Source organism: Callospermophilus lateralis, chromosome 19 (assembly GCF_048772815.1).
Source record: "Callospermophilus lateralis isolate mCalLat2 chromosome 19, mCalLat2.hap1, whole genome shotgun sequence".
NCBI classification, from domain to species: Eukaryota; Metazoa; Chordata; class Mammalia; order Rodentia; family Sciuridae; genus Callospermophilus; species Callospermophilus lateralis.
Genome location: NC_135323.1, coordinates 28,010,838 through 28,276,080, shown reverse-complemented (window position 1 = coordinate 28,276,080; position 265,243 = coordinate 28,010,838). Strand labels below are relative to the sequence as shown.

Below are 265,243 nucleotides of genomic sequence, written 5' to 3'. Positions count from 1 at the left end.
TGTTTCACAATTTTATAGGTCAACTGGACTCTTGATATCTGCTGCTATGTGCAGTGTGTTGTGATACGTTGAAGTATTGGGGGGGGGGTAGTTGGAAAGGATGGCCCTGAAGACCTGGGTTGAATGGTGGTGTAGAAGAAGGCTAGAAGCTTTTCATGGTTCAGGTGGCTCTCATCTGTAATCCAAGCTGCTTAGGAGGCTAAGGCAGGAGGATCGGAGGTTCAAGACCAGTGTGGGCAACTTAGTGAAATCTGTCTCAAAATTCACTAAGGGCAGGGGATATAGCACAGTGGTAACAGTGCCCCTGGGTTCAGTCCCCAGAACTGCAGAACAACAAACTCATTCTTCAGGCTCTGTGTCCTCGTGCTGAGTGTATTATAGAATTTTGAAAATAGCCAGTAGGGTAAAGCAGTGAAGTAAGGTGACAAGGGACAGGAGTGGGTATTAGGGAGTCCCTCAGTCCCCTTGCTTGGGGCATCCGTAAAGCAGAGTTCATCCTGACAACTTTGGGGGTGGAGTAGAGGTCATAAATAAGGAGGTTCAGTGGCAGGAACCTTCCAGCACAGCAGGCATGCTGCAGAGGGCGGGTGCAGTTTCTCTCCAGTCTATTTATGAGCGATGACCACACACACTGGCCTCTGCACGGGTCAACTGAGACTGCACATTGACTCATTCTGGATGATCCGAGTGGCTAAGAATGGCAACTTGGTTTTCAGAGCAAGTTTGGAGAAATAGCTTCTGAAAACTAGCTGTTCTCTATTTCTGGGAGTTGACATTAAGTGGTCACCAACCTGATCAGAGCATTAAAATGTGATATACCTGGCGCTGGAGTTATAGCTCAGTGGTAGAGAGCTCGCCTCGCATGTTCGAGGCTCTGGGTTTGATCCTCAATACCACATAAAAATAAATAAAATAAAGGTATTGTGTCAAAGTACAACTAAAAAATAAATACTTAAGAAAAATGTGATATACCAGCCTTGTCCAATGAGCTTGCTGGTTTGAATTCACCAAGTCTGGAGTGACGAGACAGGATGGATTAGATGCAAACCACACCAGCCCTACCTCTAAGGAACTGTGAGTACCTGTGGTCCGGGAGGAGTCTGCAGGAGGGGCAGGCTCTCACAGGCCTCACAAGTGAACAGATTGCCCAGGTTAAGTAAGGTACTGGTTAGGCACTCTTGCCCTACTCCAAGAGAGGAAAGCCAATAGGAATTACTTTGAGGAACAAGATTTGGGGTTAGGAATGTTTTTTGATTAGCGGTGTATGCACCTAACAATATAAAAGGATGCGATGTTGGGGCTGGGGATGTGGCTCAAGCGGTAACACGCTCACAGAGTGCTGGGTTCTATCCTCAGCACCACATAAAAATAAAAGATGTTGTGTCCACCAAAAACTGAAAAATAAATAAATAAAGGGTGCAATGTAAAACAGTTTTTTGTATTCTTGCTAAGAATGTAGTTTTAATTTTTTAATATTTGAGACAGGGTCTTGCTAAGTGGCTGTGACTGATTTCAATTTTTAAAAATTTTCTTATTTACTATATATATTTTTGTTTATTTATTTTTTTACCTTGAACTTTGGATCTTCCTACAAGAAACACAAGTGGTTCACAAACCTTAAAATATTTACTACCTGGCTAATCCTGTGCTGACCCCTGGTTTCCCATTAACTGTCCCACCATGCCTGTACACATGCCACCCATTCATTGCCCCTTTGTAGTATAACCACTGCTGTCCCCCTCCTGATCTGGCTCAGCCTGAGATAGGATTTTTGCTTCTTTTGAGCACTACTATGGACCAGAAATGTTTGCACAGTGATTTTTAAATAAGGATAAATGGGATTTGATGGCCTCTTGAATTAGAAGATTTAGCCCCATTGGAAGGGGGCAGACTTCTCTTTGTGTTGTGGAACTTGGAAGTTGCCACATGCCATTTACTCCGTTCACATTTCTCCTAAAAATAAGGATGGTTTTCTTACGTAACCACCATTACACCAAACAGCAATTCCCTAGTGTATCAGCCCATGTTCGGATTTCCCCACATTGTCCTCAGGGTGCATTTGGTGGCTCATTCTTTTTTTAAATTTTTTAATTTTTAACATTTATTTAGTTGTCAGTGGACCTTTATTTACACGAATGCACTGTTGAGAATCGAACCCAGGGCCTCACACATGCTAGGCGAGCACTCTACCACTAAGCCACAACCCCAGCCCTTGATGACTCATTCTAACACCCCTCCCAGGGAGGATCAATTCAAAATTCATTCGACCTCTTTTATGACATTGACTCTGGGTTGCAAGAGAATAGGCTACTTGATAGTCTCATAGAATGTCCCACTCTCTGGGCTTGTCTGTAAGTTTCCTCCTGCCATTCAGTTTGTTTCCTACCCAGTTGGGACACTTGTCTTGCCAAAGGATTTTTGTTTCTTTTTTTTTTTTTTTTCTTTCTTGTGGCACTAGGAGGGCTCTGCCACTGAGCTGCCCGCAGCCCCTTCCCTTGCCGGAGGATGTGGCTCTGTCTTCCAGCCTTCTCCCTGGTTCCTTTGCTGGTCAGCAGCAACCAACACCAAGGCCAACCTAAGCCACAGGGTGAAAGCAGCTCTGAATCATGGGCCAGGAGGACTGAGCCACCCTTGAGAACCATCATGTTTCCTGACTGGTCTGCTAGGCTGGGGGCTTTGCTTCCTCCCAGTACCTTCCCCCAACCCCCATGGGAAAAGGGAGGTGCTCAATGAGCACTTACTTTGACTCAGCAAACTGTCCCACATGCTTGGCCTGGTGAGGCCTGGCAATCTACAGCTGTTGTGTCCTGAACAGGGTGTCGAGGTGGGGTGGAGAAACGGTGCCACTCACCATATGTGCCATAGTTACATCAGCAACAGGTTGAGTGGATGCTGGCCACCTCCATTCTGGGTCTGGTTAGGGAAGCCTCAGCCATTGTGCTAAACTGGTTCTCCCAGGTGGGCACAATGGTGCATGCCTGTAATCTGGAGGCTGAGGCAGGAGGATCGAAATTTGAAAGCCACCCTCAACAACTTAGTAAGACCCTAAACAATTCAGCAAGACAGTCTTAAATTTAAAAAAAGAATGAAAGAAAAAAAGGCTGGGGATGTGTGGCTCAGTGCCCCAGGTTTAGTCATCCCCCTGTACAAAACAGTAACCACTACCCAAAAACCCTGGTTCTTCCAATGATGGACAAATTATCTTACCTACTATTTTGGCTCTTAGACATCAAAATGCCACTTTTTATTCTAATCTGAAGCAGTATTTTAGGGCTGGGATCTTAGTGGTTATTTTTGTTTAGTGACACGGGTTGGAACCACAAATGTAGTCAAACACTATACCACTGAGCTACAATTGCAGCCTCTCTTGTCATTTATGTAGTACTGGGGACTGAATTTGGCATTGCACATGGTAGGCAACCCCTTATCACTGAGCTACATTCCCGCCTTTTGTTTATTTATTTATTTATTTATTTTTGGTACCAGGGATTGAACCCACGGGCACTTAAACAACTGGAGCCACATCCCTAGCCCCCCCCCCCTTTTTTTTGAGACAGGGTCTCAGTTGCTGAGGCTGGCTTTGTAATCCTCCTGCCTCAGTTTCCCAAGGTGCTGGGATTACAGGTGAGCGCCACTGCGCTGACCAGCCCGTTTTTTCAGACAGGGTCTCAGCAAGTTGATCAGGCTGGCCACTCCTGCCTCAGCCTCCTGAGGCGCTGGGATCCTGTGGCCCACTACATCTGGGTGGTTGTCAGTCTAAAGCCAGATGGGAAAGGTCATATTGGATTGTTAGGGAGCCAAAAGTGACTTCCAAAAAACTGGTGGTGGGTTTTTTGTTTTTGTTTTTTTATATTATCGTTTGCAATGTTTTTGCCTCCTGACTTTGAGAACTGCTGTCTCTGGAACATTACTTATTGGTGTATTGTGGTCCTTCAGTGATGAGTTCTAGACTGGAGTGGGTAAGGGAGGGGGCAAAGTGGGAAAAAAAAAATATCCTCCGGTGTTAAATCAGATTACATTAGGAACACAGACGAGATTTTGCAAATAAAGGCTGGGGAAATGGTATGAATTTTCCGTATAATCTCCCTAAATACTGCCCACATCCCCAAGACCAATCAGTATGCTACGTCCCACTGGGGCTGAAGCAAAGAGAATGATGGCTGACCCCCCCCTTACGTAAGTGGTGGGAGGGACAAAATGAAGCTCTTGAGCAAACACAAGAGCCCTGGTTCCCCCTAGCACCCCCAAAATGCACGAAAGATGACTGGTCTGACCGCCTGGTCAACTGCAAATATGCTGGTTCACCGAGCCTGGAGTTGGGAGGGAGGCTTCTGCATCTCTCCAGGTCGAGGTCCCACCCATCCAGGGGCTCCGGCACTACTGCCCTCCACTGCCCCACGCTGGACACCGCTGGTCACAGCACTGTTCAAGCCTTCACTACTAGGCTGCGCCCTCCAGCCCAGTCCAGCCCAGCTGGGAGCTCCAACCCCGGGCTTCTCTCTGGGCCCTTCCCCGCCACAGACGCCCGTACCCACGGGCTTCACTGCCTGCGTCTCCCGCGGGCTCGTTTTGCACGGGCAAACCGAGAATTCCCTCCGCTTCCCCGGCTCCCCAGTAGCTCCAACCCCGCGGGCGGCGCAGGTTCCCGGATGTGAGGCGGGCGGGGCCCGGACCCGTCCGTGGCCCCGCCCCTTGAGGCGGGCCCTTCCCTCGCGGGCGTGGCAGGAGCCAATCACAGGTTAGGCTCTTCCCTCACCGCCAATGGCGGGTCTGTTGCTAGGGCTCTGGTTCCTGCTCCACGATCGGCCTGCTCAGCTGCCCGGGAGCTCGATTTGTGCTCGACCTGGCTCTCCCGCCACCGCGGAGCTTTATTCACCCCGCCTTCGCCACCCTCCTTCATTGCCGGAGGAACCGGGTCTGCGGTATGGAGGGCAACATAACTCCTTAGAGGGCGGTAGTGACCTCCGTGGGCGTTGTCCCTGGAAGGAACCGGTTTGGAAGCGCGGAGCCTGAGGTTCCTGGTGGGGCACCCAGCGTTTTCATCGGACCAGTGGCCCTGTCTCCCGTGCTCCACCCCAGCCCTTTTTATTTATTTATTTTCGATACAGGGCCTCGCTGAGTTGCTGTTTTTCTTCTTACAGATCTCATTCTGAAACAGTCCTAGGACGTCTGCATTATTCCCATCTCGCAGAGGGGGAACCAGGGCTCTGAACACCTTTGATCCCCACCATACACTGTTGGGAGGTATCAGAGGGGCACAGAGACTCGGATCTGACAGTTCCCATCACCTTACACGTTGCCCCCCTCGTGGCGCAGTGAGGTGGGCATATGGGGCACACCTGGTGTCCTGAGGACACTGAGGCCAGCACCCATCTCTCGCCTGCCTGGCCTGCCTGTCCAGCCTCAGATTGCACACTGTCCTACTAAGTGTTACAGGCCAGTCATCCTCAAGCATAGTATGCAGGGTCCTCTGCCCAGGTGTACTGGCCAGCCCCATGCTCATGCCTCTAATTGAATGGTGGCCAACCAGGGCCAGGGCTCACCCGCAGAAATGACCTGGAAAGATGTTAGAAATAGAAGGGAGTGCAGACACCCCAGTCTCTCCCCTCCCCATCTTCCAACATAGAGTTGTATAATTTCATCCCAGAAGGAGGAACAAGTTTCCCACGTCACCATCTTACCTGGATGTAAGAATCAGCTTCAGTGTGGCTTCTGTCACTCAATAATGTTCCATTTTGTGTTGGGGAAGAAAAGCTTAAGAACTCAGGATTTAGATTCCCATCCTACTGTGTTTTGGATCTGTAGCATAACTTCTCAAGTTCCTTAGCCTATCAGTTTCCATATCTGTAAAGTGGGAATAATGTGGTCTACATTATAGAAATTCCTAGGATCGACTGGGTACTATTTCCAGGCCCTGTTCTAAAAATATCACCTATTTATTCCTATACAGCTTCATTTTGCAGAAGAAGAAACGGAGGCTTATTAACTAGACCAAAATCCAATAGCTAGAAAGTGGCTGAGTGGAAATTTGAACTCAGGCAGGCTGTTATTGCTGTCCACAGCGTATCCATGATACTCTGCTGCCTCTTAGCGGCCTAGGTTTGCTATGAGGAGTCAGTCAGCTAAGGAGTGATGGGCAGCTAGCAGGTGTCCAGTACATGGCAGTTGTGAATAGTAGCAGACAAAGTGATTCACACGCCCTGCAGCAAAGATGTGCTGGGGCAAGGCAGGGACCCAGGATCTCAGCCTTGGCTTCCAGGCCCTGCAAAAGCTGAATCAGACTGGCACCCAAGACAGTGAGCAGGGGACATGCTGTCAGGCTTGAAGGCACCTAAGGAAGAATGGGACCAAAGATATGGCAAGGTGGGACGGGGGTGGCGTCAGTATTTTCCAAGACTGGGCCTCCTGCTCCCATTTCTGCTGACCCTGCCAAGCCCAGAAGCTGGGCAGAGATTCTGAAAGGTTCTGGAGTGAGCACTCTGGGATGTCTGGGGTCTTTCTCTGAAGGAGCACCAGGGGGCAGTCACTTACTGTATCTGGCCATGGGGGCAGGGTGATTAGAATGTCTAGCCCTAGGGCATTCTGCAGGGGCCAGTCTCAGGACCTGCTTTGGCACCGCTCCAGCCTGGTACACATGGGCCGTGATCCAAAACTTCCTGCTTGAAGGGAGCCAGGACAGTCCAAGAGGTCTGAGTACCCAGGCCTGTGGCTTTCCTGCTGGGGATCACTTACTCTTCCTCCAGAACCACTCATTCAACCCAGAGGTACCGGACCTGGGGCTCCAGGACCCCTGTTGAAGGATCAATCCTGCAGACACTCCTAGGGTTCAAGGCTGTCAGGCTGGACAGGCCTTGAGCAGAGGCTCTCCAAGGGTTTCAAAGACAAAGTTGGGGGAGGGAGGCAGAGAGGGGGAGGGCCTCAGAAAGGGAGGGGTCTTGGTGAAGTGAAGAAGGTGGGGGTTCAGAGATGGGAGAACTCCAAGAAAGGGGGTTCAGTGTGCTAGAGGGGGCTTGATGTAGGGAGGGAGTGGGGATGGGGTTAAGTAAGGGTGATGGGAATCAGAGAGGTCAGGAGTGGAGGATGGCCCTTTGAAGGGGCCCAGTGAGGGTAGGAGGGTAGGGGGGCTGAGAGGGTAGAGAACCCAGGGAGGAAGGGGGCTCCTGGGGGAGAGGACTCAGGGGCCTCTTTGTCATCCATCCACCTGATTAAGTGATCAGCCTCCTGTCCCTGGTTCCCCCAGCCTAAACACAGGGGTCCTCCTACCATCCCTGAGAGGAGTTGCAGAGACCCATCTTGTGCAGGTGGGCGGATGTGTTGAGACAGGGGTCCCAGGCCCTTGTGGTCCTCCATGGCACTGTCTCATTTCCTTGGCCGCCCCTGGGACCTTGGCTTTCCTACCATTGTTAGGGGACAATCCAACCTTTGTGATTGCTGCTTCCCACCCTGCCGGGACTGACAACCCCAACAGACAGGAGGCGGGAGGCCGAGCCCAGGGCAAGACTGGCCCAAGCCCAGGTGCGGCCCTGCCTGGTGCTTATCCCTGAACCTCTCAATTTACTCCTCATCCCAGACCTTGGCAGGTTCTATCCTGTTCAGCCCCAGGGACAGGGTGGGGCAGACTTCCTGGCACAGAGGCAAGGCTTCCTGTGCTCTCTGGTAGACGGGGCAGCCTGACCTGCTGGGCTGGACAGAAGGGTGTGAGGGGCCATCATGCTGTGGGGACACCCCAGGGCTGCTCCCCAGATGTGATCTTCCTCTCTGGGCTGAGGGTGGGAGCCCTGGCTGGGCATGGACCTCCCCTGCTGGCTGGTTAGTGAGGCTCTCCCACCTGCTCAAGGTCACCCAGCCAGTTTTCATTCCAGAGCTGACCCTTCTTGGTGAGCCCGGGATTCCTGGCATTTTGATGTTGCCAACTCTTCCAGCACCAATGGGAAGTGGACAGAGCTGTCTCTTCTCAGAAGCCCGTGAGGACACAGTGCATCCTTGGGAGGCACAGTGATGCACACAGTGAGGTCACCTGGCGGCGTGGAAGTGGAGAGGAGAGTCCCACCCCTAGCTCAGAGGCTCCTGCAGGTGTGGAGTGATTTCTGCTCACATGTGGGTTTTCCCCTTGGAAGCCTGTGCCCCTCAGGGCTGGCACTTGGGGCATCCGCCAATAGAACACACACAGGGCACAAGTGGCTGGGTAGAACAGTGGGTGGGGACACTACACTGGGCATTCCACACCCCAAAGAGGCTTCGGGACCACGTGGCCTGCTCTGCCCTGATCTGCTGGACAATCCTGGGCAAGTACAGCCCCTGCTGTGCCTCACATTCTCCTCTGTGTGCTGAGGGGTGAGGCCAGGTGTCTTCTGGGAAAGGTACTCACCCAAAGGGGTGGGTTGGGGCTCACCATGCCCTGGGCCCTTGAAGGGAGCGGGTATCTTTTTCTGATTTGCACTGGACATTTACAGATTAGGGGCTCTCGTGGCTATTGGGTAATGCTGTCCCCCACCCCTGTGCCTTGACATGCACTGTCAAGGGAATTCCCTGGAAAGACCCCCCCACATTCCTGGGGTCTCTTTCTTGGGTGAGCAGGATGAAGGTGGAGGTCAGCCCCATTTCATGGCTCTGAGCTTGGATCCAGCACCACGCTGGCTCAGACCCTCCTGCCTCCCCTGCCCTCCCCCAGACAGCTGCCTCCTGCTGCCCCGCGGTGGTCCTCAGCTGGCCGCTGGCTGCCTGACCTCGGGGATTGTCCCAGATCCCCAGGTCCCAGTGTGTGTACGTGAGGATAGGGTGAGGAGATTCTGGGGTCCCAAAGTGAGGCCAGCAGATGCCCCTGACCAGCTGGACCCATGCCTGGCCCTGCCCTGGGCTTTGCTAGGATGGGGTAGGTTTTAGGTGGCTGACGCCAGGCGAGTGAGACTGGGACTCTGTCAACCCATGGCCAGTCCCTGGCAGGAGCTCCTCTTATGCCTGACCCTCCTCCCCTCTCCCCAACACCAAGGTGCTCTGGTCCTGCCTGAGACCCAGTTCTGTGCCCTCTCTTAGCGAAGCTTTTGCTCCCTCCCTTCTTCCCCACCAGGGGAGCTGGGGAAAGCTGCCTGCCAATTCCTGGGACAGTTCTGCAGCAGGGGAGGTGGTGGAATCTGCAAAGGATTCACTGTCCCAGCAGCCAAGGCCAGGGCCTGCTGAACCCCATCAATGGCAAGATCAGCAAGCCCCTCTCCCCAGCCCACGGGCCCACCTCTCAGCTGGACGTTCCCAGTCACCCCCTTTTGAGAATCAGAGCCCTATTTTAAAGCAGGCATTTTAAACCCTGTTTAAAATGGCCCATGGTGGCACACACCTGTAACTCCAGCTGCTCTGGAGGCTGAGGCAGGAGGATTGTGAGTTCAAAGGCAGCCTCAACAACTTAGCAACTTAGCAAGACCTGGTCTTAAAATAAAAAATATAGGGGCTGGGGTTGTGACTCAAAGGAAGGGGCACTTGGTTTGATCCTCGGCACCACATAAAAACAAAAGAAAGGTATTGTGTTCACATACAACTAAAAAATGTTTTTAAAGAAATGCAAAGAGTTGGGATGTGGCTCAGTGGTCAAGCACCCCTGGGTTCAATCCCCAGTACCAATAAATGAATGAATGAATGAATGATGAATGAATGAATGAATGAATAAAGCAGGGATCTGCTTTGATCTCCGTCCTGTTTTTTTATGACTTCAGTAGTCTACACTTAGCTTGGCCTTCAGTGTCAAGGTCAGCAGGATGGGGCAGGGTACAGGGCATGTGGCACACATTTTTCTCAAGTCCCCTCTTGTTTTCCCTCACTCCAGCCCTGGCCCAAGGCTGTGACTGTCCCTCCTTGCCTATCCCACAAGTCTCATTTCGAAAAATCCCTCCTGCCCGCCTCCACTAAACCCAGCTTGGCCCTTCTCTAAGGGAATCATGCTGTTTCCTCCAGTTGTCCCCTTGAGAGCAGGGACTTGGACCAACAGCTGGGTGCTGGGCCCAGAGGAGATGCCCACTGGAACGGACAGAAAAAGAGAGGCCCAGGAATCACTCTGGAGCAGAAGGTGGCCCAGGAATCCCTGGGTAAACCTGAGCCTGTGAGGGATGAGCAGCAGCCACAGGAACTGTGGGCCTCCAGGGAGCTGGGCCTGCCAGCCTCCACCATGGCCAGATCATAGAGCACTGCCCTCGGATGGCCTTAGGCTGACCAGAGCCGCCCGGGTGTGCCCTATGCATTGACCCAAGGCCAATGTCTGAGCCCACAGACCTGAAGGACATTTGGAGTCCTTTAGAGATGGACACATTGAAACACTGGGGACAGGCCTGGGAAGGGCTGCCCCTCTACCACATCAAGTCTCCCAGTAGCCAGTGCCAGACGCCCTCAGCAGAGACTGTCACGAATTGCCAGCCAGAGCCCACTCCACCTGGAGATGCTACCCAGCATCCCTGAGCCGAGGGTGTAGGGCAGCCCACCCGCACTTCCTCTTAACTTTCTGCCCCAGCTGGGTGGCTGGGCGGCTCCACCACCAGCCAGCTACCTCAATTATCCCATTTCTGTTTCAGTTTCCCAGGAAAATAAGAATTCAGTTCCTGGTTTCCTTTGCAGGGACTGAATTCTTATTTTTACCTTCCCATCAGTGCCCCAGCCATGTCTCAGATGAGGCCCCTAGTGCCCAGAGCCTCAAAGATACTGCCCTGGGACTTTACCCCAGGGGCACCCCCAACACCCCAGAGGTTGACCCCTGCCTGCCGCTGACTGTGATCTTGACACTGGGCCTGAGATTCTTGGCAGCTCTTTCCAGGTCTGTTTGGCTTCCTGGTCCTCAGCCTCCTCCTCCCAAAGCCTCATCAAGCCTTATTTGGTAGCACTTGAAACTGTGGAGACCCTCTCCCTGTCCCTGAGCAGGGTCTGGGCTAATCTGACCACACACACGTCACCCACCTCCTCCCTTCCAAGTCTAGTCACTTCTTTTGAGACATGCTGTTCCCAGGACTTAAGCAGGAGTAATTGTACCTCTTTTCAGGGTTGATGTGAGGATGACACTCCAAGGGCACCTCAGGGCAGCCTCACTGTCACTATGTCTGACATAGCCATGCCTCAGCACGCCAGGGCATCCCTGGTGTCTGTCACAGGGGAACTGCAGACGGCTTAAACCTTGGCTGGCATCTCGGGCCACAGGAACCTGGAGGCATCCAGAGGCTCCTGGCGGGGGTGGGGGACAGTGTTAGGGATGATGGGTGGCAGGCTCAGGGTCTGGAGCTCAGAAATGAGCCTAAGCAGTCTTGGCCTGATGGTAGAAGGGTGGAGAGGCGGGGCAGCATCCTGGCAGACGAGCTCAGACCTGTGCTGCCAGCTGCACCAACACAGTTCCTGCTGCATGTTTTTTCCCCGTTGGCCTTGGTCCAGGTCCAGCCAGGCCTCTCGGGCCCAACCTGCCCTGGCTTCATGCCTGCTCCAGATGTGGATGTCACAACAGGGGCTGCACCAGGGAGTGGACACCAAGAGGCTGGGAGCATAGAGGGCAGCATGGCGGGTATGTGCACCTCTCTTCCCTGTGGAAGCTGCTCCTCCCAGGGCGTTGGGCTCAGGAATGAGTGTGGGTGTGTCTTGTCACAGCCTCAGGTTCTAAGACCTTGTTCCTGGAATTTGGGGGGGAATTTGGAATAGGGTTGGAGACAGGGCTCCAAAGCCCCCTCAGCAGGCTCCTTAGATCCTTCCCTGGGCCTGCTGGAGGGTGGGGGCTGGAGAAGGGCAGACTAGGGAGGGCTAATGAGGTGTGATGGTTCCTACCTGGACCAGTCAAGGCAAGCCCTCCCTCCCCAGGAACCAACAACTAGAACACACTCCTCTGCTAGGCACCCGCCCCTCCTGAGAGAACGTGCCTGTCCTGCATTCAGGGTGGGTCCTCTGAGGACCAAACCCTCTTTGTAGTCAGCTGGAGTTGCCACACCTCCTATTCCTTCTCCATGGTCCTAGAAAGTCCCCTCCTCTGCCCCTACTGCACCTTCCCCTTACCCCAGCTGGGTCCCTGAATACCGACTGGGGGGAGAGGTGCTCTTCCTGGGTTCTTCCCCACACCTGACCCTGGACAGGGCTGGGTCCCCAAAGTCCAGCAGAGAGCTGAGCCCAGCAGGTCCTCAGCTTAGGTAAGAACACAGGAGGCTTTTGCTCAGGGCGCTCACCCCCAGGCCTCCACAAACACCAGGAGGGTCTGAGGCAGTGTCCAGCAGTTACTTCGAATTTTATTTGAGAAAAAGAGAAGGTACATGTATCAAAAGAGCACAGGGGTGGGTGAAGAGGGACGGCCAGTCGTTACTCCGGGTGGACAGCAGGGTAATGGGTTCTACTTGGCTTCAGTCTGCTCAGACTTCCCAGCTTCTGAACTCCCCAGCTGGGCACGCGACTCGAAGGTGACAGGGATGGTGATCTCCGCTGACTGTGTGGCTGGCTTGGGCATGGGGGCCTCCACAGTGAGTGTGCCCTCAGGGGACAGGGAGGAGGAGACCAGAGTGGGGTCCACACCGGGTGGCAGCCTGGACAGGCAGAGAAGGAGAGCAGTTGTTACACACAGCCCCTGTCCCCTTCCCTGCGTCCACTCCGCTGGACCCCCTCCCAACACCCCCCCAAGTTGGGCCAAGACTCACGTGTATTTCCGAGTGAAGCAGCGGGAGATGTAGCCGTGCTCGTCCTGCCTCTCTTCGTGCTTACCTGGGGTGGGGTAGAAGGAGGTCAGAGGCTGTGTGGACCGGCCCACGCCCGTCCCATCAGGCCCCGCTGGCCAGAGGCCCCCCCACCTGCTCCCAGGTAGCTGGGTCTCAGGAGGACACAGATCGAGTTGTCTGGGGGTTTCTGGGGGGGGGCGCTTGACTGTCCGCTCCCGGCGTCATAAGCTTTCGAAAAGTTCCACCCAGAACTTTTCCCACCGGTGGGGGCGCGGCGCTGGGCTCTTGGCCCGGACTGGGCGCGCGCAGGCGCACAAAGCATCGTACACGCCCCCTCCGCTGCCCGGGCCAGGGCCGGGGCACCTGCTCTTAGGGGTCGGAGATGGGGTTCTCCAAGGGAAGGGGCGTTGTTCCTTCTCTTAACGTCTTTCGCGCCCCGGGTCCTTCAGAGCGACCCGCAGCGCGCATTCCGAGCCAAGGGAAGCGGGTCGAGGAACAGGCCTCGGATCTCCCCTGGGCCAGACCCTCGGCCCAGCCCATCCCGCCCTGGGAGGCTCCCGCGGGCTCTCCCCGCAGCTTCGTCCTCCGCAGGGGACCACCAGGGGCTCACCAGTGATCTCCACCACGCCGTCCTTGGTCTTGACCGTCAGCTCCTCCGGGGCGAAGTGGTTGACGTCCAGGGACACGCGCCAGCGGTCGGCCGTGTGCCGGATCTCCGAGACGCCCCTGCTGAGCTGCCGGCTGAGCGCGCGGCTGTAGGCGGGCGCGGCCGCGGCCACGGCCCCGGGGCCCTCGGCGGCGGGCAGCGGGCGCACGTAGCCCGGCCAGGCGCTGGAGCTGAACCACTGCGTCCACTCCTCGGGCAGCCGGGGCAGCCCGAAGGCCTGGTCGAAGAGGCGGCTGTGGTTCGGGTACCAGTCGTGGAAAGGGTCCCAGCTGGGGGTCCGCAGGAGCGTGAAGGGCACGCGGCGCTCGGTCATGCTGGCTGCCGGCTGCTGGCTGCTGGCTGCGCTGGGCGGTTCAATGCGCGTCGGGCTGAAGTCCGAGAAGTGCCGGGCTAGGGCCCCGGCTGCGCTTTTATGGGTCTCCAGCCGGGTATTTTTAGCAGGCGGTGCTTCAGGTCTCTATTAATGGCAATGACCAGTTGGGGGCCGTCCCTCCCCCTGCATTCCTCCCACGGCTTATGAGGGGCAGCGGGCGGGGCGAGGAAGGTTCTGCCCACATCTGGAAACTTCTCTTGTTTAGGAAAACAAATGACAGGAGAGCACGGGAGCTGGAATTGTGCCCATCGCAGGGCGCACTCAGCCTGGGCGTTAAAGCGCTGCGGGAGGTGGCCCGTGGCCCGTCCCATCCTTTTGTTAAGGAGATCAAAGCCCAGAGTGGTTGGATTACTTGTCCAGGGTGGGGCCCCACGACTAGGAAGTGCTAGAGGTAGGTTTGGACCAGAGGGGCCCCATGATGAGTTGTGTCCTAGAACCGAGTGGGGTGGTACTTGAGAGGGTGGACTTCAAGACCGGACTGCCTGAGGCCACTGGATCTGCCACCAAGAGGGTGAACGTGTATAAGTTAAGCTCTGTGCCTTACTTTCCCACGGTGGGACACCAAGATGTTGCTGGTGTTGTTGGAAAGGGCCAGGGATTCAATGACTTCATGCAAGTGAAGACTTTAGCCCTGAGCCTTAGTGCCTCATAGTTGGTAGTAAACTGTTCCCTGCCTGGAATTGGAGATGGCCGAGTTAGCCTTTCCCCTCCCTTCTCCTGAGCAGTGGGGCTGGCCCACCTGGCTGAGACTCGGGTCAGTAGGGAGGTTATTGTCAAGTTTCCCCATATCTATTTTTCCTTTAGAAGCCCTGGCCAGGGAACCTCAGTACAACGAATTTGAATCCAGTCTGGCCTCTACAATTGGCTTCCTGTCTGATTTTGGTCAAGGTCTCAGTTTCGTTCTCTGCAGATTATGGACTCAAAACCTGCACCCCCCCCAACACTTTTTTGTTGTTATTGTTGTTACTGTTGTTGTTACCAGAGATTGAACCCAGGGATGCTTAGCCACCCAGCCCTTTTTAAAATATTTTAGTTAGAGACAGGGTCTTGCTGGGTTGCTTAGGGTCTGGCTAAATTGCTGAGGCTGGCTTTATACTTGAGATCTTCCTGCCTCAGCCTCCAGAGCTGCTGGGATTACAGGCGTGCGCCACCCAAATCCCCTTTGGCTTGTTTTTTTAAAAATAAGCCACTTGAGCCACATCCCAAGCCCCCCCACCTTTGGCTTATGACTCCTACCACACAGCGGGCGGAGTGTGGGTCCAAGAGATGGAGTTCACACAAATTTGCCTGGAGCCTAAGGCTCACCCCTTGATCCTCTTCCCCCACCTGACCACCTCTGGGGTCCAGGGCCAGATCTCCCAGCTCTGAAGGAGGTGCTCAGCCTGAGGGTGCTGCTCCTCTCCCTGCACAGGTGTGGCCTGTTCAGCTTTCCTTCTTCCTGACTTAGGTTCTGTGTTCCCTCCTCTTTAGCTGAGGCTCCAGAGGTTGACTGGCCACTGTCTCTGTAAAGCACCAACATGTCAGCCTCTTCACACTTGGGTCCCCTGGGCTCCCTACTTCCTCTTTCCCACCCCATCCTTCTGGCTGCATGTCCCAGGGTGCAGTCTCCACTCCTGCCAATTATTTTTTTTATTTTTTTAGTTGTCAGTGAAACTTTATTTAACTTGTTTATTTATATGCAGTGCTAAGAATCGAACCCAGAGCCTCACACATGCCAGGCAACTGCTTTACCCCTGAGCCACATCCCCAGCCCTCACTCCTGCCAATTCTATAGGAGCCTGAGGCCTTGTCCTACCCAGACCCAGACTCCAGGGACACTGAAGGGATTGGCAGGTGGACTCTAGGCCACTCACCTTGATGAGCCTCAGTTTCCTTATTATTATTATTATCAGTTGTAGGTGGACACAATACCTTTATTTTATTTTATTTCTTTATTTATCTTTATGTGGTGCTGAGGATGAATTCAGGGCCTCACACGTGCCAGGCAAGCGCTCCACCACTGAGCCACACCCCCAGCCCCTCAGTTTCCTTTCAGAGAGAGAGCTCATGGGTGCCTCTCTTTCCTGCCCACCCGTTCTGCATCAGGGTAGAGTCGGGCTGGGTCATGAGTCCCAGGTCAGCCCAGGAGAGAACCCTGAGATCCTGGAACGCTCAGGGGCCAAGTGTAGGGCACACAGGATGCCTGCCCTCACCCTCTGCCCCTTCCCTTGCTAGGTCACGCTGGGAGCTGGGAAGGTCTCAGCTGGGAGCTCCTGGCTGTCCTCCTAAGCGTCTTAGGAAGCTGCAGGCCTTGGATCCCAGCACTCCCAGCCCCGCCCACCTCCAGCTCCTCTATAAATTCAGGTGAGATCAGAAGATAGAGACCTGCCCGTCTCTGCCCAGGCTGGAGCCCAGGGCTCCCCACCCAAGAGGGAGCTGTCAGGTGTGGTCATGGGAGCTTTCAGGTGGGGCCCTGCCAGGCCCACCCACGCTGCTGGTGGCTGCCAGCACTTTGTAGACACAAGCTTCCTTCATCTTGCCTGAAACCAGGGCGAGGAGAGTCCACCCCGCTGCCCAGGCCGGGGAAGGTGGTGCAACCCAGGTCACACTGACCCGCCTCGCCTGTCACTCACAGTCAGTGATGTCCCCTTCTGTGGGCCGTTCTTGAGGGATGACTCTGAGATCAGAGGGGACACCGAGGCTGCACGGGGAGCAGGGAGGACGGGGGTGAGAAGCTGGGTTTTGGGGTCAGACAGGGCTGGGCTGTTCACGAATCTGGTGACCTCTTGAGCGCACATGTCCCCATCTGCAAAATGGGGCTAATGATGCCCCTCCCGTTTGACAGCAATGCCGCAAGTCCCTAATGTGATAAGGTGCGTTGAGTGCCTGGTGCTCAAACTCCCTCAGTGTTCTCTTGAGGGTCTTTTGCTTTGTATATTGTGACTTCAAACAGTGACAATTACCCAGTTGTATGTGCTTTATGGCGTATACATACGAAGCTCATCTGAGACCCCCTTTTCAGATGAGAAAACTGAGGGCCAGAATTGCCACAGGGTCTCACTGGGTGCCATGGCGCCTGCCAGTAATTCCTGTGACTTGGGAGGCTGAGGCAGGAGGACCCCACATTCCAGGCCAGCCTCAGCAACTTAGCAAGGCCCTAAGCAACTCAGTGAGACCCTGTCCCTAAATAAAATACAAACAGGGCTGGGGGTGTGGCTCGGGGTTAAGCACCCCTGGGTTCAAGCTGGTCAGGGATGGGAAGGGTTAGAGTCCAGGACTCCCACTTCCTCAGGGAGAGACTTCCCAGGCAGGGGGCTTCTGGGACACAGGGGCAGGGGGCAGGACAGGGAGGGCTGGACCAGGCCCTCTGGGGTCCTTGGCATTCCTAACCAAGTGCCTTTGCCCCAGGAGGCTGGACTCTCCACCTGGCAGCTGGGCTTGGCAAGCAGAGCCAGGGTTGAGTGGCAGTGCCCACTGTTGGTGGTCTGTGACCCGCTGCAGCAACAAGACCCTGACTTTCCAGGGGTGGTTTTTCTGAGATAAAGAGAACCCTTTGGGCTGGGGGTATAGCTAAGTGGTACAGCATCTGCCTGGCACACCCGGCCCTGGGCTCCATCCCCAGCACCGCAGAGAGAGAGAATGAGAGAAAGAGTGAGAGAGAGAAGTGGGGGGGAGGAGAACTTTACCCCCATAGGGATTTCCGAGAAGCCATAGTGATGGATCACAGTCCCATCTCCTTCAGTGCCCTCTGTAGGGTCTGGAGATTCCTTCATGGGAGGACCCCTCCTTGTGCCCTTAACCCCTAACTCTGGGGCACTCTGCAGAAGCTGCAAGACCAACCTCCACCCCTTGCACTGTGCCCGAGGTTTTGGCCACACGGGCCTCGCCCTTGACAGGTCTCTGCCAACTGCAGCTCAACCAGCCCCTCCCTTGCTGGCCCAGCCTCAGAGAAAGCACTGGAGTGTTCCGGCAGCTGCTCCAACTCCCTCCGGAGCTGCTGAGAGAGCTGATGACTGATGGTGGCACCAGCCACTGGGTCTGCTGGGACTAAAAATGAGGGCAGCTGTCATTAAAGCAAACGGGGGCAGGGGGCACTAGATCTTTCTGGAAGCATCTAGACACTCCCTCTCTAGGAGTATGTTGCCTCAAACCCAGGTCCAGCCTGCCTCCCCTGCTAGGCCTCTGGTTTCTGGCTGGCCTGGGGGTCACCGCCCACCCCCACAACACTGGGGAAGGCAGCAGGGCTGGGGATCCATCCTCTGGACCCTCTTGCCCTTGGCTGTCTAGCAGAAAGAAGCTGTCTGGCTTGGGAGTCCGCGGACCTGGATGTTTTTGGCTTTGGTTGGCCGGAGGCCAGCACCGTGACTCATTCTCTTCATCTGCACAATGAGACCATTGGACTGCATGTTCTGGAAGGCTCCTTCCAGGGCCATGAGTCAAGTTTCTCCTCCACTCAGCCCCCCTCCGGCCTGCTCCTTCGCAGTCAAAATGCTGCAGGATGGGGGTATTTGGGCAGTGGTGACTGAGATTCTCTGCTTGACCAAACTTAGGTGCCTGAGCGATCTCCTAGGTCATCTGTGCACTTCCTTGTAAAATCCAGTTTTGGCAAGAGCCCAGATCAGTCAGTTAATCCGCAGCCTTCCATGTCTGGTCAGGTTCCTGGTCCTCCTCCACCCCTAATCCCCACAGCTGAAGCCCCACACCCCTTGGCCTGCCTTCAGCTGGAACCCTGCCAGATTGGACTAGCCTGAAGCCCCCTCACCCCCCCCACAAGGCTCCTCTTAGTCATTTCCCATCCGCTGGCCCCACCCTGTGCCTAGGCTGACACTTCCTCTTGCCCCCTGAAAGTGGCACTCAGCTCCACAGCAGTGTCCTGAGCCCGTCTCAAGGTCCTGGATAAAATCTTCCTCACCAGGTTCTGGCAAATGTCACTGACTACTTTCTCTTTTTAACAGTGGAGGCAGGAGAGGGGAGGCTAGGGAGATATTTATGGGGCCCAAGAAATGGACCTTCCTTCCCTGTTGGTCTGCTGGGCCTGGGCCTGCCTGGGGTCTGCTTCAAATCAGGGTAAGGTGATAAGAGGGGATGGGTGTGAGGCCCGAAGAAATAACAAATAGGTAGAAAGGAGAAAGGAAAATAAGACAGGGTTAAATTAAATAAATTAATTAATTAATTCTTGGGACCAGGGATTGAACCCAGGGCGCTTAACCACTGAGCCACATCACTAGCTGGTTCTTATATTTTATTTTGAGACAGGGTCTGGCTCTGTTGCTTAAGGCCTTGCTAAGTTGCTGAGGCTGGCTTTGAACTTGGGATCCTCCTGTCTTAGCCTCCCGAGTCACTGGGATTACAGGCCTGTGCCACCGTGTCCAGCACCAAGTATCCTTTAAAAGAACAGCTGGGAACCCCAAAGTTTACCTCTCGCTTGAGATGATCCACATTCTCCCTCAAATATGCCTCTACTTTCCTAATAAACCTCTCTGACTGGCGTGTGCTGAAATTCTTTTTTATCATATAAGCCAAGAACCCTGCTGGTCCCAAGTTGCATTCCCTCTCTGGTTTAGGAACTCCTTGGACACTTCTTTGAAGACACCTCTTCTCCCATGACCTCTCAGGCAGGAATCCCCCAGACCTATAGGAAATAATGGTTCCTGTGCTGAGGTGGATTTGCATTTCCACTCCAAGGGAGTCCTAGACAGTAGGCAGGTGGAGCTGGGTGTAGTGGCTGGAGGCTGAGGAAGGAGGATCGCAAGCCTTGGCAACCTAGTGAGGCTCTAAGTAACTTAGGAAGACCCTGTATCAAAATAAAAAATAAAGAGCTGGGGATGTGGCTCAATGGTAAAGCCACTGGGTTCAATCCCTGGTACCAAAAAAAAAAAAAAAAAAAAGTGGGCTGGTGGAGGTGGGGCCCCAGAGGCTGAGGCACCCCATGTCTTGGGCCTCCTAGGTGGAGAGCAGCTTGGAGAAGGGGCTGCTGTGGGACCCGCTGCACCCCCAAACCAGGAGAGCACGTGCCAGGCTCAGGAACCTCTGGTGCAAAATGCACACATCCTGGGGAGGCCCCTCCACCCTCTCCTCCAGTCACCGGGCCGCCTGGGAGTTTCCTGTTTCCTTGCCTGCTGCCGGTGGTGGTGGTGGTGGTGGTGGTGGTGATTTTCCCTTTCCCAAGGTACAAAGCTGAGTGCAGGCTGAGCTTCGGGTATTGGGAGGGGCAGTGGCCAAGTGGCCTCTTCCCCAGGGAGCCAGAGAGACTCCCTGGGCTGGCCGCCTCCAGCCTGGGATGGACCCTCTCAACAGGGGAGCTATCTATCTACTCAGCCCAGGCCTGTCTCCGCAACTGGCATTCATTTCTCACTCTCTGTCGCCCTCTGGTGTCTTCTTGCTGCCATCACGCCTCACCTTTGGTCCCTGGCCTCCCCAAGGCTTAGGAACTGTTGGTCCTTTGATTCCCTCATTGACTCATTGGCTCATTCAAGAAGCACTTCAAAAGTGCCTGTGTGGGGGACACAGAGTCCAAGAAGACATGGCCTGGTCTCCAGAAGCTCAGAGAGTTGGGAAGAGAGACATGTCCACGAATAACTGGGATAAGAGTCTGGGACCCTAAGAAGAGGTTCCTAGAAGAATCTGGGGCCACTACAGCTGGGGATCAAAATGGCTCCATGGGGTAGGAGGCTGCTAGGAGGGGCCTCACATCCTGAGTCCACCTGTCTGTGGAGATGGAGAGGGCATGACTGGGGGTCACTGGACTGAGGTGTACTGGAGCCCAGGGCAATGAGGGGACGCAAGGTGGGGGACAGCAAAGTCCAGGTGGAGTCATTTGGAAGGCCTTCCAAGGCCTGCAAGCTGGTGGATGTGATCACAGCATGCAGGGTCCTCAAGGCAGGGAGTTCTGTTTGATTCATTCAGTACTGTGTCCTCAGCACCAGGAATTGTGTTCAGCACATGAATGGCCAGTGATGCATTTTAGAAATAGTGGGAAGGCCAAATCATTTATAATCCAAGTGATTTGGGAGGCTGAGGCAGGAGGATTGAATGTTTGAGGCCAACCTCAGCAACTTAGACCTGGGGTTGTAGCTCAGTGGTAGAGTTCTTGCCTTGCATGAGTGAGGCACTGGGTTCAATTCTCAGCACTGCATATAAAAAATAAATAAATAAATAAATAAATAAATAAATAAATAAATAAATAAAAGGTCCATTAATAAATAATAAAATATTTTTTTAAAAAAGAGTAAAAAGAGGCCAGGGATGTAGCTTGAGGCTGGAATACTGGAACACCCCTGGGTTCAATTCCCAGTATGGGAAAAAATATGTGTGTGTGTGTGTGTGTGTGTGTATATATATATATATATATATATATATATATATATATATATATATATATTTATATATGAATGATTGGAGTGGGCCAGAAAGAGATAGAGGATGGCTGGCCAATAAAGGGGCAAGTGGTACAGAAAGGTAGCAGTCGTATCATTTGGGGCTGCCTGGCTGTGGATATGGAATACCAGAGACTGGGATGGGTATTGGGAATAGGAGCAGCAGAGCCCCAGGCCCCACACCAGGCTCAACAAGTTGAATTTTATGCCCTTCTTTGGGTGTACTTCCTGCCCTCGCCACCAGGAGGCGGGATCTGCAGAGCACAGCCATGTGCAGCTCCCACCCTTTATTCAAGGCCATCTTGCTGAACTTGTATAGAGGGTTAAAGAGATCACCAGGGCTTCTCTGAACATCTTTCTGGTATGAAACAGCTGCTTGTCACTGGCTGTGTCAGGTGCCCCTTCCAATTTGGGGGAAGAGAAACTGGAAAAGGGTGGGGTCATGCAGTGTCCTAGCTGTGGCCACATCAGCGGAGGAGGACCAGGGTTCTTAACCTGGGGCACCTGTAGGGCTTCAGAGTGTCTGAGAGATTGATGTAAGGTGCCAAAGTGGCCATGCACACTTCCTTCTGGGGGATGGGCTCTCAGCCTCCAACAGAGTCTCAGAGGATACTTGGTTCAAAAAATAAATAAATAAAATAAAATTACCACTCAGAGAGAGAAAAGAGGAAGGAGAAGGAGAAAATGAAAAATGAGGTAAGAGGAGGAGCAGGACAGGAGAAGGGCAGGGGAAGGAGAATCTGTATGGATCTATATAAAAGAAATACAATGGGATTAGTTATTTTAAAAAATTAAAACGGGCTTGGGGGTGCACCCCTGCAATCCCAGCAATTCGGGAGGCTGAGGCAGGAGGATCACAAGCTCAAGGCCAACCTCAGCAAATTAGTGAGAACTTGTCTTAAAATAAATAAAAAGGGCTGGGGATGTAGTTCAGAGGTAGAGTGCCCCTGGGTTCAAAAAAGGAAATCTATCACATTGAACCCCTCTTCCAGGCCCTCCTCTGATGCTAGGCCAGGCCAGTGTTGCCCGGAAGTGGCCATCTTTTGAACTCTCTGCCTGCCACTATGCTGAGGACTGCCAATGTAATATTGCATTTTGGCTTCATCTTAGGCCTGTGTGTCACTTAGCAGGAAGTGCAGGGGGCAGGCTTCACACCCTAGTGCTGCTCTGCCATGCGATGAGGGTCCTCCAAGCCTCTTCCGGAATGCTCTGCCATGCGATGAGGGTCCTCCAAGCCTCTTCCCTCTGCTCTGTGCCCATGCACTTGTTCTCCTTGTGTCCAATTTCATTCTTTTTTGGCACTGGGGCGCTTAACCACTGAGCAACATCCCCAGCCAGTTTTTATATTTTATTTTAAGATAGGATCTTGCTGAGTTGCTTAGGGCCTCGTTAAGTGGCTAAGGCTGGTCTTGAGCTCAAGATCCTCCTGACTCAGCCTCCTGAGCCACTGGGATTATAGGTGTCCACCACCGCATCTGGCTCCTTATGTCCAATTTCCTCCCGCTTGAGCCTCAGGAGGGCTCCGTGGACTTGCTCAGAGGCAGTGGATACATATGCTGGTCCCTGCATCTTGGGTGTCACTTCTTCTCTCTGGGGGTACTGAGGAGTCTGATTCCCTCTCAGTCCACATGGCAGGGAATGACCCCAGGCCTCCCTGCCCTCCCCAGTCTGCCCAGATGCCCACACTCACAGAGGCCTGCTCTCACCATGTGCCATCCGGGCACTGAGTGTTTATTATTAGAGTCCAATTTTTATCCGCACCGCGGAGTAAGAGGGAGGGGGAATAGAGAGGGGGGAACCCGGACCAGACCCCAGACCCCTCCCCCCATCAGCGCCCAGGGCATCTGCCCTCTTGGGCCAAGGAAGACTTTGTGAGATCCCTGAGGGCCCCAGGAGGAGGGGACTGGGAGCTGCAGAAGAGGACTGGGGGCCTGCGTCCCCGTCGGTGCCAGGGCAAGGCCCTGGGCCTAGTTCCTGGCCTCCCTTCCAAGGGCTGCACTACCCCTCCCTGGGGAGCCTTGGCTGGCCTGTCCCAACAAAGCCTGGGAGGAGGCGATTCCCTGGGCAGGCCCTGAGGGCACAGGCCCTGAGGGCACCGCACACATTTCCCTATGCCTGTAACCCTGGGCTGTCATCTAGTCGTGTCCCAGACTGGCACACGCTGCCCTTCTCTTGGTGGGGCCCTATGCCGTTGACCCATCTCTAATCCTTCCCAGCTCCCTGTAGCCAGCTCTGTCACCCGACTGCGCTGTTTTGCCCATGGTCACAAGTCCCTGTGCCATCTTCAGCCTTTGTCGTCTTCCACCCCCTGACGTGACCCTCTCTGACCTCAGGGTCAGATGAAGATGTGGTCTTCCACCCCCACCTCCTGTCACATGGAAGGCCTGGCTGGTATGACCTTGGCCCAGGGCTGGGATGGGGATGGAGGGAAGAGCCTGGCCTGGAGACATGGGACCTGAGGCTGGGGCTTTGCGGGCTGCCCAGTCTGGGCCCTCCTGGGCCAGGGGAGAGGTTGGGGGAGTCTGTGGGACCAGCCACCAGCCCTCAGCCAGGGTCCTCCTCCCCAGCCTGGATGGTGGCGCACCAAGAGTTAGGCCATGCTTCCTTCTGTCTAGCTTAGACCCAGCTTGCTGGATACCTCCTCATCTGCCCAGTGAGAGAGAGAGAGGAGAGGAGGGCCCTGGGGGTAGGGAGAGGAGGTCTGGCCCTCTCCAAGGTGTGCCTGGGCCTGCGAACGGAGGTGAGGTGACACAGCAGACTGTGGACTCATGCCATTCTCTGGCAGTAGTCCCCAGCCTGGTGAGCTAGCATCAAGCAGGAAGGGGACAGGGTGATCCCTGTGTTCGAAACGGCTCTTTGTTCCCTGGACATGAAGGTGGGCAGGAGGCGGGCTGGGCACCCTTTTTGAGCAGCACAATCTGGCTCCTCCTACGGGCAGGGCACCGGCCCTCACGGTCTTCCCTGGTCCCATCTGCCCACGTGCTGGCCCCGGGACTTCTTTGTTGCAGTGGGGGGTGCATCCCCCTCCAGATCCTGGGGCCTGGCCTCTCCCTGTGCCAGGGGACCCCAAGCTGGGTCTCTCTGGGCTCAGAAACCCCCACTCTCAGAGCTGCTCCGGCTTTGGTAGCTGGGACTGGGGGTCCGGGAGGGGCTGCGTGTGCGGCTGCGGGTCCCTCGACTGCGACTGCTGTAGCTTCCGTGGCTGTGGCCTGGGCTGGGGCTGCGGCTGGGACTCCTGCTTGAGTAGTCACTGCTCAGGCAGCTGGAGGAGGAGGAGGGGCTGGGCCGGTAGTAGGGGATAGGACGCTTCCGGGCACTGCCAGGGGGAAAAGAGCATTACAGGTCAGCCAGGGCCTAGCTCTCTGCCCTCTGGACTCTCACTCAGGTCCTGAGCCCCATCTAGCAGTGACCAGGGCTTCCTGCCTCAGTGTCCCCTGAGCCCTGGCCTCAGAGATGTCCACCCCCTCCAAATAGAATTTGAATCACTTGCCCTGTCGATCATTTTGGTCTTTCTCACCTGTCCACCAGGAAAGGAGCCAGGTTTCTGCATGATCTGAGATGTGCTAATAAATGTTTGTGGAATGAATGAAACATTTTTTGAGGGGTACTGGGGATGGAGCCCAGCAGTGCTACGAGCCACATCCCCAGCCCTTTTAAAAATTTGTATTTTGAGACAGGGTCTCACTAATTTGCTGAGGCTGGCTTTGAACTTGGGATCCTCCTGCCTTAGCTTCCCAAATCCTGGGATTATAGGCGTGCACCACCACGTCTGGCCTGCACCCAGCTTTGAATGAAACTTTGAACAGCGCTAAGTAGTGTCGTGTGTGTGTGTGTGTGTGTGTGTGTGAGAGAGAGAGAGAGAGAGAGAGAGACATGTGTATGATATGTGTGCAGCTGTGCACATGCGTGGTGCTGGGGATGGAACTTTCACATGCTAGGCAAGCACTGTGCTGCCGAGCCCCGCCCAGCATGGCTTCTTGTGAATATGACCAACCCTGCTTCTCTATACCCCAAGGAAACAAGAATTTGGGCTGTTCAGGTAACTCAAAGGGAACAAGGACACCCTGGCCGCTGCTGCCGTGCTCAAGGCCTGGCCCAGTCCTACTGGCGCCCACTCTTCACTCAGCTACCTCCCGCTGGCCCGGAGTTAGTTTGAAGGCACGAGAGGCTGTGACCCAGAGGAAAGAAGAGAGAGGGTTAAGAGGGCTAGTGTCCCATCGCAGGGTTAATTCTGAGGAAGAAAACAGGTGTCAGTGGGGAGGAGGAGGCAGCCTGGAGAGGGCTGAAGTGGGTGCCAGGTGGCAGGGGTGGAGGCTTTCAGGTGTCTCAGGACCTCCAGCTGTGGGTGGTGTGTGTGAGCCGTCTGGGTGTCCCAAGCTTAGCAGTCTGGCCTCTAGCTATGGGTAGGGAAGGAGGCAATGCCTTCTCCTCCCTCAGGACTAGGAAGAATAAGTGGAAGAATCTGACCCTGTTGGAGTTGAAATGATGCTCAAGGAGCCCTGCTTACTGTACACACATGACAGTGGAGACCCAGAGAGGCACACCAATCTCCCAAGGTTGCCCAGCAAGACAGTGACAGAACTGGGTTCAGAACTTCTTCAGTAATTCTCCACTCGTGCCAGGCCAATCCAAGGCTTAAAGGTGACTTTAACAAAGACAAGCCATAATGTCACCTGGAAACCCAGGCCCAGACCCTTCCGGTCCTAGCAGAGGAGCGCTGACTTTGGCTTTGGCTTAACCAGCCACACCCTGGGCACAGCCTTCCTGACTGCACCTGGTTCCTCCACAGCTGCCCCAGAGACCACACTGCTGTGCCTCCTCCTCCAGTTCCCCAGGGCTTGGGATGTTAGTGAGAAAAGGAGAGGCAGACAGACAGACAGCTGACCGGAGCAGACCAGCTCACATGACATCTCCCCGGCAGCCTGTGGAGAGGGGTCCACCGGGCCCCCAGGCTGGCCACAGGCCACTCAGCACACTGGACCTTGAGATGAAGGAGAAAAGGAGACATTATTGCGCGGAGGTGGGTGTGGGGAGGGAAGAACGGGCTCCAGAGAGATGGCTGGACCGTCCAGAGCAGAGATTCATGCCTGCTGAGGTGCCCACTCAGACCCAAGTACAGAGCTCTCTCCCCTCCGTGGGCCTTCAGGCCCCGGCTGGGACCTTTCCTTCTAAGGAGGCTCCTCCACCTGTCTGATCCCCAGCACCCCAGCCCCTCCAGCCCACCTTTCCCTTCTCTCCTGGGTGAGCCCATTCCCTTCACTGAGTCCTCTTCCGCTCCTGCCACTGTGGCCCCTTCCCCGCCCCGCGCCAGGCTCCAGTTGGCCATTGGAGAAGGTCCCCAGGCTGGGCTGATGAAACCTCACTTCCAAGGTCACCGGTCACTGACTCGGGTGGCCCTAGCCCTGCGCCCACGCCCCCCAGCCCCTCCGTACCTGGTGATGCGCCGTGGCTCCATGAAGCTGGGCGAGTCGCGGCGCCGCTTGCGGATGGGCGAGTAGCTGCGCGAGCGGCGCCGGGCGCGGGCGGCCTCGGCTTCTGCATGCCTCGTGCGGCCCTCTCCGTCTTTGTCCCTGTGGGGCCGGCCCGAGGTGAGCGACGGGACCCGACGGCCCGGCTCCTCAGGCTGGGCCCCCTGCAGCCACGACCTCTGCGGGGCGGGCGGGCACTCACCGGCCGACGGCTTTCTTGGGCGACAGCGAGCGACTGGGGCTGCGGGCCCTCTTCTCCGCGGATCGCGAGCGGGACTTAGAGGGCGAGCGGCTGGAGCTCCAGGACCGGGGGTGGGCACCCGGGCTGCGCGACGAGCTCTTCCCCTCCGGGCCGCCGCGCCTGCCGTGCGGGTCAGGGGACGGCGAGGTGCTGGCTGGCCGCGCGCGCGCGGGCCGCTCCTTCACCCTGGAGGCAGCACAGAGAGGGGGTTCAGCGGCGGCGGGGGTGGGGTGTCCTAAGTAATGAGGGGAGGACTCAGTGCGGGGCAGAGGTAGCGTAAGTTTGGGGAGAGTGATGAGTGAGTCCAGGGGACAGCAGGGTGTTCCTTGGGCTGGGGCGGGGGATGATCAGGTGGTCCGTGGGGGGAGTTCAGCAGGCGGACAGTGTTCCCTGGGGTTTTGGACCAGTGGGGGGACAGGGAGCTCCGTGGAGCGGGGCCATCCGTGAAGGGAGAGCTCCCTGGGGAGGGTCGTCCATCAGAGGGCAGCTCTGTGGGCGGGGGCTGCTCAGTGAGGGGGCGATTGCTGGACGCGGAGCCTTGGTTGGGGAGCTGGGGGACCGCTGGCCATCGAGGAAGGGGCTCTGTGTGGGGTGGGGCCAAGGCTCACCGTTTCCCGTGTCCGCCGTGGCCTCGCTCGGAGCCCGGCTCGGGCCCGGGGCCCGGGGCGCCGCCACCGCCCGAGTCGCTGCTGGAGTGGGCCTGGCTGACCGAGCGCGACGAGCCCCGGGGCGGCGCGGGCCGGGCTCGCCGGCGGCCCCTGCGGCGGGGTGCGGACGCCGAGGACCGCGAGCGCCGCCGCCGCCGCCTCCGCCGCCGCCTCGCCCCGCCCGCCGCGCGGCCTCCGCGGCCCTGCGACGACGGCGCGGATCGCGGGCTCGGGCTGTCCTTCCCCCGCGCGGGCGGCGTGGGTGCCGCGGCCGCTGCCTTGTCGCGGGCCCTGGGCGAGGGCGAACTGGGCTTCTGAGGGGAGAGAGGCAGAGAGGGCACGGAGGGGCGGAGAGGGCGACGGACAGAGCCAGACGGAAGGGACGGGCCGGGGAGACAGAGCGGAGCGAGGTGGAGAATGGAGAGGAGAGGAAGAGACAGAGACAGAGAGACAGAGAGAGACAGAAAGAGAGAGAGGTAGGTGAGAGACAGGGACAGTGCCAGGGGGAAGTTAGAGAAGCAGAGAGGAAGAATGAGAGACAGGCGAAGAGGACAGAGCCAGCGAGAGAGCGGGAGGTCGAGGGTGAGAGAGCGGGCGGGTGGGGTGGGGGGAGAAAAGGAGAGAGGGCTGTCACCGGGCCCGGGCGAGGGCTGCCAGTCCCGGAGCATCGCACACACGGTTCCCCGCGCCTGCCCTGCCTCTGCCTCTCTGAGTGTCCACCTTCTGGCCTTAACAGTGCAGCTCATGCAGGATTCTCGGCATGCAAAACACAAGAGGGACGGAGCGGTGGGGGTGGGGCTGCAGGGGAGGGGGCTCTAGGACGGGCACCGGGGCTGGCATTGACCCCGCATGGGACGGACGATTCCCGGCAGAGAGAAGAGAGAGGGCGGCACCGGGAGGCCGGGCCAGGGCCAGCCCACCAGGCCAGGCCCCCCAGCGCAAGGGGGTGGGCTAGGAGATGGAGGGGGTCACACGGCACACAGATGGGGGAGGGGCGGGGAGGGACAACTGAACTCAAAACTGAACCGAAGAAAGGGAGGAAAACAGAAAGAAAAAAAAAAAAAAACCAAAAAACCAAAAATCCACAAATGTCATTAGATACCAAACTCAAAACCAATGATCTCCTGGGGAACCTGACAGTTTTCTGTTAATATTTTTCTTTCTTTGTTTTCCGGCCCTGCAGAGAGCTCTGGAGCTGTCAGTAGCACCCGACTGTCTTTCTGTTTCTCTCTTTTCTTTTTCTTTTTTTTTCTTTTCTTTTTTTTTTTTTTTTTTAAAGTTCTGATTTTTAAGTCCCTCTTGGTTAACGTCCACTTACCAATAAAGTGGCACTTCCTCCTTTAGTAGGTAAGGTGTGTAAGAGAAGGGAAAAGTGTGGTAGCATAAGTTCATCATTAGATTCACAAAAATGCAAGAGAGATAGAGAGAGAGAGAGAAAAACGCAACCACCCCACACTAGGCCTGAGAAGAGGCCATGCTGCCTCTGGAGGGAGGACTAGTAGCGTCCGGCTCCCCAGGCCACTGGGCACCTCTTGGCTGACTGCCAGGTACAGATGCCAAAGGTTTTAAATTTTTAATATATTTTTTTTTTTCCAAAAGCAGATTTAGGACACGAGGATCAGGATACAGAAAACCAGAAAGGGCACCTGGTACCATCAAAAGGGTCCTGGTTGAGGACCAGGGGTTTGAGAGCCTGCCACTACCTCACCAAGGGACCCTGGCCAAGTCCACTGTCATAGTCTGGGCCTCCATTTCCCCATCCACAAAATCAGGAGGTTGGCTTTTGCTTCCTATGTCTCTTCAAGGGCAAGTATTCCCGGATTCTCTGTGTGACCTGGATTCCCCTCCCCATCCCTCTCCCTGAGCTGAACTCACTGGAAACTGACCCCTCCTCCTGTCCTTGGGCTCTCAAGTTGTAAGAGTTGACAATACCTGTTTGTTTATAGGCCTGTCCCCAACATCTCCCCAGGCATCATTAACAAACTGACTTCAAGCACCTCCAGGGCAACCTGGTGTCTGGCTCAATACCTGAACCCCAGTTGTTATCAGCTAGTAAGGCCTCAATACCACTTACTGAGGAAGAATTGCCCTCAGAGGCAGGTAGAGCCAGGGTGTGAGCCCCACGGGTTAACAGGCACAGCCAGCTAGTGATTGGTGCTTGAAGCAGCCAAAGAACACCAGCCACGGCTGGTGGGAGCAACAGCCCAAAGTCAATGGGGCCATGAAGACCTGTCTGGGAGAGCCTGGTGTCCCCATAGGTGGGCAGAGTGAACAGGACCTGCTGTCGAGGTACTTCTCTGGCAACCCTGGCCCTCCTGATCCCCGGCTCAGGCCTCACCGAAGGCTGGCAGAGCTGAGGTGGGTTGTTCAGCCTTGGCCCCCATCCTCCCTCCACCGGGCCTCACCACTCCACGCCCCAGCCCTAGGTTCTCTCCTTCAGCATTCTTCTCCCTTGAGAAGAGGCAAATGAGAAAGACGACTCCAGGATCTTTAAATTTGCAGTTTCTGTCCTTTGCCCTGGAGGGTCAAAGAGCATCAAATGAATGGGTACCATTCAATTCAAGGTACCCACTGCCCAGGTGGATGCTGGAGCCCTCCTTCAACAGCTCTGCTTGCTACTCTGGTCAGAGAAGCATTGAGGTGAGGGGGCAGAGAACTCAGGAGTCAGGACCCAGATGTGAACCATGGCTCCAAGGGAGAGGAAGCTCAAGGTCATTAAGTTCCTTCCCACAGACATGCAGGACCTTCTTCCCACTGTCTTGGGCTGGAAGTGAGGGGCAGTGTGAGGAGCATGTAGGGTCTGGGCTGGAGGCACCCACCCAACCATGGTGCTGTCCAGCCACTGGGGTCCCAGCCTCTGAGCCAGGCCCCTGGACTGAGCTGGATGCTTCCTGCCTAGTAAGTCTTGCAGCCTGGGCTCCCCCCACATCCCTCTCCTCTGCTCCAAATCAACTGTCCTGCCCCAGCCCAAGGTGACAATAATTGGCAAACTGAGACATCTTAGGTTCAAAGTGATTCAAGTTTGCTATGAGACTTTTTGTAAGTGACCTAATTGTCGGGGGAGGGTCTCAGTTTCCCCATTGGTAAAAAGCGGGTAACTGGAGTCTTTTTCTGTCCTTACAGGGTTGGCCTGTAAAGGGACTGGGAGACACGGTACCCTTCCAGATTAACAGGCTCGGAGCAGTGCATGAAGGCCTGGGGCCTCTTGGTGGTGTCCCTAGAGGCCCAGTAGGCAGAGGATGGGAAGGTGCTACTGGGTATGGGACACATAGAGCTTTCCCTGGGGGAAGACTCTTAGGCCACCCTCAGGTCCTTCTCCACCATTCCTCAGAAGCCCCTCCACCCCCCAATACCAGGCATGGAGCCTAGGGATGAACCTAGGGGCACTTTATCGTTGAGCTACATCCCCAGCCCTTTTTATCTTGAGACAGGGTCCTTGCTAAGTTGCTCAGGCTGGCCTCCTGCCTCAGCCTCCCATGTGGCTGGGATTCCAGGGGTGTGCCCCACACCCAGTTCCTCTAGAAGTCCTCAAAAAAGGATCACCATGATCCTGCCAGAGGCTGAGCAGTGTCCTCAGCATCTAGGTCTCATTCTTCCCTCAAAGGAAGATCAGAGGCCAGACACCACGGGATTCCATACTCCACAGCTGGACAGGACTGTGGGGGCCAGAGACCTCCCAATGACTTCTAGTAAGCCTGCTCTGTTTTCTTTTTCCTCCTTCTTAATGTTTTCTTTCTCCCTCCCTTTCCTTCCCTTTCTTTCCGTCCTTCTTTTGCAGCCTGGCTGGTGCTCTTGCCCCCTCCCCAGCCTCTCCTGGCCTCCAGGTCGAGTCAGGGTCACTCCTCTGTGACCCCACAGCAGCTCATCAGTTCCTTCTGTGCCAGGGCTGGGACCACTGTGATGAGCAGGTGCTGCCCACCTGACTTCCAGCTTCTGCTCAACAGGCAGAGATCTCTGCCAGGCTTCCAGCCTGAGGTTGGGAGGGACCACAGACCCAGGTCTGCCTGCTCACCTCCTGGCAAAGACACCCTGCAGGGCCTCGCCTGTTTGCTCAGCGTGTGCATAAGCAACTGAGCCTGAGCGACTGAGCGAGTGAGTGGCAGCCAAGGGGCCTTGCCTGCCTCAGAGGCCCTGCTCCCTGCTGCCACTTGCTAGCTGACATTTTTGCTTTGGCTCCTGTAAGAAAAGCTTGAGGGGAAGAGACCATGGGAGGATGTAGAAAGGGACAGTATGCTCCCCTGATCCCGGGACTCTGAGGGCCAATGACAGGATGGGAAGCTCTAGGCCTGTTCCCTACTGCCTCTCGCAGTGGTCACATCTCTCTTGTGGGATCCTGGGCACATCAGACCATCCGCAGGACGAAGCCTCCGGGCCCCCAACAGGTTGGGAGGCTGCCTCTGTTCCCCCTCTGGGAAGAACAATCATTTTGTCCCCCTCCCAGCACCACCCCTGGCCTGCAAGAATGTTCTGAGTGGGTGAGTGCCCAGCACCTGCCCTAGGGTAAGCGTGGGGTGGGGAGTAACAGCCAGGCCTTCTCTTTTCAAAGTTGAAGCTGGAGGCCCCCTGAGGCTCAGCATGGTTGGGACACCACATTTCTATAGACACTCCCTGGTGGGAAGGAACCCATTAAATGTGGGTCCCTGAATGCCTGCCTCTAACTCTGGTACCCTCAGTGTGGCTGGATGAGCACTGGGTAGAGAGTCACAAGTCTCAGGACCTAAGCCTGGTTTTGCCTCAACCCCTGGGGGAATCCTGGCCCCCTAGTGACTGTCCCTTTTGGATCATTCTGCACCAATGGCACCATTAAGCTGCTTGAGTGCAGAGGTTGAAAGGAGGCTGGGAGTCGGGGGAGGGCTGTCCAAGTTGGTTAGTGGGTAGGGGAAAGGAAGGGAAGAGTCCACTTCATCCCCCAAACACCCCACGGAGACTTTGTCAAATTGGTCTTCAAAGTCCTGCACCTGCTCCTGGCCGGCTCAACCCCTGCAGTTATTAGACCATCACACCTAAGAGATGGAGCTTTGAGGCTCAATTTTAGTGCCTGTGGGTGCCCCAGAGCCCTGTGTCTCTTACCCCCAAGTTCCATCCTGCTGCCAGAAAACGACCTGTACCCAGCCAGGGGTCAGCCTGGTACAGTTGGCCCAGACCAGGGCGGGGAGCAGGGAAAACAGGCTCTTTCCTTGTGCCTGATCTCAATAAAAAACTCCTCCAGGATCTGGAGGTCAAGAGGCCCAGCATATCCACTCCACCATTGCCTATTGCCCAGGTGGACCCTGAGGGCCAGGGGCTGACCAAACACCCAGGGGCTGGCAAGGATGAAGGCAAGGGGTTTAGAAGCTCTCCAGACAACAGAATTCAAATTGGCTCCACCGCAGTGCGCAGTCCAGGGACACACGGTTGGATGCTACACCACACAGAAATGCATTCGGACAACAAAATGAGAAAGAGGGAGATGGAGGAGGGCCTGGGGCGGGCAGAGGGGTTGTATAGGAAGAAGGAGGAGATGAACTAGAAAAGTCATCAGGGGAAGTGAAGAAAACCAAATGACAAACCAGGGAACACAGATTTGCAGCTCATTTGGAGAAAGTGCAAGTTACAAATGAGTAGTCACTCAAATAAAGAAAAGGGAGGAAGAGAAAACCAACCAGAGCCAGGTTGAGAGAAAGAGAGAGAAAGAAAACCACATTCAAACCAAGCAGAGTGGCGGGGCTTATCTGAGATGGAGCAGGGGCAGCGCACAGCGGAGCCGGGATACCTACCTTCTCAGTGGTCAGGGACAGGAATGCAATAATAAAAAAGAAAAGAAGGTCTCCGCATTGGGAATGCAGACGGGGCAAAGACAGTGACGCTCCTGCACTCCCCCTCTGAGCCAGCAGATGGGCAGCCAGTGTGTGGTGGTGGGTGTGGGGTCTGGTCCCAGGGATGGGAAGGGGCTTTTGCCCAGCCATTTCTGTTTGCTTTTTTTTTTTTTTTTTTTTTGAACCACAGGCTTTGACAGCCAAGCTTTCCTCAATTCTTTACACAACAGGAACCTTCCAGAGAGCATGCAGGAAGCGGCTGATGGCAGCAGAACCACAGCGGGGTAAAGAGGTGGTGGCAGCATGGGAGAGAGGCCCATGTCCAGGGAGAGGGGAGGAGAGGAAGAGGGATGGACAGACACAGAGAGGCAGAGACAGAAACAGAGAGAGGAGAAGAAATGAGAGGACAGATACAATGACAGAAGGAAACAGACACAAGGAGGCAGAAAGACAGACAGGTGGACGCAGACAGAAAGAAGAGAGAAAAGTTAAAGCTGTTTAAACAAGGCCGGAGTGGACAGATGCGGTGGAGGAGGCGGGTGCATTTAAAAGGGAAGACAACCACAATTTCAATCGGGAGGACCGGTCCTGCGTCAGATCAACCCCTGTCCCTGGCCCTCGGGCATTGGCATCGTTTTAGCAAAATTCATCCTTCCTGCCTTCTGGCTCTGTCCTAGGAAATGAGGGGAACGACCTGGGAGAACTGCAGAGCCTCCTTCTCCTATCCTGGCCGCCCTGCTACAGCTGTGGCCGCTGCTCCTCCTGAGGGAGGCAGGTCAGGGAGGGCCAAGGCACCTCTTCTTGAGGTCACTGGAGGCTGCCCACTGTGTGATGAAATGTTGGCCAGAGAGAGCACGGAAGGTTTGCCCTGAGACTTCTCTGTCGCTATCACCAAATGGTGCCCCCTCCGAATCTCCCTGACACATACATATATACATATATTTATTTATTTATTTTTCAGTGCTGAGGTCCAAACTCAGGACTTGGGCAGAGCGCCTGCTCTACCACTGAGACACACCCCTAGCCCTTCCTTGACCTTTCTAATGCTAGAGACAGGTGGAGCCAAGGCCAAAGCCAAAGTGGCCACGCTTCTAAGAGGGCAAACTCTGAACACCCTTTATGGCCAGGGTGTTGGAGCCTTGAGTGGGGAAGCTAGTACCCGCCTGGCTCATGGAGCTGAAGGGAGCCTGGCAAAGGCTCCAGGTGACACCGACAGAAGGACTTCTCCCATGAGGTCCCCTGCTCAGCATTTTACTCTTCTATCCCATGCTGTGTATCCTTGAGTGGCTCCCTTCCCTCTCTGTGCCTAATTATCTGTTTCCCTATCTGTACATGAACTGGACAGCAATAATAGAGTGTGCTTCTGGAACATGGGGTCACTTGTGCCCTAGTTCTTTAATGTGGGCAGGCCCCAGTTCTAGGGAGTTGAGAGGACTTAAAGCATGCCATAGACCTCTGGAGGGTTCTGTGGGGGAAGGCTGGAGCCCAGGCAGCCAGAATCCTTCTCCCAAATCCTTGTCCTCTGTCTCAGGGCTCCCGTCATATTCTTTCCATTTACTACCTCTCTACAGAGGGTCTTGAGGTCAGAGGCCTTGGGTCTACTTTTTTTTTTTTTGGTACTAGAGACTGAATCCAGGGTGCTTAACCACTGAGCCATGTCCCAGCCCTTTTTATTTTTATTTTTTTATTTCACAGACTCAGAAGCACTGATTTTGTTCATTTAAAAGTGGCAACAGTTCCAGTGCTTGCCCTGGGGTGCCCTGGGTGGAGGGGGATCTGCCAATGATTTGGCAGAATTGGTGTGGATGTCATTTCAGTTTAGCATTTATCTTCCCTTTTAAATTCTGATAATGAGGGGGAAATAAGCATAGAGAGATATGTCTATGATTAATGTTCACTTAAAATTCAAAACCATCTCTGCGTTAGGAAGAAAGGTTCCCACAGTGACACACACAAAAGCAAAATTCTAGAACAACACAGAAGAGAGGGGAAAAAAACAGCCCAGAGAGATAGTTTGCATTTCTGTACACTACACAGGAAAAATGAAATAAGGAAGGAAAAAGAAATACGAACAAAAACCAAAATAACAGGAAAAATGACATAACCTTCCCCACCCTCTTCCCTTGCCGGCTAAACAAGAAATGGAATCACAATATTACCACGTTTCAAATGGGAGAGGCTAAAAAACAAACAAAAACATAGACGGGGTTAAAAATGTTGAGCTTTTTCTTTTTCTTTCTTTCTTTCTTTTTTTTTTTCCATTTCTCTCTCTCTCTCTCTTTTTAAAGGTAGGTCCAAGAATACCACCCCCAGTACTTTTGTCCAAAGCCCTTTTTTTTGTAGTTGTCGTTAATGGTCAAGTCCGTGACACCCCAGCCCCCCATCTCACCTCTCTGGATGGGAAAGAAACGGGCCTCATTTAGCTCCCCCCAAAGCATTTTCAGGCAAGAGGGGATGCCAGGGCATGTTAGAGACCCGGGTGTTCAAGGCCCCAGATCTCCCAAGTCCTTGGACAGGAACAGGATTTGGGGCCAATGCTCTGAGCAGTGTGAAAGCACCGGCACCTGGAACACTCCTGGGGCCACATCCTCATGGAGCACCACTTGGGAGGGAAAAGAGATTTGGGTGCTGCGGAGTCTCCCTCCTCAAGGCTAGGTCCTCTTCCTCATCGGCTTGCTCAAGTCAGTGGGGGTATTTTGTATGCAGGAGCCCAGGACTCTTGCAGGGGTGGGGTAGTTGCTCAAAACTCCAGAGCCAGGAAGGGACCAGAAGGGGGAAGGGGCTCTCAACCCTGGTTTGAGACAATCTGTGATTGTGTCTCTCAGGAGGCCCCAGGAGGAGGCGATGCTGAAGAAAAGGGGTTTGGGGCTAAGCAGGTTGCAGGGTCCCAGTGGGCATCTTGTCTAGCCCCGCCCTACGACCCTGCCCTGGGGAATGACTCTGTGCTCAGGCAGGTGAGGGTGGCCACGCCCACTTCTGGCTCCCCCCATCAGCTCCAGGGCCTGTGTAGCTGTCCCTGCCAGGACTACCCTCAGCTACCCTTGCATGCCCTCTCCCAAGACAGACGGGGCCTTCAGTTAGACCTTTCCCATGTGGCCCAACCACAGTCTCGGAAGCCAGCCCCAAACCTGGATCTTTTTAAGGTGGGACAGTCTAGAGACAGGTAATGTCCTTCAGTAAAAAATCAACACTGAGATCAAGAGACATTTATCAGCTGCCCTTGCCTTTCCTCTGAGCCCCCCAGGGGAAGGGTGTTTGAGAAAAGAAAGGGAGTGGAGGGAATTAGCCAAAAATCAAAATGAAACTGACCGACATGGACACATTCGCTGCTGAGACCTGAGGTCTGCGGAGGGCAGCTCTCCCCGTCTGGCCGCGGCTTCCAGGGCAGTCTGTGGGTCTGGGGAGGAGCCTGCAGGCCTCCCTACCCCAGGTCCCAGAGTTCACGGGTGCCCCTGCCAGCACTGCCACCCCCTCTTTCTGAGGGGTGTCAACCTGTACCCTATAACCCACAGACACCAGGGTCTGGAGAACCTCTGCCCAGCCAGCCCATCCGCCATCTCGTGCCTGCACCATGCCTGTCTGTGGGGTAGAGGTGACTGTGTATCTCCTGGAGGTTAGGTGGGGACAGTTTTGTGGATGGTGTTGGTGTGGAGCCCCTGAGGGCGGCTCCCTGGGAGGTATCTTAGGAGGGTAGGTTGTGGGAAGTGGAATAGTAGGTTTGAGACACCTGTCCAAGTGTGGGCAGTGCCCGAAGAGGCAGATTCTCCAAGGCACAGGGATTTTAGAAATGCAGCTTTGTTGCAGCACAGGGACTGAGATGGGCAAGGGACCTGAGAGAGGTAGAGGAGCTGGCAGAAGCAGTGGGTCAGGGGAGGGACTCTGAGAGGGGGCAGTGTGCTCCTGTTTCTTGACTCCAGTATCTGACTGTGACTCCTACCAATGTCCTTGCCTGCTCCCCGCTGGGCCTGGGGGAGGGAGAGACCTTTGTTCCTCCCTAGTTCTGTACCAACGGAGTGCCTGGATGGTCAGCCCCTGCCTGGCCTTCAGTTCACCAAGCTCAAGGGTGGTCCAAGCTTACAGGCCCCTTTCACCCTTCCATTAGGGCCGGGTGGGCCCAACAACCAGAGCACTCCTGGAAATTCCAGTGCTACGACGCCCTCGATGGGGGTACGGCCGGTGGGCGCAGGGGTAGGGAGGAAGCAGCCCCGCCCCTTTGACACACTCGTGTCCGCCCCTCTGGTGACCACATCACCCCTCCACCCAAAACGGCGCATCCCGCGCGGCGCGGGAACCCTCCACAAAACAGAGCATACGTACATCGGGCGGGCTGTGCGCTGAGCCAGGGCGGCCACGGTGCGCTCCGCTCCGCTGCCTGCTGCCGCCGTTCTGCTGGGGTGATCCCCATCCGCTGCAGCCTGACGGGGAAGGCGACCGGCTCCCGCTGGACCGCTGGCTGCCCGTCTTTCGCCCGTCGTCTCGGTGCTTGGGGCTCAGCCTGGGGGCGGGGGAATGGGGGAGCCCGCGTGGGACGCCCCCTCTGCTGGAGGCCGCTCCCTCGAATGCAGCAGGGTCACTCCCACCCTCCCTTTGGACCTGAACGTAGCCGCACTGTCATGATTGCCATCCGCCTCAGGGTATGCGGCACCTCAGCTCTTTCTGCAGGTGGCCACCTGCAGGACCCCGGCCAACGACTACCTACTGATCATTTGACATCTGTCCACCAGCCCTGCCAACCAGCCCTGCGTTGCTCAATCTGATACCCCCACCCTGCACCCCCAAAAGGAAAAAAAGCCCACATTGAGCCCTCCCAGGGCCAAGCCTACCTGCTAGGTGATCCGGAGTCACTGAAGTGCGAGGACAGCGAGGGGCTGGGGGAACTGCCGCTGCTATGGCGGTGGGACCTCCGGCTTGGGGACTCTGCATGAGGCCTGGCGTGGGGGAGGGGACCAGCTAGTGCCTAAGCTCTGCCCACTTTAGCCCTGGGGTTGCCTGACCTGCCTGCAGGGACCCCGTGAAATCTGATGGAGGTCACTGCAGATCCCCATGGTCTCATCTATAAAACTACCCAAAGGCGGCTAGTGCTGGTTGCAGAGAACAGCGGCCCCTACAGGTCAAGTGTCTCAGTTAGGAAAAGGCGTCTTTTTTCCTAGGCAGTCCCAGCCTCTAAAGACCTGGCTGGCTATCCCTCACCTACTCCTCTTGTGACTTGAGATTGGGGAGGGCAGGGGGGTCAGAAAGATTGGGATGGAAAAGACCTTGGACTGGGAGACAGACAATGGCCTGCATTCCATCAGTGCCACTGGCTCACCTAGGGCTTCCTCTCTGGGGGTGGGATCAATTCCCCCTGGGCAAGGTGGGCACCGGGAGCCAGATCCCTTTGAGGCCTCATTCTGTGATGCTAAAAGGCCAGGGGAAAGATGGAAGGGAGGGGGAGGGGCTTACCTCTTCCTCTCTTTGTTCTTTTCTTTTCTTTTGCTCTTGGGGCTCCGAGATCTGTAGGAAGCAGAGACCAAGCCTGAGCAGAACAGGAGGTGTGTGGGGCCTTGGAGCTCTGGATCAGAACTGTGCCTGGCTACGGCCTGAAATGTGTTCCTCCCTGGCTGACAGGGACCTGCCGTCTCATCTGCTAGGGTGCTTCCAGGCCCCAAGAGGAAAGGGGGATTTTTTTTTTTTTGCGGATCTGGCAGCATGAGGGTGCAATTCTGGTGGGTTGAAAAGGTGACTTGCATGGCCTATGACATATCTTGGGACAGGCCCCCCAATGAGCTACTGTGGTAAGTGGCCCCTTCATACCTCTTTTGTGCCCCCTCCTCTCAGACTATGACCCAGCCATGGGCAGCTCACCTGGGCTTTGGGATAGAGATGCTTCTCTTGGGCACGATCTCCTTGCTTTTCAATGACTTCTGGATCCATATCCAGGGCTTCCCCAAAGCTGCCCACCCCCATCCCCATACAGCTCTCTGGGGCAGGTCCCCCAACTCCAGTACCTTCTGCCTTTGATGGAAAGTTTGAGAAACTTCCAATTAGGTCTCAAAGACTCAAGCTGCCCCAAGTCCCTGTAGATGCCACCCTTCTTGATGCCACCTCTCACTGGTGACATTAGATTCCTTTAGTTCTTCTGATCCCAGAATGAAGCAATGTGATGATACATGACATGCCCTTCCCCCAGGAGCAGACTGAGTGAGGACAGGCCCAGGAGGCCAAGGGTTTGGGCTCCAGAAGCTGCACATCTCTGCTAGGCCCTAGTCTCCTCAGGAAGCTGGTCTAGCCCTGCTCGCTTCCAGGTCCTCTCCAGGACCCATGCTGATGGTGACCATGCTGGGATAGCAGGGGCCCATAATGACCCATAGGCTTGGGTGGTGTGTGGGTGGGTGGAGGGAGGATGGGAAATTGAGGAAACTGCAGGGGCAGGATTAGGTGTTGCCCAGTTGTCTCAGGCACTGAGGTCCCATCGCAGGGAAGGGACTGGGGACTTTGTCCCTCCTCAGGGCTGCTGGAAGGAGGTCTGGCTCTGACGTCAACTACAGGAATGTAACTGCCCCACAGCTTTGGTCCCAGGCACCCGGGCTGTGCTGAGTCTCCTAATTTCTTGGCCTCACCTCTCTGCTGCCCCTTGGCCAACCCCCCTCCCTGCCTGGGCCTCTCTTATCCTCTCCTCTCCTCCTTTCCCCTCCCCAAGCATGTCCTGGATAAGTCACTATCCTGCTTAGAGTCCCGGTGAGGGCTCCCAGCCCCACCAGTCAGGCCTGTAGGGGACTGGTACCTGCCCCTTGGAAGCTCCAGCTCTAGCCCCAGCCTGCCCACTGTCTGCTGCAGCACTGAGCCCTCCATGCATGGAGGTCCTTCTGCCTGCCATCTGCTTTCCCTGCACATTTGGGGTCCTGATGCTGCTGCTTTCTCAGACACACCCCTTGGGTAGTGGAAATTCTTGAGCTACCTATGTCAAGGTTGACTCCTGGGCAGACAAAAGTTGCGAAGAATTGGTCTGTATGCTTCCCCCAACCCCTCCGAACCTGGCTCTGAGAAGCAGTTCCCAGAGTCGGAGGATGGAGCTGGGCCAGACTCATGACCCATCTCCTGTCATTGTCATTGCTTCTGGTGGGCCTCAGGGACCCAAGCCCCTAACCCATACTCCGCACAGCACTGCTCACCTGTGCCGTCTCTTCCTCCGGGACCCAGAATCAGACCTGTGTGGTGATAAAGGAGCTCTCCTGAGCTGGCTGGGTTTGGCCTGGGGATCCCAAAGGGCCCATGGAAGCGAGAGGAGGCTGGGCGGAGGGTGGGGCGGTAAGGTACCTGTCTCTGCGGTGCTTCTTTACACTTTTCTTCTTCTTGCGCAGGGGTGAGGCGCTCCCACAGCTGTGGACACAGGAGTGAGCTGGGAGGGGAGCTGGAAATGACTGGAAAAGGCTTGGGGGCTGGGGTATGGAAGCTGGGAAGGGGATTCCAGGCCATGAAGCCCAGTTGCCCATTGTACAGTGTGACCCGAGGCCCAAAGATTGGATTGGCGAGGTCCCTAAAGATGGTTGTCTGTGTTATGTCCCTGTTTCCCTTCCAGGCCCCTTGGTAAGGTGGTTGGAATCCCAAAGGTTACAGCTTCCAGTGGTGGGATTACTGGCCTCTGTGGGGAAAAGCTGGCCCTGTGGCAGTGTCCAGAGTCCAAGCCCTAAGGTAAGAGGCCTTCTGCCAGCAGGATGACCTTGGGGTCTGTCCCACCCACAGACATGTCCCATCCTGAGTCCCAGCCTGCCCACCACCCCCATTACTGACCTGCAGTCTGACTCTAGTCTCCTCTTTTTGCTGAGGGTAGAAGCCAGGAGAAAGGACAGACAGATGGATATGTTAGTTGGGGCCCTAGGGTGTCACTCAGGGCAGGGAAGGGGGGCCAAGGACGGAGGAATGACAGATGAGGCACCACACATTTGGGGTGGTGGGTGCGGAAACCTTGGGGGAGGGCCGGGTTGTTGGTATCCCAGGCGGGTTGCCGTGTCCAGTTCTGGGGGTGGGGTCTTGGTGAAGGGGAGGGGCTCAACGAGGGGGCGGGGCCTAGAGAAGGGGAGGAGTTGAGTGAGGGAAGGTGTTTAGCAGTAGAAGGAGCTGAGACAGGTGAAGGGCTCACAGATACGGTTGGACAAGGACAGGCACCTGGGGGTCCCTCCGCCCTCCCCGCGCCTGTCCCGGGGCCCTGGGCCTCTCACCGGCTTCTTCTGTGGCCGCCTTTCTTTTTCTTCTTTTTCTTGGGAGGGGGCGACGCCGAGCTACTGGACCAGTGCTTGGTTCTGGGCGAGAAGGGGCGAAGGGGCGGTGAGTGGGGCGGCCCCGCGCTGCCCTCCCCTCCGTCCTGGCGACCGCTCACCTGTACCCGCGGTGCCCGCGGTAGCAGGCTGCTGGGCAGTCGCAGTCCACTGGGCCGTCATCCTCCTCGAAAGGCGCGTACTCCAGGCCCGGCTCTGCACCCTCTGCTGGCCGTGGGGTCTCCGCCACGCTGCCGGCGACAAGGACTTTGACTACCTGTCTCTGCGGACCTCCTTCCCGCTGCCCGTTCCTGGACCCCACGCGCTGACCTGGCCCCAAGGTCCGCGGGGTGCGGCGGTGGCTCCAGGAAGGGACCTGGGGGTCATCAGCTCGGGGCGGCAGCATCTGCGGCCCCCACCCTTAAAGATCAGGCGGAGATTTGGGTAACCAAACCCGGCTCTGCCCTTCCAGGTCCTCAGTCTTCAGTGACAATGTTTGCAAAGAGAAAAAGGAGCATCCAGGTGCCCACTTAGCCCTCTAAGTTCTAAGTTCCACCCTTTTCAGTCTGCCCTCCTTCCTGAGCCTCTTCCTCACCGTGTCCCCTCCTCTGTCTGGGTCCCACTCACTGAACTCCGCCCACTCACTGAGCCCCCTGTTGACCCCTGTGTCCTTGAACCCCTCCGCTCTATTCAGGAGTCCCTCCCCGCCCTCCTTCCCTCCCTGAGGCCCATTCTCTTGCTCCCTCCTGACCTCCCCCTGGCTGACGTCTGTCTTTCTGAGTCCCTGAGCCCCCTGCCTATGGCTCCCGCCTCTTTCCCTCCTTTCCTCCCGCCCTGGCCTCAGCCTCTGAAATATTCATAGCCTCTCCTCTCTCCCCTCTGCAGCCTCCTGAGCCCTTGCTGCTCATCTCCCGCTCCCGGGCTGTCCTCATCAATCACCCGCCGGCAGCGGAGGGTGCGGGCCTCAGCACTCTGCCGCTTCCCACACTCGCCATCCATCTCGCAGAAGTCCCTGCTTCACTCAGTGGGGACCGACAACCTCCTGTCCCAGTTCAACTGCGGAGCCGCCAGCCATCATCTGCTAAAAGTGGAGTTCGTCCCTATTCGCCTTTCTCGTGTTGCTTTTGTTTTCCTATCTACAGGCAGCCGGGAAGAGCAAGGGCTTTGAAAGCCTCAGACAAGCTCTCATCATGCGCTGTCCCTGAGTCACTGCGTGGCCCGGGACCTGTCATGTTCCCTGGCCGCCCCCATCTCCCTATTTTTCTTTCGGTGCTGGGCATTGAACCTAGGGCCCTGGGCATGCTTGGCAAGCAGTCCAGAGGGAGCCGCACCCCCAGCCCTGTCAGACCCTCTCTGGGCTTCTTCTCCAGGATGGGAGTGACTTTTGGAAATTTCATGAAAGTAATGGATACTGGGTTTTTTGTTGTTGTTGTTGTTTTTTTTTTTTTTCAAGAAGCTTACAAGTGACTTTCCCTGGCTTCACCATAATGGGTTCCAGGGTGGCGAACCCTCATCTTCCATTTGTCATCCTTAGTGGTTCAGGTGGGGCCCCTCCCAGAGGGAGGCTCAGCCCTGGTTTCAGGAGAACTGCCTTCTCTCTTTGGTGCCACCAGCCTAGCTCACCTTCCCCCCACAGAGGGAGGCCAGGGCTCCAATGCAGAGTGTGAAGGACAGGAGCTTTGGATTCACACAGGTGGGTTCGGGTCCAAGCAGGACCACGCTGGCAGATAGAGGTCCTTATCTATACAAGGAGGAAAAGAAGATCCCAGCTTTGAGCAGAGGGCTAAGTAAGCTTCTTTCTGTGAAGCCCCTGACATGAGGCCTGGCCTGTGACGGTTCTGCCTGCACCTGGTAGCCATTGTCAGGCTGGAGGCCTGCCAGCACTTACACACCAATGCTTCTTCCAGGGAGAAATGACGCTGCAGTGCAGAGAGAGACGGAGGAAAGGGAGGCAGGTCATAGGTACAGAGCGAAAGAAGAAAAAATCTCCAGCATGCGGCCACTAATGGACCATTTAAAGACAAAATCTGTATTAAAAATAAAAATGTAACCCAAATATGACAGGGTTATCTAGCCTGGAGGCCAGTCTCAAGAGTGTCATCCAATTCCCAAACACTGAGCTGGCCCTGACAGCCCTGGAGTTACTCAGGTAGTAGGGAGTTTTTTCTGGGGCGATGGAGGAGAGACTCAGGTCACCTTCCTGCCCCCGCAGAGCCAAACACCCCCACATCCCTTCATTCAAACTTCTCTGCTCTTCTCTGTGGGTTTTCCCTGAAGCCGGTGGCCTCCTACCTCCTGTCCCTGTCCTTGAATCTCCAACTCCCTCTGCCTGCCCAGCCCTCTATACTCTGAGGGCCTGTCACCCCCTACATGGCTCATCATCTGCAGGAACGTCTGACACATAAAATACAGTCTTTAGCAAAACATAAGGGCACCTCAAATAGTGTGTGGGTGAGCCAGTGGGAGTGAGAGCTTCAGTTGATCCTGACACGAACATGCTGAAGGTTATTTACAAAATAAAATAGCTCAGTCTGGGCTGCACCTCCTGCGGGACACTGTCTCCCCACCCTCCTTTAACTGCCTCTCCCATCTGCACTCCTAGAAAGGGTCTCTCTCATGTTCCTGACCCTGCTAGGTGGACCATTGGGGTCTTATCTGCTGGGAGCATTGGAGGATGGGCTTAGGGTATCTAGCAGGCCTGGGGAGAGAGGCAAGGTCTCAAATCCTTCTGTATCTTCTTTTTTAATTATTTTGCTTTTTGCAATATTGGGGATTGAAGGCGCTCTATCACTGAGCCACGTTCCCAGCCCTTAAAGCCTTCTAGGATTTGTTCTGGGAGTTTCAGGGACAAAAATCGATATGGACTGAGGCTTTTCTTGCTGGCTTCATTTCTCTTTGCTTTTTGAGGTCCTAAGGATCAAACCCAGGGCTTGAACTTGCTGACCATGTGCTGTACCACTGAGCTACATCTCAGGCCTCAGCCCCGTTTGCTGGCTTTGTGCTCCTGGTTCCCCTACAACTGTTTTGAGGGGATCTCCCAGGGCTAGAACCCGGGTTCTCCTATCTTATTTCCTCTGAATGATAATATCACTAAGAATTACGTTCTCTATTGTTTAAATGGCTCTCGGCATTTCACTATCCCACTTTCTAACTTAGAGAAACTACCTGTACCCATTTTATAGATGGAAAAACAGACCCAGAGAGGGAAAGGAATAGTCCTTGTAGAGTTGAGGCCTTTACAGTAAGTATTAAGTTCAGCTATGCAACTGGCTTTTTTTCTTCTTCTTCTTGGTACTGGGATTGAACCCAGGGGTGCTTAACCACTGAGCAACATCCCCACCCCTTTTCTGTATTTTATTTAGAGACAGGGTCTTACAGAGTTGCTTAGGGACTAGCTAAGTTGCTGAAGCTGGCTTTGGACTTGCGATCCTCTTGTCTCAGCCTCCTGAGCTGCTGGGATGAAGGCATGGGCCACTGTACCTGGCTATAACTGGCTTTGAGAATTCTTGTGCCAATAGGACAGGCTTTGAATTTGATGGTGGACCTTCCCTGTCCATATCCAGAGCTGGGGCTTTTAGCTCAGTTGGCCCTTCCCTGCTGTATAGGGACGGCTGTAGATGTGTGCTCTGGATGTATTTAATGTTTTATGCTCTGTGGTTCATGTTTGTTACCTAGTTGACCCTCATCATGTGCATGGAGTAGGCACAGGAGGTGTTGCCCACTATACCAACAGATTGAGCCCTGAAGAAATGACCAAAGTAGGTGCAACAGTCTGCTGCTGAGGGACAGAGGACGTGTTGCAGTGGGACACAGAGCCCTGTGAGGCATACGTTGGACCTGTCACCCTGGCAGAGCTCAGACCCTGTGAAGACTGCAGGCCACATGCTCTTCCTGAGGCCAGCAGTTCTGCTAATTAACTCTGTTTCCCATTAGCCTGGAGCGTGATGGCCAGCTGGCAGATGACGCATCCAGAACGAGGGGGGATTCCAGGCATGGGGTCTGCCCTCTCTGCTCAGCCACTCAGACTGCATGCCAGGACTGTCGCAGACCTTGGGTGGGAGCAGGAACAGGGCCGGATCAGCTCTAGCACCATGCAGTGATATGCTGCCTATTACAATTACTAACCCAGGTGCCAGGCACTATCTGATCAATTAACATGTACTTATCTCATTGAATCATCACGTGCTCTATGACACAGAGACCACCATTAATATTCCCATCTTGTGGATAAAACTAGGAGGTACCCAGAGCTCACATTCTGTATACCCCTAGCTACACTGCGGGGAAAACCTGGCATTTGGTCCTTCTGTTCATGTAAGGAAATAGCTTATGAGCACTGTTTTCCACAAACAGGATTTTGTTATATAACTATGAAAACAATGTTTCTTAAAGGTTGTTTGTTGGACTGGGGAAAAAATAAGAATTGAAGGCAGCCTCGAGAAGCACAGAAAATGCTGAATGTGCTCAGAAGAGAAGAAGAGGCAACTTTCCCCCAGGGAGATCAGTAGTGCAGATTTTAGAGGCCGCTTGCATGAGGGGTGTATTTGAACCCATGTGAAGGGGGCTAGAGCGTTTGGGGGCTGAGGGTCCAGAATGGAGAAAGGATGGAAGTGAGAATGTTCAGGACGCCAAGGAACAGCAAGCAGGTCAGGCTGGCCCATGCTGAGGGTGGGAGTGGGGCCGGGTTCTGGGAGTGGGAGGCTTAGAAACCAGCAAAGGTAGCCAGGCTTGATCTCATGGATTCTAAGGAGCCTCAGCCAACTGAGGCTCCTTAGCACATCCAAGCAACCTCGAGAGCCATAAGCTCGTCTGGTTTCAATGTTCCTGGCACCTTGCCTCTTCTCTTTCATCTCCTTGCAACAACCCAATTCAAGCCCCAGCTGTCTCATTAGTGTCCCTCCAATTTCACCAAGTGATCTACCTCCCAAAGGGGAAAATTCCCAGACACCTGCTGACCACATCCCACTTGGTTCCCACCGTCCATAGAGTCATATCTAGACACTGCAACAGTATGATGTTCTGGTGTCCAGTTAGGGGAGAGGCAACTGTTACAAGGAGCTGTCACTCAAACCAGTTAACCTAAGGAAGAAGAATGGCCCTTGGGGACAGAAAGCTCTGGGAGTGACCTTGCCCCTGTGGGTGAAGACAGCATGTGCTCTTATAGTCTTCCCCCCCCCCCCCAGAGTGTGTCTGGCTTTGTCATTTAAACCTAGGAGGGCATTGAATCTCTCCAAGTCCCCATATACCAGTCTATAGTGGTGGGAGGCCAGAGGAGCACAGGGCCTGCTGCAGGATCAGAGGGCTTCATAGGCTCTGGAGGAAGCCCCTCAGTTTGCAGAGGATGGAGACAGCAGGCAGAAGGGAAGAAATCAAGGTCAATTGGGCATTTGCCCTCGCCGGGTGATTATAGGATAGTGGTGGTGATTTTCAGGTCGTGACGTATGATTGCTCTGTACCAGGCACCGTCCCCCGCCACTGTCTCGTTTAATTTCCTCAACAACTCTGTGACACAGACACTCACATCCCCATTTCATAGGTAAATAAATGGAGACCCAGAGAAGTCAAGGACCTGCCCAAGTCACATACTGGGTTTGGTGGAGCTGGGATCCCCACAGGGGATTGGGAAATTAGAGATTTGGATAGGTGGTGTCTGTCTCCAGAGCCCACACTCACTCTCCCATACCCCTTTTAAGAAGTGGGCTGAGATGTGAAGACCTGGTCAGAGGAAGGAGCAAGACCAGACTGCGGCCTGCCCTCCCTCTTTGCCACCTCTGTGCCTCGGACCAGGGCAGCTTGTGTTCAGCACCACAGACAGCTCCCCATTCTCCCTCCTTGCGCCCTGACGGCCTGCTTCTTCAGCTGGTTGCATCCCTTGTTTGGAGGATTATTTGAATGCCATTCATGATGCCTGAACTGTAAGACGGCTTCTCTCTTACTGCATGAATGGAGAAACCGAGGCTTTGGGGGAAACTGGGTGAGCCACACTGTTCTAGGTACCAGATACAAGCAAAAGAAATGACTAAGATCCTGTCCTCCTGGAACTGACAGCTTAGTGGAAAACCAACCTCTGGGAAGTGGGCAGGGGAAGGGGACACAGCAGAAACCCTCAGAGGGGCAGAGGAAGTTCATGGGGAGCTGCCCCTTGGGAGCAGAGGGGAAAGTGGGCTTTCAGAAGGGGAAGCACAATGGTGGCACATGCCAGAGAGAGGCCACAGGCCAGTTTAAGTGGAGCCCAGGTGGCCGTGGCCAAGCAGATCTCAGAGTCATGGGGACAGAGCCACATCTCCATGGCTTAAAGAAGTGGAGACAGTGGGTGCTTATGAAAATTAGGCTGATAAAGGAAAGGAAATGTGGGACCATGGCTAAGTAGAAATCAGGGTTGAGGGAGTGCAATATTCTTTGGAATAGGAACTAGGGCAAGAGAAAGGAGACCAAGAAAGGGAAGAACTTCCAGCTCGAGCTAGAGGTGACGGTTGTCACAGGGAAGGCTCTGAGACAGTGGAACAAGTTGGATCCAGAGGCTTCTTGTTCTCACTCACATGGGAGAGGAAAACATGGGTGGTGTTCCATAAGGGCCCTGGGGCAGTGTTAGGGGCACAGGTCAGAGAGCCAGGGTCTTCTTGTTGTGGCAGCATCAGAGAGAATCTGGTTGTCAGGACAATGAGAAGGGAGGAGAAGGGTCAGTCCTGCCCACAGAGACAGGCAATGGTGCGGCTGTGGTGAGTTTTGAGCGGCTGAAGGGAAGGACTTGGTGTCGGCCAACCCTGGATCCTCAGCCAGGGTCCAGAGAGGAGGAGAGACTGGGCAGGCTAAGCCTGGCTTCCTGAGGTCACCCTGAACCTCCCTGCCAAACCAGAGGTCGACTCTGACTGCTTTCACTACTGTCCTGACCAGAGAGATGAGGTTTAACTGGGCAACTTGGGAAAGAGTCCATCCTAGCAGAGCAGAAAGTCTGCAGCGAAGGCCTTCCCAATCCCTACTGGGGTCCTTGTCCTATGCTTCCCACCAGAAAAACCCGGGATGCTGGTGCTGGTGAGGAAATCGGGGGTTAGCAAGGTGAAGACGCATTCAAGTGGACTCAGTAGTACCCCAGAGCACACACCACCTGGCAGGCATGGAGCTGGGCCAGCCCTCCAGCCACAGCTGGACCCCAGCAGGCTCAGCCTGTGCCCACCCATCTAATGCAGCTGGACCCATTTTCATCATGGTTTCAAGTGCTGTGCGGTTCTATTCTGCTCTGCGTTCAAATCTACCTCCCTATAACATCCCTGTTTGAGCAAAGCCTGCCTTGAGGCCCACAGCTGAGGCTGCAGAGACAAGGCCTCCAGGGAGCCCACACCCTCGTGACCTGCTGAGCCTTTGGCCACCACAGGAAAGGCACTGGGTTTTCATCTTGTGCTCTGGGCCGGGCCACAACTTCCAGCGAGCAAGCTCCATGCTCTCTCCTCCTCCACCCACCTCAGCGCTGACCCTCTGAGGGAGTACCCAACAGGCTCCTCTAGTTCCCCTCTGTGCCCACCCTGCCCCTATCCAGGGAGCACTCACATGTGGGTCCCAGGCCGGTCCTCCCTGGTGAGCACTCCTTCCTTCTCCATCAGCATCTGCCGGAATGTTCCCACCTTCTGCCGGATCTCCTCCTCGGAGTACCTGTGGGGCACAGGGAGCTGGAGGCCTGCTTTCCTGGCTTCTGCTCTCTCCCTCTGCCTCTTCCCTAGCCCAGGGTCACAACTGTGGGCACACGCCTGCCTGACCACAGAGCCTGGTCAGGCCCTCGGCGCTGAGGAGGCCCAAGGCCCATCTGTGTGCACCAGGCTGGCCAGCTGCCCAAACACAACCAGACCGAGGGAGGAGTCGGGTCAGGGGTGGCCCTAGTCCCAGTGACACAGGAGGCTAAGGTGGGAGCATCACTTAGTGAGGGAGTTCAGGGCCAGCCTGAGCAGCACAGGGAGACTCAACAATCATGAGAAGAAGTAAAAAAAAAAAAAAAAAAAAGTTGTTCCCAGAGGTGAGGAGAGCTGATCCAGGTGTGTGCTAGACTCCAGCCCCAGAGGTCGCTGTCCCCCATCTCTGAGACATTTTTCAGGAGAAGCAAGAATCCTGGCTTGGACAGAGGCACCTTCCACCCCCACCCCCTGTTTTTTGTACCAGGGATTGAACCCAGGGGTGCTTAACCACTGAGCCACACCCCCAGCCCTTTTTATTTTTTATTTTGAGACAGGGGCTTGCTAAATTGCATAGGGTCTTGCTAAATTGCTGAGGCGGCCTTGAACTTGTGATCCTCCTGCCTCAGCCTCCCCAGCTGTTGGGGTTACAGGGGTGTGCCACTACACCTGGAAAGCACGGCCTTTTCTGCTTACTTGGCCTCACTGACGGCTGATCCTCACAGCAGCCTTGGGAGGTCCTCAGAGCAGGACCGCCACTGCCAGATCAAGGCCAAGGGGCTTATCTGGGTCCCATGGAACATCCTTTACTCTCCTTTCCGGGCCTCTGATGGGCGCTCCTGACTTTTCTGCCCTGTTCTCCCTCCTGGAGCCTGAACTCAGGCCAGGGACTAAAGGATACAGTTATCTACCCCTGCCCCTGCCCCTGCCGAGGGTCAGTCATCCCCTCTCTGCAGCACAGTCACAGTGCTTTCCTGGCCTCGCAGTCCTTCAGACATCTCTGCCTCTGGACTGGGTCCTTGCTGCCCCCCAGGATCTCTGCACCTCGCCTCTCCCCTGACCCATAGCTGGTTCTAGTGGCTGTTACTGAGTGAATCTTGTGTCATGACCTCTCTGGGCTACAGGTCATTCCTTGTCCTGGGCAGAAGACACGGCACCAGGACGGGAACAGGGAATGGGGGAGTGTCCTATCTTGTCCCTGCCATCTGATCCCCACCCTGTGTCTGTCCCCATGGCAGGGCCAACCCTCCCACTCAGCCTGTCTATGAAAATGGAAGGCTCTTCTTTCTCAAAGATCCCATCTCTTTTCCTCCCCTTGGTCTTTCCCTGCACTCCTCCAAAAACATTAGCAGGCAGCAAGTGGCAAGTCTTCAGGACCTCAAAACAAACACGTCCTTGGACTCCCCGATGACCATCCAGGCTCACCCTGTGGAAACTGTCACGGCTGAAGCACCAAGACTCGCCTCTCTCGGTGTCGACAGCAGGACGGATCCCCCCCGCCAGGTTCAGGGCCGGCATTTGTGTTTCCATAGCAACCGAACCCTCCCAGACCCTGGCAGGTGATTCATGCTCCAGTAATTCTCTCTCGACTTGTCTGTGTCCTGCTCTGGCCTGGAATTCCCGAGGGCATGGGCCATCTCTGTCTACTTGGCTGTGATGTCCCCGGTGCCTGGCATTGTGCCTGCCGTGTTGTGGCATCCAACATGTTTTGGTAAATGAGTAGCTGGTGATGGAGAGGCACTAGAGAGTTTGAAGATAATTCCAGTGCCGTGTGTCTGGAGGAGAGGGACCTGAACACAGTGGGGACAGGGACCTGGAAGCAGGGAGGCTGACATTGAGCCACTGTCCAGATTCATGTAGGAGACGGTGAGTCAGAGTGATCCTGAGAATGGAGGGAAAACAAGGGACACATGTAATCTAGGAGGGAGAGTGGACTTGGGGACCCACTGGCTCTGCACGGGGGGCTGGAGCAGGAGAACGGGTTCCTTCCTACCCGGCCCCTGACCTGACTCTCTGCAGACTGAGGTTCCTGTGCAGCAGTGATAGACAGGACTGGGGCCTGGTGTGCTGGGGTGGGGTGCAGGCCACCTGTGCTGAGGCCTGTAACCCGGCTTCACCAACTTCTGGGCCCTATGCACCCCAGCTTCTGTTGAACTGCAGTCTTGATGTCCCCTGGAAATGCCAGTCTGTTGGCCTGGCTGCTTGTTGGGGCTGGTCAGTTGGGCTGTCCCTAGGCCCAGAAAGAAGGAGTGGTGGCTTCTCTGTAAGCAACTGAAGACACAGAACAACCACTCCATGTCATCTTCTCCTTAGGACACTAGCTTCTCATTGTCACCAGCAGAGACAAACAGCACAGGCCCTCAACAGCACTCAGCCCCTGACTCATAGACCCCTGGGAGAGAGGCAGAGGCTAGTTGGGTCACTGGCATGAGACCCTGGGCCAGGCAGAATAGGGGAGGAGATGGCCCAAGAGCAAGTCTGGGGCAGCTCCCCAGCTTCTCGAGAGGGGGCTGTGGACAGGGTCCAAGCCCCGTAGCTGGGGGTCTGTGGAGTGTGTTGGGGTGGAGAGGAGGGTTTCTTCAAGACCTGGAGTGGCCCATGTGCAGAGGCCTAGGACTCACCCCAGGGCCAGCTGGTCATGGGAAAGCTGCCCAGCCCAGGCACTGCGGGGGGCGGGAATGTTGGTTTGAAGTATCTCAGAGGTGTGGGAGGGTTTCTCTGCCCCATGTGTCTTTCTGGGGACACTGAGGGCCCAGGGATGTCATCTGGTTATTGCACAGAGAAATCTCAAGTGTGCCGCCACCTCTGAGTCTCCCTCTTCCTTCAGATATCTGAGGCTCAGCCTTCTCTGTTGAGGCCACGGGGGACAGTCATCGAGGGGACACGCAGTAGAGCCAGGTAGCCCCTTTTTAGTCCTGACACCCCAGCTTACTAGCTCTGCGACCTTGGGCAAATCCATATGCTTTTCCTAGCCTTGCCTTTTATGTCTGTGAAATGGGAACATGACCAGGGGACATGACCAGCCTGGGAAGAGTGTCTTGTGGATTAAGGTACGTGATGCCATCGAAGCCCTTTGCACAGAGTCTGGCACACAGTAGATGTTAAATAAATGCTAGACACTGAGGCTTATTGGCTCCAGAGCAGTGGGGACAGAGGGTCCAGGTTCTTTGCCTTTTTTCACCCCTGACCTCTGCCAGGCCAGCAGGGCAGCAGGGCTTCAGGAGTCACTTGGGCCTCCTCTCTGCTTTCTCAGAAGGCCAAGGCTGATATGCAGGCAGGAGGCTTTTCCAAACCACACTCCCTGAGGAGGTGGCACATCTGCCACTCTAAGGCCACGCAGAGGGCCTGGCTGGCGTGGCCAAAGCCTCAGGCTCAAAGTCAAGGGCACAGCAGGGGCTCGGGGCGGGCACTGAGGTCGTCCTCGGTGCCTGGCCTCCTGGCTCCAGGGCTCCTCCTGCCCTCGGACTTCCTCAGTCTCCATTCCACTCTGTGACCTTGAGGGAAGGACTCGCCAAATTCACTGTGGCCTCGGGGGTTTTCCCGGATCACTTACTACGGCAGGGGTGGGTGAGGTCCCTGGAAAGGACCTCAGAACCCTGGAAGGGCCCCAGAAGAGCCCCAGAAGGCTTAATCTTGCCTGTCCTTTCTTCGCACCTGCTCTGAAGGTGAGGGTGGCTGCATTCCCATTTTACAGATGGGCAATCAGAACAGGGAGAGGAAAGGGCTCAAGGCTCGCAGCCCAGCTAGGGGCAGAACCATGCTGTCACCGCCCTGTGTCCTCACGAGGAGGGGCATGGCAAGAGGTGGGTGGGGTCAGGGGGATGCTGAGGAGTAGGGGGAGCATCGCATCATGAACGCCGGGGCCCTGTGTCCCCGAACCCCGCAGCCTGCGTGCAGAGGCTGCCTGGGAAGGTGACTTCAAGTGCGGTGTCAACTGCCAGCAAATTAGCCAGCCACCCATCCACATTAAGGGAAGGGATTGCTCTGTAATGGGGCCAGTGAGCCTGTCTGCCTGTGACTGGTGGCAGTATTTGTCAAATGCCTGAGAACTTCGTAAATAAATACAAATGGACCCGCGTTGGCAGAGATGAATACCAGTGACGAGACTGTGTAAAACCGCTGGGTCCCAGTGTTACCAAGCACTTGGAGGGTCCTGCTCCATTTGTGCTTTGGTCCAGGGGCCCCCAGAACAGCCCCCAAAGGCAGGTCACCTGTGGTACCTGTAAGGAAGCCATGGCTTGGCCAAGGTCAAGCTAGGCGGGAAGCCTGGACAGCTCGGATTCAGAGGCTGTGCCCCCCACCCCAGATCACATGGTTACTAAAGGACAGGAAGGGTGGGGAGGGTAAGTCCAGCTTTCAGAGGAGACTACAGTCTAAGGGCCACCTGAAAGGGGACTGGGCAGGGAGAAGGGCCCCACTTGAGAACTAGAGGGCGTTTCCCAGAGAGGCAGCAGACCTTCACGCTGGGGGTCTAATGCCAAGGAGAGGATGTGGCCAAACCCCATGGCCCTCTGCTTGGGCTCAGGAAGGAGGGCTCAGAGATGGGATGGGCCCTGGGAGGGAAGGTCAGGGAAGAGGAGGGCTGGAGTGGGGGCAGGAGGGTTGACAGGGCAAGGGGGACTCGGGGAGGAGGAGGGCTGTTCCTTCCCTGTCCCTGTCAACCCTCGTTCCCCACCCACACCACCCCAGTCCCCTCAGCCCTGGAGTCTCCAAGTCAGCAGGTCCGCAGGTTTAATAAAGGCCCTAGGTGATCTCTGCAGAGGATGCTCCCGCCCCCTCTACCCGGCCCGGAACCCCGGCTCGTCCCATCCCTTCATTCACTGCCGGCTGGGGGCTCCTCTCTGCCCTTAGTGTCCTCCCTTTCAGCCATCCATTTCTGCAGGGGACCTACCTGGTCCCCCCTGGGCACTGGGTCCCTGTTTCTCCTCCCTCCCAGCAGCCCTGCTGCAGCTGCCCTGGAGGCTGAGTGCAGACCTGGCCGTGGCCCACTTTCCCGATGGCCTTCCACTGTGGCTGTCTGAGCTTCAGTGTCTCTCTGAGCTCTGCAGAGATGGTGGCCCCTGTCTCGGCTACCCCCTGGGGATCCCAGGGGCCTGGACGTTCAGACGCAGGTGAAGTTTGAAGAACTGTGGACTCGGGCCTCGTCTGGGCTCCATGTGGCTCCAGGCACAAGTTGCTTCGGGGCCAGCCCTGCTCCAGCCCACTGTTTCAACGCACTCTGGACAGATGCCAAGGGAGCTTTCGGACCCCCGACTGTCCCTGGAGCTGCAGGAATGGACCAGCCTTGTTCTGTTCCTGTGTCTCCAGCTCCTTGAGAGGGGGCTTCTAGCCCCGCTAGACATGGGAACGTGTGCATGTCCTTAACCCTTTCTGACTGACGAGTGCACTCAGAGGTTGGAATTACTGCTCCCCACCCAGGGTGTGACAAACTCCTACTCATCCTCCAGAGCCCATTCAAATGCCTTGTTCTCTGACAGCCTCCCCTCCCCTGGCAGAATCTCTGCTCCGGCTCCTGAAGCGCTTGGCCCTCACCTCCCCTGTCCTTTAACCATGATTCTAGTCTGCTTGGTGGTGGATGTTAACATGCTTGTGTCTGTTCTGAGACAGTACTTAGGTGTGAGGGTGGTCTTTGAGGACAGAAAGTGACCTGAACCCAGCAGGTGATTCCTTTGCTGAAGCCACAGTCATCCCTGGTACACACTAAGTATCCCAGTGTTTTCTTGTTGGCTGCAGGACTGGTGTGGCAGCTTGATCCACCCATTTCACAGACGGGGATACCAGTGGTGCTATGCTGAGCTACATCCCCAGCCCCCTTTTTTTAAAAAATTGAGATAGCATTGCTGAGGCTGGCCTTGAACTTGCCATCCTCCTGCCTCAGCCTCCTAAGTCACTGGGATTACAAGCGTGGGTAATGGGGATGGGCTTGTCATTGGTGTTTAAGTGCCCCTCTCCCCCTGGGGATTGTGTCTCCTTGACTTCTGGGAATCCAGAGCCCAGCTTGACAGACAGCAGGTGTTCAAAGACAATTTGTAGGTTGAATAAACAAACAGAGAAATGAAAGGTGGGCTGGGCTTGCCATGGTTGGCCCAGCTGGCCCAAGACCCTGGCTCTTTGCTGGACTAGCCCCTGGCCTGGGCCTGGGCCCTCGCCTCGCTCCTCGCCTGGCCCGCCCAGCTGGCCACAGCCATCACTCACCCCTGCTCCTCCATCATCTCCTGCAGCTCCATGCATTTGAGCTCCACACGCCGCTTGCGCTCATGGTCCAGGATCTCGCGGTGCGCACGCTTCACCAGGCCTGGCTCCGCCGTGCGCAGCTCCTCCTCTGCCCGCGGCCAGGCCCCTGTCGAGGCTCCGGGCTGCGCGAAGCCGTTGGCGGCGTCGGGTGGGGACGGCATGCTGGCCGCCCCGTTGTTCACGGTGGAGGACATGGCCGGTGGCCCCGGAGCCGGGGGCCCTGCGGGACAGACAAACCCGAGGCGGGATGGTCACTTCTGGGCCACCTGCTAAGCTCCCTTCTGTGAGTTAATCCTGGAGATTGAAGGGCCCGCCCATGGCTCTAATCCGCGGCTCCCAGGCCGCAGCGCACAGATGACAGGTTGCACCTTTAGGTCACACCTGGGGCATGAATGGGGTGGGATGCTGGCTGTCCCCATCTGTAAGTGGGTGGGTGCAGGCTGGATTAGGTGGCCTGCAAAGGCTGTAGGCTAGTCATCTCTAGGGACCTGGCAACTACCCAGGACCTCCCCCTGCCCTGTGCAGATGCCTGGGTAGCCCCCTAACTCCCCAGTCAACAAGGCAACTGGGAATCTTTGTTAGTTTATTTATTTATGGTCTTTCCTTCAGGCTCAGCTTAAATCATTCCCACATGCCCTGGCCCACTGGCCTGGCTCTGTCTAATAGGGTCACAGACTATGGATACTTCAACCTCCAAGGCTTCACCCAGGGCAGTTCTGCAGACATGGGAAGCTGGGGTCTTCTCAAGTTTCCATTCAAGACGTACTTTCCAATCCCCACAGTGATCAGGTTAATTTCTTTAAAGCCAACATTCTGGGTGGGGGTGTCTCCCCCATGTTAAAGGCCACAGTTCTGTCACCTCCTTTGTTCTGGAAACACTGCTTCTAATAATGTGACCAAAGATGACATTGACATTAGCTTTCCAGGCAAACAAATCCTTTTAGGCTCAGGGTAAGCATGGCTTGGAGATAAGAAGCCCTGGCTTCTTGGGTATGACTCTGAGCTACATCCAAAGTAAAACACACCACCCTCCCAACATACCAAGAGCCTCTACCTTAACAGAGGGGAGGCACCTCCTGAGCTATTTCCATTTTCTTTCTCCAAGGCTCTGCTAGTTGCTAAGCAACTGGGAGGCCTCATTCCCAAGGAGTGGGAGGGGAGGGAAGGAAGGGGAGGAGGAAAGGAGAAAGAGAAGAAGGGATTGGGCTTGTCTGGACATCCTAGATGGGGTGTCCCCAGCCCCCACCCCTTCCCCTTGCTGGCCTCAGAGTACTGGGGAAGGGATGTTCAGAAGATAGAAGGCAGAAAGGGGGACTGTGAATGACAGAGGCCCTGAAGGAGGCAGAGTAGCAGTGGTATTGAGGACATAACCTTCTCTTAGATGTCCTTGCCCCTGAGTTCTAAGATCCTGGGTTCTAGGTCATTGTCTTCTACTCCTTGCTGTGTGACCCTGAGATATCACTGTCCCTCTTGATCCTCGCCTGTGCTTGGGAGCATCATCCAGACTCCTCAGCAGAGGGGAGTTCCTGGGGCTTACAGGTGCAAGCTGTTCCTCTAACCACTCTCCACACCCCAAACCCTGCTGGCTTCCTACCTCTGTCCCTAGACCAGCCCCGACCCCAGTTCCACCAGAGCTCCTTCTGGGGTACTCCCATAGCACCATGGACAGCAGTGGGAGCCCTGCTCACCCCGGCCTGGCCACAGTGCCTGGCTGACGGGTGGCCCCTCCATCTCTGTGCACCTGAACCATAGACGGGTGTGGAGCTTGGAGACCCCCACGTCCCACCCCGCAGCTCACTTGTTACCAGGTCTGGTCCCTCGTCCTCCCTTCCTGACACAGTCCACGTCCTGTCCTCCCTGGTCACCATCGCCACCCCACGCCTCCCTCTGGCACTTTGCCCCAGTGTCCTGCCGGCCCCCCTTCCCTGGACCTCCGTCCTCTGTGGACTCCCTGGCAGATCAGTCCAGGGGCGCACTAGACAGTGTTGTGTCCTGGTCAGCCTCCAGGGACTCCCATCACTTTGTCTTCATGCTGTGGCCCGCCTGGCCTCCTGGTCCAGCCTCAGGCCTGCTACATCCCCCACCTCTTTGCCTCCACGCTCTCCTGCTTGCCATCCCCCCCAGGATTCTCCCCGCTCTTGGGCACCATCACCTTCTGGAAGCCTTTCCTCATCCCTGTGGTTGGGGCCACCCTCTCAGAGCTCTTGCCACTTGCTGCTGTCCCTGTGGGGTCACAGGTCTGGCTGGCCCTGGCTGGGGGAGGGCTGGTGTTCCACACTAGCGCAGCAGAGTGCCTGACACACGCGGCCTCAGTGCAGGTGAGGCAGACGGACACAAGGGTCTTCAGGGCCTCGGGGCCCTGCGCTTTCTGCCCTCTGCCATCTCACGACTCCCCCCTGCTCCTTTTCCTTTTCTCAAAGGCCCAGGCGAGCTCTCTGGGACTGAGCACAGCCCCAAACTCCCCCTCTGCCACACCCCACCCCGTCAGCCTTCAGCCCCGGCTTTGAGTGACACATGGCCACCCTCCTGCTCTGGGCCTTTGCCCAGGCTGCTCCCGGGGCTGGAATTTCTTTTCTTCTTTTCTCCATGGAGGGAGTGTCAATTCATCCTTCAGAGCCCAGCCCAAATGTCACCTCCTACGGGAAGTCATCCCCCTTCCAGGAAGTTTGAGTCATTCCCTCCGGGTGCTCCCTTGGCTTCTGTCCACCTCTGTGCCAGGACATTAAATCTCGAGGGTCAGTCTGTTTGCACCGGCCTCCCTCCCGAGCCCCTTCAGAGGAGGGGCCTTCGCTTGGCCCCAGCTCCACAGAGCCTCTGGGCAACGCAGGGAGCCCCTGAGGCTGTGGGGAGCAGGTGCCGAGGCTCCAGCCCTGGGACCCGCTCTGCCCCTCTGCCCTGACCACCCTGGAACTTGGCCAGAGCTCCGGGGAGCAGGGAGGGAAAGCTGGCAAATACTTCTGAATGCGCTTAGACCTCCAAGCCTGGAGCGGCTCTGTCCCCAGACCCAGAATGCCTGGGTGACATTGCTGGGTTGCAGAGACCATTGAGGCCAAGGGCAGTGGTGAAGGCAGGTGCTGGCAGGTGCCCTCTGGATTTCACTGGGACAGATGGTGGCTTCCACCAATGTCACCTGGTGTGTTGCAGAGGCGCCAGGCAGGAATCTGAGGCAGGTCATTCAAAGGATGACCTCTGGGCTCCTAGAGGAGGGGCCGAGCTCCTAAGAATGACCAGGCTGACTGGTCAGGGCCCCTGGCCCCGTAGACCGGGGGCTACCACAGACTCAGGGTCTCTCTGTGAGGCAGCTGGCGTTGTCTTTCACAGGGCATTGTGAGATGTCATGAGGAAAAGGGGGCACCGTGCTGGTAGGTGCCCATGCAGGCTGAGCATTCCCAACCCAGAAGCCCCAGATCCGGAATGCTCCAGAATCGGAAACGAATCGATTAGCTGTTGTGAACCCACAAGTGGAAAATTCCACCCCTGACCTCACGGGACAGGCTGCAGTCAAAACACGATGGCACTAAAAATACTACACAAAGTCACCTGCAGGCTGAGTACTGAGGTATATATCAAATGTAAATGAGTTTCCTGGTCCCATCCCCAAGACAGCTCATTACATGCATGCGAATGCCTCAAAACCTGAACAAATAAAACCTGAAATCCAGTCTGATTCCAAGTAATGCAGATAGGGGACACTCAACTTTATTCTGCACTGTTGTAACTGGTCAACTGCTTGAGCTGTTCTCAAAAGAAGATGATTAATGGGTCAGCGTCACATGAGATGCAGGCGTTTAATGGAGGCATTGAGATGGAGGACCACAGCACTCTGTCCTCCGGTGCCTGACCCAGTGCGCTCACTATTGACTGGCTGGGACATCCATAGCCTGAAGATGCGATTCACTGAGGACACAATCTGGGAGGGATCATAAATATAGAGTCAGAATCTAAAAGGACTCAACAGATGGAAAAAAAATGAAAAGTAGCTGAAAAGGTGGAAAGTATAGTGAGAAATGCCGCATGCTGGAGCCAGGCCCCAGACTAACCTTCCAAAATGGGAAAGGAGTAGACGTAGCATAGAAGGAGCACATTTAGGAAGGATTTAGAGATTTTCAATGATCACAGACTCCATGTGAGTCGACAGCAGGATGCGGCTGTCAGAAGTGCGTGCGGTCTTCAGCTACACCAACCAAAATGTCCCGCCTGGACCGGGAGAGTATGGGAACATACAGGTGGCTAGAAACCCCAGCTTCAAACATCTGAAGGACAGAAGAGGATGTAGGTCAAACCTGGTTGAAACTTCCGCTGAGGAGTTTGTTAGAAGTCAGCTCTCTAGCGAGGGTTGCCAGACTTGGCAAATAAAAACAGAGGAAGCCTCGTTAAATTAAATTTGAATTTCATGAATTTCATATTTGGGACATACTTCTAAAAAATTATTCGTTGTTTATCTGAAATTCAAATTTAATTGGGTGTCCTATATTTTATATGCCAGTCAATCTGCAATGCACCCCAGATCTACTGAAATAAAAAATTTCTGGGGGGTGAGATTGCTGCAGTTCCCCAGGTAATTCGGATGCAACCCATCTGTGCACCAGTGAGTGGGATGCGGTGGTCCACAGCAGCCTTCTTAAATTTTATGGAGCATCAGAATCATATGGGGAGATTTTTAATACAGACACTGCTGGGTACCCCTCCCACAGTCTCTGATTGGTAGATTTAAGGTGGGGCCTGAGAATTTGCGTTTCTTTTTTCTTTTTTTTTTTTTTGTACTGGAGATTCAACCTAGAGTCATTGAGCTAGAGTCAGTGAGCCATTGAGCTAAATCCCAAATCCTTTTTATTTTTTATTTTGAGATAGGGTCTTTCTAAGTTGCTGAGGCTGGCCTTGAACTTTCAATCCTCCTGCCTGTGCTCCTGAGTGGTTGGGATCACAGGTGTGCCCAGCCAAGCTAGGAGAGAATTCGCACTTCTAACAAGTCCTCACTCAAGTGACACCAATGCTGCTGTTCCTTGGGCCACACCAAGAAGAGCAAAGTCCCAATCAGGCTGGATGGTTCCAGAAGATAAAGCCAAACACCTGCAGGGAAGTTACCTAGCGTCAACTTCCACTCAGTCGGAAAGAGTCATTTTGCTTAGTAACAACCTGAACTCTTTAAAACCAAGGAGTTCATTCCAGGATGAGGGAGCTCCCTATTCAAATAGGAGATAAATAATATATTAGTCACTCAACAAACACTCACCCAGCATCCACTCTGGACTCCAACCTGGTAAAGGCTGAGATTTGAAGATGAACAAGACCCCAGGGATATTACAGCAGGTAGACTTTGATTGACAGGTAGTGGGTAGAGGAAGCATCTTGCTGGCACTGGGTCTGTGGCTTGGGTGGCCAGATGCATATGGTGCAGCCATTTACTATGATGCGGAACATGGAAGGTGACTGGGGGTATGTTGAGGATGAGGGATTGATGGGGTCAAGCTGGTAATAGGGAGTCTAGAACCCTAACCCCAACACGTCTTCATCCTTGGACATTGACACTGCATCTTTTTGGAGGCAAAGCAGCAAACAGCAAGTCTTTTTTGTCTAATGCTGATTGGCTGTGAGAGCTTAAGCAAGTTCCTCACCCTCTCTGGGCCTTGTTCCTCCACTGGATGATGAAGGGCCTAGACTCAAGGACCCCCAGGTGGTGACTGGAGGTAGCCAATGACCAGAGCCACCCTGTCCACCTCTGGGGAACAGCTGATGCTTTCCCCAGTGCCAGGCCAGGTCCCAAGAGCAAGCCCAAATGCTGAGACCAGTGAACATACATGCAGATTAAGTCATGAAGCTCTGACTAACACTCCCTCTTCTGCCAGTCAGGAAATGGATGAAGGGCCAGAGGACTGATGGGGGGATCCCTGGGCTTTCTTCCTGCCCACAGGCCCCAGCCTGAGTCTCCTGAGCAGGTCTGGCCACAGACAAGATGGGCCACAGATTGGACCCTAGTGCTTGCCAGTCCATCACTGCTGGTGACTAACTGAAGGTGAAACAGCCCATCCATGTGGCAGGGTCCAGTCTGTTCCAACTGCTGACAGGCACCAAGGCCTTTCAGCTAATAAGGTCATCACTCATCCTGGGGCCTAGAGGGGGAAGATGCTCAGGTCAGGAGTGCCCCGGTCAGATCTTGGGGAGAGGGAGCATGGCTTCAGTGAGCAGAGGACACAGATAGGTCTGAGTGAAGATGCAGCCCTGCCCTGGAGATCTCCGATTTGAAGTGGGGACAGGGCTATGCTCTTCGGGACTTCATGAGCTGGGTGACCTTGGGCATGGGACCTAAACTCTCTGTGCCTTGGTTTTCTTGCCTGTAAAGTGGACTTATTAATTGCATCCTCCTTATAGGTTTGTGGTAAAGGATGAATGCACGTGACCTGCGATTCCAGGACCTGGCATACCACGGATGTCTCACAAGTGGTCCTACTGGTCATTACTATTAGTTGTCAGCGGTGACTGTCCTGTTTTTAATGTGGTGTGTGTGAATATTCCCTGGACGTCCTGTGGAGATGTCTGGGGAGCCTCAGGCCATGAGTCTGGTTCTGATAATGAGAGAGATCTGGGCCTGATCTGGGTGTCACCATCAGAGAGTTGGAGACTAAAACTGGAGTGAACGAGGTTTCTGATAGGGGAGGGCACAGGCAGGGAGGAGGGAGAGCAGAGGCCACACCTGGGCAGTGGGGAGGCGTCTTTGGAGGAGCTTGCTGAGATGACCTGGGCCACTTCCCCATCCCCTGCCGCTGACCACTGACCTCTGCAAGCTGCTGCCCTCACCTGCAGTCCCTCTGGCTTTCAGCACCGCGGACAGCACCACTCCACAGTCCTGCAGCTTCCTTTGTCCTGGGGCTCAAGCCTCTCAGGCTCCCGGAGGCAGCTCTAGAGGGTCCTTTCCCTGTCCCCGCCTGCAGAGACCCACCTTCCCAATGACTCAGGGCCTTCACACCCTCAAAGGCACCCTTTAAGGAAGCTGTGTGTGGTCACATGCAATTTAACCACCCTACCTTGTGGCTTGGTGGGATCACTCATTCTTTTTTTTTTTCAGTGACAAGCTTGATATGGACATGGGTCCTCATACCATTCCCTGCTCCACCCCCAGCGAGGAGAGCAAAAGGAGACCAGAGAGGGTCTACTTCTGCCTGGGAAGCTCAGGGAAGGTTTTGCAAAGGGAACAATGTTTGAAATGGCCCTTTGGAGATGCATCTTTCCCAGGTAAGGAACGGGGTGTCTGGGCAGGGGACTCTCCAGGCCAAGACCCAGGGCATGGCCGGTCCAGGGAGCAGGGTGAGTTTGGATGCTGGACATAGGAAGTGGCACTCCTGTGAAGGTGGGGACTGTGGATGCTGGATGAAACCTTCCAGAGGAAAAGCCCAGTGTGGGTAGAAGGGGTGACAGGGACATGGCGCCTGAGTTTTCTGGAGGAAAAATATTCTTTGTAACTGTCAGAAACGTGACTAAACTTACAAACACACAGGCAACTGGGTACCTCGGTTCTGAAGCTACGGCTGGGCCTCTTGGAAAAGACGAGCATGAGGCAACCGAGTCATCAAGATATTTTTTCAGGCTGGAGAAGCCATTTCTATTGCAGCCAAGGAATACAGGTGGAAGCCAGGCTGCACAGTGACACTGACATGTTACCGGGACAGGACAAACAGTGGCCACACAGTTTCAATGAATGGGGAGCTCCCATGCCCCCCACCCAAGAGGGACAGCTGGGGAGTCAGGGCCACGGCATCCAGAGATGCCCCACGAGCTCTAGGTTAGAGTCATGCATTCAGTCACACATCTCCTGGGTGGCTACTCTGGTGCTCAGAGGACAAGGGGGGAAGTGCAGGGGAGAGGCACTGATGCTGGGATGGGGGATACATGGCAGAGATGTTAGGCTGAGTTGGCTACGTGGGCAGGACCATAGCTGGGGGGTCTTCTTGCAGGAAGGATCTTGAAGCATAAGTAGGCATTCAAGAGACAAAGAAGGGGAAGAAAATGTCCTGGCAGGGTGTGGAGGTCATGGGGTGAGAGAGGGAAGTACATGGCTGTGGCAGCTGAGCCCAGGGGGACAGAAGAGGAGTGAGGGCCAGGCCAAGAAGACAGGACCATACTTTGCAGGCAGCAGGGAGTCTGTGCAAGGTATGGAGCTGGGGAGATCAGGGCCAGAGTTTCATTTTGGAAAGATCTCTCTGGTAGGCCCTCATTTTGGTCACCCCTACCCTTTGGAGGAAGGTCTGATGCTAAAGGATAACATGGTCCACACCAACCAAGACAGAGCTGTGGGGATCAGCAAGCAGCAGGAAAGCTGGCTCTGTCTACCTGGGTTCAAATTCCTTCCTGTGTGCCCCTGAGTGACTTAGCTTTGGTGCTCTTGTTCCTCACTGGCAAACTGGAATTGCCATCAGGACCCCTTCTCAGGATGGTTATGAGGATGAAGGGGTTAATATACATGCCCTGCAGTAGCAGGTGCACCATAAGCTCTCTGTGTTAAGCACTAGCTGTCACCCATGAACTAGGACAACCAGCCTACAGGAATGAGTAGAAAATATAGAACAGGGATCAATCAGATCGGGTAGAAACTGTCCCATCCCAAATCAGTGTGAACTGGCGAAAGCTAGGAGGCTGATAAGGTCACTTTGCACAGACACCGACCCGCCTCTGCAGCGGCAGTGAGAGGGTTACCATCGAGCTTCCTCCCGGCCTCCTTGGAGTCTCTCTGGGGAGGTGCTGGCGCTGCTGTTTGTTACCCAACCCTCCAGAAGACGCTGCCGCTGGGGGAGGGAGAAATGCTGAAAGCCTTCCTTTCAATTATTCAGCAGCTGGAGCTTCCTGTGCCCCTGCTGGAGCTGGAGGAGGAACTTGGCCAGAGCCCCCAGGCTGGGGCTGGTGGGGCTGGGGGAGGAGGGCTGTTTCCAGGAGAGGCAGGCGCCTGGTCTGCGTGGCTGCTGGCACAGCACCGGGTGCCTTGGCGGCATCCCTGTGGCCCCTCTCCTGCTCTCCCCGATCCAGTCTGGGGCTGGGTCCAGCCATGCCTGGCAAGGGTTGGCCTGATTCCTTCCCTGCAGCCGTGGCCTGTGGCATTGGTGGGGGTGGCTGGGCAGGTGAAGTTATCAGAGCCCAGAGGGGCACCCAAGGCAGGCAAGGCAGGCAAGGCAGGGAAGGCGAGCCTGCTGACCGCGGAAGAGCCCAGGCGCAGCTTTGCTGGCACTTGGGTCTTGAGCAGCCTGTCCGGCCCCAGGCTAGCACCTGTCTCACATGCTGTTCCTGGTGCCTGGAATGTCCTTCCTCTTTCCCTCTTCCTGCAACCCCAGACAAGCATCACCTCCCCTGTGAAGCCTTCTCTGACCTCCTAGAAGGAGGTCACCCTCCGGCTGTCAGCACTTGCCTCATTCCATCATGTTTGCTCCCTGACCAGCTGAGGGCTCTCTAAGGGCAGTGACTGGGCTGATCCACCTTTCTGTCCCTCAAGCCCAACACAGGGCTTGGCACAGGGCAGCCATCTGTGAACATCTGTTGAAATCCAGCTGGAGTCTGCCCTGACACGAAGCTCCTGGCTCGTATTTTACCACTGCCATCTCCAGAGACTTCAGTGGGAAAGGTCCTTGGTCACTGCTCTCCCAGGCTCTGCGTGTTGACATTTGCACAGGCCACACTGTCACCAACTCCATAAGTTCTGTCTCTGAACAGACAGGAAGGTCTTGCAGGGCAGCCAGGCTCCTGCCCACCAGCTGAGGGCCCCTAACTATGTCAGCTCCAATTTGGATTCCCAGATCAGAAGTCTATGTGGCAGGTCCCCCGGGACAAGGAGGCTGCTAACAGTGAGCACAGTACAGGCCACACCACCAGGCAAGACCAGTGCAGACCACTGTAGTCCAGGACAGACCCAGCTGAGTCAGTTCAGACTAGCTTTACTGACACAGGAAAACAGGACCCCTCACTCCAGTCATACAGACCTAGTGGAATAGACCAGAACAGGCCATATTGGCCAATGAAAAGAATACAGACCTATTCAACCCAGATGTGCATAGACAGATGTGTATAGACAGAACCGATGTCAAATAAGCAAGTGACATTTTGGTCTCAGGAATCCCTGCTCCAGCCAGCCTGCTCTGCTCTTCCTTGCCTGTCCTTGTGACCTTCAGGGAGACTGTTGCCCTCCAGATGGGGAGCAGCTTAGCCAGGACTGCCTGAGCTAGAACAGGAAGTGGAATGGGTTGGGGGATGTCCCCAAAGAGCAGCTTCAGCTGAGCCTGAGAAAGAACTGTCTGAGCTGTCACTGACTGGGGGGCACCGTGATCTTTGTCTTGCAGGGGGTACAAGCCAGAGAGCCCTGGGTCAGGTCTCCATGCTCTCTGAGGATCCCACCCCCCTCAAAAAAAAAGCTGGCCTCTGGGGATGACCCTGCTGTGAAATTGGAGGTGTCCATTGGCTCTCCATAGCTGCCATCTCTTTCTTCTCCTCCCCACAGGACCAGACCCTCTCAGGTTGCACCTGGAAGCCAGGTTGAGGAAAGCAAGATGGACCAGAAACTGCTTGACCAGATCCCTTTTCCTTTTGGGGTCTCGGTTTCTCTTATATGGAACTCAGGGGCCTGGATTCTGTAGGCTCTTGGAAGGGCTTGATTTTGAGTCTCTGGCAGCCCAAAACTAAGAAGAATCAAATTTGGGAGGTGAGATGTCCTCCCCACCCCAGGAGCTATCAGGAGGAAGGCTGGGTGCTGGATAGACAGACAGGTCCCTTCCACCCACCAGAGAGAGCGCAGGGAGGAGCCAGGGGCAGCTGCCTCCACTGCCCACACGATCTCATTATGGAAAATTCCCTCTATTGACTCAGCTCTAATCAGGCAGGCCGCCCTGGGCATCCCCCCCAGGTTCCTGCTGGGCTGGCTGAGATCAAAGAGAGAGCCGGGCTGGGGGCTGGAGCATCGCCTGCTTTCCCATCGATCCAGATGCGCCTCTTGTTGCTAGGCAACAGCCTCCAGTCTCTCCCGGTCCTTCCTCCCCCGGGGGCTGCAGGATTGGGCAGTAAATGGGGAGAGACCCCATATCCACTCTTCAGGCCTTCCCTTACTGTGCTAGACTTCTGTCACCAAGCTGGGAGCCCTCTTCCTGCTGGGGAGGCAGGAAGCTCCCCTTGCATGTTGGGGGCTTGACCCTTCTACCACCAACAACCCCTCTGCTCCCCACCACATTTGTATGCATCTCCAGTATCCTGGACATCCACACCTCTGCTCCAAGGAAACAAGAAGACAGGTTGGGGACTCGCCATCGAGGAAACTGAGGCCCAGAGAGAGAAGGGACCCTGGAGTCCATGGAAAAGTCAAGACAAGACTGGAGCCTCCTGAATCCCAGCCCGACATTGGACTTGACCCAGAAGCCATTTGATCTTGAGAAACTGTCTCTGAAGACAGACTCACACTCCCATTTTTGAATGGGTTGGCTTTTTTTCTTCCTGAAACGTAGGATGCAATTCATAGTAGCTTTTTTTGTTGTTGTTATTTCAAGTGCTATAATTTAAAACTGTAAGTTGTGTTTTTTTAAACAGGCATTAAAATGTACTATGGGTTTGAGGGGCTGTAATTGACTAAATAATGCAAATCTGATAATTTTATCACAGTTTAATATTTTGCATATTTTATCTACCCTAAACTGCTCATCTTCTGTTTTTTGACTGAATATGCCTGCTGTGTCCCAGCAGTTATTATGTAGTGACCTACTTATATCACGGCTTATTTAGAATTTTAAGGTCTCTCCCCCTCTGAGGTCTTTATAACCCTTGGGGATGCAGGAAGGGAAGTCTACTACTCTTTCTCCTGGTCCCTGTCAAACCTTTTTTTTTCCTGTAATCGAGGAGAGGAGGGGATGATAAGTCAGGGCTCAGCCCTGAGAGCTGCCAGAGGTGCTCAGTCCCTGGGCAGCAGCCCTGGTTTCTGGTTCTGCCCCTGCCTGCAACCTGCTTACCCGCAGCTCTGCAGTGTGACAACAGATTCTCTGACTCCCCTGCCCAGCACCAGTCACACACTCCAACTCTGAGAGGCATAGTTTTCCAGGGTCCTTGACAAATGGTAACCAATTAATGTCAATTAATCTGATTAGCCTAAATAGTTAATTAAGCAGTTAATTAACAACATCATTGACAATAACCCACAGCTCCTAAGGGATGGGGGGTGGAGGCACGAATGATGGGTGAGGGTGGGAGGGAGGTCCTCTGCACTGGGGAGGGGTGAGCCCCTTAAGGTCACACGGGGAATGGGGGACTTCCCGTGCAGCTATGGCCTGAGTCTCCACCTGGCTTGATCATCAGGCCAGAGTCTTTATCAGGGTGTCTGACCCCACCCCAGTCACAAGCCCTCCCCAGGTCCCTGGCCAGGTTCCAGAAGGTCTTTTGTGGGAGAGTCTGAACGTCAGCATAGCAGAGGCCTTTTGTCTAGGAAACATTGCACCCTAAAATCCCAGAGGGAAGCCCCCACCTCTACTGCCATCACCCCCTCCCCAGAACAAGCACCCCAGAGGCTATAACCTTCATTGAGGCCGTGGACTTCCCAAGCCACAGAGCAGCCCTGGGAGGGAACTACCAACCTTCAACCCATCCTACAGGTGAGAACAGGGAGCACTTCCTATGTGTCAGCCTGTGTTTGCAGGGGACACCCGCAGCAACAAATGTACAGTCCCTGCCCTCAGGGAGCAGCCAGTCTGGGGCATCCTGGGATGGTACAGCCCCAGGGTTGCACCACCTCTGAGCTGGGGGGATATGTGCCTATGGAGAACCTCTCTGTGCCTCAGTTTCCCTCACTGACCACCTCATACTTCTTATGATACCTTGAGGAAGAGATGTGTTGACATCAGGATGTGGGACCTGCCATCCAGGAAATGCGAAATGAGACCAAAGAGTGAACAGCAGTGAGAACAGAGAATAAGAGGGGCCAAGCAGGAAGCAGCCCTGGGCACCTGGGGACACATGGAAGATAGCTTGGCACAAGATGTCACACGGAAGATGACCAGGCAGCACCCAAAGTTCAAGGAGGTAGAGGAAGAGGGAAAGAGGGCATCCCAGGCAAAGGGGACGCATATGTAAGGCAAGGAGGCCGCAGTACATTTTCACCTAGGAGCTTTAAAAATGGCAAGCCCCAGACCCCCCACTCCAATTCTTACTCAGTCATTTGGGGTGGGTCCTAGGAATCTGCTTATCGTGACTGTTCTAGAAATACAGAGGCTCCTTCAGATCACAGCTATGGTGTTCTGGGTGTTCCAGGATGGCCTCAGGCCTTGTGTCCCCTGTTCTGAAAACACATCGCAGTCCCCCGGTTCTCTCCATCTGTGCAAATTGTGCGTGTCCTTCAGAGGTGACCTTTCTGAAACAGCCCTGGTCTGTGCTTACCTGCTGGGAGCCCTCCTTGTCTTCTCTGTAGCCACAGAGGAAGGTGCCAGGGCCCTGTCCCCTGCAGCTTTCCTCTCCAGTTGGGAATTTGGCTCATTGGCCTGGGCCCTGACTCTCTTTCCACAGTATCCCCCAAGCCCTGGTGCCTGTCCCCTCTGGCAAACCTGAACTCATTCAATGTGGCCCATCTGTGAAGCCAGCTCTGAAGTCAACAGGCAGCTGCCCCTCCCTGCTCCGGAGCCCTGGCCACCCTGGGATCTCCCACATCACCCGTCTTCCACCCAGGAGCATTTCCAGCTTAGGAGCCTTGCTCCTTGAAGCACGGAGAGCTGCTCTTGTGCCAGGACTGTCTTGTTCCTCCCTTTATCCAGTGTCCACCACAGGCTTGGAGGATGACAATGATAATGGAGCTTTTAAACCCAGAGGTGCTTGCAGAGCATACGTTGGATGAATGGACGACTGAATGGATGAATGGGTGGCCATAGCTGCTCTCTGCTGTCCAAGGAGCAGGGGAAGAGATCATTCAAGAGGCAGAGGAGAAAGAGGAACTCTGGGGATAATAACGGGGGGGGGGGAGGGTCACAAGGACCAAGATGCCTGGGTCAGAAGGGGCCAGGCAGGGAGGGGGACAGGACTGCCCAGCGGCAGAATCTGGTAGGCATCCCAGCTTGCTTCCCTCCCTGCCTGAAGCCCCCTCTGGTGTCCTGATGGAGGAGGTTGCTCTTCCTGGCCTGAAGCCTGCTCTCCCCACCTGGGGGTCTCTGTCTGTGATAGGGCTCTGATTTCAGCTGGAGATGGGCATGGGGGGCCAGGCTGCCTACCTCCATCCTTCCCTGTCCTTGAGTCTGCCCTTCCTCCAGGTCTTCCTTTCTCCCTGAGTCAGCCTAGCTTGCGATGCATGCACACCCTCAACTGTCGACTCTCCCTGGGGCCAGCACGGCTCCTCTTCACCTGTTCCATCGCCTCCTGCCAGGTGGAGCCGTGGCTCTTCTCTGGCCTCTGGGCCTTGTGTCATTCTCTCTATCCCTCTCCCTGAACATGCTGCAGTGTGTGGGCTTCTGGAAGTGTCTGCCTGATCATTTCATGACACTGCTCCAAGGTTTCTGTGACCCTCATTGCTTTCCAACTAATTCCCAGCTCCTGAGTGGCTTTGAAGGCTCTTCAAGGCCTAACCTAGCCCAGCGTTCCCCCTGAGCTGCCCTCTGTTCTGGCCACATCAGATGCCTCATTCTCCCCCACATCCAGCCAGGACTTTCATACCTTTGTGCCACTGCCTATGGTGTCCTCTGGAGTGTCATTCCTCTGGTAATCTTCACGGTGCAACTGAAATGTCACCTCTCCCCGTATAACTGTGGGCAACTTAGTTCTAGCAGAACCTCAGTGGGTTCCCACACCTGCCAGTTCCCACACCTGCCTGCCTTTCCCACTGCTCCGAAAGTGCCTCAAGGTCAGGGTCAGCATCAGATTCACCTCTGTGTCCCAGGGATCATACTGTGCCCCTCAAATAGGAAGGGTTTACTAAATATCCATTGTATAGTCTCCACCACTCAGATGATGCCCACCACCTCTCAGGAACATGCTAGATCCTTCCTCGGGTGCTTTCATATGTATTATCTGCGCCACTTAAAGCACACCTGGAGGCAGGTACTATCGTGCCCATTTTACAGGACAGGAAACAGACCTGAGGGTGGGTGTGGGGCCCAGGTGAGATCAGAGCCCAGGAGGGTGGGAGTCACTTAATTCCGATTCTGAACTCTTTCTTCTGAGGTGATGCCGGGCCCATGTTCTCTCCAGGGGATATGTGAGCCTCTCATACTTCTCCCCAACAGCTGCTCTGGCTAGTCCCTGCCTCGGTCCCTGGCAGAGGGGCCCGAGGAGACAGGCCCACCTCACATTCTGCTGAACTGGCACACAGGTCACACAGCCATCCTCTCCAAGGGAAACCTACAGCCAGCAGACACCAAAGATGTGCCTACCCAAAGGGGCAGGACAGAGGCCAGGCTCTCTCCTCAACTCTCACTGGCTTCCTGGGAAGCAGCTACACCCATGTCCAGCCTTGATATGACCATGACCACAGAAGGATCGGACCCCTAGCACCAGGAAAAAAAAATAAAGTTTGCATTATGAAGAATCTTTTGAAGACATCAGAGAATGCTCGTGACAGAGTGAGAAATGAGACAGAGGCCTCTCCCAATGGCAGGCTCCCAAGTTCTGACTCTATGTATCTGTGGATATGTGGGGAAAAGCCCACGAGGAAATACCCCACCACGTTCACAGTGCTCATCTTTGGGCAGTGGATTCTTAATTTTCTCCTTGGTTTCTGAATTCCCCAAGTCTCGAACAATGAAAACATGCCATTCTTAAAATCAAAAAAATTCAACAGAGCTTGCTTCAGCCTGCCTCCATCCTGGGGCTTCTGGGGAATGATGGCAGGGGCACCCAGCTGAGGAAGGCACCCAGACCCCTGGGTCCAGGGAACTCGGCCCAGCCTCCTTGTAGCCCTCAGAGCCCCTGGCAGGATGCTGAGGGAGCCAGGTACTGCCAGCCAGCTTCAGCTGGCACAGTAGCCTCTGCAGTGGGCAGGAGGCCAGGGCAAGGGCGGCGGGAGGCTGAGGCCCGGCTGCCTGCCAAGGAAGAAGCACCGCAGACCCGCAGGCTGGTGGCTTTTAGCCACAGGGGGTGTCCTATGGGTTGGGGGCTGCTCTGGAGCCATGGAATATGTGACCACCAAGACATTTCTTCCAGACCAATGAATGGTCAGCCTGAACATAGCTCACTTGCCCAGGGTCCCTGAGAGCCCCATTCTAGATGACATGGGGTCATTGGGGCTGGGCCTCTGAGGATGGCGCTGTGGTCTTCCTGAGCTCATGACCCAGAAGAGAATGAAGGGGGAACAGGAAGTCATTGATGATCTGGTGGAGGTTGGGCATGCCTATAATCCCAGTGACTTGGGAGGCTGAGGCAAGAAGATCGCAAGTTCAAGGTGAGCCCAACAACTTAGTGAGACCCTGTCCCAAAATAACAAATAAAAAGGACTGGAGATGCAGCTCATTGATAGAGCACCCTGGGTACATCCTCCAGTATTGAAAAACCAAAACCAAAACCTAGGCTGGGCCAGGCTGGGTTTTCTGATGGTTGGCAATGAGCCGTCTGTTCTTCTGGGTCTCCTGCCCAATCTTGGTCCCTCCTCTCTTCTCCCTCTTACTTAGCCTCCCACCTCACTGACCACAGGTCTCCTCTGAGCACCACCTCCCTGAGCTCCTCTTCCTCACTGAGCCTTCTGCCCCGCAGTGGGTCCCCTCTCTTTGAGCTTCCCAGTCTTCCTCTGGGCCGACAGGCTGGAACTGAGAAGGAACCACTCCGTTTCTTGCTGATCCTCCCTGGTTAGCTGGGACCAGTTGCCATGCTAAGCCGATCCCTCTCAGGCCCTGCCTCCTTCTAGAACAGCAATGCAACCACTTTTTCTCCCCCAAACTCCACGAATCAGTCTCAATTGTCTCACCCTGCTTCTTCCTGCATCTGTGCATAGGGTCCTGGGGTCTCCTGGCTCTGGTGAGGGACACATTCTAGGAAGTATATGGAGATATCTTCTGTCTCTGCAGGTCACCTTACACTCAGGACCAGAGGGGGCCTGACCTTAGCTCAGCAAGAGCTGGGACCCCCAGGTGAGCTGCGGGGCTTCTTCAGGCTCTATTTTCCTCTTTGGTTAGGACTTCGTGTCTGTCATGAGGAGGGATGGGTGGATTTGAAATCTCAGCTGCAACTAATAAATCAAGCCCTGAAACATTGGAGGTGACTTCTCTCTCTGCTGACGGAACCACAGGCTTCCTGATGTATAGATACCTACATTAGAGAGGTCTCCAAATGTTGGTGCTGACAGGGACTTTGGAGGTTATCAGTCAAATCCTATTATTTTATGGTCCAGGACACTGAGACCCAGAGAGGGGAAGGGATATGTTCAAGGTCACACAAAAAGTTCTTTAGATTCCTGTCCCCAAGCTCCTCAGTTCCTCTGTCACCTTTCATGACTCCTTGAGGCCCATAGTGCCTTGGCTGATCCTCACCCAGGAAAGCCTGCAGAAGTGAGGACAATGCAGTACTGTAGAAGCCACCCAGAGCCCTGAGGGAGTGGTCTTAGGTTATGCCAAGACCTTACTCCATGACCTTGGGAGCATCACATCATATTTCTAGACCTTGTTGTGTTTCTCTGTGAAAAGGAGGAAGCAGCACGTTTGGGACCAGGTTACAAGTGAATAGAATGAAAATATTTATGTGAAGGGTTGGGCCCAGGAGCAGGGCTCAGAGTGTATGTAGGAGAAGAGGGGGGGCAGCTGCCTACCAACTTCCTTATCAGTGCCCCTGGCTGCCTTCTGGGAAAGGAGGAGCTCTGACTTTGTCCCTGGGGTGTAGGTAAACAGGAAAGGAGGTGCAGGTAGTAAGGGATACTGACCCCAGCAGTGTTGCCAGCTGCATGTGGCCATGGGCCATTTCAGAGGGTGAAGACTGAGTATTTGAAAAGGAACGGGCAGTCACAGACTTGCCGAGGTTAGCAAGAGGCTGCCAGGCAGGGGATGAGGGATGCAGGTATTGTGAATAGATGGGCCTGACAGACCCAGACTCTCCCTTTGCAGGTGGGACAGTGATGGTGGCGGGAGCAGCCAGTTGCCATTCAAAGTTCATTCTACCTTCAAATATCCCAGTGACCTTGGGGGAGTCATCTATATGGCACTGTACAGTCTCACCCATGTGTCTCAGGCTCCTCACCTGTAAATCTGGCATCAAAAATCAAGAAACTGGCATTTAACTGAGGCTTGATATCAAGAGGTTGGGACAGGTGTCAACAAACACTTCTGCCCCAGGGAAGACAGCTTGAGTGGCTTCATGACCTTGGGAAAGTCACTCAAGCCTTGTTTCTCAGCTCTGAAAAAGGGACAATGATGACTTCTATGGGAAGCTTTTGTGAGGATTCACTGAGCCCAGTGTAGCCTTGTGCCTAGGGTGGAGCTTGGCATGATGCCCTTAACTACTGTCCACCTCCTCTGGGAGGAGAAATACAGGTCTCGAGGATTGCTGAACACTTTCCCACCTTTATCCAGCCCCACCTTAAGGAATTCTTACTAATACACACCCAACATCTTATTGATTGAAAGTAGTTTCCTACTCATTATTTGGATAATGTCTTTCAACAGCAAAGGAGATATGGTTAACACTATCCCTGTTTTACAGACTGGGCAAGAGGCTCAGAAAGGTTAAGTGGCTTACCTGAGGTCACATAACCTAGATTTGATCCCCTGCCTCTCTGACTTCAGAGTCCATGACTCCCAACCCACCCACCCCCACTCTTCAGTCACTCTTCAAGAATTCCTCCTCCACCCCTCACAGGAGAGTGGGATGGGGCATAAAGTTAAGGAACCCCAAACTTGGTTTTGTGTGGGAGCACATTCCTAGACAATTGGGTCCTATTTCTGGCTAGGGAAGAATTTGGCACAAGCTGGGACCATGACCTTAAGATGCCCCCTAGACAGAGGAACTGTCCAGCCCCTATTCTAGTCTCCATCAAAGTATCTGCCTTTTCTCTTGACATAGGACGAAAGATCAGCCCAGGTCCCCAATGCCAGGAGTGGGCAAGTGAGTGAGGTTCTTGGGGGAGTGAGAAGTTACAGCTGGGACAGAGCACAGGATCTGGAGTACCAGGTCAGACCTGGGTGCCTTTTTCTTGCTCTCCCCAGACCTGTCCTCACAGTGGACCTTCTGCCAGGAGCAGGAACCGCAGGAGGCTTCAACATTGTCCAGGCGGGAGCCCTGGGAGGGAGGGGGAGGAGGTGGCAAGGCAGAGTCTGCGTCTCTTTTCTCAGCTCTCCTCTGTACCAAGAATTTGCCATTAGGCTGGGCCCACTCTGGGCTCTAGAAACTCTCTCTGGGAATCCAGAGAGGCCACTGAGAACCCTCCTCCCAAACTCCTAGTGGCTATTTTCTCATCTGTGTCTTCCATCCTCTTCCCAGTGTGAAAAGTAAATGCCAGCCTGTGTGAGACCCAGTTCTCATTGCCAGCTCCTGCCTCCCCAGGGGCATTTGGATAGCTGGGAAAGGGGCCAGACTGTCCCCTATGCGGGCACCCCCTGCTGGACAGAGGCCCAGCATCCAGGTGGGGGCCTGCTCCCTCCACCTCTGCTAGTGACCAGCATCTCCACAGGGTCCCTGCATTTATCTCTCCCTTCCCTGGGGAGTAGATCCTTCTCCTCAGTTGGGGGAGGGCAATTGGATTGCGGATGGGGGCCTCCCTGCCACCCTCGTGGGCAGGGCCACCATCATTTATACCCAGGAGAGTCCTGCCCATGACCCCGCAGGGCTCTCACTTTCTCCATCTCTCTCTATGAAAAGAACAACGTTCATCTCTGTTCTCCAGGTGCCTCGCACCCCCGGACAGAACTCTACCAGTCCCCCAACAATGACCCTCTGCTCCGGGGCCTGCAGCCCGGGTCACCGACTGGGGAGGCCTGAGGTTCAGCCCAACCCTAGCCCCTCTGGGAAATGCCCCCGCCCCACCTGGGGCTCTCACCTCCCGGCTGGCCGCTGCGCTCTGCCGGGCGCTGGAGCCAGGCCCCGCCGCCTCGCTGATCTGGGCCGCCTCCTTGGCTCGGCTCGGCTCGGCTCGGCAGCTCCGCGGGCCCCGCGGCCCCGCGCCCTCCGTCTTCCCGCGGGCGCCGCCGCCGCTGCCGATTGCTGAAATGCTGGACAGCGCACCACCATCGAGCTGGCTCCGGGTCCGCCCGTCGGCTAGAGCGACCCAGCGCCCACAGCTCCCTCTCCAGGCCTGGAGGGCCATCGTCGCTAAGGTAAAGGGCGAGGCGTCGGGGCAGGACGCTCCACCGGGAGGTCTGCTCCACCCCTTGCAGGTGGGGGAACGTCAGCCTCGTGAGGCACCTGGAGAAAGAGAGGTTATTAATTTAGATCTGAGGGTTGCACTCGGTATCCAGAGATGTTGCCAGGATTGTCCACGCAGCTGGGGTCTAAGAGGGCTCTGGGGTCCGGCTAGAGGACATCCCTGGGAAGTTCTTGTCATTATGCTTCCTGGTGGTTGGTCCGAGACAGGACATATGTGGCGGATGGGAGACAACAAAAGGAAGAGGGCCTTGAGAATGGAATCACTGGGCCTTTGAGATTGCTGGGTTTGGAATATGGGAACCTGAATTCAAGTTGGCGTGACCTTGGGCCTCAGGTCTCCGTTTTTAGCCCTTTCAGTGAGCAAACTGAATGGAGAGAATTCGGGAATGGGGACGTTGGGAGCCCAGATAACTTTTCCCAGTGAAATCCAGGAAGGTGGAGGCCCCTGCTTGGAGCCGATCAGAGGTGCCTACGATGCTGTCTCAAGGGGCAGGGCTAGAAGTGCCTGAGCCTCAGAGACAGGCGGGACTCGGGTGAGGCAGGTCAGCCTGTGTGAGACCCAGTTCTCACAAAGTGCTCCTAACCCAGCTCCTACCTCCCCAGGGGCATGGACATCTGGGAAAGAGGCCAGACTGTCCCCTATGCGGGCACCTGCTGCTGGACAGAGGCCCAGCATCCAGGTGGGGTGCAGTTTGAGGTTCAGATTCTAGGAAATATTTGTATGCCATCAAGCGCCATCTCTGGGTGTTTGGGTGTGTTCCTGCCTGTGTCTGTCTGTATCCCTGTTTCTCTGGAGTCTGTGTCTCCTCGCCTTCCCTCTTCCTTTCTCCAGGTTTCTTCACCTACCTGTGTTTTTGGAGTGTGTAATTCATGTGTGTGCGCATGCGCGTGGACGAGGGGTGTGGGGGTTAGGATCCCGTTTGCAGAACAAAGGTTGAGGGTGGAGAAGAGGGGTGGGCTACAGCTGCTGGCAGCAGTAGTGCAGCCCCATAGCCCCAAAGGCAAGTCCTCAGCTGGTCTCCTGCCTTCTGGCTGCATGAATATTTCATCTGCTGGGGCTTTGGGCTGTCCAAGCCCCAGTCAGCATGCTCCCCCTTCCTGGGAGAAGCTGCCCCCTCTGCCTATCTGGGCCTCCCAAGGAAGATCAGGGAGCAGGCAGATCAAGGGCTGGGAGAGAGCCCCCAGAGACCTTGCAGCCTTTTCTTGTTTGAGGATCTCTGGCTGGGTGTGTGGAGAGGAATGGAGGAGGGTCAGAAGAGGTACAGGGACATGGCATCCTTTCCTCTCAGATAAGCCCATTCCTTAACTGAAGTGGGCCATATGAAATCTCGCCACACTGACTTGGAGCCAAACAAGCCTTGGCTTCAAGTCTATTGGAACTAGGGCTGGGGAACATTACCCCAGCTGGCACACCTCCTCCTGCCCTCCCCTCGGCTGTCTCAGCAGCCCCTGCCTCCCTGGCTTCACAGTGGGAGGTACTTTTTTTCTTTTTTGTACCAGGGATTGAACCCAGGGCTGCTTAAGCCCTGAGCCACATCTCCAGCCCTTTTTATTTAGAAACAGGATCTCGCTAAGCTGCTAAATTTGGTTTTGAACTTGCCATCCTCCTGCGTCGGCCCAAGCCCCTGGGATTACAGTGCACCACCACACCCAGCCAGTGGGAGGTACTTTAGGGGTGCCTGCAAGCTTGAAGCAAACTTTCCCAGCTGCCTTGGGGCCCTCAGTCCACGGGGGAGCCCTGGAAGCCTGTCTCTTGGTCCCCGTGTTCCTCCTCATCCCTAGCAGTCCTTAACCTGGCTCATAAGACTAGACGTCTACCTTGGTTTCTCTGTTCAGCCCGTTAATTTCCCAAAAAGTGCTCCTGACCTTGCTCAACTCATTTCAACAAATGGCAGCACCATCTGTGCTGGCCTTACTGTTGACTCTGTTGGGTCCATTCTCTGCCTTGGGCCTTGGGGAGCTGACCTCTACAGACAGATTACCCAGACTCCCCTACTCTTGGCTTCTGGTGGAGCTCACCCAACAGGGGCATCACTAGGAGAGCAGAGGGTGGGAGGAGAGAGTAGAGAGGGGTTTATTCCTCTCCAACTCCCATCCAGTGGCCTCTTCTCCAGCATTGGCCAAGCTCTGGCTTTGAGTTACCTCCCTGGGGCACTGGCCCATTCTCGTATCCTCATCTGCACTTCCATGCAGTCCCTTGACCAGGCTCCCTTTGATCAGACTTTGGGAGGGTACAATTCCCTTCTGGGTCCTGACCCGTATACCTCCCCTGGTCTAAGACTGGTTTCCAAGTCAGAATCTGTGGGTCCTTAGGCCCTGCAGTCCTTCCCTTCTGCCTGCACATCTTCATCTCTTGGGACTCTGCCCTCTTCCTCATCCCCAGGTCTGGCTGGGCCTGGCCTTGGTACTAGACTCTGCCTTGTGCCTCCTTCTCCTTTGGAATCTGTCTTCGATGGCGCTGATGGATGAATCCCTCCAAGAGCTTCCTATATAAAACAATATCTACTTGCCTAATCCCCTTTTTCCCCCTCTTAAAAATTTTGTTTATCGTGGTATATGATGCATAACATTATATTTTAACCATTTCCAATGCAAGAGTTCAGAAGCATTATGTACATCTACGTTATCATACTACCTACCATCCATCTGCAGAATGTTGCTCATCTTCCCAAACCAAAGCTCTGCACCCATTAAACACCACCTCTATGCACTCTTTTCCTCCAGACTTTGGCACTCACGTTCTACTTCCTGTCTCTGTAAGTTGGAAGGCTCGAGGGACTTCATTTAAGTGGAATGAGACAGTACATGTCATTTTGTGACTGGCTTACTTCATTTAGCATAATGTCTTCACAGTTTATGTCAAGACATAGAACAGAACTTCCTTCTTTTTAAAGACTGAGTAATATTCTGCCCTGTGGATAGGCCATGGTCCTCTCATCTATTGATGAGCACTTGGGTGGCTTCCATGTTTTAGTTAATGCAAATAATGCTGCTAATGTTATAATTTGGATCTGGATCATTCCATGAAGACCCATATGTTAAAGGCTTGGTCCACAGTGGTGGTGCTCTTGGGGGGGTGTGGGAACTTCAGGAAATAAGTCCTGGTTAGGGTAGGTCTCTGGCGCCTGTCTTTGAAGTTTATATCTTATCCTAGTCCCTTTCTCTCTCTCTCTCTCTCTCCCCAGCTGCCACAAGATGAGGAGTCCTCTGCTGCTTGCTCCTACTGCCCTGATACTCCACCAGGCCTCAGGCCCAAAGCAATGGAGCCAGTGGCCCTTGAACTGAAAACTCTGAAACTGTAGACAAAATAAATCTTTCCTCCTTTAGGTTTATTTTCTCAGGCATTTTGTCTCAGCACTGGAAAGGTGACAAATACAACATGGAAGTGAACTTGCAGGATCGTGTGTTAATTCTATGCTTAAGGTTTTGAGGAATGGCCCGGCTGTTTGCACAGCGCTGTCACCATCATACATTCCCTCCAGCAACGCACAGTGGCTCCATTTTCTCCCCACTTCTTCACCAGTATTTATCATTTTCTTAGCCAGTGGTCATCCTAGAGGGTGCGAATTGCTAACTCATTTGCCTTTTTATTTACATGTCCTAGTGATCAGTGAGGTTGAGCCTTTTTCATGTGCTTCCTGATCATTCATCCACCTCCTGCGGAGTACCCTTATTTTTTCTTATTGCCATCTGCTGTATTATCATCCTCTGTGTTTGATTCTATCTTCACTCTAGACCTTGAGTTTCAGGGGGCCAAGGACTTAGCTCACGGCTCTGTTCCAAGCTCTGGTACATAGTAGATGCTCAATAAGTATTTGCTGGTTGAATATCTAAATGCATTGGGGCTTTCTCAATCCTTCGTCGACCTTGCTTCCCGCCCCCCGCCTCCCCCCCCCCCCGTCCCCCCCCCCCGTCCCCCCCCCCCCCGCCCGCCGCCCGCCAACAATTTGTTTGTCTGATGTTCTGCCATCAGAAAACAACCGTGCCATGAATAAGCCTTTCCAAAGTCGAGGCGGGGTAAAGCTGCTGACTCAGTGCCTTGCATCTGGGGTGGATTCATGCTCCAGACTCACGCGCTGCAACCCGCAACCCGCCTCCCCATCTCCCCCTCCCTGCCCCTGCACCCCCGTGGACCTTTATACCTACTATTCCCAGTGGTGGCACCTCTCTCCATTCCCCCTGTGCTTCTATCCTCACCTCCAGGGTGAACTCCTCTTCTGGGCAGCCCCCTCCCCTGTGCCCAGTGGGCCCTTCCAGAGACCTTGTGTGCAGAGGGAGAGCAAGAGGAGCCCCGGGTCGAGAGGCCAGTCCAGGCTGGTGTCCTTCATTTACTGGCCTGGTGGAGTCACCTGAGTGACCCTGCTCAGTTTCTTTTATTCTGCTCAGTCTCTGGCTCCCTCTGTGACATTTTGTGTCTAGATGAGATTCACACAGCAGGGCTGGGTCACATGAGTCCCCTATCTCCTGTGCCATGGGGAGGAAGCAAGAATCATGGTTGCATTGAGACATCTGATTTTTCGACTCTGTCGCCAAACTGTCCTCTCTCTTTCCTCTTCTCCAAACAATGTGCTCGGCTCTCCCTTTCTTCAGCTCTTCCTTATCTCTTTCCACATGCTGGGATGTAGACTCACACCTTAGGGGCGCTGGCCTGGGAGTTGGTCACTTTCTGGTGTGTCCCCAAAGTGTTTCCATGACTCTTAGAACTATTTTAGGGTCTTGTTAAATGTGCCCGTACCCGAGCCTCCCTCCAGATCTGCTGTCTCGGTTATCCACTGCCGCGTAACAAATACTCTGAAACTTCCTGACTTGGAGCAACTACTTTTTCACTTCATCTCACAAGTTTGTGGGTTAGAAACTTGTGCCCAGCCCTGGCTCCTCGATTCTCCTGCTGCAGTGCCATCCAGTCTGATCCCGTTGTGGTTTTCAGTGGATGGATGGTGTATTTGTCATCTTTCCAATGCTGTGACAAAATACCTGATAGAAATCAATTTCAAGGAAGAAAGGTTTCTATTGGCTCATGGTTTCAGAGGTTTTCATCCCTGGTTGGTTGGCTCTGTTGCTTTTAGGTCCGTGGCAAGGCAGAACATCATGGTGGGGCGCACATGACGTAGCAAAACTGCTTACCTTATGGCAGCCAAGAAGCAGAGACAGAGATGGGGGGGCTAGAGTCATAGTATACCCTTCAAGGACATTCCCCCAGTGACTTACTTCCTCCAAGAGGGCCCCATCTCCTAAAGGAGCATCACAGACCCCCACTATTCTGACACAGCCTCCATATCCTTTGGGCCCAGGAGCACCCAACAGCAGGCTGACAGCCGAGCCTTTAGAACATGGTCTTTGGGGTCATTTCTGATCCTAATCCTGACATTCTGCCCCTGGTCCCCAAAGGCTCATGTCCCTCTCATAATGAAAAATGCATTCAGTTCATCTCCACGAGTCCCCAAAGTCTCAATGGTTTCAGCATCACTCCAAAGTCCCAGTCCAGAGTGAGGAACACGTCCAGGTCACCCAGGCATGTCACAGGAGGATGGCAGGGTTAAGGTTCCAGCAGATGTTTGACAAAGGTCCTGCCCGGGGGCCCTAATAGACGTTGAATTATTGCTTAATCCTGATCTCTCTACAGAGAAAGGCCCGGAAAGCAAAAATAGTCCCTTGGAACTCCATTGGACTTTGTGCAAAGCCGTTCAGGACACATGGACAAGAGGTGACAGCCAGAGGCCTCCTGGACTTGAGTGAGTGAGTGCCTGGTACCCCCCTGGCTGGCCTCTGTGGACCTGAGGACTCCGAAAGTATAGCCATTGCTTTGGCCATGTAGGTGGGACGGAGACGGGCCCAGGTCCTAAAATGTCCTGTAAAGAAGCTACTGGAGCACTCTGGGAGGTGCTCTGGGAGAAAGAGTCCTGAGCTGGCCCAAAGGGTCAGGAGGGTATGTCCGGATAGGGGGGTCTGGAATCGGACCCAGGCCCTGATCCCAGAGTTGCTCTTATTGGCCGTGTGGACTTGGGAAAGTGACCTGAGCCCCACTGAGCCTTGGTTTTCTCATCTGTCAAATGGGACTAATGTTACTGTCTCTGAGGAAGGAGGGTCTTTCTGATTGTTACAGATCTTCTCAGTCACAGCCTGGAGGGGCTGGTGACGGGAAGGAAAGGCCTGTTGTAAGCCAGTGCCTTGTATCTGAAGAGTGGCAAACCTGACATTCAAGTCCTTCCTCTGCCCTGATGCTGTCACTGTTCATCCTGCCATCGGCCCCCTTTGTCCCTCCTCACTACCCTCCACTCAGCACCCAGCACCTTGCTGGGTACAGACTGTATTTGGGGACCACCAGGGACCGCCCTGCTTTTTCTCTGTGTGCCCCCCGTCTCTGCCAGGCCCGCTGGTCCCTTCCTCTCCGTGTCCTGCCCCTCGTCACAGCACATTGCTAGCTCTCTCTTTGCGGAGCCTGGGAAATTGAGGAGTCCCTTGTGGCAGACGGGCAGGGCTGACCTTGAAGCAGATCTTTAATAAACAATGAGCAGAGGCAGCAGCTCCCGGCCTGCCCTCCCCCTCCCGCTGGCCTCCCCTCTCCTCTCCTTTGCTTGAAAACCCTTCACGGGGGCCATGGCCCTGGGTTAAGCTTTGACCTCGCTAGGGTCCTTTTGTAGGATGTAAATCCTTGGGTTGAGGGAATGTCGGGCACTGGGAGGAGATGTAGGAAGGGAGGCTGTGGGCTCTGCTGGCCTCTGCCTCTGCCTTAGAGGTTTTTTGTTTGTTTGTTTGTTTGTTTGTTTTTGTACCAGGGATTTTGTACCAGGGATTGAACCCAGGGATGCTTAGCCACTGAGCCACATCCTGAGCCCTTTCTATTTTTCATTTTGATACAGGATCTTACTAGGTTGCTTAGGGCCTTGCTATATTGAGGCTGGCCTCAAACTTGTGATTCTCCTGCCTCAGCCTCCCAAGCTGCTGGGTCCCCCCCCACCGCCTCCCCCCACCAGCCACTTAGGACTCTCACTGTCCAAATCATTCAGTGGTATCCCTGGCCTGAGGCCATCCTAGGAATCAAGTTCTTTGTAGACTATGGTCCACTAGGGGGTATGACAGAGACCCGTGTCTTTGAGAACTGCTGTATTCCAGGGACTGTGCCACATCCTCACTACTTCTAACCCTTGCAATGAGTCTTTGAGGAGGGAATCATTGTGCAGTCTCACTGACGAGAACACTGAGGGTCAGAGTGGCTCAGAACTTGCCCATAGCCATCCATGCCATAACATCCTGGAGAACGACTTGAGTCAGAATCTGTGTGGCCCAAAGCCAAGTTGGTCCCCGAATCACTGGTCTTAGAATAGTTCATGTCTGCTCCCTCTTCTCTGGGTCTCTGGCCCAGGACCCTGTCCTCACTATGGCACACAATTTCCTCCTCCTTCCTAAGTCTAAAACCCACCCAGGACCTTGAAGGCAGGCCTGCTCTGCTGGAGGAACATACCTTCCAGAATCTAGTTGCTAAGGTCCTGGCTCCTCAGCAAAGTCCCCTCTTTCCCTGGACCAAAGCCTGGCCCCATCTGAGCTGTCTCCATGGTGGCTCTGTGACCCTGACTGGCTCAGCTGGACCTGTGGTGCGGGAAACGGGCAAATGAATGCGTTCTTGAATGAATTTGCAGATGGGGGATGAATGAGAGCCATCAGACGCAGTGAACCGTGCAATGAGCCAGTGGACCGGGGCTGTGCATCTCCCCTCCCCATAGGGCCCGCGGTGACAGAGATGTCCGCCTTCTAGAGGATTGAGTTGTCAATGGGACAAGAACATCCACCCAGGGCCCACATCTCCAGTGATCCTCATCAGGATGGAGACGGGACCTTGTGACAAGTTCCCGCCCAAGGAACCTCTTCCTGGAAGAGTCACCTGAGGGGCACATTTGCCCTCTTCCTGTCTCTTCCCTCATTGACCACTGGCAGGATATACAAGGCCCCAATACCTGGGGGGTGGGGAGAGCCATGACAGAAGGACCCTTGTCCCTGAATCACCATGCAGAGGGCCTCCTGCTGACCAGCAGCATCAGTGTAGGACTGCTGGGGCGTGAGAAATAAGTCGGGATAAGCTCCTGGGATTTGGGGGTTTATTTGTTATAGCAGCAGGTATTGCCCTGACTAACACAGCCACAGAAGCCAATTATTTGCCATCAAGCTATGTCCAGCCCAGAAATCCCTCAGACATGGACTCTGGGGATCCTCAATCAGCACCTGTGACTCAGCCTTTGTCTGCCAGCCGTAGGGACAGGCTGCCTCACCTTGTAGCTTCCTGTCACCTCTCAGGGCTCAGGGAGGGGTTAGTGCTGCTCCTGGGTTGTGGAGGGACTCAGGCATCAAAGTGAAAAGTGACCAGGTACGGGATGATGAGTCAGGAGCGGGGGTGGTGACAAGAAGGGGCACAAGATGGCTGATAGGCTCTGTGTTGGTCTGGGTGCTGGGTGTGCAGACGGGCTGTCTCCCGTCTCTACTGTGTACACGGATGCTGTTCTTCAGTGGAGGTTTTCAGAAATGCCTTAGACAGGAAAGTTAGGGTGAGGAGAGAAAAAGGGTGAGAGACGATAGGATGGGACCCACACGGGGTTGGGGGACACGCAGAGAGCAGAGGGTCGCCTTGCCCCTTCACCCATGGCAGGTCCCTGCAGGCCGCCGCCTGCACCTCACCCTCTCCATCCGGCTCTGGGCTCTTAGTGTGTGCAAGTCCTCCGGGCAGGTGTGCTGGCCAGGGGACTTTCACCCCCACAGTGTGTGCAGTGACCTCTCCTTGGAGGCCTGGAGCACACACCTGAGTCCATGCGGTTCCACCAGGGACCAGGTGGGTGGGGGGGTGGACAGAAGAGATGGCTGCTGAGCCTTCCTTGGAGGATGTGAGTCAGTTTGTCTGCTGATAGCAGCTGTTGACCAGGGGGACAGACTCCAGTCACCTGAATCCACCTCCCCACACACACCTGGGACACACAGGGCCAGTTGCACATCTGACATGGGTCTCATCTATAGGCCACCTAAGGAAACCTCAAGCACATGCCCCACGTGCCCCTCCACGTCCCACCCACCCTCCACGTAGCACACACAAACTCATCTACACCGCCTTCCTCCTGGGAGACCCAAACCTCAGCCACAGGCCACATCTGTGCTGCTACCTACGCATGGGCACCCACATGTGGGCATCCACGTGCCAGTGTCCTCCCCAACCTTTGACCCTGGGAGAGGTGGCTGGGGGTGACTTGCTGTGGGAGGGCCACACCCGCACTGACCAGAGCCCCAGGTTCCCTGAGACAGGAGCGGATCCCCTGAGGGTCCCTTCGCGGGGTCTTTGCCCTGGCCCCATCTTTTCTGGGAAGCCTTCCCTGAGTGTCCAGGGACTGGAGAGAAACCCCCACTTCTGAGCTGTGGAATCTACCTCCTGGGTAAGGACAGGCCACGCACATCCCTCCAGGTGTCTGTAGAGCCCCAGGAGGGGCAGTGGCCAGGCAGTCCCTTGGGGGAGTCCCGGGTCCCTGGTGCACTCTGCCCCTGCCCTCTGGGCTGCTCTGAGCTGGGAGGAAGGTGCCCAGCTTGGGTGGAATGCACGGAGACTGCGGGGCATGGGGAGAGCTGGGGGCCTGGAAGGCCCGGGGTGTGCACACCTGCGCTATGAATGTGGGGCATTGAATTGCCCACTACGAAGCAGCCTCCAGGCGCTCTGAGTGTGGCAGGGCCCTTTTGACCCTGCTGGTCCTGATTTAAGACCTCCTCTCAGGGTTCCAGAGAGGCTGAATTTGCTTCCTGAGCCAGAGACCAGCTCATCCAAAGCTCCTGCCAGCCCAGCCCTGCAGGAGGTCCCCGCACCCTGCCCATTCCTCCACCTGCTCTGTCCCAGGATCCTGGGTTCTTCACTTCCTGCTTCCTGTCCTGCGGGTCCCGTCCTCTGCTGACTGTCGCCACCCCCCATGCTTTCTTCTTGACAGCCCCCACCCACTCAGTAGACCACTGAGGGCCTGGCCTCCAGTTGAGGGAATCACAGAGGCAGTCTGCACTGACCGAATGTTGTATGCTGGGTCTTCTCCATTCTCTCAGCAGACCCCGGGGGGTGGACATCACCATTGGCATTTTACTGGTGCAGAGGTGAGGCTCAGAGAGGTTAAGTGATTTGCTCAGGGCTCCACAGCAAGAGAGTGGAGAGAGAAAGTTCTAGAGTCTGGAGTGTGGAGTGAGATGACTGTCTCGTTGGCTGTCCGTGACCTCATCTTCTAGGATGTTCTTCTGGACTCTTCCAGCCCTGCTAGCTTTGTCCCTCTGAAGGTTCCTACTGCACTGGGAACCAGATTTACAATGCAGGACGGTGCTGTTTATCATTCAGCTTCAACAATTCCCCTTCTGCCTCATTTCTGCTCCCCCGGTGCCTCTGTCTGGCTCTGCGGTCTGCCTTCTCTGAACCTCCTGGTATCTGTTCCTGCCTTGTTCTGAGCAGCGCTGCCTCAGGGGCTGTGGGCTGCATGGGCTGGTCTCCATGTTCTGGCACACGTGGTCCTAGACACGCTCAAGTCACGCTGGCACCCCTGGGAGGGCCCAGTGCCCGTACCAGGCCCCGGCTCCACTGTGCCAAGGCTCCCTAGCATGTGAGCAGGTGCTGTCCCCACAGCTGCTGGGACAGTCCCACCCCCTCCAACAGCCAAGCTGATAACCCTGCTGCCTTCCCCAGGGAAAGAAGCCTGGGGGGAGGCTGCTTGGGACCCATGGAGGATCCAGGGCGGCCGTGGGCCAGGTCCTCTTTTTATTTTGGTACTGGGGATTGAACTCAGGGGCACTCGACCACGGAGCCACATCCCAGCCCTATTTTGTATTTTATTTTTGTTTATTTATTTATGGTGCTGGGGACGGAACCCAGGGCCTGTGCATGCGAGGCAAGCACTCTAACAACTGAGCTAAGTCCCCAGCCCCCCTTTTGTGTTTTATTTTGAGACAGGGCGTCACTAAGTTGCTGAGGCTAGCCTCAAACTTGCAATCCTCCTGCCTCAGCCTTCGGAGCCCTTGGGATTACAGGCGTGTGCCACCACCCCCGGCTCAAGGGGAAGTTTTTAAACACAAAAATGAAGAGATTGCTTCAGATGTTTTCAGCCAATAGTCCTTGGCCACAATGATTAATGCCCAGAGTGTCCTCAGCCCAAGGTCGAACAGACCGTAGCTGGGCAGATGTCCTTGCCGAAGCGATGGCCTCTCTGTACTTCTGGCACCCTCTCTCGGGATAGTCACTGTCAGACGACTGTGCCTGAGAGCCCTTGCTTGGTGACCTTCTGGCTGATCTGCTGCTCATCAGAGCTGACACAGGGGCTCCATTTTGATTCTGTCAACTTTCACGCGTTTCCCTCCTGCCAGGTGTCCTGGGACACCGTGAGGTGACCGGTGACTGAGGGCAGGGTCTGCACAAGGACAAGAGGCTTTGTGCAGCCACTTCCAGGGTTTGCTCCCAGTGGGCAGTGGGGGGTTGGCAGGGTCCCTCCCACTCTTCTCTCTCCTGAGCCAGGTCTTTCCCCCTGAGCCCAGCACGGCCTGGGTGCCCCCAATGGTCACACTCCCGTGCCACACCATGCACACTCTCCACCCCAGCCCTGCTGTGATTTGGATGAGTGTCCCCAAAAGTCCGTGTGGGGCAGGTCTGTTCCTTGGGTGGCACTATGGGGAGATGGTGGGACCTTTAGGAGGTGGGACCTAGAAAGGTCCTTAGGTCCCGAAGGGGATCATGGGACCCAAGTCTCTTCTTTTTCCTGTCTGGGTTTTCACTTCCTGGCTCAAGAGTTGAGCGGTTGTCTCTGCCACTTGCTCCTGCCATGATCCGCCAGAGACCCAAAGCACTGAGGCCACCTGATCATGGACTGGGAGCTCCAAAACTGTGAGCCAATTTCAACCCTCTCACTTCTTTTTTTTTTTTTTTTTGTACCAGGGATTGAACCCAGGGCGCTTAACCACTGAGCCACATCCTCAGCCCTTTTTTATATTTTCTTTTTTATATTTTAGAGATAGAGTCTTGCTGAATTGCTTAAGGCCTCACTATATTGCTGAGGCTGGCTTTGAACTTGTAATCCTCCTGCCTCAGCCTCCGAGCTGCTGGGATTACAGGCGTGTGCCACCACATGTGGCTAACCTTTTCTTTTTATAAGTTATTTGTCTCAGGTGTTTTGATATAGTGATGGAAAACTCCTTCTCACAACACCCATGCACACAATGCATAAACACACACGCACACATACAGGCATCATACACACACACCACACATGCCACACATATAGTACAGAGCATCGTTTACATATATAGCAAACACCAAGCACACACACACCACACACAGACGCACACACCACATTCCCCACAAGTGAATTCCCCCGCCCCAAGCCTGTGAAAGGAGCATTTCTGATCCTTCTCCCGGCCCAGCCAGGTGCCTCCCTCCTGCTGGAGCAAGTTAACCTAATTACCAGCCCAGGTCTGCCTGGAGCACAGCTCCCTCCCAGCCCGGCTGGGAGAATATTAAAGCCAGCAGGAAGCTGGAGGAGAGAGCTGTGGAGGAGAGTTATTTTTAGGAAGTGAGGTGGGTTTGCTGTGGAGCAGCTGCTCTGGGTGGAGGGGGCTGCACAGCGTGATGGGGGCTGAGGTCAGGGGGCAGGGGAGCCGGTCCTGAGACAGACCAGGCCACTTCCTCCCAGGAAGGTGGGAAAGGGACCGAGTGCTGGGAGAGGAGCTTGCCATGCTCCCTGCCAGAGCTGACCCCGGGGCCTGGGGCTGAGGCCATCCCCCATGTGCAGGGGCCTCTGGGCAGGGAATGGCAGTGGGTGGGCGTGAACTGGCCCTGACATGGGCAGAAGGCTCTGCAGGATCTGATAGCCCCGCCCCTACACCCAGACAGACAGACACAGGGTGGGGATCAGGTGGGGCTGCTGTCTGTCCCTGAGAGCCACTGGGCAGGGCTCCCTGGTCCCTCTGTGAATGACTGTCCTCTTCATCCAAGCCAGATCTAGGGTCAGCTCCTCTCCCCGCTCCCCTAGAGTCTGACCAAGATCTTGCCTCATAGTCAGGGGCACAGGGATCCCCATCCAGGGACCAGGGACCAAGAATCCAACAAATCCAAGGGTTCTGCTTCCAAGAGACAGAGCCAGCTCTGTGCAAGGGCCCCCTAGTGGTGACCGCGCTACTGGGAAACTCCTGAGGTGCCTGAAACAGCCTTGAGCTCCCCAAGGCAGCAGGGCACCCTGGGGTGGGGGGTGAGCTTCACAGCCAGATTGCCTGGGTTCAAATCCCAGCTCCTCTTACTCACTGTGTGACCTTGGACAAGTTATTCAACCTCTCTGGGCATTTGGAGACGCTCTGTGTACCCACCGTAGAGATAGTGTTGATTAAAGGGCCCACAGCTAAAAAAACACCTGGGAGGGCGTCCTGGTGTCCTGCGGCTGCCTGACAGATGATCACAGACTTAGTGGTTTCAAGCAACACAAATTTATCATCTAACCGTTCTGGAGGCCAGAATTTGCTATATACGTCAGGAGGCCTGGGTCCTGGAGGCTCGAGGGGACTGGTCTCCTTGCCTTTGCAGCTTCTAGAGCTGCCTGCATCCCTCGGCTTGTGGACCCTCCCCCCCAATCTTGAAGATGTCACAGATCCTCAAGTTCTAGGGATTGGGATGAGGACATCTTGGGTGGGGACAGTATTCTGCCAACTACAGGGGACCTGGGAAGTTGAGAGTGCTCAGCCTTCATGAGAGAGCTCAAGTGCTCCATGCCTGGGCAGGGACACACGGCCTCCCTCTTTAGAGGATGATCTGCCACGGGACAAGTTGGCCTGTGGGTCCCTTTGTTTTGAGACTCAAATGTAGAGCATTTGTGTAGCAGGACCCAGGCCTTCTGTCCCAGCCCTGCAAACAAAACAGGCAAACAAACCAGACAAAAAAGAAAAGTTGGCGCTGTGCGGTGGCACACGCCTGCAATCCTAGCAGCTTGGGAGGCCGAGGCAGGAGGATCACGAGTTCAAAACCAGCCTCAGCAATTTAGTGAGCGCCTAAGTAACTCAGCGAGAACCTGTCTCTAAATAAAATATGAAAAAAGGGCTGAGGATGTGGTTCAGCGGTTAAGCACCCCTGGATTCAATCCCTAGTACCCAAAAAAGAAAAGAAAAGTTGGCCCTGTTTGGGGACTGCAGGTGAAGGTACCAGACATGGGCCCTAGTGCACAGCAATTATGGTGGCAAAGTACTTTCACCATGAAGAACAGCAAGCCGAGGCTCAGCCAGCAGGTGAGGCCGATCCCAAGGTCAAACGGTGCAGAGGGCTGGAGGTGCAGAGGGATGGAGATAGGTGGGCACCCTGAGCCCAGCTTGAAGAAGCAAGGCTCCAATCCTGTCTGGTCACCACAAGTGGCCTGAGTGTGGGCAAATCACCCTTGTCCACCCAATGGGGCCATAATAAGTGGTTGCTATATCACGTGACAAGGGCCTGTGGCTCAGACATGGGACTCTGCTGGTGTTGCAGGGAGCACAAGCATGCATTTTAGAGATATGTACTTAAATTTCAAGTTGCATGGGGTTTGTCCCCCAGGGGCTCCTGTGTTAGAGCCTGCTCTTCAGGATGGTGGTGTTGGGAGGCACAAGGTGGTGGAGCCTCCGAGAAAGTAAAGAGGTCATTGAGGGGCAATCTCTGCCCTTGGAAGAGATTCAGGTCATTTCATGCAAGCGTGGTCAGTTCTGGGGAAAGCGTTGTGAAAGAGCAAGACTGACCCTTCCCCCTCCCTCTGACTTCCCATCTCACCCTGTGATGTCTCCCTCTGTCTCACACTCTGCTCCATGATGTAATGCAGCCAGAGGGGCCCTTCATCAGAGACAGTGCCATACTGTTTGGACTATCAGCCTTTAAACTGGGAGTTAAACAAACCTCTTCTCTTTATCCATTACCTGGCCTCAGGCATTTTGTGTTAGTAATGAAAAATGGACCAATGTAACAAATGAGACTCATTGGGCATCCTGACTTCTATCAGCAGGGGTTTCTGATTGTGCAATATTATACAAAATGAGGCTTCGGTAACAAAGTACCATACATTTAGTGGCTTAAACAACGCAAATTTATTGTCTCACAGTTCTGAAATCAAGGTGTTGGTGGGTTGGTTCCTTCTGAGGCCTATGAGGAAGAATCTGCCGTGTGCCTCTCCCCTGGCTTCTGGCGTTTGCTGACCATCCTTTGGGGCTCCTCGTCTTGTACATAAACATCACCCTCGTCTCTGCCTTCATCTTCTTATGGTGCTCTTCCTGTGCATATGTCTGTGTCCAAATTTCCTTCCTTGCCTTTTTCTCCCCTCCCCTCCCCCTATCCCAGGACTGGGGATTGAACCCAGAACTGTCCTATCTACCACTGAACCACATCCCTAGTCCTTCTTGTTTTTGAGACAGGGTTTCACTAAGTTGCCTAGCTAGGCTGGCCTCAAACTTGCAATCCTCCTGCCTCAGGCTCCTGAGTCACAGGATTATAGTCGTGTGCCACGACACTCCACCAAATTTCCCTCTTTTATGACACCAGTCATATTGGATCAGGGCTCTTCCTATTTAAGCAACTTGATAAATTATATCTGCTGAGACCCTGTTTCCGAGGTGCTGGGGCTCTGGATTTGCACATGCACCTTTTAGGATATAATTTAACCCATCACGCAAAGAAGAGAGAGTAAAATTTGAGAGCACTGTATGCATAATACACATTCCCAAGGCAGTTTCCACCCCCATTCTAGATGTTTACACTACTCTAACTGGTGTGTATTCCTTTAAGATTTTTTTTGTATGCATTTACATTCAAATGCCAATACGTATTTGGGCTGTTTCTTCTCCTCGTGCTTCATATTATATAACATGGACACTGTGGCGCTCACTTGTAATTCCAACCACTAGGGAGGCTGAGGCGGGAGGACTGCAAGTTCAAGGCCAGCTTCAGCAACTTAGCAAGACCCTGTCTCAAAATAAAAATAAAAGGGTTTAGGATGTGGGGATGTGGCTCAGTGGTAGACTGCGTCTGGCTTTAGGTCCCAGGACTTCGGGGGTTGTGGGGGAGACTGCGTTGATTGCCATTGAACAGGCTGGAGGGAGCCTTGGGTGATCAGTACTTCAATCAGTAGCCTTGGCCTTGGGGAGAGAGTTGGGATGGGGGGACCCACTGGGAAACCAGTCCAAAGTTCTGAATTTGGATCCTGCTGGGGGTCTGTGGCTTGCTTTCCGCCCCCTCCCCACTTCAACTCAGCTCTTTGCAGAAGGGGTGCTGTCCATGGTGGTGATAAAATATTTAACCTCTAGAAGCACTTTGGCACTACTGGTCAGTGGGCCGGGAGACCCCATGCTGCTGCTGAGTTACCCCTTTACCATGGTGCAGGGGGCAGGGAGTCCCCAGGGAGGAGCTCCAGACTGGACAGTGGCTGCTGACCAGTTAGTTTGGGTATGCCTCTCTCATGACCAGAGCAACTGCCCTGGTGCCAACTGGCCCCAATCAACCCACCTGGCCCTACCTCCACTTTGCCATCTGCTTCTGACTGCCCTGGGGTGACCCCAATGAACTCTAGAAGAAAATGAAGAAAAGGGGAAAAAAATAATGTATTTCAGGTTGACCGGCTCTGGCTGCTGTCAAGCGTTTGCCCCAAGCAGTTGAATCCACAGGCCAGGACACAGGCGGCAGGGGCTGATGCAGTGGCCTCTTAGGGCCCAGCCTCCGGCAGGGTTTGTCCCTGGAGGTCAAAGTTCCAACCCAGGCCCAGTACCTGGAAGGACAAGCTGCTGCAGCCCCACAGGGGTGGACAGGCCCAGACTGTCCCTTCTGTCCACCCAGCAGCTTCCCCCTCCCCTCACGGTGCCAGGCCTGTCCTTGCTGTCCACACAGGACACTGGAGACAAGAGGAACTCAAGATTGCCTGGCTAGCTCATCTCAGGAGGCATGGTCTTACATTCTTGGGTTTGGGGGTCCCTCCACTCAAACTCTTGTGCTGATATTGAGGCTCCAGGCCCGTCCTCTGAGCCCATTTCCACAGTCCTCCCTGGATTTGTTTCTGCTCTATTATCCCTGTCTGGAATGGCTGTCCCCTCCTGCCTGGATGTGTGGGGGCCAGACAGCACAGGGAGCAGGTTTTGGCTCTGGAACAAAGCTCACTGGGCGGGTGACCCAGCCAGGCCTGGGAACTGAGTGCAGCTCAGGCCTCTAGCTCCCTCTCCAGGCCGCAGGGCAGAACTGCTGTCCTTGCCTTCTGCCTCTGCTACCCAGGAGGAGATGACATTTGCTACTTTGCAGGATCAGCTTTCTTATTTATTTTTGGTACTGGGGATTGAACCTAGAGGTGCTTAACCACTGAGCCATATTCCCAGTCCTTTTTATATTTTGTTTAGAGACAGGGTCTCACTGAGTTGCTCAGGGCCTTGGTAGATTGCTGAGGCTGGCTTTGGACTCACTATCCTCCCGGCTCGGCCTCCTGAGTGCTGGGGTTACAGGCCACTGCAGGACTGGCTTTCGTTTTCGCTGTGGGGAAGCACTCCCTCCACACAGCCTTCCCTCTGCTCTCTGAAGACTGGTTCCTGGCTTCCTCTGGCAAAGGACTCAGTCACCTCTTTTGGTCATTAATACCATACACAGAACCCTGGGTGGGTTTTTTTTTTGTTTTTTTTTTTTCCATGCAGGGAACAGGAGTTGGTTGGAAGAGGCCCAAAGGTGAGGGTGCAGTCCAGGCTACAGCCTGGGAGGGGGCCTGGCCCAGGGTGGTTAACCATGTGACAGTGATTGATAGACTTCTGGGGGCAGAAAGGTGCTGGGAGATGCAGAGGACTTTTCTCCATGTCCTGCCACCCCTCCCCTGCTCACTGCCACCTCATCGCTGGCCGCCAGCCTTTCTGTCCCGAGTCCCAGGTGGTCCACGCCTCCACACTGTTCCAGTTCCCATGTGCTGTGCAGGCCTGCAGCAGGCCCTCGGCTGGGACCCTGCCCTGGCCCCCTGGGCCCAAGACCTTCCTTGTTGAAGCCTGAGCAGCTTCGGCCTAGGATCCTGTTGCCAAGTGGCTCAGTTCCTTTGATGACCCCAGGACGATCCTTCAGTCCCGTGTAGAGATTTCTCCCCAGACCAGCCTGCTCCCCCACCGTGGGCCTCAGCTGTGCCTCAGATCCACCTTAGGCCTGATCCCTTCAGCCCACCTGCCCTCCTCGCTGGTCAAAATGCTGCCCCGCCTCAGGGTCAGCCCAAATGTCATCTCCTCCTCCTGGGTAGCCTAATGATGGCACTCTGACCTGATTCCTGTTCTGTCAAGGCATCCAGAGGGAGCCCTGTCCTCTCTGGGGTCCTGCGTTGCTTTATCTGCATTTTCCTGCTGGTTCTCGAGGAATCGGGAATAGGTGAAGGGGCAGGAACAGCTCTTATAGTGAAAAGAACTCTGGGACAGCTGGTGTCTCCACAGCATGGATCCCCTGACCCAAGAATAATCATCCAGAAGAATCTAGAACATTTTAGATTCTGGGTCTTCTGACCTGGACTGCTAGATCTGAACTTCTGAGCGGTAGGGAGGGCCACTGGTATCTCCCTGGTATAGAGAGATGAGCAGTGACCAACCCAACCCAGGCCATCACTTGACCTCTCAGGTCCTGGTCCTGCCTGTTAGTACAAGAACCCATGCAATAGCACCCCCCCAATCCAAGGAGAGCGAGCCCCATGTAGACCCCACAGGGTCCAAAAGGGTAGCGAGGTTGAGCCGTGCTCTTTATAGAAGCAAAAAAATTAAAAACTCATTATCCGACAGTGGGATAAATCAGAGATGTCCTCCCTAAGGATTAGCCAGAGACTGAAAATGTGACATGAGAAAGTACATTCTTTTGTGAAATGGGCAGAACTGGTCCCTAAAGTCACTGGCCTTTGGGGTCACCTCATGACACACCAGGGCTTGTGACTTGCTCTAACCCAGAGAGGCTATACCAGCTTGGGGACTCTGCCTTACGCCCTGGCAGATGCTGCTTTTGGACTTGGGGACCCTGAGTCACAGGGAAACCCACCCACCCACCCGCCCTTCTGAAGGCCTTAAGACGGGGAAGCCCAGTTGTCCTACTGTGCCCCAGAATGTTCCAGTCCAGCCCAGCTCCTGACGTCGGCAGCCCCAGCAGATGCCAGTGGAGCTAAGTGCCCAGCCTCAGCACAGAATCCAGCGACTCCGCCACAGCAGGGCATGTGAGCAGGAGCAGCATCAGGAGGCTCTGGGCAGCAGCCCAGCTAAGGACGTGTGAGACCACGAGGCCGGGCCCTTGCCGGAGCTGTCTCCCTGATTTCTCCTTGGGTTTTACACCACAAGTAGGTATGTTCCTTTAAGAGAACCACTGTCATTCTTTACAATGAAACCTATTTCGGTTTAAAAACCCAAAAACTCCAAAAAGGGTTGATAAATGAGTGGCCCACCCAGGGCACACCTCACCTCCACCCACAGTGGAAGGCATCCCATTGCCAGAAAGTTCCCTCTTGGGTATGGAGCCCATTCCACTTCAGAGGCTGCCGCTTCTGGGGACCACATTGCCCCACCGCTGAAGGGAACCGAATATCCTGTGACCCTCCACACCTTCACCCAATGCAATCCCTTTGTTAGGCCCTGAAGAACACCTGCAGCCATGTCTCCCTGTGTCCTGCCTGGACCAGCAGCTGGGGTTCAGCTTGCTCCTGCCCAACCCTCACTTCACTGAGGCCAAGGTGCCAGTCACTACTGGTGTTGGAGGAGGCTAGGCGGGGCTGGGGCTCAGTGGCAGAGTGTGAGGCCTTGGTTCGACACTCAGCACCACATAGAAATAAGTAAATAAAGGTATTGTGTCCACCTAAAAAAAAAAAAAAAAATTATATGAGGTGGCGGCCAAGGCTCAGAGCGGGCAGGGCCAGCGGAGGCAGCTCACAGCAGAGAATGGTATCAGGAAAGAACCAATAGCATGAGCCATTGAGCCACCTACCGTGGGAGGGCACAGGGACACCTTATCAGGTCACACCTGGGACAGGCAGGGTGTAAAGCGCATGTGGGGAGAAGCAGGCGCCCAGAGGCTGAGCGCCCCACCCCACGTCAGAAACCTCCTGGGGCCACTGATGCCGCATTCTAAGATGGGAGAGCACCTGGCGTGATGTGTAGGGGAGAAGCCACAGACACTCCAGGGTCCTCTCCCGGGAAAAAGAACACTCATAGAGGAGCCTTGAAAAAGAAAATCAAGTCTGCTTTTATTGTCGCACCAATAGACCAGCCACAATTTGGAAGGGACGATAACACGGATAATAACAACCATAATCGAAGCAAATTAAATGAACAGCATCCGACCCAGCCTTCCAGTGACACGATGCCGCGATAAGTTAAGGAAGCCGCTGCTCGTCGCTCGCACCTCACTTCATGTTCTTGACAAAGTCTTCTCCTTTCTTGATGGAGGCTTTCAGCTCAGGGATGGCTTCAGCGATCATCTTCTCTTCAAAGGAAGAGACTTTGCCGATGCCCAAGTTCTTCTCCAGGCCCTTTTTCTGGAGGGGAGAAGGAAGGTGGTAACATTTGAAAAATCAGCGTGTCACAGAAAACCCAACCTGCGTCTTCCCTGGCTCTGCCTGGCCATCACACCAGCCGCTGTGGATAGCCGAGGACCCCAGTGGGTCTGAGCCCAGGTCAGGAGCTCCAGCTGCAGGCAGACCATCCCAAGGGGGGCCTGGCCGTCCTCACTGCATACGTGGCGCGGACAACTGCTTACATTCCTATCTGCTTTCCTATCTACAGGATGAGTGCTCCCCTCCCTCCCTGCCACGCAAGTGCAGGCGAAGTCAACTGGGCTCAGCACTGGCCCAGAGTGCTTACAGCTAGCAGAACTGACCACACAGTACTTCTGGGTTCTAGTCTCTTCCCCAAGTTCATCAAAGATGGAAGGAATGTTAACATTTACTTGACTCAAATCTATTTAAGTGGGTGAATATCTGACATCAAAGACAGAGGTGTCAGCCAGGTGCGATGCCACACACCTGTAATCCCGTGGCTCAGGAGGCCAAGGCAGCAACTTAGTGAGGCCCTGAGCAACTTAGCAAGACCCCGTCTCTAAACAAACAGGAAGAGGATGTGGCTCAGAGGTTAAGCAACCCTGGGTTTAATCCAGGCGCACACACAGGAGTCTTGTCACTGTGTCACCTCCCAAAAGCTGTCTGTGCAACAGCCTCCAACCCAGCTCCAAGGTGATCTGCTGTCTCTTCTCCTGCCTAGGCCCCCAGATGCAGGTATTCTCCCTGCAGCTCTGCCACACCTGCCACCACCTGAGCCCTGAACCATACTGCACAACACATTCCCACCACAGGGAGCTCCATGGCCAGAGGCCATGTCCTATGGATCCCCAGAGTCAGAGTGTCCGTAAGTGGTCCTGTAGGCCATGAGACCTAATTCCTGGGTGTGAAGTGATGTGACCACACGTGTGCCTGATTTCAGTAGCTGCTCACACATGTGGAAAGCTGAGATCCAGGGGTCTCTGCTCACTCAAGACTCAGTGAAGAGCCAGTCAGACCTCATAGGTGCCTCCGAACAGCTACCCGAAGCCAGCACTGTGACTAGATGGGCTCCGTCCCTAGAAGGACATCCCCAGGAGGAAAGCACAGGGGCAGGACCGAAGTCCACAGCCACGCAACAGTTCCAGGCCTCCCAGGAGTGCAGCCACAGCTGAGGTCAAAGTAGAGCGAAAGGCGTGGCGATGGTGTCAGGGCTGGCTGGCCAGGGAGGCTCTCAGAGCTGTCCTGCTGTCTTGAGCCCAAGGGTGTCGTCTATCACATTTAGCTGCTCAGCACCAGCTACTCAGTCCGTGCGGAGGAGGAGATGCACACTCCTCAGTGTGACACTCTTGGCTCTTAACTGAGGTGTGCTTCCACCCTCACAGCTCGAGCACACACCAGGCAGGGGTGTGCAGCCACTGCACAGGGACATGTGCACTGTGGAGCCAAGGGACAGGGACCTGCTCTCCCGGGGCTACATACCCCCAGCAACAAGGGCGTGGAGAAGTAGGTGCACTCAGTTTCCTGGGACTTCACGAAGGAGCACTCGATCACGCCTTCCTTGCCGTTCATCGCGTCCACGAGGGAGAAGACAAAGCGGGCGCCAGCGTAGGCCATGGACAGGGTGGCAGAGCCTAGGGGAGCCAGTTGGGTTGGCCAGCTGGCACTGCAGCCCAGACCCAGGGAGCCTGCTCCATAGGACACCTGCAGCTGCCCCAGCTCACCAGCTGAGAATTCCCCCTTGGAATTCACTGTCTTCTGAATGACAGAGTCAGTTCTCGTCCCCACCTTCACCCCAGCCCACACGGCAAGCCAAGCTCCTCCTCTGCAGAGCCAAGCTTAGGCAAAGGCACATGGAAAACCCCACTCTGGCCTGAGCAGTCTTGCCCTCCAGCCCCATCTCTCAGGACTCCCCTTCCATCCCAGGGTTTCCTGAGGACCCTACCTGCTCCAGCTTTAGCCTTCACCACCTCTGTGCCGGCCTCCTGGATCCGTCCGGTGAGTGCTGTCAGCTGGTCTTGGGGGAAGTCCACCTTGGGAGTACACTGCAAGTCCAGCCGCAGGTCAGGAGAGCAGCTCCGGGCTCAGCCCAGGAGCAGACCCCCAGGCCCCACCCCAACCCCTGCCCTTCCCCATAGTGGGCTCCCTCCTGTGACCACCTCAAGGGAAACAGGGATTGTTTCTGTATAAAGACCAAAAGAAACTTCATAGGGAGGCTTGGTGAGAGCCCCCCGCCCCCTGCTTTTCTCTAGGTATTTGGTTTGCACTCAGGAGCACTTGCCACCGAACTGCAGTCCCAGCCCTTTTTATTTACTTATTTTTCATTTTGAGATCGTCTTTTGGCTAAGTTGCTGGGGCTGGCTTTGAACTTACAATCCTCCTGCCTTAGACTCCTGAGTAACAGATCACAGGCATGTGACACCACGCCTGGCCTGCTACTAATTTTAAAAGAACCTTTTACATTTTATACTAATTTTAGAGGAAAGTTGAAAAATTACCACATAGTTGTCCCGTAGCTGGCTTTCCCCAATGTGGGCATTTTCTGTGACCACAGGGCAGCTGTGTGGCTGGGAGACTGTACATCAGAACCTGAGCTACAGACATTCCGATGCCCATTTCCCCACTGCTGTCCCTGTTCTGTTCTAGAGCCAGGTTCGGAATCCCAGCTTGCACTCAGTCTGTTCCGAATCCCTCAGCTTTGCCTGATTTTTCTTTCTTGATCACTGCATTTGTAAATCAATCAATTTGGATATGTCAGACATTTCCTCATGATTTTCTTGTAAGATCATGCATTTTAGGCAAAAATATCACAAATATTTTGTCTTTCTTAGCCACTATACTCAGGGCCACAAGGTCAATCTGATGGGTCTCCTTCCTGGTGGTGCCAACCGTTTCTCTACGCCTTCTCCCCACCTTAAGATAGGGTCTGGCTATGTTGCCCAGACTGGCCTTGAACTTGTGGGCTCTGTGCTCCTCCTACCTCAGCCTCCTAAGCAGCAGGGACTGCAGGCACCACTGTGTGGCAGCTTCTGCTCATTTTTATTTTTTTTTTATTTTTAGAGAATTTTTAATATTTATTTATTTTTTGGCAGACACAACATGCTGAGGATCGAACCCGGGCTGCACGCATGCCAGGCAAGCGCGCTACCGTTTGAGCCACATCCCCAGCCCGTTCTGCTCATTTTTAAACAGCACCTTTCCTGCTCTAATCTAGCTCAGGAATCATGATGCTTTCCACACAGATCCCACGGTGTGCTGAAGCCCACTGCCGTCCCTCTGACCCACGAGACCCCACAGGCCAGTCAGGAAGCCCCAGGCATCCTGGGGCTGCTGCTGAATCCTTTCAAAATACAGTGGATGCTTCCATTTTTTCCATCCTGAGGGCCTCAGGACAGCCTTGCAAGAACACTCACACACACCTGAGAGATCAGGGGGATGATGGTCTTCCCAGCATGGCCACCAATGACAGGAACGCTGACCCGAGCTGGATCCAAACCCTGCTCACCAAAGTATGAAGCTTGGTTAGTTGGTGACAAGCACTCTGGGTATGAAGCACTCATATCCATCTACATCACCCACACTGGGAAAATCCACAAAACTCAGAACAAAGGAACCGGGGAAGAGATACTGTCTAACCCCAGCCAGGCTTAGCATCCTAGCCGAACCAAATGGCCGGACATAATGAACAGGTGTGTGTGTGTGGGGGGGGGGGGGGGGTGTAGGCTCGGAGCTGAGACCACCCACCTAGCTGAGGTCCTCCCAGTGGTCTGACATCCTCTCAGAATTAGAGGCAGTGGCCCTCTTTCTCAGAGCAAATGTCATTCTCCCTGGAGAAGCCCACACCTGAGTTCCCATAGTCATAGAGAACCAGGCAAATGCCGTTTCCCTCATTTCTATTCTGGGAAACTCAGGGGTAAGAAGTGTGGCAACTCCAACTCATTAGGATGGAAAGAACAAAACTAAGTTGTATGAGATCAAAATATGGTTCAAGGTAGCAGGGCTTGCTGGAGAGGCGGACTCACTTTTAAACCGGAGGTATGATGCCTCCAAGGACCTGTGTCCCAAATGTTTCTAAAAGCAGGCAAAAAAGAACCTGGTGGGAGTGACTGTGGGGAGGTAAGCAGTGACCATAGTAATGCCACCTTCCCCAAGTGCTGAGGCCCAGGAGCCCAGCTCATGTCAGGAGACAGCCTGCCTAGGAGGGCGGCCAAGACCCGTGGGGCACACGTGCTGAGCTCTGCATGTCCCTGGGACAGAGACATACTCCCTGTGTCTGCCCTTTCAATAAGGACAGGTGATGGCTCCAAGCTGTGTGACAAGATGGAAGAGAATTCCAGACCAAAGGACTGGCGTCAGAGAAGTCAGGGGCACAGAGGGCAGATGTGGCACCAGCAGAGTGTGAAATGCAAATGCCAGGAGATGTGAGAAGCCAGTGAAGAAGGGTGGTGCAAAGGGGACTCAAGACAGCCCAGAGGATGAGGGAAGAGCCAGCCCTGACATTTAATTCACAAGCTTTCCGGACACTGGTTCACTTTGACGAGATTGTCAACTACAGCTTTTTCTGGCAAGCACCAAGATCCCCTCTCCAACCTGTCTAATTTCTAAGCTAAGTCAGCTTTGCCTATAGAACCCTCTGTGAGCACACAGGAATTACAAGTGGCTATCACATCTGAAATGCAGCTGGTGTGACAGAGGACATACATATTTATTTACATAGCCACATGTAGCCTAGGTCCTGTGGGAAATGGAGTATTCAGCCATGAGAGCTCATGGTACCACCGGAGCCCTCAAATAACAAGTATGGCTGCTGCCTGGGCCCTGGGCCTGCCCTCCAGCTGGTCCACTTTCACCCTGGACACTGCCCATTCCTTCCCCATGGTCCTGTCACACTCCAAACACACCTGTGCTTGCTGAACCAATCACTCAAATTAAATTGCCTCTTGCCCCTCCACTATTCAAGGCCCAAAGCCCTAGGCCACATCTCACAGATCACTGCAACCCCAACATCTAGAACAGACCCTTATACATGCTATGACATGAATTAAAGTGGGGACACCATCTGGAAGTTCAGAAGCAGATCTGTCTGGTGCACAAAGGGTCTCCAGTTAAGGCCCACGGTCCTGTGTGTGCACTTGCCACCAAGCTTTGTGAAAGTCAATCTGCTCCCTGCTTCAGGAGGCCCCCACTTGCCTGCAAAGCCAGAGCAAAAGGGCTTGCAGCTCAAGGTGGGCACTTCTGGGGCCCAGAGGAGCTTCTGCTAAATACGCAGCTAAAATGATTTGCAAGCAGTTTGTGAAAGGAACTGGTGCCAAACCAAACCTACCTCAAGACAAGCCAGGGTGCAGTCCAACAGCCCAGGAGCAAGCAGCTAGCAGCACCAGAGCCCTCCAAGGTAAGCCACTTCGGGCTCCCAAGGGAAAGAGAACTAGAGGCCCCAGATAACCCTGGTTTCTTAGGATTTCAGGAACTTTCTCAAATTCTTCCTAGTTGCTGATTTTATCACCCTTCATCTAAGAACTAGCAGGTTAACCCTGGCAATACTAGTTTCCAAGGGGCAGGGAAAAAAGGGAAGACGGGGAGCACAACCCAAGTGTGGCCACCAAGAAACCCAGGAAAAGTCTGAAGCTGATGCACCTGGTTAGAGGTCAAAGGCAGAGGGAACCAAGCCAGACGGCAGCTGGCTACTCTGAACCTGCAGGGACCTGTTGCATGAATTCCTCAAGAAAATGTGGGTACTGCTTTCCACTAAGGGTAAAAGCTATAAACACTAAACTCTCAGGTCAAAGCGCCGGTTGCTTCCTGTGCTGGTAAACAAGCAAGGTGGCTGGGGAAGTTCAGCAAAGCAACCCAAGGACAGTGGTACAGTCCTTACCTTCAGCTCTGCAACAAAAGTGTTGGCTCTGACAATGTCCAGGGTTGTCACACCAAAGATCTTATTGGGGTCGTACACTCCATGTTTCTTGAAAACTTCTGCTGTGATTGGGATGGTGGAGTTAACCTGTGAATGACAGACACAGTCAGCCCCAGACTCGGAGCACAGGGCCGAGAAGAGAAGGAGCCCTCTTTCATCAGACCATCGACAAGGCCGCAGACACCAGATTCAATTGCCCTAGTAATTGTTTACACTCAAGCCACTCTCTGAACAGGACAGTCACACTACTGAAAACAGAAACCCCTGTACTGCAGGGTGTGGCCATCAGTCATCAGATATGTGATGTTGCTATATGGGACACCTTCTGCTGACTGGATTTTACTCAAAGCAGATGAACTAGGTCAAATCCCAGTTCCGTCCTTCTGTGTTGTGACCTTGGGCAAGTCACCCAAACTCCTTAGGACCTGGTCCCTTTATCTGTAAAATGGAGACCCCTAGGGAGGCTGCTGTGAAAACTAACGAATTCCTGGGGGGGCAGGCTTAAACCTTGCCCCCACACGGAGAACACAGAATAGGACAGTGGCGAGGCCTACACCAGGCACCTGCCAGCGCCCCATAGAAGACACTGGTACTTTCTACTCTCAACCATCCCCTGAGGAGGTGAGCTAGTGGGGAAGACAGGACCCTCTTCTCAGGCCAGCAGCCCTGTCCCCATTGCTGCCACTGCACCTTCCCATGGGATCCTTGCCACACTCAGACCCCAGCAGCAGACTCAGCTAGGAGGAGGGAAGCAGAGGGCAGCTGTTACACATGTGACACAAGGCCCTGCCAGCCCAGGCCTGGGCACCATGGCTGTCCTCATGCCTGCACACTACCTGCAAGTTTCAGCTGGGCTAGGGGCAGCTGTGTATCAGAAACTGTGTGCCTAAGTGTGAGGGGAAGGGGAGGACGAGGACCCAGAACTGTAGACCCTGAGTGAAACACAACAGAACAGGAACTCACAGGCTCCCACAGTCATGGCTGAGAGGAGCCTCCAGAACAGACTGGGGAAGCCACAGAGAGGGCAGGTGATCTGCCCGGGGCAGAGCTGGCTGGACACCAGGTTCAATCACTATTTGTGCTGGAAGGCACCCATAGAAATAAGCCTTAGGACCTCTTACCAGAGCATCCAACTTGTCACCTTACATGCAAAGATCACCAGTTAGAATGGATTATAGTCAATCATCAAAAGGACTTTATTACCTTAATTACTCCTTTAACAGACCTATTGCCAAATCAAGTCACATTCTAAAGTATTGGTGGTTGAGACCACATATGATTTTGGGGGCACATAACTAGACTATAATAGGCAGTTCATTCTCCCTAACACAAGGACAAACTTCTGCTGCAACTGGGCCTTGGGCGCAGTACCAGCACCACCCTGCTTGCACTCACCGGATTGGAAATGATGCAGATCATGGCTTCGGGGCAATGCTGGGCACAGGCAGCAGCCAGGGTGGCCACAATTGTTGCATTGGTGTTGAACAGGTCATCCCGTGTCATGCCTGAAATGGCCCAGTACAAGACGTTCATAAGGAACACGGTGAATTTCCAAATAGGTGCCAAATGCTAGGTGTCAGCCGTTACAGGAAACTCAATAAGAACAGGATGGAGCTCCCATTTCAAGTAGATCTATCCTGTAGGGCGAGCAATCTGGTGCGGCAAGTGCCAAAGTGAGGGTAGGGGTGGGGAGGGTGATGGCTGAGAAGGATCATCAGGGATTAGTCAGAACCCCAAGGTGGAGCTGGGTGGAAGAAGGCCATTTCAGGCACGAGCTGAATGGTGCCTCATTGAAGCAGGGGACAAACAACAGATAATGGCTGACTTTATACACCAGGCCCACATGTGACATTTATCTCCCGGGCAATGGGGAGCCTATGGGTGTTCTGTTTTTCTTTTTCTTAATATTTTTTAGTTATAGGTAAACACAATATCTTTAGTTTATTTATTTTTATGTGGTGCTGAGGATCAAACCTAATGCCTTAGCTGGCGCTCTGCCACTGAGCCCCAGCCCCCCTATGGGTGTTTTCTTAGTGAAGAGATTGAATTTTTTTTTTATTTTTTATTTTTTTGTGGTACTAGGGGTTGAACCCAGGGCACTTAACCACTGATCTACATCCTCAGCCTGTTTTAATTTTGAGACAGGGTCTTGTTAACTTGCTGAGGCTGGTTTTGAACTTGCAATCTTCCCGCCTCAGACTCCCAAGTTGCTGGGATTACGAGTGTGCACACAACGATGCCCAGCAGATTCAATTAGTTTTTAAGGTAACACCCCCTTCTTAGAGACATATAGAGAGATGCTGGGCAAAGTTTCTGAACACAGACCTGGTTTTCTGGGGACTCCGGCTGGAATCACCACCACGTCACAGCCTTTCAGACAGTCTGGCAGCTGGTCAGGTCCGAGGTAGCCTAGAAGAAACATCCCATGAGAACAAGACTACCTTTTTAACCCAGAAAGGGTTCCTGCAACCTTTCCTTGCCCAGGGCCCCACTGGTCCTTCAGGTCCCCACAAAAACAAACCAAGCCATCTGCTTGTCCTTGTCTGACTCACTAGCCCCTGCATGCCATGGTCAACTGCATTAGCTGCCTGCCACTCCTCAGAGCAAAAGGTACCTGGTGAGAAGGCACTCCAGAGGCCAGGAGTGAGAAATGCCCTGGACTCCCCAATAAGGACTCCCAATACCACTATCTATTTAATCTACTCCTATCATCTGGGGACAACAGTTATGCTATTCAAGATTTCAGGGAAATTTGCTACAATGTCTAAAATCTGCTTTGATTTTGACTTTTTCCTATTGTAGGAGATCTCAAAAAAAATATATACCTCAAAAGAAAATGGGCAAAGAAATTCAAGGGAATCATGGAAGGCTCATAAATATAAGCTGAGAGCTTCCTGAACTACCAAATATGGTCTTCTTACCCAATGTCAACAGGCAATGGCACTTAGTACAACCTTCAGCAATTTGGTATTTTATGGCAAGAACTTTGAAATATTCACACCTACTGACTCACTCTACTTTTAGTATTCCAAGAAACAAGATGTAAAGATAAAGATATTTATTGCAACTTGCAGCCCGATGGCCAACAGTATTGGTAAGTAAATAAATGAGAAATTATGGGACAGCTTTAAAAATGATTTTACCAAAAAATTGGTGATATGAAAAAATGGTGATGTACTGATGTACCTATGGAAGGGCTCAGTAGGAGGTGGAGGGAAGGCAGCCTGCACCCCAGGGAGTAGCACCTTCTCCTGCCCCCAGCAGCTTCCTGACACTTCCTCTTCCTTGTTCTCACACTACTTTTCAAATTAGAAAGAGTAAAGAGTGGGAAGACTGCATAACCTTGTTTTTCTAAGACAGAGCTGTTTAAATGTTTATGGACCCAACTCCTAAAGGGTATAATTGTTTGTAAAATTTTAATTCCCAAAATCAACACAGAACTTGCAAGTCTTTGAACATCTAGGTACATCTAAGATCTTATTGTTCTAGAATCAAGACCCCAGCCTATAGGGAGAAGATGGCAGGCTATAAGGTGGGCATGCCCAGTACCTTTCACTTTTGCTCTGGTCTCGATGTGGCTCAGATCTGCAGCCACCCCAGGTGTGTGAGCGATGTCATAGAGGGTCAGTCGACTCACAAGGGGGCTATTCTTCAGGAGTAGTGAGAGGGGCTGCCCAATTCCTCCAGAGGCCCCAAGGACGGCTACTTTAGCATTGTTCTAAAAAGAGGTAGAGAAATAACTCTTAGGCCAGATTCAGCATTAAAAGGATCCACAGCACTAGTCCTCTTTTATTGGTATCAAAGCAAGATATAGTTATATTTCCATCAACTTCATTCTGATAAAATTCTAGACCTTATTCCAAAGGTCAAGTTTCAATGGGGAGAACTTCTGCATAGAGATGCTGTGATATCCAGGTCACACCCCACACACCCCTTCAGAAGATAAAGAAACAGCTTCACCCAGTCAGGCAGCGAGACTGACAACAGCAGCATTACCTTCCATCTGCAGTTTTAAAAAGTATAAACACACACAGGGAGCCACTGCATAGGGCTGTAGGGCTGCAGGGCTGAAGACCCTTGCTGGTTGAGGATACAAGTTAATCAGATGCATTAGGAGCAACAGGAAAGTCTAAAAGAGGGGCTGGGGATACAGCTCAGTTGGTAGAGTGCTTGCCTCACATGCACAAGGCCCTGGGTTCAATTCAATTCCCAGCACCCACCCCGCCCCACACACACACAAAAAAAATGTCTAAAAGAGAAGTACTTTTAGGGACTCAAAATACAATGCAAATGTTATGTAAATGGTTGTGTAGAATGTACTCATAGGGAATAATGACAAGAAAAAGTTTAAACAAGTTCAGTACATATATAAACTTCAGTTCTTTTTAGAGCATTTTTGATCGAGACTGACCTTATCGGTGGATGCGGAGCTCGTGGACACAGGGGGCAACTATATTCTATAGTGGTGGATGATGCTAGTTAATAAAAGCTTCAGTTATCAAAAACTGAAACTAAAATCAAACCAAAACAACTTTCACAATGTATTTCTGCTTAGGAATTAAGCTCTAAAAGCATACACAGCAACCAAGAGTTGAGTTTAAACAGGTTGAGGGTTTTTTTTTTTTTTTTTTCTTGTACTTGGGACTGAACCACGGGTGCTCCATACACTGAGGTATAGCCCCAGCCCTTTTCATTTTTTTATTGAGACAGGATCTTCCTAAATTGTGGTTGTTTTGCCTCAGTCTCCGAAGTTGCTGGGATTATAGGTGTATGCTAGTTTCTGTTATGGTTCTGAAAACAGACACTTAAAAATAAACTTTGGCCTTTTCCCCCTTCCCCTCCCCTCATGGGGTTGTCTTGTGCTCCCCACTTTGGAACCACTGCCCTGGTTGGCCTTGGAAGATTTACAGGTACATCTGGTTTCTTGTTTTTAAGTGGTACTCTGAAGGTAGACCCCTGACTTCCCGAAAAAACTAAACTAGCCAGACCAACCTAGACCCAAGGTCTGGCAATCTCATCCACTCTGGATCTCCCTCTGTCACTCCCAAATTCCAACTCTTCAGTTTTGTTTATTTTTTCCTTTTCCTCCTCCCCTGAGATAGGGTCTTACTGTGTTGCCCAGGCTGGCCTTGAATGCCTGGGCTCAAGTGGTCCTCTGGCCTCAGCCTCCCCAGTAGCAGGGACCTCAGGTGAGTGCTGCCATGCCCCATTCCAGCTCTGCAGTTGCCAGGCATTCCAGTAGTCATAAAAAACCAATGTTGATTTACCCTCTCTAGCTCTTCTTGCTCCCAAGTGGCAAATCTGCACTCTGTCAAATTTAAATCTCTAAAATCATCTTCTGTCTCTTCTTTATCCCATGTCAGAGCCAATCAGGACATGAGACTTGGCATCTCGAAATGGCTCCAATCTCCTGCTATCCATTCCCATTCCATCCTGGACTCCACACACACATACACACACACACACACCACTCTTCCCAATAACTGAAGCCTCCATCATTTCACTCCCTTGCTCAAAAATCTTTAGAAGCTTCCAAGGCCAACCTGGGCAGTGGTTCCAAAGAGGGGAGCACAAGACAACCCCAAGAGGGGAGGGAAAGGGGGAAAAGGACAAAGTTTGTTTTTATTTTCATTTAACAAATAGAGAATTAAATGTTACTAAGGATCAAACTGATCTGGTGCCCTTGCCAGTGGGCCTTAAGTGGATTAGCTCAGCGTGGGGGTAGAGGGAGGGAGAAGGGACAGGACTTCCTCACTCAGGTCTTTGCTTTCACTATGCTGAGATGTTCTTCTTTGTACAATACATCACCATTTAGTATTTACAAAAGCACAGTTCTTAAGTAGTGTGATCTCCACAATGCATCCCAATGGAGGAAGACCTTCAGGATCACAGTAGTTACTTACCCTTGTTTTTGTAACAGTGTCTTCCACACCTGACTTTGCTGGGCATAGTGTCTATCAACAGCACCCAGATTAACAATGGTCCTGAAAATTGATACAGGGGACCTCGGTCTTTACTTACACTCCATGGTTTGTTTTTGAATTTCTACTATGTGTTTGTATTATAACGTATACATTAGTATGTCTATGTACAAATAGATACATTGACACTGTATGTTTATTTATTTATTTTTTTTACTATTGAGGATACAAGATCCAAAGTCTGGAGACCAAGGTGCTGTGCCTTAGATTTGAACCCACCTTTCTGCCTTACTCAACTGCCTTTCTAGCATCTCCACCTGTATGTCCAACTGGCATGTTTAACTCAATTTAAAACCGAGCTCCTGAATCTTTCCACACCCAAATCTGCTCTCTTCTAGAAGTCTTGCCCATCTCAGCAAATACCAACTCCAAGGACCCAAACTTAGGTGTCATCTGTGATTCCAGTTTCTCTTGAAGTCCTCATATAACCAACAATCAGCAAATCCCACTCACTCCAGTCAAAAAATATCCCAAACCTTGCAATCTTTTACCATCTCCACAGATGTCACCCAGAGCACGACTCTTTTTTTTTTTTTTTGGAGAGGGAGAGAGAGAGAGAGAGAGGAGAAAGAGAGAGAATCTTAATATTTTATTTTTTTGTTTTCGGCAGACACAACATCTTTGTTTGTATGTGGTGCTGAGGATCGAACCCGGGCCACATGCATGCCAGGTAAGCGCACTACCACTTGAGCCACATCCCCAGCCCCAGAGCACGACTCTTAATCTGTCATTCTCCCTTGACCTGTTCTTAAAATGGGAGCAAGAACAAGTCATTGCTATGCTCAAAGATCCTCGGGTTGTGGTCCCATTTTCAAGAGAATGCAACATTTTTTAGGACCTGCTGTTCTCCTCATTGCCCTCCCTGTTCTCCTCATTGCCCTCCTCATATTCTCAAACATCTTAGGCACCCCACTCTCATCCCAGGGCTCTCAGAATATTCTTTCTTCCTTCCTTCCTGTCACTAGGTATTGAGCCCAGGGGTGCTCTCCCACTCTACCACTGAGCCACATCCCCAGCTGTTTTTTATATTTTGGGACAGGATTTCACTAAATTGCTCAGGCGCCCTCAAACTTGCAATCCTCTTGCCTCAGCTTCCTGAATAGCTATAATTACAAGTGTGAACCACCATGCCTGGCCCTGGAATCTCTTTCTATGTGTAAACTCTGATTCCTTTGAGGAATCAAATGTCACATTCTGGGTCACACTTACCCTGGCTGATCTAAAATCACAACCTTCTTCCTTGACAATCCCTCCTCTCCCTGCTTTTTTCTTCTGTGCTCGTCACCAAGATACTTTGTAATGTGGGATATGACAAAAGTAAGTAAAATGTGTAGTAAAGTCCATGAGAACAAGGTGCTTTGTTCTCTGCTGTATTTCTAGTACCTAAGCTCAATGCCATCAAAATTCAATCCTTTTGGGCTAGGTGTGTAGCTCACTGGTAAAGCGCTTACCTAACATGCACTGGGTTCGATCTCTAGCATCTGCAAAAGAAAAAAAAAAAAAAAAAACACCACTCTGCCCCCACTTAGGTTCTTCCTGCTTTACCTTTGCCCAGCTGTCCCTCCCCTACTCCTACATCAATCTTCATTACCTCCACCTGTCATAAGTTAACTCATTGCTGGCTCATCTAGATGCCACTTCTCACTCATCTTGTTAGGCCTTACAGAATCTAGCATACTCAATATGCTTATTTGTGTCTTTATTTTTCTAATGAATTAACTGTATGGGAAACAGAAATACATAGCCTAAATAAGAAATGTAAAATCAATTCCCATTAGTAATCACCTCCCTTTTGGTTGTGATACTTAAGAGGGAACACAGGCATCTCCTGGATTCTCAAATTTTGGCTGTATTAGATTCATTGGGGGCACCTGGTGAAGATAGAGGTTCACGGTTCTACCTTCCTTAATGAGCTACTTTCAGGTGATTCTGATCTCACCAGAGTATGAGAACCACCCTCCTAGAAGATGGCTAAAAATAGCTTAGGCTCAAGTGGTCCTAGGCCAAGTCAAGCGGCTGTCAAGACACCTGGGGAACAGGCACAGTCTCTTCAAAGCAGGGAGGACCCTTCAAAAAAAAGTTCTTAGGAGCAGAGCAGAATGCTCAGACTCTTTGAGGGACGGCCCACTGGCAGTCACTAGGAGCGCTGAGTAACCAACCTTGGCCCAGGTCGATATCCTCCTTGCCTCAGCCTGCTTACTATGGAGTCAGTACTACACGTTGTTTCTCTCCTTCACACTCACACAGATCGTGCAAAAAGGAGGACGTTACTTGTCAAAGCCATGGGAGGTTCATAAAAACGTAAGTTACTTCCGGACCTTCTCAAAGCACACAGGCCAAGAGCGCACCCTCTGGGGACCTGGGGGTCGAGCTGGGGGAGCTCTGCGAAGCACACCCTCCTGAAGCCGGGTCACCTCGCCCGCTCCAGGGCTTTCTCCCTGCACTTCCCGCCCGGCGTCACGCTGGCTCAATGCGCCACGGCTTCCAGCTGGTGCCGGGCGGCCCTGCTGGGACCGGAGGTGGCCTGCAGGGTCGGAGACAAGCACGAGCCCGTGACGCGCGAGGCCGGGCCGGGGTCACGGCTTGCAGGCCGCCTCTCTTCGGGTCTACCTGGGCTGAGGTGCTGAAGCTCCGGCGGAGAGCGGCGCCGGCGGGCCGGGCGAGGGCGGAGAGCATGGCTGGGGCCGGCGGAGCGCAGACCAGCAGGCACAGGAGCTGGCGGCAAGCAGATGACTCCAACGACCTCCACACTGCACTGAGCCCGCAGCCCGGCTCCGTTCCTCCCGGCCTCGCGAGAGCGCCCGACTTCCGGTCCCGGCCACCTCCGGGATCTCGCGACATCGGGACCATTTCCGGGCTGCGGGGAGGAAAGCTGGGGGACGAGCCTGGCAACTCTGTGGTGTTTGGCTGTGCCTGGCTGCGCCTGAGGGCCCGCGTGGGCAGTGGGGGAGCCGCGGTTGGAGTGGGAGGGGGAGTCCGCTCCCGAAAGGTGGAAGAGGACGGGCTCACGCTGGGAGCGCCTTAGAGGAGCCGTTTTCCAGGTGGGGCTCCACACAGGCCCCGACAGCCAGCCTGGGCGCCGTGGCGCAGCAGGTCAGGCGGAGTGTGTCCCGCACCCGAGTCCCCGACCTCCACCGATCTACCCCTCCTGACCCTGGAGCGAGACGGGAGGGTCCTCTGAGCGAGGCAAAACGGGGAGGGGAGGGGAGGGGAGACCGAGAGTCCCGAGGCGGAGTGGGCATCAGTTCACCTCCGTGCACCTGCCCTCAGATTGCACAGGTCCTTACCTTACAAGTAACAAAACTTCACGGACTCTGCTACGAATAGTAGCAAACCTTAGTACTGACCGCAGCTCCCTGCGCTGTTCGAGGACCACAGTCCTGTGTTGCAGAGGAAATGGACACAAAGACTAGCACAGTCATCCAACCCGCAGTGCTGTGGATACAGTCCCACTGTTTTCTTCTTTACAATTAAGATACCCGAGCTTATGTGGATTTGCTGTTTACCCAAATAGAAAGCAGAGCTAGGGTTCCTGCTCACAAGGAATTGTCATTTTAAAATTATAAGGTTCACCCACCCCCCCAACACACAATCATTTCTAGTTTCTGGGCATGCAGAAATGTCTCAGGCATGGTCTTGGCCCTCAAAAAGTTAGAGTCAAGTGGGGCAGGTACGTGTGCCACAGATTGCTGCCTTAATAGAGAAATGCAAAGTGGGCTAATGACTGAGTCTGCTTGGGGACAGTGGTTGGGAATCAGAACATCGCAACACGAAGGAGTTCATGAGGGCTGCCTTACTCTTTCTTTTTTCCGGTTATTTGGTGAACTATTTAGATGTGTGGGTTTGGTGTTGGACTTGGACAGGTGTTGGACATTCACCTAAGAACAAGATCCATAAGTTTTTCTGTCTTCAAGGGGTTCAATAGTGGAAAAGATGGGTCAATCACAAGCAGCAATTTGGGCAATAGTAGGAGAATTTATGCAGTGCTGTGGGAACACTGAAGGTGCAGCTAACCCAGAATTGGGGTGGGGCTGTATAAGAGGACCTTCCAGAAGATAAGCCGTCTAACATGAGATATGCCAGAAAAGGAGGCAGTACTCTATTGGAATGTTCAACCCCAGAGGAGGGAGAGTTGCCTGGGAATCAGTCTCAAAGAAGTGCTGGAGCTGGGCTTTTAACTATGGGAAGTGGATAGACAAGGAGAAGGAGGGAAAAAAGAGCCCAGTGGGAAAACTAAAAGAAGGAAAGCATGATCCTGTGTTAGGGGTCAGACAGTTTCTATCTTGCCACTAGAAATGAGATCACCTTGGGGTTGGGAACTGTGTCTTTCATCTGTCTATTGAGCCAGGAGTGGTGGCATAGGCCTGTAATCCCAGCTTCTTGAGCCTGGGGAAGAAGGATCATGAATTTGAGGCCAGCTTTGGCAACTCAGATCCTGTCTCAAAAAATAAAGAGGGCTGGGGATGTGGCTCAGGGGTTGAGCACTACTGGGTTAAATTCCCAGAACTACAAAAACAACAAAATCCCCCAAATCATTTGTCATTATTGTCCCAACACATGACTGGTCTGAGAGCAGGCCTCAGTTAACTTTGGGAGAATTGAATGGTTTTAGATGAACCATGTCTGTCAAAAGTTTTTTTTTTTTTTTCCTTCCACCAGAACTGTGGGAGAAATTAGATTGCCCTCACATGCTAAGAATTCCAATGGGAAAAAAAGTGGAGGCGGGGCTGGGGTTGTGGCTCAGCAGTAGAGCGCTCACCTAACATGTACTTGGACATGGTTTCAATCCTCAGCACCATATAAAAATAAAGATATTGTGTCCAACTACAATTAAAAATATATTTTTTTTAAAAAAGTGGAGGGCAGGAAGATTCTTTAGGATGCTATCCTATGAGATGGTAAAGATATGAGTGATGGCAGTGGCCATAGAAATGAAGGGATGGGGCCATTGGGAGAGGTCTGGGGCAGAGTGGATAAGAGTTTGTTCATCAGGTCAGGAATGAAAGGAATGTGGAGAATTGGGCTGAGAAGTATGTATGTTAGAGGGAAGTTGGGGGTTGGTGGAAGGAGCACTGGCTGGAAAAAGAATTTCATTGTAGATGGGCTGAATTCGGAGTGATGGTGAGTTGTCCATATAGAGTTATCCACGGGTGGCATACACCTGTAGTCCTAGCACTTGGGAGGCTGAGGTAGGATCAGTTGAGCCACTGAGTTTGAGACTAGCCTGGTCATCTTAAAAAAAAAAAAAAAAATGAACAAATGGACTCCAAGAGGAAATATGGGGTTGAAACTCAAGAAACCAGGGTGAAGCCATCCCCTGTAGAGCTGAGGCCATGAAAAAGAAATGGAGCTCAGGTTCTCAGGCTCACTGCCACATCTGGGCTCAGTCTTCTCCACATTTTGTCATGTCAGCATCTCCATGAAGGAGGAACTTTCTACCTCCGAAATCCTCTACCTGGGCCATCTGAGACAACTGTTGAGAAACCCTCCAGTTCAGCTCCAGTCTGCCTCACTCTAAACCCCAAGATTATTATTCAGTCTTAACTCCTGCTGTAGTAACTGCTGACTTTATGGCAGACACTGTTCTTGGTGCTTTGCATTAGTAACTGACATTGAATGTGCAGAGTCATCTGCAGTCAAGAAGCAGAATGAGGCTGGGTGTGGTAGCACCTGCCTGTAATCCCAGCGATTCAGGAGGCTGAGGCATGAGGACCATGAATTCAAAGCCAGCCTGAGCAACTTGGCAAGGCCCTAAGCCTCAGTGAGACCATGTCTCTAAATAAAATACAAAATAGGGCTGGGGATGTGGCTCAGTGGTTGAGTGCGCCTGAGTTCAATCCCCAGTACAGATTGTGATCAAAGGCAGTGTTATGTCTTCACCCCCACTCTTTAAATCTTTGCTTGCATTACATCTAGCTACCAAGACAGATGTTTCAATAGCTTAATGTTCCATTCACATTAATAATCAAAACAGCTGAATTAAAAGTTAAAGATTGTCCCTTCCCTTCTTGAGCTTTCTATAGGCTCCTGCATTTGGGGAGGAGGGTTCTCAACTTCTGTTTCTTGCTTCCTCACTCCTCCACTCCACCCCAGGTAGACGTGGCTTATGACACATCTGGTGTGGGCAGAGTGGTATTGTAAGTGGAGATGAAGCAAGAAAGTTCCCTTTGTCATTAGTTCTTCTGAGGTTGATGGAAGTTCCGGGCTGCCTCCCATGCAGTGCTTTTGCGGGTCGGTCTTAACCTTCAGATCCCCTGACCTACGTGGTCATGTCTCAATCTTGTTGCTTTTAGTACCTCTCAGCCCTTGGTTTCTGGAATCCTCCACTGCTTGATATTGATCCATTGTTCCTTTAGGTGCTTGTAGGCTAAGTCCCTGTAGGGTAACTTCTTATTGGCCTTATCTCCTGCCTGACTCACATCTGGGATCCAGACCCTTTGCCTCAACAGCTTCTGGGGATTCAGGCCACTTCTACTGCTGCTTCTGCTTTGCTACCAGCTAGCCTGCCTCCAATTTTTCCAGCCATGGGGCCAATGTTGCCCTCTGTGCCTGTGCAAGCTTTAGTGGGCAAGGCTGAGCTATTCTAGGGCTTTCTTCTGGTTTCACAGATTGTTCCAAGAAAGCCAAAACTTGTAAGACTGGTCAGTATTTGAAATCTGAGGAAGGTGTGAACAAGACAAGAACTTTGAGATACTGGAAAGAAAAAATGAAGGGGAGGTATTAGGTGGACAGGATGAGATAAGAGGATGCTTATCTCTGTGACTGGGAGAAAACACAGAAGGGCACCCAGAAAGCAGTGGATAAGAGAGGGCAGTTCATACCCAGTGGCCTTAATCTTCCCAGGCAACAGCTGGAAAATGAACCGGATGAGGACTGAGCAAGGCTAAGAAGGTTTGCACAACAGATGCAGCCGCTGGGGAAATGCTGGCATAGGAGGAAAGACCAGAAAGGGATTAGCTCTCTAGTGGCCGTGAGGGCCAAACTGAAGTTCTGCAGTGTGTGTGTGTGTGTGTGTGTGTGTGTGTGTGTGTGTGTGTATGTGCACGCTGGTCCTCATGGACTTGCTCCAGATACCAAGGTCAAGAACATACACAGCCTTGCATCCACACATCTGCATGTTCATGTTCTAGAACATAAACACGTGCATCTACATGAGGAGCTCAGTTTTTATTGATGTTCAGTTTACATTCAATAAAGTATATACAGGTCTTAAATGTTCTGCTTAGTTTTAACAATTTTTACCCTTGTAATGCCCCCCAAGCAAACAATAAACTGTATTCTGAAAATACATGCTCCTCATGCTCCTTTCCACCAGTCTCCAAGATAGCTATTTCCTGGTTTCTATTGCCATAGATTCATTTTGCCTGTTCATTGTATGTAAAAATATACAAATACACTGGCATCCTCCCCATTGGACCCCGCACACCTGCATGCATTGACTGTTTAGTGGGCTAAGATCACAATCGTGTGTGAGATTTGGGGATTAGGTGCACACACATATGATCTTCTCTTCAACCCAAGATCATTCCTTTCGGATCTCTAGAACTAAAATGAAGAGTTAGAAAGCTGGTCATCATTCTATCTTTTACAGGAGTTTTATTTATTTTTCTCTACATGCTCTAGGATATTGGCAATTAGGGACATATTTTAAAACTTCAGCTTTAATGTTCACTTGGAACTCAGAAGTAGTCCAGGGGTTTGGCTCTCCAGGCTCCATTGTGGTAAGACAGCTAGGAGGTAGTGGACTGGCCACTGCAGAGATGGCAAGAAGCAGCCAGCAGGGAGCTTCTGGAGCTGAGAGTCACCAATGGAGACAGATTCGGGTCTGAAGTGGGGGAAGTGAGAGCAGAACTGATATCAGAGCCTGGTTAGGGTCAAGGACCTGTATCAAGTGGAAGGTGGGGCCTAAACTCAATCAAAGAGCAGAGGAGAAGCAGGATGTAAGCCCAGACATGGTCTTTGGGAGACTATGTTACATTTTTTTTTTCATCCCCTTCCTCTGACAGAGGACCACTAAGTCACCTCTTGGTGGTATGGTAGGCGTAGATTTGGGGAAATGATAGTGATCTGAAGCTCTGAGATGGGGTAGGGATATAGGTGACTGGGTTTAGGCTTCTACTCCATACTTGTTCCCCTCAAAATACAGACAGTGGCGATGACTAAGGCAAAGTCTTCCTAAGGCCTCATCCTACTCCTCTCTCTTCCTTTCATCTATGCCAGTGGGATCTGGTGCCCCTCTGAACTGAGATGCGGATTTCAGGGCCTCTTCCACAGCCACTGCAGTTTTGGGGGTGCTGTTGTGGGACTGTGCCATTTGTGCATGTGTTTATGTAGTACTGGGCTTTAAAGCCAGGGGTGCTCTACCACTGAGCTACATCCCCAACACTTTTCAAAATTTTGAGACGTGAACCTCAGTTGCAGAGACTGGCCTCAAACTTGCTGTTTTCCTGCTCAGCTTCTGAGTAGCAAGGATTAAAGATGTGTGCCACCATGCCTGGCTCATCCAGCAATTCTTATGATGGTTCAGGCCACATAGAATGTGTCAGGCCACACCAGTTCCTTTAAGATCCTGACCCCCAGGAAGTACCCCAGGCTCCCCAGCTTATAGACTTGACCAACTCCTGATTCATTATTTGGCCTGGGAGTCTCCTGTGGACTTGTAGCTATCAGAGGCTCCTAGAGGAAGCTGAAAGGAGAGGGAAGGTAGGTGTCCAGGAACTTCTGCTTCCTGAGCCCCCGCTGTACATCAGGCCCAGTATTGGCAGTGTGCGTCTATTCTCCAGGGGGTTCCTCTACCTTGCCAGTGTGTTTCTGCCTCCATTTTCAGGTTTGGGCATTGATGCCAGCACTGGGTATGAGACTTGGTCATCCTGGCACAGCCTGAGTTTTCCAAAGGGAACCAGGGCACCGTGGGGCTGGCTGTGGACTCTATAGTCTTATTTCTACCGGTCCCTGTTCAGCCTGAGCCAGGAGCCCCAAAATGACTCTTGTGGTCTGGCTTTTCCAGGAACATCAACAACATCCCTCTTCTCCACCAGAAGCAAACTCCCATCAATTGTGTCCATCTAGACTGTCTGGGGGCTTGGAGTAGCTTGGCAACTGAGTACCAGACCAAGTGCTCAGTGTCCTAGACCTCCTATGAGAAGCCTATGGTCAGGTGTAACCTCTAACAGTCAGAATATCACGCCCTGGGCTTTGGGTAGACCCAGGGAGGCAGGGAAGAGTTCTGTCTGGCTGGCTCTTTGTCCCAATCTCAGGCTCTGGCAACCCCTAAGGAAATCCCTTTCTGGTTGTCTGTTTTCTTCAAATGCAGACATGTGCTATCACTGAAGGTGAGCTCACAACCAGCCGCTTCCAGTATTCTGGGCTGGCTGGAAGAGGGCTACACATAAGCCCCTAGTTTGAAGGTCAGGCTGGGTTATAATAAAGAGGGTGCTGGACCTTCCTACTGGACGATGTCCAAGTACAGAGACAAAGCTCACAATGGTACCTTCCATCCTGACAAAAGAGTAAGTGGCTTTGCTGGTCATCCAGAGAGCTGTGTGGATTTCACACAGATGGGAGTGAAGAGGTCCTTTAAGGAATCTATATGGGGAAAACATGGGGGCAAAGATGGGAAGATCCATCTTTCTTAGCCCCATCAATGTGGATCACCAAAAGATGTTCCCTCTGACCATCCCCCATGCAAGGACAATCATGCTAAATGTCCTGCAAGTATCTTATGAAGAGCTTTCTGAAAGAGCCTAGCATACCTGGATGTAGTGGTACACACCTATGTGCCAGAGACTTGGGAGGTTGAGGCAGGAGGTAGAGGTCAGCCTCAGCAACTTAGTGAGACCCTGCCTCAAAAAGTAAGGGCTAGGAATGTATCTCAGTGGTAAAGTGCCCTGGGCTCAATTCCCAGTAACCTCCCATAAAAAAGTCCAGAATTAAAGGGACCTCTTAAACTTGCCATTTTAACCCCACTGTTTTGGATAGGCCACCAAGAAAATGAGACTTGGTAGAAGTAATATCAATGAAACTCACAGTGACTGGAGGCTCCCAGAAAATTCAATTTGATATGATGAAAATTAAGGAAAAATATTCATTGTAAGATTCACATGGAAAATATTTGATCTTGGGGGGAAAATAAGTTTGATTTATCAAAATTGAAAGTAGAAAAAAACTGGAATTGGTCAATTGTGAAATATGGAAAATCAATTTAAATTGGCTAGTGGCATCCACTAAGGAAAATGCTTTGGACAAAAAGCATATTGCTTGAATGTTTTAAATAAAAGCATGAAATTAGGATATACTTTGGGCCCAAATGGTGGATCCGAGAACATCTAAACTCTGGAGTTTGGAGGAGTGCTGGAAGGGATGATAGCACTCATTTCTCAACCCAAAGATCTGCCCCTGATCTCTGCCCCCAGGGTTGCTTATCCTTTCAGAAATGTGCTGTCAGGTTTGGGGACTGATTCTACCTCCCCCGCAGCCTTGCCAGCTGCTAAAGGGCATTTGTTTCTTCCCCAGAGAGTGCCCCCTTTGAGAAGGAGAGGTGTTTGAAGAAAGAGATGCCCCGAGGCTGGGGTTTTATCTGGATGCTCAGAAACTGCTCCTTGGCTACTCAGTGAGGAGATGGATTTTTCAAAGGGGCCAGCTTTTAGATTGGCTCAATGAGGATGGAGGTTTAGACCCCATCCCTCTCTTCTGTACTTTCTATTCCCTAGGATGGCCCAGGGACAGGGCTTTCAGAGACAGAGGACCTGGCACCTGTCTGGTGGTGGGAGTGAAGAGGTCCTTTAAGGAATCTATATGGGGAAAACATGGGGGCAGGACAACCTGGCCCCATGTGTGTAATGTAAGTAGCAATGTCCATTCCACACATGCTTATTGAGCACTGCTTTATGATAGATAAATCCTGGGCACTGAGGGAAGATACACCAATGGACAAGACGGGCAGGTCTCTGTTCTTATGAACCATGGGCTCAGAGCTCTCCTCATACAAATGAGCACTGTATCTTCAGATGTCTGCAGGTGAGGTGAAGACAAGGACTCTTGTAATTTGAAAATATGGCCCTGACTTCCATGTGAGGAGTGGACTAGGGAGAAAGCAGACGCGGAGAGACCAGCTGGGCAGCCATGCGTCATCAGGAGCAATGGAGAGGAGCAGTGGCTTGGAATCCATGTGGGAGGGAGAGCTCAGAGAGAGGATGGAATGGGGAAAGGAAAGAGGGACTCGACAGTTGGGCTGAAACGATTTGGAGCATGATGGTGCTTTTTCTTGAAGGCTAAGAGATGAGCAGGTATTGGAGGTATGGGCGTGTGTACATTATAAGTTCTGTTTGGCCACATTATGTTTGAGATGCCCGTCAGGTATCCAGGTAGAGTCTGGAGTGAGGGGGCTGAGAGAGGGTAAGATGTGGGAGTTGTTATATAAGAGGTGTTGAAGGAACCAAATGAATCACTGAGACTCAGTCTTAGATTAATGGCTGTCAACTAGAAGCAATAGTGCATCATCCTTCTAGGGTACACTTGGCAATGTCTGGGACTTTTTTTTTTCTTCTTTTTCTTTTCTTTTCTTTTTTTTTTTTTTTGGTAGTAGGGATGAACCCAAAGGTGTTTAACCACTGAGCCTCATCCCCAGCCCTTTTAAAATTTTTAAATTTTGAAACAGGGTCTTGCTAATTTGCTTAGGGCCTTGCTAAGTTGCTGAGGCTGGCTTTGAACTTGTGATCCTCCTGCCTCAGGCTGAGCCACTGTGCCTGTCTGGGACCTTTTTTGTTAAAAGTACCAACATCTTTGGATGTTGCTACTGGCCTCTACTGTGTGGAGGCCAGGGATGCTGCTAAACTACTACAATGCCCAGGCCAGCCCTCCCCTCCACAGCAAGTTACCCAGCCCAAATGTCAAGGATGCCAATGTTTAGAAACCGTGACCTAGAATGAGAGTATAGATGGGGAAGAAAAAAGATGACCCTGCCCAGGGGCATCCCTACATGAAGAGGGAAACCCTTGACAAAGACTGAAAAGGAACAGTCTTGAGAGGAAGTAGAAAAGCTTAGAGAGTATGGTGTCCTGGGAGAAGGGGGTGCTTGGGGAAGGAAAAACACTCATTGTTACATGGTGGGTTATTAAGGGCTTAGGCAAGAGGGACACTGTCAGTGACCTTGATGAGACCGGCTTCTGTGGTTTCGGGTTAGAAGCTCCAGAAGAGAAACCTGCGTCAACAGTCAGTGCTTACAGAGCATTTTCTCCCTGCTCAGAATACCTTCCCTGGCTAGCTTCCTGAATCCACAGGCAGCAGGCAGGGACTGTTGTGCTCGTTTTACAGAAGGGGAACACTCTTATTGCCCCCATTTTACAGAGGTAGAAACTGAGGCACAGAGTAACTACTCCTCAAGGTCAGGCAGCTGATGGGAAGTGGCACAGCCAGGATTCCAACCTGAGACCTTGACATTCCTGGGGGTGAGGAAGTGAAGGAAAGGAGGGCAGAGATGAGAGAGGGACAAGATGATGTTTGTGTGCAGATTCGTGTGGAGGCTGAACTTGACCTGGAGGACTGAAGTCGCTGAGGAACGCTGCCCTGGCCACTCTGAAATGGAGTCTGTTTTGAACCAGGTTACCTCTGGACTCCACTCCCCCCAACCTCTCTCTGCTGCCTCCAGGGGTTCTACTCTGCCTCTCTTTCTAAAAGGAAGCTTCCTACAAGAAGTTGCTGGAGAGGTCCAACCCTTTCAGAATTAGATGTGCCCAGGAATCGGTGTCTCAAGAGCAGCCCCTGCCCTCAGGCACCAGAGCCCACCTCTGTACCCATCAGCCTCTCCATCCAGCACTGTCATGACCCCTGACACAGTCTGCAGGGCTCCCCAGGTTATCCCCTACACTCTCCAGCTGTAGCCAAACAGGCTCCTTTAACTTTCTCAGGTATTGAGCTCATTCCTGCTCCTAACAGAATATTTCTTCTTCACCTTCTCCCTTCTCCACCTCGCCCAGTGTCCTGCCTCAGCTTAGCAGTCACATCCTTAGACAGCCCTTGTCTGGTTCCTGACTAGGTGAGAAACCCCACTGTGACAGTACATGCTTATTCTCTTATGGTGCTCCTCCTTCTTGGGCTTAGGCCCTCTGCAAGGGTCAGTCTTGTTTATCCTGGTTGTTTTCAGTGCGTGGTCTGTGGTTGGCTAAGTGAACGGATGAACTGATTGACGGCTGTTATGCAGCCAACCTGGTATCTTACAGCTCTATGGGGTTCCATATTTTAGTCTCCTCTGCACATATTTCACTTCCAATTTTCAAAGGCTTCCGGATGACTTATATTAAGTTTGAAGGGATGTTAAGAAAATTTAATTCAGTATCTTTATGGTCATTTTTCTTAAATAAAAAGATATATTAAACTTGTGCATTATTGATTCTTCCCAATAGGATGGCTGATTTGGTTTTTTGTGAGCCAACAGAACTTTACAACATCTTGAATCAGGTTACAAAACTGTCCAGATTAACTGAACCCAACTATCTCTGTTTATTGGGTGAGTACATATACAAGCCATAGACAACAGCAAATGTGAAGAATGGTGTCCCACATCAAAGACTTTGAAAAGTGGTTTGGCTTATTGGCTCTGTGGTTCCTGATTTGGATCTAGAAGTTTCCAGAAGACTTTTTCTAGTCCTCTTTTTGTTTTAGTGAAATATTTTAAACATAGCAAATGTAGTAGTACCAAGAAACACCCTTGTGCCCACCACTCAGATTTAACCTAGTAAACAAAACATGGTAGATACAGATGTGCCCCTCTTTGGTACCTCATCCTGATGACATTCATTTCCCTCACTAGCCATGACGGCTTCTGTATTTTCACAAAATAATGTGTGGTTTAAGTACTTAAGTATACTAAATATTGTAATATAATATAGGATATATAAATATAATCATGCCAGATATTTAAATATGCCATTATATATAATCATATGCAACTTTTTTTTTTTTTTGGCACTGGGGATTGACTACTGAGCCACATCCCCAGCCCTATTTTGTATTTTATTTAGAGACAGGGTCTCACTGGGTTGCTTAGCGCCTTGCTTTTTGCTGGCTTTGAATTTGTGATCCTCCTGCTTCAGCCTCATGTGCTGCTGGGATTACAGGCCTGTGCCACTGTGTCCAGCTGCAATCTTTTTTTTTTTTATTTAAAGTATGTATGCCAATATTTCTCAAATTATTCCATGAAACTGAAAGGGAAGATGTACTTTTAAACTCATTCTATGAAGTCCATATCACCCTCATACCAAAACTGGATAAAGATATTTCAAGGAAAGAAAACTGGGGGCTGGGGATGTGGCTCAAGTGGTAGCGCGCTCGCCTGGCATGCGTGTGGCCTGGGTTCGATCCTCGGCACCACATACAAACAAAGATGTTGTGTCCGCCGAAAACTAAAAAATAAATATTTCTCTCTCTCTCTCTCTCTCTCTCTTTAAAAAAAGAAAGAAAGAAAGAAAACTGTAGACCATACATGCAAAAAATCCTAAATAAAATATTAGCAAATTGAATTAAAGTGTACATTAAAAAGATTATACACCATTATCAGGTTTATTGCATTCCATGGATGCAAGGATGGGTCAACATACACAAATCAATAAATGTAATACACCACATGAATAGAATCACATGATCATTTCAACAGATGCAGAAAAAGCCTTCAATGAAATTCAGCAATGCTTCATAATAAAAACCCGGGGAAAAAAAACTAGGAATAGAAGTAACTTACCTCAATATCATAAAGACTGTATATAGCAAGCCTAAAGCCAATATGGAGGGATTGCAATTTCAAGTTATACTACAAAGTCATAATAACTAAAATAGAACCATACTAGCAAAAAGCTGACATGTGAACCAGTGGAACAGACTAGAAGACACAGAGACAAACCCACACAGATATACTCATGTGAGTCTTGATAATGTGCCAAAAAACATACCTTGGAGAAAAGACAGCCTCTTTAACAAGTGGTGTTAGGAACCCTGGATATCCCTATATAGAAATATGAAATTCAATTTCTCTCATTCTGTACAAAAGTAAACTCAAACTGGACCAAAGACCTAACTATAAGACCAGAAATTTTCCAACTGTTAGAAGAAAATGTAGGGGAAATACTCCAACATACAGGCACAGGCAAAAACTTCCTGAATTAAATCTCTATAATGTGAAATAAGAGAAAGAATTAATGAGCTGGCTTGTAATTTAAAACCACCTTCACAGCAAGTTAAATAATTTTAACAGAATGAAGAGACAACTGACAGAATGAGAGAAAATATTCTTTAGTTACCATTCCAACAGAGGACAAATATCCAGAATATATAAAGAGTTCCCAAAACTCAACATCTAAAAACCAAATAATCCATGTGAACTGAATAGATACTGCTCAAAAGAAGTACAAATGGCCAACAAATATATGAAAAAAATCTTCAACATCTTTGGCCATCAGGGAAATGCAAATCAAAACCAAATGAGATTCCATTTTTCTCCAGTTAGAATGCAGATCATGAAGAATCCAAATAACAATAAATGCTGGTGCAGATGAATGAAGAAAGGAACTCTTATATGTGGTTTGTAGGAACATAAATCAGGAAAGCCACTATGGAAGTCAGTATTTAGGTTCCTCAAAAATCTAAAAATAAGGGGCTGGGGTTGTGGCTCAGTGGTAGAGTGCTTGCCTAGCATGTGTGAGGCACTGGGTTCAAATCTCAGCACCCCATACAAATAAATAAAATAAAAGTCCATCGACAACTAAAAAATATTTTAAAACATCTAAAAATAAATCTATCTCATGATCAATCTACACCACTCCTTGGTATTTATCCAAAAGAATTAAAGTCAGCGTATTTTAAAGACTAAATAAATAAATAAAGTGTGTGTGTGTGTGTGTGTGTGTGTGTGTGTGTGTGCTGCTGGGGATTGGCCTTGTGCATGGGAAGGAAGCACTCTACCAACTGAGCTATATCCCCAGCCCTAAAAGTATATTTTTGAGCCAGGCACAGTGGCACACACCTGTAATCCCAGTGACTCAGGAGGCTGAGGCAGGGGGATTGCAAGTTTGAGACCAACCTCAGCAACTTGAAGCTCTGTAAACAACTTAGTGAGACTCTGTCTCAAAATAAAAACGGGCTGAGGATATGGCTCAGTGCATAAGCACCCCTGGGTTCAATCCCCAGTACCCTTCCCCCAAAAAAGTATATTTTTGAGCATTTCTCCCATGTCTCTGGGAATACCCAGTTAACTAATTTTAACTGTCGGTTGAGATTTATATCCTTTTGCTGTCCACTGTAATGTGTTGCTTGTGTGTCTTCCTATTAAAAGCATTTTGCAGTGGGCAGGCTTGTGTGTTTTTCCGTATTTCTGTGTAAGGTAGTTTCTTCAGGTATACACACAGGAAAGGAATCACTAAGTTGGAAATTCAGCTCTACCACACTGTCAAATTGTCCTCCAAAGGGTTTGCATCAGTTTGCACTCCCATCTACAGCGTAAGAAACATCATTCTCCACCCCCAGAGTGGGGATTGAACCCAGGGGCACTCTACCAGTGAGCTACATCCCCAGTCTTTTTCATTGATTTTGAGAAACTCTTGTTAAGTTGCCTCAAACTTGCAATCCTCCTGTCTCAGTCTCCCTAGTTGTCAGGATTACAGGTGTGTTCCCCTGTGCCCAACCAGCCTTTAATATTTTTTTTTGTAATCTGATAGGTATAGGTTTTCCTTGTTTTAATTTCATTTTTATAGTTGTTAACAAGATTGAATATTTTTGTTTATTGACCACTGTGACTTCCCCTTCTGTGAAGTACCTATTCATATTTCTCCATTTTTCTATTGGGTCCTTTTTTGTTTTTCATATTGATTTGTAGGAGTTCTTTATATACTCTGGTTGCTAGTCCTTTACTGGATGCTAGTTGTTTACACATGTTACAAATACCTTCTCCCAGTCTTTAGTGTTTCTTAGATTTTTTTCCTTGTGAAATGTAACACATACAAGTACTATCATAAAAAATTTGAGTTTAATGATTTATCACAAAGCAAACACTCATGGAACAAGGGCTAGAGGATGGGCTCCAACAGGCCCACTGGACCCTCCCAACTGCTACTCTGTTCCCCTCCTCCAGAGGTAATCTGCCCAGAACTGCTTGTTTTTCTTTGTGATCTCACCTAAGCATAGATGCTTCTAGCTAAGTTTCTTCTGGCTTCTGGATTTTATGTGAATATTATCAGATAGCATCTTCTCCTTTGTGTTTGGCTGCTTGTAGTCATCATCATGTTTGAGATTCCTCTGGGTTGTGTGGGCCTTGACCCCAGGGCCTTATGCTTGCTAAAAAAAAGCCCTCTACCACTGAGCTACACCCCAGCCCTGTTTTTGTATTTTGACTGTTGTAAATAATGTGGCAGTGGAAGTACAGGTGTCTCTCTGAAAAACAGATTAAATGACTTTTAGATATGTACTCAGAATGGGATTGCTGGATCATTTGTAGTTCTAATTTATTTGGGGGAGATCAATGTCAAGAACTTTCTTCTAGTTGTTCATGTTTCAGACCTAACATTTAAGTCTTCAATTTATTTTGAGTTGATTTTGTAAAATATGGTATAAGAGTCTAATTTCATTATTTAGCATGTGGATATCCAGTTTTCCCAGCACCACTTATGGAAGAAACTGTATATTTTCTCCCTGTTGTATATCTCTGGCACCATTGTCCAAGGTCAGCTGACTATAAACAAATGGATTTAGTTTGGGGCTTTCTGTTGTGTCTCATTGATCCATATGTCTGATTTGAAAGCTAGTATCATAATGTTTTGATTACTGTATTTCTGTAAAATATTTGAAATCAGGAAGTGTGAAGCCTGCAGCTTTACTCTTGTTCAAGATTGATTCTGGAGCTGGGTGCGGTGGTATACACTGTAATCCCATAGGTTTAGGAGGCTGAAGCAAGAGAATCACAAGTTCAAAGCCTCAGCAACCAAGTGAGGCCCTAAGCAACTTAGCAAGCCCCAAAATAAAACATGAAAAAGGCCGGGGGATGTGGCTTAATGGTTAAGCACCCCTGGGTTCAATCCCAGTACCCACTCCCCCCAATAATTGATTTTTGGTATTTGGAATCTCTTGTGATTCATGTGAATTTTAGGATTTTTTTTCCTTCTAAGAAATGCCATTGGGATTTTGATAAGGATTGCATTGAATTTACAAATAACTTTGGGTAGTGTAGACCTTTTAGTATTTGTCTGATTCATGAACATGAAATGTATCTCCATTTATTTGTGATACCTTTAATTTCCTTCATCAATGTATTATAATTCTCAGTGTATAAGTCTTTCACCTCTGGTTGTTTGTTTGTATTATTTTTCTTGCTATTGTGAATGGATTATTTTTTTCTTTGTGTTTTGTGGTCCTCAGGATCAAACCCATAGCCTTGCTCAGGCTAGGCAAGTGCTCTACTATTGAGCTAGGGACACCCAGGCTCTTGAAATGTTTGCTTAGTTTGCATATTTAATACTTGTGTTCAGAAAAACCACTGAACTTTTGTGTGTTGACTTTTGTATGGTGCAGCTTTAGTTTCTTTGTTATTGTTGAGTATTTGTGATTTTCTACATATATAACCATGTCATCAACAAATAGAGATAATTTTACTGCTTCCTTTCTGATTTTTGATGTCTTTGATTTCTTATCAAATTGCCGTGGTTAGAACTTCTAGTACTATGTTGAATAAAAATGGTGAGACTGGAATCCTTCCATTGTACAAAATGCAAGGATTTTGAGGAAAAGCTTTCCATTTTCCCCCACTGATTGATATTAGCTATGGGTCTTTAATATGTGGTTTTTATTCTATCAAGGTAAATAGTTTCCATACCTATCTTATTGAGTGTTTTTATCATGAGTGGATGTTAAATCTGAAGAAATGCTTTTTGTGCATTTGAGATGTTCACATATGTGTGCTTCCAGCGGTGGAGATTAAAATCAGGGGTACTGTGCCACTGAGCTATATCCCCAGCCTTTTTTTTTTTTTTTGGTAACAAGGATTGAACCCAGGGGCACTTAATCACAGAGCCACATCCCAGCCTTGTTTTCTTTTTTTAAAAAAATTTTAATTTAGAGACAGCCTCTCGTTGAGTTGCTTAGGCCTCTAAATTACTGAGGCCCTAAGCAACTGGCTTTGAACTCGCAGTCCTCCTGCCTCAGTCTCCTGAGCTGCTGGAATTACAGGCATGCAACACTTTTTGTTTATTTGTTTGTTTGTTTTGGAGATAGGGTCTGAATAAGTTGCCCAGACTAATCTTGAACTTGTGGTCCTCTTCCCTCAGCCTCCTTTTTGCTGGGAGTACAGGCGTGTGCCGCCACAACTGGCTCTTTGGATTACTTTTACTCATTGTTCATGATGGCTTTTTTTGCATAGTTTTTAATTTTGGTGTGGTAATATTGATCAATATCTTCCTTCAAGATTTTATTATTTTCCTGTGTGGATGTTATTTAAGAATTCTTTATCATGGACTGGGAGTGTTGCTCAGTGGTAGAAGGCGTGCACGAAGTCCTGGGTTCCATTCCTAGTAGCAGCACCACAAGCAAAAAGAACAAATTCCTTATAAACCCTGATATTTATAAAGCTGCTCCTCTATTTTCTTTTCCTTTTGTGTTGCCAGGGACCAAATCCAGGCCTTAGGCATGCTAGGCAATTTCTCTACCACTGAGCTACATCCCCAGCCCTCTTTTTTCCTTTTTTTTTTTTTTTAAAGAGAGATGAGAGAGAGAGAGAGAGAGAGAGAGAGAGAATTTTTTTAATATTTATTTTTTAGTTTTCGGCGACACAATGTTTGTATGTGGTGCTGAGAATCAAACCCAGGCCGCACGCATGCCAGGCAAGCACGCTACCGCTTGAGCCACATCCCCAGCTCCTTTTCTTTTTTCCTTTTGAGAGTTTTGCTTTTCCAATTTAAGACATTAATCCATCTGGAATTTACTTTTGGATATAGTTTTAGATGGGAATCTTCTATATACACATCCATTTGTGTTAATGCTATTTATTATTTTCCAATGTTATTTTCTAATTGATGGTGTACAAGAGCATAATTGATTGAGGGGGGAGCTTTTTCTCTAAGTACCTAATTGGTTATAGAAATACACTCATATTAGTTTGTTTTCATTAGGTATCATAATTATATATGGTAGTTGTAAAAATGCATTCATAAAATTAAAACTAGTTGTTAGAAAGTTTGTACTTGATTTGTAACTTGTATAAAGACATAAATACTTGGAGCTTTATCTGCAGTTAACAATGATTGTCAGTACCTATAATTTGACACCATTTATTTATTCTTGTCCATGCACACAAAACACACAGGATTATTAAACATGAGTGTATTGCCACAGTCTCCTGCTTCTTGAAATCTTTGGCCTCCCAATAAATTCCAAGTTCAAACATCCAACTTCATTCTCAGATTCTTAATACATTTTCCACCCATACTTCATCAGTGCTTTTTTTCCTGATCTTTCATGTTGTGCTGCCAAAATCCAAAACCTGACTCAAAAGAGGCCACAGGACAGAGGGAAATAAAGGGAACATAAAGTGTTCAGAGTAAACAGGGAGTTCAGAATTGTCCAAGATTCCCTCTTGGGATTATACTTTATTTTACTGCAATGAGTAACTGCTATCATCAAGAATTGCCAAAGATTCTATGTCAGATCCTTTCAGATTCTTTGTCAACTGGACAAAGAATATACAGAGATGTTTGGGAGTACTCAACGCTTTGTCATACCAAGTGCCCCATAGAGTGCCAGGGTAGCTGCAGTGCCTTTGAAGACTGACTTGTAGAAACAGGCTATCTAGCAGCAGATTGTAGAGATCTCTTAGTGTGTTTTTAAGAATCTGGATTGCGGGGGCTGGGGTTGTGGCTCAGTGGTAGATTGCTCTCCTAGCATGTGTGAGGCTCTGGGTTTGATCCTCAGCACCACATAAAATAAATAAAATAAAGGTATTGTGTCCAACTACAACTAAAAAATAAATATTAAAAAAAAGAATCTGGACTGGGGGTGGGAGTGTATCTAAGTGGTACAGTGCTTGCCAAGCACGCCACAGGTCCTGGGTTCAATCCCTATCACCCCCATCCCAAATCTGAACTATACTTAGATTTTATCAGCCTTTTTCATCCAATTCATGGGAAGTTGCAGCTAGTATGCCAGCTAGTCACTGAACACAGTGGTTTTGCTCTTGAGGAGTGTAAACCCATACGGCCAACCAGGAGATGAAAGAATGAAGGAAGGTTTATTACTGTACAAATAAGGAGAGCACTGGGGATACAACAAAGCTTGCTTTTATTCCTTTTGCTTTTGTTAGGAAACGTATGCATGGTTATACTGGAGAGACTGTCCATGTATATGAGCACAGTCCTGAGCATCCTTAGTTGGAGATCATTCTTCTTTATATATTGCATGCTCAAAGAGGTGGACAAGATGGGCATGGTGGAGCATGCCTATAATCCCCAAAATTCAGGAGGCTGAGGCAGGAGGATTGCAAGTTTGAGGCCAGCCTCAGCAATTTAGTGAGTTCTGTCTCAAAATAAAAAGTGGCTGGGCATCTAGCTCAATGATAGCACTTACCTAGCATCTGCAAGGTCCTGGGTTCAATCTCTTGTATCACAAAAAGAAAAAAAGTTTAATGCAATCCTCTTCAACCCTTGCCCTCATTTCCCTTTCTAAAAATTCCAAAGTCATTGTCAGCCCCTGGAAGACAGAGCTAAGGACATGGGTTCCCTTGTTTTCCCAGAGATGTTCTTTTCTGTTTTCCAAAAAAACAAAGATGGTGAAAAGGAATGCACCCCAGCCAAGAATTCAGTATTAGAAGATACTAGCTTCTGCTTAAGCCAGAACCAAGACAGCTCTAAGAGGGTCAGGGTGGCTTGAGCAAAGGTCAGAAGTATATAGTTTTTATGTCATCTACTTGATGGGCTGGAACTGCATATCTCTCTCTCTCTCTCTCTCTCTCTCTCTCTCTCTCTCTCTCTCTTAGTTATTGATGGACCTTTATTTTATTTATTTATATGCGGTGCTGAGAATTGAACCTTTATTTTATTTATTTATATGCGGTGCTGAGAATTGAACCTAGTGCCTCATACATGCTAGGCAAGCGCTCTACCACTGAGCTACAACCCCAGCCCTGGAACTGGGTCTCTTGATGTCATTATGTGCAGAGGTGGGACTCTAGTTGTGTCTGTGCTCTTCCTCATGCTCCATGTGTGGCATGTCTCATGACCACCTGAAGTCCCCCCCTAGGGTAAGCATCTGACTGTGCTAAAAGGTCAAGATGAACTAGTGATGATTATGCATGCATTGGCCTCTCACCACCTGGAGTTGCTCCTTCTCTGGTAAAGCCCCTGCTATTGTTTCCAGAACATGGTACCCTCTTGTCCTGCCTTAATGGTTCTGATTTAGTGACCTCATCTGTCCACCTCTGGCCATTTTGTTATTTCTGCAGACCACATTGTTTCAGAAGGTCAGCAGATTTCTCAACCTCCCAACTCCAAATGCATTATCTCAATTCCACGGCCTTGAAGATGGTTTCACTTTTTAACTCCTAAATTTCTGGTGTGTCTGCTAACTTTTTTTTTTTTAAAACATTCCAAACAATTTTTTTAAATTTTTTTAGTTTTAGGCGAACACGATATCCTTATTTTGTTTCTATGTGGTGCTGAGAATCGAACCCAGTGCCTCACGCATGCTAGGCAAGCACGCTACCACTTGAGCCACATCCCCAGCCCCTCTGCTAACTTCTTAAGGCTGAGAGCTAATTTGTTTGTCTCATTCCTTTCTGATGTTTTATTTGCTTAATGTTATGGGATCCTATTCTTCATGGGGGTCCCTGACTGTTTAACAATCCTTTATGGAAAAAGATTCTTCTGAAATATGATTTATCACAGTACTTTTAGAAAATAGGTGTGCCAGCAGATGGTACATATCTGTAATCATAGTGACTCTGGACACTGAAGCAGGAGAATCCTAAGTTCAAGGCCAGCCTGGGCAATTTAGTGAGACCCTGTCTCTACCCACCCCCAAAAAAGTTAAAAAGGACTGAGAATGTAACTTAGTGGTAGGTCAACCCAGTTTCAGCTCCCAGCCTCCTCCCCAATATAGAAAATGGATACACCAAAATAGGCCCCCCCCACCCCAAAATTAGTATTACTGAGGATTAGTATTTGAGATGAAAATCTACTCAATATAGAGGCTGTTTTATTTATTGGAAGATCAAAACAGAGCTAAGAATTTTGCTACATCCATTCAAAGTAAATAACTTATGATATACAGATTCTGACAGATGTAAGAAATGAAAACCAGTGTATTGAACCTGTATCTGTCATTTGTTCAAAAACTCACACACAGTAATTAAGTCTGCAAAAAAGACAATTATAGGAAAGAAAAACTGCCCTTTCACAAGCCTAAATCATCCTTCTAAAGATACCAAAATAAAAATTCATATGTATCTGTCAAGTTTTAACTGTTGGACACAAACACCATTCTAGAAATACTGAACTGCATATATTAAAAACACATAACATGGGCTGGAGACATAGCTCAGTTGGTAGAGTGCTTGTCTTGCATGCACTAAGGTCCTAGGTTCAATCCCTAGCACCACAAAGCAAAACAAACAAAAAAACCCATGATATGCAACATCTTAAGCAATTAAAGCACTAATTTTTTAAAGAACCCATTCAAATCACCATTTTCATGATGATTGACATACACAAATAAGAGATAGTGGTTCAAACTGAGGAAGTGATACCTGGATTTTATAAGACTTTTTCTTATATTTTTTTTTCTTTAAGTTAAATATCTCTTCTCATCTCTAAAATAATTTTTAAATGCTAAAATTTTAAGGAAGGCAAACTCTTCAAGTAATTTGCCATTAAGTGTAGACTCAGTTGATAAATCTTAATAAGGAACTAAAAATTAACGTGAAACACAGGAAAAGCTGGACAAAGCAGTGTTATTATACTATCATGGCCTTTCAGTTAAAGACGTAAACTAGCAGCCTGAAATGTCTCTTGGTTTAGTATATTAACTGCCTAGGATTTTCTAAAATTTATGCCGTAGCACATCAGCCAGGTGTGGTGATATGAATCAAAAATAAAGCAAGAAGCTGCTAAGTGGTACATGCCTGTGATCCCCACTACGAGGTAGGTGGAGGAAGGAGGATCCCAAGTTCCAGGCCAGCATCAGCAATTGAGTGAGACCCTGTCTCAACCTAAAAAAAATAAGAAGGGCTGAGTTTAAGCCCAATGGCAAAGCACCCCTGAGTTCAATCTCTATGACTTTCCCCTTAACTCCTGGCAAACATGCCCTTTTATAGTTTGATAGCCTCTTTCTTAGAGCTAAATAATATTCCATATTCAGAGTATATCACAGCTTGTTCACTCACCTACTAAAGGACATTCTGGTAGTTTTCAAGTTTGTGCCATTGTGAATAAAGCTGCTATGAACGTTTGTGTGTAGACACAAGTTTTCAACCCATTTGGGCAAATACCAAGGAACACAATTGCCGCAAACAGCTTGTTTAATCTTGCTAGAAACTGCCAAATTTCTTACAAAGTGGCTTTATCATTTTTGCATTCCCAACAGCAATGAGTGAGAATTCCTGTTCTACATCCTCAACAGCATTTGGTATTTGTCAGTGTTCTGGATTTGGGCCATCCCAATAGGTGTAAGTGCTCCCATCATTTCAATTTGCAATTCCCTAATTAGGTTAGATGTTGAGCATTTTTTCATATGCTTGCTTGCCATCTGTATGTTTTCTTTGGTGAGAAGTCTGTTCATATCTTTTGTCCATTTTTAATTAGTTGTTTTCTCACTGTTGAATTTTAATGGTTTGTGCATAAGAAAATAGTACTGTATCAGGTATGTATTTTGCAAATATGTCTTCCCAGACTATGTCTTCTTTTTTTCTCTTCCTTCTCCTCCTCCTCATTCATCTTTCTCCTCCTCCTCCTCCTCCTCTTTTTCCTCCTCCTCCTCTTTGCTCCTCCTTTTTCCTCCTCCTCCTCCATCTTCCTTCTTCTCTTCCTCCTCCTTCTTCCTCTTTCTTCACCTCCTCCTCCTCTTTTTTTTTTTTTCTTTTTTTCCTGTAATGCAAGGTTGGAACCCAGGGCCTTACCCATGCTGGGCAAGCACTCTGCCACTGAGCTGCATCTCCAGACCCTTCTCATTCTCTTGACAGTATCTTCTGCAGAGCTCGAGTTTTAAATTTAAACAAAGTCCAGCTCATCAGCAATTTCTCTTGTGGATTGAGGCTTTGGTATTGTATCCAAAAAATCATCACCAGACCCCAGCGTATCTAAATATTCTGCTGTGGTATCTCCTAGGAGTTTCACTGCTTTTCATTTTACACTTGAGTCTGTGATCTCTTCTGAGTTAGTTTTAGTGAAGAATGTAAGGTTTGTATCTTGATTAATTTTTTTTTTTGGCTTATGAATGTCCAATCATTCCAGCATTATTTGTTGAAAATGCCATCGTCTCTGATGTCTTGCCTTCATTCCTTCGCAGGTTCTGTTGATCACTTTCTGGATTCTGTTCCATTTCTTGGATCTATTTCTCTGTTATTTTCCAATACCATACTGCTTTGATCAATGTAGCTGTAAGTGCCTAGAGAGGTTGAATAATGTCAGTTCTCTGGCTTTGTTCTTTTCCCTCCATATTGAGTTGGCTTTCTAGGTTTTTCTCTCTCCATAACCATGTGTTTTTTAAAAAATTTTGTTCATTCATCTTTCCATAGCAGTTGTGAAGGTGACCCCACAGAAAGGTTTTGTGATTGTTCCTGACCTCAAAATTTCAATGGTCTTGAACCAGTTTTTTTTTGGGGGGTGGGGTTGGGATTGAACCTAAGGGTGCTTTACCACTGAGCTATATTATTCTCAGTCCTTTATTTTTATTTTCACACAGGGTCTTACTAAATTGCTTGGGGCCTTGCTAAATTGCTGAGGCTGGCTTTGAACTTGTGATCCTTCTGCTTCAGCCTCCTAAATCTTGGGATTACCGGCCTGCACCACTGGGACCAGCTCATTCTTTTTTTATTATTATTATTATTTTTAGTTGTAGTTGGACATGATATCTTTATTTTATTTATACATTTATTTTTTTATGTGGTGCTGAGGATCGAACCCAGCGCCTCGCATGTGCTAGGCAAGTGCTCTACCACTCAGCCCCAGCCCCAGCCCCAGGACCAGCTCATTCTAAATGTAAAGTCTCTCCCACAGTTAGACCCCAGGGATTACTTGCCTGAAACAAAATGGGCACATTTGCCATAGTTTCTGTGCACAAAACAGACCTGATTCAGTTTCTTGTAGACAGAGATCTTTTAAGTCTTTAATGTAAGGCTCAATTCCTATTTCATGTTCCTCCCAACTATAAGGAAGATCAATACCTCCCCTTATATCCTAACATGGCATTATAAGGGCCTCAACTCATAGGTTCTAGCCTGAGTTTGGGCACTTAGTGTGAGCTCGCTTTCACTTTGATTTCTCCCCTACTGCTTCCCCTGACCTTTTTTTTTTCTTTGCATTTCTGGAAATAGAACCCCAGGCCTCATGCATGCTAAGCAAGCTAAGTTAAGCTACATCTCCTGCCCTTTTCATTTTTTGTTGCTGCTGCTGTTTTGAATTTTTCCAAGTGCAGTAGCAAGTGACTGTAATGATCCTGTCTCAAAGTTAAAAAATAAAAAGGTCTGGGTTGTGGCTCAGTGGTGGGGTACATCTGGGTTAAATCTTGAATACCACACAGATACACAAATTACTTTGAGACAGGGTCTCACCAAGTTTCCCAGGCCGATCTTGAACTTGTGTGCCTGGCTCCTAGTCCTCCTTTTCTAGACCCAGAGAAAACTCCATCTAAATCAGAAATAGGAAGTCTTATTGTCCCATAAGGGGATTGTGGGTGTGAATGTAATAGGACTGGGGGTCACGAAGTGACAGCCCAGAGTAATGAAACTATATACCTCAGATTTTAAACAGATAGTAACTATCACCTGACTTGCCAAAGTATGTTGATGACAAAGTAAGTACTGTAGATAGTCTGGTCCTGTGTTCCTCTGTAAATCCGGTTCTGAGTTAATCCCTTTTCTTTCCAGATGTTCGTTCCAAAAGGGAGTATGATGAGAGTCATGTGATCACAGCCCTTCGTGTGAAGAAGGTACGCACCTGAGTCAGCATCTGGGGCAGGCTGGTGACCTTGGTGAGGGTGTCCACTAGGGTCTCCTGTGGGACACTAAGCAGTAGGTACCCCAGAATATAAGACACTCTTGATTCAGTGTCCCCACCCTCATGGAGTTTCTGTTCTACTCAGTGAGCAGATGATTAACAATAGCGGTGGGCTGGGGTGTGGCTCAGTGGTGGCACACTTGCCTAGCATGTGTGAGGCACTGGGTTCGATTCTCAGCACCACATATAAATAAATAAATGAATAAAGGTCCATCAATAACTAATTAAAGAAAAAAACATAGGGGTATTACACTAACCCAAAAGTGTAAGCTCCTCCTTCCCTCCTTCCCTTCTTTTTCCTTCTCACATTCTCACAAGCAACTGAGCCCTGTTACTGGCACCGTGATCCTCTCCTGTTTTGAGGCCTTCTCCACTCCCCTGCAGGTGTCCTCTCTCTTAAGTCGTGGCCATACCTGGAAGATCCTCTCCAGCCTCTGAGTCCTGGTCACAGCCTCTGCCCTTGACTTTGAAGTTCTCTCTCATTCTGGTTTCTTCTTTTCCTGGTTCAGCTACATCCTTTCCTTCTGCTGCCTGAAGGTATCTTCCTGGTCTCTTTCATGCCTGTCAGGATGCTTTCCTTCACTCAGGCTTACAGCTTCAACCCTCCATATCCAGTTAGGGTCCCGAGGAGTTTACTTCTAAAATTTTGTCCTCCTGTCCTGCCCTATTGCCAGAGCGCCATATGCATTTCATCTCTGGCTCTTTTTTAACATATAGCTCAGCTTGGAGCATGGGCCTTGGCATGAGTATTTTTCCGGAATAAGCTTACTGTCTGCTGCCCTCCCTCTTCCCTATCCCTGTGCGTCATTTTCTGTTTATTTTCTCCCTGGAGTTTCAGTTCTCTGACTCTCTACTCCAGCAGCCTTTTTTAAGGCCTTCTCTGCTTTTTGTATAACCTATTCTGAGCCTCTCTGTCACGTATGGGTCTCATTTCCCAGCTGTATGGGTCTCATTTCCCAGCTCAGCACTCCTATCTGTGTTCCCTGGTCTCTGGCAACGTGCCAACTCTCTGCATCCCAGCCTCTGGGGGCTGCTCATATCTTTTCCCTTGCCAGGTTCTTCTGTCTCTAGAAGCCCACCCTCATCCTGTGTCTACATTTTCTTCTCCGAGTGCCATCTATTGGGCCCTTCCTGAACATACTTCTGATTCCTTTAGAGAAACAGGATTTCTCCCGTTTGTGTTGCAGAGAAACCTATTAAATCCCTCCTTCAGGTCTTCTGCCAATCGGGAGTTCTACCTCAGGCTAGGCTGCAGAGGCCAGAATCAGGTTCAGGCTGCCCTGAGTCACAGGGCTCATGGGATACTGTCAGCAAGTGAGGACCAGACTCAGCTCTTCTCCAGCTGTTGGAGAATTGGGCCTCCCAGGAAACAGGCAGCACCAAGACCCCCCTTCAATGCTGATTCCTGTCATCAAGTCAGAAAGATTTCAGACATGTTGCTCAGAGTAATAGTCAATGAGTTTATTAGCAGGAATGGGAAGGGGACAAGTAGATGCTTTCATGGAATAGGGTTCACTCCAGTTTTATTTGGGATCCCAGAGAAGTTTCCAGAGAGTCCTTACCAGGTCCACCTCTTGTCTGGTACTGACAGCAGGATGATATCAAACTTTCAAGTTCCCACTGACATGACCACTCTAGGTCTCTTTGGCCCATGCTGACTGGTTCTAATTGGAATCTGTTCTTACAGATTTTATGGTTAGGGGGAATTATCCTTATCTCCGTAAATTCCAGGATCTGGTCTCTGTAAGGGTCTCCTCCTTCAGGGAAACTTGGGTTCTTCTTATCAACATTATTTTGGACTCTCATTTTCCTGCAGATAACAGGTAGTTTGCTGAGGAATGTAACATATCATGTCTATGTAAGCCAGGCAGGGATGCAGGTGAATTGCTTCTTAGAAAAGAAAGCATGTGGGGGTCGGCACAGTGAGCCCTTCTACAGAATTATCCTCGTCATCTCATGTTCCTACTGCTCATGCCTGTCCCTGTCACAGGCAGGCCTCCTCAAGCTCTGGAACATCTTGTAGGTTCTGAGCCTTCTAGTGCTGTGGAGATTACATCTCCTCCCTAGGTGACCTCATCCCCTCCTAGGTGATACTGTCTCCTCCCTAGGTGGCATCATCCTCTTAGCAGTCAGCATCTACTGTTCCTTGCCCTGTGATCTGCATTACGGTTATTCCACCATCCCTACCTCTTCTGGCTTCTGTTTGCTATCCATTAATTTAAGCACATTTATGGCCTATCAGGTACAGACACTATTGTAGATGCTCAGGACACCTAACAAGGACCCAGATCCCTGCTCCCCCAGAACTTATAGCTGACCAGGCAGCCCTCCTTGTGGCATCCACTTGCTCATGACTTCCACTCCACTGACCTCCTGACTGCCACCTTAGGAGTGGTTTTGGATTGGGGCCTACTGCCAACCACTCTCTATATGAGAGAGAATGTCACTAATTCAGCTGGTCATGGTTACTCCAAATCCAGGACCTGATAGGCTGTGAGCCCTTCAATAGACCAGCCAGTCTTTAGTTGAGTACTTGCCTCTGGTCTGGCCCACTGAAGCTGGTCCTTCTTAGAAGGGGATGTGGGTATGGAAGATTCTTGGAAGTCAGCATATCTCCACTCCTCTTGAAACATGGGGGAAAGGCTTTACAACTGATCGTTCCACTAAAAACTAGAGAGACAGCTGAACACAGTGGTGCACAATTGTAAACCCAGCAACTCGGAGGCTGAGGCAAGAGGATTGCAAGTTGGAGGCCAGCCTGGGCCACTAAGCAAGACCATTTCAAAAATTAAAAGGCCTGGGGAGTGTAGCTCTGTGGTAGAGTGTCCCTGAGTTAAACCACCACTATAAACAAATACCACCACCTAGAAAGTCAGAGACTGGTTGTTTAGTGAGGAAACTAGGTTTATTCAAAGTCAGTGAAACTTGAGGAAAATAGAAGAGAACTTTGTCTCAAATCTGCATCTTCATGTACAGGGTCAGGGAAAGATTTATAAGGGAAGAGGAGGCACTTGGGACAAAGTCAGAAAATATACATCTGCAGATTTAGTAGCTAGTAGCTCTCAGCCAGAGGAAGTATAGGATGCAGAAAAATAGTTATCAGGAAGTCACTTTTAATTTCAAAGTGTCTGTTTCCAGCAGACGTAGGGGGTTGGGGTATAATCTTTGCTTCCAGCTCCTTCTGGGGCTGACATGTAGGACATCCATGCTCAACCAAGCTGCCCACCACCTCACCTCTGTGTTTTCCTTAGAAGGATAAAGACTACCTCATCCCTGAGTCCGTGGACCTGGAGTGTGTGAGATACTGTGTGGTGTATGACAGCAACACCAGCACCCTGGAGATGACCTTAGTCTACAATGAAAACGAGGATGATAATGACTTTGACAATTCTGGCCCAGGTGGGTTTTTCCAGCAGTGGCAAAATGATAGGTAAGGATCCTAGTGGGGACAGGCTATAATCCCAGCAGCTGGCAGGGACAGGACTATAATCCCAGCAGCTCAGGAGGATTGAGTTCAAACCAGCCTCAGCAACTCTGCGAGGCCCAGCAAGATCCTGTCTCTAAATAAAGTATAAAAAGGGGCTGGAGATGTGGCTCAGTGGCTAAGTGCCCCTGGATTCAATTCCTAGTACCAGAAAAAAGTTACTACTTACTATGTGCCAGGAGCCATGATGCCAGGTGCTTCACCTGGGCCAATTTGTGAAGTCTGCAGAGCCCTCTTGTGAGAATGGTAATGCTGAGAGCCATGAGACGCGTGAGACTTTACCCTCCATACAAGATAAGTCACCTGTGGCAGTTACATGTACACTATCAGAGACCTGAGACTCCTGGGTCAGACACAGGACTGGGTTATTCAGAACAACACAAGGACCCAGAATGTCAGCATTGTCCTGTACTGGTTCTCTAAGCCCCAGTCCCCACAGGGTTAGGTGAAGAGGGCCAAGTGACACTTAGAACTACAATGGGTTGCCTTATAGAAGAGTCCTAAGCTTAGGGGGCCTGAGGGAAGGAAGAATGTCCTGTCTTCCAAAGCTGTTACGCAAATGTCTCCTGAAGAGATAGCCCAGGACAAAAGCAGCCAATGTCCCTGTTCACAGGACACTGAATGGAGAACTGTCTCCTAGCAGGTACATCATTCCCATTTTACAGAGGGTTGAAACTGGCCCAGAAAGGTGAAGTAACTCACCCAAGATCCTGGTGAGTTAAGATCTATTGCTATGGAGCTCATTTCTCCAAACCGAGACACTGAAAACATCAAACCTTAATTATCTTCCTCTTTCTGTGGGTCCAGAATTCAGGGACCACTCAGCTGGAAGGCACAGGGTTTCTTGTGGGCTGCTGTCCTTGGAAGGTTTGGGCCAGGATGATTGGCATCCAAAATGACTCATTAGTCATGGCAGTAGCCAGCAGGCCTCAGCTCCTTGCCACAGAACCTTTCCTTGGGATTGCTTGAATGGCTCGCAACATGGCAATGGGTTTCCCCCAGAGTGAGGGGTCTGAGAGAGGGGGTTAGAAGGGGTAACCATGTGCCTTTTATGACCTGGTCTCAGGACTCGGTCACCTCTGCCATGTTCCAGTCACTAGAAGTAGGTCATGAAGTCCAGCCTGCACTCAAGGGACAAGCAGGTAGTCTTGACCTTTTTATTTATTTCTTTTGACGTATTTGTTATTGGTGTATTATAGTTGCCCATAATGGTAGGATTTGTTACATATTCATACATGTAATTTGGCCAGTGTCACTCCACAGTATTTTCCCTTTCTCTTCCCTCTTCCCTCCCTTTCTTCTATTCTAATGATCTTCCTTCAATTTTAATGAGACTCCCATGCACCTCTTTTTCTTTTTCCTCCTTAGCTTCCACATATGAGAAAAATATATGATCCTTATCTTTGAGTGTGGCTTGTTTCATTTAACAAAATACTCTCAAGTTCCATCCATTTTTCTGTAAGTGACATAATTTCATTCTTTATGGCAAAATTAAACTGCATTGTGTGTATTTACCACATTTTCCTCATTAACTGATGGACACCCAGGGTGGTTTCATAGTTTGGCTATTATGAATTGTGCTGCTATAAACATGGGTCTGCAAGTATCACTATAGTATGATAATTTTAATTCTCTAGGATGAATACCGAGGAGTGGTTTAGCTGAGTCATAGGATGGTCCATTCCTAGTCTTTTGAGGAGCCTCCATACTGATTTCCACAGTTCCAGTACTAACTTACAATCGCATCACAGTGTGAAAGTGTTCCTTTTTCTCCGTATCCTCTCGGCATTTATCATTGTTTGTATTCCTGGTGACTACCATTCCAATAGGCTTGACATTTTAAAGAGGTGTTTAAAAGACTCTGTGGACAAATTTCCAAACTATCACAGCTCCTAAGTGGTGGGGTCACAGTTCAAGCCTAGGCAGTTTGAGACTATCCTGTCTGCCAAGGCTTGGATGGTTGTGTTGGAGAAGAACATGGCTTAGGGCTGGAGGGTCAGTTCCAAGATTCTCAGTTGAAATTCTGAAGCTCCACTGTTCTCTTTTCAGCCCCTGGCCATCCCCTGGCACCAAGAGATCTGCTTCCTCTGACTCAATAGCTGATGTGGGTGGGTATAGTTCCAGGGCACTCCCACGAACTGCCACTGGATGGAGCTAAGCTCCCACCTTCAGGAAAGCCAGCCTTTCAGGCTTTCTTTCCACTTGCTCTTTGGCCATGGTAGGTCCCTGCTTCCCCATGCCTGTCCCACTGAACTCTAGTGTACAGTTCTTGGTTTATGGGATTACAGGCTGGATCCTGAAGCCCTAGGAAATGGGCAGTAAAGATAACCCTGCTTCCACCTTGCAGCTGAGTGCACTGTGCCATGGGTTCCCATGCCCCTTGGTAGGAAGCCACAGCTGCACATACAACTCTCCCCTCACACAACTTTGCTCACTTAAAATGGCATCTTGCAGGTAAGTGCTAAGTTTTTTGGATATAAGGTCATTTCAGGGTTCCTCTCGCCACCCCACTTCTCTCTGTTGTTAAGTACCTGTCTCCTCAGTCCCCAAGGAAACCTGAGCACAAGGCTCTTCCTCATATCCCAGCAGCAGGTATGTGAGGTCACGGTGCAGTCCTTTCCTGCTGGCCATGTGGGCCTGTGGACATGGGGCTCTGTCCTCACTGTGCCCAGAGCTGTGATGCCCGTGACTGATGGACGTCTTGAGCAGCCTCTGTACCTGGCAGTATGCACCAGTTGCTCCTGGGGACCCCCACCTTGTGCCCTCTGCTCAGGCTCCCCACCCAGGCTGCAGATCCCCTGGGCCTTGCTGCATCTCTCCTTGGCCTTCAGTGTTGGTTCCACCACCCACCATTTCTGCTGGGGACCACCGAGTTCCCAGGGGGAGATGGGCCAAGCTGTTTCCAGCGCGAATGTGGGCGCCCTGCCTGTGGGTTTCCCCCCAGTCAGTGTCTTCTTAGAAACTGGTCTTGGCTTCTGTACTCAGAGGGCTTCCCCATCTTGGAGGAGAGATTTCTCTCATGTTGAATTGTCCTTCCTTGCAACAGTGGGGTTATAGATTGCGAATGTGCTCCTTGACACAGGAAGAAAGCTTTGGGGCTTCCTTTACCTCTCTCAGCAAAGCCTGGCTTTGGAAGGAACCCAAGGAATTCAACTCAAAGCTGCCCCTTTAATCAGGGACCTTGATCTGGGTATGTTCCTTCTCCTTTGGAAGCAGCGAGTGCCCCAGTTCAGAGAGGAAGAAACTAATGCCAATGGAGAATTCATGATCAATGGGAATAGAAATGAATGAAATTGACATTGCAGAAATATTAACTCCATCACCCCTTCTAGTGGAAAACTCCACTTCCCAGTAATGGATTGAGGCTATTATGGAGGTACCCCCCCACTTCTGAGCAAGTGAAGCCTGACCGTTTCTGGCTACTGGAAGGCTACCTAGGCTCTCTTAGCATCCCTGACTATCCCCTGGGAGCTGGCCTTCCTCTGGTGCTGATCCTGTTGTCCCTAACTGAATAAGCCTCCAATGGGTCTCGAGAAGCAGCCTAAAGGTAAGAGTTATGCGTCCTGAGAAACTCTACAGCTCCCTGGGGCCTTCTGACCTGCCACCATTTGTGGCTCAGGAGAGTCATGACAGGCATCACATGACCCATTGGTTGGACTCTGACTTCTGAATCAGACCCCATGGGAGGCTTTAGCCCATGTCTGTACAACTGCAGGTTATGTCCCAGCCTGGTTACAGACTCCAGACTTGTCCTCCAAATGTAGTTCCTCCAGACAGGTCCCAGGCCACTATGTCCTGAGCAGTCCCTGCTGGAAGTGTCCTTGTCTCCCAGATCTAAAGTTTAGCATAGAAGTCAGAGTTCATACCCGACTCCTTCTGGATGGCTGTCCTGAGCCTGCTAGCCAACATTACTCTTTCTGGGTCTGCTAGCCAACATTACTCTTTCTGGGTCTGTTCCTGGATCCATGTATTCTGGCTTAGCCTTAATTATGCAGAATTCCAGTCCCATATATCTGATTTGCATACAGTCTATCCTGTAGATCAGCGAAGGTGTTAAGGTTAAATTGATGTCAAAACCACTGTGAAATTTCATTTTATACACCAGAATGGCCATGTGATAAGAACGTAGAGAAAGGAGTCCTCAGGCATTACCTGCCAGAGTGTGAGATGATGAAGTTGCTTCAGAAAAAAGTTGGATGTTTCCTCAAAGGATTAAGATAGATACTCCAAAGACATGGCGTCTGCATGAGAACTTGTGCATGAGCTCGCACAGCATCATTCACAGTAGCCCAAGGAGGGAATAATACATCCATCCTCAGATGAGAGGATAAAACCAATGTGGTAAATCCATGTGGTGCAATGAATGTTAGCCATTGAAAGGACTGAAGTATTGATACATCTGCAAGAGATAAATGCTGAAGAGACTATAGCAAGTGTAGAAAACAGACACACATCATGTGAATGACATGCTTCCGTTTATATGAAATGTCCAGAATTCATGATATGTGGGAAAATTAGATAAATAGAGCTTGGAATAACCAAAGCTACAAGTTTGGGGGTAACAAGAAAGTGACTGATACAGGGTTTCTTTTAGGGATGATGAAAATGTGCTAAAATTGATTGTGATAATAGTTACACAACTGACTATACAAAAAGTCACTGAATCATATGCTTTAAATGGGTGAATTGTTTGGTATACAACCTGTGGCACACATATGTTGTGTATATATATATATATACACATACACAGCTTACAGAAGATCCACCTGATGGTAAGTTGCCTTTAAAATTTTAATTGTTACATTCCTCTCGTTTATCCTTTTCGGCTTCCTAAATAATTGCTTTTCAGAAGACAGAGTGGCTGTCTAGACAGATGGTGAGCACAACACAGGACAGTCACCTCTTTGGTGTCCATTCTTAGAACTGGCGCTTGGACCTGCCGTGGAGTGTGGCAAAAGGCTGAGCAACTTCACCCGCAACCCTGTGCATATCCTGAAAGGGGGCTACCAGCGCTTCTCAGGCCTGTACCACTTCTTTAGGACCCAGAAGATCATCTGGATGCCCCAGGTGAGGCAGAGGGCTGAACAGAGGCTAGCTTGGCCAGGAAGCATGGCTGGGGACTAAGGGGTGGAAGGCAGGGAAGGAGGAAGAAGAGACGGGAACAGGGTGGGGAAATGAACTGGTGGCATCCAGGTCATGATCGTGAATTCATCGCTGTCCAGGAAAGGCAGAGGCCATTGGTGACAGCATGGAGTTCATCCTCTGTGTCTGGCAGCTGGTGAATGGGACCGTTCTCACTCTGATCCAGTCGGATTCTGGGTGCTGCTCATGGCCTCTGTTGGTGGGTTTCTTGGGGCCTCATACAGCCTTACCCTTGCCTCTTCTGTTGCTGAGGATCTCCCAGCGAGCCAGCTGTGACCCTTTTACCCTCTGCCAGGGTTCCCTCTCAAATTCTCTTCCATCACTGAGCAGCCCTGACCCCCACCATGTCCATCTTCTTCCCCTAAATCCTGGCCTGATCCACAGGGGAGTGTGCTGGTGGGAAAAGGGGCCTTGCAGACCTTCCACAACCCTCCCTGCCCTGCCGCTCTGCTGCTCAGTGGGCTTGTGTGACAAGGCAGGACAGCAGTCTATGGTCAGACCTGTTTCTAAACCCAGGGTATGTATACAAGCTTTCCCGATGTCCTCTCTCCTCCCCTGAGATAATAGCACCTAGGATTTGGGCTCAGCAAGTGCCCACCAAGTGCAGCTCCCTGTTCCTGGGGGCCTCCCTCTGCTGGCTTTTCAGGGTGTGGAGAGATTGGTGTCTTCTCTGAGCTTCTGCTGCTAATAACTCGCCTCACACACCTTACTGACAGCTCTAGTGAGGTGTAGCTGACATGCAATGAATGGCACGTTTAAAATGAAGTATGGTTGGTTTTAATACGTGTGTGCAGTGACTTTCCTAGATTTGGAGGGGAGGGGCTTGTGGAAGCTACGAGGGCTGGGTGGGCAAGTGGTAACCCTGCTTGGTTATGGCTCTTTAGAATGGGGTTGCCTAGCATTTGCCTCTCCCTGTCATAGGACCTTTGCCACCAATTTAGGAATAAAGGTGAAGGTTCTACTTGCTACATGTTCTTTACCATAGGTGGGGGTGTCCCCATGCTTCCCTAGGAGCTGCTTCTCTGAGGGAAGGTGGTGGCCAATTATTAAGGCTCTGAGATTGCCTTCCACTTTATTTTTTTTTTTTAAAGAGAGAGGTGAGAGAGAAAGAGACAGACAGAGAGAATTTTTAATATTTATTTTTTAGGTTTTTTTTTTTTTTTTTTTTTTTTGGCGGACACAACATCTTTGTTTGTATGTGGTGCTGAGGATCGAACCAGGGCCGCACGCATGCCAGGCGAGCGCGCTACCACTTGAGCCACATCCCCAGCCCCTGCCTTCCACTTTAGATGGAGCAGCTTATAGTGACTGCCCTGTGCTGGTAGGTGACCTTCCTTCAGTAAGAGCTCCCTCTGAGCAGAGGTGCTCAGGGACTGACAGATTTCAGCAGTCCATTGCTAGAGGCAGATGAGGACCCTCCACTGAGCAGTGCCAAGCAGAAGGTTGGCATGGTCACATTATACTTTGGGAAGCTCATTGGGAAGCAGATCAGTGGTCCCGAGTAGATTTGGGGAGCCCTGATGAGAGGCAGGGGAGAAAGACAGTCTGAGGACATTTAGGAAGCAGCATTGCTCAACTAGAGGACATGGGGGAGTCTGGAGACAGGAGGAAGGCCCTGGTGTTAATGTGGGTGACAGATGGGCCATAGTGTGGTTCATAGCAGTGGGGAGCCCCTGGGGGACAATTTGTGGGGCAGACAGCAGCCTCCATTCAGACTGCTCAGTGGAGATATCTTTTCTGTTTTATTACCTGGTATTAATGTGCATGCTTTGAGAAGATGAAATGTTTCTATCTGTGCCACACCCTCTTCCCAGCTCAACTCAGGTAACCACAGAAAGGGAGGCTGGTTTGCAGGAAGCAGGAGAGTTATGAGGCATGTGGTGGGTGCTGAGGCAGGTTGTTCTCTAGTGGGATTATAGGAATGTCACAGGGCTCCAGTGAGCCAGGTACCCTGGGTGGAGTCGCAGGGCTCTGGGACGTGGCTTGTAGTGGCTTCACCTGGGGTGGGAGGGACATGATATGCTGTATTCCCAGGGCTTTGAGGGACTGGTGCTGACAGGGAGGTAGCCTGAGGGTTTTGTTTTTTTTTTTTTTAAATTTTGAGAAAAAGGAAAAAGAAGGTTTATTGCTTTGCTAGCAAAGGAGAAACACAGGGGACTCCTGTCCCAAAGACTGTGATTCTGCCCATAAGTAGGAACAGGGGGCTTTTAAAGAGGTGATTCAGAGAAAATGAGTTTAGGGAGGAGAGATCAGGGAGAAGATCAGGAAGGAGAAAGTTCGGGAAAATAAGAACAGGAAGGGGTTGGGCTTGTGGCTCAGTGGCAGAGCACTTGCCTCCCACATGTGATGCACTGGGTTCAATCCTCAGCAGCACATAAAAATAAATAAACAAAATAAAGACATTGTGTCCATGTATAACTAAAAACAAAAAACAGAAAAGAAGATCAGGGAGGAGAAGGTCAGGAGGAGAAGGTAAGGGAAAAGAAAAAATATGTAAATTTCAAAGCCACAAGGGATATGGTCACAGTATCAAGTGAACCCTTGTTACATTTCCCTACTGTCAATTTCTAGCTTCCATTTCTATGGAAAGCAGGTGACAACATCTTCCAGCTATTTACTGCTGAACAGGGGCAAAGTTGGGGGAAGTAACCCAAAGTTCTTATTCTCTGTCAGGTGTAGGGGGTGGACAGTTAGGGCATTCAGCATCAGAGCAGTCCAGAGGTCCACAATGGCAGTTGGCAGGTGACTGGACAAGGTATACATAAGGCAGGGATCTTGCCAAGACAACAATAAAGAGCAAAGCATTCATTACATTTTTGTAAATAATTAGAACAAAAGCAATTAGTATTTCATCCAGTCTCTGAAAACCATGAGGACTGTAATTCATACACTATCAGTGAAAAATGGATTAGTTCATCAACGGATGTTAGGAAGATTTGTAGGTTTTTGAAGTCAGACTCAAATTAACTCAGGACAAATTTGGGACTCTTACGATCATTACTATTATTCACTCTCACACAAGAATCCTTCCTTTATAGCCTCCAGCTGTATTTACTTTTGGAAGGGTTGACACAAATATACATCTTATGTTACATTTTTAAAAATATATATTTATTTTTTCATTTTTTAGTTGTGGATGGATAATGCCTTTATTTATTTATCTTTATGTGGTGCTGAGGCTTGAACCCAGTGCCTCACACATGCAAGACAAGTGCTCTACCACTGAGTCACAACCCCAGCCCTTATGTTACATTTTTAAAACCATTGTTTTTACGTTTAAGTATCCAGGTAGGACTGTGCTTTTAGTCTATACTCTCTTGCTAGGTGTTTAAGACCAAGTTGGCCAAAACTGACCCTGTTCCTATCTACTCTTAAGAGTCAGCATGGGCTGGGGATGTGGCTCAAGTGGTAGCGCGCTCGCCTGGCATGCGTGCAGCCCGGGTTCGATCCTCAGCACCACATACAAACAAAGATGTTGTGTCCGCCAAAAACTAAAAAATAAATAATAAAAAAATTCTCTCTCTCTCTCTCTCTTAAAAAAAAAGAGTCAGCTGAGATTCCTCAGGGATCACTCCTGGGGACATGTGTGAAGGCTCTTGGCTCCATTAGCTTTCCTCTACAAGTGGTGCCACTTGCCAGGATGGGTTGGGGTCTTTCTGACCTATATGGCTTATCTTGGAAGCATCAGGGACATTTCCATCTCCAATGACCCTCTTTTTGCAGAATGTGCACTGGTTGGCTTCCTGTTCTATAGGGTCCTCTCTATCTCCAGGTCACCAGAGTTACATGGACCAAAGAGGGGTCACATCATTCTACATGTCCTGGCTGACCTTAGAGGGCAAGGTCCAAAATATTGGCTACTTTTTTCTTGGCCCTTTTACTTCCTTGCCTTTGGTCTCCAAGGTTTTGGTTTTAAACATCCAGCAAGCCAGTTTTACCAGACTTAAAGAGGGAGTAACAGGTCATAACTTCAATATCTATAATTTTACAGGTACCCCTTTCATTTAATTTGGGTCAGTATTAGTACTGGAAGTCAGCATTATATAGTATCTGTCCTACGTAGCCCCAGGTATTTAAGTCATTACTTCTGATTCTGATTTGGTACCAAAGGACTATGGAAGAGATTTTGACTGCCAATCACACAGGCCAGGGTCTCCCTTGGAGGTATGACGGGGAAGTGGTGCAAGTCAGAGCATGTGGGGAGCTTGGTGGCAGTGAGGGCAGGTTTCCTTGTGTAGGGCCTCTTCTAGCTGGCCATTGCTGGTGGACACCAAGTTTCCTAGAGAGGAACAGCAGGCGCAGCTGCAGGCACACTCTGTCCTTTGTACCCTTCCTTCATGATGCACTGTGAGGGACAGTGCTTCTTAGAACTCTCTTTGGGAAACATAGAAATAATCCTCTGTTTCTTAGTGATTCAAAGAAACCAAATTATTTTTTAAATTGTGTGTTTCTAATTGACACATAAAATTAAAAAAGCATACTAGGTGATATTTTGATATACAATATATGCATTATATAATATTTAATTCAAATAAAACATCTTTTTCCTTGAAGATTTTTCATTTCTTGTGGCAAAAAAACATCCAACTCTTCCTAGGTTTTTGAAATATACAGCACATTATAGTTAGGTGGTCAACCACTGTACAGAGGCACCCCAGGACCCTTTGCTCCTGTTCAGCTCTAACTAGTGCACATGGATCAGTTTTGCCCGCCTGCCCATCCCCCCTCCCCCTCACCCCCATCCCCCACCAACCCCATAACTGCCATTTTACTCTTCACCTCTGAGATCAGCTTCTTCAGAGTCCACCTAGGATTGAGACCATGTGTACCTCACTGTTCTGTGCCTGGCTTATTTCACTTAACATAATGTCCTCTGTTCTATTTATGTTGCCGCAGTCAAATTTTCTGTCACATTTATGGACCCTGAATTTAAATGGTTGTCTTATCCTCTCGGCCCCACTGACCATTCGCCTCCTTCATCAGAACACATTTTCTAATGGCAGATAGGCACAATGTGGAGAGTTTTATTGTGTCTTTAAGATGTTTAAATTCTGATGTCCCCCATTGTAATAAAAGTTCTGTTCCTCCCCACCCCACCCCCAATTGGACACATTTTGGGTTGTGGAAGTTCTGCACCACAAGGTCCTCAACTCCAGCCTTTGTGCATGTGACCAGGTGCAAATGGTTGCCAGGGAGAGTCGGTGCTGAGAACTAGCGTGGCATCGTGATGCTGTAGCCAGTCCTGATGGGACAGCCCTCTCTCTCCTCATGTGAGCTGCTATTTGCCAGTCTTTATGAAAATCCAGATCTCAGTATCATCCACTGTCTGCTGAAGAGATTTCAAGAGATGAAAAGTTCCCTTCCAGAGGGCCCATGCTCACAGCAGTCCTTCTCTTTCCCCACTCCAGGAACTAGATGCATTTCAGCCGTATCCTGTTGAAATAATTCCTGGAAAGATCTTTCTGGGAAATTTCAGTCAAGCCTGTGACCCTCAAGTGCAGAAGGATTTGAAAATCAAAGCACATATCAATGTCTCCATGGAGATGGGACCCTTGTAAGTAAATGAGACACTTTTTTTAAGGGTATCATTTATTTATACACATTTCCTAGTGCCATGCATTTGTAGAGTTGAAAGGGCTCTTAGCAGCCAACACAAACTGGAGCAGAGTTAGCATGGCCTTCGCCTGTGCCTCGCATGGCTTTGGCATCCTCTGCCCCCTGAGTCCTCACACTCGTCCTGTGAACCTCACCATGAGTGGTGCTTTCCAGGTCTTTAACATGGTGTTATGAAGCATCTTGGTCTACTCGGCTTGGCCTGACTCGGGAACCTGTGAGAAATGCCTCTGTGCTTTGGCATTTGGTACCAGGACACACATGCCCATGCAGGCTCATCCTTGTTCACTGTGCAGGAAAGCCCTCACTAGCCCTGCTGGCCAGCCTCTGTTTTCTGACTGTGTCTGGTCCTGGTCACCAAGACCTAGAATTCTCTGCTTTCAGCTCCTGATCAAAATGGAAATAATACAAGAATTCAGCAAGGCATCTGATAACAAAAATGTCATATAAAGGGGCTAGGGTTGTGGCTCAGAGATAGAGCACTTGTCTAACATGCGTGAGGCTCTGGGTTCGATCCTCAGCTCCACATAAATATAAAATAAAGATATGTGTCCACCTATAACTAAAAAATAAATATTTAAAATGTTATATAAAATCAATCAATTAATTCAACTTATGAATGTAGAAACATAATGAAACATGAAAGATCCATCTTTACAATAAAAACTAAAAGTTATGGGGCTGGGGATGTGGCTCAAGTGGTAGTGCGCTCGCCTGGCATGCGTGCAGCCCAGGTTCAATCCTCAGCACCACATACAAACAAAGATGTTATGTCTGCCGAAAACTAAAAAAAAAAAAAATTTAAAAATTCTCTCTCTCTCTCTCTCTCTCTCTGAAAAAAAAAAAACACTAAAAGTTATAAGATTCCTAGGAATAAATTTAAGAAATATGCAGGGCCTATGTAAATAAGACAATTTTTTTTGTGTGTGTGTGACACTGAGGGTTGAGCCCAGGGGCACTTGACTACTGAGCCACATGCCCAGCCCTATTTTGTATTTTATTTAGAGACGGGGTCTCACTGAGTTGCTTAGTGTCTCACTTTTGCTGAGGCTGGTTTTGAACTCGTAATCCTCCTGCTTCAGCCTCCTGAACTGCTGGAATTATAAGCATGCACATCCAGCCATCTCCAGCCTTTTAAATTTGTTTGTTTGTTTTTGAGACAGAGTCTAAGTTCTTGGCTCTTGCCTTGAACTTGTGATTCTCCTGCCTCTGCTGTTGCTAGGATCACAGATACACATCACCATGCCTGGCTAAGGAAACTAAAGGATGTAGAAAAAAGAGGGCATCAATGATGGGAAAGACTGTTGGATAAGAAACCTAATGTCATGGGTGATGTCAACTGCCTAGGAATTCATCTAAAAATTCAAAAAGATCTGAGCCAAAAAGCAAGTTATTTCCTAATTTGCTTTTTGGCTGAGATCTTTATAATGCCAACTCAAAGTTGGATATCTATATGATATATTCTTCAAGAATATAAATGAGACTACTTTCCATTTCTGACCAGATGAAGTAACAAGGACCAAATTTACTCCCCCACCTTAAATAACTGAAATAAAACATACAGAACAGGGTTTTTGGACAATGGCTAACTAACAACACAGGACAGTTTTCTCAGGCATACAAAAGCTGAATGAATTCATCATCAACAAACTTGCACTACAAAAAAGTTAAAGGAAATCTTTTGGGCAGAAAGAAAATGATACCAGATGGAAATCTGAATCTCTATAAAAAGAACAAAGACCACCATAAGTGATAATTATGTAGATAAATATAAGATACTTTCCCTCTTGTTTAAAAATCTCCTCAATAATCAGTTAATGATGTGTTCTATAAACTCTAAAGCAACTGCAAAAAAATAAAAAATATAATGAATGAAATAATACAGGAAAAATAGAATCATAATAACCCAGAAGAAGACAGAAAAAGAGGAAAATGGGAATAAAGAAGAGATGAGATCAATAGAAAACAAATATCAAATGATAGATTTAAACTCATATCAACAATCACATTTAGTCTAAAGATTCCAGTCAAAAGGCAGAGATTATAGATTGCCTAAAAAAATGTACTTCAAATATAAAGTAAAAGGATGTAACAAGATATTCTAGACTGAGACAAATTTTAAAAACCTCTAGTTGCTATATTATTATCAGAAAATTCAGACTTCACAGCAAAGTATACTACCCAGAGATGAGGGGAGTCATTTCATTATGAGAAAGTGGTCAATTAATCTAGACTTTAGATTCTAGAGAAAAAAATATTCTTTTTTAAAAAAATACTTATTTTTTAGGTGTAGATGGACATAACACAATGCCTTTTATCTATTTATTTTTTTTTATGTGGTGCTGAGGATCGAACCTGGGTCCAGCCCGTGCTAGGCGAGCGCTCTACCGCTGAGCCACAATCCCAGCCCAGGAAAAAATATTCTTAAACATGTATGTACCTAATGAAGGAGTTTATTTGATCCCTATAGATCCATTATAGATCCTACTTTTAAAATAACTTAAAATAAAGGAGTTCAAAGTACATGAAATTAAAACTATTAAAATGTTTTGGAAGGAACTGAATGCAGTGGTGCACACCTGTTATACCAGTGACTCAGAAGGTAGAAGATATTACAAGTTTGAGGCCAGCCTCAGCAACTTAGGATCTAAACAAAATTTTAAAACTCTGTCTTAAAATGAAAAAAAAAATTAAAAAATGGCTGGGGATGTAGCTCAGTGGCAGAGTCCTCCTGGGTTCAATCCCAAGTAAAAAAACTGAAAGAGATACAACAATCCACAATTATAATCAGAAATCTCAGAATATCAATAATTGCTACAACAAGTAAATGGAAGATAGGTTATAATTTCAAAGACTAGAAGAATGTAATTGTCCAACTTTACTTAATTGACAATTGTAAGATGTTTCACACAAAATTAGTAATGTTCTTCTAGTCTTTGAATATCTTTTTTTATGCTAGAACCATTTTAATATAATTATACATAGCTGCCAAATCCAGGAAGAAAAGATTTATGCACATATAACTTCCAGTTAACATTTGCATGCATAAACAATGATCTCAGTTTAACAACTCATCAGGGTCAGAGCAATTTACCAATGTTTCTTTACTTCTAGGCTTACCAACAATAAGATACAGATGAATTAATGTCCTTTTTTTTTTCTTCAGACATTTTGTTGTAAAGTTTTAGTGCAGCTCACCTCCAGCCAAAAGTAATGTTTTTAAATCAGTACTCAATTGCTTTGAATTTTGCTTATAATTATCACCTATTTAATCACTAAGAATTCCTAGAGAAGTGGAGTTCAAGGCTGCATACAGTAACAGGAGATCATAGTTTTGAAGTCTAGCACAGATTGAAAACCACAGATGTACCATTTATATAAGACACACACTGTTTGTTGAATATCTTCTTACTGTTGAATATCTTCTCAATAAGAACATGGAATATTTTTTGTCAGGGTACCCTGTTCTGGACCACAAAACAAACATTATTAAACCTAAAAGGATTAAAGTTTTAAAAATTATGTTCTATGACCCTAATGGAATTAAATTAGAAATCAATAACACAGATATCTGGGGAAAATCCCAAACACGTGGAAATGAAATAACACACTTTTAAGTAGCATATGTGTCAAAAGAAATTAAGGGGAAAATTAGAAATTATTTTGAACTGAATGAAAATATAAACAACACATGGCAAAAATTGTGCATGCAGCCAAAGCAATGCTAGAGGAGAATTTACAGCCTAAATGCCTATGTTAGAAAAGAAGAACCTCAAATCAAGGAACTTCCACCTTAAAATTTTAAAAAAGTAAGCAGGGGGAATGAAATAATAAGGAATAGAAACAAATGAAAAAGAAAACAAAACAAATAGGAAAATCAATGAAGTCAAAAGTTGTTTCTCAAAAAAAAGTTCTCTGAAAAATCAATAGAATTGGTATATCCTATAAAACTGATTGGAGTAGACAGAAGACAAAAATAACATTATTAAGTTAAAAGAGACCATCATTATAGATCCTACCAATATCAAAAAGTATTCTTAGGCACTTATCCCAGAGAAAGGAAAACTTACATTTATACCAAAAGCTGTGCATCTATATTCACAACAATTGTCCAGCTAAGTAGTTTGAAAAGCTGTAGTGTGTACATACCATGGAAGACTCCTGCTGATACGTGCCACAACTTGGATCTCCTGCTTGGATCTCTATGGAACTGATACTGAACACAAAACAAAACACCAAATCTGAAAAGTTACTTACAATATTCTATTTATATAGCATTTTTAATAGAACAAAATTTTAGAAATAGAGGATAGATTAGTGGTTGACAGGGCTTGGGAAAGGGCTCTAGCATGTTGGTTATCAGAGGGCAATAAAAGGGATCCTTGGTATTTCTTGACCTATGGGAGATTCAGGAACCTACATGAGCAATAACTTTATAAATAGAGTGAACTACAGACAGACATACACCTGCATGGATGCAAGTAAAACTGTAGAAAGCTGAATAAGATTGACAGGTTATATCAGCATAGTATCCTGCGTGTGATATTATAGTCTTGCAAAATGTTACTGCTGGGGAAACTAAGTGAAGTGTACAGGGCTCTCTATTATTTCTTAAGACTGCATATGAATCTACAGTTATCTCAAAGTTTTTAATTAAAAATATTTAGAAGGACTGGGGTTGTAGCTCAGTGGTAGATTGCTTGCCTAGCATGCATGAAACACTGGGTTAAATCCTTGGCACCATATAAAAATAAAAAAGGTGTTGTGTTTACCTACAACTAAAAATATATATTAAAAAATTTAGAAAATGAACAACTTTATGCCAATAAATTTGAAAATATAGAGTAAATGAACAAATTCCTTGAAAGAGTCAAGCTCAGTTAGAAAATAGATTATCAGGGCTAGGGATATAGCTCAGTTGGTAGAGTGCTTGCCTCATATGCACAAGGCCCTGGGTTCAATTCCCAGCACCATAAAAAAAAGAGAAATAAATAAATAAATAATCAGAATATCCCTCTATTAGAGAAATTGAATTCACAGTTAAAAACCTTTGTACAAAGAAAACATCTAGGCCCATATGCCTTTATTGGTGAAATAATAATTTCACAAAAACTCTTTAAGAAAATAAAGATGTGCTGGGTGTGGTGGTGCATGCCTATAATCCCAGCAGCTTGGGAGGCTGAGGCAGGAGGATTTTGAGACTAAAGCCAGCCTCAGTAACTTAGGCAGGCCCTAAGCAACTTAGGGAGACCCTGTCTTTAAAAAAATATTAAAACAGCGCGTTGGAATGGATCCCCAATAAACCCCCTTCTGCAATTGCAAAAAAAAAAAAAATATTAAAAAGTGTGGGGGATGGAGCCACATGGTTAAGTCACATGGGTTCAATTCCCAATACCAAAAGAAAATAAAGATGAGAGAACTCTTTCTAATTCATTTATGAGATACATCATTATTTGAAACTCAAACCTACAAAGACTTTACAAGAAGGGAAACTACAGACCAATATCCCTATGAATATAGGCACAACAATTCTTAACAAAATTTTTGTAAATTGGATTCTGAAACATCTAAAAATGATAATATCTCATGACCAATTGTGCTTGTTCCAGGAATGCAAGGTTGGTTTAACATTGAAAACCAAAGGTAATGCACCGTATTAACAGACTGGGAAAGGAAACATCTTCAAGTGGAGAAAAGTTGCACTCTGTAGTTGCTGAATCCATATATAAGTGTGTATTTAAATATATATGTATAAAATATAAAAATCAGTAACATGTGGTTCATAAAATAATCAACAGTTTTCAGGAGACTAAAATTATATTAGCTTTCTTTCAACCACTGAGGGATTGAGATTGATGATTAATTTAAAAATATAATTAGAAAATCTCTAGAAATCTATAAATAAATTTCTAAACAGCCAATGAAGCAAAGAACTCACAATGGAAATTAGGAAATATTTTCAAATACATGATAATGAAAATACTATGTATCAATTTGTGGAGTGTAGCTAATCTGTCATTAGAGGGATATGTACAGCTAGGAATGAATACACTTATTACAAAGGGAAAAGGTTAGAAATCAATGAGTTAAGCATTTATCTTAAGAGAGGAACAGGAAATTAGACCCAAATGACAAAGGGATAATAAAAAGAGATTATTGAAATAGCAACAATAAAAGAGGATCAAGAAGGCCAAATAGTTTTTTTTTTAATAAAATCAATAAACACTTGGCAAAGAGAGCAAAGGCACAAATAACCAGATGGCAAGAGAGAGCCCATGTCCTGTACCTACTCTAAAAGATCTAAGAGACGTTACGGAAACTTTATTATGGTAAACATAGATGAACAAATTTTAGAAACTCCCTGTCAAAACTGACATCAAACAAAATTTGAGTAGTATAAAGAACTAGTGAACATTTCCACAGACAGAATTCCAGGTCTAAATAGTTTCAGTGATTTAATTTTACTTAATATTTAAGGAGGAAATTAGGTCAATATTAAGGTTTTTTTTCCTTTTTAGAGAATAAAAAGAACAACTATCAACTTAGTTTATGAGACCAGCATAATTTTAAGTTCATAACCTAAGATGCTATAATGCAAGAAAATTATAGACTAATTTTCCTTGTGAATATAGATGTAAAAATTCTAAATAAAATATTAGCACACTGAATATGGTGAGATATGAAAGGATAATACATGGTGAGGAAGTTGGGTCTATTCCAATGATATGAAGTTGCTTTAACTTCTGGAGAATTCACAGCTTACCAAATCATTAACATAGAGGAAAAAAAAACAATTATTTCAATAGGTACAGATAAAGTATTTGGTAAGATTCACTATACATTCCTTTTTAAAAAAAAAAAAAACTTTATTTTTATGTGGTGCTGAGGATCAAACTCAGTGCCTCACGCATGCTAGGCGAGCGTTCTACCTCTGAGCCACAAATTCAGCCCTCACTATATTCTTAATTTTTCTTTTCAGTACTGGGAAATGAACCCAGGGGTGCTTTACCATGAGGCACATCCACAGTCCTTTTTAAGTTTTGAGACAGAGTCTAGCTAAGTTGCTCAGGGTCTTGCTAAATGGCCAAGTCTGGCCTTGAACTTGTAATCCTGCCTCAGCCTCTGGAGCCGAGCCACTGGGATTATAGACAAGTGCCACCGCACCCAGCTTCACTATGAATTTGTAATTTTTCTTTTCAGTATTGAGGATTGAACTCAGGGGCACTTTATCACTGAGCTACATTCCCAGCCCTTTTAATTTCAATTTTTTTTTTTAATTTTGAGAGAGGGTCTTGCTCAGTTGCTTTTAACTGCTGAGACTGGCCTTGAACCTGTGATACTTCAGAATGCTGAGCTTATAGGTGTTCACCACTGTGTCCCACTCATAATTAAAAAAAAAATTCTTGGAAAACCAGGAATAGAATGGAACTTTCTTGATCTAATTTTTAAAAAATATACAAAAGTCTCTGCAGCAGGCCTGGGGTGCCAGTGTAGCCCAGTAGCAGAGCATTTGCCTAGTGTAGACAAAGCCCTGGATTTGATTCCAGCACTGGAGAAAAAAAAGATCTGTAAGTAACCATCACATTTACTGGTGAAATGTTGAAAGTTTTCTCTCAGCTTCTGAACAAGACAATGATGCCACTATTTCCATTCCTACTTCCTGGCATCTTTCCCCTGTGGACCCGCTGCTGAAGTTGAGGGGAAGCCACAGTGGGCTATGTGCTGGTGACCTGTGTTCTTTGTTTAGTTTTGCAGGTGACCCTGACAACCTTCTGCACATCCAGATAGAAGATACCCCAGACGTCAAGATTATTCCCTTTTTACGTCACCTCTGTCACTTCCTTGGTAAGAGCCTTCCCTAACCAGGAAGCAATTAGCCTGGGAGGCAGAGGGACTACAGTACCTCTTCCACATGCTTATCCCTGATCTCGACTCCCCATGCTGAAGACAGAGGAGGTAGGGGCCAGCACATGCCTGGCCAAATGTGGACAACTCAGGATGAGTCCAGCTTCTCAGGATTTCCATTAGATGAGTGGGGGTGGTGTTTCCCTTGGGAGCAGTGGGCTCCAGTGGGAGTACCAGGTTGCAGGTTGAGCAGCCCTGGTGAGGCTGCCATAGCCCTTTGAGGCTATTTGAAAGTATGGGTGCTGGCCGCCACATGTGATCGTGTCTGTGGAGGACCTAGAAGTGCATCTTCAGACCTGAGGGTGCTTCATCTGCACCCTCAGGTCTGGCCAGCAGGATGTGGATGGAGGGAGGAACACTCGGAACCTCCCAGCCCTGATTGCTGCATCTCTCCATGTGGGCTCCCTGCCACCTGTTGTCCTCCTGCCACACGCAAAGCAACACCCACCAGCTGCTTAAATCATCCAGGGTGGATTGTGTGGTCGTTCCCAGGGCATAGGACTATCTGAGGAAAGCAAGGTCCCTGGAGAGCAAGGCTGGGTCAGGGCAGAGGCCCTCCCTGAAGTGCCTGCTGACACCACACAGCCCCCAGCCTGAGCAATTGGGGCTGACAATGGAGCCCAAATGCCCATTATTAGCCCAGCAGATTGCCACTTTCACTCAGCTAGGATCCGAGACTGAGACTCCCCGTGTATCCCACCATGAGGTGGCAGAGTCTGCAGCACAGAGAGACCCACCCTGCTGGGTGGCTCTGGGCCAGCCTATCACTGATGCATGCCTCAGTCTCATGTATGTGAATAGGCAGTCGGCCTTCATCATCCCAAAGTTCTCCTCCAGCTCTGACAGCCTGGCTTTGCACATGGTGTGCTCATCTTTAGTTCTTGGGTTTCCCAGGCCAGCCTGCAATGACAGTTTAAACTCCCCCACTCCCTGGGCAGGACTCCCAGCCTTGGGGTTATGTGATTGTAGCTGGCTTTTCTATGCCAGGCAATGGGTCTCAGCCTCCCAGGTGGCTGGGATTGCAGGTGTGTGCCGCCACATCTGGTGCACAGCATAGGGCAGAATAAAACCCCATTTTCCAGATAAGGAAACTGTGGTTCAGAGTAACTTGCCCAAGCCCCACAGAACAGTGAGTGACAGAGCCAGGATTCACACCCCCTGCATTGCCTCAGCTGGCACCTGTGTGTCCTTGGGGCATCGTCCTATCAGCATTAGGCCAACTGGCAACAGCTTCCTGGGCTAGAATCCTGGAGAGCCAGGAAAAGATTTCACCTGGCAGTGCCAGTTAGCTCTTGAATGTCCAGTTAGGTCTGAGGGCCCCCCGTTTGCTAGACAAGCTGTGTTGGGAAGTCGTGAGACTTGCCCAGGCTTGACATACTGTTCCATACTCATGCTTGAACTATGGGCACAGCGAGGCCAGTCTCTGATAGCCACCCAGGTTCCAGGTCCATGGGGAAGAGGGCTCTGCACAAGCCCACCTCTTCCTTCCTTCCTTCTGCAGAAATTCACCTGGAGCTTGGCTCTGTCGTTCTGGTCTTTTCTACCCGGGGCATCAGTCGAAGTTGTGCGGTCATTGTGGCCTTCCTCATGCACTGGAGAGAGGAGACCTTGCAGGTATGTGTTCCTTGAGACGGGCTTGGGCCACAACCACCCTAGGTGTAGAGTCAGGGCCAAACCTGGGAGAAATAGGGCCTGGCACTACTGTGGGGCCCCAATTGTGGGATGGGGAGGTGGGGAATCAGGAGGGGAACTCCAAATCAGGGTGTTTCCCAGCAAGTGGCACCCAAGGATGGGTCCCAACGCTGCAGGCCAAAGCCTGGTATACAGCACTCACAGAACATAGGCCAGGCTGAGAGGCAGCACCAGCTCTGTGGCTCCCCTGCTGCCCGTCTGTCCCCGAGGTTGGTTTGGGTTTGTTCAAAGAAACATGAGTGGAGTCACAGAATTGCAGCACTGGCCAGGCCTCAGTGGGCACCCATGTCAATCTTCCTCACCGGGGTGGGAAGGGAGGAGGGCACTGTTAAGGCAGACCCACGGAGATTCGGGCATCTGACTCCCAGGTAGGGCTCACCTGGGGGCCTGCCCTGGGGAGGGGATCCTTGCCTGTCCATGGTCTCAGAGGGTTTGGGTAGGAGCTGAAAACTCCCCATGTGTGTTTGGGGGAAGGGCAGGGGTAAAGAATAACCATGGTTTTGGGTATTGACCCAACGTGCTCTTCAGGAAGTTGCAGCCTAGAATGCCTTGGCTATCCCATAAGTCCACTTCAAGGCATGTACGTCAGAGAGCAGAAGACAGGGACTCAGATATGTGCACACCCACGTTCACAGCAGGACTGTTCACAATAGCTGAAAGGTGGAAATGACACAAACGTCTGTGGACAAACACAAGGAAACACAAAATGTGACATCTCCATATAGGAAAGAGTCAGCCTTGCAAAGGAAGGGAATTCTGCTGCGTGCCACAGTATGGGTGGGCCTGGAGGACACTGCTCCATAAGGCAGGCCGGTCATTAAAGGACTAATACCTAGGATTCCCCCTGGTGTGAGGTACCTAGAGTATCAAAATCAGACAGGTGAATAGCAGTTGACACGGATGTACCCAGGGAACAAGTGGGATGGGGAGTCGATGTTTAATGGGGTCAGAGGATCAGTTTGGGAAAATGAAGATGTTCTGGAGATGGAGCGGGTGACAGTTGCATAGTAGTATGAACATACTAGGCGCCATGGAACTGTATAGCCCTAAAGGTGGTTAAAATGGTGAACTTTAAGTTCTGTATAATTTACCACAATTGAAAGGTGTCTTTTTTTTTTAATATTTATTTATTTTTTTAGTTATCGGCAGACACAACATCTTTGTTAGTATGTGGTGCTGAGGATCGAACCCGGGCCGCACGCATGCCAGACGAGCCGCTCGATCCACATCCCCAAACCTGAAAGGTGTCTTTTTAAAATAGTATTTTTAGTTGTAAAAAGACACAGTACCTTTATTTTATTCATTTTTATGTGGTATTGAGGATTGAACCCAGTGTCGAGCACTTGCCTAGCATGTATGGGACACTGGGTTCTTTGTACAATTTTTTTTTTTTTAATTTGGGGAATTTTAAGATTTTTCTATTTCTACAAAATATGCCATTGGGATTTAATAAGGATTCTTATATCTGTGGATTATTTAGGCAGTATGGACATCTAGACCACAGTAAGTTTTCTATAACATTGGATATGTTGCCATTTAATTGTATCATCTTCAATTTCCTTCTACAATGCTTTTTGTAGTTTTTGGTATGTCTCTCACCTCTTTGGTTAAATGTTTTAGTCTTTTTGATGCTATTGTAAGTGGAATTGTTTTCTTAATTTTTTTTGAATTGTTCATTGTTGGTTTGTAGAAATTTAACAAACTGATGTGCTAATTTTGTTATCCTGCAACTTTGCTGGATGCATTTGCTCTGGATGTGTAAGATTTTAGAAAATTTCTACATGAGATTAATGTTATCTTCACATGGAGTGCCGCAGTCTGGCTGGGCACAAATGCTGGGCACAAATAACTGCCACAAAGTACTTGTAGGTTCAAAACGGCAACTCTTTATTGCCAAACTCCACCAGCACTCCACACACACTCCCTGGGAACACTCTCACCCTTCACTGGGGTCTGCGGGGTGGAGGGTGAGAGTGTTCCTGTGAGAACTCCACAGGAACTCCAAAGTAGCAGCCTGAGGCAGCAAAAGCAAGAACTCCAAAGTAGCAGCCTGAGGCAGCAAGAGCCGCTGGACAGTAAAGGTCAAATATATAATTGAATACATAGCTTAACATAACCATCATCATCTCAATGGCTGCTAGTGTCATCTCTCAACCATTCCCTCTGGCAATATGCCATGCTCATCCTGACTCAGCTGTGGCCCTCAACAATGGAGATAATCTTTTTTCTTTCCAATTTGGGTGTCTTTTCTTTCTTGCCTAATTGCTCTGACAGCTCCTTGCAGTTCTAACAGAAGGGGTGAAAGTGGCCCTGTGCCGTGTTCCTCTAAGTGCTCCTCTCGGGAGAACCTCTCCATCTTTCTCCTTTGAGTGCGATGTTAGCAAGGGCGATTTTCATAAGTGGTCTTTATTAGGTTTAAGCAGTCTTCTTCTTAGTTTCACCATTTCCCCTTTTGCTTTTCCCCTGTCCTCAATCCGGATGGAGACCAGCTCCATGCCTTCTTTCTAACCCTGAAGGAAGGCAACTTTAATCTTCCTTCTTCAAAGAATTTGACCTCGTCCTCCTCCCCTTTCCAGGAACCCATCCAGTGACAATGCAAACCTTTGTTGAGCCTCTCTGCACCAGGCTTGGGTGTGTTGTGTTCACCCTACTTTTTTTTTTTTTTTTTTAAGAGAGAGTGAGAGAGGGAGAGAGAAAGAATTTTAATATTTATTTTTTAGTTATCGGTGGACACAACATCTTTGTATGTGGTGCTGAGGATGGAACCCGGGCCGCACGCGTGCCAGGCGAGCGCGCTACCGCTTGAGCCGCATCCCCAGCCCGTGTTCACCTTACTTGGTGGAAGGTTTCCATGTGTTGTCCCAGCATTCACAGCAGCTATCTGAAAAAGGAATGATTTGTCCCTCTATTCAGAAGTGCCAAGAGGCTTGCCCAAGGTGCGGCCAGCTCCCTCCACTGCTTGCCCTACTGAGCCATCACAGGCTGCTGCGGTATCTAGCTCTTAAACCATGTTGTGTGCCCCTGGGCAAGTGCTTCCTATCTCTCCCGAGCTGGATCTGATCCAGGGCCCATGACCAGTCCTGACATCTCCTTTCTGTCTGTTCACAGAGGTCCTGGGCCTATGTCAAGAAGTGCAAAAATAACATGCGTCCAAATTGGGGATTGGTGACTCAGCTGTCGGAGTGGGAGAAGATTGTCCTTGGAGACACTGTCACAGACATTTTCAATCCACCATACTAATCTCTGAGGCCCAGAGATGGGCACTGAAGAACCTTCCTTGGGACCTTTGTGGGCAGAGGGCAAGCATGTGTACCCAGGTTGGTGTGGAAAGAAAAGGCCTGTGCTGCCTGCAGCCTCACTCGGACTGGTGCACTGGTTCTTTCGGGCTCCTGTTCACTCACTGTGGAGGCGCTTCTGCTAAGCTTAGGACAGCCCATATCCCTGGGTGCCTTGGAACACTCCGCTGCCCTCCTAGAGTTTCCTCTGGCCACCTAAGGGGCTGCCATACACACCCTGTGACTTGGATCCTTCAGAGCTTTCCTGGGAGGTGCTCGGTGTTGGTCCATAGGGTGTCACAATAGCCAGCCACTGACAGGGATTTGGGCTGGGGTAGAGCTCAGCTGGTAGAGGGCTTGCCTCGCATGCACAAGGGCCTGGGTTCAACCCCCAGCAACAACAACAACAAAAAAGAAAATAGATGGGGATTCTCCCATCCCCAGAGATGCCAGGCCTAGCCTTGGCCCTTTGCCTCGTGCCTAGGCCCAGTGCTGTGACCCTCCCAACCCCTGTCTATCACTTGGCACTAATGGCCTTTCTCTGTTCCCACCCCCACTCATTGCTGTTCTTGCGAAAGACTTCTACCTCTCCCAGCCCCTGCACCCAAGTTCCTAGAAAATTCCTCAGATCTTAAAGGGAGGTGTTTTCCCCGTGCACTTGCTGGCAGCAACCGCAGAACAACCTGAGGATTAGGAGAGGGCATGTACAGGGGACCAGGGGACGGGTGGGGCATTCAGGATGCCCATCAATGCAGGGGCTTCCCTAAGTTTATTCAGCAAACATGCCCACAGCCTCCTAGCACTCTCCAGAATGGGCTGGAGGTGCCGGGATGAGGGAGGTGCCTTCAAGGAGGAGTGGGCTTTGCCAGAGGGGGGAGAGCTTTTCAGGCAGCACCCTCTGTCAGTCTGGGGTGCACTAAGCCTGGATGGCCGCAGAGCTTGCTGTCTGGCAAGGGACCTCCTGCGAGGCAGGGACAGGGTGGGGAATTAGGCTTGTGCTTTAGGAAGGGCAGCTAGTGGCTATGTGAAGGACAGTGGAGGTGAGCCTTGAGGCAGAAAGGAGGTGACAAAAAATCCTAGCAAGAGAAGACTCTGGGAATCCCTTCCACCAAGAGGCGCCGTTTCCCAAAGACGAAAAGTGTTTAAGGTCGGTGTCACCTCTCTGGGTCTTGGTTTGCTCCCAGCACCGCGGGCTGGGGCACTGCAGGAAGCACCACGGCATGCAGTTGGCACGGCAGGTGGAACCCCCAGCCAGGGGCCGCAGCCACCTTAGCCACAAAGCTGGCCTAGAGTCGTGGGGTGAGACGCCCTTCCAGTGCGTGGCCCCGCCCCTGATCGTGATTGGCTGTTGTTGGGGGCGGGGCCAGCGCGCGGCCCGCGCCAGGTCTTTCTCTATTGGTGGTGGTGGCGGCGCGAGCCCGGAAGCGGACGGGGGCGGAGGCGGAGGCGCCTTGGGCCGGCTGGGGTTGCGGCGCAGTCCTCAACTCGCTGCTCCTGCGGCCCGCGGAGCGGCAGCCATGCAGCCCCCGCCCTCGGACCCGCTGGGCGACTGCCTGCGGGACTGGGAAGATCTGCAGCAGGACTTCCAGAGTATCCAGGTAGGCTCCACTCCCGTCACCCATTGACTCTGAGCCACGTCTCTCTGGCTGAGGTCAAGGGTCGGGCAGCACTGGGTCAGGCAGGCAGGAGATTGGGGTCGGGGGTCTGGAGCCTGGCGTTGCTCCCGAGGGTGGCAAGGCCTCGGGTCCCAGTCTCCCCAGCTGGCCCCTCCCAAGTGTCCGGTTACAGTCCACTGTGCTTTGGCCGGGACCCCACTGTGCTAGGTGACTTCGACCTCCCGCGAGGGCATGGAAAGAGACGGGACCCTGTGTCCGCCCCCGCCCTTTGCATTTGGACCCGAACCCCATCCTCTCCCAGGAGAGCAGCTGCCCGAGTCAGAGCCAGCCGGCCCGTATTCTGGATCTGTCACTCCACGAACATCCCGTTCCCACCCTCGGCATCTCCTGTCATAGTGCCTTGGGGGAGTGATGTTTAGGTGAAGTTCCTGGCCAGGGTGGGGGGGCTGTCCCAGGTGGGCCAGCATTTAACAGGGGAAGGGAGAGCAGGGCTGACAGGCTGTGGCTGCTTGGGAAAGTGAGGGGAGCAGTGGGTGGGACCAGACCCTGCAGGGACCTCCTGGCTCTGGCGGGGATTGGAGTCTCTGAAGCCACTGGGAAGCTGCAGGAGCAGTTGTCTGGTTGGAGTTTGTATATGGCCAGCTGTCCTGGGACCCAGGCAGCAGGAGATTGCTGGCTTTGACCAGGAAGGAGAGGGTGGTGACTGTGCCTGGGCAGAGGTGGCACAGATCTGGGTCTGAGGGGGGTGTGGTGGCCCACAGACCGAGTGGAGCCCAGGCCAGTTGGAGACTTGGTTAGACCTTTGCCTCTCCTGGCCTGATTCCCGCCTTTTCCCTTCTCCATGGCTGCCCCCAGACCAGCCCCACCAGCTGCCACCAGTGTTCTCCCTGGAGTCCTGAGCAGCCATCTCCCAGCCTGGCTGCCTCCGCTGGCCTCAGCCACTTGCTGTCCCCACACTGCCTCTTGCCCAATCTCTAGACTGCGCCTTCTTGAGATTCACCCACCAGGGCAAAGTGCTAAGGGAAGCCTCAGGCCAAAGGTGCTGGGGCAGGGGAGGGGACTGGCCTCAGGGCAGGAGGTGCAAGGCTGAAGCCTGATGACCTTTAACCTGGGAGAAAGCATCCAGAATGCCCTAGCAAAAGGCACTGTGGATGCCTGACCACTGTCCCCCCCACCCCTGCCCAACATACACATACTTCCCATCCTTGCAAGTTGGGTAGGCAGGAGGGACTGAGAGGGCCTGAAGCCACCCACTTGGTCCAGAAGGTGGACCTGTGACCTTAGAAACCAGACTCAGGACAGAGAGCCTGTGGAGAGGTGGGGACCACAGGAAGATGTCCTGCGACCAGGAAAACCTTGAGGGGGGAATGCCTTGGGAAAGCACAGGGGGATCCCTGGTGGAGACAGTGAGCCCATGTGTCCCAACCAGCCTGCACCTTGTCCCTTCGGCCCCAGGAGACTCACCGGCTGTACCGCCTGAAGCTGGAGGAGCTGACCAAGCTACAGAACAACTGCACCAGCTCCATCGCCCGGCAGAAAAAGCGGCTACAGGAACTGGCCCTCGTCCTGAAGAGGTGGGCACCTGCCAGCGAGGCATGGGGGGCTGGTGTTGCCCCCCAGGGGCAGCACAGTCTCTCCCCTCTCTGGGTCTCACTGCCCCTTCTGCCCCTCTGGGGTGGGCATGGCGCCTGCTTGCCCCTGCTGACTCTGGCTCCACCTGCAGATGCAAACCCACCCTTCCGTCAGAGGCCATGGGGGCCGCACAGGAGCTGGAGAACCAGATGAAGGAGCGCCAGGGCCTCTTCTTTGACATGGAGGCCTATTTGCCCAAGAAGAACGGGTGAGCCCAGGCCAGCCCCAGCTGCCACCACTCCTGGGAGGGAGGGGCTGAGGCCAGATGCCGCCTCGCCTCTTTTTGGTCATTCAGTCAGCCTTAGCCAGAGCAGTCAGCACAGTCCCCACACTGTGATGGGCCCTTTGTGGGGAAGGACCTGGTGTAGGGGTATGGTAAGGGTCACCTAACCAGCCCAGGCAGTCAGAGAAAGCTTCCGTGTCTAGGGGATGCTGAGCTGTCTTCAAGGATGAGAGGTAACAGTGGATGACTGCAGAGGCCGGGAACAAAATGAGGTGGCAGGGTTTGGGGTCTGGGTGAGAGGGTGGAGTCCAGGGGTGCCAGTGCAAGACTCTGAGCCAGATCTCCCCAGGAGACTGAAGGCTGAAGGCATGGGGGCAGGTTTCTGGAAGGCAGGGAAGCAGGTTAGTGGGCTGAGGAAGGGAGGGAGGGGAGTGCTTCTGAGGCCACAGGACCTTGGAGAGCCAGTTGGTGGCAGGGAGGGGTGGGAGCTGATCTTGGAGCTGGTGGGAGAGCTGAAGGGGGAGCTGGCATGGCTGTGTGGAAGGAGAGAAGTCACTCGAAAGTATCAACTAGAAGTCAGGAGGGTGTCTGGGAGGCTTTGCCTTGGGCACACCTGTTACTCTCTAGGTCGGAAAGAGCTGGGCACGTCCATGGGCAGGGGCAGGTAGTGACAGAGGAGGCGCCTGGAGAGACAGAAGGGTGCATGTGGGCCTTGCTGGTGCAGGATGCAGAGGCACAGAGTCGTGCAGGTGGCTGGCAGTGGCTAGCCGTTTGCAAGAGGCGGCTGCTGGTTGAGGGAGCCGGTTGAGGGAGCAGCTGGGGCTGGAGGCTGGGTGCTGGGCGAGGCTTTTCTCTGGTGTGGTCAGAGTCCCCCCAGTAAGCTCTTTTGCAGCCTCAGGCAAATCCCTTCATGGGGAGGTCCACAGGGTCTGAGCAGGAGCAGGAGCCCTGTTAGGGCAGCTGCTCTGCTGTCACGCCTGGGAGCTCCTCAGCAGAGGACAGATGAGCCTCGTTGGGAGGTGATGGAAATACAGGGAGGCTGTGGTTCAGGGGGTGGCTGGGAAATGGCTGCACGGTGAAGGAGAGCATGTGGACTCCTGGCCTGGACAAGGACTGGCCAGAGTGCAGGGCCCTCAGGGAGGGAGGGGTCTTCGTGGTGTAAGGAAACCAATGGGAATCAGAGCTTTTGGGGGTCAGTACAACCAGAGGCTGGAGTTTCTGAGGGAGGCTGTCGTGGACTGGGAGGACATGTATGGTCATGGTGTGGGGCCTGAGTGGACTCAGAGCTGAGGTTCCTGGGGTCCAGATAGCAAGAAACTTGTGACAGTGACAAGAGTTGACTTCATACAGATGGCAGATCCACCATCCAGAACCGAGGAGTGATCGGGGATATGAGGTCTGAGTGGGAGAGCCAGGCTTCTTGAGGCCTCAAGGCTGGGAGGCCGTGGACAGGATGTGGCAGGCTGGGGACATTGGTGTACTCCAGGTCAGGATTCCGGAGCAGGCTGGGCTCCGAGTGGAGGTGGCCTACAGCACCCCAGGGTTAGGACTCTTAATGCAGGGTTATGGAGAAGACAGCTGGGTGGAGGGGACCCAGGGCCAAGGCCTCTCAGCCCCTCTCCTTTTCTCTAGGTTGTACCTGAGCCTGGTTCTGGGGAATGTCAACGTGACACTCTTGAGCAAGCAGGCCAAGTACGTGGCTAGTGGGCTGGTCTTGCCTGGTTCCCTTGCCCTGACTGCCCTTGGCTCAGCCTCGGGACTCCAGGCTTCTCTGGTGCCTGCCTGTGCCCTCCTTGGGTCACAGCAAGGGGGACCCCATGGGCATGGGGGACCCCCACATGTATGTGTCCCCAGGTTTGCCTACAAAGACGAGTACGAGAAGTTCAAGCTCTACCTCACCATCATCCTCATCCTCATCTCCTTCACCTGCCGTTTCCTGCTCAACTCCAGGTGAGTGTTCTGCCACCTGGGTGCAACCTTGCACCCTCCTGGGCTCTGACACCAACCCTCCTACCCTTTCCTTCCCTCCCCTCCCAAGGGTGACAGATGCGGCCTTCAACTTCCTGCTGGTCTGGTACTACTGCACGCTGACCATCCGTGAGAGCATCCTCATCAACAACGGCTCCCGGTGTGCAGGGGTGGGCCTGGTTCTCAAGGGCTGCCCTGGGATGGGAGGCAGGGACAGGGACAGGAAGGACAGTGGCTCCCCCCTACAGGATCAAAGGCTGGTGGGTGATCCATCACTACGTGTCCACGTTTCTGTCGGGCGTCATGCTGACGTGGTAAGTGGCCTGGTTCTGGTGGGAGCTGGGACAGGGCCAGAGATGGCACCCTGGGCTCCCTCATTGCCTGCCCTCTGCTTTCCCCTTAGGCCCGATGGTCTCATGTACCAGAAGTTCCGGAACCAGTTCCTGTCTTTCTCCATGTACCAGAGTGAGTGTCTCGGGGCTTCCTGAGCTCAGGAGGTGTGCATGCGCGGGAGGGGCAGGAAGACCCCGCCTGCAGCCCAGTTCTGAAGCCCGCTCTCCCCAGGCTTTGTGCAGTTCCTGCAGTATTACTACCAGAGCGGCTGCCTGTACCGCCTGCGGGCCCTGGGTGAGCGGCACACCATGGATCTCACCGTGGGTGAGTCGGCCAGGCCCTGCTCTGCAGCCCTCTGGGTATGGGGGGGGGGGGCGCAGGAATTTCCCCTTCCTTCTGCTCCTGGCCTGAATGGTGTCCCTTGTTCTTTTGCCCTGGCCCTTCTCCCTGCAGAGGGCTTCCAGTCCTGGATGTGGCGGGGCCTCACCTTCCTGCTGCCTTTTCTTTTCTTCGGACATGTAAGTGGCACGGGTGTCCCCAGCTGCCCTAGTCATCCCCGCTCTGGCGGCCCTGGGTTTGCTGAGTCCAGCTAGCTTTTCCTCTCAGTTCTGGCAGCTTTTCAATGCGCTGACCTTGTTTAACCTGGCTCGAGACCCACAATGCAAGGAGTGGCAGGTGAGCAGGGTCCAGGGGACAGCTGGGAGGGCCCAGCCACACAGGCTCTCAAGCTGACTCTGGCCCCCTGCAGGTGCTCATGTGCGGCCTCCCCTTCCTCCTCCTCTTCCTGGGCAATTTCTTCACCACCCTGCGGGTTGTGCACCAGAAGTTCCACAGCCAGCAGCGCAGGAACAAGAAGGAGTGAGCAGGGCCTCCACCTGCTGGCCCCAGAGGGGCCTCTGACCCGTGTGTGGCAGAAGGGTGGGAGGCACCCCTGTGCGTATGGGGTGCCTTCTGCTCTCCTGGGCTTCGTGGGCTCTGTGGGCCCTGAGGACGACCTGGGCCCCGGCTGCGGGAGCTGGGCGCCAGGGCCTCAATAAAGGGAGCGAGACAGAGGCGGCCTGACGGATGTGTTCTCCCACAGGGAGGCTGGGCTCCTGCTGTATCTGGGGTCTCTGTGTAGGCCCAGGGGACACCCCAGGGCTGCTCAAGCAATATCAGGCAAATACAGAAAACAGAACTTTATTCCAAGGGCCAGAAGTTATTTAAAATTATTTACACTCATTCAAAATCATGTGGGGGCCACCAGCTGAGAGAAGGGCCCCTTCTGTACAGCTGCCGAGGGCCTGGGGTGTCACCAAGTGTGGGACCCCGTCCCCCTTACCATGTGCCCTGGGGTTGGGCTACCTCACAGGCCTGGCCTGGGTTGCCCCTGTCCATGGACCTGCCTGCAGTGGCCAGCCCAGGCAGAGACCACCAGGCGGCTGGCAGAGGGAGAGGAACGTGATCATGGGGACAGTCTGTGGGTGCGAGGGGCAGGGGCCGCCTAGCTCCACACATCCAGGGAGTAGCGACCCTTGGTCATCAGCTTTTTGATGTAGTCCACAGCCTGGGCATGCTCCATGGCTCCGAGCTCAGCCACAATGTCACAGAAGGTGTTCTGCACGTCCCTGGCCATGTTCCGAGCATCCCTGGGAGGAAGGAGGTGGCGGTAAAGGCTGGGCAGGCACCACCTGGGAGTGGACAGGGCCTCATCTCCCTTCTCCTACTCACCCACAGACATAGATGTGGGCACCCCCGTTGTGGATCAGCTCCCACAGGTGCTCCGCGTCCCTCTTCAGCAAGTGCTGCACATAGACCTGCAGGCAGGTGGGCGGCCTGTGAGGGCCAGGGCGCCCCAGCCACCTCCTCGTTTGGCGGCTGTGCCCGGCCCAGCCCCCACCAGTACCGCCCACCTCTCACCTTGTGGGCCTGCTCCCGGGAGAAGGCCACGTTGAGCTGGGTGAGGGCGCCGTCCTTGTGGAACTGGGCCAGCTCCTCGCGGTACAGGTAGTCCTCATCCGCCCGGCGGCAGCCATAGTAAAGCAGTGTCTCCCCCACCTCCTTGCCTGGGCAGAGGCGGCCAGGGTGAGGGGGCTCCCTGCGGCTCCTCGTTCCACCCCATCCCATCCGTCTGCTTACCCTGCTGCCGCAGCCAGGCCCGCTCCTGAATGAAGCCGATGAAGGGGGCAACCCCAGTGCCAGGGCCCACCATGATGACAGGCGTGGTGGGCTTGAAGGGCAGGCGGAACTGGGACTTGCGCACAAACATGGGCACCAGGGCCCGGCGGCCATTCTCCCCAGCAGGCTCTTTGGCCCGCAGCCAGCTGGTGGCCACACCTTTGTTGACACGGCCGGACTTGGTCTCATATTCCACAGCCACGGCACAGATGTGCACAGAATTGGGGTGGACCTGGAGGGAAGGCTGGTGTGAGTGGCAGCAACATGGAGGCCCCCTGTCCTGGAGGGCCCAGTCCTGGCACCAAGCCTTATCCCACCCTTCTAGCCCATGCCCCCTCAGGGTCTCCTTGCCAGCAGCTCTCCTGGCCCTGAGGGTCAGAGCTGGGGAGAGGCAGGCAGTCCCAGGCTCTATCCCACCTCACCTTGGAGGACGAGGCGATGGAATAGTAGCGGGCCTGGAGCCGAGGCAGCAGCTCACACAGGTGGTCGATGGGGGGCCGCAGGGACGGGTAGTCTTGCAGGATGGCCAGGATGTGCCTCCGGGCCTCTACCACCCAGCTCAGGTACAGTTCCTGCCCAAGACCGAGGAACGGGAGGAGTGGATCGGTGCAGGTGGAAGCTGGGGCTGAGGGGAAGTGGGCTGGGAGCTGCAGCCCTGGGCAGAGGCGGCGTGGCGCAAGCTCACCTTGCCCTCGCCTGAGGAGGAGGCCATCTTGCGTAGCTGCTCCTGCTCGGCGGGCTCCGAGGCATACTGTGCCAGCTCATACAGCACGTTGGTGCGTGGAGGGTTGGTGATGTCCAGGTAGTAGGTGAGGGCCGTGCGGTAGGAGGTGGGGCAGGGGAAGGGGTGCTTTTTGTTGGACTCCTCTGTAGGGAGAGGGAAGGCAGAATTTGGGGTGAATGGTCACCCATGGTGGGGGGCGGAAGCTTCAGACCTGCTCTGCAGGAAGCAGGTGCTCAGCTGGCAGTCGAAGCAAGGCTGGCCCTCTCCAGGCCTCCTAGGACCTAAAGCCAAGCCTCAGGCTGGACTGTAAATCCCTGTTGGAGGGGTCTGGCCAGGGGAAGTGATGCCCCAGGGGAAGCAGAGTTCCTGCTTCTTTGAGGTTTGCCAGAAACCAGCCCTTCCTCCTCCTGCTCTGCTGAGGGCTGGTTCTGGAACCAGGGAGCATGGACAGCCTCGGCATGGACCACGGGACAGGACCAAGCAGGGCTACGCCTGAGGTTGATGCGTGTTCACAGTAAGTCTCGGGCTATACAGCTCCATGGGACCCTGGGGAAACCACCATGGCTAGTGCTTGGCAATCTGAGCTCCACTGAAGGGACCTGGAAGGGTGGCCAGGGGTGCTGACTGCAGCCCCTGTAGTGACCAGTAAGGAGTACAGCCCAGGCTTACCCCGAGGCTAGGGTTCAGCCTTGCAGACTGCCCCACCCAATATGGTGGCTGGGTAGTGTTCCTGCTGCCACCAGGCCTGAGACACACCACCCTCTCTCCTGTGACAGTGACGAGAGCCTAAGGGAGAGAGCCAGGCCCTACAGCACACGGTGTCTCCTCCCTGCAAAGTGGGGCAGGGGGTATACAGAACCTATAATGGTGGAGGCTTGGGTGAAGGGCTCTAGGCCCCTGGCATGCAGGGCCAAGCAGAAGCCCAGCCCAAGGGCTTGGCCTAGGAGACCTTGATTCCGGAACTCACCATCAAGGTTGTTCAAGGACATGACAACGTCCAGGTCTGCACCTAGAATCTCCCCAAGCTGGTTGACAAGAGTGCAGTCGTTGGCTGGGTAAACAGCCACGTGGTCCCCAGATTCATACCTAAAGGGAGACACAAGGCTCAGGAGGCAGTGGAGGCCACTCTGTGCCTGGGTCAGGAAACCCAGAGTGAAGGGTCAGGAAGGGGTGAAGGCAGCAGAGACCTGATTTTGGAGTCGGAAATGTCCAATTCCAGGTGCATGAGGTGTCGCTCAGTGCCCTGGTTCAGTTTCCGGTTGGTGGTGACAGCAGCCAAGAATGGGTTCTTGGCATCAAAGGGGCTGGATGGGGAGAAGAGAAGCTCATCAATTGGCTGTGTCTGTGATCTGAATCTTTCTGTCCCCAAGAGACCCTCTGCGCCTCCAAGGGCATAAGGACACCTTGCCAACTGTCAAGGTTTCCCTGTTCCCAGTCAGCGCATTACTCTTAACCCTGCGAGGTGGCAGAGCTATGTGATTAGGGTCCCCATTTTTGGATATGGAAACTGAGGCTGGCCCCTAAAATATTGAGGCCCCTCATGCTTTATCCCCTTGGGCAGACTAAGTGCGGATTCGAGCAAGCTCTGGGAGACGGAACCCCAGGCGGAATCCCCCATCCTCAGCCCCCTCACCCCCATGCCTGGACCCTAATACTGGCAGGGGAATCACTGGGATGTGGAGTTTGCTCTGACAGGGCTGCGTCCAGCAGAACCGCTCTTGACTTAGTGGTACCTGGGCACCTGGGGGCTCCAGCAGGGATTTGGGCACCATCCAGGGGTACTTGAAGTGGCTTATAGGGAAGTGAGCTTTTTTGCCAAAGTCCAACCTGGACACGGCACAGACCTTGCTGTCTTTAAGGACTGTTGGGGACCAGGGTGTTTACACAGTAAGATTTCAAAGCAAATTGAGGACAAACTGGGTAAGCACCTCTCTCTCCCAAGGCCTGCCCTGAATGACAGCACGGAGCAGGCCCTGGCTCCTGGACAGCCCATCTCTGCTCTGGGCCTCCTGTCCTCCCACTGTGGATGTGAAAACATGGATGCCCCCACCGCACCCACCCATCACATGGGTCTAGGGAGAAAGGCCCTACGAGGATACACAGCCACCTGATGCTGGTGTTCCAAGGCCATCAGTCCCACCCACCTCCCTCGACTTACGGCTTCTGGTTCTCATAACTCTTCAGACGGCCCATCTCACCCACGTATACCTTGGCCATGTCCATGTCCGTGTGGACCACGAGCTCATACTGGCGGATGCTGGAGAGGAGAGCCAGGTGCAGAGTCAGGGCTGCTGGGCAGGAGCCAGGGGATCCGTCCAGACAGGAGGGTCTGGACTGGTGTGGGGTGAGTGACCCACACAGGACCGGGTGGACAAGCAGAGGGGGCTGGCACAGAGCTGCTGAAGTCAGATCCCAGGCCCCGGGACTCAAGTGAAAAGCCAGGCAAGACCCGGCCCTACTCCTGTCACCCTCCAGGGAAGCACAAGCTCCTTTAGCCTGGGACTGAGCTGCCAACTCCTCCTTGCTGCGTCCCCAAGGCCCCGAGGCCCCCATGCTCACCTGGACTCCTCGCCAGTGGCTTCCACCCCAAAGAACTCGCACACGGCCGGCCAGAACTGTTCCCGCCACGTGATGAAGTCCTCCTCTAGGCTGGGGAGAGGGCAGGATGAGCCAGGGTCCAGACAGAGGTGACCCGCTTGGCCCTATCCTCCAGTGTGGCCCCACATCTCGAGGTCACCTGGCTGACCAGTGACGTCAACCCCAGGCCCAGCACATCCATGCCCACCGGGGCTTGTGTCTGAGCTGGGCCAGGAGCAGGGCATGGGGCATGGGGCACGGTGACAGCGCCCCCAGCAGGGAGGCAAGTCCTGAGTTCCTGCTGACGGGGGTTTGTGCTGCCCCTGGAGGCCCATGGGCTGCTCCTGCCCTGGGCTCCTGGTCCACAGCGCCCAGGGATGGTGGTCTAGTGTAGACCGGGGCCCTGAGTGCAGTGGGGCCAGGGTGGACACTCACTTCCCGTCGTCATCACCAAGGCCCAGCTCAAAGATGCGCTGGGCTCCGAGCTGCTCCAGCCGCTGGTCGACGTATTTGCCCATGGCGTTGAAGTGCTCATAGGTCTTGTTCCCAAGGCCAAACACCTGTGCAGACGGGAGGCTTTGAGGCCTGGCCCCTGGCCTGCCCAGCGGCACCTCACATGGGGTGGGGGCGTCCTTGTGGCCCTGACCAAGCCACCAGGCAGGCCCTGTGGGCCTCTGTACCTGCCAGACACCCGGCACCATGAGGAGTACTGGGCAGCCCCTGGGGCCCTCTCCACAGCCAGCCTTGAAGCCTCCACTCCAAATGGCCAGAAAGGGGCAGTGTGCCCTGCCCACCTAGCTGGTGGCCATGGCTTTCCCTGTCCAGCCAAATCCTGATCATCTTGCTACACTTTCCTGGTCTTTAGTTTCCAGGAACTAATGTCCCCTGGGGCTGGCTGGGAGATGGGAGAAGTTCTCCAGGTGCAGAGGGTCTGTTCCTGGGCAGCCTGCTCCGTTGGTCTCTTCTGGGAGCTGGAACGGGGAGGGGTGGAGACTTCCTTGATGCCGACATGGGTCCAGGGCTCTGCGGACTCACCGCGTACTTGACACCAGAGAGGTCCACATCTGCCTCCTGCAGCCAGTCATAGAAGTCCTGGGCGTTGTCAGTGGGGTCCCCCTCGCCATAGGTGGCCATGCAGAAAACCACCAGGGAGTTATGGATCTCCGGCAGACTGCTCAGGTCGGCCTGCAGAGACAGGGCCACCACGCCGTGACCAGCCTGCTTGGGTCAGGCCCAGGCCTCTGGTGAGAGGGCAGCAGTGGCTCCCAGCTAGGACGTGGGGACTATGGGATGGGGGAGGTGCAGCCAGGGCCACTGCGTGTGAGCAGGACAGTGATGGCAAGCTGGTGGGAGAAGGTGCAGTTCTAAAAAGGGGACAGCAGGAATGAGGGGTGAGGACAGTGGCAGGGACAGGCTGGCTGCTGGACCCCTCGAGGGCTCCCAGAACCCAGTTCCCTGTGCACCAGGCATCAGATTCCCCAGGGAGAGCCCACCACCCCACAGGCCCAGAACGGAGCCTGGAGGGGTCTTGCTGGTTTCTGATCAACATGAAAGGGGGCCTGGAGCCGGGTGTCACCAAGACCCCAAAGGCAGGGGAGTGGAGGGCAACACTGCAGGCACATCCCCTTAGTAATGATGGCCACAACTCCGTGTGCGACAGCAGTGAGGCAACCCGGGTGGACTTCCTCCAGTCTCCCTCTCCTGCGGGTCAGCTGCCCTTTCCTGTCCACTGCCTCATACTGGGCTGGTGGCTGGCTGGCACGGGCTCTCCCAAAGCAACAGGCAAACAAATGGGTGGGGCCCCTGCGCTGTACAGAGCCCTGGTGCTGACAGCCAGGAAGAGGATGAGCAGATGAGCCCGAGGGTAGTGCGGCCAGAAGCAGGGAGCGTGGCCAGTGGCAGGGGACAGGCTGGCTGCTGGGCCCCTCAAGGGCTCCCAGAACCCAGTCCCAAGGGGAGCCCTGCGGAGGCCCCACTGTCCCAAACCACATCCTCTCCCCAAGCCCCCAGGCTCTCCTGGCCCCTCCTGCGTGCAGTACCCTGTCCTTGCCTTAGCCTATGCCCTCACTCCTGGTGATAACAGCGGAAGCACAAGGACAGCCAGAGGTGCCTGCGCATGACCCTGTGCACTGACCAAGACAGGAGGAAGATGCCTGAGGGTGGGAGCCGAGGTGCTGGTCCCCCAGCTTCCCACGTCTGCACTCCTGGGTGGAGGTGGGTGGGGCAGAGGTCTCCAGAATTCTGAGACCCTTTAATTTTTTAAGTCACACCCAATTCACTGGGGACTGAGTCCCTTCTGGGGACCAGACCAGCACCTGTGAAGCCCACACTGGTGACCCTGGCAGCTGAGCACCAACAGCTCTGGGCTGTTCCAACAGCCTGATCCTGTCTGTCGCTCCAGCTAACCCGGCCCTTTCAGCCTCTGCATGATCCAGAGGCCACTCCTGAGACCCGTGGGGGCCCACACTCACCAGGTCATACTCCTCGGGGTCTGCGGTCATGCCCCGCATCCCATAGCGGTGGGCGTCCTTGGATAAGCGGTTGGCAAACTCCTCGGCCGTCCCCGTCTGGGAGCCGTAGAATACGATGATGTTTCGCCCCTAGGAAGGCCAGATGCCGGTCAGTGAGGGCCCAGAGCCAGCTCCACCACGCTCCAGGCCACACGACCACGTGGGCATCCTCCTTCCCCCCAGGCTTCCAGTCCTGTCACTCTGGGAATGGCACCCTACTGTCACGGCCACTGTGATGGAGGAGGGCAAAAGTCACCAGTTTAGTATGCCAGAGCCACCTCAGTGATAACACACTGCCCGAGGTCACTCTCTTTCTAATGCTGAAAAATGTTTAAAAAGCAACCAAAGAAGGTACCATGAACGTGTGTGCGTTCTCGGTACCTTCAGGGGTGGGTTCCAGGACCCCACCTGCCGAATACCTAAATCCACAGCTGCTCAAATCCCTTTCGCACAGAACCTACGTACCTGCCCATCAACTTGAAATCACCTCTAGGACACCTCAGCTACCATGAGGTGGATGCTACGCAGCCCACACTGATCATTTAGGAATAATAAAGCAGGTGCAGGTTCAGACTTCTTTTTCCAAATATTTTTGATCTATGGTTTATTGAAACCACAGCTGTGGGACCTGAGGACACAGAGGGCTGACCGTAGTGACACAGCTGGGGTGTAGCTCTGTGGCAGAGCACTGCCCAGTGTGTAGAGGGTGCTGGGTTCAGTCCCAAGCAGAAAAAGCCGGTGACATTGAAAACTCTGAAGCCATACTTCATATGCCACACAGAGTATCTCAATTGATCCAAGTCCAAGTGGTACCAAGGAAGGTTCCACAGAGTAGGAGCTCTGCTCTGTTCAGACGAAGCACGAAACTTCAGTCACAGTCACAAGATGTGAATGCAGACAGCTCGACCAGGGACTCAACAGGGAAATACAGAAACAAACCCAAACACATGGAATTCAGCGTAGGAAAAAGGTGGCATTTCAATTGGAGTGGGGAGGGGGAGAGGGGCTCTGCCACCCAGTTACATGACAAAGTAGCCTGGGTCCACCCTCCTTGTCTCACACTGGACCAGTCCCCACTGTCAAACTGAAAAACCACCACTACAGCCCTGGAAGCAGCAGAGCTCCCCTCTCCAGGGCAGGGAAGGCCTCTCACATCACACAGAAGTCACCAAAAGCACAAAGGAGACCGTGTCACTTAAGCATGGCAGGCCAAGCCCCCAACCTGCTCCCAACCCCGTCTCACAGGCCGGGTCATCTTCCTGACCCTGGTAAGAAGTTCCCAGAAAAGAGCCCAGAGGAAAGATGCAGAGACAGACATCATTAAAAGAAAAGGAAAAAAGGCTGCGGGGGGGTGGGGGGCACCAAATTAGAAGAAAAAAGCCTCATAAGAACAGTGTCAGCCAGAGCGACACCAAGACCCGACCTTCACACACGAGGAGGACCCACTCCTACACAAGAAGCACCAGTCAGAAAAACAAAGCAGACCACCCCAGCGGGAGCAGGTGGCCTCAGGCTCTGGGTCCGGGAGGACATGCAGGCTGCACCTGGCACCTGCCCCGCTGGCCAGGCCCTCTGTGCAGCAGGCAGGTGGCCCTCAGCCGGGCTCTCCATTGCCACGCCCCCAAGGCCAGATTCAGACTCACCGTTTTCTTCATCTTCTCCACGAAGCTGCTCTCCTTGACGGATGTGGTCCTGAAACACAAAGTGCAAGAGTATGCGACGTGAGTGACATGGGACATGCCATCTGTGCCCTCTGCCACCTTCCAGGGACCAGGCCAGCACATGGCCCTGGTCCAGCATTAGGGCTGGAGGAGGCAGGCCCAGGGACCCCACTATCCATCTACAGCCTCCTGGGACACCAATACCTTGGTCAAAACTCTGCCCCCAGACAGATGCAAACCTGTTTCCCTAAAATGAAGAGACTTGTGTCCCTCTTCCTCCCCATCTCAGTCAAAGGTTCCCCTGGCCTTACCTCACCTCCAATTCCCGATCCTGCCTCACACAGCCACTGGAGTTTCCTAAATGCAATTCTGAACTCACCCCTGCCCTGCCTCACTCTAAAACCTTCAATGGCTCCCAGGACCCCACTATGGCTCCACCAATCCTGCCCAATGTCCTGACTTGCATGCTCCACCCACGTGACAGTCTGAGCTATTATCTCCGCCCTGCTGGTTCCACCTCCGTACCCAGCAGAACACTGGTCAGGCCCTGCTCCTGGATCAGATCCCACTCCCACCCCTGGAGCTGGGGCTGAGTTTAACTGGACCCTTCTGTTCCTGGCACTTCAAGGCCTGACTTAGACGGGTCCCCTTCAGAGCTGACCCCAGCATGTCAGGCCCAGCACAGGTCTGAGACTGCCCCAGCCGTCTCTCCACTCTCCACTCCTCAGTGTCTGGCCCCTTCCCCTTCCCCTCTCCATTTTCTGTCCTTCTCTTCCCTTACTAAGTTGCTAAGCCCGGCTTTGAACTTGCGATCCTCCTGCCTCAGCCTCCAAAGCCCAGCTGCGTCCATTAAAGACGACACCACGAAGGGCCTGAAAGGCAACTCGGCCCGGAGAAGTGACTATAAGAGACGTGCATCTGACAAAGACAGAGACAGGGACGCCAGACGCCTATAGGTCAGCCAGGCCAAGACCCACGACTCCAACAGGTCGGTTCTCCACGCAGCAGAAGAACACATGGGCGCGCATTCAATGTCAGGCTGCGGGGGGTGAGGAAGAGCGCGGCAACTGCACACCCACTGACAGCAACCAGGACCAAACCGGCCCAGCCCCAGCAGGTGAGGCGGGCAGCACATGGGAGCCCAGCCCTGCCGGCAAGAGGGACAGGGGCGGGTGCCCTGGGGTGCTGCTCGGCGGCACTGCTACCAGGGATGTGAGCTCACCCTGCAGCCCAGCATCGCTCTTGGCGGACCCCTGTGTGGGGATGTCCACAGGGGCATGCGACGTTAGGAGACACCCTCAGGCCCACAGCAGAAGAATGAGCCATCCGTGGTAGAGCCACATGGTGGAAGGTTCCAGCCCTCTGCGGCATGGAGAATGAGAAGCTGCCATGACTCACCAACATAAACGAATCTCACGGACATGATGTTGACCAAGGCCCGCTACACAGAGTCCATAATGTGATTCTGGGATGTGAAGTTCAAAAACAGATAAACCAGGAGGGCGCCTTGGCACACGCCTGGAATCCCAGTGCTCAGGAGGCTGAGGCAGGAGGATCAAGAGTTCAATGCCAGCTTCAGCAACTTAACGAGGCCCTAAGCAACTCAGCAAGACCCTGTCTCTAATAAAATACAGAAAAGGGCTGGGGATGGGCTCAGGGGTTAAGTGCCCCTGGGTTCAATCCCTGGAACCAAAAAAAACAGACCAACCAACTTATGGGGACATTAGATGGGATGGCTGTTGTGCTTAGGGGCGAGGTGCTGGTCACCATGGGTGGGCTGATTGGGTGGTGATGGCTACCACCTGTTCACATGACAGAACTTGTCAATCTGCCACTTGGGAAGCAGACGCACCTTTCTGTAGCTGTACCTCACTAAACTGTATAGACATGAGCTGCACACTCCTGTGTCATTTGCTCCCAACACCCTCAGCCCCACTACCAAGGCCCCCAGACAGGCAGGAGCTGACGGGCAAGGCGACAGCTCTGGGGCTTGCCGTGTACCTGGGTCAACTTGACCCAGAATCACTGTTCCTCGACCAGTGAGAGGGAGCAGTACATCCTCCCTCCAGGGGTTTTTAGAAGGATCAGATAAGAAGCAGGACTTGGAGGATCCATCCAGCATGCTGGCAAGTGGCAGGCTCAGCCTCCCTGGTCACTATCACGCTAGATAAGGAGCTGCAGCCACAGGCTGGCCCAGCCACTTGCAGGACACTGTTGTCTGGAGGGAAGCTGCCAGGCCCTCGCAGAGCACAGAGCAACCATAGCGCATGTGCCGGGTGCCTGTGGTCCCCACGGGCTAACAGGTCACCCAGTGGCTGGCTGCTTCTGTGCTCAGTGGCCACTGTGACACCAATTTCTCCTTCAGACAAGCCAGCCCAACAGGCTGCACTTTCCACGAACAGGGGAGGCCAGGAATAGATAGACGGGGCAGGGTAGAAAGGGACTGGAGAGGCAAGCTGGGCTGCCTGGGTGGCTGGGGATGGCAGTGGGACAGGGCTAGCCTGAGGGGGAGGGGATGGGTTGGGAGGTCTCCCTCTATCCCTGTGTCCCTTGCGGAGGCTCTCTAGAGCGCCTCCCTGCACACAGTGGCCAGTCCACAGGGTGCAGATGCGCCCTGCACAACCCTGGGTGAAATGTGAGCAGGGCTGTGAAGGCTTCCACGGTGTCAGCCAGGCCCTGAACACACCTCCTCCCCAGCGCTCACCGGCCCAGGGTGACATGTGCACCCACCCAGAGGGAAGCAAGAACGGTGCCCTACTACACGGAAAAGCAGATTAGCGGGCAGCACAGAGGGGGCGAGGCCGGGCAAAGTGGCAGAGCTCTGGCCTGGCGTGCACAGGCCTGGGTTCCACTCCAGCACCGCAGTAAATCCACTATGAGGAAAAAGCAGCACAGTGACACCACTGAGCTCAGAAGTCCAGGGGGGCCACGCCAAGGAGCTGAGGTTCTCTCCTGGGCTGGGGGAGTCGCTTTTCTTTGGTGGCATTGGGGATGGAACCCAGGGCCTCACACTTGCTAGGCAGGTGCTCTACCACCCTTTCTATTTGGGGGAGACAGGCTCTCACTAGGTTGTCCAGGCTGGCCTCAGCTGGAGATCGTCCTGCACACAGGGAGGACAGTGGAGGCTGTCTCTTTTGTGTTTGAGTTGAGTTCCTATCTGTAGCTCCCCTGTCCCTTTCCTCTTGTAAGGAACAGGCAGCGCCTAAGAAGGTAGAAGTGACCACCGAGTGCGGGGACAGACTCATGGGTTGACTTGAAGGCCCTCATGGCCCTCAGGTGAGGGAAACTGGAACAGTGAGGCCCTGAGCAGAGGCAGCGTCGGGACGTTCTGGACGGAGACCACCCACTCTGCAGTCTCCAGGAGGCCTGCCCCACTGCCTGCCTCTCCCGACTGGCTGCTGCCCAATCACCACTACCCATGTGAGTGGACACGGCATGCTGCAGCCTGAGCCCCACCTGCCCTTCCTCTAACACGTCGCCAATGCCTACTGTCCTCTCCAGACCCCCCGGTCCCCGTCCCAACGGCATGGTTACTTGCCGCTGTCTTCCACACAGCGTTTTCCACCACAGCTTCTGACTGCTGCATCCAGGTTGGTGACTCTGGGGAGGTGTGGTGTGTCTCTCGCAACGGCCACAGCACCTGGCACCCAGCAGTGATGTTTTACAGCCTTTCTGATGGTTAGTCCTGAGTCCTCTGCCCAGCATCCAGAGGGCAGAGGTGGGCAAATGCCCTGGAGCCCTTCTCTCTGCTTGCCCCCTTCCAGAGATAAGCCACCTCCCACGTCCTCTCAGAGGGCAGATGTACTCAGAGTCACATCTCCAACAAGGTGGACCTACGGCCTCATCGAGGAAAGGAGCCCTGCTACCCAGAGGCCCTGGTTCTCCCTCCTTAGATAGGTAGTGAGAGGCTGAGACTAGCGCGTGTCACCTCTGCCCAGGGCCATCCTCTGGCTCCAGAAGAGGGGCTCCTGGAGACTGGCAGCAGGAGGGAGGGCCACAAGCGGGGTGCTGAACTGCCTGTGATTATGGTCCAGCCAAGAGCAGGCACGTCAGCAAGTCCACCCGCGGAGGCCACCCTCTGAACACGCACTTGGACTTGGCGCCCCTCCACGTGCCTGGGACTCATTAACACCCAGGGACCACAGTGTCCTTGGGAGGCAGGTGGCCGTTCGCATCAGTCTGTGATTTCAAAAGTACTCAGCAGCACCAGGTGGCATGGCTGTGCGGTGGGTGGGACAGCTCGTACCCCAGCTGTGGAGGAGCAGGTGCTCAAGGCCAGAGAAGAGGAAAAGCCTCTGGGGACAGCTGGACCTATTCTCAGGGACAGAAAATGGCTCCCAGGACAGAAAGCCATAGATGGGGACCATCCGCTGGCGGGAGCGCAGCTCAGCTCTGGCGGGCCTAGAGGAGGCCCAGGCGGCCTCCGTCACAGAAGAGCCGGCTACACTCCAGGCTGCGCACTCTGGCTGGCCAGCGGTGACTGTGGGCGTCAGAGGTGTGCGAACCCGCCCCATCCAGAGTAAGGTGCTCCCAAGAAGCAGAGGCCAGCGCCTGTGCCCTCAGTGCTCTACCCTCTCCCCCTCCTGAGGTCCTGAGGCAGCGGTGCTGAAGTACAGGCAGTGGACGCTGTGCCAGGGCACCCCTGGGTCCCCGCTGGTGAGCCAGTCCTGCCTGAGGAGCAGCTCCAGGACTCCCTACCCACTCCAAGACCTACTCAGGGGCTCAGAGAAGCAGCCACCTGCGGAGGCCGAGGGCCACACTCCAGGCTGCTCCCACCTGGCTCCTCACCAGTCCCAGGTGAGGGGAGGTGAACAGCTTCCTGCCAAGTCCCCACTGCACGTCCACAGGAACTGCAGGGCCTGGGCCAGCCACCCCTAGACTCTGGGAAGACGGCCGCCAGGAATGGCCGAAGCTGCGGGCCCACTCTCCAGAGCCTCTGCCTTGGGGGGGTCCCTTCCCGGAAGCACATTTCCTCACTTGGATGGAAGAATGCCAGGTGCCCCCTGCTAAGGGGCGCCCATGCAGCCTGCACTGGGGCCAGGACTGACCTTCTCAGGGTGGGCTCGTCTGGCGGAGATGAGTTCGTGCACCCCATGGCCTCTGGTTCTCAACTCCAGCACTTAAGGAAAAGGGAAGGTCCCAGCTCTCTGCTGGAAACTGGCAGGAAGCCAGCAGGCAGGAAGTTCGGTTGTGTCCATTATCAGTGTGGTGGGGCAGGCCGCCTGCTCCGGGGCCTCTGCAAGTGCCGCTGGACCCTTGGAATCTCCCGGCACCCCTGTCGGCCTCCGTCCCCAGGAGCCCGGGAATTGCAACATCTGGCAGTTCCAGCAGGGAGGGGTCAGGACTGGAGACCAAAGCCTCCCGTGATCCCCTGCGGCTGGGGCGACCCCCCTTCTGTATGGACCAAGGGAAGGAGAGAACCTTTCCAACCCCGACTGAGTCTCCTTGGTAACTGTTTATATCACAGCCCTTCTCCCTGCACCCTCCCCCTTCCCACTTACAAAAAAAAAAAAAAAGGAAGTCCTGTCTGCGAACAAAGCTCCAGCCAGCCAGGCCTGCAGGTTGCTATGGCAGGGCTGCTGCTCCTGAGGAAGCTGCCCGAGCCCTGCCAGGGCGTCTCAGGCCCCATTACATGAGCTCTGAGTCCATCTTCCACCAGGAGAGAGCCATGGAGCCTGAGACACTAGGTATGTGCCACCTGGGAGTGTCCTGGGAGGACCAATACCTTACCATGTGCAGAGGGGCCTGCAGGGAAGCATCCATCTGTCTTACGGAGGCCCCTCCCCAGGTACCCAGCACAGATGGTTGGAGAGGCAGCAGCTGGGCCAGGCCCGAGCCCAGACACCACGTGGCTCCAGAACGGAGCATGCAAGGTTCCAATTAGGCTTTTCCACCCCTAAATTGGGAGCAGAAGGCTCTGGTTCAGGCCTCAGCAGTTAGCTGCAGTCCACCCAGCGGGCAAGAGGAGGAAACACAGGGTCACCTGGACGAAACACTGGGCGAGCAGTCCCAGGCTACATGGAGCCTCACTCTGAAGACTGCAATTCAAATTTAATTTTCTGCCCAGCAGGACTGATTCCTTCTGGGCCTCCCCTCCTGGGCAGCCCATGGAGACTGCGCCCCTGCACAGCTTGGTGCCTGGCAACCAAGCTCCGCAGGGTAAGAGACACCCAAAGTGCAAGAGGAAGGATGAGAGAGAGGCCAGGAACACAATGGCAGCAGAGGTGGGTGGCCAGCCTCGGCGAACCACAGAAGATAGTCCAGGAAGGTCCAGGCCTCCACCACAGGGACCAGCAGAGCCCCAAGGGACTCTAGGGAGGCAGACCCCAAGAAAGACCCGCCTTTGGTGAGGGCAGACAAGGCAGCTTTCCGAGGACACGGGTCTCTGCATCAGGAGGGCGCTGGCCTTGGCCAGGACTGGGAACATCCACAGCCACTGTGGCCAGCACCAGGCTGAGTCAGCTTCTGCACACCCCCACCAGTTGGGCCCCGGCACTGCTGCCAGGGTCCAGGGGCCCTGGGCATATTCCAAGAGCAAATCTCATGTCCTTCCTGGGTCCCTAGGCCTTGTCATTCAGGGTGCTCCTGGGCCTCTGCCATGTCCCTTCAGCATGTATTGATAAGCACGCAGACGAGAACAAGACTCACGGCCCAAGAAACCCGCCACTGGCCCAGGTGGCCTAGTCTGCTGCACAGCAGTCCCCAGACACTCCAGAGACCTGAGGCCCATTTGGCAGGTGTCAGGTACAAGGGAAGGGAAGCCAGGCATGGTGGTGCATACCTGTAATCCCAGCGGCTCAGGAGGCCAAGGCAGGAGGATCACAAGTTCAAAGGCAGCCTCAGCAACTTGGCAAGGCCATCAGCAAGACCTATCTCTAAATAAAATATAAAAAGGGCTGGGGGTGGGGCTCAGTGGCTAAGGGCCCTTGGGCTCAATCCCTGGTACCAAAACAAAAACAGGGGAGGGAAGTGGGAGAGGCCAAGACTGAGGAGCAGGACACAAGGGGAGGGGGGCCTGGGGCCAGTGCCTGCTCCGGGCTGCTGACCCACTCCCTCAGGACTTGTCCTGGATTCCTGCCAGTCCTGCCCTTCCCCTGCTGCCTCCTGTCTCCCAGCCTTCTTCTGGGAGCCCCTCATCCTGACAGCCCAGCGGGTGTACCCTGAGACCCCACCGACCCAAGCTGTTAGAGCACTTGTCACTCTGCACCACCAACTGCATGTGGCCCTGAGGACACTCTGCCTCAGCCCCTGTGCCGCGTGCTTGGCACACAGACGCGGGACCACCAGCAGCACCAAGCACCCTGAGGACACCCAGGAGGTCAGGAGGGCACCTCTGCTTGCTCTGCTTGCTGTTTCCAGACAGGCATGTCTGCAGGTTCAGCCACCAGCAGGAGTGCCCCCAGCTCATCAGGAACCAGGAAAGGCCGGGGATGCTCCCTCGGGTGGCAGCAGAAGAGCCAGACGTGCCTTTCCAGCTTCTTCCCCAGGGGTAGAGGTCCAGGCTCCCCCGAGCGTGTCTCTGTGTGGATCTCACCCACATCCCTTTCCATGTGCCGAGGCGCAGTGACCTCTACAGAAGACTGACCCTGAGCTGCCCTGGCAAGACCTCCAGCTCCCTCTCCACCTGCCAAGTTCAAAGACAACAGCAGAAGCACATGATCCTGCACTCTTGATTCCAGGCTCTCCCTGGCTTTCTGTCAAGAGCAAACCCCAAGATAAAGGTCACTCAGACAAATGAGGTCTTCTGTGGCTTTTCAAACGACCCCCAGTGGGATGCCATCTGCAAAACCCAGACTGTGGGAAACTATGAAATAACTGAACTGCGAGGAAGGGGGCCCGTGAGGCTGCGGGGACCTGCCACCGTGTTAGGAAAAGCTGCCACACAGGCTGAAGCTACAGAGTGCCACGACATTCTGGAAGAGGCTCAAGTACAGGAACAGGAAGGAGATCAATGGTTGTCAGAGGCTGGGTGGGGACTGACTGCCAGAGGACTCTGGGGAAGCCCTGGAGGGACGAGTACCCTCAGGTCAGACTCACCCACTGCACCTTACAAGGGGGGGGTTATCAGCTATGGATTAGAGCTTAGGACACCTGACCCCCAGGCAGAGAGACACTTACAGGACTCACTAATCAGCTGTAGTCCATAGGTCTTGATTAGATTCTGAATTAAAAAAAAAAAACTATCAGAAAGCCAAACCCAAACAATAATGAGCCAGGAGGCTGCTGGGGATCAGATGATGGGAGAGATTACTGTGACCTTTAGGTGTGAGAGGACAGACAGCACTGTTTAAAAGGGAGTCCTTGAATTTTAGAGGAAAATATTTTCAGATAAAATATGATTTCTGGGGATTGCTTTAAACTAATCTGGGGGGGTGTGCAAGACAGGCCTGGGGAGCTATAAGACTGGGTGATGGGGTCACATGGGCTTGTTCTCCTGGGTTCCGTATCTGGGTATTTTTGGAAATATTCCAAAATAAAAAGCATTATTTCTCTGGTGCTACGGGAGGGCACAGAGGTGGGGGCTCTGCAGAGGATCTCAGGGCCAGAGCCACAGAGAGGGTCCCAGCAGCCTGGGCTGGCTAGGGACAGGCACGGGTGACCCCAGAGTACAGGCCCTTCTAGACAGGGCCGCGGCTGGGCCCAAGTGGCCAGGTCTTCTGATGATTTTTCCCTCTGGTTTTTATGTGCCAGACTTTGTAATGTTCTAATTAAAAATTAATAAACAATACTGGGTAACCAAACCCAGCCAGCAGGCCAGGCTTGCCCTGGAGGCAGACTCGCGCACAGATTTAGCATTGTGAATTCTACAGTCGTTCCCTGGGTAGCTCCACTCCAGCAGGAGGCCCTGTGCTAGGCTGGCGACCCAGACAGGAAGTGGATGTCACTCTGAACAAATGCCCATCCTCCAAGAGGGGTGCTCCAGCAGGGCAGGCTCAGGGTGGGCGTGGGGCTCCTATGGGAACCAGCACCCCTGCTTGTCCTCAGGTTCCCTCCAGAGGAGCCAGCTGAGCCCTGTGGCTAGGCAGGAAGCAGGTATGAGAGCCAGGACAGTTACAGGACCTGTGCTCCCGGCTGGTCCTTTTTACAAGCCTTTAACTGCTACTATAAACAGTTCAGAGTGAGCCGGGGATGGGATCAACCTGGGCTCATGAAAGAGACACTGACTGCCAAGAATTAGTTGATACCTTCAATCTGATCCTGGCTAAATCCCAGCAGTGTTTTAATTTGATTTTGGTCGACATTGACAAATTGATTCTAAAATTTAAGCAGCAATGGCGGGGGGAGCCAATAGGGTAGGATGCAGGAAGACTTGCCTAGCAGAGCTCAAGATGAGACACTGAACAAATCACAGAAAACAGCAGGTGTGGGGCTGGTAGAGGACAGCCCGCAGATCAGGGGAACACAGTGGAGTCCAGAACCGACCGGCCACAGCCACCTGCTTTGTGTGGAGGGTGACGCTGACACCTAGTGGGGAGAGAAGGGCCATACCCCCATCCTGTACTGGGACAGTACACAGAGCCACACCCCTCTAGGTACACAGCTCTCAGCTGGATCACACAAGTGAGTGTAAAAGCTGGGGCCCAGCACTTGCCTGGTGTTGAGACCGGGGTCCTACCCCCAGCCCTGCAAAAACAAAAGCAAAAAAAAAAAAACAAAAAAACCTAACATAACTAATCTTCTAGAGTAAAACACAAAGAACATTTCATGGCTTCTACAAAGACTCCTCCTCCTCTTGCAGTACTGGGATCAAACAGGGCTGCATACGGGCTGGACTCCCTCTGCCCCAGCCCTGTAGAGATTTTTTACACTCCATACATAAGCATTAACCGTAAGGTTAAGGGGCCACCAAAAGGCTGACAAATTAATTCCAGCAGCTTTTTTAAAAAGTTTTGTGGATTTTGGTGGGCACTAATAAGCTGATTCTAAAACTCACACTGAAAGTCAAGGGGAAAAGAATAAGAACCTGTGATCACCAAAGGCTCCAAAGAGACTAACAGGTCAAGAAGCGTGGGGAGAAGACACCTCAGTGCACACATCTGGCAAAGAATGTGCACCTAGAACATGGGGAACTTGGTGCTGGAGCACTTCCCTGGCACCCACAAGGCCCTGGGTGGAGAAGATGTCTCTCCTTAACCTGGGATTGGCTCCATCCCTGGCCTAGTCAGTCACTCTCTCCCAGGGCTAAGATCTTCTCATTCTGCCCCTCAGACCCCCTTCCCAAACCTGCCCAGCCTGCCCTTCCAGCTCCAGCAGCCCACCAGCACCCAGACCCCTGTCCTTTCCCCCCAGGGACCCTCTCCTGGGCCTTAATGCCTTTCACGCGACCACTTCCTGGAATGGCTCCTGACCTGCCTCCCTGCAGCACAAGCGGGCCACCATGCTGGTCACTGAAACCACACAGGTCATTCTGCTGTTCTATGGAACTCTGTCCTCACCCCAGCCCTCTGCAGTCAGCTCCATGTGTCCCTCCAACTGCCCTTCTCCGGCTTCCAAGCCCCTGCCATCCTGACCATGCACCCCTCCAGATGAGCCACCTCGAGCATCCCACCTGGGCCTAGGATACACTGCAGGTGCCCAAACCCTACTCCCTATCCAAGGCTCAGCTCCCACATTACCGCCTCTCCAGAGCCTTCCCCGTCCACAGTCAAAATCCATCTCCAGGGCTGGGGACATAGCTCAGCTGGTAGAGTGCTTGCCTTGAGTGCACAAGGCCCTGGGTTCAACCTCCAGCACCACAAAAAAAACAAAACAGAAAAACCCATCCCCACCGCCTGGGTCGCCTGACCCTGCACCTCTGATCCCAGCATACTCCAGATGATCTGCTCATGGAACTGCCCTCCCACAACACTGGAAGGCAGGGACCATCCTGTCACAAGGCTCTGACACAAAGGATGTAAATGTCTGTCTGACCAGATGAGTCCCAGGTTCCTCGCCCTCTCTCTTGACCAGAGGCAGGGGAATGACGCCATCGGCGCTCCACCCAGCTGCATAGGATGACTCAGGGCAGGACCTCTGCCCATGAGGAGTGTCAAGGGCAAAGGCTACTCTCCCAGCCCCCTGAGAGCAAACCCCAAGTGGCCTCCTGAAGTGATGCTGGCCTGGGACAGCAGAGCAGGTGCTCCTGGCTCCAGGATGCTGCTCCAGAGGTTCACAGGTGGACCTTCCTCAGCCACGTGGTCAGTGGCAATAGAGAGAGCATCTGGGCTCCTAAGGTTCCAAAGGCCACATCTAGGCTGGTGGGGAGGGCCAAGGAGGCCAGCACACTGGGGAGAGTCACCGGACACCCAGAGGCTCCACCTGAATCCCCAGATTCTAGGGCTCAAGGTGGCAGCAGGGGAGATGACAGACATGTCCTCTGCCTCGATGTCCTCAAAGTGCTTGCTGCTGAAGCTCCACGTTTGTGTGGTTTTTAAATATCCAAATCTAAGGGTCTCACATGGTCACACAGAGCCTCCCAGGTGTCAAAGGCATTTTAAAAACCTTTTCAGAAGCACCAGAAATCCTGGGGAGAATTCCTGACACAGGCCAGGGCCACACACATGCCCCGCACGAAGCCCCACTAGTCCCCTCGCCTGGGCTGGGGCAAAAGTGTCTGTGGCTCAAGGAAGTGTGAGTAGCCAGGGACATTGATGCTAGTTATGTAGGAGGCCCAGGGCATCAGCCAAGTGACCTCCTGATCTCAGTGTACTCGTATCTGAACTAGGCAGATGAAGGGTAGCTCCAGAGACCGAAGGTGGCACAGCACAGCAGTAGGGAAGGGGCCGTGGGGTTTGCAGATCTTGGTTCAAAGGCCAAATCTGCTCCTTCCACGTTAGGTGCCCTAGGGGAAACTCCTCCATCACTAGCACCTCGTTTCCTCATTTGTAAAATGGAATGCTGATGCCTTCCGTGAACACTCTCATAAGGTTGGAGGTGATACTAATAGGGATGAAAACTGAGAGTGCACCACAGGCCAGGAACCAGGCCAAGGGCTCAAGGAGGCACTTGCCCACTTGATTTTCATAATCCTAAAGCACATGACCCCAGTTTACAGCATGCGAGGACACAGACTGAGAAAGACCAAGTACCTGGGCAAGGTCACATGGCTACCGTGATACAGTCTGGATCTGAACTTTAGTGGCCCACCGGCAGGGCCCAGAACTTGACCTGGGAGCCATAAATGACTCCTCCCTGTGGCCCTGGCCGGGGAAGGTACCCGACACAAGGAGGGATGAGAACCTGCAGGACAGCACAGGACAAGAATCTCACCAGAGCCGGGAAATACAGGATCAGCATCCAACAGAGAGAAGCAATCACATAACAAGAGCGCCCAGGGAGGTGGTACTGGGGACTGAGTCAGGCAGCCCCATCCTTAGAGAGCAGCAGCATGTCTCTACAGCTATGGACAATGAAATGAGGGCCAGGTGGGAAGCCAGGGCCTGGACACTGGTCCCCTTGTCCCAAGGACACCCACACTTTCTCACCACACACACTGTCTCTGTCCCACACCAGGACTGCCTCCTGACCCAACCCCAGCTGGAGAGGCTGGATTCCAGCCCATCTGCCCTTCATGCCTCTAACCTCCACCAACAGTGTCCTCACAGCCTCTGGGTGCCATGCCACCATCCTGCAGGATGTAATCCTTATCCCTTACCCAGAAGGGATTCCTTTCTTCTAGGCCCTCCCAGAATCCGGTCTCCAGGCCTGGGTCTGCCAGTTCCCTAGCTGCCCAGCCCTGGGCACGTCAGGAGCAGGGTTACAGGCCGCAATCAGTGGTGAGAAAACGGAGGCTGGATAGGGTGAGCATCTTGCCCAGAGTTTGCTCAGCAGGACATTGTAAGCTTGACAGGACAGGACTGGCCTACTTCATTCATGGCTGCAGCCACGAACCTCGCAAGGGTCTGGGACACCGTGGACAGGGCCTCAGTAGATACCGATCTGCTCAGTGAATCACTGAGGAAGGGAAGACCGTTCTACAAACGTAAAGCAAATGCCCCATCAGTGGCAGCAGAGCTGATCTACAGAACATCTGCAGTGGTGCACACTTAACTTGTCTGGGCAGGAAGGCTGCACCCTGGGATGGGGTGCAGCGCAGTGCATTGGCGGAGCATTTGCCGAGCCTGCATGGGGCCCTGGGTCCCACCCCAGCACCATCAAAAGAAAACAGCTGCTGCCTGAATTGAAAGAGGGACCCAGCCCTGGATGGACCCGCACACCTCACCCTGCCCGCACACCTCACCCTCCCCCCACACACCTCACCTTGCCCACACACACACACACACCTCACCCTGCCTGCACACCTCACCCGCCCGCACACCTGGGCAGGTCAGTCAAGGGACCCTGAGATGCTGCACTGAGACCTGCTCTTGCCAAACTCGGGGACCCAGGCAAGGCTGTGTCCCTGGGTGTGCTCAGCACAGACCTGGCCTGTCAGCTCCCCACTCAAACCTGGCTCAGGCCTCAGAGTCTGAGACTGGGTTCAACACAGCCAGGGGGACATGCAAGACGATGCTGCAGCGCCTGGAAGTCAGGGCTGCTTCAATGTGACCTGCGGAAAGCAGCCCCGGAGGCCAGTGCAGGCAGCACTCCCCGCACCACCCTGCTCACGTCTACACACTGTCCTATCATCTCCTTACTATTTTTCTTCAACTAATCCATTTTTTTTTTTACTTATTCTGGAAAAGTTGTTTTGTTGAGGGTTAAAGAAAAAATCAAAACAATAAAATATAAACAAAACCACTTTTGTCAAGTTGGCTTGACACTGTCACTCCCCGGGGCTCTAGGCTTAAGCCTGCCTCCATCATTAAAAAGGGAAATCCGTCAGAGCGAGTGGTGCAGGCCTAGGGCCCCAAATACTCGGGAAGAGGCTGAGCCAGCCTGGGCCCCAAGTGCAGGGTGATGCTTTAGAAATTGAGAGGCGCTAGAGAATGCCAGGAAGCAGAAGTGACAAAGGGGACGCTGAGTGGCGTCACTTACGTTGTTGAAATTTTGTTGAACTCAGGGACTTCTTCCTTTTTCTTTCTGAAGAGGAACCAGTAGGTAAGCAGACCCACGATGAGAGAAAACAGAATCATGTCCGTCACACTGAAGAGAGACACTTCTGCGGCCATAGCCTCAGGTGCAGCGGTGACGGTGTCAGAGGAGTCCCCCATGTTGATCACAAAACTGTCAGGAGAGAGAAAGGGTGACATCAGCAGGGAGGAGCAGGTGTGCCTGAGGCCCTCCAAGTGCCCACCTGGCTGCCGAGGCCTGGGCCTTGGCCTGGACTCACACCCATGGCAGAGGGGGCTGCTCAGCGAGGCTCCACAAAGGCTGCAGCATGGACCCTCTACCTGAGTTCAGGCTAAGGCTGGGGCTGCAACTGGGCCCGCTGCACACAGGACAGAAGCTACAGGCTCCTGGAGCCACCAGCATCCTCTAACCGTACAAGGACACAGCCCTGAGGGTGGTTTCACCGAAAGAAAAAGTGGCCACTTCATGGTAATGCCTTTCCAGCTGCTGAGAGCCCCAAACTCCGCATGCAGGCCTTCACCACTGGCCCTTGAAGGACTTCTGGGAAATAACCGAGGCCCAGAACCTCCTGCCTATTGACAGCATCTCTGCGTGCCCAGGACCCTGGCTTTACACTCAGTTCACGCTGGCCCCCCGGCCCTGCTTGCCTGGGGACTTAGAGTCACTGCATCAGTCTGACTCTTAAGTACTAGACACTCCTAAGCTTCCGGGCGTGGGTTCTGCATGTTCACAGGACTGACTCCCAGCAACATCCTGGGCTCCCAGGCTCTGGGAGCAGCCCTGGCTGGCAATGCAGACGACTCCGTCCTAAGAAGACCATTGTGAACTGAGAGGACTGGTGAGTCAGAGATGTGTCTGGTACACCTCACCTGCCAGTCGCCCGCTCAGCCTCGCCCCTCAGACAGGCGGGACACCTGCATCACTAACACAAGCCTACTTTACTCCAGTAGCTCATGTGATTTATTATGAATTCTGTACTGAACGTGAGAAAGGGAATGCTGCATGAGTACACCTTTACCCCTCGTGAACTTGGGCCCACAGCCCATCTGACATGCTGTCACACACTGCACCAGGAGAACCAAGTGCTGTCTCCTGTGACCCCACTGGAAGAAGCCAACTGGAAACCCAGGCCTGGCTTCTCCTGACACCGCCTTCCATGCCCTTCCTTGGTGACTTTAGTCTCAACTTTCTGCTGTAATAAACCTCAATCCTGAGCAGAGGGCTTCTGAGTTCTGCAAGTCCTGGTGAGTCGGGTGACCTCAGCTGAATCTGAGGTGGTCTCGGGGACCCTCAACTCACCAACCTAGCACCGGACAGATCCACAGACAGCTGGCAGGTAGCTGGATCTGAAGGAGTCAACCCAGGCCAGCATGAGAGGTCCCACCCCTCGGCAGCCGCGTCTGTCCTTTCCAGTTAGGGGTCGCAGCTCTGGAATCTGTGTCCTTCCATTCTGCCATCGCCCATGACCACATGGCTGCTTCGCCACAACGCAGTCAGAAATGCCTGGGCCATACCTCAGCAGCACAGGCGACAGAGCTGGCTTCTGCCCTCACGCCACAGCAGCCCTGGCCTGCAGGAAACCACAGGTGGCCAAGCCGCGAAAGCACAGAGGGTTCTGGGCATGGGCTCTGGCCTCCTCACCTGTTGGGAACTAGCCGCCGGCCCAGGTCCTTACCTCTCATCAACAGAGGTGCCCCCGGCTGCAGGACATTCCAACGTACCCTTTTGTTTTCTGTGCAGTGCTGGGGATGGAACCCAGGGCCTCGCGTATGCTGGGCAAGCACTCAACCAGCCTTATCTTTGGTGATGTCTGATGTACAGGGACAAATTTAACTCAGAGCATCCCCAGAGCATCCTGTTTATATCTCAGCATCATAAACAGCTGATACTTACTCAGTGCTTTAGTCGAGTCTGTCTAGCAGCCCTGTCTGCGGCTCAGTTAAGCCCACGAGCCTTCTGTCAAACTTTAAAAAGCCAGACTGAGAGGCCTCAGGACCAAATGATCAGGAAGCAGACATTCAGAGCCTGACCGGAGGCTGGCACAAGAAAGCCCCCAGCTGGCATCCCCCAAAGGGCAGCAGCGAGTAAGGGCCAGCTCCCTCCCTGCCACGGCTGCCTTCCAACTCCTCCATGGCCCAGGCCACTTATTTTTCGAGAGCGGAGACAAGCACCCTCAGAGCCGACCCACTGTCTCCCCACAGGAGCACACTGACTGCCAGACCCAGAGAGGAAGCGCAGTCTGTGGGCGGTCTCTAAGTTGAGGAGGTGCTGGGGAGCAAAGATGATGGGATACCTACACCCCCATAATTACCCAAGCCACTCCCCACACAGCAGCCAGAGGGGTCCTTCAAAGAGGAAGTCAGAAAGACAGGCCCCGTGGCACACACCTATCATCCCAGAGACTCAGAGGCTAAGGCAGGAAGATCACAAGTTTGAGGCCAGCCTCATCATCTTAGTGAGACCCTGTTTCAAAATGAAACAACAAAAGGTAGACCACTCCAGCATTCGATCCCTAGTACAACTGATTAATTCACATGAGTCGATCACACGGTCTCACCGACAGGCAACTTCAAAAGGCTTCTCATCATGCCTAGTAAAAATCGAAATTCCTGCTGCCTATAATCCCAGAAACTCAGGAGGCTAAGGCAGGAGGATAGCAACTTCAAGACCAGCCTCTGTCACTTGGCGAGACCCTGTCTCAAAATAAAAAATATAAAGAATTGGGGATATGTCTAAATGTAAGTGCCCCTGGGTTAATTTAGGAAAAAAAGAAATCTAACTCGTCCAAAGCCCATCTGTGCTCACCTTTAGGCCACTCCCACCCCCCACACTACCCCTTCCTCAAAAGCCAACTGTCCCTTCCACCTCAGGGCCTCTGGTAAGTGGAAGTGGCCCAAACCCTTCCTCTCGCTGTCCGCAGGGTCTGCTCTGACACCCTTCAGGCCTCTGTTCGGGCAGCCACCTCAGAGACAACATCTGCCTACATACAGCCTTTGAAACAGCCCTCAGGACCCCCACCCTGCCCACCACTGTGCATTCCCAGCATGGCTATCTCCTGACTGGGGCATCAGGTCCACAGAGGCAGGGACTTTGCTGTGTTTGTAGACTGGCATTCAGTGAGCACCCAAGGTCGACTTGTTGAGCAAATGACTCCTAAACAAAGGCTAGGGTCCCTTCGACACTTGTGCTCTGCAGCTGCCCCTTGAGCCCAGAGCTGGGAGCACAGATTCTCACCCTATAGAGGAAATTGTGAGCAACCCAGGGGAGAGTGACAGGTGCTGTTCGCTGTCCGCTGTCCGCAGACTGACTCCCTGAAGCTGCCAGGGCTGGAGCTGGGGTCCTGAGGCCCCCGCCAGTGCTCAGAGTCTCCAGGGAATACAGAACTTTCCCAGCAGCTATGGCCCTGAACAACTCTGCACAGATAAGAGCCACAGGAGGTGGCAAGGCCCTGGAGAGAGATGGGGAATAAGAGGCTCCCAGGGGTCAGCACTTCCCTAAGCTGCAAACTAGGAGCCCCAGGTTCCAGCAGAGGGCTGTGTCCACTGCCGGTCAACCCAGGCAACGTGTCTGGATACCGTCTCTCCCTGCCGCAAGAGCTTCCTGAGGGAAGAGGGGCATCTCGCATCCTGCCTGGCACAGGGAAGGCAGGAGGCACTGGCAGGCTGGCAGGAAGGCAGGCAAGCTGGAGGAATGTCCCCAGTCCCGTACCTATCACTAAGCACACATGCGGCCATGTGCCAGGGAGCCGAGGCCACGAACACACTCTCAGGTCAGGTCACGCACTGAAGCACCAACGCCCCCCAGCGCCCTGGCCTCGTGCTGGCTGTGACTCACTCTGCAGAGCTCGGCTGCGCTGGCCGTCCCCAGCAACCACTCTCCCTGCACAGAACCTGCGGCTCGGGAAGTGTCAAATGAAGGGAACAAGGAACACATCAGGACACACAGAACAGGGATCCCGTGAACCAGGAACGTGAGACGTGGAGGTGTAGGAGCCATGCTAGGCTCCACCGTGCCCACCTGCAGGTCCTCTAGGACAAAGTTTCCAGACTCCCTTGGTCATGAGCCGCAGGTATCAGCAGTTTCCATGGCAACCCCTAAGCCAAGGGAAGTGGGCGGCAGTGAGATCCACACCACTACTGAAGAGCTGGCCAGACACTCAGTCATGACAAGGATGACAGAATGATTCTGCACTGACCCACAGCCCCACCCAGCTGCCACTGCACGGGGAGGCCCACAGGGCAGACCCACTGCGCTGGAAAACTGGATACCTCCAAGTTTGCTCTGGTGGCCCAGGGGGCGCCAGTTTGAGAACCGCCTCCATGGTGTAAAATTTTTTATTTTTATTTTTTGCAGTGCTGGGGATTGAATGCAGGACCTCATAGGATTAGGCAAGCTCTTTACCGCTAAGCCACATCCCCACTCCCCCGGTATGAAATATTTTGATAGGAAAATTCTGATTGTCATGGCTGATGACTGTCTTCCAAGAGAAATCACGAGACAGTCAGTCTGAGGTCCCCACAGGAGCTCCAAGGAGACTCGGAGCCCTGCCTGTGCCATCCTCTGCCCTGGTATGGTCTTTGGTCTGACTTACTGCTTTCCACCCTCAACAAAAAGGAAAACAGGGCTCTCAGCCTAACATAGCCCTGTCAGCAACAGCAAAAACAGAAAGAAAGGTAAAAATAAGGTTAGAGTAACTTCTTGACTGGACCAGACTCTGGCCACAGCACTGCCACCAGCTGCTGGGACCTGGACAAATCCCTTCCCTACAGCAGGTCCCATGTTCTTATCTGTGAATCTGGGCACAGAAAAAGGCGTAAGGCAAAGACCAGCCACGCAGGCCTCCCCCGCCCAGAACACTGAAGTCTGGTGTGATCTTGTAAGTTGGCACTCCACCCAAAAGTTTGCATTTTATCCAAAAACAACAAGCAGGCTGGGGATGTGGCTCAAGCAGTAGCGTGCTCACCTGGCATGCGTGCGGCCCGGGTTCGATTCTCAGCACCACATACAAACAAAGATGTTGTGTCCGCCGATAACTAAAAAATAAATATTAAAAAATTCTCTCTCTCTCTCTGTCTCTCTCTCCTCTCTCTTTAAAAAAAAAAAAAAACAAGCATACAGAGAAGGGCAAGAACTATACAGCTGTCCTTTGTATTCAAGGGGAATGGCTTCCAGGATCCCCTGTGGGATCCTCTTGATGCTCCAGTCTCTTATATAAAATGGTGTAGTATTTGCCTTCTCATATTCTCCTTTAAAGTGTACTTTAAAGTCATTTCAGAATGTTTGTAATACCTGTGTAGCTGCTATACAAATGTACAAGATAAATGCTACATACAGTAGTTACTTACTCGATGTATTTTGTCTGAACTGTTTTTGTCATATTGTTACTTTTTCCCTGAACACTTCTCATCTGTAGGAGGCTGAATCATGGTCTCAGACCCTGCGGGCCCTGCACATGCCCACTTGACCACTCTTCCTCCAATCTTCAAAGCTGGCCAGTTTGCACCAACCTAGCAAAGGGTAGCAACTCAGTCAAGTACACTGCAGAGCATGGTGGCCAGAAAAATCCCTGACTGCTCCAGGCAGGGGACACTGGCAGGAGCTTTTCCAGTTTCTGAAAGGACCTACATGGCCAGAGCAGGAGGGAGCAGAGGTCCCCTCCGGGAGCACCAGCCCGGCACCGACCCAGGATGAGTCAGTCACCAAGCAAAGCAGTGAGGGAGGAAAGGGGGAAGGAAGGAGAAAGCAAGAAACCGAGTGGCCCAGCTGAGGTCCTGGTGGACTCCCAGCTGCCTGGCCTCCACCTCCCCGCTGCAGGGGAACAGGGTTGTCCAGGCTCAAATGCCGCAGTCTGGCTGGGCACAAATCACGAGCCACTCAAGCAGGAACAAACTTTATTTCTGAACTCCACCAGCACACTCCACACACGCTCCCCGGGAACTCTCCTGAATGCCACCCAAGCAGCTCCTACAGGAACACACCACACACCAACCAGAACTCCCACCACCAGAACTTCACCAACCAACACCAACTCTTCAGGAATCCCCGCGAGAGCTCAACCGGGAACTCAACAGGAACTCCGCAAGAACTTGAAAGTCATCATCTTAATGGCTCGCTGGTGTCACCTCTCAACCACTACTTCTGGCAAAAATGCCATGCATCATCCCGACTCAGCTGTGGCCCTCAATACTCACAGACCCTTGCCAGGGTTTTAAGCTGCAAGACACAGAAACCCTCCAGGAAACTAACCCTGCGCGTGCCCAGTAGCTCCACCTCCAGAGAGTGCCACCAGGGGAAGACCCCTCCCAGGCAGCCCACAGCCGAGGCACCCAAAAGGGTGCATGGTATCCCCCTGGGGCGGGACTGTCTCTTCGTTTATCACTCAAACTGAGAGGCTGAGGTGGGGTCCACGAAGCTTCTTGATTCTCAGTTTCCACCCTGCCAAATCAGGGGACCTTCTCAGCCGGTCCTCTCTCTCCTCTCCTCAGGGACAGTGGCATGAAGGTTGGTCCCACAAGACCTGAGCCTCTCTCCCCACTCCCACCCACTCTGGTTTGTCCTTGTGGTTCCGACTGAGTACTTTCTTCTGCCAGATCTTAAGAGTTCCCAAGATGCCAACCCTTCCATGTCTTCCCCGTCCTGCCAGGGCGCCTTCCAGAGAGTTCCATCTTGCCTGTCGTGTTCCTCAGTCCCAGCGTCTGTTTGGTTCTTCATGCCGCCTTCATGTGGCCTCTTGATGCGGGCGTCCTTCAAGTGGAGGTTTTCCTGTTTCGTGGCACAGTGGGTGATTTTTAAAAATTGCATCCTGGACATTTTAAACATGGTGGACGGTGGACCTTAATTCCTTTAGCAGGCCTCTGGTGCCCTGATGGTGGGCAAGATGTCAGATGGAACTTCAGTGTCTCTTGGGGCCTTAGCTGACAGGCCCTGGCCTGGAGGGTTACTACCCGCACCTGGTTTCTGCTGGCCCCTCGAGGTGGGTACCCTGCTGGGTGGCGGCCAAGGGCTGGCTTCCACCACATTCCTGTGACAGCTGTCCTAAAGACAGTAAGCGTCATCATTCCTTGGCTCTTAAAGACTCTAAAGACACTGCCAGTACTGCTCAGTTCTCTAAGAATCACACCAAGGTGGCATGACTAAGGAATCCACGTTAACAGCTGCAAGCAAAACACTGTCAAAGGAGTGGTGAAAACACCAGCTCAGCACAACTGGGGTGGACTATGATGTTTCCTAACTGATAATAAAAAGATGTGTGGGGCAGAAAAGGCTGTGGGACAAGCCCATGGAAACTAAGGCCTATGTTTACCCACTACCCATTGGTCCGCAGGGCTGTGCAGAAAGCACTTGAATCTGTTAGTTACTGAGCCAAAAGTGCCAATAGTACATCTCCTTTACTCTCACGGTCAGTTCCATGAATTTCTTTCAGAAATGGAGGCTGAATATCCAACCTGTCCTACTATAAGCAGCGGTGTAGTGTGCCACCACACCAGAGAAGACAATTCTTGTTCAAAAAAGTTCAGTATAGATCTAGAATAGTTATACCAGACTTTACCATGATCACACACATCTGTAATCCCAGGGACTTGGGAGGCTGAGGCAAGAGGATCACAAGTTGGAAGTCAGCCTCAGCAACTTGGTAAGACCCTGTCTCGAAATAAATAATAATAAGGCCTGGGAATGCAGCTCAATGGTATTGTCCCTGGATTCAATCTCCTGTACCAAAAATACATAGGAATTGTCTTCAATCACTGTTACTGAACAAGAATGATTTAGGGAATTGGTTTTTGCTAGAGTTGAGGTTTCTTAATGAGGCTTACCTAGATTCTAAGGCAAAACAGCTTTTACATGTGAGATTTACACTGTGGTAGTCATTTCAGGGAAATGAACAGTATCTAAACCCTGAGTCAAGATGCTTTATACAACCCTGAACTGTTGGGTAAAACAAGAAGTGAGATTTCCATTCCCACAAAAATCTGCATTTTTTTTTTTAGCTCAACCCACAGTTGCCGCAGTGTTCTTCAGCTTACTGCAATTTCAAAGAGAATTCCCACATTAAAAAATCCATTTAACTATAATTGAGAAGCATTCCCCTAAACTTCAGCTAGAAGCAACTGATCTGCAATGCAATAAATCTCCAAAGAGCAAATATCAAGGATGATCTTAGTGGAATTCTCCAGCACTGCACTCCAGTGATTAACGTGCTCCATTCAAGTGATCTGCTGTAAAAATACATTCTACTGCCATGTACAACTAAAAAATTTAAAAAAGAAAAAAGAAATTATCTGCCTGTGGGCTGACACATTCATTTGGCAGCAGCCTCAGTGTGAAAGACATTCTCTAAGACAAAACATGTAAAATTCCCCTGCAGATCATGCCAAGGGAGTATTTGCAGATGATTCTGATGGCAGGGAAAACTAACTCTGGAGCCCAAATCAGCAAAATGTCATCCCTACACAAGTAATTCCACTCTTCTTATTAGGAGACCTACATTAAAAAATCGTGCTCAATGTTATGATTTGAATTTGGTTAACAAAAATATCATAGAATTTGCTTTCTCTTGTGATATAAGTACCTCCATAAATCCTATATTTCACCCTGGCCTGTAAATCCTACATGCTTATTACCTGGCCTCTCATATGAAGCCGGCCAGCCTTGCTGCAAATAACAGAAGACACCTGGTGAAAAAGAGCCAGGTGCGGAAGCAGCCCATCGGCCCCTGCTGCCCCTGCTGTGCAGTGCAGGCTTCAGTCCCCCTGGGCCTAGGTGTGCCACTGACAGTGCGAGGTGGGCATGATCACCAAGGGCCACCGCCAGCTCTGGAACTCTAACGGCTACAGTAAGCTACTCCCCTTGGACACAGCCTTCTAGACTCCCGAGGGGGTGCCCTTCCTAGATCTCAACTGAGCCATTCTCCCTCTGCAGCATGCTCAGCGCCCAACCAGGGTGGGAATGCGGGGCACCCCAGGCATGGGCTTTTGGACTCCGACATCTTTTGGGGTTGGCCCTTTCCTGTGGTGGGAAGGCTCTCGTCATCGTGAGAACCCTACAATCTTCTGCCTTGAATCTGTGACATAGGGACATCAGCTCCTCCTGTCAGTCAGACTGTACCCAGAACAAGCGTGGCGGCTCCGAGTAGGGCCAGAGGGACCAGGGATGGCCTCCTGACCCTCAGGCGTGCAGAGCTGGGCCTCAAAGCTTCATAAGCTGTGGCCCTGTGTGCCCAAGGCCACCCAGCACTCCTGGAGCACAGGCTGCAGCTCCCCTACTGGCCACTTTGTCACTTGCCCTTGAGTCCCAGAGCACTGAAAATCCCAGGAGCACAAGGCAGTTGAGGCTCCTGTTCTCAGAGCACATGGTCTGGAGGGCTCTTGAAAGGTTCCAGGGCAAAACACCCTGGGGAAGAGCTGCCTCCTGGCTCCTCCTTCTTGCACCCAGTGCCCAGATGCGGACAGGAGAGCCTGCCACTCACCCCAGGTGCTCCCCACCCCTCAGGCCTGGCGGGGAGAGCAGAGCTCTGAGGAGGAGGCACCAGGGCTGGCCTGGGGGCTGGGTCCTGAGGAAGAGCCAGCTCCACCATCAGGTGGAGAAGCAGCCCACAACGCAGCACCTACAGGATCGGGTGACTCCAGCGGGGAGCGGGGAGGATCGTCCATGGGATGGAGTGAGCTTTAAAATGGGACCACAAGCAGGCCAGGAGCCCCAAACACCAACCTGAGGTCCTCGGGCCCTGAGCAGCTGGGGACAACAGGGGTGGGGAGGTGGCATGAGTAGAAGGCTCCACAGGAAGGGGACGCTGTAGGTGGTGCTGGCACCTGAACACCAGGACAGCCACAGAGGCTTACCAAGGTGGCCTCGAGGGCTCCCAGCCTTGGTCCATCCCCAGCCCAGTGCTTCCTGCGGATGGCCTTTCCCCCACATAACAGGGCTTAATTTGGAAACACATGACGGGCCTGTGTCTGACGCAATGCCGTGGAGGGGGAAGGTATGGAGGGGAAGGCAGTCTTGGAGGCCTGAGAAGGCATGACTCGGCAGAAGCAGCCCCAGGTGACACACCAGCTGACTGAGCCCCGAGGGGCTGACCCTGCACTTCTGGGACCTTGAGCTCCAGGGGTTCAACCCCCAGCTCCCCAGGCCTCAGCCACAGGCTCCAGGCTTGTCATAGGCGTGATTCAGTGACACCAGGCAGAGGCAGCTCAGGCAATTTATGACACAAAACACTTCACAGGGGCCGCAGCAGTTCCTGCTCTGAGGCACCTCCATGAATGCTGCAGGGAACACACTGACTGTGTCTCACACAACCCAAGGGACTTGGAGGCTGGGTGGGGAAGGGGAGGCTCTGCTCTGGGTGGAAGTAGGGGGCCTCCCGTGTCCCCCACAAGCCCTTCCTGACAAAGGCATCTGAAAACAGAAGGAGCCGTGGCAAGGAGATGCGACAGGGCTAGGTGACAGAGCTGCAGCCCAGGTCCTGGGGTGCAGGGTGCTATGGGTGCTCACCTACTCAAGTGGCTCAGGGGACAATGCAAAGGAAGACCCCAAGTCTTAAAAGACTCAAACGCCAACTCCTGGATCTCCTTTGAAAGGCACAGACAGGGGGGGCCAGACTAGCTCCAAAAAGACTGTGGGGAGAGTGACTTTCAGTTCAAAAACTGGTCCCCAAACAGGCTGCTTTCCACGTGGAGCTGGGCTGGCTCTCACGGGGAGCCCCAGGGGTGAGTGAGCACAGCCCACGCCTGCTCCCCAGAACCCACCACTCCTTGCCAGCAGACGCTCCCTCGGCCTGATGCCCTCACCCACCTCAGGGCAGAAAGGAGTGCGGCCTCCTGGCCTTCGCTGTTCCCGCTGAGGAGGGTCCAGCACCCCATGCCCTGCACCCCAGGGAGCTCACCAGGCCAAGCCTCACTCTGCCTCTGTGTCATAGGTTAGAGGACAAAAATTTGGACCAGAATCTCATTCTCCTGGGGCTATCTTCCCCTGGGAATTCTCCATTTCCCTCCCATACATAAGCGCTGAACACAGACACACACGCGAATCATAAAAGCGGATAAAAATATTCTGTTTTTTAAAATCTTGTTCCATGTTGCTAAATGACCCTTTATAACGAAATCTTCTTTGGCTACACAGGTGTTCTACTGGCTTATGTGCCATTATTTGCTTCATTATTTTCTTATCCTTCTTCTATTAAACCATTTTTTGGTGGGGAGCGGGTACCGGAGATTGAACTCAGGGGTACTTGACCACTGAGCCACATCCCCAGCCCTATTTTGTATTTTATTTGGAGACAGGGGTTCACTCAGTTGCTTAGGGCCTCACCAAGGCTGAGGCTGGCTTTGAATTTGTGATCCTCCCATCTCAGCATCCTGTGCCCCTGGGATTACAGGTGTGTGCCACAGCGCCCAGCTATTAAACCATTTTTGATCAACTAAATGCAGGCTAGGCTTGGTTTGAGGTGGAGGGTGCCGTGTAGACACAGTGTGGCCGAGGGGACGCTGGCACTGCCGTCAGATGGAAGAAAGGCTGTAACGTAACTGCTCACCAAGCACTGTGGGCACAGAAGGAAGCAGAGAGGAGCCTTCCCTGGGGACGGGGCATCTGCACAGTGGGCCATCTCCTGGGAGATGGAGGAGATGAAATCAAAGCTCAGAGGGCTTATGCAGCTAAGTTGCAGGGCTGAGTGATGCCAGTCTGATTCTGAAGCCCCTCTGGCCTTCCCCCACCAAATAGCATGAAGAAAAGCATCTCTAGATGCTGTTTTTCTTTTTAGAAAGATCTTTAAATTCTCAACAAGATTTCAATCTTAGTAATTCTTGGCATATAATTAGCCTTCAGACAGGATTAGCTATTGGACTGGTCAGGAGAAAAGAAAGACAGCAAATTCTCACCACAGGGAGTGGAAGAGGGATGGCTTTGGATTCTACAGACATCAAAGGGCAGGTATGAGAAATTACTTCATGCGAACACTTGCTGACTTAGGTGAAATGGATACATTTCTTAATAGACACTAATAACCAGAGCCTGCCCGTGCAATAAATAACCTGAATAGTTCTCCATCAAAGAATCTGATTTAGGAGTTAAAATCTTCAACCAAAAGTGAAGATGGAAGCTTTTAATGTTGGCAAATCTGATCCAAAATTTAAGAAAGAAATAACACCCCAATCTATAGTGTTCCCAAAAAGAGAAGGCCTCCAACTCCTCTTCTTTTCTTTCTCTCTCTCTCTCTCTCTCTCTCTCTTTTTGGTGTGTGTAGTACTGGGAATTGAACCAGGAGTGCTCTGCCACTGAGCTACACCCCCAGACCTTTGTATTTTTTATCTTCAGACAGAATCTCGCTAAGTTGCCCAGGCGATCCTCCTGCCTCAGCCTCCTGAGTAGCGATTGCTTCCACGCCCAGCCCAACTCATTTGTATGGGACCTGGACACCCAAACCAGAGAACTTCAGACCAACGTGCCCAGGCGAATACATGCAGAAGTGCGGTCAAACATGAGCCAAGTGAACCCAGCACGGATGTGAAGGGACCCCGCACCACCAGTCGTGGTGTTCACCCAGGAGCGCAGGGCTGCTCCAGCACTCAGCAGTCGGGAACTCACCACATCGACACAAGGAGAGGCACCAGACAAACCCAACCTGCACTCACACAGGAACGCTCGGCGACCAGGAGAGAGGAGGTCACAACGCTGTGAGCACAGCCACCGCCCCCAGCGCCTCGGGGTGCCGTGGGGACTAATAAATTAAAGAACCCGAGGTGCTCACAAAGGTGCCCAGCACAGGGCAAATGCAAACAGACTATTGACAAAGTGAGAAGTGGCTGTGACCACAGCAAACATGACACTTAGTAATAAACGAACTTATTTAATATAAGAAAGAAATGTAGTTGCAGTGAGTGCAGCTGGGACTGCCCCCGAAAATCCTCAGATGAGAAGCAAAGAAAAGCACAGTTCAGTACCCAGCTAGGAAAAGGGACGGCCGGCTGCCATGCAGTGACAGCGAGGGTGGCGCTCAGAGTGTGCGTGGGACGTGAGGAGCCAAACAGCAGGGCCTGACATCTGAGTCTGCTTCGGGGAAGCCTCAAGGCCAGGCTGAGTATCAGTGTGTGAGGCCAGAGGAAGCCCAGGGCAGACAGGGACGAGGACAAGGAGGCGGCACGGGGAGGGCTGGCAGGTGGGAGGGCGGTACAGGGCCTGGGGGTCCGAGCAGGTGAAACCCAACGAAGACAGACAGTCAACGACCGTCCACTCCAGTGTCCGTAAGCGACTCTGCAAAGCAAGCGAACATCCACATGCAACAGCGTAGGTTGGGTGCCTGTGCTGGGAGGTGCTCATGGACACCACAGTCCTAACAAAGACCACAGGAGTGCAACTACGGGAGCGGCACTTTAACCCCTCAGACTACCTGACTATTCATGTATGATGTGCCTTTAAAAAAAGTGTGTTATTTACCTAATCATAAAATTATGTTTAAAACTCTTTCCTTATGAAAAACAAAATGCCCAGGTCTTAGAACTACTGATCCTCTTTTCAGAACGTGCCCCTCACTGGGCCTAGTGGCACATCTTTGCCATAGCATTGTTAGTCATAGACTCAAACTGCATATTAATATTTACTACCCAAACAATGGAATACTATGCAACAGTTAAAAATAACTACATCAAAATATAGTTCCTTCGTGGAAAGATGGCAAGCATGATAAATTAAAAAGAAAGTTATATTTTCACTAAGAAACAACGAAAAAAAAAATTAGATATTTCCTCAGAAAAACTATCTCAGAGGATATGGCCAACCTAACAGACTTCCTCTAGAAGATTTGGTGTCCAAAGGTACTTTATGTGCTCTTTCCAAAATTAACAATAAATAAGTGGGAGCTGGATCTCTCACTGTTGGAGGAAGAAGTTACAAATGTGGAAAGAGAATAAGACACGAATGTTGTGGGGTTGGATGGGACTGGAGGCATTCAGTAGGGCGCAGCTATGATCACAGCTACTTGAGGCTGAGGCAAGAGGGTGGCAAGTTCAAGGCCAGTCTCAGCAACTTAGCGAGACCCTATATCAAAATTAAAAATACAAACAATAAAAAACAAATAAAAAGATTGGGGATGCAGCTCAAAGGCAGAAATTCCCTGGGCTCAATCCTCAGTACAGGGAGAAAAAAAATCAAAAGTGACAGCACACACAATGGCTCTAATATACAAAGACAGGAAACCCTGGCTCCTCCCATTGAACAATGTTATTTAGAAATAAAGTGGGGTGAGGTGACACTGATTTTTCTTTTTTTTCTTTTGGCCAGGGACAGGGGGCACCAGGATTGAACTCAGGGACACTTGACGACTGAGCCACATCCCCAGCCCTATTTTGTATTTTATTTAGAGACAGGGTCTCACTGAGTTGCTTAGCGCCTAACTTTTGCTAAGGCTGGCTTTGAACTCGTGATCCTCCTGCCTCAGCCTCCCCAACAGCTGGGATGACCAGTGTGTGCCACTGCACCTGGCTGACACTGCTTATTTTTAATCTGCTTCTGCCCTGAGAAAAGCAGGGAGGGAGGAGGAATCCCATGGCCTCAGAGCACCTACTGTGTGTCATAGCCGCATGTCACAGCACCTCCCAGCAACCCCTAGCAGTTACAGGTAATGGCTTGCCCCTCTGTAGATAGGAAGGGGCTGCAGGAAGGTGAGACCAGCCGGAAGCCACAGGGAGCAATGTTTGAGTTCCTTTTCTTTTCAAGGCCATGACCCATTTTCTGGCAGGCCTGTGTCTGCTTACCCCCACCTCTCTCTCCATCACTGGCCCTCCATGCCCTTCCATCCGGGAGCCCTCCCTGAGCCCTCTGTCTCATCCAGACTCAGAAATGGGTGAGTCCAGGACACGAAGAGCCTGGGTCACCTTAGGATCCCTGGGCTGAAGAAATGTCCAAGAGGACTGGGGCTCAGTGGTAGTGCACTTACCCGGCATATGTGGGGCACTGGGTTCAATTCTCAGCACCTCATATAAATAAATGAAATAAAGGTCCATCAACAACTAAAAAAAAAAAATACTTAAAAAAATTATTCGAGAAAATATGAGGCTGGAGAAAGGACCCTGAGGCAATGCCAAGACACTCCTCTGAATGCTAAAGCTGAGAGTCAGAGCCACTAAGTGCACCATGACGTCACCCACCGGGGCAGTGGTGGCAATTCATTGCTAAGCTACCTGTTTTGCTATACGTGACATACAGCTCGCCGTGTTAAAGTGTACAATCAAGCAGCATTTAAGCACTTTCAAATGGGCCAGTACCACCACTATAGCCCCAGAACTCTGCCACATGGAACAGAAAGGCTGCAAGCAAGGAGTCACCGCCCTTATAAATTGATTACTAATTTATATCTGTATGGACTCAGGTTTTTTCCTTGTGGTTAAAAATCCCATACTCCACCAGTGATGAACAGTTCACGGGGGAAATAAAGGAAATAGTTTTATTTCCAATAGATTAAATCCAAAAGCAAGGAGTCACCGCCCAACCCTGCAGCACCAGCAACGTCGCCCTCCCACCCACGAATGTGCCAGGTCACTCCGCTCACTGGGGAGTCTCCATGTGCTTTCAGCCGTGTTTTACAGTTCAGTGTAGAAGCTTCACACCTCCTTGCTTTTGGATTTAATCTATTGGAAATAAAACTATTTCCTTTATTTCCCCCGTGAACTGTTCATCACTGGTGGAGTATGGGATTTTTAACCACAAGGAAAAAACCTGAGTCCATACAGATATAAATTAGTAATCAAATCAATTAATACAAGAAAGGGACAGTTCTTGGAAAGAGGGAAACAAGAGGATTACTATGTCACAGTATTAAGCGACACACAGGATCCGTCCATGGAAGTGCTAAACAACTCAGGGCACAAACCAGGATCCCCACCATCTCAGAGCATCTGCTCCGAGACACCTACTAACCACCAAGGGGAAAAAAGTAAACTATTGGGGGAAACCCTGCAGACACCAATCCAGCCAGGAGATCTGGGTAAAAACCACCCACCCGCTGGTCCCGTGCCCTGCGCTAAGGTCTTGCTTTGTGGTATTCTTGCCACAAACCCATCGCCTCACTCCACTTGTGAGAAAACCTAAGACAAACTCAAATCGAGTGACAGTCTATAAAATAACTGACCTGCGCCCTCCAAGAGCATCACGGCTGTGAAAGGCAAGGGAACTGTCAGAAGCCAGAGACGGCGAGTACACGCCAGGTGGGTCCTGGAGCAGAGGGGGCGTCAGCAAGAGCACTGGTGAAGTTCCTGTCACACACATAGTCTAGCTCAGGGCCCAGCAGAACAGGCCTATGGGTCAAGCCCATGGACTAGTGCCATCGCCAGTTCCCCTGGGACTAGCCATACCTCCTCGGTCACACACTGTCCAGGCTGCTTTCCTGCAAAAACAACAGGTGAGTAGCTACCGAGGACCTTTTGGCTCGCAGGGCCCCTGTATTCATTGTCTGGCCCTTTACAAAACAAGTCTGCCAGCGCCTGACTCAGTTGATTACACCTGACCAATGCTTAACTTCTTGTTCCTGTTCATTTTAGTAGGATCATACGAGATGGTAGCACTACGGAGGCTTTGGTGAGAAATACAAAGAAAACCTTCACGCTCTCTTGCAAGTTTCTGCAAGGGCTTCCTGGCTCCCTGCACGGTCTGCTTCACTGCTCAAGTGAGGATTTACCCAGACAGGTGTTCCATAAATGCCTGGTGACCTGGATTCCTTGTCATCTCTAAGATACAAGGGTTAGGACCCTGGATTCTCAGAAACACAAGCCCTCAGAATTGCAGGAGAGCCAGGAGTGGTGGCATGTGCCTGTAATCCCAGCTGCTCAGGAGGCTGAGGCAGGAGGATACAAGTTCAAAGCCAGCCTCAGCAATTTAGCGAGGCCCTAAGCATCTCAGTAAGACTTTGTCTGTAAATAAAATATTTTTTAAAAGGCTGGGGATGTGGCTCAGTGGTTAAGTGCCTCTGGATTCAATCCCTGATACAAAAAAAAAGAAAGAAATAATTGCAGGAGAGAGACACCAGCCCAGAGCAAGCCACTCCCAGGACAAGATGCAAGGACCTTGTGGGACACTCAGTGACAAATCTGCTGCGACCCTAGCTAACATCTGCCACCCAAGACAGAAAGAGGTGACCCACATCCTGGCCTACATGGCCCCAGTGGTTCTCATGCTGGCTACTGTCACCCCAGGGGAGGCAGCAGCAAGCTGTGTCATTGCAAAACATGAGCTTCTCCTGGGCCAGGGAGGACCTCTGGGCCGGAGGCAGCTCCAGCAAGGGGCTCCGGCCTCCCCTGCTACTAGGAGTTCATGGCACTGTTGCAAGAAGACCAGGTCCAGACCTTACCAAGGGGCCAGGCCAGGAGAACACTGAACTGGGACCTCAGATGCTGCTCGTTCGACCCCTCCCAGCCCCATGTGCTGTGATGTTAGGCCACTGCTCTGCATGGCAGGCTGTGGTCAAGCCAATGTGTGCCACGCACCAGCTCTAGGGCAGTCCTGTGACCTGCCGCTGGACCTCCTGCAACATGAACACGTCAGTAATAACGAGCTCCCGCTGCCACAAGTCAGAGGACTGCATCGGGGTGTTTATAAAAGCTTCCGCACTCATTAATGGCTGACTAATGGCTGATGCATTCATTAATGGCCGACGAGGCTACTCAATAGCAAACCACCACCCAAGCCAGCTTACTGCCTCAATCATGCTCTCTTTTGAGGGAGGAAGACAACGTCCTCTAGCAACAAGATGCTCTTTTCAAGGGATGGAGTTGTGGCTCAGTGGTAGAGCACTCGCCTGGCATGCACGAGGCACTGGGTTCGATCCTCAGCACTACATAAATGTAAAATAAAGATATTGTGTCCACCTAAAAATTAAAAAAAAAAAAAAGATGCTCCTTACAGCTGCTGGCTTAATGCCCCAACAGAGGGACACTGCCAAGAGAGCGGTGCACTTGGTTGAAGCAAGCTGTGGGGACCTGGAAGACACAGTTCCACTGCACCTGCTGTGGCTTCCAGTTCAAAAAGACACCCACCATATCCCACGGAATACCCGGATGAGGGGCTGGGAGGATACTCCTCCAGACCCCATTTATCAGCCCTTTTCCCACTATTATTACAGTGACATACTTGAGGCTTGCTAACTTTATAAGAAAAAAGGCTTATTAGCTCTCAACTTCTGGGGATTGACAGACATGAGGCCAGCAGCAGCTCGGCTCTGGGCAGGACCTCACGGCAGATGGCAGGAGAGGAGCACACGAGTGAGGAGGAGACCTCATCTCAGATAGGAAGCAGGAGAGAGTTGGGGTCCCACAGACTCTTTGGAGGCACACTCCCAGTTGACCTAAGAGCCCCCTAATTAGGATCCATATCTTAAAGATGCCACTACCTCCCAATAAGGCCACCCAGGGACCAAGCCTCTAATACAGGAACCTTTGGAAAAGAACACCTGAATCCCATCTCCACCACAGCTGCACAGGACAAGGTGAAAGTCCCCTGAGCACTCTCCCACATCCCAGGGGCCCCACGCTTAGCTGTATGCACTGTCCAGAGTGGACAGTGGGTCCCTCTGCTGCCTCCAGAGGTGGCTCACTTCAAGCAGCTGCTTTCTTGTCATTCAACGGTCTCAGTGCATCACCTCTAGGACCTCTGTGTGGGAACAGCTGTGGGAAGCCCAGCCCTGAATCTCACAGGCGGTCACCCACAGTCTACCCCAAGAGGGCCAGCAACAAGGGAGCACAGAAGCACCCCGTGAGCATGAACGAGCCTGCTGCAGGTGTGCAGGGCTTGCTCAAGATTGTGCAGCTGGTGGCAGAGCCTGTGACCTATAAACCCGATTTAAAAACACTAAGATAGAACTCACAAGCCATAAAACTCACCATTTTAAAATGTGCTGTCCAGGGACTGGGGTTGTGGCTCAGTGGTAGAGCACTTGCCTAGCATGTGTGGGGCACTGGATTCGATTCTTAGCACCACATACAAATATACGAATAAAATAAAAGTCCAACGATGTCTAAAAAAAAAATTTTCAAAAGTGTGCTATCCAGTGGTTTTCAGTCTATTCACCAATTATGCAACATCAGCAATATCTAACTCCAGAACTAGTTCAGCACCCCAAAAAAGAAACCTCACAGTCATCAGCAGTCACTGTCAGTGTGGTCTGGATACGGGGTGTCCCCTAAAAGTTCCTGTTAATGCAGGAACATTCAGAGGTGAAATGACTGGATTGGGAGAGCAGTGACCTCTTCAGTCTATCCTGGTTTGACCGGCTGGCTGGGGGAGACTGTGGGCAGTGGGGCGTGGCTGAGCAGGTGGGTCCCTGAGGGTGCCCTGGAAGGGTTTTTCCCTCACATCTTCTTTCTCTCTCTCCTCTCTGCTTTCTGACTCTGCCACAAGATAAGCGGTTTCCTCCCTGGGTCCTTCCCCCATGAGGTTCGGCCTCACCATGGGCCCAGAGCAGTGGAGTCCATCGTCTATGGACTGAGATCTCTGAAATCATGAGCCACAAATAAACTTTTTCTCCTCTAAGTTGTTCTTGTCAGAATTTTGGTCACAGTGATGAAAAAGCTGATGTAAACATGCCCATTCCTGATTTGTCTTTAACTGATGGAGAGTGAAAATGAGGGCATGCCCTCCCCTGCCTGCCGTGGACATCAGGAAACCAAGCAAATCCACAGGGCCTTGACAGCCAGGTCCCACCTCACACCAGTGTCCTCCTCAATCACTTCACACCTCCTGGACGGACTCCTCCGTTCATTTTCTTCTAAGTAAATGTAAATCGCAATGACAACATATATTAAGTACCTGCTATGATATTCTACTATTTCAGTTCCCTCCTATTATACTCTAAGGGCACGAGGCCCTAGATTTAAATCCCAGCATAAGGAGACCACACACAGATCCCCCAGCCCTCTGAGGTATAGGGAAGTCCTTATCACAAAGGTTAAATACCCTGCCCAAGATGGAGACCCACTTTGGCAACTTTAGCAAGAGCCTATCTCAAAATATAAAACAAAAAGGTCTAAGGATGTAACTCAGTGAAGTGGCCTTGGGTTCAATCTTTAATACTACCAAAAAGAATATTTAAAAACCCTTGCCCAACACAGAAAACTGATGCACGGTGAAGCATGATTCAAACTCAGACCAACTAGCACTGATCTATTCTGTCAATCATTCTTCAAAACCTTTTTAAAACAAGGCAAAGTCAGAGACAGATGCTACTTCCTTCAATGACAGCTGATAGCCTGCCCTACTGTCAGATGACAGTATTGTTTAAAATAAATAATTGCTAGAGAAGGACGCTTGAGAGGCTGCTGTGTAACCAGCGCTCTCGCCTCTCTCAGGTCCAGCGCAGCGTGGGCACTCAATGCTCACATGTGCTGAATACCGAACAAGATATCCCAGACCGGAGCCACTGACCCCTACTCCAGGCTCCATGGTATGGTCCCCACTAAGGGGCAGAAAGGCAAGCCAGACTTTTCTCCTGGCACAGCAAAATGGCAGGACACTGCCTGTGGGAGGGACTAAGCACTCAGTACCTCCACTTAGGACTCACACCTCCCACTCAGGCAGAGCATCTCTTGCTATCCCCAGTCCCAGATCCCTAAGCTTTATCTCTGCCTGCTACAATGTGTCCTTCTGCTTCATTCCCTTGCTCCCATCCCTGGAGCTCTGCCCCTGCTGTATTACTCCTGAGCCCTGATGGGTCCTAGGAAGGGCTCCCTGGGGGCACCACTCCTCCTTCTTTAGAAGGGTCCCTTCACCCAGGCCTGTGCCACCTTCTTTCACCTTGTCGGCCTTGTCCACGCACCTTAGAGAGGCTCTGCAAACACTCGCTGAGCACAGGGCTGCTGCCCAGGGCTTCATTCAATAACCCTTCATAAAAGCCCAAGAAAAGTGATTTTGGTGCTCAACAGAACTGCTTCTGGAACGTTCTTTAGTTCATTCACAGTAAAAGCCCATGCTCCTTCGCCTCGACTTCTAGGAAGCACTGAGCTGAATTTTGTGCTTGATCACAACGGCCTCCCTTGTCTGTTTCCTGGTATAATTACTTACCTCCCAGGGTCCTTCTCTCAATTATGAGCTCTTGCTGGGTGTGGTGGTGCACGCCTGTGAGCCCTCCAGCTGAGGCAGGAGGACTCCGAGTTCAAAGCCAGCCTCAGCAAAAGCAAGATGTCAGGCCACTCAGTGAAACCCTAAATAAAAAAACAAAACAGGGCTGTGGATGTGGCTCAGTGGCCAAGTGCCCCTGGGTTCAATCCCTGGTACCAAAAAAAAAAAAAAAAAAAAAAAAATCAGTTATTAGCTCTTGGTTTCTAGTACTTTTCATGGTTTTTGTTTTTGCAAGGGAGAGCATGGAACTAAAAATTCAATAAACTTACCACTCCGTGGAGCCATGAAAGAACCTGAGCCTTCTAAGTTGACCCAGCCCTGCCACCGACACACCAAGGGACCCTGGGCACATTACTGTCAGTTGGCCTCAGTCCCATCGCCAACCATCCCCATATGTTATGACCATACGAGACAGAAACCCCCAGCCCAGGACCTGATGTACAGCTGACCCTCGAAGGTTAACCTGAACCTCTTTGTTTATTTTCTTTCTTTTTTCTTAATATTTATTTTTTAGTTGTAGCTGGGCACAATACCTTTATTTTATTTATTTATTTTTATGTGGTGCCGAGGATCGAACCCAGGACTTGCACATGCTAGGCAAGCGCTCTACCACTGAGCCACAACCCCAGTCCCTCTTTGTTTATTTTCATTAGAATTGTATTATATAAGCCACTGTGACAGAGAAGAGAAACCACACACCCCATTACCAGGCGGCGAGAGAGATTTTAAATCCCGTGCAGGGCTGGGGTGCAGCTCAGTGGCAGAGCACATGCCTAGCCTGCCTGAGACAACAGCAGCACCACCGCCCCCCAAAAAAAATTCTTGAAGCAGGGGTGATCAAAGCAGGCCTTCAAGATCAACTGGGCAGTGGTACCATGGACAGATCTTGGGAAGTGGTGGGGAGGAGCAGAGAGGGAGAACTATGGCCTCCAGGAGACCAGGGAAGCAGGAAGTGACAGAGGTCTACACGAGGACCACAGTCTTAGAGACCTGGAGGCCCAAAACTGTTAGGACTTGATAGTGGCAAGAGACCCAGGATGAAGAGGGAAAAGGACAATGTGTCTTTTGTCCTGGGAACTTTGGGGACCAGGAAGATGGTGAGGCCACTGTCAGGGACAGAGACCTTGGTGGTGTGGGTTTCAGGTCGATGGGGTGGGGACTTCTGTGGCCACTGGAGTGTGACATCGACCTTTCAGAGTTTTGCAATCACACCACAGGAACATTTCTTTTTTGAGGCGCTGGGGATCAAACCCATGCTAATACGCCCTCTGACATGAAGCTACACCCAAGTCCTCAAATCTCATTACACAAGCCACCACATCCCAAAGTCCACGCAGTACTGTGCGGTTTCACAAACATCATAAAGGCTCTGAAAACCTTAAGCAAAACCAACAAACAGCCTTCTTCACAAGACCACAGACCCAGGAGGCTAAACCCCACAAAGCCTGGATGCACACAGACCCAAGCTGCTCCCAGGGAAAACCCACGGATTAGCCAATACCTTGACCTATGTACTCAAGACCAAGCTGTGGCTCAGCTTGCAGTGTTGACAACTGACCCCAGCTGACCCAGAGTCACTGCACCTGCGCTAGGGCAAGGCGACCAGGAGTTCACATGTACCTGCCTAACCCTGAAAACCTTTGTCCAGACCCAGCCTACCCAACACAATGAGGGTGTGTGCTGGGGAGACCAAAAAGTCCCAGGATCACAGTGTTCCCCAGACGGTGACACAATCACCAGAAGAGTGATGTGGAGTTGAACTCTGGGAGCGGGGTGGGAAGGGCACAGGAAGAGGCCATGAAGATAAAACCGGGGGAGATAAACAAAATGACTAAACATGACCCATCACTCTCATCCAGAAGCCAATCACTTGTGCACCTGTACACATGTCCCTTCGTCAAACCTGTAGCAAAAGCCAACTGTTTCCATCTCACTTCTCAACCACAGGCTGTGTCCTGAAGAACTCAGTTCTCTGAGAAGAGGCCAGTTTGGACCAGTGTGACCCTGGTTTACCCCTGAAATGGTTTGGTTTCTGGAGAGCCTGTGCACACCCTCTTAGCTAGGGACAAAAGCTGTACAAAGGGGATCAGAAGGACTCAGCCTTCAGGGCGCTCCAGTTAAAGGACCATCCTTAGACCTGCCCCCAGCCAAGTCGCCTGGCACTAAGGTGCAAACCACCCAGAAGGAGCAGGCTCCCAAGGTGCTGTGTTTACAGCATACCCCAGCATCTACACGACCAACACCAGAAATGGCCAGCTGGAGCCAGAAGGTCGGGGCCACTGTACCGTAGGACAACAGATGGCAGCAATGACGCGCACATTTCAAAAAGCTGGAAGACAATATTTTGAAATTTCTTCACAAACATGATACATATTTGAAGAGAGAGATATAAACCGCCTCTACTCCCAGCAACTTGGTAGGCTGAGGCAGGAGGATCACAAGTTCAAAGCCGGCCTCTGCAACTTAGCAAGAGCCTGTCCCAAATTTAAAATTAAAAAAAAAAAAGGGCCAGGGAACGTAGCTCAATGGTAAAGAGCCCCTATACCAAGGGGGGGGGGGGGGAAAACAAGGAGAGAGAGAGATTTAACCTGGTGGGAAGGGCACAGGAAGAGGCCAAGAAGATAAAACCAGGGGAGATAAACAAAATGACTAAACATGAGCCATCACTCTCTTAAACATTACACCATGTATATGTGTATTGAATTACCTCATTATATGTACAATTTTTATGTCTTCATGTCTCGGTTAAAGAATAAATTTAAATATTTTTTAAAAAGAAAAAACAAAGGCAGAAGAATTTGCCTGCAATGGGCCCAACCAACAGGGGCCACCAGCCTGCAAAGAATCCTGGCTTGCCACAGGGACGACCCCACCTTCACACGCACACATGTGCACATGAACTTGGGGATGGGTCTGGAGAGGAAGAACATTTTTTAAGATGCAGAGCTCTAAAAATACCCAAAAGACTTACTTCACCCTGAGACAGCACGAGGCAGTAGGAAAGCCTGACTTCCCAGTGTGAGAAGACTCTGCCCTGAACTTGTTATACTAGTGACCTTTGAAGAGTCTTTCTGTTATTTTGCATGGCTCCTAAGACCCTTGCCAGCAGTACCACTGCATACTCTCAAGACTCCTGCAACTGATCTCAGAGGTGGTGTGCCGCTGTGACTTGGGGGCCCCACGGAGCCCCCAAGACCTGAAAAATGGCACCTCTTCCACAAAGCCTGGCGTGACCCCCCAAAGGCAGCTCAGCAGCAGCGAACGCCTTCCCGTCCCTCAGGGTGAACTAGCACACCCTGCCAGGCTTGTCTAGTTCTGGGTTTGCTTCCCTCCCTCCCAGCGTCCTTAAGGGCCTGAACCGTGGCGCCCACATCCACACTTACACCCTGAGGACCGGACAGGCGCTGTGGGGTGCCACTGCACAGGGACCTGACCCTGCCAAGTACAGGGAGAATCATCTGCCCACACAGCAACCTCTGAGCTGCCCTGGGATGCAGACAACACAGGGATTCCCTCACCAACCTGACTGACAAAGAAACCAAGGCTTGGCATGGCCAGTGACCTTGACGGGCACATGAATTACCCTGGCCCCACGCTGCTCCCCTACTTGCCTAGCAAGTCTAAATTTCTGTCAAATGACAGGTAACAGAACTACACAGAAAACAAATTTTGTTCTCTAGTCTGTGTAAAAATAAAAGAACTAGCATGTTCTGTTTCTCTAGAAGACACTCATTCATTTATGTTTCTCGTACTGTAAGAAAACACCCAGGGAGACATGAGACAGCATAAACCACTTATGTTTTGTGGAACTGAGAGTGACAGGCATCACGTTATTAAGCAATTTTGTTATTAAGAGATTTCTCCTCTGGAAAAAAATAACCTAGTCAGAAAAGGAACAAGCGCAAAAGGAAAGAGGCTTTGCAAGCAGCCTGCCCCCAGGAAGCCTAGCCTTCACCCTTTCGGCCTTGAGCCAGTGAGCCAGCCTCTGGGATGGCCTCACCGGCACTGGAGGGAACAGAGGAGCACAGACACAATGGGCTCAGCTGAAGAACTTACAATTCTGATGTATATTTGTGCACACGTGTGCACATGCACACAAACAACACACACTTGGTACGTTCTCAAGCGTGATTTTCCCCGACACACAAACATCTCTGCTGTCAGCAGCCTGACGGGCACAGACACCCCTGTGGCTGTTTATAAACTCCTATTCAAAGCCTGGCTTTGCAAGTGGCCTTGAAATTCTGAATTTAAAAATGCCGAGTCCTTGGAGATGGGAACACAACAAGCCATTTTGGGAGGAACTTTGGCACTATCTAGTGACATTTATCATTACCACATTTACTCTGATGCATGCATTCCTATGTTATTTTTCGCCCTGGCAATTATCACCATTTGCCTAATCATACGTGGTTTCTTCCCCTCACCCCAGAAGGACAGATCTATGAGAAAGCTGTCTCTTGTTCACTGCAGTATCCTGAAGCCTCTAACAGTGCCCAGTACAATATGTTACATAAATACATTCTAAGCATGCATGTGTGGTTATATGTGTGTGTGCATGTGTGTGTGTGTGTATGTGTGTGTGTGTGTATACACACACATACATTTTGGGGCGTTTTGTTTGTTTGTTCTGATTTAACCCAGGGGCACTTAACTACTGAGCCACATCCTCATCCTTTTTATTCTTTATTTTGAAACAAGGTCTCTCTAAGTTGCCCAGGGTGGCTTGTAACCTGCGTTATTCCCGCCTCAGCCTCCTGAATCACTGGGATTACAGCTGTGTGCCACCATACTGGCTTCCAGTTTTCTGGTTTTCTTTTTATTTTGTTTACTTGTTCTAATCAGTTACACTTGACAGCAAAGTGCTCTTCAATTCACTGTGCACAAATCAGCTTCCAGTTTTTTAACCAAAATGGGATCTGACATGTAGTAAAAAATTAAATCCCAAAGCACTCAACTGAGGCCCTCAGGCCAGGATTGTGTGCCAACCAACACACAGGGCAAGCACCAGAGACTGTCGCCAGTGTCTGCTCCCCAGCCCAGCTCAGTGCTCCTCCTAAGCACAAGGAAGGCCTCTTTGGAACCATGAAAGACCCTGGTAACTACAGGAGCTTCCACCAGAAGAAAAAGTTTCTTAAGAGTTAAATTCCTTTTAACTTGAAGTGTTCCCTGGGTTTAATGAGCAGATGTTCTGAACTTGTCAAGCAGTTCCTGTTTCAAATATTTTATCTCCTAAGTATACACAGACTTACCTAACCCGGATCCTGATTTTCAAGAGGTTAAGGGAGCATCAACCCGGAGCCAAGAGCAGGTCCTAAAATTTCAGGTTTGTCAGGCAACAGACACTCCTGTGGCTGTTTATAAACTCCAATTCACCTGACTTACTCACACAGGCTGCAGTCAATCCGGTGATTTCCAGGGTGTCAAGTACATCTCTGGGATTTGTTTCATTCCAAACCTACCCATTATTATTATGATTATTATTAGGTACTGGAGATTGAACCACGGGTGTTTTACACTGAGCTACAACCCAGTCCTTTTATTTTTTATTTTGAGATAGGGTTTTGCTAACTTGCTGAGTCTGGCCTCAAACTTGCAATCCTCCTGCCTCAGCCTCCTGAGTTGCTGGGATTACAGGTATGCTCCACTGCATCTGGCTCCTACCTATTATTTTTTTTCAAGTACTATGGGTGAGAGAGGGTAGGGATATAGCTCAGTTGGTAGAGTGCTTGCCTCGCATGCACAAGGCCCTGGGTTCAATGCCCAGCATCACATAATTAAAAAAAAAAAAAAAAAAAATCAAGTACTATGAATGAGAATTTTGGAGTTTAGACCACTTAACACCACAACTGGAAACTAATATTCCATACTCTCAAATATGGGCCTGTTTTCTGGCCACTTTTGACAATAATTAAGCTATCTGTTTAATGAAACTATTTCCCACAAAAGAGGGTACAAAAGTCAAGAACCATTCTCTCAAAAGGAAAATAAGAACTCCTTAAAAGAAAGTGGACCCCTCTGGATGCTCTGGTTTGCTAACCTGGCCTTCTGGACTGTTTCTCCAGCACCGCTCTGTGACCACAGGGTTTGTGTGTAGCTAATGGCCCAATGCCTTCTCCACAAACAGGCCAGAGGAATTACAGCACTATATGGTGAGGACACCAGATTCCAGGGCTTAGATAGCTGCTCCACTTACAAAGAACATTACAGTTCTCAATACCACTCTCTGGAACCTGTCTTGATCCCAAAACCTCAACCCTGTGGGGGCAGCAGCCTGTGCCGGCAGAAGCTCAATCAAGTTCGGCAACCCGTCAAGGGGGCCACGTCTCAAACCCAGGACCACCCAGGCCAGAAGGGTCTCCCTTTTGTGCTTGTGTTCCTCTTCTCTAGCTTGGCCAGGCTCAGGAAGAAGGCTGCAGCTTTATGGGTCCAAGACAAGAAGCAGTCGCCTTCCATGAAAGGGCCCCAAACTGCTCAGGACTGGTCATTAGCTCACACAACGGTGACTCGCCTTGAGAAATGAAAAGCCAAAGGTCGAGGTCGGTGCCTGAAAGCCCCCACCCGCGGCCGCTCAACAGACCTCGACCTCTGATCGACACTGCTGCTCCCGCGAGTTACGGGTGTCAGGGCTCCCGGCAGGACCGGGCAAAGGTGTGTCGCAGCGGCCGCCGGGCAGGTGCCCGGGACGGTACTGCCCCAGGGATGCTCGGCGGGCGCTGCCCAGGCGCCCCGCACCGTGGCCACCTGATGCTGCAGGTCTGATTAGGAGCCCATCCACGCTCGCCGAGTGCCTCGCACGTGAAGGACCGCACAGCTGCCTCCCGAGCCCCGCCGTACAGAAGGGGAAACTGAGGCTTGGAGAGGGAACGCGGCTCAGCCCGAGGGCAGCGCGGGACTGACTGGAGCGCGAGTCCGCAGACGCCGAGACCCGAGCCTCGGCCGACAGCCAGGGCGCTCTCGGCCCGGGCTGTGGAAGCCGCGGCGAGAGGTCAGCCCGAGGGGAAGGGTCAGCCCGGAGAGGGCCGAGGTGGGAGCCGCGCCTTCTGCGCGAGCGTCGGGCGAAAAGCGCCACGACCCAACTCGCGAATCCACCCAGCGCCAAGGGCCGGGCGGCCTCAGCGGGCAGAGGTGTCCGGCAACCCGGAACCCTCGAGGCCCGGACGTCGCCCACCCCACGCCCGCCACACAGTGCACTCACCGCGGGCGGCCGGGCAGCTCTCCCGGGCACCCGGGCAGGACGCAGGCCGCACCACTGAGACGCTACCACCGCCCGTGCAGCCGTGGGGGTGGGGGCGTGGCCGCCGCAGCCTAGGCTCCGCCCAACAGAGCGGCTCGCGCGCTACCGAGACGGATCCTCCTCCCACTTCCCCCCTGCGCGTCTGAGCTCTTGGTAGGGCCCAGACTGGCCACTCCCCCGGGCCTCGACCGGCGGCCCCGCCCCCGAGCCAGGCACACAGTTCCGGGGCGGACGGCAGTAGCCTTGGCTTCCCGCGCTTGACCCTGACGTGCCCCCGGCCTGCGGTCCACCCTCTCGTGGGTCGCTGCGGGGCGGTGGCTGAGCGCCGCTTTCTGTGGCCTCCTGCTGCGGGCCGCCGCTCACTGTGATCGCGGCATCTCCTCTTCCACCGCGCTCCGTTTCCTCACCTGAAAATGGCGAGGCTGCGAGAACCGCTGGTGCGGGTGCGTCCAGCCTGACCGCGCAGGGCTGGGATTTGAATGCTGTCCCGCCTGGGGGCGGGGATTGGCGGGACCCTAGGCCAAAAAAAAAACCAAAAAACTGTGAAAATGATTAAGTTCTGTATAAAGAGGGCATATTACCACAGCAATAACCAATATTGGGCTTGCTGTGTCCAGAAACCAGGTTGATCCACCCCCACTGAGACTCTCCCTCCAACAGGTTTGGTGAATGCAATAACCTTCAGGGTGGGGCACACCAGAGCCAACTAAGGGACAGAACAGTGAGCTCCTCTGCTTCCTACACTAGGCCCTGGAGAGAGCTGCTGGAGAAGCCCACCCTCCAGATATTTGATACTGTGTTCCACCTTTTTAGCATCTTGTTGGACATCTTCCCTGAATGACCAACTGGTTCTTTAAACTTTGATTCCTTGCCCCTGCCTCTGTGAAGCCACAACTCCTAAAGACAGGGGTCTCTTCTTTCTGCAAAGAACAACATCACTGAGGAAATATCAGGAAACATGCATTTTACCTCTTTTGCTTTTTCCCCGTGAATCAGTAATTGAATCCTGTGGATCCTACCCTAGGATCGCCTCACCTCTCTGGTGCAGGCCTACCTGGGTCACCTTTCACCTGGATGATCTCAGCAGCTCCTGACTCTATCCAGTTTCTCCTGCACTCCCTGGCCAGGGACGCTTCTTTTCCTGCCTTGCTCACTGCCCTGCCTTCCTGTCCCTCCCTAACACTCCCTCCCCAAAAGCACACTATCACTAGGAAGCTGGGGGGAAAATAGATAGGTTGAATACACACCTCACCTTTTACACTTTTGGATGGATTAAATACTTGAATGGTTTTCTTTAAAGGAGAAAGAAAAAACAATCTCAAAGGTCCATGGAGAAATTTGTGTCCATATCTCCAAAGAGGCTTTATACAAGCCCTAGGAGTCATAAATGAAAAAGATTGAGAAATCTGCCTTACATAAAAATAAAAACCATGTGTGCCCAAAGACTGACAAAGTCAAAGGAGAGTCAAATAAACAGAGAGCAGAGGCACACACTTGGAATCTGAGTGACTCCGGAGCCTGAGGCAAGAGGATCAAAAGTTCCAGTCCAGGTCTGGGGTTGTGGCTCAGCAGTGGAGTGCTTGCCTAGCATGTGTGAGGCACTGGTTTCCATCCTCAGCGCCACATAAAAAATAAATAAATAAAATAAAGGTATTGCATCTATCTACAACTAAAAATAAAAAAAAAAATTCCAGTCCAGCCTCAACAACTTAGACACTGTCTCAAAATGAAAGATTAAAACTTGGCTGATGGGGCTGGGGATGTGGCTCAAGTGGTAGCGCGCTCGCCTGGCATGCGTGCGGCCCGAGTTCGATCCTCAGCACCACATCCAAACAAAGATGTTGTGTCCGCCGAAAACTAACTAAATAAATAAATATTTAAAAAAAAAAAAAAACTTGGCTGAGTCACCATGGTGGTGCACACCTGTAATCTCAGCAGCTCGTGAGGCTGAGGCAGGAGGATCTCAAGTTCAAAGCCAGCCTCAGCAACTTAGTGAGGCCCTCAGCAACTCAGCGAGACCCTGTCACTAAATAAAATACAAAAAAGGGCTGGGGATATAGGTCTCATTGGTTAAGTGCCCTGTGTTTAATCTCTGGTACCAAAAAAAAAAAAAAAAGAAACAAACAAATGAAAAAAACTTGGCTGAGCTAATATTTTTCACCTATGACTATGATCAGATCCAAGTTTAACCATACCTAGTTGGTGGAGCTGTGTGGCAATAGGCCTGCTATTGACTGTGTTTATGTCCATACATGAATATCATCCAACTGTAAAAAAGACAAGGAGGCTTACTGCTGATATAAAATCATCTCAGAGATAAAATTGATAAAAGATCCAGATCCAGGCATGATGGTGCACGCCTGTAATCCCAGCAGCTCAGGAGGCTGAAGTAGGAGGACCGAGAGTTCAAAGTCAACCTCAGCAACTTAGGCTCCAAGCAACTTACCAAAACCATGTCTCAAAAGAAAATAGATAGGGCAGGGATTGTGGCTCAGCGGTACAGTACTTGCCTAGTGCGTGCAAGGCCCTGGGTTCAATCCTCAGCACCAGAAAAAGTAAAAAAATAAAGGTATTGACAACTACAACTAAAAAATATTTTTAAAAAATAAAATAAAAATAGATAAATAAAAAGGGCTGGGGATGTGGCTCAGTGGGTAAGTGCCCCTGGGTTCAATCCCTGGTACCAAAAAAGCAAAAGTTCAGAACAGTCAATAGAGAAAGCTACTCTAGTGTTTTTTCAGGCAATAGTAGTCAGATGTAGAGGAAGAATGTAAATTGTGTCTATTTATTTGCCTGTGTGTGCGTAAAATGTCTGGAAATTAATAATAAAAAAAAAGTGGAAAGGGCTGGGGATGTGGCTCAAGCGGTAGCGCGCTCGTCCGGCATGCGTGTGGCCCGGGTTCGATTCTCAGCACCACATACAAAGAAAGATGTTGTGTCTGCCGAAAACGAAAAAATAAATATTAAAATTCTCTCTCTCTCTCTCTCTCTCTCTCTCTCTGTTTAAAAAAAAAAAAAAAAAGTGGAAAGTAGGTTATCCCCAGAGAACTGGGAGAACAGAGATTAGGGTGAAGAGGCTTCACTCGATACTCTTCATATCTTTCAAATTGTGCACTTTATAAATGTTCTACTTATTGTGAGTCAAATACATACGAATTTTTTTTTTTTAACTGCTGGGAATGGGATCGAACCTAGAGCCTTGCTCACACCAGGCAAGTACTGCACCACTGAGCTATATCCCAGCTTTATAAATTCCTACTTTTTTTTTTTTTTTTGTAGTTGTAGATGGACACAATTCCTTTATTTTATTTGTTTATTTAAAAAAAATATTTATTCTTAAGTTTTAGGTGGACACAATATCTTTATTTTACATTTATGTGGTGCTGAGGATCGAACCCAGTGCCTCATGCATGCTAGGCGAGCGCTCTACCTCTGAGCCACAACCCCATCCCCTATTTGTCTATTTTTATGTGGTGTTGAGGATAGAACCCTGTGCCACACGAGTGCTAGGCAAGCGCTCTGCAGTTGAGCTACAGCTCCAGCCCATATAAATTATTTTTAAATATCCCAACAACCTTGACATCAGCCCAAGAACCAATCTTTTACTGGCTCCCAATACCTAAACCCACAGTAACTGTAAAATATATGTTTCTTAAGTCAAAATTATGCCTATGGGAGTTCTGGACAACTGTTTCCTGCCAGTTCCTTGGTTCCCCTTCCTTACCCCTCCTTTTTGCTACCTAGGCAGTGTACCTTTTTTTTTTTTTTTTTTTTTTTGGTACTGGGGATTGAGCCCAGGGGTGCTTAACCACTGAACCACGTCCCCACCCCTTTTTTTTTGTATTTTATCTAGAGACCAGGGTCTCACGGAGTTGCTTAAGGCCTCACTAAGTTGCTGAGACTGGCTTTGAACTTGAGATCCTCCTGCCTCAGCCTCCCAAACTGCTGAGATTACAGGCATGCGCCATTGTGCCCAGTCAGGCAAGAGAACTCCTTACCCTGTTTTGAACTCTCTTCTGGTCCTTATTTTCAAGCTGATAAATCAGTGTTTTCAGGCTTGATGTTTTAGATGTTACCTCTTGAGTTCTGCTAATGATGAGTTAGGCCTGTTAACCCCCGGCTCCTCCTTCACCCACAGCTTTCAGCATAATTGTTTATGTACCTAATTTAGTTTCTCTGTAGGTCATCTTGATAACTGAAGCAGTAGCTTTAGATCTTTCCTTTCTGATCCATAAATCCTTGGCAGTGTCTCTCAATTCACTGCTGCATCCTTGCTTTGTCCTTCTCTTGGCCCTGCCCCCACCTCTGCTTCCAACTTGAATTCTCGCATTTTCACGAATGAACTTGATGAGGTTTGCATTCTAAATGTTTTCTTTCCCTGGTTTGTAGCTAGGGCCTAGAAGTCAAGTCAACAAGCAATGTTGACATTGGTATCATGCTGGACTCAGTGCATACAGAAGAACCAGCCACCCCCAGAACCACAACGTTCTTCCGGTGCAGCCCTGCTCTTTTGGGGGGTGGGGACTCGCTCTTCAGGGTACTGTTTAAAATAAATGAATCTTCAAGTTATCCATGGATCAGGTGTCAGTAAGCTTTTTCTAGAGACCTGTTCCAAGGCTCTTGGACAACTCTCTGCTCCTATCCAGGTTGCCTGCTGAATTCAAGTTTCTTGTGGCAGGTGCATTATGGAAGCTTGTGGAATGAATAGATCCTAAGCCCGGAGTGCAAGGACATTCGAAATCTGGTGCCACCCTGTCTTTCCGGCTTGATCAGCTAACTTTTCATCAACAATCTCTGCATTCCACCAAAGCAGATCCTTGTAAATGCTGTGTTCTGTTACCCCTAGTCAGCTGGAGTGTGGTTCTTTTCCATGTTCACATCTTCATCTCCTGCCCATGCTCCCACCTCTGGAAAGCCACTCAGATCTTTTGGCCGGAAGTAATGGCTGCCACGGGACTGTCTGGCCCTCTGAGTGTGTCCAGCCCAGAGTATTTCCTCCATTAAATTGTTTCCAGAGCATTGGAATCCCAGCAGCCACCTCCTCTTTACACCTCCCCACTCAAGAGTCCCAGCAAATGCAAGTCACTGGAAGCAGGTGCCAGGTGAAGGCACAGAAGATTCTGGAAAAATAGGCTAGAGCTCAGGAGCTTAGGCTTGAGTGAAAAGAACCAAAGGGGCAGGGACCCCTCCCCCCAAGGCAGGAGGGGCTGGAGTTACAAAGTCTAGGCCTGGATGAAAGCCCAGCTGGGGGACTGGACATTGGCCACAGCTGGACATAAGGTGAGTGATTGCAAGACAAGGACTTTGTAGCTTGTCCAGGGCTCTGTGTGTTTGCATGTTCCTTGGGCTGTCTCCACAGAACACAATGACAGAGAGGCTTGACCCAGAGTAGGTGCACATTTGGCCACGCATGGATGACTGGCTGGACAAAATGTGATGGTAGGAGTGGCACTGCACGTCACCAGGGTGGAGATTTTTTCTGCTACAAGTGGTACCCCGTTGCCCCCACTCTCCTAAATGTGAACCTGAAAACTCAGGGTCCTACAGCAGTGACAAAGTTCAGGGACTGGGCAGCCAGAGGATAGAACCCAGGCCCTTGCTCCTGCTAGGCAGGTGCTCTACCACTGACCCATATCCCCAGGCTCTTTTATAAAATTTTGAGACAAGATCTTGCCAAGTTGTCCAGGCTGGCCTTGAGGTTAGGATTACAGGTGTGCACCACTGTGCCCAGCCAGGGGGAGGAGCATCCCACAAAGCCAGCTTACCTGTATCAGTAGCTTATAATCACCAGCATCCGGGCTGGGGATGTGGCTCAAGCGGTAGCGCCCTCGCCTGGCATGCGTGCGGCCCGGGTTCGATCCTCAGCACCACATACAAAGATGTTGTGTCCGCCGAGAACTAAGAAATAAATAATAAAATTCTCTCTCTCTTTAAAAAAAAAAAAAAAAAATTAAAAAAAAATCACCAGGATCCCTCAAAGCTTTTCCTTATTCTATAAAACCAAACATTTACTGAGTTCTTAGGATGTGCTTCTGTTTGTGGGGGGGTGGGACACTGATGACCATCTATTCAACACCCACTAGATCCCAAGTACTGTGCTAAACCCTGTTACTGCACATCTCTTGGAGGTTGATACGTAGCATCCCATTTGACAGATGAGTGCGTAAAGGCTCAGACAGGTGATGGTGCCCAACGAGTGCCCAACGAGTGCCCAACGAGTCGGTGTTTACACGGTTACCATTTCTCCCAGCACATCTAATCTTTCTCACTTTACTGTGTCCTTGGTGAGACTGTCCTCACCAGTGGCGGATCGGGGGTGCTGGCTCACCAGGGCACCTCCCCAGCCCCTGGGCAGTGTCTGCTCAGCTCTCACCTTTGAGGGGCACCATTTCCCACGCTGGCACAGCTCTCCACCTTCCCAACCAGGCAGCGCCCATGGCTGAGAGCTTCAGGACCCTGTTCCAGTTGGCTGACTCTCCTGTTCAATTGGGACTCAGGCCTCCAAAATCATGCTACCAAGCTTCTGCCTGAGCAGGAGCTTATGCCCAGTGGAGCCAAGATGGGGCCATCTGTCCTCACAAGTGAAGAAGGACCTCATCAGCACGGTGCCTGGAGGGGCTGGGTTGACCTTTCCCACAGATACCAGAGGGGTGGGGCTGCTTCTTGTGGGAAAGTAGCTGAGGGGTAAAGTGCTCACCTAGCATGCTCACGGCCCTAGGTTCTACCCCTAACACTAGAAACATACATACATACATACATACATACATACATACTGCAAATGTCACAAATGTCATACCAGTTATCTGATACAGTGTCTGAAGTGTCACCAGTGGCACTCCAAGCCACTGAGTTAAGCACTGTCCTGGCTGCTTTCCTTGGGGTTTCCTGTAGGATGCAAGCTGAATCCACAGCACTGGCGGGGCCAAGGTGGTGGTAGGGGTAACCCTGCAGGGCAAATACAAGGCAGTTACCAAAGTTCAGGAAAAAAGAACCTCCACCTGGAGATCAGGAGCCCAATTCCCTTTAGCTGCTAATCAAATAGTTGGCCTTGGCCAAAGCTATTTATCTCCTAACCTGGATAAGAAATCAGTCTTCTCATCAACAAAATGAGGCAGTGGATGTTCTGTCCCTGCCCTCCTGCTGGGCTTCTGAGACTTGTGATGATTATCAAAGGATGAATGAGTGATAGCAAGGTGGAGAGTAGCCTTACTACTGTCAACGAGGAGAGGAAGGAGGGGGTCTGAGACCCACCTCCCTGACGTCAACCCCTGACCCAACCTTGTGCCTGCCCTCCTGCCTCAGAAGACCCTGAACTTCCTGAAGCACTTTGATAGGCATGTGGTCTCCTCTCCGTTTTACAGATAAGGAAACTGAGGTAGAGAAGTGGAGCAGCCCACTTTGGCTGGTGCACCCTGAACTCTGTTCACCACACATGGGGTGTTTTTCTGTGCTCCAGCCTCTGTTGCAAAGAGCCCCAGACAGAGAGTAAAGGCCCTGGCAGCCAGGGTGACTAAACCAGAGTGTGGCCTGCTGACTGCCAGGTGAGCTGTCTATTGACAGTGCTGCGGGACCAGGTGAAGTTGTTGGAGTTCCTAGGCATGGGCGGTGGTGGGACCAGAACCAGAAGTTCCTGAAATCTGGGGACTTCCAGGGGAAGTACAAGGGAACAGTTCCCCTGGATGACTCCAGGGACCACCAGCAGGCCACCTGTGTCTGCAGCAGGATCATCATGCGGCACCCCTACTCCAGTCACTGGATCAGATCTCTGGAGGCAAGGCAGAGGTGGAAATTTTAAATAAACTTCATTCTGATCCACACTCAAATTTGAGCATCGCTGCTTGAAGTCAGACCTGGGGGCTGGGGCGAGTGTGCATGGGGTGCTAGCTGGATCCAGCCTGAGAGCAGAGACACAGGAGGGCACCGTAGCTGTCAAGACAAAGCCCAGACCCATGACCACCCTGACTCCCTGAAGTATTCAAATAACTTCCCCAGACCTGCCTCCCTGCCACCCCCACACACCCAGGCTCTCACGACCGTGCCCAAAATTCAACAGTTTCAAACAGGCAGTCCTGAGATGAAAGAATAAACAGGGCCTTTAGCCACAGTTGATCAGGTTTCCTATCTGGGCTAAGCCAAGGCTGAGCCAGTTGTGTGACCTTGGGGATCCTGGGGGCCCCTGGGTTTGGGCAAGGATTCACTGGGCTAATAAGTATGAATGTCCTTGTGGCTGGTGATTCTCAAGGCCCTGGGACGTTTCTTTGCTCATTGCTACTCCCCTGATCCTCCCACACCACCACCTTTCCCTTTGTTCCTCTCTCTGTTATGTAATGGGGTTGAAACCTTTCCCTGGTTTGCACACAGAAGCCAGGACAAGTTAGGGAGGAAATGGGAGGGTGTCCCCAGGTGAGAGGAGACTGAGAAATCCGCGTCCTTCCTCCTTGTCTTTCCTCCACGTTTTCATCCACATGCAGCTAGGCCAAGACCTTGACCCTCTCTCCCCGATACAGCAAAGGACCCCACGATTCTGTTCCCCAGATCTCCTGGCTGCTCTGACTGTTGCCATGGCAACCGCAGAGAAAAGGCTTCCGAGGAGAAGGTGCTTGGCTCTCACCTTCACAGTTCAGATGGCACATGGCACCTGCCATGTGCCTCCGAACAGTCACTTAGCAGAAACGGAAGTTGGCCTCAGGGGCTGGCATCTCCAGCCAACTCATCTCATGTTCAAGTCACTTTCAGTGATTCTCAAGGTGTGGTCCCCAAGCAGGAGCATTGCATGACCCTAGGATTTGTTAGAAAGGCCACATTTCAGGTCCCTTCCTGTGTCCCCAGACTCAGAAACCCTGGAGGTGAGGCCCTGTTGGATGTCATGAGCCCTCCAAGTGACACCAATACAGGTTGATCATAGGGAACCAGAGAAGGAATGAAAACCTTGCACAAGCTGGGTGCATAATCCCAGCGACTTGGGAGGCTGAGGCAGGAGGATCGCAAGTTCAAGACCAGCTTCAGCAACTTAGCCAGGCCCTAAACAAATTAGTGGAACCCTGTCTCAAAGACATTTAAAAACATTTTAAAAAGGGGATGAGGATGTGGCTCAATGGTTCAGTACCTGGTACCAACAAGAAAACCTTACACAATTCTCAAAAATGGGGATCACAGTTCCCAGATTACACATGAAGAAACAGACTCTGTCCAACCATGGAGATGAGCTGACAGATTCTAGGGCATTGGAAATGTAGGGGCCTCAGGTGTCACACACACTATCTGTGTATCACCTGTGATGAGACAAAATTATTCTTGAAGTGTCCCATCTGGTCCCGGTGGAGAAACTGAGGCCCCTGGAGGTGTCTTGCACTGTACCCAGCAGATCAAGGGCTGACCTGGGACTGACGCAGGGCGTCTGGGCTCCCCCTGCACCTCTGAGCAGAGGAATACAGGGAGACACGCCAGCCTCTCCCAGGCCAGGGCTGGGCGTGGAATCCAGAAAACCCCAGTGATGACCCCCTGCCCCAAATGTGGGGACACTGAGCTGACGTAATGTTCCCCAAGGTCATTCCAGATTTCCAAACCCCTTTCTGTCCAAACCCCAATCTTGAGACCTTCTCACCTACAAGTTAGGCCGGCCTCATTCCATGCCTCTGCCCCCAGAGACTCTCAGGGTCTCATTTAACACATCAGCTGCCTGGAATCCCACCCTCCTCAGTTTGGAATGTCCTCCTCAGCAGCTGATGATGTTCAACATTGTTTGCACACACCCCATGACTGGGAGTTCATTGCCTCTTCAGGTGGCCCATCAGTGTATGAAATCTCTGGCTGATTCAAGTTTCCCTTTGGCTGAGCTGAATCACATCTGTCTAATGTGCATCTCTTATAACGTGAGCAACTGATCCCGGTAGAAACGATTATAAGATTATTTTTAAAGTACCATATGAAGTAGGAATATCCATGTTATCCATTTCCCTTAGATCTACCACTCACCTTGGTGGATTAACAAAGATAAACAAAGCAAAGGGGAATATATTGATCCATTACCACTAGGGCAGGAGGAATGACCAGCCGGGGTGAGCATGGAGAGGGACAAGGGGCAGGGGGGGGTCTTTTATTCCCCCCAAAGGACTCTAGAAGGGCCAGAGCAGATTTTGTGAAGTCCTATGCATACTGGAGACCCCTTCAAGAAAAAGAATATTGCCAGGTGCGGTGGCACATGCCTGTCATCCCAGCAGCTCAGGAGGCTGAGACAGGAGGATCTCAAGTTCAAAGCCAGTCTCAGCAAAAGCGAGGTGCTAAGCAACTCAGTGAGGCCCTGTCTCTAAATAAAATACAAAATAGGGCTGGGAATGTGGCTCGGTGGTCGAGTGCCCCTGAGTTCAATCCCTGGTACTCCCCCAAAAAGAAAAAGAATATGACATCACAAATAAAGTCACAGGTAGATGGTTTGTAATGACAGAAAATTTAAATTCACTCCTCATGTTTTCAGTTCATATTTATATGTAGTTGTCTCTTGGTATCCTCAGAGGATGAGTTCCAGGATCACCTGTAGATACTAAAATCCAAGGATGTTCAAGTTGCTTACATAAAATGGAGTCATATTTGCATACAACCTACACATATCTTATCCTCTACTTTTTTTCGGGGGGAGAGAGGGTATCAGGGATTGAACCCGGGGAGCACTTAACCATTGAGCCACATCCCCAGCCCTTTTTATTTTTGATTTTGAGACAGGCTCTCACTAAGTTGCTTAAAACCTCACTAAGTTGTGGAAGCTGGCCTTGAACTTGGGATCCTCCTGCCTCGGCCTCACCTGCTGGGAGGGCATACAGGTATGCTCCACCACGCCCAGGGGCAAATAGATTTCAATTTGGAAGTTCTGCATACCTTTTGAGGCCTGTCACTCTGTAAGTCAGTGTCTCTTCCAGGCCTGTTACTCCCAAATTCCTGGGAAATCTATAAATCTACCTGCGTACTGTTAATTAAGCCCCCAGTAAATAGATTAAGCAAAGAGAGATACACTATCTTGAGGGTCCCTCATGGCCAGCAGGGCCGTGGGCTAATGTGTCTCCCACTCTCAAGGTGGCCTTCGTTCTCCCCTAAATGAGTATTCCTTCCTTTATCCCCAAAGGCGTCTCTCTGGAGATTGTCCCGTTTTCCCATGAACGTGCACCCTGTGCTCCTAAATAAACCTGCCCTTGCCTTTGACTGGCACGGGCTGAAATTCTTTTCTGTCACAGATGCCAAGAACCCTGCTGGTCCTGATAGAGTTCCCCTTTCTCTGGGAACTCCTTGTACCCTTCTTTGGAGAGATCTCCTCTCCTGTGACAGGACCAATGTGCTCAGCTGTCTATCAAAATTCAGTGAAACAACCCCTTGTCACACGTCACTGATTTTAGAATTATTCTCCATGACTCTTTCCAAAGTGGCCCTCTGCACATTTCTAGGGAAGGGACTTAAGCTCACATTTAGACTCAGAGACACTTTTCACCCCAGAGCCAGCACTCGGGGGTGCCTCTGAGAAACCCTTTGTTTCAGGGGTGAGGGTGGGTGGGGGTTCGTGCCCCACGAGGACCCGAGCAGCCCCTTCTGGCGGATCCACAGGGATGAGGACAGGATTACCCCTTTGGCAATTTCGCTGGGCGGGTTCTGCCTGGAGGAAAAAGGTGAAACTGTAGCTCTGGAAGGAGAAAAAACAACTTTGGCCTCTTTAGCAGAACATGTTTTTCAAGTGGGATTAGTGTCTTGCATGCCAAGGAAGGGCCCCTGGCCTGCCAGCCTGCGGGGCTGTCCGCACCCTGGGTGGGAAGAGGTGTCTGCTCTGTCCTCCTCCTCTACTTTGAGAGGGTCTCCTGAGAGCCCCACCTCCGGGCTTGAATCGGGTGCCTTGGGGTCTCCCAGGAGCCGGGCCACCAGGCTTCAGGAAGCACCTCCACCCCTCTTTGTCAGCCTGCTCAGGGAGAGACTTGGTCTGTCCCCGTCCCCTCCGGGGTTGTCCAGGGCAGCAGCCTCTTAACTTTATCAGGCAGAGGGACTCCATTCAAGAGGCCAAGGCTCCCGAATTTTAGGAATGCTTTTGCCCTGCACGTGGCCCTGAAGCACTGAAATGAACCCTGGTTCTCCAAGGACTCAGCTCCACCCCCTGTCGCTGGGCAGCACTCCCCTGGGTCCCTACTGCCCACCAGGCCCACTGGAATTGGTAGCAAGCACAGGCCATGACAGGCCAGCCGTGTGCCTCCCCAGCCTGTGGCGTTGGCCACTCCATGCCACCTCCTTCAGCTGATGATGTCCAGCTGGCTGCCTCCAGGGAAGATGGTTATGAGGGTCTGTGGCTCACGGGGCCCTAGAAAATTATCCCAAGCCACCAGTCTTGGCTTGCAGCTTGGAAATGGTCATAGGGTGGGAAACAAGTAGAAGAGTCGGGGCTCCCAAATCCAGACCCACTCAGAGATCAGCACGCCAACCTCTTGATTTTACAGAAAAGGGTCCAGAGAGGTTGAAGCAGCTGCCCAAGGTCACACAGAATCTTGGCGCAACATCTCCATCCGGGGCTTTCCTGACTCATTACCCAGGCCTGGGCACCTGTAGGGAATGGGACCAGTTCTTGCCCTTTCCCACCCTTGGTCTGCTTCAGGCGGGAGGACTGGAGCTCCTCAGCCAGGCTCAGAGCTACTCTCACCTGCCCATCCTGCACCTTTGTTCTCTGCCTTCCTTCCTTCGAACCAGGCTGTCCTTGGAGGGACCAGGAGGAGCAGAACTGCAGAGCTCCTGGGGCTCAGGCTCAGGCCCTGCAACCCCCTACCCTGCCCCGACCCCACCTGGATATGGGGCTGTGGGCAACTCTGGCCCGGCTGACCAGCCAGGACAGGGCCCGTGCTGAGGGCTGTCCCAGCTTTCCTAGGCTTGAGCCCACAGTGGCCCTTTATGGGTAAGAGGTGTGGTGTGAGGGGTTAGGGATGTTGTCCATGTCCCTGAGCACCCCTGCTGGCCACCATAGGCAGTGGCTGAGGTTGGGCCTGGTGCTGGCACGGCCCCTACCATGGCTGAACCCCCAACAGGAAAAGCCCAGAAGCCTCATCCAGCCAAGTTCAGGCTTCCCATGGGGAATGAGGCCCTGGGAGACAAACGATCTCCCCAGCCCCTTGCAGTCTTCTTTTAGGGGCTTGTGTCCCTGTGTCAGGCAGGAGCGGGGACCTCTGGAGCCAGCCAATCCACTTTCCACAGTTCCTACTTTCCCTGGGGCTTCCAACAAGATGGAGTCACTTCTGAAGCCAGAATGTAGTAGGTGCTCAATAACTGCAGGCCCCTGGTCCTGAGTTTCCTTTTCTGCAGTTTTGAATACCCAAGGTCAACTGTGGCACTAAAATATTAAATGAAAAATTCCAGAAGTAAACAATTCACAAAGTTTAAACAACTTTGATTCCAGTATTGTTATCATCACTCTGCTCTGTTCTTAATCTCTTTCTTTGTGTAATTTTATTTATTTGTTTGTTTGTTTGTTTGTTTATTTTGTGATACTGGTGATTAAACTCAGAGAGCCTCCACCTCCCTGGATCCCCAGCTGTATCTCCAGCCCTTTTTATTTTCTTTTTTAATTTTTTAAAAATTTGTTCTGTTTAGTTTTGCATGACAGTAAAATGGATTTGGACATATTATATATACATGGACCTTTTTATTTTCTGTTTTAAGAAAATAAAAGTTCTCACTCCATTGCTCAGGCTGGCCTCCAATTTGCGATCCTTCGGCCTCTGTTTCCTGAGTTCCTGGGGTTGCAGGTATGGGCCCCCCTGCCTAGTTCTGTGCCTAATTTATAAATTCAACTTTATCATAAGTAAAGAAACGTGTGGGGTTCAGCAGCATCTGTGGTTTCAGGCTTCACTGGGCGCCTTGGAACCCCCTGCAGTTAATGGGGACCACGGTGTTTTCAAACACAGAATGAGTGCAGGAACCATCAGGAGGCTGGGAGAGGAAGACACCAGTTCAAAGGAATCAGCCACCTCATTTCCTCAGCGTCCCAACTTGCAGTGTCCCCCACAGGGCTGTCATTGCCAGGCTGTGACTCCCACTAGGGCAGATGATGGGCCTTCCTCCCCCTTCATGGCGCTAGGTTGGGGGTCACAGGCAACTAGGTTCTAGACAATGAAACAGGAGGGAGGGGCTAGCGGGAAGCTGCAGAGAAAGGGTTCCTGGCTCTGAGAAAAAGATGCTAGAATAAATGGCCCCTCTGCCTCTAGACATCGTCGCCAAGTCCTGAACTTGAACTTGGGTAGTGTAGTGCTTTTGTGGTCCAGGAGAGCTGGACAAGGATGGAGCCATGGTGTGGATCATGCAGCAGAGGTCCTGAGCTCTTTTCTAAGCGGCTGGTCACCCCATGCCAGCCGCTTATGCTGCCTTGGGACTTCTCTCTGTGGAACGAAGGTCCTCATCCATGACACGAACTGCAATTGGGGTTTCATATTTGAAGTCAAACAAATCTTACCTGACCCCCCAATTTCCTACCTACTTCTGGGCAGCAGGACATCCGCCCCATGCCCAGGCCCCGGGTGGCTCTAAGGACTGGAGATGAGCCAGACTCTGTGCCTGCCCAGGGAGGGATGGTCACAAGTTTGTGAGCAAAAGCTGAGGACGTCTGGGGAAAGACTCTAGAGGGTGGCGTGTGAGGGATGTCAGGAATTTTGCAGACAGGGAGCTAAAAAAAAATGGGTTCCTGGCAGAGATGAAGTGTCACTTTCTTGGAGAGCATTTGATCAGGTACAAGTTAGGTCCACTGTGGGAACAGTGGGCAGGGACTGGAGAGAGAGGAGGAGGCCAGGCCTGGGGTCCTGAGTGCCTCCCCTGTATGTTGGACCCACTAAGGTTTTAGGCAACACAGACATTTTGGATTAGAAAAGCCCAATTGTGCAAGAGAGAAGGGACAAGGGTTTCACCTGGGTAGGGCCTCTGAGGGGGGTTGGAGGAGCTGGCAAAAGAGGCATTACAGAGGCCGCGTCACAGGACTCAGTGACCAAGGGAGAGTGGTTTCCGTATGTGCAGGAGGAGGGTTGGGTCTGGGAGTCTTGGAGCAGGAAGCTATGGTGGCCAGCCTTCAAGATGGCGCCCATGATCCCACCTCTGATCATCACACCCATGTGGGGTCCCCCTCTCATGCCACATCAGGGTGGGTCTCTGTGACCACGAGGATATGGCTGAGGGGCTGCTATGTGACCACTAAAGCTAGTCATAAGTGACACTGTGACTTCTGCCTACCCTCACTGGTTTTGGAGCAAGACAACTGCCATGTCATGAGGACACTCGGGTGGCCTTATGGAGAGGTTCCTGGGTACGGGAGACCTTGTGCCAACAGCCAGAAAGGAACTGAGCTCTCCTGCCCAGAGCCATGAGAGTGAGCAGTCATGAGTAGAAACTCAGCCCCACTCGAACCTCCGGAGGAAACAGCCCCAGCCGCCATCTTTACTCTTTTTTTTGATACTGGGGATTGAACCCACGGGTGCTTGACCCCTGAGCCACATCCCCAGCCCTTTTTTATATTTCATTTAGAGACAGGGTCTTGCTGAGTTGCTTAGGGCCTCGACAATTTGTTGAGACTGGCTTTGAACCCCAATCCTCCTGCCTCAGCCTCCCCAAACTGGGATGACAGGAGGACACAGCTCTACCTGGCTCCCAGCCACCATCTTTTCTGTAACCTCGAAAGAGGCATTGAACCAGGACCGGCCAAGCTGCTCTCAAATCTCTGTCCTTCAGCAAATGTGAGATAATAAATATATGTTATTGCCAGACGTGATGACGCACGCCAGCAACTCAGAAGTCTGCGGCAGGAGACTCCAGTACAGGAAAAAAAAAAAAAAAGTTTCATATACACATATTTATTTATTTATGCCTGTTGTGTGAAAACTTATCCTGCCAAGTGCGCTTTCTGGGATAAGGGAGGATTATCATTAGCACTAGTCTGGAAGCTTCCCCCGCCACGGGTCTCATTTCTCATTGCTGCTTGTTGAACACTTTCACATGAAGAAAACAAAAACAAAAACCCTTTGTGATCTCAGTCCCCCTAGAAGGTGGTTAGACTCACTGTTGTTACAGATGGATAAACTGAGGCTCAGAAAAGTCGAGTGACTTATGCAGTTTGTCAGTGGAGAGCCAGGACCAGACGAGGCTGTGGGTGGGTTCCCAGCCTGGTGGAGCCCAGAGGGGTCCCCAGCATAGCCTGGGCCTGGGAGGCCGGGGAGTGTATGCTGGAGCATCCAGCCCACGGAAGCCCTGGTCACTGGGCTGCTCTGGCCTCTCAGCCAGCTGCCAGCGGAAGTCCCCTCGTCGACCTCTCTGGGAAATGGCTGTGGGCTGTGACCTTCTGGGGATGGTCCGGCAGCTGGGCATGTTAATGGCAGCCCTCACATTTACAGTGATTTTTACAGGACCAGCCTGAGTCCCATGGCGTCTCCTGTGCTAGGCTTTTCAAAAACCTGGCTCCCTCCCCATCCCTGTTCAGACCTCTAGGAAGCTTGAGGGGAGGGGTCATCTCTGGTGACCGCCAGGCCCAGGGCCCTGCAGTGGGTGTGAATCTCCAAACACCCTCAGTCCACAAGGGCCTCAGGGAAACCCCACTTTCCACATCTTTCCTGACCTCAGGGCAGAAAAGGCCCGAATACCAGGCCAGGAAGGGACAGGTCAGCTCATCAAACTGATCCCTCCACAGTCCTCTCCTCTGCTCACCTCGGCCACAGGACCCTACCACTTCCCGGGGCAGCCCATTCATCTTCAGATAGCCCCCTCTGTTCCTGGGCGTGAGCCCACACCTTTCCCAGAAAGCCCCCACCCCCAGGTAGGTGGCAGAGCGCCATTCAATAGCTAAGTAAACTGACCTGGGAGCCCAGTGACCTGAGTGACTGAGGGCACAGTGAAGGCCAGCTTTCCGGCGCCCACACCTGGGTCTTCTGCCACAGAGCAGCAGCACCTCTGTGCTGACTCCCTGGGGTGGTACGGGCTTGTCCCCCCAAACTCATGCAGGAGTGTGGTCCCCAACGTCTTTTTTTAAATATTTATTTTTTAGTTGTAGGTGGACACAATACCTTTATTTTGTTTTATGTACTGCTGAGGATCGAACCCAGTGCCTCGTGCATGCTAGGCGAGCGAGCGCTGTACCACTGAGCCCCAGCCCCAGCGGGGTTCCCAAAGGCTTATGATAATGGTATTGAGAGTCGAAACTTGATCCAGCTCCCATGTTCAGAGTGGGGCCTGGCGGAAGTGATTAGATTAGATAAGGTCCTTAGGGCGGACCCCATGATTTAATTCGGGTGGTTTTCTTAAGGAGGGGAAGAGAGACCACCTGAAGGGGTTCAGCGGAGGAGAACTGGCCTCCTCGGAGGCCAGGGGAGGACCCTGCCATTGCCTCTCCTAGCAGATGAGCCCTGCTGGGACCAGGCTTTAGCTGAGGTATGGAAGAAAGCCCCAGACTTCACCTTGGCGCCCCTCTTGGGGTGTGTGACTCAGAAAGCTCTTCCTCGCTCTGGGCCCCTGTGACCGTGATCGGCATCAGTTGGAGATGCCCTCTGGCTGCAGAGCAAGGTCAGATATCTTCCTATATCTGGATCCTGGCCCTTGGAGTCCTGGGACTGAATGTTACCCAGAGACAAAGCTGGAACACAGACACTGGGGTGGGGCTGGGTCCCGCCAGAGGCAGCAGGGTGGCCCGCTCCCCCTCCTCCCACCAGGTGCATGGGACCCACATGTGGATATCGTGTGCACACACACTAGCAAATGACACAGAGCATGGATGTGCATGTGCACACGAGCCCCTACACCCTTGCATGTCAGCACACGTGTGTGCAAGGGCCCCACACCTGCAGCCACTGGGCCCCACACCTGCAACACGTGCTGAGAAGATGCAGGCCTGGTGATTCACAGGCAAGCAGAGGCAATTTGACCCCCAACCTCTCCAAGCCCCTTTGCTATCTGAGCGGCAGCCTGGGTGTGCATGCATGTGTGTAAGCACACGCACGTGCGTGCCCATGAGCCTGCAGTTGAGCAGGTGAGCATGCGTGTGTGTGTGTGTATGTGTGTGTGTGTACATGTGTGCTGCGGGCTCAGTGGGCTGCAGACCCAGGTGCTCTTAAGACTCTGCCTTTACCTGCCAAGTCTTTTCCTTCCCTGAGCCTCAATGTGTTCATCTGTAAAGTGGGGACAAGGGCTTCTGCCTCCCAGGGCTGGGCCCCAGACTTAGGGACCCTTGCAGGGCCACCTCCTAAGGGCATGAAGCCAATCTCCACGGCCTCTCTGGCTCCCAGCTGATCTCACCCAGCTTCCCCTTTCTGCAGACGAGGGAGGGGTTGGCGCTGTTACCTAAGCCTGAGGTTTGCAGCCTCCCAGGGCGCTGCCACCTGAGCTACCCCCCTCCCCCAGGGTCCCTGCAACCTGACTCCACCAGCCTTTGGTTCTCAGGAAAGCAGAGCCTCTCCAGGTGCAGACACCAGCCCGGTGCTCCTGGGAAGGGGAGGCCACAGGCCCAAGACTGTCCTGGCCTCCTCCATCAGACAGGACTGAAGGCTGAACTCCAGGCCCATTCCAAACATCTGGGTGGGATCACAGGACCCCAGGAGGGTCCGAGCATATGGGTTGGAAAGGTCTGGGCCAAGGTGGAGGCGGGACCAGGGGCACCAGGGCAGGCGTCACCCTGGGAGGTGTGACACCTCGGGAAAGCCTTCCTTCTTTTAGGACCACACCAGCCAGCTCCAAGGCCCCTCTGGCACGGGCAGGGGCACCCTGGCCACATCTGTGCACCGAGGGGCTTCTACTGCAGAGACTATCTCCGACTGGCACCCACTCGACCACAGGCTCCCACGTGGAACACAGGGATATGCCACCTGCAGCCTCCCCAGTTGCCACACTCACTGTGTGTCCCTGGGCTCTCCCGGGGAGGAAGACTGATGGTATCAGGACCTGCCTCCCTTCCCCAGACCCCTCAGGGGTCTTGCTCCCAGCTACCCCTTAAGGAGAAGGGTCCAGATGGGCAGGTCCCAAGCTCACGTGCTGGGGCTAGAGATGCACCTGCCATCTGCGTTCTTCCTCAAGAGGGCGGAGAGGGGAGAGGTGGGGCACTTTGGGAGCATGGAGTGAGGCGCCACCCGCCCCGCCTCCCATGGCTGGGAACCTTTCTGTGCACCTGCAGCCTCGGGAGGTGGAGAAGACGCCACACCCAGGTGTGAGGAACACACGAAAACAAACTGTTGGTGCAAGGGCTTTGCCAACCGCAGGAATGCCCGTGGCCAGGTGAGGGGCAGGGGAGCGGCCTGTCACATGGCAGGTCAGGAGATGTGGAGAGGCCGGGCTCACCCTTGGCAAAGCTTTCTGCCAGGTGAGAGGGCCAGCCCTGCCCACCACGTGTCCTGCGTCGGCACAGAGGCACCCCCACCCCTAAAGGCCCAGAGTTCGGCGCTTGCCCAGACTCCTCACTCTGCGTACAGTGGAACAAGCAGAGAAGCCTCACAGTGACCTCTGCCAGCCATGGGTCCAGTCCAATCCCTGGCTGCCGTGGCCTCTCCACGCCCATCTCTTCTTGCTGGCCCTGGGTACCCTGTCATGACCCGTGGGGGTCAAGCCAGGCTGTATGCGTCTGCTCCTGGCACGCACTGTTCTCTCACCTGGAACACCCTCTCCACATTCCAGCCTGGAGAGGCCTGGTCAGGGCCAGGTTCAGTGACTGCCTCTCCTAGGAGGCCTTACCCAGGTCCTGCAGGGCCAGCTGCCCCTCGTCTGTGTTCTGTAGGGTAAGAGCAGATGCCTCTCCCAGAGAGGAGAGTGCTGGGTGCCTCCCAGGGTCACTGTGGGTTCCAGAACACACTGGGACCAGGCCTTGGTTACGTCTGTCCTTGGCCCCTGGGTTGAGGCTGAATTTAGCAGGTGCTCAGTTAAAATTTGACGAGGAAATGAGTGAAAGGGTGACATGGGTGTAGTTGGTACTCAGCCTGCTGGGGTCCACGGCCCTTGACTGTGAGTCCCTTGTAGGTCAGGTGGACAGTTCATCTGGGCTCAGAGCACCAAGCTGTGGCTTCCAAGCCCAGGCCAACATTATGCAGATGCCCAGGACAATAAACATGTATTAAGCTCCTGCTGTATGCATTCCCCAAGAATTCTCCCCCAGCCACACCAGTGTGTTCTGCAGACATGCCCCGCTCATGCCCACCTGGCTCTCCTCCGTTCTTCTGTGCACCTGGAATGCCCTTTGCCCTGGTGCTTTCATGGCTGCTTCTTGGATTTCTTCTGGTCCCAGCAAAAACATCACCTCCTCAGGGAAGCCTTCCTTGATTACCCAAGTTACAATCCCGCCCTCTAAGCCTCTCTGCGTTGGGCTTTTCCCTCATATTTTCTGTCAGACTTTAGTTTGTATCTTGAATTTCAGGTTTTCCTCAGCTGTCTATTGGCCATCTCTCTCTATCCCCTCCAGCTCTTCCAAGGCAGGCAGCTGGCCACCTTGCCCACCGTCTGGGACCTAGCACCTGGCAGCTGGAACAGGGCTTGGCCCACAGTGGGTAGCTCTTCAGTGAATGAGTGAGTGCCAAGCTTCGGGCTGAGGACCCCAGCCAGGAGGTCCTGTCCTTGAGTCTGCAGTGCAGTGGACAGAGGCAGCCTGGGGCCACGGGAGCTGAGAGAAGGTACCACAGTTGGCAAGAGGCTCCTCAGCACCAGTAGAAGCTGCCCATTGGGCGTACATCACGTCAGGTGCCACGTCCCTTGCTCTAAGTTTCAATTCAGCCCCTCTAAATTCGGGATCCTTGTTCCCACTGTGCAGGTGAGGAAATGGGAGGTCAGGGCGGTTGGGAAACTGTCCCCAAGTCAAACACTTGATAGCAACCCTGTTTCACCCCTCCCTCTCTTTTACATACACCTCTCCTTGGCCTGGCGGGCAGGGTTCTTCCTTTTCAGAGATGGAAGGTTCCAGAGGCTCAGAGAAGTCAAGTAACTGGCTAGAAGCCTCCCAGCCAGGGAGAGGCCGCTGGCATCCTGGAGGCCTCCCTCAAACCTCTGCTCTTCAGCCTCCATGTCACAATTCCAGGCCTTTCTCTGAGGCCCCAGCAGAGCTTGGCCTGGGGTGGGTGGATGGGTGACTGGCGCCTCCGTTCAGATTCTCACGGTGTGGATCCAGAGCTCCCTTCTTCCCAATGCCCAGGCCATCTCTGCCAAGGCACCCCTCGGCCCTCAAAACCAAAGTGCCCCAAAAGGCACCTGGCCCCTGCCCTGCCTGCAAGAGCAGCCCCGGCTCCACCTCCGCCCCCAGCAGGGCTCCCAGTCGCTCCCTCAAAGCTCCGGTTCCCTCCCTCCCGCGTGATGTCCTTTCCCTCCCGCGGGGTCCTGCTGGCTCTGGGTGATGTGCCTCCTTTCTGTCCATCTTCTGAAGCTCAGGGCCAGGCACCTCCTTCATGCAGTCCCTGCTGACTCTGGGACCAGGGTCCTTTCCTGAGAAGGGCCCAGTTGAGTCACCGGCTCCAGAACTGGAGCAAGAGCTGGGTTCCGTGACTGGGCCTTGGCGGGGTCTGAGTGTGGCAAGGGGAATCAGGGCGAGGTGGCACTACTCGCTGCCAGAGGGGAGCTGGCGAGGGGGCAGGGGCCGCAGAAAGTGGCAGAGGGGTGCAGGGCCTTACATGCCAGGTGCCCCCCACCGTGGGGCTGATGAGGGGATGGGTGGCCCAGGAGAGGCCTCTCCGCTGTCCTTGCCTGGTGGATACCCCAGGCTACCGATGGGGCCGGGAGGGGTCCTGTGTGTCCCGTGTCAGTGACTGGTCCCCTTGCTCTCACTCAGGCTGAGGTCTCTCCCCAGAGCTCCCCACCATTGTGGGAGGGTTTGGAAAGCCCCCCTGCACCCAGAGTGTGAGTGAAGGGGCCCTGGTGGCTCTCCTGGTCCGACTGAGAGGAGCCTGGGAGCAGCAGTCACCAGGTGTGGGCCAAGGCCTTGGATAGGCTTCCCTGGGTGGGCTCGAGTGGCCCCGAGAGCCTCTGCCTGGGCCTCATTGTGATCCCAGCTGTCGCCCAGCTGACTCTTTCCAGTGACCCGGATCAGGAGAACCGGGTTCTGATCTGGCTCTGTCCCAGGGCCACTTGGCTCTAAGCTCTTAGTCAAGTAAATTCCTCTCTCTGGGCTTTGGGTTCCCATGTTGGGATGGAGTTGGTCCAAGAATCTTCTCTCCACGTTTGGTAAGTGACCTGTGGGGCCCATGTTCTCTGAAGAAGCTCAAGACCCCACGGGCCAGCTGCGTGGACACGGTGACAGCAGAAAGATGGAGCCTCGCAGGTCAAGAGTCCAAGTGACCTTGAGCTCCCTTAGTCCCTGGTGGCCATTTTACTCCCCATCTCTGTATCTGACCTGTCATCCTGGGACTCTTGATTCTAGGACCTAGAGCCCCCACCAACCCGGAAGCCAAGATAACGAGGGGGCAGCCTCCGAAGCCCCGGAGGTCCCTGCTCTGCTGTGCCCCCTGTCTGATGCCCTCACCAGTGTTATTTGGTGAACGTGCTGGTCTATGGCCTTCTTTGTTCTGTGGCTATAGAAGTTCATGTAACCTCTTCCACAGGACACCATGCTCTCAGGGGACTTGAGCCCGTCTTCCAGGGCCGTGGTCACTCGTGTCTGGCTCAGAAGATGCTGTCTTCTGAGTTCCTTAAGCAGAGCTGTTGTTTTATGTTGACAAACATCGGCCCCTGACCCTCCGACAGTGGAACTGCTGGCCTCATGTGATAGGTGGTTGGGAGGGGAGGGCCGTCCTGTTGTCCTGCTGTCCCGCTCCTCATGTGCCACAAGTGGCCACACCCATTCCTGGAAGAGATGCCGGGAAGCTGGTGCCAGCTGTTGGGCCATCTCACACAGGGCCAGCCACCCTGCGTGCTTGGGGGAAGGCAGGAGGCCGGGTCAGGCCAGGCAGGCTGAGGGGGAGTTCGGAGGCTCCTGCTGGAAACTTACCCTGTGAAGCCCCACTTGCCCGTGCGTGCGCGTTGGTACCAGCTGTGTTCGGATAAGCTTAGGACTCTGTGTGTTCCACACAGCGTGTGGGTGTGCTTCAAACACACAGGCATTTCTGAGGGTGGGTACCCACCTGTTTGAACAGAAATTTGCCTGTGGGTCAAGGTCCAGATATGTGAGGTCAAGTGTTTGTGTCTGTAGGTGCCCATGCAGGCCGGGTGTGTGTGTGTGCTTGACTGCTGGGCCCTGGGAATGTCAGGGCCATCCCAGTGACCTCGGAGGGCAAGAAGCTGTTTTTCCACCCCAAGAGGCCCAAGTGGCCTTGCCGTTGCTCCCTGGGGTATGCAGCAGGGGTGACAGGCCAGCCTCTGGAGACCTTGTTTCAGCCAAAGTGTGTGTGTGTGTGTGTGTGTGCACGCATGTGTTGGCTCTAAGCTCAAGGTAGGACTGTGAAGCAAGGCAGCCTCTCACCTGTCCTGGAGGTGGCACAGGGTCCCCCAGAGCCAGGCTTCAGGTCCAGCTTGGGGTGCTGCTGGTGCCGCTGGCAGTTGTCCAGGCAGAGTGATGTGTCAGAGCTCAGACCAGGGGCGATGTCTCTATGGGCCCCCGCATCCTACCCCAGGCTCCCCCAACCTGGCCACACTTTCCTTGGCAGGAAGCTCACCCTCCAGGCATCGGTTGCCTGTAGCCATCTCCAGGCCTCCACCGGCCGCTCACCTGGGGAGCAGGAGCCTCTGGGCAGGACCTAGACTTCAGGTGGTGAAGCTATGCACAGCCTCAGCCCTGCCACATGTGCTGGGGCACCAGAGCCACTTGGTACCCTCGACTTCTATTTCTGGCATTTGGCTCACTGCTTGCCTGGGGCCAGCCTCCATTACTTCCAGCAGCCTCACCTTTCCTACAGGACTCCCCCTGTGGCCTCGCCTCTCCTGACCGGCTCCACACCTGCCTTCCCCACCTGGCTTGCTTCCCTCCAGGCTTAGTTCCCTGGAGCACAGGAGAGCACCTTTCCCTGCCCCAGGACAGATCTGTGCATCACAGGGCAGCCTGCTGCTCTCTGTTGTCCTGAGGAAGCTGATAGCACCTTTGAGCCTCCCTGGTGGTCAGACGGGGAGAGGTTTCTGGTGAGGGTCTAAGGGCTTTGGTGAGCAGGTGAGCAGGGGCCGGAGCAAATGCCTCCCTCCTCCCTGGCAGGGTGGGAGATTGGTACTCAACGGGCCCAGGCTCCCTGGCTGCCAGCCCAGGCTGAGCAGGAGCCCCCTCAGTTCCTCTAGTGCTGCTTGATCCCACTGCAGCTTTCAGTGCACGGGTGACAGTCCTGCCTGAGCCTTCCTAGGCAGGGCGCATGGCTCATTCCTTTGCTGCACAGACACTGAGCGGCAGGCCCCGTGCTGTGGCCCTCAGTATACATGCAGCTTACCATCCATGTCACCTCTGGCCCCAACCTGCAGCTGCACATAGATTGTGACCTGGGACAGCGCTGACAGGCAAATGGGGAAGGGGCCTGGGATCCCTTCTAGGTCCTCCAGAACACACGTGGGGGTGAGAGATGGTCCCACTTTGAGCTGGCTCCAAGGCGGTCCGTGTTGTGGCCAGACCCAGGAAAAGTCCAGGGGAACATGGAGATGAGAGCAGGCTCCGAGCAGCAGGTGGGGCAGGCTGGAGTCAGGCCCTGCTTGTGGCCCACCTCTGCTTCCTGCAGCCCCAGGAGTGACGCCAGGGTGGGAGGGGAGGGCTAGGCTGAATGACCCGAGGGTTCTCACAGCTCTGCTGCTTGGGGACCTCTGGGCCCAGCCTGGCCATTCCAAGGCCCATCTTTTGCAGCTCCAGCCGGCCAGTTCACACAGAAGGCCAGAGGAAGGAGGGACATGACCTTGCCACTCCAAGCAGTTGCAGAGGAAGATGGCTTGGGACAGGCCACTAAGGCCAAAGTGCAGGGTGTGGCTAGAGTCCAAAGGCCCAGGCCAGGCCCCGCCAGGCTTGCTCCACACCAGCTCCAGAGCTGTAAGCCCTACTTCCCAGAGCAGATCTGGTGTCCTGACCACCTTCTTCTGGCTTGGGTCTTAGCAGTCACCCAGGCAGGGCTGTGACTAGCCTGTCCTCCCCAGGACCTCTCAGAAAGTCAGCAAGGTGGGCCATCTAGCTTCTGGACAAGTGGGGCCATGAGTCATGTCCATGAACGTGCCTGTGCAGCTGGCACACCTTCCTGACCTGGCCCGCTGCGAGGAGCCCAGCTGGGCACTGACCAGAAGCCACGAGGGGGTCCCGGGGGCTGGCCAGGCCATGAGCTCACACCCCCTCCTTGTCCTGCTCTGCTCCAGCATTTCCCGGGCTCACCTGCTTCCTGACTCTGGGTTAACCTGGCCAACGGGAGACACGGACGGCAGACTGGCAAACACGCAGAGAAGCTGGGTGCTTCTCCAGTGGCATCGCTGCCAGTGTCTGTGCCACTGAGGGGTCTGTGGTCCTGTTGGCAGCCCTTCTCCTCGTGGTCCCCACTCCCAAGCTCTGGCCACACCTCCTCCTTCCTGGGAGCAGGGAGGTGCCCTGCAGCTGCCCAGGGCTGGTTGCCCAACCATCCGCCTCACTCTTTCAGTTCTCCCCACACCTCTGCCCCTTGCTCCTCTGGGTCCCCACTCCTGACCTAGTGGGCATGGTTATTGGTCTGACCCAACCCTGGTCCCTCTCCCTCTTTGCCACGGCCCCAATCCCCATCTCATCTCCCTAGCCAGATCAAAGAAGCCACATGCCATGGGCAGGTTGGAGGCTGGTTCTTTATACAAAGGTCAAGGACACGACACAGGTCACCGTAGCTGGGTGCAGATGACTGGGGGAGATTTACTACAGAGGCCTGGGGGCTGCCCAGCACAGACACAGGGACACTGAAGGGGACAGAGCGTGTGCAGAGTAGAGACAGGAAGGAAGGTGGCACTGGAGAGCCATCAGCAGCCCGACAGCTGCCCTTCCCTCCCACGTCCTCTGGGAGGTGCCCTGAGCCAGGAGCGAGAAACCCCAGCTGGGCCACCAGGGCCACCAGATCCCATGATGTCACAGAGTGTCTCAGTTCTGTCTGTGCAAACTACTTCACAGAGCCGACGGGAGCACGAAGGGGGCGGAAACGGACATGTATCAAGGTACTCGACACGGCCTGGCACAGGAGGTATTCAATAAATAAGTTTTTGTCAAGAAAATCAGCTGACAGGACCTTCCTCGGAAGGCCGAGATGTGAGGTGACTTCCCTAAATGTTCTCTCAGGGCATGGTGACCCTGGAGGACTCCTTGGAGCCTGCAGCCCCTGGGGTGCCCAGGGTCCCAGAATACACTGTGCCAGGGCAGCTGACGGGGGCAGGGGGCTGGACCCCCATGGAGGTCCCCACAGAAGCCGGGTAGACGCTGGAGGAGTTAGGGTTCGGGCCAAAGTGGTTCTGCACATAACACAGGCCGGAGGTGGGCTGGTACGGGGGCAGGCTGGGCATGTGCCCAGGGACGGTTGGCCAGGAGGCCAGTTTCTGGCCGCTGGCATGCTGCATCTGAGTGACAGGGTGGTTTGGAGACAGATGAGGATGGCAGCTCTGTGTGGGGTAGGAGCCAGGCACAGGGTTCAGCCTGGAAAGGAACAAGAGAGGGAAGGTCATTCTGGGGACCAAGTGAGGAAAGGGGCTGATCTCAGAGAACAGAGGCCCGAACAGCGAGCAGCAGCCCAAAGGGAGATGGAGCTTGGGGGGGGGGGGGGCTCCTCGCAGCGGCTCACCCACCAGTAGAGGGACTGACTGGCCAGGTCACAGCCCACAGCAATTCCACCCAGAGCGCAGCGCCACCATGTGGCCTCCGAGGGAGCACAGGGCACAGGGCCCAGGCCCAGCCCACCTGCTGTCAATCTCCTACCTGGGCCCTCAGGAGGGAACTCATGGAGCAGGAACCCCTCTAACAATGGGTGTGCTGAGGTCACAGACCCCGCCGCAGACCAGCTGCCTGAGTTCAGGTACAGGATACTTCATGTCCCCCTTCACATGACATTAAGAAATTAAATGATTCTTGGGGCTGGGGACGTGGCCCTGTGGTAGATGCTGGCCTAGGGTGAGGCCCTGGACTCCATCCCCGTCACCACAAAAGAAAACAAATAAACAAAACAACAACGAAAAACAGAAACAAAGTGAGAAACAAATTCCTGCAGAGCAGCCAGGGAAACAAAGCTGCCCAATGGCTGCCTCACCACCAAACGCACGCCGTCACCTATGACCCACTGTTGGGCTGCCTGGGGCACGTTCTGTTCTGGGCGTCTGCAGCAGGCCCTGGCAATGAAGACCGGACCCCAGTCATGTGAGGAACAGAAAGGGCCACAACCTCTCCCTGTCCTGTCTGCCTGTCATACTGGAGCAGGATCAGACCTGGTACTAGGGATGCACAGTGTCATTGAGCTGTCCTCCATGGGCATGAGTTGTGGTTGGTGACCAGTGTCAGCTATTACAGAAGGGAGTCCCTCCCTGGGTGGAGTTGGCACCCCAAACCCTAAAGCCCTCTCAAGAGTCTTATGGGAGTGGCACATGCCTGTCATCCCAGAGGTTTGGAGGCTGAGGCAGGAGGATTGCGAGTTCAAACCAGCCTCAGCAAAAGCAAGGCCCTAAGCAACTTAGTGAGACCCTGTTTCTAAATAAAATACAAAATAAGGCTGGGGGTGTGGCTCAGTGGTCAGTGCCTTTGAGTTCAATCCCCAGTACAAAAAAAAGGACCTTCCTCGGAAGAGCAATTTACCACTGAGTCCCATGCCCAGCTCTTTTTATTTTGAGACAGATCTTACTAAGTTGGTGAGAGTCTCACTAAATCGCCAAGGCTGCCGGTGGACTTGTGATCCTCTTCCCTCAGCCTCCCAAGTCACTGGGACTTGCTCATTCTATAAAGTCTCTCCCTGAGTCAGATGCCAGGGATTACATGCCCAAAGCAAAAAGGCAGGTTTGTGCTTCTCTCTCTCCTGGTGTCCGTCCCTTCCTGCCAGGGCCAGCGCAGGCTGGGGCCACCTCCTGGAATGAACCCCAAGGAGCAGCTTCCAAGTCAACTAGACCCGCATCCAGGCAGCGAGGAGGGGATGTGGGTCACCGACAGAGCACTCGGCTTCCTAGAGAGTTCCTTGTCTCCGGGGGACCACGGCAGGAGAGGTCAAGTCCTCTGCTGTGGAGTCTCAGCAGGGACAAGACCACGAAGAACCCAGGGGGCAGGGCAGTGTGAACAGGGGAAAGGGGTGGGAGGAGACCTGGGTGTGGACTGGAGACACAGGAACCCACATGCGCTCTGTGGCCTCCTCTGTGACAACGAAGCAGCCCCAGGAGTGGGTGGCCTGCCTGGCTTCCCCGGAGAACGCACGGGCTGGCCTGGGACAGCAGCCTCACCTGCTCTTGCTGGTGGTCAAGGACAACCCTCCAGACCCCAGGCTGAGTCTGTCCTCAGAACCCCGTCGGCTGTACGGGCTGTCCCTACCTCATTTGGGCCAACCGCCATAGCTCAGTGTGACCTGTTGAGTGCTAAAACATGTCACACTGGCTGGGGGCGCTCACACCTGATCTCTCTACATGTCACTGAGGACTATGGGCAAGTGTCCTCAGAAGCCACTCCCTTCTCCAGAAGGTGGGGCAGCAGCCAGAGCGCTCGGGTCTTTGAGCCCATTTTCTTCTATTTCCCTGGGCGTCACGCGGGGGAGGCAGGCACGCTGGGCTGCGCACCCATTCCCAGGCTGGTTGCATCCCCCGCACTCCCCTCAGGCCACGCCGGCCTTGGAGGGGTTGCAGGAGCCAGGGGGACGGGTGCTGTAACTGACCTCCGGCTCTGGGCAGCCCTTCTCTCGGTTGAAGACCCGGAGACGTACTTGAACACGGAGACCCTCCTCATGAGGCTGAAGGGGAACTTCTGGTCGAGCTTCAGCGCCACTCGCTCCGAGAGGTCGATGGAGTGGCAGTAGGTGACGCCATCTGGGAGGGCGGGTTAAGAGAGTGGAGGAAGCACAGAGAGGCGACAGGGCTGCCGGGGACGCGGCCTGGGACACAGCCCAGGCTGCTCTCAGAGTCTGGGAGTTAATGCTTCGCCCTCCCTCTGCCAGCCCGTCCCCCATCCTGAGCTTTCTCACCACCTGCCCTTGTGGTGGCAGGAGCCACAGGGCTGTCCTAATATTCCTCAGAGGGATGACACCTTGCCCTAAACAGGGGGGCAGCCTGCTTTAACGTGTGCTTCTATGAGCCTCTTTAGCAGCATTAACCCCATACGCTGTCACCATTCCAAGTGACCCGAGAATGTCTTTGTCATCTGGTCTGTGTCAGGACCTCTGCCTACACAGCCACAAAGACTCAGCCCTGGGGCTGGGGATGTGGCTCAAGCAGCGGCCCGCTTGCCTGGCATGCGTGCTGCCAGGGTTCGATCCTCAGCACCACATACAAACAAAGATGTTGTGTCCGCCGAAAACTAGAAAATAAATATAAAAAAAAAAAAAAAGACTCAGCCCTTATTTATTCGTGTGTGTGTGTGTGTGTGTGTGTGTGTGTGTGTGTGTATGCTGGGGACCGAACCCAGACCCGTGTGCATGCATGGCGGGCACTCTACCACCTAAGCTGTATCTCCAGCCCCTCACTCTTCAGAGGACGTTTAGAATCCTAGTCACTGATCACCCCCCTACTTATTGGGACAACTAAAAACGCTGCTATGCATTTCTCCGTCCCTCCAGGGAGGACGCGTACCCAAGTGCTGATGGCAAGTGATAACCAAAAAGAGCAAAGCTGTCTTGGCTGCTGGCTTCAGAACCACCTCAAGATTCAGTTCTGCTTCTGACTCAGATGAAGCAATCTACCTGGCCTCCCATTACGCACTGCTGCCAGCTAGGACCCACACCTCGAACAACGGCTTCCACCCTCTGGAGGATGCTGCTGGACTGGGATGTAAGAGGAGGTAAGCAACGGGAGCCAGGCCTCAGGCTTTCTGTCCAGAGGTGCTTCCCAACTGCAGCACAGGCACAACGACTGCTCTGGGCCACAAAGGCAGCTACGAGTTTGGGAGGATGAAGCAGCTGGGAATGGCAGGTAAGGGTAAGGGCGAGGAGGGCTTCAGAAATCGGCACAGGAGTCCCCTGAACCTGGGCTGAACATGAAGGCGCACAAGCCGAGACTCCTCAAGCCAAGCAAGGGCTGCCACTGGGGAATGATGACGGAAGGCCTCAGGCTAACAATTCCTGGAGCTGGACAAGGCAGGGACATGCTCAAGGTCAACTGGACAGAGTACAGAGACCTCGCAGAGCACCTGGGACATTCAGAGGAGACTTTCAAAAAGACAGTGACAAACACAAGGCACAGCAACTCGCTGAATAAAGCATACCCTGCAATTTCCCTAAAGGAGCTTATAAACTTCAGGTTTCTAGCAATCTTCAAGTAAACTCACCACCTGTCATGAACAAAATCCAGAACAACAGTGAAATCCAGCCTTCAGTATTTAGCTTTTGAAGGTCTAATTTAAAATAAAAACTGCCAGACATGTAAAGCAGCATGGGATAGGGCTCAAAGTCAGGGGGAGAATCAAGAGAAATAACCAGATTCAGAAGGGGCAGACACGGATCGGAAAAGTTATTATAGATACATGAGTATTTAAAAATACATAATAAAGGAATCCGTGAAGAATCTCAATACAGAAACAAAAAACTAGATAACAGAATCAGATGAGACTTTCAAACCGAAATCCATGTGAGATGGAAACACACGGTGGAACAGGTTTACCACAGGTCAGATACGACAGAGGGCACTGACCCTGAAGGCACAGCATCGGAACGTAGCCCGGCTGAAGTGTAAAGGGAGAAAAGCTTGGAGAAAAAAAAAGGGGGGGGCGGGGACAGAGCCTTGCTGACCCTGAGCACAGCAAGTACTTAACCATGTTTAACTGGAAGGAAAGGAGAAAGAGGATGGGAAAAATTTTCAAAAAACAATAATTTTTTTTTTTCAGACTTGATGAAAATTCTGTCATAGATCCAAGAAAATTCTTCTCAGATTCAAGATCAATGAGCCACAAGGAGAAAAAACACAATGATGCATCCTCCTGAGGCTACATCATGAATTAAATAGCTGGGAGGGCCAAGCGCAGAGGCCATGCCTGTGATCCCAGTGACCAGGGAGGCTGAGGCAGGAGGATCGCCAAGTTCAAAGCCAGTCTAGGCAACTTAGTGGGACCCTGTCTCAAAATAAAAAAGGCTGGGGGATGAGGCTCAGTGGTAGAACACTCCTAGAAAAACCAAGACAGTGTCTGGAGGTTTGAGGGAAGATGGGAAAAGGGAGGTTGGATTTTCAGCGCATGCCGTGTGCGTGTGTGGGACTGTCACACTGAGGCCATTAATATGTATAATTAATACATGTTAATATTAAAAAAGGAATAGCTGAAAACTACTGATAAAGATAAAATCGTGAAATCAGACAGAAAGAAAAGGACTATCACACAAAGGGAACAATGAAAATGACTCACCAATTTCTTATCAGAAACAGAACAAGCCTGCTGGGCGAAGAGGCCCACGCCTGAGATTTCAGCACTTGGGAAGCTGAGGCAGGATAATAGCAAACTCAAAGCCGGCCTGAGCAATTGGGAGACCCTGTTTTAAAATGAAAAATAAAGGGCTGGGGATGTGGCTCAAGCGGTAGCGTGCTCGCCTGGCATGCGTGCGGCCCAGGTTCAATCCTCAGCACCACATACAAAGATGTTGTATCCGCCGATAACTAAAAAATAAATATTAAAGTTCTCTCTCTCTCCTCTCTCATTCTCTCTTTAAAAAAAAAAAAAAAGAAAAATTAAAAGGCTTGGGTTTGGGGATATGGTTCAGTGTGTACAACCCTGGGTTTAATCCCAGCACCACCACCAAAAAAAGGAGAGAACAAGTCAGACAATAATGCAATGACATCTTTAAAAGTAAAAGAGGAGTCTCAGGAGACCAGAAAAGGCTGGAATCCTGTATGTAGCAAATGAAAGCATTTTTAGACATCAAAAATTGACAGAGTTTGTCACCAACAGAAATGTCAAAGGAAGTTCCTTCAGGCCACAGGAAGATGATAGCAGATGGAAACTTGGATCCACATTAAAGGGGAACTAAAAAAATAAATATGTGGGTCAATGTCTGATGGCTTTTTTAATTAAAAATATGAACAATTTAACTATTTAAAGTCATAGCAATGTACTGTGAGGTTTAGAACACATGTGAAATAAAACATGACAACAAGAACACAGAGGATGAAAAGAAGGCAAGGAGAATATAATGTTGTATTTGTATAAGGTCTTACACTGTGTATGGAGTGGCACGATACTTCAAAAGTCGTTTATGATAAAATATATACTGTATGTAACCACTAAAAAAAATTAAACAAAGGTACACTTAACAAGGAAAGAAGATTAAATTCTATAATTAGAAAAATATGAAATTAAAGGAAGGAAGAGAGGGAAAGTATGGAACAAATGGCAAGCTGGTAGCCTTAAACTTGCCCATATCAATAATTACACTAAATGTAAATAAGCTAAACATATTTTTTTTTTTTTTAAAGAGAGAGAGAGAGAGAGAGAGAGAGAGAGAGAGAGAGAGAGGATTTTAAGATTTATTTTTTAGTTCTCGGCGGACACATCTTTGTTTGTATGTGGTGCTGAGGATTGAACCCAGGCCGCACGCATGCCAGGCAAGCGCACTATCGCTTGAGCCACATCCCCAGCCCGAGCTAAACATATTGTTTGAAAGCAGAGATTATCAGACTGGAGAACCAACATGCTACCCATAGGAAATAGGATTTAAATATGAAGACAATTTTTTTTCCAGCACTGTGGATTGAACCCAGGGCCTCACACATGCTAGGCAAGTTCTCCACCAAGGAGCTACACCTTTAGCCCTTTTTAAGTTGCCCAGGCTGTCCTGGAATGATCCTCCTGCCTCAGCCAAGTAGCTGAGATTATAAGTTGTGATATCACGCCTGGTACACAGACATTTTAGGAAGGAAGGAAGGAAGGAGGAAGGAGGAAGGAAGGAAGGAAGGAAGGAAATACACTACATGAACCCTAACAGTAAAACAGCTGGAATAACTACATTGATATAAGACAACACAGACTTTAGGACAAAGAATATGACCAGAGATAAAAGGAGTCAATTTCCTCATGATAAATGATCAATTATTAAGATGACATATAATTCTGAATGTATATTCATCTGAAGCAGAGTTTCAAAATGCACAAAACAACTGGAAGGCAAAAATGGACAAACCCACAGTTAGAGTTGTAGGTTTAGTACAAGAATACAGAAGACGTAAATGAAAGCAAGACCTCAACCTGAGAGACACAGACTACCATGTCTACCAGCCGCAGAACCCATGTTCTTTTCAAGAATAGTCACCAACATACCAAATGTTGGGTCAGAATCATAAAAAGAATGTTCTGTACCTACATGAAATTAAGTTAGAAAATAACAAAAAGAAGTCTGGAAAAACCACTGATATTTTGAATTAAGCAACTCATTTATAAATTACCCATGGATCAAAGAAGAAATTCCAAAGAAAATTCTATTTTCAACTGAGTGGTAATGAAAACACAGTATATCAAAACTGTGGCTCAGCGGTAGAGTGCTTGCCTAGCATATGCGAGGCCCTGGGTTCGATCCTCAGTACCACATAAAAATAAATAAAATAAAGGTATTGTGTTCAACTACTTCTAAAAAATAAATATTAAAAAAAACTTGTGTAATGTAGCTAAAGTAGTATTCGTAGGAGAGTTTATATCATTTCCATTTTAATATTAGAGGATGAGTTTAAAATCAATGAAATTTAAAAAATAAGAGCTTTCACTTACCAATACTTTTACATAACCTCTCTTATTAGTACACAGAATTATGAGAGATTTTATATCTTGTGTAACCCCCAATTTTCTTTTCCAACCCCACTAATTTTGATGTTTATAAAAGAAACTCCACTTTGTAGTATAGATTTCTTTCGCTTGATTGCCAAAATATAGAAGCTGGAAAGCTTATTCTAAATTTTAACTATGCTTACAGTGAAAGTCTCCTTCCTTCCTTCCTTGTTTTTCCTGAGAAAAAGATCAAGCCAAACAAAAACAGTAACAAAAAGAAATCTGAAGCTAACGGTGTAGCTCAGTGGTTGAGTCCTTGCTCAGCATGTGTGGGGCCTTGGGTTTTATTCTCAGAAACGCAAAAAAAAATTACAAACCAAATGTTTCCTATCCCTTTCATGAATATCTCCAGCTTTTGGGTATCTCAGACTCTTCCAATGAACACTCTTATGATAATTGATCAAATGTAGGTTTATACCTAAGTTTTCAAGGAAAAAAAACCCTCAAATTTAGTATATTTTGCCAACTGGCAGGGCTAGGCTAAGCTGGCACGAGGAGATGACTATGTGAGGAAATCCTGGGCTGGACAGAGGAGGTGACCAGCCCAAGGCTCCAGGGATCTCAAAGCTGCAGCCAGAGCCTAGGCTGCCTATGTCTGAGCCCAAGACTATCTACCTGCTCCCCCAAGTCCCCCCTTGGCTGGCATCTCTCTGAATTCCCTTCTAGAAGGATACACGCCAGCCCGACCAGAAGGCCACAGACGTTGCTCAGGAAGGAGGTCTGGGGGATGAGCCAAGAGGCAGCCAGCAGGAGCCAGGGCACCAGCACCGAGGGCACCACCACACCAAACACCAGGGCCCGTCTCATCCGAGAGCGGACAGAGGTGACTCCCAGCATGGCAAAGGCCACCGGGGTGAAACCTCTGGCATCCTCCACTTCCCCCAGCTTTGATAGTGACGACACAGCTTCAAATGACAGGAAGATGATCGCGGAGAAGATGGCGAAGATCAAGGTGAAGAAGCAGTGGCGGACGGTGCCCACAGTTCTCTCAAAATTGCCAGCAAAGCGCCAGATGATGACAGCACCGCAGAGCAGGGAGACTGGGTTCTCATAGACAAAGATGTAGGTCACCAACCTGTAAACTGAAAAGGAACCGGAGTTAGAGGCCCGCGGGTGGGAAAGCCAGGTGATAAGCCATCTAAGAAAGGGAAAGTAAGCCCCAGAGAGCCACTGAAAAGCAGTGATAAGCAGTGGGGACAACAACGGAGGACCCAAGACTCAAAGTAGAGGCATGAATGTCTAAACCCTGCTCTTCCCAGACCTGGAAAAGGTCGGAAACCAACTTCCATGTGTGAAAAAAATACTTTTTGTCATGGAGTAGTCTCTGAATTTTAAAGTGCTTTATAATCCTTTTTTAGATTTTAATACTGACCTACCTCACTGGGCAGTTTGAGGGTTAATTAATTGTAACAGCTTCAGGGTGATTGAGTGGGTGTCACTTAACACTCTGTGTGCCAGTCTCCTCAGCTGTAATCCTGACCTCTCCTTCCATAGTGGCTGTTCAGAGGAAGAAAAAAGGGACCATGAATTATTTTGCAACTCTAAGGATTATAAAGCTAGCATTAATAATATAGAAATCAGACATCTTCCTTGAAAGCCTTGCAGGTAGAATAATGGTTTATGTGCAATAAGACAGCAAAGAATCATGCTCATTTTTCTAAACATGGTTATCTCTAATGTATTTTACACCACTGCAGGCCCACACACTAAGCTGAAGTGACAGTGACTTGGGAGTCCTAAGACCTTCAGTGGAATCTTGGCTCTATCACAACCAGGCTGTATGAGCTAGTCAATTTCGAGGCTTTAGTTTCCTCATTGCAAAGTAACAGGTTCGACTGGAGGCCTTCAAAGGTCCCTTGTATGACTGATGATCCTACATCCATGAACCCCACAATTGGGAAGCTGTGAACTAAAAAAAAGGGGGGGCTAGCTTTTTGCTTCTATCTGAGGAGGTGCCGTGTGTATCTGGGGTGGAGGGTGCAGGGAACAGCTTCAGTTTTGAGCAGGGAAGCAGGCTATGGAACCATATACCTGTCAGGCCGTCTCCGGAAGGCTTCATTATCTGAAGAGTACTTCATTATTTGTTGAGTACTTCCGAAACTGAAATTCCAAGTATAAATGTGAAAAGATTCTAGAAGCAACTCTATATGATTTGGGAACGATGTATCCCAAGGCTCTATTTCCAAACTATCATCCCATAAAAATAAAAAGCTGGGTTCCTATCTCAGTCGTATGACTTTTAACAGCTCTGATTCTTTGCACTAGGCTTCAATCTCATCTAAATAATGGTCAGTTTAATATGGTCTATGTCATAGAATCGCTGAGGATTAAATGAGATTAATGCATGGGAGTGTACATTGCAAAACAACAAGAGCCATACAAATTTCTTCTATTCCTTCCCAGAAAAAGAGGAAGAAGGGGAGACTAGGAATGTCTTTATGAACTGATTTTTATACTTAGTTGGTCTGCAAAATTATTCTCCCCCATGGGAAAAAAAAAAAAAAAAAAAGCCACCCAGGCCCAAGCTCTGGGCTTTAGGAGTCAGGACTGCGATATAAACTACGCAGAAGCCATTCCAGGCCAGGCGTGCGGTGGTGGAGCATGCCCATAAATCCCAGCAACTCCTTCGCTTGAAGCAAGAGGAGCTCCTCAACAACTTAGCGAGGTCCTAAACAACTCAGCAAGATCCTGTCTCTAAATAAAATATTAAAAAGGGCTGGAGATGTGGCTCAGTGACAAAGCCCCCCCTGGGATCAATCCCTGGGACACCCCCCCCAAAAAAAAAGACATTCCAAACCTCCAGAGGACAGGACATTGATAAGAGTGGCAACAGACAATGCTCAGGTGTCGCGATGAAGGGAAAGAGATCATTTTTCGGTGGGGCTTTGGCCCTTGGCAGACGTGGGTGTGGGTATGAAATGGGAGCGGAGAGAAAACCACCTCTGTCATCAAGGAATGAGTTTGGAGCCCCAGCCAGTCTGGCGACTACCGGGAAGGAGCAAATTCGGGTAGGAAAGGGTGATGACGAGGATAAGGCTAGGGAAGGCGTGAAACGGGGAAGGCGGGAGGCGGTGCTGGAGGTGGGAGCAACACGCCGCGCACGGAGGCAGCGACAGGCTGGCGGGGAGGTCTGGGGCTGGAGTCCCCGGACGCGCGAAGTCGGTAGCGGGGATCGGCGCCCGGTCCGGCCCCGCCCCTGCTCACCTTGCCAGTTGCGCAGGGCCTCGGACCGCAGAGACAGGCCCGAGGGCGCCAGGGGCGGCTGCAGCAGGAACAAGCGGGGCCCGGACACCAGCAGGGAGAGCAGCGCCGTGAAGAAGGTGGCGGATGGCACCTCGGGACACAAGCACCAACTGCGACTCCCGGGCCCCGAGGCCGCCATGGCGGCCAGACTTCCCGCGCTCCACCCGGTCACAGGTAGCCGGCCCTCGGCTTCTTCCGCCTCGCTGCGGCTGTTTCCCCTGGCAACAGCGGAAGTGCCGGTCGGAAGCCCGGCTCCCTCCAGGACAGCCCAATCTCGTGGCGCCGACCAGCCCTTCCCGGCGCGCGGGATGCCGGGAAATGTAGTTCCACTCTGTGGCTGGGGCGGCAGCCTTGGAGAACTAGTCACAGGTCGGGGGGGCTGCTTTTCCAGCTCCATTAATCCTGCAGGGGCTTTGATTTCGCCATCCCGGCTCTAGATGCCTAAGGAGCACTGTGTTTTGAGGCCCACAGAGCCCTTTCGCACCACGCCCCCTTATCCGCGTTCAACCCCAGTATACCAAAGGGAACAGCGTAGCAGGCTCCCTGGGTAATATAATTAGATGGCAGAGATACAACCAGAACTCGGTCCTCTCACTGGGGCGCCTGTAATTGGCCAAGAGGACAGCGAGGTCAGCTCCTTTGGTTGGACTGAAGAGGGACGGCGCGAGGTGGGGCAGGGATTCAGTTGAAGAGACTAAGGAATCAGGATTGCGCTCTAACTCCTTAATCATCAAGGTCTATTTCAGCACTTCTCATTTGAAAAGTGCTTTGGGCAATCAACAGCTGTTTCAGGTAGACACGTGGAATATTCTTTCTCCATTAGAGGTGCGCTGGCAAGTGAGGTAACTTGTCCAGGGTCATCAGTGGGAAGCTAGAGGACTAGGATTTGGATCCAGGTTTCCTGTCTGCCCCCACCACCAATGTTCAGCCCTTTTTCATCATTTGTTACAAATCCTTTGATATGCATACATTTGACTGGAGGCCACATAGACTTCTGAAAAACAAACAAATGCTTCACTCTGTGCTAGAGAGTGATGGTTTGCTTCTCAGATCCACCACATCCATCTTGCCCCAGCTCTATAGATCCCCAGCATCTGTGCTCCTCTCCAGCGAGGGCTCCTGCCTGCTAGCCCACTGTCACAGCTCCTCTGCGCCACCATTCCCTCCCTTTCTCCTTTGTTCTCCTTAATTCTGGATCACCCTTAATTCTTTCTCCTTAGACTTTTTAAGGGTGCTCCCTTTCTTTTCCAGGGACCCGGCCTGATACAACTTCTCTAACATCGCAGGGGTATCTGGCTCCTTCTCCACCCACTACCATACTGTTATTAGCTCTATTCCTTGCCCAAGGCTGCAGGATTGGGTTTGCTTCAGGCCTAGATGCTGTCCCCACAACTTGGCAGCCCCTGCTGGCTCTGGTGGAGAGAGGGATCCCACTACTCCCCCACTCCTGGAAGGAGGGTCACTTGCACTTCCCGGATCATAGACTATCAATGAAAGAACTTCTTCCAAATTCCTGTGGTGTTAGGAACAGGAAGATGTTCTTCTTTCAAGAATGTTGAGCATGTGTCTTGACAAGACACCTGTCCAGCAGGTCTTTGCTGCACACCAGACTTTCGGGGCTGTCACAACCTGAAACTTTCTGGTTTGAACTACCAACTGGCTGCGCTCAGTTGGGTGATTTTTTTCCCCCACCCCCAGTACTGGGGATTGAGAGGTGCTTTACCACTGAGCTACATCCCCAGTCCTTTCAAATTTTTTTATTTTTTTTTATTTTGAGAAAAGGTCTTGCTAAATTGACCTCAAACTTGCAATCCTCCTGCCTTAGTCTCCCAAATTGCTGTGATTACAAGCACGCCCATTTCTTCTGCTAATCTCTCCAGGATTCACACTTGTGTCAGTTGTCATCCGGTAGGTTGTTTGGGGACTGGCTGCGCTAGTGGGATGACTTTTCTGTCTCTGCTCCATGTGATTTTTTTTTTTTTTTTTTTTTTTTTGGTCCTGGGGATTGAACCCAGGGCCTTGTGCATGCAAGGTCCATATGGTTTTATCCTCCAGTGGACTGGCATGGACTTCTTCATCGGGTGGTCTCCAGGAAGCAGGAGAGGAAAGGACCTGTGTGCAAGCACCTTCCACACCTTTGCTTATATCACCTTTGCAAATGTCCCATTGCCAAAGAAGTCATATGACCCACCAGAGGGAGGGGACAACATAGCATTCATTAGGGACCATTATGTATCATCCAGGAGCTCTGTTTTAAAATAGGTTTTATTATTGTTGTTTAATAAAGGTTTTATTTATTATTATTGTATACACTGTTTTGTGGATGCAGGAGACGGAACCCGGGGTCTTGCCCATGCCAGACAGGTGTTCTCCACTGAGCTGCATCTCCAGCCTTAGGTTTTATTACTATTTAGGGCTGGAAAGACCAAAAGATCTGGAGATAACTGTCATTGAAAAGATAGTGTGTTACCTTTACTGATCCCAGGAGAAGGGGGCATGCCATGCCATGGGGTCACCAGTGGGAGGGCCTGGGCTGATCAGGAGGCAGAATATATGTGGTGGAGGGACAACGGGAAAGAGCTTTTGACTGTGGTTTCCACAAGAAGGAAATGGGCCAGGTCTTCAGCAGGCTTAGGCTTGGTTATTTTGAATCATTTCACAGGCTTTGGGACATGGGAGCTGTCCGTGGTTGTCCACAACGTGGCCTGAGTGATGGGGACAGCTGGGCAATGGCCAGAGTCAGAGTCTGGTGAAGGCGGTGGTTGGGGTGGGGGCTCTGAAATGATTCCTTTGAATTTGAATATTGTGCCTGGGGTGAGTTGTTTCCCATCTCTAGAAATTGGGTGGCTCTGGGAGGTATAGTCCTCTGGAGTCAGCAAGGTCCCAGGTATCAAAGTGGCAGAAGAGAGAAAATAAAAGACAGTTCATGCAGAACCTGGCTGCCTGTCTCCACTCAGGCACTTAAGCCAGAATCACGGGCTTCATTGCTTCTCTTTCTCCAATAGTCCAATTAGTTTCCAAGTCCTACCAATTAATACACACACACACACACACACACACACACACACACACACACACACATATATATCAAATCCAACCCCTTTCAATTATTATTATCACTGCTGCTCCATTTCCAGCCTCATCAGCGTTGCCTGGATCATTGCAAGGCCCCTTCTACTGGACCGGCCACTTTTGGGCTTGTCTTGATGACTGAAGGCATCTTTCAACCCGGCAGCAGATGGAACCATCTGAGATACTCATCGGATTATCCCTGCTTCGATGGCATCCCTCTGTGGCTAATGTCCTGATTCCATGGACATCATCTTCCTTGATCTGACCCTCTCCTCTTGTGTCTGCCCCAACTCTGGCCCCTCTTTTAACTTTTCATTCCAGCAACACCAGATGTGTGTAGTTCCCTGATTGATTGGTTTTTGCTCCTGTTGTAACTCCTGTCTGGAATCACATCCAACTTCCTGTGCCTGACCAATAAGAATCGTCGTAACAGCCTGGCATTGTGGCGAATGCCTGTAATCCCAGCAGCTCTGGAGGCTGAGGCAGGAGGATCGTGAGTTCAAAGCCAGCCTCAGCAATTTAGCGAGGCCCTAAGCAACCCAGTGAAACCCTGTCTTAAAATAAAATACAAAAATGGATTAGGGATGTGGCTCAGTGGTTAAGTGCCTCTGGGTTCAATCCCTGGTACAAAAAAAAAAAAAATCATCTAATGAGGACAGCCAATACTCACATGATGTGCTCTACATAATTGTTGCTTGGTATTGATGCAGAATTGGTTCCAGGACCTAAGAGGATACCAAAATCCAAGGACGCTCAGTTCCTTAAATAAAATGGTGTAGTATTTGCCCAGAACCTACTCACACCCTCTTGTATATTTTTAAAAATCTCTAGATTCTCATAGCTAATACAATGTAAATGTTAGCAAAATAGTTGTCATATAGTTTATTTCGGGAATAACGACAGCAAAAAAGTCTGTGTGCGTTCATTACTAGCACAATATCTTGGATTCACAGTTGGTTGTATCTGGATGAGGAACCCCTTGGTACAAACGTGTGTAGGTGTGTGTGTGTAGAGGAATGGGTCATGTTCCAATGGATACTGCATATATTTAAGTCAATGCATGATGCAGCCGCAGTGAAAGATAAGGTTTTACTCAACAGGAAGCAAAAATCTGAGTCAGAGCAACTAAAAATGGCAAATAGGAACTTGAGTGGCTGTCACCCAAGTCTGAGGCAGGGAAAGAGGAAGAGGGCAGTGGCTCCATCTTCCCTGAGCTGGCCTGGTTCTTCCAAAGTTTTGGGTCTCCTTCTAGACACACTCTTCAAAAGGACGTAGCCAACTGGAGCTCATCCAACAAAAAAATGACCAGGATGGGGGACAGAGGAAGAGCTTCCAGTTGTGTCTGATGAGACATGGGCACAGAGGCCTGGGAGGCCTGTTGGAGAAGCTTCCAGGGTCCTGGCCACGGGTGGCCACTATCTGAAAGCTCTCTGGGAAAGGAGTAAGACTGTGTTCCTCGGGGCTGGGGATGTGGCTCAAGCGGTAGCGCGCTCACCTGGCATGCGTGCGGCCCGGGTTCGATCCTCAGCACCACATACAAACAAAGATGTTATGTCCGCCGATAACTAAAAAATAAATATTAAAAAATTCTCTCTCACTCTCTCTTTAAAAAAAAAAAAAAAAAGACTGTGTTCCTCCGAAGGGGAGAGCTAAGGAGGAAAGGTAGACATGACCGAGAGACACAGTGCCCTGGACCAGAGCTTCCTGCCTGTCTGGCTTGTTCATCCTCGGGCTGGGCAGCCTCCACGGGAGTGAGTTTTACAAAGCGCTTTCCAAAGCACTACTTACCACACTTAGAATTCTTTTTTTTTTTTAATGCTTAATTATTAATTGACATAACAATTATACATATTCATGGGGTACGATGTGACACTTCAACACATGTATGTAATGTGTAATGATCAGATCAGGATAACTGTTATATCTACCACTCAGACATTGACCAATTAATTCTTACAACAGCATCTGGAAATTTGAAATCATAAACCCCATTTTTTCCAGTGCTGGGGATTGAACCCAGGGCTGCTTTACCACTGAGCTACATCCCCAGCCCTTTTTCTTTCTTTAATTTTTTTTCCAGTGTTGATGGACCTCTGTAATTTATTTATTTATATGCAGTGCTGAGAACTGGATCCAGTGCCTCACACATGCTCGGCAAGTGCTGTATCTATCACTGAGCCACAACCCTATCCCCAATCCCCAGCCCTTTTTATTTTTATTTTGAGATGCAGTCTAAGTAAGTTGCTGAGGCTGGTCTCAAATATGAAATCCTCCTGCCTCTGCCTCTGGACTCACTGGGATTACAGGTGTGCAGCACCGTGTGCAACCATTGACTCTATTTTTAAGAGAAACTGAAGGCTCAGAGAGGTAAGGTGATTTGGCAAGGTCACACAGCCATTGAACAGCAAGACTGGAGTGCATACATGCTCACCTCACAGCAGACTTGTGGTTCTTCTTGCTGTACCCGGAGCTTATCAACTCTGTGGATCCACAGGATCCCAGAACCCACTTACACAATGTATTTCCATTTCCCAACTTGGGATGGTGGAATGGGAAGTTGACATTTATGACTGAGTCATGGTGTAAGGAAAGAACGGGGGTGGGAATTCCTATTATGTCTGCTTTAGTGCTAGGAGTCCAGACAAGTCTTAGTTGAATTGTGACATAACTTTAAGTTTACTTCCTGGAAAGTTATAGACCACTTCAAAACCACTTTTGAAGTGAAAATGCCTCATTACATGTTGTAGAGTAGCTTCCGCCATCACATAAATTAGTCATCAAATGAGCCAAACGAGCAGCAATTTGTAATATAAACTCCAGAGTTGCACCGTAGAGTATCACACTGACAGCATTGGTTCTGTTTTATGGGCATATGTGCTAGGATTCTTGAAAGGCTCAGATCAGCCCTGGGGGGCTGATTTGGGGAGAATTTTGGAAGAGCTTTGCTGACCACCTGCTCCCAGGCTGCAGCTCCGGGTGATAAATCTTGGAAGTGCCTGTGAGCCGGGTCTTGGGTGGCGCCACCTGGAAGGGGTTAGAGCCGGTACAAGAGAAAGGTCCCACTTTGAGGATCCTATGTGGGTTGACCTGGGAAGCCATTCTCTTCCTGGAAGACTGGGGAGTGGGACAGGTGCATTGAGACATTCTAGCCTCCTCATGGTGGGGAGGAATTAAGTGTGACATCCCAGCCCAGCCAAGGTGGTCTGAGTTCAGGGACTTTATTTCAGCCCCTCTGGCCCCGTAAAACAGATCTTGTCACCTCCTTCAAGGTTGTTCTTTCTTGGGGGGTGGGGATTGAACCCAGGGGCACTCAATCACTGAGCCCTGTCCCCAGCCCTATTTTGCATTTTATTTAGAGACAGAGTCTCGCTGAGTTGCTTAGCGCCTTGCTTTTGCTGAGGCTGGCTTTGAACTCGTGATCAGCCTCAGCCTCCCTGGCCACTGGGATGACAGGTGGGAGCCACCGTGTCAGCTTTAAGGTTGTTCTTATTCATTGTCCACTAATTTTATCTTATTTGTTTATTTTTATGTGGTGCTGAGGATCAAACCCAGTGCCTCACACATGCAAGGCAGGCGCTCTGTCACTGAGCCCCAGCCCCAGCCCCCAGAGTTCACCAATTTTTAATTGATTCTACAGTTGCCTGAATGGCCTCCGTGGGGTAGGATGGAGGAAGAGGGTTCCCAACCCCACTTACTATTAAAGACAGATTCATAGAAAACCTGCAGATACACATACACAAGACGCTCCTCAAATCTGAACCTTTCCACCTGTAGTGCCTTCGGGTCCAGGAAACTCACCCTGATCATTTTCAAAAGGCCACCCCTGCCTCCCACCCTCCCCTAGGGCTGCCCAGTGCCCCGCTGCCCACTCGGGACTGGGACCAGTTAGTTATTGGGCTCCTCTGGCTAAGAGAGAACTGTGTGGGAAGTGCTTCTTTCCCCTCCTGATGCTTCTTTCCACGTGGGGACCTTAGCTCTGTGTTCCCAACCCTCCTCTGATCACCTATTCCCCGGTTTCAGGGAGGTCGGAATAGCCCATCTCCCGGGAAGTTTGGAAGGAGCCAGGTGTGCCAGCCCCCTCCTCTTTCCCTTTGGTAAGAGCTGGAGGCTCCTCCTGGGATATATTCTCTCTTCCTCGGGGACAGCTTCTGACAGTCTTGCTGGAGACGTGAGGTTTTACCTTCTGGGCTTCTAAGTGAGCAACCCTGTTTGGTTCTTGTACTGAGCTGCTCCTGCAACGCAGCTGTTTTCTAATCAAGGAGATCATTTTGATGCTCTGCATGTTGGCCTCTTGATTTTAAGTCTCCATTCAGAATTCTGGTGAAAGACAGGGTCCTGTTCACTGGGCTCTGTGGTAGGCTATTATTATGCCCTAAGTTTTCGGTTCTTCCCTGAAAAACTTATCCATCCCTCGCCCCTTTAAAATCATGTGGATCCACGTGGGTGGAAATGTCAAGCACCACTTCCTGGAAGAAGCCCTAAAAACCATTGCAGCCTTCCCTTTTATTTTATTTTATTTATTTATTTATTTATTTATTTGTCTTTTTGCTTTTCCACAGCCTGGTTTGTCCCAGGTAACAGCTGCTCCATTGGCCTGGGACACACGCAGCAGAGCTGAAGCTGATCTTAGAATAACAGTCAAGTGGGCAAGAAATAGACCTCTGCTTTTGTGAGCTCCTGAGATTTGGGGGTGGTTATTGTGGCCCCATCGTGAATACCATCCTCTCCAAAATCTGGCACTGGGAACTATGAACATCGACCACAGAGGGCATTGGCTTTGGGTTGGCGTGGAAGGTGCTGCCACTGGAGGCTGAATTGTCACCTGAGATAACTTGGAAGGAAGATTTAGCAAGTGAATTTTGGGACTTTTGGGTAAGAAATGGGAAAAAGAATTTGAGGGTGAATTTCATAAAAATCAAAGGAAGATCTGTAGAATTGAAGAAAGGGAGGGAGAGGCAGGGGAGAGGGAAAGAGGAGATCCTGGGGGTGATATTGGCCAAATTATATTGTTTTATCGTGTGCATGTACGAATATGTGACAAGGAATCCCACCAAGAGGTAC

At 51.8% G+C, this 265,243-nt stretch overlaps 7 protein-coding genes across 15 annotated transcripts; 2 read left to right on the top strand and 5 right to left on the bottom strand.

The window, feature by feature from the left end:
• Positions 1 to 12,213: 12,213 nt before the first annotated feature.
• Hspb1 (heat shock protein family B (small) member 1) lies at positions 12,214 to 13,782 on the bottom strand. The gene is made up of 3 exons (XM_076840201.2): positions 13,264 to 13,782; positions 12,636 to 12,699; positions 12,214 to 12,524 (listed from the first exon to the last, which is right to left on the bottom strand). Exons 1-3 carry the CDS (start codon positions 13,631 to 13,633, stop codon positions 12,335 to 12,337), a joined length of 624 nt encoding a protein of 207 aa, XP_076696316.1. The 5' UTR covers positions 13,634 to 13,782; the 3' UTR covers positions 12,214 to 12,334.
• A 10,250-nt stretch (positions 13,783 to 24,032) lies between these two features.
• Srrm3 (serine/arginine repetitive matrix 3) lies at positions 24,033 to 55,522 on the bottom strand. The gene is made up of 14 exons (XM_076840736.1): positions 55,290 to 55,522; positions 48,979 to 49,080; positions 41,556 to 41,684; positions 41,398 to 41,478; positions 40,970 to 40,999; positions 40,496 to 40,558; positions 40,351 to 40,386; positions 38,642 to 38,692; positions 38,023 to 38,127; positions 37,517 to 37,694; positions 27,366 to 27,718; positions 26,719 to 26,943; positions 26,481 to 26,618; positions 24,033 to 24,364 (listed from the first exon to the last, which is right to left on the bottom strand). Exons 1-14 carry the CDS (start codon positions 55,520 to 55,522, stop codon positions 24,136 to 24,138), a joined length of 1,953 nt encoding a protein of 650 aa, XP_076696851.1. The 3' UTR covers positions 24,033 to 24,135.
• A 40,253-nt stretch (positions 55,523 to 95,775) lies between these two features.
• Mdh2 (malate dehydrogenase 2) lies at positions 95,776 to 110,787 on the bottom strand. The gene is made up of 9 exons (XM_076840781.1): positions 110,591 to 110,787; positions 105,549 to 105,717; positions 104,325 to 104,408; positions 103,395 to 103,504; positions 101,961 to 102,086; positions 99,508 to 99,585; positions 98,034 to 98,133; positions 97,571 to 97,722; positions 95,776 to 96,091 (listed from the first exon to the last, which is right to left on the bottom strand). Exons 1-9 carry the CDS (start codon positions 110,654 to 110,656, stop codon positions 95,960 to 95,962), a joined length of 1,017 nt encoding a protein of 338 aa, XP_076696896.1. The 5' UTR covers positions 110,657 to 110,787; the 3' UTR covers positions 95,776 to 95,959.
• Styxl1 (serine/threonine/tyrosine interacting like 1) lies at positions 110,032 to 162,382 on the top strand. Of its 5 annotated transcripts, XM_076840784.1 has the most exons (11): positions 110,849 to 111,021; positions 120,489 to 120,579; positions 120,955 to 121,013; positions 121,381 to 121,484; positions 135,084 to 135,145; positions 138,465 to 138,612; positions 143,619 to 143,764; positions 149,248 to 149,393; positions 157,200 to 157,297; positions 158,859 to 158,971; positions 162,158 to 162,382. In XM_076840784.1, exons 4-11 carry the CDS (start codon positions 121,382 to 121,384, stop codon positions 162,287 to 162,289), a joined length of 948 nt encoding a protein of 315 aa, XP_076696899.1. In that variant the 5' UTR covers positions 110,849 to 111,021; positions 120,489 to 120,579; positions 120,955 to 121,013; position 121,381; the 3' UTR covers positions 162,290 to 162,382. The 5 variants fall into 5 exon arrangements, with proteins under 5 accessions (XP_076696898.1, XP_076696899.1, XP_076696900.1 ...); XM_076840783.1 differs by lacking the exons at positions 110,849 to 111,021; positions 120,489 to 120,579; positions 120,955 to 121,013 and adding an exon at positions 110,032 to 110,281; XM_076840785.1 differs by lacking the exons at positions 120,489 to 120,579; positions 120,955 to 121,013 and having other exon boundaries at positions 138,468 to 138,612.
• Positions 162,383 to 163,746: 1,364 nt separating this feature from the next.
• On the top strand, positions 163,747 to 169,278 carry Tmem120a (transmembrane protein 120A). The gene is made up of 12 exons (XM_076840737.2): positions 163,747 to 163,922; positions 165,396 to 165,514; positions 165,664 to 165,780; positions 167,428 to 167,487; positions 167,650 to 167,745; positions 167,834 to 167,923; positions 168,012 to 168,077; positions 168,167 to 168,228; positions 168,328 to 168,420; positions 168,550 to 168,614; positions 168,703 to 168,771; positions 168,845 to 169,278. Exons 1-12 carry the CDS (start codon positions 163,842 to 163,844, stop codon positions 168,956 to 168,958), a joined length of 1,032 nt encoding a protein of 343 aa, XP_076696852.1. The 5' UTR covers positions 163,747 to 163,841; the 3' UTR covers positions 168,959 to 169,278.
• Positions 169,260 to 220,085, bottom strand: Por (cytochrome p450 oxidoreductase). 4 transcript variants are annotated; one of them, XM_076840734.2, is made up of 18 exons: positions 220,012 to 220,085; positions 212,757 to 212,896; positions 196,681 to 196,750; positions 191,682 to 191,870; positions 177,708 to 177,756; positions 176,026 to 176,154; positions 174,590 to 174,739; positions 173,990 to 174,114; positions 173,537 to 173,626; positions 173,136 to 173,234; positions 172,165 to 172,281; positions 171,945 to 172,063; positions 170,939 to 171,120; positions 170,676 to 170,825; positions 170,215 to 170,485; positions 169,996 to 170,141; positions 169,807 to 169,892; positions 169,260 to 169,724 (listed from the first exon to the last, which is right to left on the bottom strand). In XM_076840734.2, exons 4-18 carry the CDS (start codon positions 191,855 to 191,857, stop codon positions 169,580 to 169,582), a joined length of 2,034 nt encoding a protein of 677 aa, XP_076696849.1. In that variant the 5' UTR covers positions 191,858 to 191,870; positions 196,681 to 196,750; positions 212,757 to 212,896; positions 220,012 to 220,085; the 3' UTR covers positions 169,260 to 169,579. The 4 variants fall into 4 exon arrangements, with proteins under 4 accessions (XP_076696849.1, XP_076696847.1, XP_076696848.1 ...); XM_076840732.2 differs by lacking the exon at positions 196,681 to 196,750; XM_076840733.2 differs by lacking the exons at positions 196,681 to 196,750; positions 220,012 to 220,085 and adding an exon at positions 218,066 to 218,376.
• A 25,667-nt stretch (positions 220,086 to 245,752) lies between these two features.
• On the bottom strand, positions 245,753 to 257,294 carry Rhbdd2 (rhomboid domain containing 2). Of its 2 annotated transcripts, XM_076840419.2 has the most exons (5): positions 257,072 to 257,146; positions 255,899 to 255,967; positions 254,542 to 254,949; positions 248,790 to 248,940; positions 245,753 to 246,586 (listed from the first exon to the last, which is right to left on the bottom strand). In XM_076840419.2, exons 2-5 carry the CDS (start codon positions 255,924 to 255,926, stop codon positions 246,232 to 246,234), a joined length of 942 nt encoding a protein of 313 aa, XP_076696534.2. In that variant the 5' UTR covers positions 255,927 to 255,967; positions 257,072 to 257,146; the 3' UTR covers positions 245,753 to 246,231. The 2 variants fall into 2 exon arrangements, with proteins under 2 accessions (XP_076696534.2, XP_076696533.2); XM_076840418.2 differs by lacking the exon at positions 255,899 to 255,967 and having other exon boundaries at positions 257,072 to 257,294.
• Positions 257,295 to 265,243: the final 7,949 nt, after the last annotated feature.

What these genes read in the sequence shown, in the direction of transcription:
- Hspb1 (XM_076840201.2), bottom strand. Translation starts at nt 13,633, where the DNA reads ATGACCGAGCGCCGCGTGCCCTTCACGCTCCTGCGGACCCCCAGCTGG. An exon ending in CGGCGTGGTGGAGATCACTG is followed by an intron (nt 12,700 to 13,263) that starts GTGAGCCCCTGG and finishes ACCCCACCCCAG; the next exon opens with GTAAGCACGAAGAGAGGCAG. An exon ending in TGCTTCACTCGGAAATACAC is followed by an intron (nt 12,525 to 12,635) that starts GTGAGTCTTGGC and finishes CTGCCTGTCCAG; the next exon opens with GCTGCCACCCGGTGTGGACC.
- Srrm3 (XM_076840736.1), bottom strand. Translation starts at nt 55,522, where the DNA reads ATGTCCTCCACCGTGAACAACGGGGCGGCCAGCATGCCGTCCCCACCC. An exon ending in CGCGGGCACCGCGGGTACAG is followed by an intron (nt 41,479 to 41,555) that starts GTGAGCGGTCGC and finishes CTTCTCGCCCAG; the next exon opens with AACCAAGCACTGGTCCAGTA. An exon ending in CCCAAGAAAGCCGTCGGCCG is followed by an intron (nt 26,619 to 26,718) that starts GTGAGTGCCCGC and finishes CCGGCCCCACAG; the next exon opens with GGACAAAGACGGAGAGGGCC.
- Mdh2 (XM_076840781.1), bottom strand. Translation starts at nt 110,656, where the DNA reads ATGCTCTCCGCCCTCGCCCGGCCCGCCGGCGCCGCTCTCCGCCGGAGC. An exon ending in CGGAGTCCCCAGAAAACCAG is followed by an intron (nt 103,505 to 104,324) that starts GTCTGTGTTCAG and finishes GGGCCATTTCAG; the next exon opens with GCATGACACGGGATGACCTG. An exon ending in GAAGGCTAAAGCTGGAGCAG is followed by an intron (nt 97,723 to 98,033) that starts GTAGGGTCCTCA and finishes TGGCTCCCCTAG; the next exon opens with GCTCTGCCACCCTGTCCATG.
- Styxl1 (XM_076840783.1), top strand. Translation starts at nt 121,382, where the DNA reads ATGGCTGATTTGGTTTTTTGTGAGCCAACAGAACTTTACAACATCTTG. An exon ending in CAACTATCTCTGTTTATTGG is followed by an intron (nt 121,485 to 135,083) that starts GTGAGTACATAT and finishes TTTTCTTTCCAG; the next exon opens with ATGTTCGTTCCAAAAGGGAG. An exon ending in AGATCATCTGGATGCCCCAG is followed by an intron (nt 143,765 to 149,247) that starts GTGAGGCAGAGG and finishes TCCCCACTCCAG; the next exon opens with GAACTAGATGCATTTCAGCC.
- Tmem120a (XM_076840737.2), top strand. Translation starts at nt 163,842, where the DNA reads ATGCAGCCCCCGCCCTCGGACCCGCTGGGCGACTGCCTGCGGGACTGG. An exon ending in AGGACTTCCAGAGTATCCAG is followed by an intron (nt 163,923 to 165,395) that starts GTAGGCTCCACT and finishes CTTCGGCCCCAG; the next exon opens with GAGACTCACCGGCTGTACCG. An exon ending in TATTTGCCCAAGAAGAACGG is followed by an intron (nt 165,781 to 167,427) that starts GTGAGCCCAGGC and finishes CCTTTTCTCTAG; the next exon opens with GTTGTACCTGAGCCTGGTTC.
- Por (XM_076840734.2), bottom strand. Translation starts at nt 191,857, where the DNA reads ATGGGGGACTCCTCTGACACCGTCACCGCTGCACCTGAGGCTATGGCC. An exon ending in ATTTCCGACTCCAAAATCAG is followed by an intron (nt 172,064 to 172,164) that starts GTCTCTGCTGCC and finishes GTCTCCCTTTAG; the next exon opens with GTATGAATCTGGGGACCACG. An exon ending in GCCCACATCTATGTCTGTGG is followed by an intron (nt 169,725 to 169,806) that starts GTGAGTAGGAGA and finishes CCTTCCTCCCAG; the next exon opens with GGATGCTCGGAACATGGCCA.
- Rhbdd2 (XM_076840418.2), bottom strand. Translation starts at nt 257,249, where the DNA reads ATGGCGGCCTCGGGGCCCGGGAGTCGCAGTTGGTGCTTGTGTCCCGAG. An exon ending in CCTTCTGGTCGGGCTGGCGT is followed by an intron (nt 248,941 to 254,541) that starts GTATCCTTCTAG and finishes CCGCCCTCCCAG; the next exon opens with ATGGCGTCACCTACTGCCAC. An exon ending in AGGGCTGCCCAGAGCCGGAG is followed by an intron (nt 246,587 to 248,789) that starts GTCAGTTACAGC and finishes GTTCCTTTCCAG; the next exon opens with GCTGAACCCTGTGCCTGGCT.